General features: G+C 43.4%; 4 protein-coding genes, 1 long non-coding RNA gene and 2 other non-coding genes across 15 annotated transcripts in view; 4 read left to right on the top strand and 3 right to left on the bottom strand.

Moving 5' to 3' along the window:
• PECAM1 (platelet and endothelial cell adhesion molecule 1) overlaps nt 1-10774 on the top strand; it is a 45787-nt gene extending 35013 nt beyond the window's left edge. For all 4 annotated transcript variants that reach the window (XM_044449465.1, XM_044449463.1, XM_044449466.1 and 1 more), the window contains 2 exons: nt 3448-3470; nt 10124-10774. In XM_044449465.1, coding sequence (XP_044305400.1) covers nt 3448-3470; nt 10124-10153 — 53 coding nt within the window. In that variant the 3' untranslated portion in view covers nt 10154-10774. The remainder of the gene's footprint in view (nt 1-3447; nt 3471-10123) is intronic.
• A 31101-nt stretch (nt 10775-41875) lies between these two features.
• Nucleotides 41876-134835, top strand: TEX2 (testis expressed 2). 3 transcript variants are annotated; one of them, XM_044449501.1, is made up of 12 exons: nt 41876-42018; nt 94621-96212; nt 105902-106102; nt 108014-108353; nt 109714-109961; nt 111972-112115; nt 113596-113695; nt 119284-119416; nt 127153-127278; nt 130787-130996; nt 132110-132230; nt 132845-134835. In XM_044449501.1, exons 2-12 carry the CDS (start codon nt 94647-94649, stop codon nt 132965-132967), a joined length of 3312 nt encoding a protein of 1103 aa, XP_044305436.1. In that variant the 5' UTR covers nt 41876-42018; nt 94621-94646; the 3' UTR covers nt 132968-134835. The 3 variants fall into 3 exon arrangements, with proteins under 3 accessions (XP_044305436.1, XP_044305435.1, XP_044305434.1); XM_044449500.1 differs by lacking the exon at nt 41876-42018 and adding an exon at nt 60092-60173; XM_044449499.1 differs by lacking the exon at nt 41876-42018 and adding an exon at nt 66106-66372.
• A 1299-nt stretch (nt 134836-136134) lies between these two features.
• On the bottom strand, nt 136135-136271 carry LOC123033160. Its single transcript, XR_006416581.1, has one exon. It is a non-coding gene; the product is annotated as a small nucleolar RNA SNORA50 (small nucleolar RNA).
• Nucleotides 136272-136308: 37 nt separating this feature from the next.
• LOC123033094 lies at nt 136309-138135 on the bottom strand. 3 transcript variants are annotated; one of them, XR_006416569.1, is made up of 2 exons: nt 138074-138135; nt 136309-136421 (listed from the first exon to the last, which is right to left on the bottom strand). It is a non-coding gene; the product is annotated as an uncharacterized LOC123033094 (long non-coding RNA). The 3 variants fall into 3 exon arrangements; XR_006416571.1 differs by lacking the exon at nt 138074-138135 and adding an exon at nt 137903-138067; XR_006416570.1 differs by lacking the exon at nt 138074-138135 and adding an exon at nt 137034-137406.
• LOC123033158 lies at nt 136741-136805 on the bottom strand. Its single transcript, XR_006416580.1, has one exon. It is a non-coding gene; the product is annotated as a small nucleolar RNA SNORD104 (small nucleolar RNA).
• Nucleotides 138136-150892: 12757 nt separating the features above from the next.
• On the top strand, nt 150893-217886 carry ERN1 (endoplasmic reticulum to nucleus signaling 1). Of its 2 annotated transcripts, none has more exons than XM_044449508.1 (22): nt 150893-151070; nt 174166-174286; nt 188394-188427; nt 191030-191108; nt 194224-194296; nt 195271-195393; nt 196621-196722; nt 196834-197095; nt 199580-199658; nt 200444-200600; nt 201903-202021; nt 202622-202813; nt 204083-204344; nt 205149-205239; nt 206100-206289; nt 207171-207270; nt 208690-208889; nt 211162-211309; nt 212049-212176; nt 214280-214403; nt 214648-214715; nt 215328-217886. In XM_044449508.1, the coding sequence occupies exons 1-22, from the start codon at nt 150957-150959 to the stop codon at nt 215532-215534; spliced, it is 2973 nt and encodes a 990-aa protein (XP_044305443.1). In that variant the 5' UTR covers nt 150893-150956; the 3' UTR covers nt 215535-217886. The 2 variants fall into 2 exon arrangements, with proteins under 2 accessions (XP_044305443.1, XP_044305442.1); XM_044449507.1 differs by having other exon boundaries at nt 206100-206361.
• Nucleotides 217887-219925: 2039 nt separating this feature from the next.
• LOC123033153 (sterile alpha motif domain-containing protein 9-like) lies at nt 219926-234545 on the top strand. Its single transcript, XM_044449586.1, has 4 exons — nt 219926-220078; nt 222268-222363; nt 226324-226369; nt 228415-234545. Exons 3-4 carry the CDS (start codon nt 226366-226368, stop codon nt 233178-233180), a joined length of 4770 nt encoding a protein of 1589 aa, XP_044305521.1. The 5' UTR covers nt 219926-220078; nt 222268-222363; nt 226324-226365; the 3' UTR covers nt 233181-234545.
• The last annotated feature ends 15454 nt before the right edge of the window (nt 234546-249999 follow it).

Raw genomic sequence — 249999 nt, 5'->3', positions numbered from 1 at the left:
CTTTCTTTCAGCTTCGGCTGAAAGAAAGCGCTCCTCGCCACCACTGTCACCTGAGCTTCCAGTGAAAGCTCTGGGTTGAGGAGCACTCCCAAGCTGCGGACCTTGTCCCTAAGAGGGAGTGCAACCCCATTCAGGACAAGGTTCAGTTCACCCTCTCCGAAGCCCGAGTCTTGTCTGGATTGAGCTTCAGTTTATTGGCCCTCATCCAGCCCATTACCTCGGCCAGGCACCGGTTCAGCACAGCCACTGACACGAGAGAACCTCTGCTTGCTCCTTGCTGTCTTCCCTCCTGCAGCCCCTCCATTGTGCACACTCAGTGGTGCCCCAGAGGGGCTCTCCAACCATCTGCAAAAGCACTTTATTGCTACTGAAATGTAACAGGGCCAAATGTTTATGTTGAATTACTAATGTGAGCAACTTGAATCCAGTTGACCCGCTAGTGTTGAGCCACGATATAGTTCATGTCAGTTCCATTATACTCACTCATGCAATGTAACTATCTTTAACAAAAATAACAACAAGAATCCACCTTAAAATATCAATAAAAGTAATTATATGCATATTTCAAATATTTGCATATTTAAACTAAATAAAAAAGTAAAAATATAAATAATGCATATTGAAAAGTAATTATGTGCATATTTTAAATATTTTAAATTTATTTTAAATGCATACAAAGAATTGTTCTTAGGGAATTGTGTGGTTAAACTTCATTCAGGCATTCAACATTTATGGCTGGTAAAAAAGAATACATTTATTATACTGAGATACACAGATCAGCACTGCATGTGTGACGATTTCACTTTGTCGTACAAACATGTAGTATACGCATGCCGTAAAGCTGTTGCCAGTTGTTACGATTTGCGTGGGCTGACCTACAGCTGGGTTGCCACACGATTCCTGTGCTGAAGTCCTTCCCAAGTCCATAGGATGCAATGATCTGCATTCGCCTTTCGCGCCATCATTGAAACACACGTGCCTTCGGAAGAAATCAGACACTTCCGTAAGCATATCCTGGGTACGCACCAAGGAACTGTGGTATGTAGGTTTGCAGCATCCTTCTCCTTTCTAAGAAGAGCAGTGTGGAATCAGACCCAGGGGCCACCCGTTCAGCTGCGGCACTGACCTTGAAATGTGGCTTTGCAATGTGTGCCTTCGATTTCTTTTGAGCTAGATTTTGGAAGTTGAACTATAATTTGCCTGTATCATGGTACTGAAGTCTGAGAAATCTGAAGGACATGTTATAGATAAAGATCAGACTATGCTTACTCAAAAAGCATTGCCAGCCACCTAGACTTTTGATTTAGATGACAAAGACATGGGATATCCGTTGGCTTTTCTCTTGTTTTCCTGTCCCGTTGCCACAGTATAATTAACAAACATCCCTTCAGTTGAAACTTTGGGAATATACAAAATTTATAATTTCCTCCTTCCTGATAATACAATGCCTAGCATACTACATGTGGCTTTACTAATTTATTTCAGATTTGTTTGTTTCAAATTGTCTCTTTGATTTAAATGTTGGTGAAGCAAATGATGTTTTTGATCTATTATCTACTTTAGCAGTCACAAATGTGCTGTGTATGTTATCTTGATACTGTCAGTCTAGATAAAGGAGTTGGGTCAAATTCCCCATCTTTTCCCCACTTGCATGAAGAAACCAAAGCATGGGACTGGGGTCAGGCATCACGATCAGCCAGGGGAACCTCTGGCCCTTTGCTCCATTTATTTATAGGAGGTTATCAGAGGTAATGGCTTTAATTCTCCCACTTCAGGGAGTGGTGTGGAACAAGACATTTGTTCAATTGTTGTTGTGGGTTTTTCTGCTTCAGAAATCCAGAGATGGACTATGTAATATTGGGGATGCGGTTTTGCATTTTCTAATTATAAGTCTTTTAATAGTGTAGGTCAAAATGAATAGAAAAATAAATAACGAATCAGTATACGTTAAAAGTAACATCCTGTCTATCATGATTTCCCTTAAATAACCCTGAAAACTGTAGTATGATGAGTGAGCTGAACTTTCTGCTAGAGAAACACTTTCCAAGATTTGCTAGGGAGGGGGAGCTCCCTTCCCACCGAGCCAGTTTTGAAGGGACCAGGTACATGGGCCATGACAAACAGGAGGACCACACGTGGTAAAGGGAATCCTTGCTTTTAGAGACTAGAATAAAGCTGCTTAGCTTGGTCCTGCTTGCACCACCTGGGATGTCACAGCAGCTGCTGCAGTGTGTATAACTCTGCCATTATAACACCTGGGGAGAGGTGCCTGCTTATGTGTCTGTTGTAGAAACCTTGTGTGCCTGGTACACTCCTTTGTCAGTGGGAAGCTTAAGCCCAATCCCTCTGCAGAGTTTCCTCAAGAAAATGGGGGATTCAATCCTGACTCGGGGAGCGAGGCAGAGCTGGGGAGGGTGCAAACAGGCCCTTCTGAAACCGCCCTGCGCCAGAGCGAAGGGAGGGAGCATTAGATATCCCAGGGTGGGCTTCAACTGAAGAAAGAGGAGCAGCTTAGAGCAATATAGTTCTCTGAAGAATTTGCTGCCAAAGAGACTGTCAAGGATGGAATCTGTTCTGAGTCTGGAAGGCAGGGCTTTGTAGCATATTTGACCTAAACAGGAGATTTTTATAATTCCCTGATAGTTTGGGTTCAATTTTGTAAACTGCCTTATTTGTGTAAGGGGCTGGCTCTATAGGATGCAGAGCAGCTGGACTTTTTTGTAGCAGTTGTTTGTAACACAATCTGCTGTGCAGTCTGAAGTAGGACTAGCTTGCTAGGAACTTTTTATATAAGAAAAGCTTGTTGATTAGAATTACACTCAGTGACTTGTCAGTCCATCAGCACTTCGCAAGTTTTCCCACTCATATTATTGCTGCCAGGACAGACAGATCCCTGTGGCTTATCAAAATATTTGTCTGAAGAATTATGTTATCTGCCAATTTCTTCTGCTTTCTCTACAAATGCTACGAAGTGGGCAAGTATATGAAGTATTTTAATAGATGAGGCATTTTAATCTGAGGCAAATTTACTTGAAAATAAGTTCTTCACTTTGGAAGGTTTGCATAGGATTGCTGCAAAATTATTCAAATTGCAACCTGAATTAGATGGCTTTTGATCAGAATTTACTGGCTTTCTTTAATTAATCCAAGGAATTACAAAAACAAACAAACAAACCAAACAAACAAAACCATTGTGCTCTACTACTACTTAAAATGCCATGAAAATTTTGCTCCTCTTTAATTTAAAAAATTAAATGTGTTTACTCACATACAGACACAAAAAGAACTTGTTTAACATTGAATGAAGGGGGATTCCTGCTACTAACTTTCAGCTAAATCTATTGCAAATGTAATTGTGAAATCCAGAGAGCAACTGAAATAAAACATTTAACTGACAATTTTAGTGAGTTCTGTATCACTTCCTAAAACATATTTTCTGATTTCTAGATGCTGAGGAACACAGGCATTCGGTAAGTATACATTTAATTTGAATTGTAAAAATTGGAAGATCAGCTTAAGAAAATAACTTGGTTGTCAAAGCAGAAACCAAAATATCTGTCTTTTATCAATAAATACTTTGCATAGCAAGCTACACTTTGCATAGCAAGCTGGATTCTTTTAACGCAGGGTCAAATTCAGTGTCACAAAGCTGTCCCTCGCTTTACTCCCACTGCAGCCCCCCCTCCCCCCTGCAGCTGTTTCGGAGCAGGCTTGTTAGGCATCCTGGGGCTGCAGAGGGGAGAAAGAGAGAGCTATGCTACATGCGGCATTTATTGTGCTCTCGTGATTACTCATTTATTGTTGCTTGCAGTGACATTACATGGCATTGTCATCCTCCAGGGCCTCTCCCCTGCTAAGGAAGCACTTTTGCAGGTTCCTGTGATCACTGGAGTAGGTGCGTGCCGCAGCGCCACCTAGAGGTTATGGAATAGAGCATGCAGAAAGGCAGGGAAGGCGAAAACCCAGGGAAAAAGAAAACATATGCAGAAGTTGGGATTTCAATCCCATAAAAAATCTGGAAGCAGATACCATGGTAAAAGTGGCAAGTTAAAAGCCTCACCTAGAAAAGCCCATAATCTGTTCCACCATAGTTTCTTGTTTGCTGGCTATGTTTTTAGGGGGTGAGCCTAACTTGTGCCATTGCGACATGGTGGTTGGAGATCTGGGCTTCAGTCTCCGCTTAACCATGAAACTCACTGGGTGACTTTGGGCCAGTTCGCGCCTCACTGCATTGTTGTTACGAGGAGAAAATGGAGTGGAGCAGGACTATGTAAACTGTGTTGGGCTGCCTGGCAAACAGAAAGGAGGCAGGATATAAATGCTACTACTACTAGGAATAAACTAAGGAGAGATTTGGTGAATTTTAATATTTTACTCTGGTTTAATAGTGTAGTGTTGAACATCCAAAAGTTTTATATTATGTTTTATGTTTGCTGTATCTTATGCTTTAAACTCTTGTGAACTGCCCAGACAACTTCATCTATTGGGTGGCATAAAAATGAATAAACCAGTAATCTAAGTAATCTAATCTAAATATGGTTCTTTAAAGCGTTCAAATAATTGCTCTGAAACAGTAACCATGACCACCAGATATTTAGATTGCAACTCCCATTGTTCGTGCCTATTGGCCCTACTGGCTGAGGTTTATGGGAGTTGTGCAAAATGACTGGAGAACATCAGGTTGCCTGCCTCTGGATTAGGCCCACAGCTGGTTTGTACATGGCTTCCCAGCCTGCCTGAGTTTATTGCCTTCTCCTAAAGTAGATTCTTGACATCTAAGGCTGGAGGTCCAAGATAACTTCCAAGCTAGATGGAAATCTGGCTAAGTGGAATGCCCCAACTACCCATCCTCCCCTTAATTGTCCTTGCTCTACGATGTCACATGAAAGAACAGTCTGGTGCATGTAGGAGAGTTCCTTGAGTTCTAAAAGTGTTGTCAGCTAAAACCAAATCCACCTGAAGAAGACTTTATTTAGGATCAGAAAGAACAGTAGGCAGAGGTCAGATAAGAGGTCAGATCCCAGACAAAATAAGAGAAGTTTCCAGCTACCTTGCACATTTGACAATCTAACAACATCTTCTGACCTGCCATGACAAGTGCTCAAAGAGTATACTTTGTGTGGCAGGCTGTAGCAGTTAACTAAGAGGAACTGAGTTGGGGTTTGCTCAGGAGAGAGGGCTAGATAAGCACAGGTGCTAAAAGTTGTATCCTCTGCCCGGTAGCACTTGGACAGAACAGGCTAGCTTGGGGTGGGCACATACAGCATTTCCAAATGGCTTCCTTTTGCCCATGACGCTCCCACTGTGGGCATGTGGATAAGTTTTGACTTGTTGGGCTTTATTTTCAACAATGATAAATTTGGGTGTACAAGGTGGTATTGTTTGCACCCAGCAGTGACATAAAATGCTTACATGCAGACACATACAAAGTGTTCTTGTTAGTCAGTCAACACTGATATCCTCTTGAACTTACCACAAAACTCTTTGTATTGCTTACATCCGATTGGCACAGGACTGAAGGTCACAGAGTCTGTTTGAATAAACAGGCCTGCCTTAAATGGAAGAACAGTGGTTACCTGATCGCTGTTCTGTCTTGGATTAGCATTTGCATCTACATTGCCTTGGGTCTGACTGTGTTGTGCGCTCTTAAACAGTGTGATCACCCCAAAGCCAGCCTAAGTAAAAGCAATTTGCCTCTTTCGCAAAAGCTGCTCAGATTTAGGCTTTGGCTAGTTTCCAAGGGGAAGGAATTGCACAGGGATGGGGAAGCCACCAAGAACAGAGCCAGTTCCAGGATTCTCTGGGCCCTAGGCCAAGGAGGCTTCCGAAATTGTCCTGGGTGAGGCAGAGCCATGGCTAGTTCGTGCGTGTGTGCATAATCACGTCTTCACACCAGCTTCTTTCAGTGCTGCCTGCTCTCTTTTTTCCCCTCTAAGGTAGCAATCCTATACATCTTTAGGAAAAACAAGTCTTATAATTCCCAACATTCCCCAGGCAACATGGGAACCTGCTGAGAATTGCAGGGCATTTTTTCTGCCTGAACATGCACAGGATTGCATCCTAAAGCAGTTTTCTTGGGGACCTGTTTGCTTGGAGTGGTTGATGCTTGCTTCATATGTAAAAGACTTCACTCTTCATCATTTCCTCCTCTAGAAAAAGTACTTTTCTGAGACATCAGCCTCTAACCTTTTTTTTTTTTAAAAAAGGTTCACTCAAACAATTCTACCTTTGCACCAGCTTCCTATAGCATCTCATGTACATTTCAACATTCTGTTTTAATTCTAATCTCCTAAAATGCTTAGATTTTAAATATCTAAGAGTGGATAAGAAATGGATGGTCTAATATCCCTTTTTCTTCAAAAGTCTTTCTCAGACATGCCACTTGGAATATGTATGCAAATAATAATAATAATAATAATAATAATAATAATAATAATAATATGGCTCCATCAACACTCTATTAAAAAGACAGATGGGAGGAAGTGTGTGTGTGAACATGTGTTAGAAGTTGCTCTAGTACATAGAGAAATATGAATAAATATCAACTTAGAATTAAGTACATGTGCTTGAGAATGGCCCCTTAGCTGCTGATGCATATCCTGTGTGTACATTTACATCTGTGAAAATATGCACAGCACTGATGGCTTTCAGAATATTTAGAAGTATATAGACAGAACAGAGATAATAGATATTCACCATATTCCCTGAGGATAGGAGGCACCAATAGAGCAAATGTCAAGGGCTTATATCCAGAGTACCTTCTGTGAATGGAGACTTCCTTCCATTTGGAGAAGGGCAGAAATGTTCCAGTGGAGTGCAAGGTATCTGCCACTTCCCCCTTTCCCCTGCAGCTCCTTGCGCTGTCCCCACACAGACAGTTGCAGGGAATTCTCCAACCCTCTGGAATACCATTCCGTGGGAGGAGGAACTGGGGCAATTGCCTCCCTGCCTTCCTCTCTTGGGAGCATCCTGTGAACAACTTGCCACAGAATGTGACTGAAACAAACGTAAGCCTTCTTAATGCTGCAATCCTAAACCTATGTAGATTTGCTTCCTCACACAGTGGAGAAGCAGGAGCCCACAGCTTCTCCTCCGGGTTCTCTCCATCTTCCTTCCTTACTTGCTGGGTAGCATACCAGTCCTGATCCATCACAGCAACTGGGGGAGAGGGATCGGGGTACCGAGGTCGGAGAAGCTGGGGCTGCGTTATCATCAGCAGCTCTGGGAGATTTCTCAGGCTTCGAGTTCAGCAGCCCTGGGGGTCATGCCCTTGCTGTTTTCATAAGCATAGGAGTTTATTTTGGCAAGGGCTTTCCCACAACGAACAAGCATGGAGAGCCTGATTTATTTAATTTAAGGGGGCGCTGAAGGGTGGGTGCAAGCAGCACTTCTCACAAGCAAGGAGTTCAAGGCTGATCCACACTTGGCAGGTGGAAGGCACTGTGCCGCTTGCGAGGTAGACGAATGGTTGCAGTTCTTGCACTACAAAATCTGCCGCAGAGAGCCCAGTTGCCTCCAGGTCCCTCCAGCATGTGTAGGAGACACAATTTGGAGCACACAAACCCGTAACTTATACAGGTTTAAACTATAGTGTCTGAAGAGGCCCCAAGAGAGCCTGAAATGGCAAGAACTGTTGTGAGCTTAGTTTTCAGTATACCAGTGAAACGTTAATTATTTGTACTTCTTCAAATTGAATTAAGCAGCTTTAAATTAAAATGAGATCAATTCCTATTTAGCTGTGAATTTAATCTATTTTAAATAGAAGAGTAGAGCTCTAAGCAATCCTGAACTGAATATCGAATTGCAGGGGTATAGGAGATTCCTTTAATGCATGTCTCCTGAATGCTCGGGCTTGTCGCTTCCCAGTTGTCTGATTCAAAATGCTGGCTGTGGACTGTGCTATGTGGAACTCGTTTGCAAATGCTCTGTGCAGCCTCTTTACCCATACGAAATGCTCCCTCAGACTAGTTTTAAAAGCATCATGGGCAAATTTTGAATTACTCACAGAGGAACTGGGTGGGGGTTTCCTTCCTGAAATCAGAACTGGCAATCTTTCTGGGCTATTTCATAGCTACCACTAGTTTCTGAAAACATATTAAAAGGAAATATCTTAACAATGAGACAACCCCTTCGCCAAATACTAATTTGGTGTTGTGCTTTATAAGCTTCGACAGTCCAGCTTGACTTAATCTGCTACCCCCACTCCAGCCATTGTCCCTTCATCATCTTGACTTGCTTGTTTGCTGTGTTGAGACTGATGCAAAACGTCTTGCATGAGTGCACAGGACATCCAAACCGGTAAAAAAAAGTGACATTGGCTAGTCAGGATTTTGAACAACTGGCTCCACTTTGGACACTTGCTTTCACTCTGGTCAAACAAACACAAAAAGTTCTGGAAGAACTTTCCCCCCCAGTTTAAGCTGCATCTAAGAAGATGCTGTGATTCTTTTTCCTCCCCTCGATAGCCAGTAATGTACAGTTTATGCTAGTAGAGGAATTCACGTTAGTAAGGCATCAATTTTAAATTCCAAAGAGAATGTAATGCTCTGGGCATGAGACATCGTTGCTAGTCGCAAAGTCGTGTCTGACCCATCGTGACCCCATGAACAACATTCCTCCAGGCCCTCCTGTCCTCCACCATCCCCCGGAGTCCACTTAAGCTCACACCAACTGCTTCAGTGACTCCATCCAGCCACCTCATCCTCTGCCGTCCCCTTCTTCTTTTGCCTTCAATTGATCCCAGCATTAGGCTCTTCTCCAGGGAGTCCTTCCTTCTCATTAGGTGGCCAACGTATTTGAGTTTCATCTTCAGTATCTGGCCTTCTAAAGAATGATGAGATATCAGGGCAATGCATAAATGCTGTGGATGGTGGCTTATGTGAGAAAAATGGCACCTTGAAGGGGGACACGGTTGGCTCAGTGGGACATGGGACCTTCTGCTTCATCCATGGTCCCCACGTATCTGGATGGTTCTGTTAACTGGCTCAGTATATCCTTTGGATCTCAGAGCAAGGTGAAAAACAGGGCAGTTGCCACAATCCTTCAGCATCCAGAGGCTAGCTCTCACTGAAATATTGCTATTTCTTCATTCTTTATAGAGCTCTTGCAATGTGTAGCGGGCCATTTCTGCAGTCATGCATGCAAGAAATAGCTTTTTCCTTCAGAAAATATTTTGCCTGGTTAGAGTGCTGGTCTGGGGACCTGATTCTAGCCCCCACTTGGCCAGGAAGCTTTGGACCAGGTGCAGCCTCTCAGCCTAATCTACCTCACAAGGCTGTTGTTATGAGGATAACATGGGGTGGAGGAGGACTAAGTAAGCTGCCTTGGGTTTCATGTAAGAAAAAAAAAGCAGTGAAGTATAACTGTAATATAATGATGATGATGGTGGTGGTGGTGGTGATGATGATGATGATTCCCCCTAGTGCTATGTATCCATTGGAATGGATATTTTAATCACATTTAACTATCATTTAATGACCATACTGTGTTGAGAATCTCATCCTTTGATGCAGAACAAAGCATGATTGCTTTTATCAAGGGAAATCTCACTTTTAGGAAAGATGGAGTTGTGCTCCTTGTAGTATCCACTTCTTTTGAAAGGGGGATTTAGGAAGGGCGATGCCTACCATTATTCCTGAATCTACTCTGAAGGTTGTGCACCTCCACGCAATGCCATCCCCTTTGCACATTTTTTTTTTTTTTTGGGGTGGGGTGGGGTGGGAATCTTGCCTATTGTTGATCTGGAGCTTTTAAAATAATAGGAGACCTTATAGGTTTCCCTGGCTTATAATGCATTGTTTTGGTAGCTACTGCTTCATTCAAGATAATTGTCCTAATGAATTATGAACGTGTGTTTAATACCCTGCTGAGCTCTGTTTTGTAAGTGGAAGTCCATATAATGGAGCAGAAGTCATAACATAGACAGTATAGGGAAATTGTATTATTGAACAGCATGAGCTGCTGAACTTTTGAACACTATTGAAAACTATTGCATTAGCGAATTTACTAATTTTAAAAGAAGATTCAAAACTCAAAGGAATATTGCATATTTGTGTGATATTTTTGCGAGTTTAAAGGGGTTGTAAGGTAAATTCTTACCATGCTTTAATCTTGTTGTTTGCAGAGAATAGAAGACTTGCCTGATGGGACCTAGAAAAGTGGACAACAGTCATCAGTACAAACAAGAAGGAGAATGTTCTACCAGTTCCAAAGCTTCTGCAGCATTTAGGTGCTTTCAGAAGCCCCATTTTGCTTGAGCTGTTGGTAACCCCTGTGGGGTGAACCTAACATCTAAACAGTATTATTGCTGTTCTGCCATCACCACCAGTTAACATAGCAATGTACACTTTCCAAATTTTGTCCTATATTTTCTTTAATGCCACTCTAATCGACAAAAGTGGGTACATATGATGAATATTTGCCACTTTTCTTTTTTGGAATCCTCCATGCAACTCTGAAGAGAGGATAAGCCTGCCAAAATGTGAACCGGCATCTGGTCACTTCCCCACAATCCCCAAGGACTGAGCAAGGCATTCATGTATGGGTAGAAATGTTGCTGGTAGCAAGACACCAGAGCTGCTGCTTACTCCGAGACTGAAGAGTGCTCTACATTTGATGCATGAAGCAGCATTCACTTCTACATTCAGTCCCTTTTCACATAGTCTATGGGATGCCTTGGTGCTACTTGGCTGGAGTGGGTGGATAAAAATGTTTATTAATATACTCATCCAATGTTCACTTACTTATGGTGTACAATAAAAATGTCCTTAAAGGAGTTGCCTTTTTTTAAAGCCCTAAAACTGTTAATTAACCATTTGGACTAAATGGGTGTTGCTTTTGTGTTTCTGCTGTCGCACTCAAGCCAAGTGTTCTGAGAATATCTTTGAAACTCGACTATTATACAATGATTCTGGCTCAATGCAGCCATGAGTTTTAGTTGTTCTTTGTCAAATATCTTCTTGCATCAAGGGTTCCTCATCAAACACCTTTCTTACTGTGAGGATTTTATGAACTGTTGTGCAGCTGAGCTATCCTCTGAAGAAATGGCTGCTCTTTACAATGCTGATGTCATAAAATATGCATCACTCTAAAACTAGAGGACTGTGCAGATGTTACTTTAGAGTAGACTGAATACAGATGGGGAGAAGGATTATACTTGCTGGTTCTACCTTCTAAGTTGCAGTGCAGCCCTCCTAATTGTTTGGCTTGCAGCGTTCATCAGCTCTTGTGGGGGAAGATGGGATTCTTATGCCAATGCATCTGAAGCATCGCAGGTTACCCATGTCTGCTCTATGTTAATTCAAACTGTTTTGTCAGAGAGAATCATCACAGGTACAAACCATCCTTACAGGTTCTCACATGTGCAAAGTGTACAAATGGACTGCTTGTGCATGGTTCTTTCCAAATTTTGCTGAAGAAATAAAGGGCTGGCAGACATGATTCTGTTTCCTGTTCTATCCACATTCCTTCTACCACAATCTAACATCTGCGTAGCTTACTGCTTAGATCCAATATATTGAACAATATATCTCAAGAAGTGATCCTTGAGATATATTTGCATATAATCTGCAGTGTTTTGTCATTCCTTCCTCTCTTGAAGAAATTGAACTTTGAATCTTTGAAGATCAGAAATTATTCCAGTGAGTGAGAACCATCAATGACTAGGATGCAATAATCCCAGTTAAGATATGAATTTAAATGTTATAATTTAAATTTCTTTCTACTTTGTTGATGTGAAATTTAAAAAGAAGAAAATCAGAGAATAATTTGTAACACAGCCAATATAGTCTTCATTTAAGGAGTTGTATGGAACCAGTAATAGGATTATGGTCCAAGACAAAGAGGATTTCATTTCCAAGCAGTTCTTTATATTTAAAGCTACAGTGTTTATATTTTAATGTTACACATATTTACTTGGATGTAAATGGACCCAATGCTCATCACAGCTGATTCCCACAGAAGTTTGCAGAAAGTTGTAGCCTGAAATGATGAACTTATGAAAGCCTCACTGAGTTTAAGCTGCTGCTCTCTATCCTGTTTTGAAAACCAGGCTGTTCATCCAACCAGGGTCAGGCCTTCCTTATGAAAGGTGACAGACAGATCTCATACATTACTCTATAGGACAGTAACTTTTGAGAAGAAACTGCTTGATCACAAGAGCAGTTTCACCAGGAAACAAATTATCTGAAGATAAGCCAAGCTCTCCTGTGATTGAAACCTAAAGGCTGCATGGTCTTCTGTTTGGGATGTTTGAGCTGTGGGTTTCCTGCTCTTGTCAGGGTCTGCTGGACTAGCTGGCCTACAAGGCCCCTCCACCTCCCAGGTTCCATGGATAGATCTCACCTGCCAGTATTTTGTTTGGGTACTTAACCATAGAAACCATCATAGTTTATATAAGAAAAGGTAAATCACATTAACAGCAGCAAAAAATAGCACACCATCCAGTAAATACTGGCATTCCTTTTTCATGTAATCTATTTCATGCAACTTTTCTTTTGCCACATAAAAAGGCTGGGCTGTTCAGATTCGCACTAAGAAAACATCAGTATAATAAATTACCTTTAATTCTTTCATCTATCTATTTATCTAGAGAGTGAGAGTAAAAGAGCCATAAAGCACAGCAGATTCTTTGCAGCATGTGGCTCTTGGCAAATGTACATAGGAGAATCTTGACCATGCCTGTCCATCTAGATATTATTACACTGAATTTGATGAGGTTTTTTTTTTAAATCAAATCATTTGACTCTTATTTATTCTGGAATCTTTTTATCTTACTGATAACACATCCACACTCAGATATCATGCTAAGCAACTCTGCCACCACCCACCATAACAACCCACCATGGCTTAGTGTGACATGCAAACCAAGTTCTGTGTGTGTGTGCATGTGCGTGTGGGAGGGAGAGAGAGGGGGAGAGAGAGAAAGGATATAGAAGGCACAGGTTCAGGCAAACCAAGGCTAACTAGCATACTTATCTAACCATACAGTCCTATAACTACCCTAGCAGAAGCTCACAAACCTCCAAACTTGGAAGCATGCAAGAATGCAATGCAAGGTGTGCGGTGCCATTGTAGTGATGCCCATCAGCACTATGCTTTGCACCCTGCATTTTATCTAGATTTCTCTAGATGGCTATTTTCAGCCATCTCTACTCAGTGCCAGGGAAAGGTAGAGGAGGAGGCGGGGGCATCACTGGAGTCTGTTGAACTCCTTGTTCCCAGCCGCTTCCCATTCCTGCCCTGCAGCACACTCATTTCCCCGCTTCTGAAGTCCAGTTGCCACTCCTCGGGGGCAGGGAACCTGTGAGGTTATTTTCAAAGGGGCTAAAATGGGGCCAGGGGTTCAGTCTTTCGAGTCACAGCTCCAAAGTTTGTAGGATCTTGAAGCTGAGACTCTGAAGAACCCTATGAACTCCTAGATGATGCTGGGAAGTCATGGGATTGCACCCTGACATAATTAGTTGCAAATGAATTGCCAATCCTTTATTGCCATGGGACTTTAATGGCATATCTTTTAATGCCACTTCCATAGATCAGTTACTCAAGCATCTTGGGAATTCTAGTCTGGTTTATGGAGAAGCAAATGACTACTTAATTTTGCAATTAATTTTTGTGGGTTCAGACATGCTTTGGGTGATACCAATCTTCTTGTTAAAAGTAGAAAATGGAAGGCAAGCCTTTGGTTCTAGACCTGTCAAGATTGTAGGATGGGATGGTTAAGGTATATGTGACACACCTCATTCCAACATTGAGTATCTCTTGCTTTCTGCATTAGTATTCTGCATTAGTATTCTCTCTCTCTCTCTCTCTCTCTCTCTCACACACACACACACACACACACTTCTGAGTATAGGGAAGAACACCAGCGATCTGTTTGTGTGTGACCTCCTTTTGAAATTGCTCTGCTGAAATTTGGAGACTGAGCTTTGGAGACTGACTCCTTTTACTCAAGTCCCTCTAAACCTTTACAGAACCATAACTTGGGACATAATGTCTGAGTATGTGTTTCACTCCATGATTGTTGAACTATTCTGGGATGGCTGTCTGCTTGTGCAGTCCAATCCTATACAAGTCAGTCTGGAAGCAAGTACCATTCAAACCAATGGGATTTGGTTCCAAATAACAACTAGGCTAACAAGCTAACGTTACTAAAGAATTCAAGGGCAGTTGAGAAACACCATAAGAGATCCAGTCAAGATGATCTAATACTGGTAGTTAACATGGGATACACCTAACTTTTAAGATACATGAGATGTCAGGACTATTCCTAAAATATTCTGAAGTGGGTTAGAGTTGTCTGTAGCTAGAAAAGAATGATAATTCCCATGTTTTAACTGAAGAAGCAAAAATCTTGGAATATACCTCCACCCTCTTTTGCAGAACTAAAGCTTTCAGGGTCTCCTGAGGAGAAACAATTACTGTCGTTGAACCAACTTAAAATCTGGAGTGTTGTAATTTCCAAATAAGAATAGGAACCTATGCAAGGTTAAGTAGCTGGGGAAAGGTGCTAAGCCAACTGAACTGGTTTGTGGAGTCCACATAAAGTGAGGGGCTGTAGCAGCTGAGTACTTCCTTTGCATGGGGAAGTTCCTAGGTTTGATACTCAGGATCGCCAGGTATAGCCAGGAAATCACCCTTTCTGGAACTCCGAAGAGCCATTGCTGCTCATCGCTGTCAACAATACTGGCTAGATGGACCAATGGTGTAACCGTGAAAAGCAGCTTCTTATGTTCCTCCACAGTCTTAGGGAGGAAGGTATCCAGCTGTGCGAAGCTCAATGTCCTTTGATTCAGACAAAATCCCGGATACCAATTAAGCCCATCTGGAAGCTAACACTTTGGACAGATCTTGTGTTGTCTAATTGAATCTGGGCTCAGTTTCAACAAGACTCAAACAATGAGCCATTTAATCCTTAATCTGTGGAAGTTCTTGGGGGTTTTGTTGTCTTACCATGCCTGGATCAACAGCTGTAAAACAAAATGTGGTTGACCTTTGACAAAAACTGTTGTTCAGGTTCAGCTGAAAGACATTGGACAGGACAAGAGTTCTCAAGGAAAATACAAGGATCTGGTAAGAATTCCCCTACATCAGTCTCTGTACAGGAAAAGCACATGCCTACTGCTACCATTGTCATTTCATGGCTTTTTGGCCTTATTTTCTTTTAATTTCGCCTTCCGTATGCATGTGTGTTGCCAACTGAGAACAATACTTCGTGCATCAGAAGTGGACCGCAGTCTATAAAGACCTCTATCGTTAGGTAGCACAAGGCAGCCATCTCAGCTGATTTGGGATGTCACAAAAGGCAGCAAATTGTTCACTATTTGATTTCTGATTATTGAATATTTGGTGCAACGAAGGAAGAGAGGGTTTTGTGGAATTGTATGCCCCAGATGACAAAATAGCCTGACCAGCTTTGGGAACTATGTACCTTGTTCTATCCCAGGCAGCAAAATATTTTGGACTGGTCCTTCACAAGGCTGCTGGCTGTATTTGTCCAGCAGTATTTTGAATGAGGTAGAATTGACATAACTTTTCATAGATGACAAGTCCTCATACAATTATATGAGCTGAGCAGTTACCAGGCATGTTGCAAATCATTTGCTTTAGAACACCACCAGGTTAGACTCCTTTCCATCCACCTCCAACAAGTACAAGCTAGGGAGGAACTAGGTAATTCAGCCATCCCCAACCTGATGGCATCCAGATGTTTCAGACTTCAGCTCTTTTCAACCCCAGCCAGCATGGCTAACCATCAGGAATGCTAGGAGTTGTGGTCCAAAACATCTGGAGGGCACAAGGCTGCACAGACTGAGCTAATCTATATTGCCTGTTACCACCCTCCCTGGAGGAGTTGTTGTCAACAACTTCCTACCTGACAGATGCAGATCCTTGCTTTTTAAACTCCTTGTGTTAGAGACCAGTTATTCAGGCCACCTGGATTTCTCCAGTCTCTTAACTGTGCTGGATGCGGAGGGAGCAAGTCTGTTCGGAAACAAGGCTTCCTGAATATGTGAGATGTGTAGGACTCAAACCAAACCTTCTCAGTGACCTGTGTCAGCTCTAAGTGCTTATGATGTTAGGGTGTGTTAGAAAGAGGATCCATTATCGCAAATTTTCAAAACCAGCTCCCATGTTTTGTTCTTTCTACATTCTTTGATAATGATAAAATATTTTAGACAAGGTGTTTATATATTTACTCCCACAAAATGTTTTCTAAAAACTATGGAGAATACTGATGTCACATACAGTAAGTATCAGATCATTAGATTTCTTGTCCACTAAGGACAACCAAGTCCTGGGTTGTAAAATGAAACTACAACCCTCAAACACAAGAACAAGATTCATTTCTGTCTCTGGGGTACATGACTATTGTCATAAGAAAGGAAAAGTGTTTCAGTTTTTTCTTTGCTTGCGGTCTTCCTCTTGTTCATCTGGCAGATCTGTTTTTGACCTCTGTTTAGGCCTCAGAAAACTGGGAGAAAGTACAGAGGAAATTTATTTATTATATCTATATCCTGGCTTTTCCCTACAAAGAACCCAATGTAGCGTATATAATTCTCCTCCTCTTTAATCTTCACAACAGCCTGGGTAGGGACCGGGTCCACTTTTATCCAGAAGAGCCTCTTAGGCTTGTGGGAACAGATTTGGATTCAGGCAAGGAGGGCTCAAATCCACAGCTGAAATGCTGGGGGCTGTGGATCTGGAGGTAAGCCAGGTGGTCACTGAGCATCACACAGTTTTAAATACTGTGGAAAAAAATAGTGGACATGCTGGTGTGAATGAGGGTGGCCCTAGCATATTTACTCCCAGGATTTACTCCTCTTCAGGCCAAGAGGCTGACCAGTTGGGAAATATCAGATCGCCACTTAAGTGATTGGCACTTAAGCAGGAGGTTCCATCTTAAAGGTATAGTTTGCTCTTTTCTATTTGGAAAAGAGGTGAGGCATGCATCTTGAAGTAACTACTTCTTCTTAAGGCACATTTCCCTGATGGCTAGGTATTCTAACCTTGCCTGTTTCTTTTGGTACTGACTTCTGCAATACATTTCATTTGGCCGGTTAGCATTATCCTATTAAAGCCTTTTTTGTTAGAAAGGCATTGTCCTGGTCTGCTTGGCAGGAGCACGGAGAGGAAGGGCCATTACACGCTGTACCTTAGGTCAGCCTGAGAGTCTCTGGGCTGAGAATCACTCAAAGCCATTTCATCTTTTAAATTTTTCCACCTCAGGTTTTCCCCCCCTGAATGCAATTCCCCACCTCCCCACTCCATGCATGATACACCCCTTTTTACAGACAGGGGTTTCCTTAGGAGGCAGGCTTTTGAAAGCCATGCGCACAGACACACAGGAAGGAGGAGAGACTTTAGAATATATATAAATTTGTGAAAATCTGCATGTTTAGTCCTATGGGCCTGAGCCACTGCCCTCCCACTTCCTCTCTCTGCCCAGCGCTTTGCCTACTCATTTTCTGTGTCTGTCCCTCCTTTCTTAGGCCTTTTCAACTCCACCCACCCGTCTTCCATTTTCGCAGATGTGTCCCCTCTGCATTTCTGCTCTTCTCTCCAACTTCTCCCTCCTTCTCTTTTTCTACCCTTTCTTGTCTCCTCCTTGCCAACATCAGAAGAACCCCACTGGGCCAGGCCAAAGTCCATTCGGACTAGCACTCTGATCACAGGGTGGCTACCCAGCCCCTCCTGTCCACCTTCCCCAGCAACTGGCACAGGCAGACATGCAGCCTCTGAGACTGGAAGTAATTTAAAATCATCCATACTAGCAGGAATGGATTGCTGCCTCCTCAGTAGGCCTTACGTCTGTGTAGAAGTCTGTAGCATCATACTGGAAGAAACCAACCAAGGTCAGAAAAAAATAACACTGCTTCCTTCATCAAAATCAAGGACACAAACTCATGGATCTCTCTGGGACATATTAAGTCATGTCCAGGGTTTTCCTGGAATATCCTGGCATCACAATACAGCTGGCTTGCTTCAGTCTTTCCGCTTGAAAAAGAATCAACGATATCCTATGGTGGAAGAGGGTTATATTTCTCTTTCCTAAATTGTCAGTGGGGTTTCCCTTTATCAGAGCTGCGTGGAAACTCTCTCATGGCATTGCAGCCCATTCCTCAACTAGGCACAATTTGACATACTGAATTTTCTACCCCACCTCCCCAAATGATAGCTATCAGCTGAGAATATAAATTCCCAGGTGATGAGAAGCCAAAAAATTTAGGGCATTGGTAACTAATAATTGCATAGAGGTGGGAATTCCAGCAGGTGCATTTTTTCATCCTTGCAACAAGGCAGATGATGCATAGTACTGCATTTACACTTTTAATATATACAGTGCAATAGAAGTAGTAATAATAGCAATAACAAAAGCAACAACTGGCTAACTTGAATCACCGCGAAAGGAACCTGAAAGAATTCGGAAAAGACAATCGGTGTTCACTCATTATGTTGGAGATCCTTCCGTAAGAAAGCAAGTTGAGTGAATTTTCCTCAGTTCCCATTTCCACAGTCAGGCCTGAAAGATTTCTTGAAAACCCACAGAGCACGTGTGCTAAGCCGCTGATGACCCCTGGTGGCAAGGACATTTTATTAGCCTTTTGTTCGGCATGTTAATCCTTCGGAGCGGCGAAAGCTCTGTAATTTTGATTAATCAAGAGACCTTCTTCCCTCCCTCTCCCCCGAATGGATGGATTACTGAATTTGGCAGTGATTACTGGACCTAATAATCCCCACCATGTCGCATAGTTTTACATGCAAATTAATTCTCAGTGGAAATCTTCTACATTTGGGCTTAAATAAGATAGCGATGATCTCCATTGTTCTGTTCTCCCCAACTGCTCAAGCAGCCAGAACTTCCGTGGTTTAGAGTCTGCACAAAAGAGAACACACGAGGGTTGGGTGTTTTTGCACTATCGTCGTGCATTCTGCTCCCCGCCTGGAGGGGAAAATGCCGTGGCCCTAACGGCACCAGCCACACAGACAAGGGAGGGGTCAGAGAGCCCTCGGGATAAAAATGTATTTGACAAATAAATACTAAACAGAAGCAGAAGACTCGAGGATCTCGCAGTATGCAAATATTCAAAACAATGCAAAAGTATGGGGGCAAACAGGAAGGCAGTAACTGTGCTTGCAGGCACAGAAAGGGGCAAACAAACGAACAAGGATGGCCTTCCAATGCACATACCCAGAGGTATGATGCGTACCTTGAATGGCTACCCACCAGCCATGTTCGGACATAGATGCTGCCTACATCTGATCTCCAGAGGAAGGGTGCTTCTGCAGCTGTTGCTTCTCCTCTCTCTCTCTTTTTCACACACACACACACAAACACACCCTTACAGCTGCTCCCTTATCTGGGGAAGGGCTATTTATTTATTATTTATTAATTTATTTAGCAAATTTATATGCCACTCCCTTCGCATAAGCCTTGGGGTGGCTTACAAACATAAATAAATACCACCAATACAATAATATAAAATGGCTATGGTTTTTCATCTTCCATGTTCTGGCAACTGTTTCGTTAAAACACTGGTGTGAGATTTCCAAGCATTTTCAAGGATCCTGTGCCACTGAATCCCAATTTGCCTAACCAATTGAACAGCCAGCACAGAAGTAATCATAACCATAGAAAATGCACAACTTGAGGGTCCGGTGTGGGATCCTTGGGGCCCAGACCTGTGGTCAGTTGACTTTGTCTGGGAAAAAAGCGGAATCCCTACTGTGACCTTTGGCAATCTTTCTGAGGCCACCGTGGGATTCTGCCTTCAGAGGGCCACCCCTCCACCTCTAAGCTGGTGGAGTTCTCTCTATGCTGGTTGAGGCCCAAAGGTAGAAGAACATCCTTGGAAAGGGGCAAGAGGAGAGTTCCAGGTGTGGGTGAGAGAGGGGGAGGCACAGCTGGCTTCCACCAAATCCAGGCAGTGCCTCAGCTCCTCCTTCTCCCATGGAAGGGAAAATGTTTGGAGTGCAGAGCTCTGCCATCCAAAGGCTGTTAAGGGAGAGGGGAACAGGGAGGCAGTCCTTTGCCTTCCTCTTGCACTGGACTGCGTGCCTGTATGCGCCTGAGCTTGGAAGGTTAAGTTCAGGTTTCCTATTCCTTACCTTTATTTCAATAGGATTAATACTTTCTCTAGTGGAAACTGCAAGAATCTCTATAGCTACAGTGAATACTAATGAGGATAAAGGATCATGCTGTCTTGTACCCTCATAAAATTCAAACTGTTCAGAATCAAGTCCATGAATCACTACTAAACACATACTTTCACATGATTTTATATAACTGTGATAAATGTCACACCCCTATTCATCATTTTCATAATATTGAACATGTACTTCCATTCCAGATGATCAAACAACCGCATCAAGTGAAAGAACGGCAATTTTTTGTTTCTTCCACTTAGCATTATGCAGAATATTTAACACTCTTGCATATTGGATTTGACATATACCTCCCAGGCATGGGCACACATTAATCTGTATGAAAACGTTTTTAATAAAGTTAATAGATCTTGGATTAAAATAGATAAAAACAGTCTTGATTTTATAAGGTGATTAATTTATATGCAGGTGATAAGTTTCTCTTTTTTGAAAAACCAATTGAAAGTAAAGCCTTTAAAACAAATATTGGGTAACTACAACTGCTATACAGAGTTAAAAATTGTTATGTATCATGAACTTGTCTCTAACTTATGGCAACCCTATGAAGGAATGCCCTCCAAATTGTTCTGCTCTGGACAGTCAAGGCTGTGGGTTCCTTCATGGAGCCAGTCCATTTCATATTTGGTCTTCCTTTTCTTCTCCTGCCTTTGACTAGCATGATGGTCTTCTCTGATGTCGTTTGTCTTTTCATGATATGCCCAGCTTCAGTTCAACTGAAGTACAACAGCTTCAGTTTTGTCATTTTGGCTTCCAGGTATCGACTTTTTTTGTCTTTATGTCAGTCCAGGGTACTCACCAATTCTCCTCCAGCACCATGTTTTGGACACATCTATTTTCTTCCCGTTGGCTTTCTGCTCCGCCCAGCTTTCACATCCATACACAGTGACTGGGATTGGCCTTGCTCTCCAGTGAGATGTCCATACAATTCATGATCTTTTCTTGTTCCTTCATTGCTGCCCTTCCAAGTCTCAGTGTTCTTCTAATTGCTTGGCTGCAGTCTCCCTTTGAACTGATGACAGACCCAAGGTGTACAAAATCTTGCTCAATCTCAGTGTCTTCATTGCTGACATTAAAGTCGTGTGATTCTTTTGTAGTCATGATTTTTGCTTTCTTGCAATTTAGCTGCAGTCCTGCCTTTGCACTTTTTTCTTTCATTTTCATCAGGAGTCATTTTAATTCATTGTTTCTTTCTGACAGTAATAGGGTATCATCAGCATGAAAATTCAAATTATTATGTGTAAATATTTCTTTAGAAGAACAAAAAGACATAAAAGATTATCTAGCTTAGATCTTTGTTATTCCACTTTTAAATATTTGGGAATTAGTAGACAAGAAATACTAACCAAACAGTTTATAGAAATTGTAAGATTGCATTCAATTCCATAAAGGAAAAAATTAAGAAATGAACTGAATTGAACCCGTCTTAATTAGGTAATCTTGCAATAGTAAAAGCTCATATATTACTAGCATCAGGTTAAAGAAATGATATCCAAACTAGATAGCTTTATCTAGTAGCTGAATGGGCTATATGCTCAGAGAATAAAGTCCCAAATTCAAGTGCTATAAGATCATCTTCCTCCCATTGCAAGATAATTATTTTTTAAAAAATCAAAGGGCCAATTTGCATATTGTTCTAAGCCTCCCAGAAGAATAAGCCACGGTGGGTGGATTACTCACCCAACAACCACATTACTGCCAACCGATGATCAGGTGCATGGCTTCTCCTCCACTTCAGTCCTCCAGCCTGCTCCCTGCACACCTCCCGGTGTCCTTGGCAAGGCAACCCGTCTCATATCCTCATCCCCGTGGCAAGAAATTTTACTGGCCCGCCCCCTGCGCCAATGGCAAACCCTTGGCAGAGCCCCTACTTTGTCTGCCAGCTCTTAAAACTAGTTTGTCAGTGCTTCAGAAGCATGTGGATTATACTTTTAAATTATTATTTTCACCATCTTCCACAAATGCACAATCATACAAATCTAAGTGCCTTCTATGTGTAGTCTTGCCTTTTCAATTTTCTTGTATGTTATAGCTGTCAAAGAAAGTAGTAGGTAATGGAAATCCACAAGGTAAGACTAACACAAGCCTTGTTTTGGGGTTATTTGCCTGGGTTCGCATGATAGAGCAAGCCACAAAAAGCTGGGTGCCATGCGAAAATCATGTTTGTGGGTGCCTGGGATGATGTGGCAGTCCCAGGGATCAATTAAGCCACAGTGGGCTATCATGATATGGAAACTGTGCCATTCTTTGCTTTTGGGCACAAGTCCAGTTTAAAGGACTCCAAGAAGGGAGAGCAGAGGACTCAAGTTATCCCTCAAAAGCACTTGGACAAAAGAAGCAAGGGGGGGCATAATTTCACAAGCAGAAGGAACTGTGCACCCTCCTGTCCTTGTACAGCACCCCCACAACCTCCAGATCCCCTGGTAGGAGGCAGAACACTCAGAAGTCTCTTTCCACAAACAGGAGCCTTCGGCCCTTCTGCTTCAATTACAGCAATTATTTCTAAATTTGTGTCTATACACATAATTAGATGTTCAGATTTTATGCAAATCCAAGTCTTCTGTTTTTGGCGACATGTCAGCCGCCCCCTCCTGACATCCTTACCCAGGATGCAGTCAAGGGAACATGAGTCAGTCTTAGTCCATTTAAATGAGATGCAAATAAGCAGTTCTCAAAGCCTCTGGCTTGGGCCTATGATCTCCAGGAAAGCATGGTCAGCTGGCTCTTGTTGACACAACAACCAGGCTGTGACTGGGAGGTGATGCCTGTGTGAAAGTGAGACTCTCTTATCTGTTAATTTGTCTGCATAATCCCATGGTTTGCAGGGTAAACATGGATACAATGCCATCTTCCTTGTGCAGAGGATGTGTTAGTAATGTGGCAGACTAAGCAACAGCCTGCTCTTGCAGCTCCCTGAGTGGTCTACAAATACATTGGTTTTTCTTGTTAAAATCCACAGCTCCACTTCCATATTTGAAGCCAATGAAAGGATGCAAAAACAGGGCAGTCCTGCTAACAATAGAATAGGCATAGAATTACCTGTGCAACACCAGCCAGCTTTTCTGACAGTGAGCTGAAGTTGTAACCTTCTTCTGAGTCAGTCATCCTCTTTTTCTAGCTGTCAGGGACTGGAGAAACTTCATATTTTATGGTTAGCGCACCCTAGCCAAGTGAGCAGAAGGAAATAGAGCCAGTTTGCATGGCATGGTGGTTAGAGGGATGGACTGGGGACTTGGGAGATCTGGATTCTAGTCCCCACTTGGTCATGAAGTGTAAGGCACTGCCTCTTCACCTGACCTACCTCACATGGTGGTTGTGAGGACAAATTGCAGAGAGGAGAACTTTGCAAGCTGCCCTGGGGTCCTTGCAAGGGAAGAAATGGGGGTTTCCTGGAGATCAAGATGGCACAAGATGACATTGCCTTTTGCAGCATGCCAGCCCCCCTGCCCCCAGCTAAAATATTTTTAAAAAATTAAGCAAGTTATGTTAAATATTTTAATCTGTAGGGGCCAGGAACCACCAAAGGTACCCATTTGGGGGTACAGTGAGTAATCCTAGCCTTTGCAATGGGAATCCCAGCAATATCCCTTCTCAAGCATGCAAGAATCAGGTGTGGACAAATGTGGGACAGAAAGCAGGATTGCTCCACTAGCACCACCTCTTAACATGTTTGAGCAACATCAGGCTTTGGGGCCAATTCCACCTGCCCCCCCCCCCCCCCGGATCCCAGTTTGGCCATGCAGGGTTTCCCAGACAGTCCCATCCCCTTCTCCAATGCAGAATGTGGTGCTCAGGCTGAGAGATGTTTCCTCCGGCTGCCCCAGCAGCTGTACTTGCAAAGGCTCTGGATGCAGGACCTGGAAAGCTGAAAATCGCCCCACTCAGCACATGGATCATCAGATTTCCAGGATGACTGAAAAGGGCTTAGATAAATCTACCTCTCACGGTGCTGGCTTGATGGAATGTTCTTATATCTGCACCTGCTCTTTGTCAGTAATAGGTTATGTCAGAACTATTAAAAGCTCTTTTTAAAGAGAAAGGAATATTTCCCTGCCAAAGCTGTCTTTCCATGTTGTTGCTTACTCCCACTTTTGTGTTATGGACTAATTTGTATAATCATATACAGCTGTGGGTTGGGTTTAGCAAAGTAGACTTGATTAAGTGTCTCTTGCAAAAGAGAAGGCTATAATTTATTTGTCTTAATTATACTTTTCCTACATTAGGGTAGTTTTTCAACTCTGCATCATTAACACATAATTTTAGTCTTTACGCAATCACAGCCTTTTCATATTGTACTGTACACAGCCCACACATTCATATTTAATGCTTATTATGTATGACATCCTAATTGGCACCCTGGTTCTGCACAACAAAGGTCAGGATTCTTTCTCCCCATCACTTACACACGTGGCTCCTGCTCCTCGGAAGCACAGTGCAATTCTGTGCACCCTTCCACTGAAGCAAGTGTGGCCAGGCTTGATGTGGCCTGCTTCCAGGTCCGTGTGCAAAAAAAAGGAGGGGTCTTTGTACAGATGGCAGCGACAGAGCAATCCCATCCTTGCCTGCCTGCTGTGACACCGAGTGATACGGGGTGGCTAAAGCAAAAAGATTGCCAAGATCTCCAAAAGGATCTTTCCAAACAGGGAGGATGGGCGTTGAAATGCCAAAAGCTGGTGTTCAGTGATGCTCACTGGGGCAAAAGAAATTCCAGCTCCAAGTATCAGCTGGTGGGAACTCAGCTCGAGATGACTGACCAACAAAGAGATCTTGGGTGGGCAGTACAGTGAAAATGTTGTGACAAAGGCAAACTCTACATTAGGTGCACTTAGGAAAGGGATTGAAAATAAGACTGCCAAGATCATACTGCCCTTGTGCAAATCTACAGTGCAACCCTGCTTGGAATTCTATGTACAGTTCTGGCTGCTGCACCTCAAAAAAGACATCCGGGTTGAGAAAGGTGCAGAAAAGGGCAACCAAGATGATCAAGGACGTGGATCAGCTCCCCTAGCAGTTACAAAGACTGGGGCTTTCTTGCTTTCAAAAAACAAAAAGGTGAGTCATGCATGGTATGGAAAGAGTGGATAAGGAAAAGTTCTGGTCCGCTCTCATAATATTGGAAGTCTCATGAAGCTGCATGATGGGAAATTCAGGACAGACAAAAGGAGGTCCTTCGAACAACACAGTGGAATTTGCTACCACAAGATGTAGTGATGACCGCCAACTTGGATGAGTTTAAAAGATGAGACGTATTCCTGGATGGTAAGGTTACCAACAACTACTAGTCACGATAGCTAGAGATCATCTGTGTAATGGAAGCAGCACGTCCCTCTGTGCAAGTTCAAGGAGTACACATGGGAGGGTCCTCACACAGGGATCTGCTTGGCCCTCTGGGTATGCAGAGAGCTGCATTAGGAGGAGATTTGGTCTGATCCAGCAAGGCCCTCCTCTTGTACTTATGTCATTCCCACTGGATTTAGTGGGCCTCATTCCCACCAAAGTGGCTGTAAGATTGAAGTGAAAACCCACTTACATACTCGACAACATTACAGCAAGGTCCAAAACAGATGCTACAGAAGTGCGCTTTTCTGGACAATTAAAAGGCAGCCATCCAAGTCTGGCACCTAGAGCAAAGGGAATTAAGTGGAGAGAGGCCCCTTCCCAAATGCCCCACATTTAAAGTGTATAGGAAACCAAGTGAAACTGCATGTTCTGTTAGGCATCCAAATATACTTTCCTTACTTCTTCTGGCTTTAGAAGCAACAGTTCCTAAAAGGTTACGGGCAGATCTATTTGGAAAGCTTTTAAAAAGAGGAGCTGGTGGGATGTGTAATACGTTTATGCTGTTGCCATCTAGTGGTAAAAAGACAAAGTTTCATTTAGAAAAGTTTGAAAGCAGTAAGCTCCTTAAGTGCACTTTTGGATGTGGGTCCAAGAAGGATGCCAACTAAGAACTGTATGAAGAATAAATTAGTTACGCTTCATCTAATCGGCGCAGTTGTCCTGTGTTAGAAGAAACACACATTATTTTATTACACTTCAGCCTAGGACCACTTCTGGATTGTTTTGGCTCAGCTCTCTGGTCTTCAGCCTGCTTTCTTGCAGTTGTGAGTCTGATTTGTATGAGTGCCCACCAGGAGTTGAGCCCAAGAAATACTGTGCATGTTGCATCCCTCTTCTGCACATTTGAATAGCCACCCTTGTACTGCATGTGTGTGAGACAAGGTTGCCAGTTGCATAACGAGTTCCACGAGCATTTGTAGACATCCTCTTGGGTTGGCTGACTTCCTAAGTGAGGGCCCAGCATGAGAAGAAATCTGGCAAATAGAAGATGGTGGATCTGGAGGAGATTGTTGCAAACCTACGTCAGCCTCCTGTGTTAATAAATTCTGAATTTAAGACCAATGGTTTTGTCAGGGTCTGCAAAGCTATGTGGTTTCCCCTAGTGGCCTAATAGAAAAAGCAACTTGATTTATCTTGGAAGTACCTGCAGGATTAGATTTGGACCTATAGATGCTTGCAGGATTAGGGCCAGTCCAATCATGGACACCAGTTAGGAGCCACAGGGAGCCCTGTAAAAGGCTTCCCAGTGCTGCTCAGCTTTGGCACAGCAATGTGAGCCTTTGCTGCAGCTGCTGTGTGGTCCTGAATTGCTTCCAGCCTTGTCAATCTCTGATCTTTGTGTGTTCTTGATTCAGCCTTTGCCTCTAGGCCTGCTTTATGCTGCCAAATTTCTGGCCCTCACCTGAGCTCTCTTTCTGCTTGCATCATGCCAAGATCTGGTGTTCAAGAACACCCTGTCAAGAACACCTTCCACTTCCATCTTGGAGCTAACAAGGATTCTTTTGCCTTTCTAGAAGTCAGTGGCCCCCATTCAGTTCTGTGACAAAAGAGAAATAGAGGAGTATCATTTAAAAAGATGGGCCAACTCTTTGGGGGGGGGGGGCTCAATATTGATGCACGCTGCTGGAGTACTGGTGTCCTGATAGCTGCCCAGGGATGCCAGGTATCCAGCCTTTAAATAGTATATACATTCTTTCAGATAAATGTATGGGAACTATTGGCTTCTACAGGAAAATGCCTTTCTCTTATCTAATAAAATAATGTTACAAAATTAACAGAGGAAATAGGCACTGGGAACACTTAAGTGCATCACTTGCCATTTACTTTAACCCTCTTAAGGTTTCTAGAAAAACCTGACAAATATTCTATTTGGGGTCTTTTTTGGGTCCCAACCTAAATACCAGTTTTATTTCCAGGTATAAAATGTTTCACAACATTGTTTTTGCTTTTTATCATGATGAGGTATGTCTAAAATACCTAGATCCAGAAAACCCACAATACAAAAGGTGGAAAGTTTAGTTGAATGTATATTGGCAGGGTTGGAGACACCGGTCAAGCGACCCACTCCTACCAGAGTCCAACTCAAGTCATGTGAGCAACTCAATTTGGACTTGGGAACAATGAGGGAGCGATTGACTGACTCGACTTGAGATTCTGCTGTTTTTACCACTGAGTCACTCCAGGGCTCACTGATTGCATTGCACATGCAGCAGGTTATCCTGGCATGATCTCGGCTGGAAGGCAAGCACAAGCACAGCAGAGGTGGGTGGGTGGGAGTTTCAAGGGGGTGGGGCAGGAAAGGAGGAGGAGTTGAGATGGGGAAGGGAGGACAAGACTCTTCTTGTTGGCACCAGGGAGGGTGGTGGGAGGGAGGGACAAGGGTGGGGCCAGGGGAGGGGGAACTTGAGAGGAGACTTGAGACTTGGCTCCCAAATTTCTTGACCTGAGACTCTACTTGGGCTTGAAAGTAAAGTCTTGAGACTTGACTCAAGATTTGGAGTAAAGGACTTGAACACATCACTGCATACTAATTCTCAATTTTTGCAGTTACCAACAACCCTTCTGAATCTTCAAATGACAAATACTTGTTAGTTTCAATTAGAATCATTAAATACAATTATTTTGAACTCGAGATGGCAGAACACCAATACAAACTGCATGAACTGGGAACAAACATGCATAGCATTTTTGAACACTAGCTTATTTAGTCTTTGGGGTTGTTTTTCTACCCCACACTGACTGACAAGGCAAATTATGGACTTACAGTTTAATGAAATGAGCATAATTCCAAGTAATTATGGTTAGAATTGTGTTATCAGTGAGTCATCCTGGATGTCACAATGCATATGGCATATGGTGAATACTGACAGTATGGTAAAGAAGATAATAATGTGATATACTGACATAAAGATCATCCCTAGCTAAATAAATCCATGATTAAAAAGAGTGTATTCCAAAAATGCCATGAAGTCATTCACTTGCAGGCTGTCTCACAGTTCCATGTGGCAGAACTTTAAGCATGGATGTCAAAGGAGTGTTATTGAAACAACCTTTCCTAAAGTGCCAGGAAGTGCAGTTTCTCTGCCTTGTAATTATCTCTATCCTTTACAGAGCAGTTGGGATGCAGTTGACAAAATTTACATTTCCTAAGTGGGTCAAAGGGGCTGGCACACCCACAGCTCATGTGGAAAACAATGGGAGTCCTTGGATAGGCAGCGATATCCTTTCTTTAAAGCAAAGTAAAGTCATTCACCTCAAATGCTGCCAAAAATTAGCTTAAATGTTGGATTTGTATATGAACCTCCTCCCACCCCATACTATCATATTTTCCCACAAACCAAAGGAAATTAAGTTCTAGTGAATTTGCAGGACAGAAGAAGAAGGAAGGCAACATATGACCTGAATTTAAAAGGATGTGTTGTCCATCCTTGGTGCCATTTACAGATGCAAAAGTTGAACATTTAGTTATTTATTCAATAAACTCTAAGCTGCTCACAAGAATATTAGATGCATCAAAATAACTATGATACATATTAAAATACACAATTGCTAAAACAATTATAAAATGTATTAATCAAACATTAAAACCAATTAAACCTGTATAGCAGTATCATTGCAAGCAAACAAACTAGGAAGCACATTCATACAGGGGAAGCCTGGGTAATTAAATGGGTCTTTAGTGGTACCTTAAGCATGCTACAACTGGTGTCTCCCAAATATTTGGGGAGGGGGTGCTGACATTCCACTAAGGTGGTACTTCCCAGGCCAGATGTCTTTTGTTGTTCATGAGCAAGCCATGCTGGAATTCTCCAGGGCCATGCAAACAGGATGGGCACAGGGTGGATGTGGATAGGGATCTTGCCATACATATAAGAATATGTATCTGCCCACTAGAGGCAGGTAAGTTCAGGCAAAGCCCTCCTTAATCCTTGCCGATGTGCCGTCTTGGGTTCTCTACTGACCTGAATTAAGGCATAGGGAATGTCAGGCCTGTGGACCAAATCCAGCCTATGGTCCTTTTAGGGTTCCCCAGATGGTCTTGCCCCGCTGTTCCGGTCCCACCTCTTTTGCCCAGCCACCAATTATTTGGCGGTTTGCCTGCTTTTGAGCATTCCCCACCCACTCCAGATGTTGCTACTAACAGCATGGGTGCCAACCAGTTTGGATGTCCATAACTCACTGTACTCAGAAAATTATATGTAGGGGGAAAGAGCACAAAGAAGAAATTTTCCTCCCCACCCCTTTTTCCCTGCAAAACACACAGGCAGCCTATTTTGGTCATCTCAGTGTTGTGCAAAGAACAGAGACTGAGAAGCTTCCAAGGTGTTTCACACTGTGACAGTCCCAATCTCCTCCCCTGCTCCTTGAAATTCCCCCTAAACACTATCTCCGGGATTACTCTTGTGACCTTGGGGACACAGTCTGCATGGGGGAGGGCACGCAGCAAGCCAGTTATGAGGTTGGAGGAAGTGCCTGATCTTGTAGCTGGCTATCTGGAAAATCCCTTTATTGTTTAGTGGCCTCTGATCAAATCAAGCCAGAATTTTCCCTGGAAGCAGAAATGATGAAGCTGATGTTGTCAGGAGAGGGCAAGACTCTCTGGAGAAGGCAATGGTGCTGAAGGCAGAAGAAGAAGGGGAGGACCAGATATGAGATGCATTGATTCCTTAAAGAAAGCCACAGCCTTGAGCCTCACAAGAAAGGAGTGGAGCTGTCGAGGACAGACCACTCTGAATGGCATTCGTCCATATGGTCACCGTTAAGTCAGAGATAACTGGCAGGCATATAGCAGCTTCAGATCAAGTAGTTTAGCAGCCATAGGATTTCACTGCCCAAGCTTTAAGCTAAAATCTGCAGATGTTTTAAGCCTGATCCTGTTGTCTGTGGCTCTGTCTGATGCTGGAATGTGAACTCGAGAACTGAACTGAAATTGAACTCGGCCCCCAGACTGGGAGAGGTTCAGCACCCCTGGGCTAACTGGATGGAACTTACGCTTGTGTAATCTTGTTTACCTTATTTCCTTGAACAGCATCCTTTCCCAACACATTCTCTTCCATTTTTGTTTGGTGATGGTCTACTTCTGTAAGTAACTTTGTGGAATGTGTTACAAAACCAAGCAATTGCAAACTATTAAACAGAAGTAATATAGAAGTGTTTGATGCTAATTGTTAGATTTGTGCGGTACCTGTCTCTTCTCTGTTAATAGAAAGCCATTAGCAATTGCCAGTAGCAAAGCATCTGTGGCATCTAGTGGTATAGAAGTCTGGCAAGAAGGACTATCTGTGGAAAGGAGGTGAATTTAATGTATCCTTCTAGTCTGCTGTCATTTCTCAAAGTTATTCCAAGGAACCTTTTCAGAGCCAGCCTGTGCAAAGCCACCTACCTGCGCTCTCGCAAGGACAGGGGAGCTGCCTTCCCTATCCTGTTCCAATCCAATATCAGTCATTTAAACCATCTTGAGCAGCTGACAGGCCCTTTTGAGATCCAGGGGATACCAGCACTTGCGGCCTTTAGCAGTGACTTTTAGCTGTGTATGCAGGGCTGCCCGAGAGAGCAAACAGCTTTGTAGCCCTTGTGAGGAGAAAGATGGCACCATCAGGGAGCTCCTTGTGTCTGCATTGTGCAGGAAGGCTTGGTCCCATGGATGGATGCTTTGCAGGCCTTCGTTTGCACTGGGTCTCAGTCCCAGAATTGTTTCTTGATATGAGGCCGCTGTCTTGGAACAAGGAAAGCAATATAAAGCAGACACCTGAAATGTTTCTCCCCCATGGTGTTCAGAGCTAACATGCACACATCTGAAGCCTGTTACTTCTAGGCAAGTTCAAGCCACATGCATTTGGAAAATCACCACCCATGTTCTTGGGCCTATTTGACATGTCTTGTGCATTACGAATGGACAGCAAGGCATCTTTGGAGAGAGTTTTGCTGGATAAGATGCCTTGTGGGGGACGGAGCCCACATCCCTTGTCACTCTATGCCTTTCCTTGGTCTTCAGAGAATTCTGTTATGCAGGAAACAAGGAAGGAAGGAAAAAATATGGCCTGGAGCCCTGGTTGTAGTTTAATTGCTACACACCTTGGCATGAGCTACAGAATTTAGAGGCATGCAGTTCATAAGAAAGGGCAACGCATCTCATCTCAAAGATTGAAGTAAGTGGATTATATTATAGGAGGACCTCTGAGCAATTTTCCACAGCGCTGTGTCACATTGACCCTATTCATGGGGATGCCAGATGCTCCCTCAAAGATGGCACCTATACTTTAAGTTCTCTGAGGGAGCTGCTCTCCTGCTTTGCTCCTCCACCCATCCCCACCTGCTAGTGAAGTGGAACAGGAGGCACAGCAGCTGCAGCCTCTCTTGATGCTGGAAGCATTTAAAGACACAACACAGTTTCTGTGCGAAGACCTGGCTGCTGCACCTGGAGAGCTGGCTGTCATGTGGGGACCCAGATGCTGCTGTAAAACACAAATAAAGGTTTCTCCTGTGCAATTTACCTCTCACATCAAGCCAGTATGCATGATTGTAAGGAGAGAATGAAATCATAGTGGCTTATTTTCCACCCTATGCATGTTAGCCAGATTTCTGAAATTCTTCTTGCTGGCTAGCCATATCATCTGAACCTGGATAGTGGGAGTTCTGTGGGATTCAGCAATCTTCAGATTACTCATCAATGATCCTTGGGTTATTTATTTATTTAAATCTTTTCTATACCATCTCATTACAGATGTCTTGGGATGGTTTACAACTCCATTAATAAAATAGAATAAAAATAGAAATAAGAGTAGGAGTGACACAACATCCAATATTAAATATAAAACCACCAATTAAAACAAATTAACAAATAAAATATTGGGAGCATAAAAAGGGTTTTGCCTGATACGGAAAGGAAAGAAGCGTTGGCTCCAGGCAAACCTCTCTGGGGAGCATGTTCCATAGTCAGGGCAGAGTAGGCCTTCCTCCAGGTAGTCACCCTCCTGATCACTTTCAAGGACAGCTCCCAGTTGCTGACCCCTCAAACAAGCTGTGCTGCCTGGGTTTGGACAATACAGCAAGCCATGCCATCGAATCAGAGAACAGTGGAGTTGGAAGGGGCCAGAAGGCCATCAGGTCAAATCCCCTACTCAGAGCAGGGCTCCAAGTTAAACCATCCTTATCAGGTGGATGTCCAGCTGCATCTTGGATGCGTCCAGTGTGAGACAGTCCACAACCTCCCTAGGCAATGGGTTCTATTGCCCTTCTGCTCTAAAGGTCAGGAAATTCTTTCTGATGTTTAGCCAGAATCTGGCTTCCTATAACTTGACCTCATTATTCCATGTCTAGCATTCTGGGATGATGGAGAAGAGATAAGAAACTCCAACTAGTATTCCCAATGGGGTTAAAAAGGCAGCCAATCAATGGGATCACACTACATGATAACCCACATCCAAGTCTGGATATAGGCTGTGTGTGGCTTGTCATTGAACCATGGGTTGTTGCTGAACCATGGGTTGTTGTGTGAAGTCAGCTACTCTAACAAACCATACTTTGTTAAACAATTGGTTCTCTGCATGGGTTGTTTGGGGCTGACAAAATATAGTGTGCTAATGTGACAGGGCTCATGGAAAACATGCTTCAACAACCCACTCTCAGCCCATCCTCAGCTGTGAGTGTGGTTTCTTGTGCTGTTAGAATCTGCCCATTGTCATTGCTTGCTACTACTGTTACTGATGAGCAGTGCAATGTCTGCCGAATGATGGGATTTGACAGTATAGTCCTAAACACAGGCTGCAGCTGAAGCAGGTGGGCCAGTGCAGATTGTTGCTCAGTTTTGTGTTGCCTTCCTTTGCTTAAACCTTTGTTTCCAGAGCTGCTTAGCAGGCTAGTCTTCATCCTTCTCTGTAGTGTGAAATGTGTTGGTTACTAGCCATGCAAACAGAGATTAGGTGAGTTTGGGTATTGGTAGTATGACTGCTGATGCCACAAAGTCCCTGAATATTCCCTGGAGTCTATGAAGTCCGTAGGTGGAATCTGACCAAACAGACTCCCAGGCAAAAAGGTGCATTGCTTCTTTATGACATTTGTAACTTGCCTTTCCTCCAGGGAGCAAAAGATGGGATTTATTCATACAGTGTTCAGACTATGGGCCAGTTCATACATCATGCTAAGCCATGAGGGGCTAATTAACCTCCACGGCTTAGTAGTGCATACAGCCAGCCATTTTCCTTATTTAACCCACCCACAACCCATGGTGTGCTAACCGTGCCCACAACCCGCCCTTGCCAGGGTGACACAGCAAGCCTCTGCTGCAGCGTAAATATACAAATATTGCCTGACATGAGTCACAACCCGCTGTGGCTTAAAGAAGCCACAGTGACTGGTGGTGATTATTCAGACAGGCTCACTTTCTCATGCAGGCATGGGCCTGGCCCTAGACCATCTTCCCTGCAGCCAGATGGTTGCATCAGGTGACTTCGCTGCAGTTTCCCCTCAAACACAGCCTGTTATCCTCCCTCAGCTTTACCTAGCAGCCAAAGTTGCTAAGGAAGAGAGTGCAGGCTAACTTGCAAATATGTATTTCAAAAGTCCTTAATTTGCAAAGTGCTTTATAAATATTAACTTTGCACTTTGCTTTGCAACAGGTCATTATTGCTCCTATGTTAGAGATGGGGAAGTGAGGTTCAAAGGTAGTTTCTGGCTTAGAACTGCTCAGTAAATTTGAAACACCGCTGATAGTTAAACCCAGGTTTTCCTAATCTAGGCTCAGTTCTGTTCACTGGGTTATACACTCACCTTGCTCTTTAGATGCTATTTATGTTACCATCATGTACCATTTCCCCCCTGCCAAGAATGGCCACTGCTCAATTGTAATTTAACTCCATCTCATGTTACGGTATAGACATCTGGTGCAAAGGGTGAATTCACTTTCTGCACTAAGCTTTTCTTGCATAATGACATGATAGGAAAAGCCCCAATTTCATCTAATAACTTGCTCAGTGCTCACACAGTTAGACAGAAAAAGCCTCACAACGCCCAGCATGCCCCAGCCAGCCATACTTTAAACTTGTGCCCAGTGCCTGCCTCTGAGCATGCACAGAACTGAGCCCCCAGTCATGTGTCCAAAAAACCACCATCACAAGATGCACTAAGGTTTCTGTATTCTTCTCACTGGAATAAGCTGTATGGATGCTTCCTTCAGTGAAGGAGTAGTCATTGAGGCAGTCAGAAAAAGCCCAACATATTTTGCTATGGAGGCATCGCTTCCACATGCAAAAGCTGAACTGAGCAGCAGTTGAAGCTTCTGTCAACCTCCTCAATACCTGCAAGCAGCAAGGTAACTTTGGGCAGAGGTGGGCAACTCGCCTCAGCTAGCATCTCCAATGGGGAGGGATGGGGAGAGTTGCCGGGCAACATCTCTCGGAAAGCCACCTCTCTGGAGGCCAAAGCCGCATCGCCTCCCTTCTGGCTGCTGCCAGCTCCCCACACACAGCACTGCCACTGCCAGCGTGTGTCATGTGAGCAGAGCAATATGGCCCTGAGCACGGGGACTCCTGAAGCCCTGAGTAGGAAAGGCGGAGGAGAGTCTGCTTCTGCTGCCCTCAGTTTCTGCTGCCTGAGGTGATTATTAAGGACCCTGATGTCACAGCTCTGGTGTCGGAGTGGACATGTTTTGTTCCTCGTGTCCAAGCCAGGGAGAAACTAGATTCTGTGTTTTACAGTAATGCGGGACCTGAGCTGCTCTGTAGACTTCAGGAAGGCAGTGGGGAGCTCACAGCAAAATAACAGGTGGACAAGAAGCCAGGAAAATGGCACAGTTACAATTATTTGTTCTGAGAAGAGATAAAACATGTCAGTGTAGTCTGCAGAGGCTGGGCTGGCGAAGCAGGTTGTTAATAACAGAAATGGAAGAGTCCGAAGTTGACAGAGGGGCAGAAACCAAAGGCCTGGGCTGAAGAGGGCACATGGCAGCAGACAAACAGTGGCAGGTGGGCTGGGAAGTGAGTGAGAGGGAGAAGGCTCCATTTCAGGGTTGTAAGGGAAAGGAGTGCCTTCATATATGCGTATGCTTCTCAAAGGACCCATTCCTACCTCCCTGAAGCATTTCAAGGACAGGTGCAAGTGAGGCTTATTCGGACTCTGAAAGGAGAAAGGCTTGTTCAGCAAACTCCCACGCTCTCCACATCCCCCAGCTGCTTGCTCAGTGGGGGATTCAGGACTCTGTCAATGTTGAAGGGATGACCCAAGTCACCAAATAGGCCAGTTTGGGCCTCTTTAACTGCCTGCTGTGCAACACAGAGGTAAAACACAACAAAAGAGATGCAAGTGTGTGACACTCCCACACATGTATCTGAGCACAGGCGAACAGATGCGGAAGTGCCTTAGTAGCTTCCAGGGTAATGCAAGCAATCCCCAGAGCTAAAAATCCCCAACAAAACTTGAACCCAAAAGAAAAGAAAAGAAAAGAAAAGAAAAGAAAAGAAAAGAAAAGAAAAGAAAAAAGTGACTCTGCTTGATTTGGCAATCCAAGCAAGGAAAATGTTCTTGCTTGTCTTTTTCCAAATGGTCAAGCAGCATGGCTCAATGCTTGAGCTATTTAGTATACCATTTCCCTGTGATATGTGTACAAGTTGCACGTGCTGAATTTGTACCTAGTACTAGAGGTCTGGCCTGCCCACTGTATCAGTTTGGGATGGTAGAATACATGGGGGAAAGTCCCAGTGAAGTCAGTGGGGTTTATTTCTGTGTAGACATTATGTCAGTGCACTGTGAATCATAACAGAGTATTGTTTCATACACCAGCAAAGGGTACTTTAAAGGGTAAGGGCCTTCACTCTTGTTTTTAATTAAAAGCAAATTGTTGCATAATGAGAACTGTGATACAGAGAGGAAAGCAATGGATCGGGATACTACAAAGCACAAGTGAGAAAATTGTTCTGGAAGAAAAAGTATGCATTGAAGATCATCTTTCAAGCAGGGAGATGGTATACTAAATAGATCGAGCATTGAGACTTGCTGCTTACCCATTTGGAAAAAGAGAAGCAAGAACATTTTGCTTGCTTGGATTGCCAAATCCAGCAGAGTCATTTTTTACTTCTTCACATTTTTTGTCCAAGTATTGTTGGGGGGTTTTAGCTGTGAGGATTGCTTGCATTACCCTGGAAAATACTAAGGAACTTCCACATCTGTTTGACGCGGGGCATGTCAAGGCTTATGGAAAAGACTTGCTCAGTGTGATTTTCTGAAGTTCACCTCTTCACCACTTTGGCAGTTTTCAGGAAGTGGACAATAGTCTACATCTTAAGAAGGTATCCTTGGAAAAATAAAGGTTGCATGCTGATTTTTAATTAACTGAACTGTGATTCTGCATGGGTTTTGGTTATATATATGTATAGGTTGTACGTACAAGTTTGCAGCCATAACTTTGAAAAGCACCAGATGCTGAAATTTCAATGCATAAGGATGGGAAGCCAAAGAGTAAAAGCAAGGGGTATGTATGCTTTTATCATCAGAAACATCTGTTTATTTGTATTGTTTTCCTAGGATAACCCATACAAATATCAATGTCCCTCACATCTGATGCTGAAGTCCTAAGCTCTCTTGCTGGGAACTAAGCCTCACTGAATAGAGTAGAATTTTCTTCTAAGTAAACATATGTAGGGCTGCAGTGTTAACCAGCTAATCTGCTAGGGGTTTCTGAAGAAGCTTCATAGTGTAAGCATGGGTCATTTTTTTAAAGCCCCAGTAAGCCTTACTTTCAAAGGAATGTGATATAGCAAAGATACAAGTTAATCTATCTCTAGTTTGTCTTTAACAAACCTTTGCACAACCCACCAGGTCATATTGTTGCTGAACTGATATTATCTGGAATGTAATGAACCAAGAAAGAAAGGTAGCAGGAGCCACTTCTGCAGAGGTTGCTGTTCTTGAGTAAACTCTTGCAGCGAGATTCCTTAAGAGTGTAGCAGAAAACTACTTGCAGGTGTACAAAAGTACTTCCTCATCTTCTGAAAACAGCCCAATGGCTTTTTTCTCCTTAGGCTCTGAAACCAGAAAAAGGAGAAAAGCTGCTGCTGGACTGTGAGAACAGTTTAAGATCAGAAAGCACAAACTGGGATGTGGGTTTAAGATCTTTGCAACAGCTGCTTTTCTGTTCAGCACAACCTGCCTTTGCTCTTCGTAGATGATTTTGGCTGTGTAGATTTAGGGCTTGGAGGGAAAGATGTAGCAACGAAGACTGAATTGGTGGGAGTCTGCACTCCCAAACCCTGAGGACTCCCAGATGCTGGTAGGAGGCCATAGGATTCATCCCTAAATGCCCTATCAGTGCAGTGCTACTAAGGCACTAATGGCCTGTATTTAAATGTAAGAACACAGCGGCTGGGTTCAGACAACGCAACAAACCATGGCGGTGGGGGGTACCATTACTGGTCTGTCATATTGTCTTGTCTCAGTCATGGTACCTCACCATGTAAGTTGGTCTTGTGGGTTGTGGGAAAGAGAGCTGCTCTGGGCACACATTCTCAAGGCCTGCTGGCTGGATTTAGGAGAAGGAAGAGGAATGGGAGCTTGGAATGTGGGCCAATTCCAGACACTGAGATGAGAGGAGATGCTTTTCTCAAGGCCAGGCTCCCCAGGTGGGCAGGCAGTTTCTGGGAATAACCAGGACATACAGTTAGTGGGAGGAGACTTGGAACATGGTTAGTTTCTCAGAGACAGGTGAGGCAGGTATGGTTCTTGACCCCCTGAGATGACATGGGGACCCAATGAGAGGATCAGTGCATGGAGAGGAGCCGTGCTCATTTTTTGAAGCCTCCCTCCCCTGAAAGGATGCTCATAAGGAGAGCTCCTGGAGGTGCATACTAAACTGGGTTCAGTGAAGCACTCTGTGCATGCTCAGAGATTCAGTCTGGATGTTTGTGCTTCTGGAAAACACTTTGGTAAATCATGGCAGTTTGCAAGCAAGATCTGTGGATTTGCATGTGTGTCCTCTTCATGATTGTAAAAGAAAACTGCAAGGATTTACTAGTTCAAAGATCTGTGAGGTATTTCATATGGGCGACAGAACACACACACACACACACACACACAGTCCAAGGGGAAATGGGCAGTGGAGACGCAAACAGTGCTGCTGAGTCAAGACTGACAATTAGGCCTGTTGCTACCAGGACCAAGGCCTGGCTGGTCCCGCGAGTGTCTGCAGTGCCAGGTACTCCTGGGAAGCAATCATGCACTACAGCTGAAGGTCCTGGAGACTAGCATAAAAGACACTTCGGCACAGCAATGCAAGCTGCCCCCATGACTCCTTGCCTTGTTCCTGCCTGCCTCTCAGTAGACCTGCTTTGCTCTAGCTGTTCTTACTCTGTTCCTGCTGTTCACTTGCTGTAACAGCTCACCCGTTAAACTGACCTCGGAACTGTGTTTGCCTTTTCTCTCTTTCTCTCTGCGTTAAATTCGGCTTTTCCCTTCTGTGTTTCCGACCTGGGACTGCTGACTTTGCTCCTAGCCTCTGGCCCCTTGGCAGAGCTCCGGACCATGACTGAGCTCGTGCCCCGGTACAGCCCTCACAGTTGCTGCCTGAGAACAGTGGGACAAGTTTGCCTTGCAGCAATGGCTGAGCAGACTCTGGGATTTGGGGAAAGCACGGTAATGTTGTCCAAACGTTGATAATACACTAAGCTGCTGTCAAACCAAAACTCCATGCTCCTTTGGCAAGAATGGCAAAGAGAACTTGGTGTTACGGGCAAGAGATTCTAGCTACCCCACTCCTCCTCTTCCTCCTCAAGCTGTGCTTAGGATTTGAGAGGGAGGTGGTGTGTGGTGGCAGAACGGCCTGCTCAGCTTGCTTCCTTAAGCAAAAGCAACCAAGTAGGCCTTTCCCAGCTGCCCACCCACCTCACCTGCCTTGTGAAGTTCTCAGTAGTCATGTAATGGGGGGCAATTCTTCCTGTCCGCGTGGTACAAGGTGTGCCACAGCAGAGCAGCAGGGACAGGTAACCTTCAGTTGGAAGCCCCATGCTCAGCTGCCCTTCCCTTCTCACTGCTCAGGTGTGGCTGGACTGAGCTGGGCCTTACCTGAGCAGCAGGGAGGGGTGCAGGGGATGTCTTGACCTGGGGGCGAAACCCAGTGTGAGGTGGCTCATGCCCTCCCCAGCCAGGTTGCTCCTCCTGGGTTTCTGCTGATGCCAAGCAAGCGGGATTGCTCTGCTGGCCTCAGTCGGAATGCAGGAAGGAGCTGATGGCAGCTGCGAGAAGTGCCCACTTCCAGCAGTTGTAATCCTGCTTGCCTCTGTGCTCCTGTGCAGTGTCCCTGCTTCAAGGACAGAGGAGCAAAGGGGGCAGGTGATGCCTGCTGCTCCGGTGGGCGCAGTGGAGATCCCCTCTTGGCATCTTGAAGCCCAGGGTGGTTATTGTAGCCACCCTGAGAGTAAAGTTTTTTTCTGAACCTGCCCAGCATTAGCTAAAGTCTGGAAGCAGCTTGGGGTGCAGAGTGCCTCTCCCTGGAGATTAGATGTAAGTTGATCTAATTCACCACCCTGGGGTGAATTTAGGATCTGCCTTCCTCAAGAGGAAAGGATTTTCCACAAAGAAAAGGGATGTTGGTGAATTTCCTCAAGCCTCAAGCCCCTGAACAACCAGGAGGGTCTTAACCTGGTGCAGAGAAGATGGCAAATTTGGCACCAGGTGAGTCTCAACACGGAGGTTTTTCAAGATCCAGATTTATAATGCACAAAAGCTGAGGAGAAAAATGTTGGTTGTGTCAGGACAAAATGAGTGAAAACTTTGCCATAATATGGCTGTGAAAAGCCTGACAGTGTAAGAACAGATATGCTAATGTGCCTGTTCTGAAGTTTCTTCTTTTTGGGTTGTCTTAATTCAACCCTATTGTTTACTCTCATGTGTCTATAGCAAACTGCCTACATGATCCCCCACTGCCCCTCCAAACTGTGTATGTAACTGACAGGTTTTAAAAGTGTCTCATACAGACTGCATCTTTGGAGTCTCTTCAGGGACTACCTACATGCTGCATGACTTTCCTGTATGTCTCAATAAACTAAATGTTCTTTTGATTGTATATACTCAGTGGACACGCCGCCGCCGCCACTGCCTCTTCCTCTTCTTCTGGAATTCCCATACTTCTCAAAAGTAACAGGAGGTGGCAGGTGGGACTGAACCAACTTTTCATTATATGAAAAAGGATGTCAGAATATGAAGAGGATATAGCCCTCCCCAATACAACAGTTTAACTTCAAACTAAACGCTTCCAAAAATCAAGACTATGTCACATTTACACTTATCCATTTTTATTGTCACATCATCTTCTCCCCCAAAATCATAGATGTTCAGAATTTCAAATTCTAGAACACACTAAAAAGGCTGTGAAATCCAGTTTATAAGTAAGGTGAAGTCAGGCAGAACTAGGCAGAACTCAGAACCCTTTTGACCCCTTGGCAGAACATGCCCTGCCAGTCTCATCCTGGGCATTAATGGCTTCACACATGCAGAAATTCAACAGCTGAAACTCAAATCTCCACTCCCAGTATAATTAACATTACATCTGTCCTCAATAGAGCAACACTCATTCCTTAGGAAGGAAATGGTTGGGGGAGTTACCTGTGCCAAAGGCCTTTCTGGCTGGTTTTTCCCAGCAGTGATGGTGCCCTCTGTACATGTTTACATGACCTTTGTTTGATGCCGACATTTTTCAGTACTGATCTCTGGCATTCCAAATAGCTGAGAGCTCTCATCCTTTCAAACCAGATCACTAGCAGGAGTGGGCAGGTTGGGGCCCTCTAGATATTTTGGCCTACAATTCCAGCACAGACTGGCCAGCACTGTCCATGGTGAGGGAAACTGTAGCTCCCTCCACCTCCATTTGGAAAGCCACCAAGAAGCATGCCAGGGAATGGCCCAGGAGGGCTGGATCCACAACACTCTGGGAGACTCCCTGCCACACCACCCTGCCCTCCACTGTCCAGGGGCACTTGCTGAAACCCCCTGGCCCTGAGGATCTCTGCCGCATCTGATCGTCCTGGATGAGCTCGCGAGAAAACAAATGTACCTCTCTTCCTTGTCCACGCATCCCTATTTACAAGCGAGGTGTCCTGAGCACGCAGGCTCCTTTAAAGACTTGAAGCACATGTAAATTAGCATGTGCCTCTTTTGGTCCTGCGGGCCTACGCCACGCATCTTTTCAGGCCCTGCCCCAGCCCTGGGATTGCCGTCACCCGCCACTGCACCCGAGGAGAGCGGCGGCAAGGTCGCCTCCCGCCGCTGGCTCCCCGCGCGCTTCCACGCTCGCCGCCCCGGCGCCTTTAAGCAGGAAGCCGGCCTCCCGCGCCGACCCAGCCTACCGCCGGGCGGGGCTGCCTCGGCCGCCTCTGTCAGCCCGGCGCTCCTCTTCCTACTGCTGCCGCCTGGGCTGGACTGGCAGCGGCGCGTTGGGGCTGCTGGGAGCCGGGCTTGGGGGAAGGAAGCCGCCGCGCTGGCCGAGCCAGCCCGGCAGTGCTGTGCCATGCGATGCCAGGAGCTGCCGCGGAGGAGGTAAAGCAGGCAAGCTGCTGGCTGGGAGGGCGGGCAGGCAAATGCAGTCCGCCCTGCTGCGCTTGCAGCAGCGGAGCCCGGGCTGAGGCTCTAGGTCGGAGCCGCCCGGCCGCCCGCTCTTTGGGCTCCTGGGAGGAGGAGACCTTTTCGGCTTCGGATGTAGCGCAGCCCGCCTGGGCCTAAGGCTGCTGGGGTAGCAGAGGAGGGAGTAAGGGAGTGAGCCAGTCTGCTGGGATTCAACATGGCAGGCAGCGTAGGGAGAGGGAGGCGAGTAGGAGAGCACGACGAGCTGGCCAAGGAAGGTTGGAAGAAGCGCCAGGCTTGCCGAGATTGACTTGTTGGCGGCTAGCGGGGAGAGGCGTTGGGGAATGGAGGCTGCCCCGCGTTGTAGGCTCCACTCCGGCACCTGGTTGCGTTACTGGGACCTCTGCTTTGAGGGAAAGATGAGGGTGCCTCTGAGCCTGCGAAGAGTGCCGCGCTCTGGCTCACTGGCTGCGACGTGCTTTTGCTGGTAGGGCTTCGGGAGCCCCAATTCAGAGGGCGGGACTTCCAAAAAGACTTGAACCCTTCTTTTCAGGGATAAACTACTGGGGGCTTTCTAAAGGCCATTTCCACGGCAAACTGAGCCGGCTTTCTGTTTCAGGCGGAGGATTGTGGGGGGAGGAGAGGTGGAGCTTCTAGGGAGCTGGAATTCAGCGGGACCCAGGATTAGCTTGGGAACTTTCCCCCTTTTTGTGTACGATACCATTTCTGAAATATTTGATGTTGTAAGTGCCCCCCATCCTCCTCTGTAGAGTAGCCATAGACAAAGTATGTTGTAAGCCTCCCCGAGGCCTTGGCAAGGGGCGGCATAGAAATGTTTTAATAAATAAATAAATAAATAAAAAGTAGGCATGGGGGGGGTAGGCAAGTAACGGTCAAAGGCTGTGACCTTCCAGAAAGGGTGAGCTAATCTATCCATCTTAGAAGGATAGGGTTCCACTATGATACCGGTTTGGGGTGAGGAAGGTGTCTCAGATTGCAGTTTGTAAGCAGAGGGACATCAGACAAAACAACCTCAGAGAGGTTTTGGCTATGAGTTTCTGTAGGGTGCCAGCATGGGGTAAGTATTGTTCTAGTGATACATGGAAGTGTGGGACACAGCTACTTTCAGTGTGTGAGATATGGGCTGTTTTCTGGATGGCAAATGCCCTGAAGGAGGGAGGCATGTGTAGGTGGATAGCTGTGTGACTCAAAAGATTGCAACCTGTAGCAAGAGTCCTGCAACCTTGCTAGATGGGTTACCTTGTTGGTATAAGAGAAGTGGCTTTAGTCATGACTGTGGGTGGATTTTGTTCTATATTTTCTCTCTTGCGGCTGAAGTTGATAGGTAATTGGCTTGGTGGGTTCAGCCACAGGAAGTGTAACCAGGTTTTATTTTCACAGTGTACTGGATTGCTCTCTTTGGGTGGTAGTTTTGTTGTCTCTGCATGCCAAAGCTTCAGACTTCAGACAGAGAGAGCAATACTGAGCATCACTACATGAAGGGAGAGGAAGGCTCATGGCAAATATGGATGTGGCTGTGTCCACTTTCTGCGGCTGCACTGGGCTCTGATCTTTTCAGTCAATGGAGGAATTTCTGATTTGGGTCAGTGTAAACAAGATTAATTTGTGGCTTTAAGGGTACAAAATAGGAGGCTGCTTCAAAGAATCACTTCTCCAACACTCTGGACCAGTAACAATAACTCAATCTCTATCACTGTTCGGTATGGAAGATGGTTTAAGGGTGCATGTTAGGCAGAAAAAAGTCCTACAACTCCATACTATCTGAGGAATGCTGGGAGTTGTAGGAATTACTTACATATATACTTGCATAGGATTGCATCCTAATCCACCTTGGTAAAACAACCATTTATGTGCCCTCATTAAAGAGCAAATCTTTAACTTCCATGAGAAACACAGACGATCAAGTAAAGGCATGTACAACATTTGCAAGGGTGCGATCCAATGCATGCTTCAGTAGGAAAAAGTCCCACAACCCTAAGCATCACCCAGCCAGCCATGCTGGTTGGGGTAGGTTGGGCGTCGTAGAACTTTTTCTGTCTAAACATGCATAGGATTAAGCCCTAAGTGTGCGAATCCTTACTAGATCAAACATGGCTACCATTTCTGTTTGTAACTTCTCACAAAAATACTACTTGTAACTACAGAGTTTAGATTGTATAGCTCCAAAATAGCATTTTGTACCCAAGCCTCCTTTGAAAATCTCACCCAGGTTTTGTGGTTCGCCTTGTCATATTTTGAAAATCTCACCCAGGTTTTGTGGTTCGCCTTGTTATATTTTCTGAAAATTTTAATAGCAAAATAAACCAAACCAATTCATCAGGCTTTCTGTAATCATGACATCAGGAAGGCTACTGTTGATGTGCTCTTGAACGGCCTTACCATTTGTTATCCCTGCATTCCAGTGCTAAGACAGCTTTCTGCAAGAAATGCGTTGATCATGTTTAAAATTTCCTGTCTCTGCAGTTACCTGTTTTCTACTTGTTTGTTAGCATTTGTGTACACTTGTGTCTTGATTCTGTTCAAATTTGGGCATGCTTAAGCCCAATAAACTCACTAGTTTCAGACATAACTAATTCTATAGAGGACTGGGCTGTTAGAAAGAAACAGTCTTTTCTAGTAGGAATCACAGACATGCTTCTTCCTGGAGGGCAATTCAGTACCAGTAATTTCCTACATCTTTAAGGTCACATGTTCTAGGATTGGAGGCACAGACAAACATTTGCTCATGAAAGTGCTCAGTTGTAGTAGCTAAAACCTAGCTAGGAGGGAATAGCTAGTAGTGCCAGGGAGTAGAATTAATGCCTCCTTGCCAGAGGGGGTGGTCCCGTGCCTATTCAAAGAAGAGATGGAGAAGAAATCCTCTGTGGACCCAGAATATCTCAAGTTTAGGCTGGTGGCAATTTTTCCTATCTTGGGCAAAATCCTTGAGTGTGTGGGACACCCATTTCAGTTGGAGTTCAGGCTGGGTTTGGACATGGAAACAGCTGTGGTCTCCCTCTGCGAAGACAGGAGAGTGTGATCCTGTTGATATTCCTGGATCTTTGACTGCTTTTGGTACCATTGACCATAGTAATCTTCTGGGATGACTGCCTGAGCTGGGAGTGGTGGGGGATGGTGGCACTGCTTTGCAGTGGATCTGCTTCTGATTAGATGGCCAGCTTCAGAAGACGATACTTACAGAATATTGCCTGGCCCCTGTGCATTCTCCCACATGGGTTTCCCCAGGAGTTGGTTTTGTCCCCCATGCTTCTCAGTGGGGTCATCTAGAGTTCTGGAATGCATTGCCATCAGGATGCTGATGACATGCAGCTCTACTTCTTTTCATTTTCTGCAGGTATGAATGTGGATGTGCTAACTCAGTGCCTGGCTGTGACTGGACTGATAGGCTGAAATTCAATCTAGATAAGACTGTTAATTAAGGTGGAGGGTGCTCAACCTGTTCTGGATGTGATTGTATCTACCCCCACCCCCAGAAAGAACAAGTCCATAGCTTGGTGTCCTCTTTAAACCATCTTGATCACTTGAGATTTAGGCACCCCAGTGGTGTATCTTTGACAAGCAGGAATAGCTTGGTTTCAGTAATCTATGCTCTGGTGACCTCTAAGTTAGGCTACTGCAATATATCATTTGTGAGATTGTCCTTGAAGACTGTTCAGAAATGGCAGATTGTGCAAAATATGGCAGCCATTAATAAGTAGGACCAGAAAGTCTGAATTATAGGACTAATTTTGACCTGCTTTCACTGGCTCTTGTGTACGTCAAAGCCCATTTCAGGGTCCTAGTTCTAATTGATAAAGCCCTGTATGGTTTGGGACTGCAATACTTGACAGAACATTTCTCTTGGCCTGAACATATCTGCACACTCCAGTCTATATCTGAGGCCTTCTTCTGAGTTCCACCTCAAAGAGAAACTGGGGGGGGGGGTGACAAGAGTGAATCTTCTTATTGGTGGCCCCCCAGTTATGAAATGATATCGCCACTGAGGGGTACCTGATACCAACATTAACACTGCCCTTTACTTCTAGGCATTCAGTGACATAGGATGGCACATGTCAGCCGTTTTAGCAGGTCTAGGTTTAAAAGTAAATAAAATGGCTTTCGTTGCTTATATTATTTTAAAGTTTTGTATGTTAGACTTTTGGGTTATTGCATCTGCATTATTAATATTGTTTTAATGATAGTCTTTCTCTGCGTGTACTTTTTATTCCAAATGAAAGCTGGGGAGAAATGCTGATATGCACTGACTTCATAAGACTTACTGAAAGAAAAAATAGGAAATGTAGGGGCAGTGACTAATTTTGGGTAGAACTAAGAGAGGAAGAAGAAATAACTCTCTGCCCAGGTATGATGAAGTGCAGATTTTATGGGGCATGTAAACAGGTACATCAAGACTGCAAGCTTCTGTCAGTAAATTAGTTAAAGATTCAGCCACTACTTAAAAATCCTGCTTTACGTGAACAAGCAAAAGAACAGGCTCCTGAAGGACCTGTCATGAGGCAGGCTAAGCACACATACCAACTTTTCTTCCTATGCCAAACTTGATGAGTTTACCTTTCAGTTAACTAGCACTTTCCCCTTTTTGTTACAGGCACTTGGGCTGTGTCTCCCACAATACTGATTGACTTTAAACTTGCCTGTGTAGGTTACTTGTTGATGTTGAAGCCTTTTTTGGCTTTGATGTACAATAATATATGAAGCCTAAAAATGATATCAAGCAAGTGCTGAAGATGACTTTCCCCCGGCTTTAATGAATTATAGCTTGGTTCATTTAGATTGTAATCTGGTTGTCTCACATTTCAGAGGGTGGAAAAGTCACCCTCAAAGAGTAATCCTGAGGTCCATAGGTGGGCATCCCAGGGACCAAAGGATTGGTTGGATTCCCCCTTCTATCAGATGATGCTCTGAGTTTGGAAGCTGGAATCAGAAATCTGACCCTCCTCTGACTCGGGCAGCTAGAGGACAGAGAACAGTGTGGGCTGCTTTGCAAGGTTGGAAAAGTGACCGAGGTGGAGGAGGAAAGGGGCATTTCAGTGGCTGAGGAAGGGAGGAGACTGGAGAGGCCAGATAGGAGTTATTCTGAGCTCTCTTTCCTCATTAGACAGGCTTTTTGTCAAAATCTGCCAGGTGGAAAGATGGGGAGATGAAGAAGACCTCTGCACTTGGATGCTCAGATGCCCTCTGAGTTCAGCGACTCCTGATCACTGAGGACAGGATAGGATTGCACTCTCAGTTAAGCTGTGCAGGGGTGGACAACTTGTGGCTCTCCAGAAGGTTTGGCCATGATTCCTCACCACTGACTGCACTGCCTCAGGTTGATGGAACTGTAGTCCAAAATATCTAGAGGCCCCAAGTTGTCCACCTCTATTCTACAATATCAGTGTAGGAGTCAGACTGAAACTAGTTAACATTCTATTAGCATTCCTACTAGAAACTGAAAGAAGGAAGGTTGGCTGTTCATGTGTGCGTAGTCATGAATGGGTGTTATGAAGAGAAAGTATGTGTCATATTTTGGCTTCACATTACGCTAGTGCTTTCTCTTCTAAGCTTTCATAAAAATCTGCATGATGAAGGAAAACAGCAACTCATACCACATTTGTGGTTATGTACATATTTTCCACACTAACTTAGTATTATCAAGGTGAAGCTCCACAAAGCCATTTAGATTGCACTTGTTCTTATTAATTCTTGAGCCTAGCCCTTTAAAGAGTGAGATTGCAACACAGTGAAGGCTACCCAGCAACTTCAGATTATGTTGCACATACTGGACAACACCTGCTTGTTTTGGAGCTCATAAAGGCATGTTCTTTATCAAGTTACAGTGCACCTTCCTTACTGCAGTAGAACTTGCCTTTTGGTACAGATTGCAGCTATAGAGGAACGTCATGAAAAGAAAGCTAGCATCAGGTATTATGGGGACCTCATCTGAATATTTATTTATTTATTTAGAAAATTTCTATGTCACCCCATTTGCTGAAGCCTCGGGGTGGCTCACAGACATAAATAACTTCAATTAAAATAATATAAATTAACAGTATAAAATAAGTCGCCCTGGCCAAAGAATAAAATAAATAAATACTATTAACAGTTAAAATGACATTTGAATAAAAAGGTCTTCGCCTGGCGCCGAAAAACAAATAATGACAGCGCCAGGCGGACCTCTCTGGGGAGCGCATTCCATAGATTGCGTGCCACTGCAGAGAAAGCCCTCCTCCGAGTACTCACCCTCCTAATTTCCTTCACGGAGGGTTCCCGGAGAAGGGCCTCTCCTGCAGATCTCAGGGGGCGGGTGGGCATACATGGATGTAAGCGCTCCTTCAGGTAACCAGGACTCAAGCCATTTAGGGCTTTATAGGTCATAACCAACACCTTGAATTGGGCCCAGACTTCAGTGGGAAGCCAGTGAAGCTGACAGAGGACTGGAGTCATGTGAACCTAACACCCAGTCCCCATCAGCAGCCTAGCAGCTCTATTTTGAATCAGTTGAAGTATCCGGACCGTCTTCAAGGTAGCCCCACGTAGAGTGCATTACAGAAGTCAAGGCGGGAAGTCACCAACGTGTGTGTCACTGTCGCCAGGTAGTCGTACTCCAGGTAGGGGCACAGCTGATGATGGATCAGCCGAAGCTGAAAGAAAGCGCTCCTTGCCAATGGCAATGCTTTTTGGTATGAAGAGCAGGGAAATTAGCACAGAAGAAGAAATGTTATTACTGTAGCATTAGAAACTGCTCTAAGTACGTATTCAAAAGTAGGTATAAATATCCCAATTAAGTCTACAAAACATGTTGGCCTGCATCATTGCTTACTAAACTGCCCTTAGTAACATAGAAACAGAGCAAGTCAGAAGGGGTTTCCCTGGCCATCTAGTCTGACCCCTGGCTCTAGCCATCTCCACTCATGACATTCCTACCATGTGCCTACCATTGGTACTTACCTAGTACAACCTTAGTGTTAAGTCATTAGTGGAACATAGCCTTTCTGGCTTTGGGTGGGATATAAATCTAATAAATAAATAGTTTCTAAGAATAAACTTTGTGTCTGATTTCCTGAAAGCTCCTGCTTCTTTTACTTGTAATGGGAAAGTGGCTATTTTCAAACCTGGTATATATTTGCTGGGAGCTAGAGGTAATACATCTGTCAGCTTGCCTTTTTTTAATGGGCTAGTCACTGGCTACTTCAGTGTTGTCCTCTTTAAGTATGGTATACTGTAGCATTAAGGGGACTCCATTTGGAACTGACAAATTCTTGTGAGGCTGCAAAAGCTGGTCACTGTGAATAAATAATTTTCTGTGTGTCTATCACATCCTCTTTATTCACTTGTTTTCTAAACAATGAAAACCTCAAACATTGTAGCCTTTCCTTGTAGAGGAGTTGCTCTAGCCATGAGATGTGAGCATTATATTAAAAGGGAAAAGGATAAGTGCCAGTCTGGTTATTCCGTTTTCCTGCAAGATATGAAGCTGAGGACATGCATGGATGGAAGTGAAGAAATGCTAGTAAAAGAGGGTGTGTTGCAAATAGATTATGATTATAGAGCACTTCTGAGAAGTCAATAAAATAATCTGTTGTTCAGCTTTCATATGCAGAGAAAGATCAGCAGCATGTAGTGCTTTAATTAGGCTAAGTTGTAAGAAAGTTCTTCATCATTGTGACTTTCCGGACTTGATGCAATGTGTTCATGGTACTTGCAGCAAAGATTGCAACTGCTTCAACTTGCATTGGACCTTATTTAAAATTCACAATTTAAAAAGACAAAGAATTAGATGCCATTGGTGTGATGGTTTATCATGTACTTTGTATGGGGTTGTGGGTCACTGTATGATGTGCAAGAATCATCAGAAAGCCCCTGAGAAGTGATGAAAATGCGAGAATGCTTGGTTAGTTGTATCCTTGAGTGCCAACACTACCACTTTAGTATAAGTGGTAGCATATTTAGTATAAAGTTGTCTGTTTTGAACATTTTTTGGCTGTGAAGCATCTTCATACTTTTATAAAGATGTTTTGGTTAACATGGAGTTGGTTGTCTACCTTGCAGCTGCTGTAAAAAAGGCAAATTCCATGCTGGGGATAATCAGGAAATGAATTTAAAATAAAACTGTCCACATGCCTTTATAACAGTTTATGGTGCAACCACATGGGGAACGCTGTGTACATTCTGGATAGTGTACCTCATAACGAATATTTTAGAGATGGGGAAGGTGCAGAGAAAGGCTTCTGAAAAGATTAAGAAAGCAGTTTAGGCTCAGAAAAATGCAATTCTTTGTGAGTTTAAACAAAGGGCCTACATTTCCCAGCTGGCTGGAACATACTGTGAGTTGTAGGCCTTTCTTCTGTCTAAACTCAAATAGGATCATACTATAAGGAAGACGTGATTCAGGGATACAAAGTTATGTCTTTTTCTCTCTGTCTCTCATATCCTTAGAAGTGGGGGTATCCATTGCTGTATGAGCGTTTAGTTGAACTATGGGATTTGTCATCTCAAAATGTTGAGATGGGCAGCATTGACTTTAAAAAGGAATTAGACAAATTCATGGAAGATAAAGCAAGTCAATGGCTACTGGTCATGGTAGTCATATATCGCCTCCACTGGCAGGGCCAGAATAATCCTACTAGTTTAATCCTAGTTTACAGGAGACATGAATGGGAGAGGACTGTTTTACCCATAAGCTGCTTACTGGCTTTGGCTGGCCACTGACGGAACAGAAACTCTAGGCTAAGTGGGCCTTTGGGATGGGCCTCCAGTACTGCCGTACTTGTTTCATATTTTGTTGTATATTTTAAAATTCCCAAAAGCAGAGTTCTTTGATAAAATTAATCACTAAAGAAATGAGCATTGTGATCATGTTTACTTCGAAGTAAATCTCTGACTATAATTTGGATTTACTTCTGTGTTAAGTGCAAGTTTGCAACCTGAGTCACATTTTGGGATTGGAGCAGTCTCTCAGGAGCAGTGTTTCTCTGGGGGCCTACTCAGCCACATTGTGTGTTTTATCCCTTCCTGGGAATGGTGGGCAAGTTTTCACAGCAGATACGTTGCGGTTATGACAGTGGAGTTTTCTATAAGGAAAACCAAGATATCTTATTCCTAACATTTCTTAAATGCAGAACCATCCCTGCTGCAAGATCTCCAGATAAATGAATTGCTTTGTCTGAAGTCAGGATAAAGTCATTAACCTTGTACTAGTTTGATGAACAGCATCTAATTCAAGATCTAAACAGCCACTTACAGGTCACTAATGGTGAATAATTGCCTCTGACTGATGAAGTAGTGTCCTCTTATAAGCTGGTTCTTTTGTTTAAACCTTAAGTGACAAGCATAAAGGATGTTTTCCCCCATACCTGCCTGAAGCATTATCTGAGGCTTTGTTCCAGAGGAACTCATCAAATTAGGTAAGATGGGTGGCTGCAAGAGAGAGGGTCTTTTTAGTGTTGGCACCCTATTTGTGGAACTCTCTCCCCAGCTGAAAGCACCAGAGCTGCTTTCCTGGTGCCTATATGTTAGAGTCTTATTGGTGCCAGAGAAAGATATTTTTGTTCTCCCGGCCATTTATAATTATTTTAGTGCTTTTAGTATTCTATAATGCTATTCGTTTTATTTGGCTTTATTTCTTTATTTTTACGTGTGCATTCCACCATCTATTCCAACAGAATTCTCTAAGTGGCTTACAACAAGATCAAAAACAACTATTAAAACAGTAAAACAGCAAATAATATAAAACAGCACAGCAGCAATATAACACTGGACATTTAAGAATGTAGCAGGTGAAGAGGACAACCATATACTTCCTCCCCTTTTATTTATTTTTTATAGACAGAAAAAAATACAATGCATCACAACAATAATAATATAACATAACAAAAACACAGTAATAAAAAAGTAAATAATAAAGTGCCCCCACCACCCTGGAGACCAATACTACCACCATTCACATACTATAACAATTAATAATATATAATATACTTCAATTATTTCCATATCTCCTCCAGAAATTCTTGATTGGGTTTACAGCCTTTGCCTTCTATCAGTACTGCTTTTACAAAATCTTCCCAAATTTCATTATATTTATTTGCTTTCATTAACCCTCTTTTAATTTATTTCTGTTGTCAGTTTATCATTAATTACCATGTTCCATATTTTATTATACCATGCATACCTTTGCAAAACCCAAGGACAACCATATACTTCAATATTAAAACAATTTAAAATGAGTTATTAAAATACCTGGAAAAGAGAAATGTTTTCATCTGACACCTAAAAGAGAACGATGTTGGTGCCATGTGAATTTCTCTGGGGAGCCTGTTCCATAAATGAGGGGGAGGCAGCCACCAAGAAGGTCCTCCTCCTATTTGCCTTCTCAGTTCCTTGAGAGTTGGCTCCTTTAGAAGGACCTCCTCTCCAGATCTTAATGGACAGGTAGGTATACATGGGAGAAGGTGGTCCTTTAGGTAGCCAGGTCCTAAGCTGCTTAGGACTTCATATGTTAAAACAAGCATTTTAATTTGGGCCTGGGCCTCAACTGGCAACCAGTGTAATTTGCACTGAAACAGAGTTATGTGGGACCACACACTAACACCTGTTACTAAACACATGGCCTGATTTTGGACCAGTTGAATTTGCCAGACAGTCTTCAAAGGCAGCCCCATGTAAAGTGCATTACAGTAATCTAATCTGGATGTTACTAGTGCATGTGGGATTGTGGCCAGGCTCTGTCTATATGAGTAGGGGTGAAGTTTGTATATTTGCCCACACCTAAAGGAAGGCACCCTAGCCATTGAGTCCACCTGGGCCTCTAGTTATAGTCCTAGGTCCAGGAAGACTCCCATGTGGCAGACCTTGTCCTTTTGGGGAGTTTAACTCCATCCAGGACAGGGTAATGGCCCTCTAATGTGGCAGGAAGACTGCCTGCCAACAACAGCACTTCCGTCTTGTCTTGAGTTTCAGCTTATTGACCCCCTTTCAGTCCATTATCAAGCTCATCTCCTCTGGATTGGATGTAAATGGAGAGGTAAAGCTGAGTATCATCAGCATACTGCTGACACCTCAGCCCAAACCTCACGATGTCCTCAAATGGATTGTTCATTGATAAGAAACCATGGCTTTTTAGCACAGCTGGTTTGCCCATAATATCAAACCGGAGTTCAACATGGTTCATTTAATCCATGGGTCAGCATTATTTGTGGGTCAGGTCAGTATATATTCCTGAACTATGTGACTTCCGTAGTTTGCCAGTTTCTGAGCTCATTTTATAGTTTCATTCTGCCTAAACCGAATAGCACAACTTGAGAATCTGGTGTATATATTTCTCTTTACTCTCTGTGATGTAAGTTAAATGGAGAACATTGATTTTGCTAGAGTCAATTGGCTTTAAGTGTATGATGATGCAGTTGCAACAGAAAAAACTGTTCATGATTTCTTTTAATTTGATCATAGTGCTGGTTCGCTTGCTGTTCCTGTGCCTGCAAATATAGATGCCTGTCTGCCGCTTCATGGATTAACTGATGGAAAAATCTCTCTTGCACAATAACTCCCCTGCAAAGAAAGAAAATACTATGGATTTGTTTCCAGGTGAATTAATCCTACCTAAACAGTTCCTGTGGCCATTTTATCTACATGAAAGTTAGGGAACTGTCATCCTTGAGATCTCCATAACTTGTCCTAACAGCAATTAGGCATAAAAAGCTTCTTCCATTTCTGGGACCTTGATGAGAAATTGCCTTACTAAGTGTTGTCTAATATGAACTCTGCTTTATTATCAGTCTCCTAAGATTTCATGAAATAATAACAAGGAGATTATATTTCAGTTCTGAAATGATATTTGTCTTTTAGCATTGATCTGACTCATCCCTGGAAGTACAACTGTTCTAGCAGTTGAAGCATTGAGAGTTATCTGTTCTTAGAACTTTGCAGCAAGCCCATACATTACTGGAAGCACTGAAAGCATGGTTAGTAGTTCTTGATATAAAGCAGTTTGTCCCTCAGCTAAAGAAACAGATGGACACATGTCCTGGGGCAGTTAACCCGTGCAGTGTTAGAATTTTTAAATAGTTGTATTTAAAATGGAATTCTAGAAGGTGTAGCTTGTTTTGTCCTATAGGACAGACTTCTGCAAACTGGTTCTTTCCAGATATTTTAAATTTCAGTTTCCATTGGCCCTAGCCAGCAAGGCCAACAGTTAGGAAAGAAAGGTGTTAGTCCAAAATATCTAGAGGACACCAGGTTGGGGAAGTAGGAACTGGGAAAAAAACCATCTGTTAAAATATCCTCAGTGACAGGATTATTTAAAATATTCAGGAGGCATTTTAAATAATTTTTATTGTGAATTTTTAAAAACTGTAAAAAAACACAAATTTATACATAAGTTTGTATGCATCATTTACAATAGATACATAACAAAAAAATCAAATGAAATATCAATATATTTATCCATTTGCAGGTGGGACATTAATGTCATGCATTCATGTTTTGAAAGTATCTTTTGGTCCTCAGTCCATTGCATTATTAGAGGTGGCCATTTATCATTTCAGTGTTATTTAAGATAATGTGTACCTTCTATGCTAAGGAGTATTCCAATCCAAATTTATCTGTATTATGATCTCCTCCCCAAATGAGGCAGCTACTGGGTATTAAGGGGAGGAGAATCATTAGTAGTATTACATCTTCAACAGTTAGCCAAAGCCATTGTATGTCTAGTAAACATACATACACACAATATATCACTGAATAATAGGATCCCCTGACATTTCTACGAAGAAGCTACAATGGTAATCCATTGATTGGGTAAAATAGAACAATCCAGTTCCCTATTCCATTCCTGCTTAACAACCTGTTATCTCATATTTATTCACCACTAATAAGTATTAATAAACCTAGATCATGGGTAGGGCTGTTTGATCAGGCTTAATAAGTTCTTCCGATAGCAAAGGAAGCTCTGAGGTTGTAAAAGGTGTATGATCAAACCTGGATCCCAACATGAAATATTCAGTTGTAATGAGCAAATCATATTTAGTAAGCAGAGGGGAAACCAAGAAAGTCATCAGCAGAACCCACTAATAGTTTCAAGATAAAATAATCTGCTCTGGCCAATTCTGGCACATGAACATTTTCTTACCAATTTTTAAATCTGGATTTCTCCATAGAGTCAATTTAGTATAAGAAAAAAGATTCCTGGTCCGTTGGTCGTCTATTTTTTTTTTTTTTTTAGTGAATTATTGCATGAAGATCCTTCATTAAATGCTTTTGGATCTACTCTCTATTTATGGCGGGGCTGCTGGTCTATAATGCATGTAGGTTATAACCAGCTCTCCTCTAGGTCAGTGCTGCCCTTTCTGAGAATGCAGTTTTAAAGAGTGAGACAGAAAAGTGTTGTGGAACTGCTCCATCTCTTTAGTAAATTAGAGTGGCCCACATATATAACATGAAGAACTTGTAGCATTGCATCTCACCTGCTCTCTAAAACTACTGGCTTGTATTAAGGTTTAAAAGTATTGCAGGACTTTGACTGTCTGATGCTACCTCACTGGGTGGAGTAAGGGAACCGGAAATGCAGAATGAATTTGACCTTCTGAAGTGAATTGGTACCTGGTGATTCTTCCAGAGGGATAATTATTCCAAGTACCATATGTCTGTTAATCGGGTTAATATGCAGCACATGGTCTGAGAGCAACTGTCAATACCAAAGGCCTTTTCCTCAACAACGATTGACACTTTTCATGTTTGACTCCTCCTCAAGCCTATTTCATACATTCCAACGGGCAGTTTGTGAATGAGCAAGGTTTGTGGATGAAACTTAAAGTGTAGACATCCTGAATTTCATTGTCACATTTTTTAAAAATTGCTTCATCCAGGAAGCTCACAGTGGTGTATGAGGTAGCTTAGGCTGAGTGTTTGTGCTTGGCCTAGGGTTGCCCAGTGGGCTTCATGACTTTGTAAGGATTTGAATGAGTGTCTCCACATTTCTTCAAGCCAGAACTTTCCCTGGAAGCAAAAATGACAAAACTAAAGCTGTTGTACTTTGGACTCACCAGGAGAAGGCAAGACCCACTGAAGAAGGCAATCTTGCTAGGAAAAGTGAAAAGGAAATTCAAACGAGATGGATTGATTCCCTAAAAGAAGCCACAGCTTTGAATTTAGAACAGCTAAGCAGCGATATCATGGATAAAACTTCTTTTTCATAGGGTTACTACAAGTCAGAGATGACCTGATGGCACATAACTCCACATTTCTAGTCCAATAATTATTTTATATTGTGTGTTTTAAATTATTATGATTATTTATATGTATATTTTAACTTATTGGTTTTATTTATTGTTGTAAGCCGCCCCGAGGCTTCGGCGAATGGGGCGGCATAAAAATGTTTTAATAAATAAATAAATAAAAAATAAAAAAAATAATTGAAGCTGTATACACAGTGTAAGTAGCTGAGAATGAAATCACAAAGGAAGCTTCTTTGATCCATGTGCAATGAATATTAAAACATGGAGTCTAGTTGAATATTTTATTTATTTATTTATTAAAACATTTCTATGCCGCCCCATTTGCTGAAGCCTCACCTTTTTATTTGGAATCACTAGTTAAAAAACATTTTGCTTGGTTTCTTTAGAGGCCAATATATCTGTTTCAGACCCTTTGTTTTCTGCTCAGTCCTGGCAGCTGGAGGAAATACCTCACCCTTGTTGACTTCTGGTAGTTCTTATATGTTATGAAATGGTGGTTTCTGGCAAGCTGTGACAAACTACTCTAAACAGGTTCATGGTATTGTGCCCAATCCCCTGTATGTGGCTAGAAGCATGCAGTTTTGTGATTTTTGTGTGTATGACTGCCCTGTGTGAAATTAGTTGTTGTGAGAATGCTTTACATTGAGTGGGAACCTGTGAAGTTGATGTGAGTTGCAAACCTACTAAATCTGGAAGTCCACAGGTTGCCTACTCTCACTCTAAGGGTGATCAGTTTGTTGATTTTGATGCTAGAAACCTTTCACATGAAAAGGTATTCTTGTGTGTTCAATTCTTGGCCAAACAAGAAGCTTGTTGTGCCGCTTTTCTTCAAGAGAGAACTTATTTTTTAATGTCAGTGGTTTTGGAAGAGGCAACTCTCCAAAGGCAAATCGATAAAACATAGTAAACATTGGTGTTTCCATTAGAAACCCAGCAGGCATAGTTATATGAACAGTCTTACTAGCTCCCCTCCTCCAGATGCCCACATATCTATGTGACTTAGATAGCAATCACTTCACTTTAGTCTGCAGCCATATAAATTAATAGCAGCAGTAAATATCCAAAGGTGCTGTATAAGGCTGCCTTTATTTTTAGGAAACAGGCCAAAGTGCATTGTGCTTTGCTCTTTTTCTCCAGGCTGTGTTCCTTTTACACCTCATGCTAGAGAGAACAGACTCTTCCACTTTTATATAAATAAGCTGAAAAGTCATGCTTATTGCTCATTTGTTTCTTAAAAGCTGGTACTCGTTAACTGCCCCAGCCATGGGATGTAGGTGGCTGCAGGTGCTCTGTAAGTGGAAAATTAATGCTGCAATTGGAACACATTGCCAGATGTGCAGGCATGTTGTTTCCTCTGTCCAAGGGAACTAAATGGATTTCCAGAAAAATAAGACAACAGCTCAGATGTCAAGATGAGAAGGGCCAGAAGGAGGAGGCAGTGGGGTAAAGAGTAGAATGGGCCATCTCTGGCTCAGTTTGTGTTGTTCCTCCCCATAAGTAGAATGTGAGGCACCTGCATGTGTTCACTGAACCCCATAACTTGGCAGTGGCACCTTTACAGAGCAACTCCAAGCAACAGTGATCAGGCTCAGTGATCTTCAAAGGATACATGAAATTTTGAGCTGCTCTTTGTGTGTCTTTATTTGGGATCTGTGAGAAATTCAGTCATTTGGCCCAGCTTACATCTCATGGACCCAAATGTATTTTGCATTTTGCATCAGAAATCAGTACATATCCAGGCTTGTGATATGTTTTGCAATAAACCAAACCAAAACAAAAAAGAATTCAACAACATGCACATATTTGAAAAATGTGCAATGAAAAATACATATATCGATAGTGCTTGCTATATTTTAATGATACATTTAAAACTGTTTTTTTTAAATAACACTTTCCCATGTTCTACCTGCTTTGATATTTATCCCTTTAAAAGATTATTTGGCATATGCCTTTCGGTCTTACTCTTCTGAAATGTTTTATCAATGGTTTTACTACATTTGTTTTTGTTGTTGTCATAAGAGCTTTGTTATTGGGCAATGTATAAATACAGTAAAAATAATTTCCAGAGTAAACACAAACACTCTTTAATCAATGGGTGTTGATGCTTAGAAATGTGTCCATTACAAGAAATGTTTGCAGACTTTGATAAGAAAAAAAACATACTTGTGCAGAAGTAATTTTAGTGATTTGCTAACCTGCTGCCATTCTCATGTACCTAGTTCCTGCTTGCATTGGCACCCTGAAGATTAAATGTGGTAGTGGTTATGTGTAATGTAGCTATTATAATGTGGTTAAAAAGATAACGCCTCATTTGGAACTAAAAATTCCGGAAGGCTTTTCCCCAGTGAAATACCAATACAACAGAATCAACTCCACCTCCATTTTATCAAATTTTATGAATTTTTTTTTTATTACAGTATAGTAGGGCTGATCTTGCATCCTGTTAATAACAGTAAATGTTGACAAGTATAGTTTTGATGTCTGTGCAGATACTGAACATTAGGCACTTCAGCTTTGGACGCTGAGCTGTTATTATGCCTGAGCAACTGCTGTAACGTTAAAACCACTCCGGACTGGGTTGGTTCAGGCCCAGAATGAGTGACTGCAAAATGGTGTGTCAGTTTCTAAAGCACAAGGTTCTTGTGAAATAGCTTCCTGTTGATTGTCAACACATGTCCTGAGTGGTTTAAAGTTTTTTATGCAGCTGGCAATTAGCTTTGTTTCTGTTGTAAGATATAGAGGCCCTGTTCTGAACTCCTTTGCTGGGCTACAAGAAACTAGCATACGTAAAGGCATGGACCCAGTTTTTGGGATTGTTGCCTGTTGCTGTAATATCCATACTCGGTATCACACACTTTTATGAGGCTTTGGTGAAATGGAGATGAGCTGCTATTTGTGAAAAGCAAGTTCAGTGCCCCCCCCCCCCAATGCACAGGGTATTCATTCCTATAGATTGGGGTTGCAGAACTTTGAGCCGGAGGGCTGAGTTCTACTTCAGAGCAGCTCTCAGGGGCAGCATCTGAGTGGTAGGCAAACCTAAAGGCAAAATAGATAGGACCAAAATACCAAAAATACATATTTATTTTAACTTGAAGCTCCTATTGGCAGTAGCTAAGCATTAGTGCAGGCATTTCAACGTATGTGGGTGGGTGGGGAGAGGAACCCCACAAAACCTAGGAAACCATCAAACAACCAGTGGTTAGGGAAAGATGATGGGGCCAAAGCAAGGGATGTGGTCTTCCGAGAACCCCTGGAGGGCTGGATTTGGCCCCTGGGCCTGAGGTTCTCTACCCCTGCTGTAGATATCCCTACTATAGTGTAGGTAGGGCACTGTGACAATGGACCTTTGTCCTGTTAGGTATTCTGAAATGAGAACAAACACTAGCAAGTGCAAAACGTGTTCTAGCAGGCTAGATGGAAGTGGTGTACTTCTCCAAAAGTCTTCCTATGTTTTTGGAATGGTGCCAATTCAGGTAGTTGAAACTTAATAGGTAATCCTGAAATGTGGTAAGTGATTAGTCTGGACTCTCTACAAGTCTACCTTATACAATTACCTTCAGTAAGCTGTGGGCAAAAAGGGCATATGAGATTGAAAAACAGCTGTGACTCAATCTTTGCTCTGATCTGAAAATGAAGACTTGACATTCTGAGTCACTAATGCTCCCCTGCTGGTTGATGTCATTTTTTAAAAGGTGGTGTTCTTTTGTCCTATTCAAATTGGGTGTTCAGTGATACTTCCTTAATTCCTTTCTTCTCTGTTTTTTTTTCTTCTATGGTATTGTTCTCTGCCATAGAATTAAAGCTCTACACCAGGAAGTAAATTCATGTTACTGATGGATGAAGAAATCATTGTAGCCTTGCTAGGACTACTGAGATCCAGTTTATGCATGCAGCAAAATGGTATGGGAGAATTCTGTCCTGGTGGAGTGCCCCGTAGAACTTCAGGCTATAAGTATTGAATTTTCTGCTCCAGGAAGTCTATGTAGTAGAAGAAAATTGTTTAACTGCTTTGTCTGTAATGCTTTATATCTGTTTTTTCTGATTGAACAGGAGTGGACATAAAACATAAGGCAAGAGCCTGAAAGCCTTCTGAAATTGCACAGTGTGATAACGAGATCACACTAATTAGTGCTAAAATGCTAGTTTGGAAGCCAAAGCGTAGTCTGGCGCTTGTACCCTAACCTTCCAATTCTGTTGTCTGCCCAGCCTTTGATGCAGGATTATGTCTAAGTGGGAACCTGCCAGGGATCTTGCCTTTTGGCCCACAGTTCTCTGAGTAATTTTCTTCCCACCCATCTCCATGTTATTAAAGGCTGGTGCATATGAAGTAACCACTTTGTGGAAACCACTTTAAACTGCTTCATATGACAGCAGTTGCATTTTCTCCATTCTACCTCAAAGCTTTTTAAAGATTGGAATTTGCATGTAGAAATCTGCCCCTACCCATTACAAGGAACTCTTCTCTTTGTACAGAGGTATTTTTCTGTGTATTGATTCTAAATGAAAATGTGAAGACCTGGTGCAAGTGAGAGGTCAGCCAGAAGGATTTTGGGATGAAGACTTTTTCCAAAGAACTGATGATATAAAATAAACCTTTCAATTTCACAATGGTAGGTGAAATGGGATAGACATTTGAGCTTTTTTCTCAAGAAGTGTTACTTTTTGCTAACACTGAAATCTGCACAGTATTTCAAAATCCAAATAGCATTTTCCTTGTTTATCAGTTTGGAAAATTTTCATGTATCTGCCAAATGCTTATTGATAGAAAATTAATTGAATCTTATAAAACAAGTTTTTTTAAAAAATGACAAGTCGGTTTTTCATATATTTCATTTTACCCCATAATTCCATTTTCAAACAAGTTAGAAAATGTGGCTTCTCTGTCCCAAGTTTGGCATATGCAATATCCTGCTGCTCTTATACAAAACTATGATGTGACCACACTTAAAATACTGTGTATAGTTTTGGTAACTGCATCTAAGAAAAGTTTCTGTAAAGTTGGAAAAGGTGCAGAAAAGAGCAACTAAAATTTTCAAGGACCTGTAGCAACTCTTCTGTGGGGAAAGGTTACAACATCTGGGATTGTTTAGTTTAGAAAAGTGGCAAGCGAGGAGAGACATGCATACAAGATTATGCATGCCCTGGTGGAGGAAGTGGATAATTCTCCCTCTTTCATAATACTAAAGCCTGGAGGTCATTGCATGAAAATTATTGATGGGAAATTCAGGGCAAATAACAGGAAGTATTTCTTCATATTGCACTTAGCTAAACTATAGAATTCATTTCCACAAGATGTAATGAAGACCCCCAGTTTGGGTGGACTGAGAAGGAGAATGGATAAATTTATGGAATGGCTACTGCTCCTGATAGCTATATGCTGTCTCCAGTATTAGAGGCAGTGCGCCTATTCACACCAGTTTCTGGGGGATATGGGCAGGTAGGGCACTGTTGTATTCATATTTTGTTTGTGGGTTTCCCATGGACACCTGGTTGGCTCCTGTGCGAACAGAATGTTGGGCTAGATAGAGCAGAACTCTTCTGTCTGGAAGTTTACATCTCTAATCCTAGACAACCTGCAACAATGGCCTTTGGTTTTGTTGTGCTGCACCTTTTATGCTTGAGTTGCTGGCAGACATTTGTACATGCTAGGAAGTTTGGTTTCTGTAAATGGGTAAAATGCATTCTTGAGGCAATATTGGGGTTGGTTCTACAAGAAGTTCTTAAAAGATGGTTAATGGAAGCTCAAGCACTTGTGGATCGAATCTATCATTTTTATCCATGAAATATGTTTGGACTTAACTTTTAAGAATCAACACTAACTGTCCTGATTTCCTTGCGGAGATCAAATAGTTTTCTGCTGGGGGCATATTTTTAAATAGTTGCAGTTACAGAACTTTAGCAAGTGAATGTTGCCAGTTGAAATACCAGGCATACTCAGCCATGCTTTTTTCCCTTCAGCATACTTTTGTTGTTTGAAGCTGTTATATATACCTCTTGCCTGATAGTTTGTACTTTCATCTTGCTTTTTCTAGAGATGTTGCTACAGACTAAAAACTCTATCAAGGTTTGAAGTCTGTTTGGCTATAGGACAGATCTTGCTTAAACGATGTATTATCTGTGGTACAGAACTGCCACTGAAATGTATTTTGGTGTGAGTGGACATTGTAAAAAGGTTATTCATAGGATTGTGGACTGTTGAGGAGATCTTGGGAAGGCATTTGATAAAATGTTTGGGGCCCTGCCTGCTGCCTGATCAAATCCAGATGGGTTGAACTGGTGAACTAAACATTAACTATTTATCAGATTTCTATCCTGCCTTTTTCTTTTTTTAAAAAGAACTCAAAGCGGGTTATATCATTTTCCTTCTCCTCTCAGTCTTATCCCCACAACAATAATCCTGTAAAGTAGGTTGGGCTGAGAGTGTGTGACTGGTCCAAAGTCACCCAGGTGGCTCCACGGCTGAGCAGGGATAAGTATCCAGATCGCCTGAGCCCCCATCCTGTGCTCTTAACCACTACACCCCACTGGTTCTCCATGTGGTGTACTATACTGCAAAAACTCTCCACAGTGGATCTTACTTGTTTATAGCCTGAAACTGTTTCCATATGCACTAAGGAAGTGATGGTTCAACTTTCCACTTCTACTCTTTGTGGATTAACCAGTGAAATTGTTTTAGGTTCAGTTGATAAGGATGCTAAGATATTGTTGTATACGATAGTTATAGTTATTGGATTTATACGATAGTTGTAGTTATTGGATTTATGCATCCCCCTCAAAAAAAGGCTTGGGCTATAAAATCTAGTGGAGAAACTATGCTCCAAATTACCTATAAACCACAGGGATAAAAAGACCCTGCTGACTGGCATTCTCCCCCACTTTTAAATTGCTTTAGCCATTGATTTACCTCTGGGATGAAACTAAGATTAGCTTAGACAAGCTGTTTCTATATGCACTAAGAATAGGTTAAGCAATACTGGGAAACTCTAAACCCTTGTGAGAGAAAAGATGTGGGGCCCAAGCCTCTTGAGCACAAATCTACATGAAAATAGCATCTGTTGATTTACATCTATGTATGTAAATATAGAAGTAATTAAGATTAATTATTTCAGAAGAGGAAAAAGCAAAAAATTACTTTCTCAGCCAAGTAATCTCAAATACAGTAAATTCTTCAATTAATCACAAATGATGGCAAAAGATCCCTTTCCTCATTTGCCAGGAAGGGATAAATTTATTTGGGATGCCAGTCTTAATCCTTCACTGCCATAATTGTTGAAATTTTTCCTCTGTGTGGCAATTAAGAAAAAGATCTCCCATTGGCAACAATAGACACTCAAACCTCTTGGGAATAGATCCAGAGCCATAGGAAATAGATTTGAGGACAAGGCCCCATGAACCCAGGCCTAGCTGTACCCCTACTTAAGGCTGTATTGTTTGGAAAACAAGGCGCTACTGCTTGTTGTTGTGTTGGTTGGTTGCTTTAGATATCCAGCTATATGAAAGGACCCACATAGTGTGACTTTTTTGCCATTCAGGCTCTGAGTACATAATATGATTTTTTCATTTAAGTTTGTTCTGTGTTGACCTGTGGCTTTCCACTCTGTCACGTCCTGCCTCTCAAAAGAGAGGGATTGTCACTGCAAAGGAAATGTGAAACCTGTCCAGCGTCTTCTGAATGGACCAAAATGACTATGAAGTAGTAAGCACTGTAAAGTTGCTCTTGCACCTCCCACATTTGTTTTAACTGGGCTCCACCATTTAAGATCACAGTAAAAATTAGCAATCTTCTTGTATGTAGAAAAAAATGGGCAAGATTAGAGCATCTAACTGCAAGCTCATAAAACTGTGTTGCATCACCTCTGGCTTAAACTCCATAGCAATTTAACCATCTAGTACTAAATGGAACAGGAGGCATATCTAAGATACACATTAGATATTGCTCTTTGGAATTTATAGATTTCAGCATCTGTTCTTTTAATGGGAGGATCAGGTTGCACAGTGACACTGAGTAGTTACACCAGTCAGTTCATGTTACTGTTTCATGCAGTATGGTTTTATCCACTGCTGTTGCTTGGTATGTCTGATGCTGCCTTTTAGGCTGCCAGTTAGATGAGTCCGAGTGCCCATCTGACCTCTACACTCCAACACTGACCCACCTCTGGGTGGCTTATAAACTGGGCACAAAGTCCACAGCTCCTCGCGGACTGTGTCTAGCATTAGGTAATTGCAGGCACACTGTCTCTCAGCACAGATGCTTTTGCTAATAGCCTTTGGTAGAGCTTTCTTCCATTATTAAGTCTCTTTCTCTTTAAAAGCCACTTACAGAGGTATAACCCTTAGGACACATCCTTAAACTATTGGCTTTTTTTCTCATCTTGTGGTGAATGCTGTGGATTGTGTGTTGTGTAAAACAGTCATTCCGTCTGAATGCAGCCTGCCAGAACAAGAGGAGTCTTGGAGGAATGGTTAGAGGGGCTGTTGAATCATTTTGCTTCTCTTACTGTGTCCTGCTCTATCCCCCTTCACTGCCAAGGGAGCTAGAAATTCCCCCAGTCCCCTGCAGATCAAGGTTGGGTACCTACTTTATAATCCAAAGTGTTCTTCTCCCCATCCTCCCTCCTTGAAACAAGAATGTCTCTGAATACCAAGCATTGTCGTAAGAGACTCTTTGGGCAATTCAATTAGTATTTTCTTATTCTGTGCTCTTATTTTGAAGATTTATTTAAAAGCAATTCTGCTTTGGAGTAGGCATGGCAGGTAAGAGGGTTCTAGAAGGGGCTGTACCAGTGGTAGTCCAGCAATAGAGCAGAATATATGCCTTGCATGAAGACGGTCTCATGTTCCTTCTTTGACATCCCTACTTAAATGGTATTTTGCTTTAATGGAGGTTAGAAAGAATTTAGTCTGAGACCTCAGAGAGTTGTTTTTGGTGAACAACTTTGAAAACAGACCATACCGGAATCTGTTGGTATCAGTAGCAATTTGATATTCAACAAAGTTGACTCCTGTACAGAACCACTACGGAGAACCCAGTGTTGGTTTTTTAAAATGTGGTTTTTAAATTACATTTGAACATGGTTACAGTGAGGAATCAGATGAGTGCATGGTCATAACTCAGGTATGGAGTGAGGCATTTCCAACATACCACAATGTTGATTATTCTAAAGCACTTAACAGTAGCTTTGCTCCCTAAAACTCTGTTAAAACTTAAGTGATGGGATGATTGCTATGTCCTACATCTGTCAGAATCACTAGGATATTCTTATGCATGATCACCTTCTTATAGGAGAAGGGAGGATTTATTGTTTTAGTTGCTGCCATTGACTTACTAAGAATTTCCAGAGCTGTTTTCCGCATTATTTTGGAAAAAGACCAAGAGGAATTTTATTACTGGACACCTGTTTTAAATGCTCTGAATAAAATTCTTTTGCAGGGAGGATTTAGAATTTCTGTAAGAAAGGCCATACATTAGCCTCAGCCTTTTTATCCCTCCAGATTAGAGGTAAAATACTAAACATTCAGCTTAAATTGTTTAAAGCTGTTGGAGACAGTAATCAATGAAACAAGCATTGGTGTGGGTTCAGTTAATGTCTTCTATCCCTTGTGTTTAATATGCATCAGAATGGTGACTCTTGTACGGGAATTTGAGGAGAAGGGACCCTAATATGCAGATGGTAGCTATATTTTTCCTTTTCATCAGATGCAGGGGTGGCAACTATTTGAGTTCTTGTCTAGAGTCTGTCATGGACCAGATGATCATGAATATATACAATTTGCTTAAGACAGAAAACTGTGTTGTTGGGAGATCTAGAAAGTGGTAGATCAATCTTTCGTAACTTGGGTCACACACCCCTTGGGAAAAGAAAAGGTTCATATCTTACTCGTAGGAATGCTTCTGTCTCTTTGTTTTTGTATTTTTAGGTGGTAGCCACGTTCAGAAGCATGATTTATTTATCTACATGCTTATTCTACCTTTCTTCAAAGGAGCTCAAAGTGGTGTGTGTGTTTTTCCAGCATATCCTTTCAGCATCCTTGTGCACTTTGGTTGGCATTCTTGGCAATCCAGAGGACTACGGAGTTCACCAATTTTTAGGAGTAAGAGGTATTGACTGACCGAACATCAGCCAGTAACAAGAATTTCTTTGTCGTGAAGGGAAACATACACCAAGGTTGCATACTGGAACATATATGCTTGTCCACAGTGGACAGTGTTAATTAATACTGCCAGCCAGCTATTAAGATCAAATTTGCAAGCCCATATTTCCTTAAATAAATTGATATATATATATATATATATATATATATATCAATTACAGGTGTCCCATATTATTTGGTTCTCAGTTTACAGACCAAATACAAGTACTGTTTTTGATCTTCATCAAGCTCTAAACAGCCTTACACCCAGGATATTTGAATACACAACTCCCGTATGAATCACCTTGAAAATGGTTATCCAGCTCTATGAAGCCCCATTGTTGCTCCTGCTACCCTGTGATGTAAAGATTGTCCCACTCTACTGATGACTCTGACTGTGTGGAACCAAATTCTGAGGGAAATTCAGTCTAGAATGAGAGAGGAAGGGGTTCAACCTTCCTGTATCTATTTTATTTATACTAGAAGGTTACAGTCCACCAAAGCCAACTTTAGTCTGTTTTTATTGTTTTTCTATCATTGCTATTTTCTATATGTTTTTTCTTTTGTTGATGGGTTTTAAACAAAAAAAAAATATTAGGATCTGAATAATTAGAAACCAGAATCTAGATAGGAATAATAAAGTAAACATTTTTAATATAGAAATCTATAATATGGACAAATATTTATTTATTTGGGATATTTCTAGATTGTCCAATCACTCTTCGTCTCTGGATGGCTCACAACATAAAATCTCACTGAAGTCTCATTTTTTGAGTATGGAGTTCAGCCCATCCATTTCATAAATATTTTTTGAGCTCAATTTTACTTGTTTTTAAACAAACAGAAATAGCTGTAAAGAAAACCAAAAAGAAAACAGATATTCCATGCAGATCTTCTGGGAACAAGTAATGATTATGGTGAAAATATAATAGCTGAAAGGTATGGGTACCCTGCTTTTGTTTGAATTCATGCACCTTTATTTATTCCAGGCCTGCAATAATCATTTATTATTATTCCAGACCCGCAAATAATATCAGGCACCTTCAGGCTGTCCTCTCAGTATATGTTTAGGTTCAATTAGGTCAGTGGCTACTTCGTTTGGGAGAATAACTGTTGACCTTTTTTGATTACACTGAATGCCAAACTTTTCATATAAAAATTGCATTTATGAGAGTCACTTCTCAAATTGTCTCTTTCCATTATTGAATAATACAGTGGCATAGCTTGGCCACAATGCTGTGATATCATGGTTTAACTAGCCAAATGCTATATCATAATTCTGATATGTTTGTATGATAAAACCAGACTAAGCTCATAGAGTACTTTTTGTTTTGGGGCCAACAAAGCTTTGGTTTCATGTTGGCTTGCGAATCTGTGCTTGTGGTTTGTTACATCTGAACTCTATTCTGGATTACTCCTTGTGTGCATTGCACCACCACCACCACTGCTTGCCTGGTTACAGAGATATGAGGGGATAGCTGCTTGACAATGAACCATAGATCTGCAGAAGCCTTATGAGGGGGGCACTTTTAAAGAGACCATAGGCTCCCATATCCATATCTAATGAATATCAGTTACTAGCTTTGCTTTTAACATGCTACCAGTTTAACAGATGAGGTTGTGCAGCTTCATCTGAAAGTTTCCCCCACATTGCACAAAATTTTTTTTCTAACAGTTCAAACATCTCCATCTTTAGTTTCCTAAAGGTCAAAGTTCTTGCTAACATGTGTTCTTCTGCTTGCATACCAGTAAATGGTAATATATATTTTAAAACCCCAACAACTTCACAACAGACACAGTGGGAAGCGCTTTTGTTTAGGGGAATTGAAACAAGGTTTTAGCGAAGAGGGTTAGCCAAATTGTGTGGATGGCAGCTAGGAGTGGGGAATGAAAGCAAGCCTTTGGAGTTTGTTTTTTGTTTTGCTTTTGCTCAGACTTGCGCTTAGAGAATCCCAAGCTCTTCAAGAAAGGCAGGGATTGTGTTCCTAGCCCCATTTCTGCAGTAGGCCAATGGTAAATGAAGAGATGGTGCAGGAACATCTTGCCAGTCTTTCCATGTTGCAGAGGGCTTCAGTGTAGCAACCAGGCATTCAAAGGGTATGGGAAGGGGACAACAAACAAGTGTTGTTTCACTTTACATGATTGCTGGTGCTCACTGTGGTCTGAATAAGCCATGGTGGGTTGTAGCACATGCCAGCATCTATTCCAAATATTTAAGCCATGTCTTATACAAACCCAGTGGTTTGTATATATGGTGGGTTGTCTCCATGGGTAGCAAATCACTCACAGCCCATCTTTGCCAGGTTTGGACATCACAACAAGCTGTGCTGGTGAGGGGCAATTATGCAGATCTCACTGATGTGCAGCCAGCACATGCGAGGTGGTGAACAAGCCACCATAGCTTATTATGCTATGTATGGGCACTGTTGAATTGGAGCCTGCCTTACTTAACAAACCATGCTTAAGAATTACACACATCTGCATGACATGCTAAGCCACCCTGTGAATAAGTAGTGTCATGTGAGTTGTTTGCAGAACAACTTGTGGTTCACATGGGTGATGATAGAGCTTACCTGGGCTTGATCTTCCTCTCAGTCTTCCAAGTAGTATCCCAGTGTCCTTCACAGCAGGACCTGACTTATCATTTCCTCCCTGCTCCAATTACTATCCATTTTTGTTTGCTGTTGTTGTTGTTGTTGTTTTTTTTTTGCTTTGCACACTAGCTGAAGCTCTCCTCCATTATTCCATTACTCAGTCCATTAATGCTTAATGTTATTTTTTATCCAACTAAAGACACTGGGCAGGGTCCAAGTGGGCCATTCTGCAAACTGGGCCCACTGTTGATTATGTCTCTCAAGCAACACCACTGTTTGTACAATAAGGATGTAGTATTTCTTTTAGGAAGCAGTGAAATGAGTTAGAAACATTTGTTTCTGAGCTGGTTAGTGGATCTCCCAGATGGAGTTTGCTTCTTGTTTCTAGAGAGAGCGTTAAATCTGGTTGCACAAGTGGCGGATGCTGCTTGCAGAACATAACTGATGGTGGTCTCCACTCATGCAGCTGTCTGCTTGGATAATGCTCAGTGATCCTTTCATTTATTTCACACACTTCTTTATTATTAGCTTAATACCCAGCTCATTTCAACTTTACTTTTCTTTACCCATTCAGTAAGCATCATGATACTCCTTGCACCTGAATACTTTGCATTTAACTGAGGTAATAGGAATAGAAGGTGAACATGAAGTAATGAACATTCACCTTGATAAAACAGAGCCTGCAAACTCTGCCATGTAAGCATCTGTTAGACATTTGATCCCGAGCTCATTTAAAAATAATGACCTGTAGTGTAAGAGTTACAGTAGATGTTAATTACAGAATACAGTTTTGTAAAGGTGAAAGCCAAAGGATTCTATGTTTCAGTTTCTGAATTATGCAAAGGTTGGGTCTTCTAAAATTAAGTGATGGTTGTCTGCCAGTGCATAGATTGGAGCAATTTTGGAGTTTCAAGATAACTTTCAGGAGTTCTACCCTGCATAGCAGTGATTGGCTTGCAAGTGGGGTTTTGTGGCAGTGTGTATATATGCTGCATTTTGTGGTTTGCCTGTTTACCACCCTAGGAAGAGCATAGCCTTGCTTTCACCTCCTCCTCTCAGTGTTACTATTTTACAGAAGAAGAGCAAATATTTGAGAGATGATGCATTGCCTGAGTTTATAGGACCCATAGATAAGTGAAGTTTTGAACAGAGTTTTCCCAGGTCCAAATCATGGCCTATATCCATGCTCTTTCCATTTTGTTTTTAGTCCATGGAACAATGGAAAGAGAACAAAGGAATATCTCTGGAGGTGTGGCCTCAGTGGGAGAACCAATCTAGTTGAAACACGTTATACATTTTCTTGTACTATGGCCAAAAAGATCCTGCAAGCCTACAAAGAATCCTTCTTTAATCAACTGTGCAGTTGAGGCTAGGAACTAACAGAGAATTGCAGACAAGCTGCCAATGTGGTTGTGGGTCAGCCATAGGGAAAAAAGAACCAGTGTGACAAAAATGAGGTCAAGGTGACCCAGTTAGTTGTGCAATAACATGGCTACTCATTGTATGGTTATCACAAGGGTTTAAAAGCTTTTACTAGGCAACTTGTGTTCTGAGACTTCTCAGTATTTAAGTACCTCCTCATTGCCATTTATATGGTAACAGTAGGGTGGCCAAACAAGAGTGGCTTCTGAAAATAATCAGGGTTTTCAATTTAGGCAAATATCAGCTTAGTTCTTCACTGTTTCTAACCTCATCTACCATGATATACTAATGATAGACTTATTTACCTAGGGTTTAATTGGTAACAGTGTAAAAGCACAAATACTACCAAAGAAAGCACAAAGACAAACAAAACAAAAGATATGAGGCTGAGTGTCTTCTCCTGTCTTCTCCAGCGGTGGAGGAGGCTGCACCCATTTTTGCTCTCAACCCACCAAAAAATGCATTGCATCTTCGATCACATTAGCTTTTCCAGGGTGTTAACATACCTTGAAGGATAAGAAGGTACTTTCAGAAGGACAGTGACAAAAAATAGCTCATTTAAATAACATTGGTAATAATTTCAAATAATCTGGAGCCCAGTCGAAAACAAACAGGGAGTGCATGTGAGGACTACTATTTTTTGATCTGTTGAGTCTTTTTCATAACAAATATTGTGGATTTTCCATAGGCATTTTGGAAATGCTGTTCATTTCTGTATATTCAGTCCATCCAAAATAGATTTGTGAATGCGAGGTACAGTCTTGTGTGCTGTGATTAATCACTCAAAGTTTTGATACAGCTTGTATAAACTGAAGCTTATTTGTCCAAACTTGATAGAACAAAAGAGAATTTCTTAAAATTACTGCAAATATGCAGGATTCTAATAAGCCAAGTCAGTGGTGTGTATGTATCCATTACAGTTCTATGTACTCGTTTCTGGATACTTCCAGTTTTCCATTGCCTTTAAATTCCAGCTTGCTGGACTGGTAAATACTGTTTCACTGCACAATGTGAACAGAGGACACCCAGCAATTGCTATCTTCTATTTCCCAGATTAAAAGTAATTCATAGGTCCTAGATAAAGCAAATACTCTGGTAGCAGTTAAGTCAAAAGTGCAGTGAGAGAGAGAAAAGGGCACGAAATGTGATGTTAAATGTAAATTGCTGGAATCTTGGCTTTAATGCTTGTGTGGGAGGAAAAATAATGTTTCATCTCCATATCTGACCTTGTTCCATGTGCTCTAATCAGGGTATGGTTGGTTTCTTATTGAAAGAGCTTTGCCTTATCACAGAAAGCTAGTTTATTACCTTGGTTTGTGTTGAATAACTGACATCTGAAGTGTTCCCTGTGATGGTGACATGGAAGATCTTGGCCTAATTGACCTTTGGTCTGTTCCAGCATGGCTTTTCTAGCATTCTTAAGATCAGTCTCCTTGTGTAACTAGGAACTAGTCTCCAACCTTTACGTCTTGCAAGAGACGTCTTGTTCCTGCACAGAAGGAAGCATACCTAGCTGAAGGGACTGTGGGTGGTCTGTGCCTCCCAAATGTTGACTTTTAAGGGGTCAGGAAGCTGAGGCAGCACAAAGGAAAGGTGGGGGCAGGGATGGATCTCCTCTTAAAAGTTCATGCAGATGTATATACTCGTAGTTTTCCAGTGAGCCTGTTTCAGGAGTGGGTTCAGAGCTTTTGGGGAGTGCTTAGAGTTTCTGTCACACCACAGAAGCCAGATCAACAGGCTGGGTTTTGTGTCCTTGACAAAGCCAGTCTGTCCCCTCCTCCCGGAACAGTTTTGAGACGTTAAAATTGTTTGTGATATGTTGCTTTATAACCTGGGTAGCTTATAACAAAGATAAACATAAATTAAGAACACATTCACTAAATCAGTAAAACATGTAAAAACCATAACCCAGGCAAAACTAATTCAAAGCAGAAGCAAAAAATGGGAAAATAAGAAAGGCCTTATTTGGTTAAAATGCTTTGAAGTACAAACCAGTGTTTGAGTTTTCTTCCTTTAGCTCAGATTTCTCCTGAGAGGCTTAGGCAGGGCTCTCTCATGCAACCATGTTTTGATACCAGGACCTAAGACTGCTTCCATGGAGATGCCTGGGAGTAAACCCAGAGCCTTCAGTATGCAAAGCATACCTCTCTTTAACTTTGTGGGGGCATGTCTAGCTTCAGTTGGCAAAGCCCTCCAGGAAGTGGGCACAGCAACCCTCCGTGCTCCCCTGCAAGCGCTCCTGTGTTGAATCTCAGAAGTGCTTCCTCCCACAATCACAGTGATTTGGTGGGGACATAAGTGGTGAGGTGCTCCCTAAAATTCCCTGGTCCCAAGTTGTGGAGGGTGACAGCTGCACTTTGAACATGGCTCTGTAGTTTATTGGCAGGCAGTGCAGTTCTTTTTGCAATGGTATGGCTTGCTATTGGAAAGAGGCATCAGCTGCAGCTTCTGGATCAAGCTCAAAGGTAAATGCATTACATAGAATGCAGTACAGGAATCCAGTCTTGAGGTTACTTGTGCTTGTGCCAGGCAACAGCAGAGATAAGGTGCACCTTATCCATACAGTCTGTTTACCATGCTTGTGAGTTTTTATGCCAGTGAGTTTTTATATGATATAGTGAGCCTGAAGTATAACCTGTCTACTATGGCTAAAATGTTACACTGAAGGATGCAATCCTATACAAATGGATGATTGTTTATTATATTTCTGTACTGCCTAATAGCTGAAGTTCTATTTAGGGAGGGGAAAGGGCCACCATTCCCAGCATGCCGCAACCAGGATGGCAGGCTGAAGCATGCTGGAGTTGTAGGCCTTCTCCCGGTCTAAATATGCATAAGATTTCCTCCTCATACATTCCGGATTATAGGTTAATTTGTATTCCATGCTTCCTTGCATGTTATTGCAAAATCTGTGTTAAACTATTATTCTTGCAGAAAAAAACAACCATGCAACATAAAGCTTGATAGGCTTTCTGTGGAGACAAACTAGTGACAAACACTACTTTCATCAAGAGTCTCATGCTGTCTGCCCAATACATCCCTTTCTCACCCATCCGGTGCTTAGATGTAAGCTGTAGTGTGTTTGGCTCCTAGTGTGAGATTCTATAGCTTTATTTTTCTCCCTGCCAAGTCTCCCTAGCCTTGTGACTCTCCTAGCCCCATTGCTTATTGTTGGCGTGGGGGTAAAACATTCTGATGTAACTGACTTGCTATTACAATAATCCTACTGTTAGCTTTTTTTCTACACCCACAAATGACTGAAAGAGTCTAGGCATATGTCCAGTGCATGCGTAATAGCTGATGGTTGTCCAGAGTGGCCTGCTCAGCACGTTCAGAGACTATTGCCCACCAGTGCAATAAACCCAAGTGCAAATTGCAACACATTGCACAAATCCCTATCATTAGAATAATCATTTCATTCAGAGGAAGATGTTATGATTTTATTACATCGCACATACCTTATCTTTCTTCTCTTGCAAGGAACCCCAGGCAGTTTACAAACGTCTCCTTTTTTCCTAGTTTGTCTTCACAAGAACACCCCTGTGAGGTAGGCTGGGCTGAGAGTCGTTCAATGTCTGGCCCAAAGTCATTCAGTGAGCTTCACAGTCAAGAGGGGACTACAACCTTGAGTTGTGAACTAGAGTCCCATCCTTTGCATGAAATTGAAGCAGAATAGTGTGTAATAAATTTATCTTTTAGCATATAAATACTCAATTAACTTACCTGGCATACAAAGATTTCTATGCAAAATGAATACCTTCTGTAGAACATAGATCAGGATTAATGGCAAAATAAATCCATTACACTTACTTTATTTATTAAAAGTATATCCTGTCTTGCTTTATACTCACTGTAGTTTGGAGGAGGGCATTATGTGGTTTGGAGGTTTTTTAAAACAACAACCCTGAAGAGGCAATTAATTGCAAGAAATAACTAACACTATTCTAAGCCAAAACAGTTGGAAAGACAGAGAGAAAGAGATGAAAAACACTCTTCACTTTCTTAATATGCAAAAATGGCCTCAGCCAATCTTGAAAGCCTTCAGAAAAAAGCTAGGCTTTCATCTGACACCTGAAGTGTTGAGGCTAGACAGGCATCCCTGAGGGAAGGGCATTCAGTCAAAGTGGTACCATCACTGAAAAGTCCTTCATGTAGTAAACTCTTTAAGGCCTTGTTATTGTGGATGGCACGACTGTAAAAGTTCAGCAAAATTGGCTATTTACAGGAGGACAATTCTAGATGTTCTTCAGAGTTTAAAGAGTCAGTGGATCTTTAATTCAGTGAATGCTGCGTTGCAGTGAACAAGCAAAAACTTCAGTTAATGAGTTGACTTAATAATTTTTTTGCAGGGGAGCTTAGCAGGAAGCAGTTTGTTTATTTGACTAAATAGAAGGAAAGTGTCTGTGCTCACACTTCTTGCTGATGCATACAGGAAAGATGTGATTATGATTGAGGGAAAGCCCTCTTTAGCAGGATATGTGTGATCTCTTTCACAGTTACAGATTGTGTAACATTCCCACATGACGGTTTGAGTACTGTTTTCTCTCATACAAAGGCACAAATGTGCTTGGGGATGCCTTGCCTGGAGTATTTCCTTGGCTTTGTCCTGTGACCTGGTTTGAATGATTAAATGGCCCATGCTTTAAATGGGTTGCTTATTGTGGGTTGTTTGCCAGCATATTGACTTCCAACTGTTTGCTTCCATCTTGTTTTCCCTCTGGATCTCTGAACCCACTGTTCTAGGTTGCCGAGAAAGAAACTACTCAGAGTTTTTACCAAACTGTGGGTAAAATTATGGATAGCTTGTCCCTCACCAACCCAAAGTTCTTGGTTTGGACATGATAGCGAACAACCAGAAATGGGGCTTTTCTGCATTGTTCAGCAAAGCAGAAGCAGTTGAGTGGATGAGCCAACACAGTTGCTTCTGCATGCTCACTGACCACCCATGCTTTCTTAACTATGGTTTATTTAATAATAGGAACATAGTCCTTATGGCTTTTTCTATGAGGGTTTGAATCCCAAAGGCTTGAATTGGGAGCCTCTTTCCCCAAAGAAACCTTCTCACCTACGCTCCTATTTGCTTGACACCTCCTACTTCAGAGCAAATTAAAAGTGGATTTTTTTAAAAAAAAAAGGTTCAGCCCCTTGAACTTTTTTTATCTGATAGGTGAAAAATGATGGAATAGAAAGCTGTTCCATTCCTCACTGTTCTTCACATTGCACACTAAACTGTGTTTGGCAAGGTTGTTGGCAATTTCCTGAGTTGTATAAGGGCTTCCAGTTCTTATCTGCTCCACTTTTTTTTCCCAAGGCTTACACAGCCTTTTCAGAAGGCATCTGGATTATTCAGTACAGCTTTGTGGATTTATTTTTTGAATGTTGTATTTCTTCACAGTGGCATTAATCAGTTAAGATTGTGCACAGGGTAACAGATTTGTTCCCAAAGAGGCAGAGCTTAAGGCAAAATCTTATTATCTTTGTGGTTTCTCACAGCAGTCGGCAGGAGCTGCTCTATCATTTCTCCCTGCTTAAAAAATATAATGCCCTGTTGATCAGCAATGTGAGACCGCATTCATTCACTGTGGCTACCTCCTGCTGCTTAAATCCTTTGCCTCCTGTCTCTAACTATCTGTTGCGGTTTTCAAGCACTCTACTCCTATGCACAGCCCATGTCCTGGCTGGACACACAGTGTTCATGTATGCATGCGTGCACGTACACACACAAACACACACTTGGGGTCCTGCACTGAGCAGGGAGTTGGACTCAGTGGCCTTATAGGTCCCTTGCAACTCTACTATTCTATGGTATATTCTGCATTTATTATCTTTATAAGTGAGTTTACTTCTAGCAGAGTATCATGTTCTATTGAGTGGTGATCTGTCCTAGAGGGAGAGCGACTGACCAATTGTTTCCCCTTGATCTGATAACCCATAGTTCAACCACTGCGGTGCTTTTGAACCCATAGTTCAACCACTGCGGGGTAGCCTTTGACCACTACCTAGAAACTCCATTTGTAAGACTGAGAGGAAGAGGTTGGGCAGAATACATGGTGGCTGTTCTTAGATTTCATCCATGTTTTAGTGAAATTCAAAAGTGTGTGGCCTTAACCTTGTAAGTCCTGGCTTGGGTCGTGACTATCTATAGGACTGCAAGCACTTACTTCCATATTGATCAGCCTGAGGATTACCTGAAGCCCCTTGCTGGGTTCCTACCTCATCTGTGATGGGCTGGGTTGCAACGGGGAGCAGCCTTTTCAGTGGTAGTCCGCTTTTTAGAGGCACAGAGTTTGGGGGCTTAGGCAAGGATAGCTTTATCCAGTCTCCTGATCTTTCTCAGCTTTAGTATTAATTGATGCTGACCTCTTTCCGCTTCCCTTGTTTACTGCTGCCTTCTAGAGTGCCTCCGTTGGACACAGCACTAAACTGCTGTTTAGCTTTCTGGAATTAGGCTGGGTGAACCTCAGGCTTGTCCTCTCTGCTACCTTCCCTACTACTGTGCAGAATCGGAAGCATTTTCTTCAGTGTTCATCTAAGCACATTTCCTTGTTTTGGCAGAATTGAGAACTGTGGTTAGTGTTACAATTTAGGAAAACAAGCCAGGATCATGAGCTGGGTTTGATGCTTGAAATGATACTTGCTCTGGGTTCAGACATGGACACAGCAGCCAGCCAGTGGCCTTTCTGAATATTCAAACCTTGGTGGTCAGTGGCCATGGCTTGTGTCATGAGGTATGTGAGGGGATGTCACATGGAGATGGGCAGAGACCTGTTCTCCCCTGCAGAGGAAGGCAGGACGTGCTCCAACGGAGCAAAGCTCAGGGAACCCAGGTTCCATTTAGATGCCAGGAAGCACTTCCTGACAGTTAGGACCTCGAGGATGTGGAATGGGATGTGGAATGGGAGAGGTCGTTGAGGCCCCATCGGTGAGGGTGTTCAAAGATAGGCTGGACATGCACATGGTAGGCATGTCATGAGCGGAGCCGGCTGGTGCCGGAGGTCAGACTAGATGGCCCAGGAGGCCCCTTCTGACTCGCTCTGTTTCTGTGTTTCTAATCCAGTGAGGGTGGCTTATGTGAGGGTTAACATATAACTTAAAACGTGGGTCATATGAGGATTGTTTAACTTCCACATAAGCCATTTTTGCCAGTTTTACATGACATGCTAAACCATGGTGACTCCGCCAGCAGGCTTGAACATTCAAAAGGGCAGGGGACACACACTGCAGTCCAACGTGGCTATTATTTGAACCAGCCCAGTGACCTGGTGGTAATTACTACATTGCATTTATATCCCATCTTTTTTCCTCTTGTGAGGAATCCAAAGCAGCTTACATTACTCTATTTTGTCCTCAGAACCACAATCTTGCAAGGTGGGTTAGGCCAAGAGTGACATTATCCAGTGAGCTTTATGCTTGAGTAGGGACTAGAACCCAGATCTCCCAGCTCTCCAGTCCAACAGTCTAGCTACCACAACAGCTAACTCCCATGATTTGTATGGCTCACATGCTCACCCTGTACATGGCCTCCATCTTATATACGTTCCTACCTTAAGTGCATGAGGGACCATCTTGCAGAGGTGACAGGAAGAAGGGAACTGAGGGACTGCGGAAATGATGGAACACTTCTGTAGGGCAAAAGGTGGCTTTGTAGGGCTAAGCTAAGCAAATCTCCCTGCATTTTCCCTGCTGCCCCTCTGCTCCATTTGCTTTTGCCTTCTCCCAGTCTGTACCCTCTCCTTGTCTCCCTCTCTTTCATACTACATAGAGAAAAGCTGTTGCTGTCCAGCCCACCTGTTGGGGACTGAATACAAGGTATTTGTCATTGTTCTCCTCTGTATTTGAGAGTGTGTTTGCTCTCTTGCTAAAGTGGGTGGATTGATATGAAGATAACTACTGCAGCAACAAAGGGTAGGCAACAACTTGGCGTGCTGTTCCAGCCACAGTGCACTGAAGGATGGACAACAAGCTTTTTTTGTGACTTGTTTTTCTGAAGCCATGACTGCAGCTGCTGCTTTTGTTTGTGCTCTTGTTGTCCTTCAATGTGGCTAACATCAAATAGTGACCTCTTAGCAAACATAAAGCTTCACAGCAGATCATTGAATAAACAATACAGAAGTTACCAGTTCTTCTGACTCTGGAGGGGCCCAAACCCAGCCTAAGTCTTAGAGGATTAAAGTAGTCCTCCTTCCCTGGAGCAGGAATTGAATAATTCTGTACAATATACTGGGAGTGAACAGGAAGCAATTAATTTAAAGGGCCAAATAGCAGATGCTACTTGTGGAAAAAAAAAGAAATTTTACTGATTTAAGGCTACTTTCCCAGGAGCAATCTTCACTGAGCAAAAGAAGAGTTATTTCTGAGTAAGCATACAACAAGATCATTATCAGATTTTTAAGGCTTATGCAATGCTGGGCAAAACCAGAATTTTAACTGCACTTCAGCTGATACACATGAAGTTCATGTGGAAGCAATTGTGTTCAATAGTAAGAACATGAAAACAGGTACTGGGAGGGCCAGCAAATAGGTATGGAAGGGGCATACTTTTAGAAGGCTTTAGTGAACATTTCAGATCTTCCGAAAGCACCTTTCTCATATATTTTTTATGTTTTCTCCATGTGCAAACACTTTTTAAAAGTCTAACTTGGGTTTGTTGTCTTTAGCAGCAATGTATTATGATCAAAAAACAGAACAAGTATTATTAGGAGATATCCAATCCTAGGTTGTTTAGGGTGGAAAAAATGTAATAGTGCACAGAACTGACTGATCCTGTACAGGTTTACAACCTGTGTATGTTTGAGTATTTTTTGATCTGCCATCTAAGATCAAGGAAAGAGGATTATTTGAAAGAGTGGTTTGCTTTCTAGTATCAAAAGGATGTTGAGAATATTTATTCAAAATTGTCAGATTTGGATAGGAAAAAAAGACATTCAAAGAGGTATATTTCATATATCTGCTGAATTTGGAGTAATATTCTGTGAATAACTTTCTGTGTGTATCTGAAGCTGAGATTTTATAAGGCCTCTCCTCCCCAATTTGATACTACTTTGCCCATCTTGGTTGAGCCAATATATGTAACATTGAATATATATTGGAGGAATATTAGAATATTGGAATTTTCCTAAGATTGTTCCTTTCTGTACCATTATATTTATATTATTTATATTTATATCTGGTTACCCTTCTTTTCTTTCAAAGGACATAAGCCATCTTATATAATTCTACTCCTCCTCTCAGTCTTATCCTCACAATAACAACCCTGTGAGGTAGGTTGGGCTGAGAGTTTGTGACTGCCCCAAAGTCACTTAGTCAACTCCATGGTCAAGAAGGGACTAGAACCCAAATCTCCCGAGTCCCAGCCCAGTGCTCTTAACCATTACATCACACTGGCACTAAGTTAATATTATTCGCACTATTATAGTAATATGAATGAGTGCATGTTACCTTTAGGCAGGTTAATAATTCTGTTTAAAGTTAAATGAGTTGGAAATGCATCTTAAATTTGTGACAGCTGGGGAGTAACAACATCAAGCTTTGAATATTTATTTAAGAGTTTTGGATGTAATATAGTACAATACAACTAATAGATGGTTAGTAAGAAAGCTGATGCCTTTCAAGAAATGAATATTTGCAATACGTTTTAGAATCATAAAAGCACAGGTAATTTTAATTCCTAGAAGTTCTATGCGCACTGAAGCCTGGTGGATACTCTGAATGGCACATTTACCTGCTGAGAGGTCAGTCTGTTCTCCTGTTCCCTTGCCAAATTGAGTTCTGCATTGGTAAATGCAGACAAATGAATTATAGCTGATGTTTTTGCAAAGGGTGCATTCATAAGGTATTTGGAACCTTATGAAAAAGTGCTCCAACTTTAAATTTTGTTGCTTCTTGATAAGAAATTATCTCAGAGTGAATATGGTCCTGGAGTTCACCTGGGAAAATTTTTGTACGTTGCTTGGGTTTTGGACCAACGCACAGGTATGTCTTAGACACAAAAAGCATGTGGGTGCAGATTGTGAAACAGAGCATGGCCCCTTCAGTTGCAAGTGTGAGTATGCGTTTAAGTGGCAGTGTTTCCACACAATGAAGTGTGTGGGTGAAGTGGCAGTTCGTCATATGAGTGTTTATTGCAGTGAATCAGAGCCATTTTAGATGCATTGTTTACTATTGCACAGAATTGTGTGTATAATTTACCATTTAAACCTGGATACTTTTGTGACTGAATTTCAAAAGTTAATTATGAATCTGCCCTTTGCTCTGAAGCTTATTGTATAAATTGGCCAAGTCACTATTTTCCAGCTTAACCTCCCTCCTTCATGGGGAAGGTGGTAGCCTGTCCTTACTTGTCCACATTGCTTGTGATTGGATTCATTGGATGGATGTACCCTGTAAATTTTACCCCTTTTATTTTACTTTCTGCAAGGCTTGTGGTTAGTGTTCCTGCCTCCTTAAGCTGCTGGCTTTTAAATAAACTGCAGGGGTTTATTTGAAAACCATGTGCTGCTTATGCTTGTCACAAGCTTAACATGAATAGATGCTAAATATGAACCGTTTAAAGGGCTAGGTTTGTAAACCTGTTGAGGTCCCCAGATGCTTCAGAAGTCAAATGCTGATTCATTCTCAGGCTAAAGACTTGAAGGATCATGCCAGTCTTCTTCATCTTCCCTTCTCGAATAATAAGCTCTGGGTGGTTTTTATGTTTCAGAATGATGACTTGTAGATCATACCCTTCTGTGTGATGTAGAGGCAGCTTGCAATTATGGAGGTGCATTTAACCTGGGCTGCCTCCAGCTTTGGGGCAAATTAAGTGCAGCAGGACCCCTGTCTCTGCTTTCTCAGTTATCGTAGTTTCACTTAACCAAGGTTGACTGTCGGCCCTCCACATTCATGGGCATCAGGGGCACAGTACCCCCACTGGAGGGAAAACCATGAATCTCTTTAGTGAAAAACTGTAAATATCTGTAGGGAACTATGCACTCTGTTTGAGGACATCCCACTCTTTGTCTCAGTACTAACCAGCCTCACTCACATGTTTTATCTCTCAGTGGGCACAAAGACTTTAGAGACATTTGTGGTTTTTCCACTTTTGTGGAGGTCCTGTGCCATGAATGTAGTATTCGCCACTACCATTCCCTGCAAATCTGGGGGTTGTGCTGTATATTGCTTTCAGGTGGGTGAGCAGTTGTCCATAAGCTAATTGCCCAGAGCAGCCTTCCCAAACATGGAGCCCTCCAGATGGATGTATTGGACATTTGATGTGTTGCCTCCTAGGAATGTTGGACTGCATCAGGTTGGGAAGGGCTGGCCTAAACAATTCTACCTGCCTTCTGTCTGTAGAAGGAGGTAAAGTCACTGCTAAGGAAGGAGGCCCAATGATGCAGGAGAAAAAGAGCAGGTTGATGAGAGTAGCTACTGTACCATTGTGGTCAGGATCAGTAATGGTTCCTCTGGAGTGCTAAGGTCTTCCTGATCTCTGTGCTGCTGAGATTAAGATTGTTTTCTTCAGCAAGTGTCAGTAGTCTGAAGAATATTATTGTCAGATTTTTTCCAGTGCTTTTAAGAGCTCCTGTTCGAAGTAGTCAGGGGTTGTTCTAATGGTGGTCCTCAACAGCAATTTAAAACTCTATTCAAGGCCACTTCTGTTCGTATAGAATTGTGAAGTGTGGATTTTAGAATGTTCCCCTTGTTAGCCTTGAATACTCCACAGAATTCCAGTAGATGAGCTATTGAACATCACATAAATTACTTGAAGCGTGTATGCGTATGCCCGTAAAACATTCCATGAATTTGCTAAAGTGATGTTCCTTTAAATGGAAGTGGGGAAAGAATGCTGATACTAGAACATTCCTGAAAGTTGGGAATGACTGTTTGTTTCCTTTAGTAGTTGGGGTCAGAAGACTGAAAAACGCTTCAGAAAGAGTGGAGAAGCAGGAAAATTTACAATTGAAACATATGAAGGTGGGAGGAAGAGCTGATGGAAAAGTTGTATATGGGTTAGCTGTTACAAGCAACCTGGCAGCAGAATCAAGAATAAAGTAACAACAAGGTCCCTGCCTTATGGCTTATTCATTGTGAATATTCAGAAAGGGGGAAGAAAATGAATGGAAGAATGGGAATGAGGAAGCCTAGAAATAAGCTAGTACACAGATGTAGCTATGTATAGCTTTGTTTCTGGGTCTATGTCAGATGTGTACAGAGAATTATTTCTGGAGGTGCAATCTTCCTATACATGTTTAGGCATAAGAAATCCTACAACTCCCAGCACTTGCTCACTGGAGAACACTGGGAGTCATATTTTTTGGTCTGAACATGCATAGGATTGTGCCTTAAATGTCTAAACAGCAGTGTGTGTGGATTGAAGTATGAAGGTGTTTGATACCAATATTAGCAGCTGAGTGAGGAATTCCAGCATTCTTCTTAGAGTGGGAATCTGAGTAAAAGTTATGTGCAGTCTAACGAGAGGAATGCAATGAACAAATCGAGAAATAGTGAGTATGCTGCTACGCTATGGATTTTGTGTGCATGTGCAGTTCTCCACTCCACACCTTCTATCAAAATTAATTATTCAAAAATAATTTGCTTACATTTATATATTGGATAAATCTACTTTGAAGATTTAGGAGTTTTACAAAATTTAGATTTCTTAGAAGTACAACAGTTTGGAGGAAGGAAAAAACATATTAATTGTGGTCAAGAGACAGTGGAGTTAAAGGGCTGACAAAAATCAGCCGTAAGCAAAACTTTATGTAGAATTGCTAAATGCAACCACTGAATGTCTAAGCTGGACTAGTCCAGCTTTGTAAGCCTTCATCAGGGGCTGAGAAAAACAAAATACCAACTGTGAGAATGAAAATGGGGAAGACCTCAAAAGGTGCTCAGAAGATAATTGCTTGCCCAATGTTCTTGAAGTACTGTAACACTTCCTCTGGAGGGGCTCTGTTCTTGCAGAGAGAAATGAAACCGTATTCCACACCATTGCAAAAGAACCTTATTTTGACATGTTGTTAAAGACCGTTTGAGGTGAATTTCCATTGAAGGCATGTATAGATATGCACACGATTGCATTCTTGGTTTTATTTACTTATTTAATATTTAATTTGTCTCATAATTACTGTCCTCTGGGAGGATTACAAATGATAAAGAATTGTTGTTGTTGTTAGTTGCGAAGTCTTGTCCGACCCATTGCGACCCCATGGACAACATTCCTCCAGGCCTTCCTGTCCTCCACCATCCCCCAGAGTCCACTCAAGCTCACACCAACTGCTTCAGTGACTCCATCCAGCCACCTCATCCTCTGCCGTCCCCTTCTTCTTTTGCCATCTATTGTTCTCAGCATTAGGCTCTTCTCGAGGGAGTCCTTCCTTCTCATTAGGTGGCCAAAGTATTTGAGTTTCATGTTCAGTATCTGGCCTTCTAAAGAGCAGTCAGGGTTGATCTCCTCTAGGACTGACCGGTTTGATCGCCTTGCGGACCAAGAGACTCGCAGGAGTCTTCTCCAGCACCACAATTCAAAAGCCTCAATCCTTTTGCGCTCAGCCTTCCTTATGGTCCAACTTTCACAGCCATACATTGCAACTGGGAAAACCATAGCCTTGACTATATGCACTTTTGTTGGCAGGGTGATGTCTCTGCTTTTTAGTATGCTGTGTAGATTTGCCATAGCTTTCCTCCCCAGAAGCAAGCGTCTTTTAATTTCTTGGCTGCAGTCCCCGTCTGCGGTGATCTTGGACCCCAGGAAAATAAAATCTGTCACTACCTCCATTTCTTCCCCATCTATTTGCCAGGAAGTGAGTGGACCAGATGCCATGATCTTAGTTTTCTTAATGTTGAGTTTTAAGCCAACCTTTGCGCTCTCCTCCTTCACCCGCATCAAGAGGCTCCTTAGTTCCTCTTCACTTTCTGCCATGAGAATGGTATCATCTGCATATCTGAGGTGGTTGATATTTCTCCCAGCAATCTTAATTCCAACTGGTGATTCATCTAGGCCCGCCATTCTCATGATGTGCTCTGCATATAAGTTAGACAGGGTGCCAGTATACAGCCTTGCCGAACTCCTTTCTCAATTTTGAACCAATCAGTGGTTCCGTGCCCAGTTCTCACTGTTGCTTCTTGACCCGCATATAGGTTTCTCAAGAGACAAATAAGATGGTCTGGTACTCCCATCTCTTTAAGAACTTGCCACAATTTGTTGTGATCCACACAATCCAAGGCATTAGCATAGTCAATGAAGCAGAAGTAGATGTTTTTCTGGAACTCCCTAGCTTTTGCCATGATCCAGCGTATGTTGGCAATTTGATCTCTAGTTCCTCTCCCTCTTCGAAATCCTGCCTGTACTTCTGGTAGTTCTCGGTCCACATACTGCTGGAGCCTAGCTTGTAGGATTTTGAGCATAACTTTGCTAGCATGTGAAATGAGTGCAGTGGTGTGGTAGTTTGAACATTCTTTGGCATTGCCCTTCTTTGGGATCGGAATGTAAACTGACCTTTTCCAATCCTGTGGCCACTGTTGAGTTTTCCAAGTTTCCTGGTATATTGAGTGTAGCACTTTTACTGCATCGTCTGTTAAGATTTTGAGTAGCTCAGCTGGAATACTGTCGCCTCCACTAGCTTTGTTGTTGCTCAGACTTCCTAAGGCCCATTTGACTTCACATTCCAGGATGTCTGGCTCATGGTCAGTGACCACCCCATCGTGGTTATCAAGGACATTAAGCTCTTTCTTGTATAGTTCTTCTGTGTAATCTTGCCACCTCTTCTTAATCTCTTCTGCCTCTGTTAGGTCCCTGCCATTTTGGTCCTTTATCATGCCCATCTTTGCATGAAATGTTCCTTTCATATCTCCAATTTTCTTGAAGAGATCTCTGGTCCTCCCTATTCTATTGTTTTCTTCTATTTCTTTGCACTCTTAATTTAAGAAGGCATTCTTATCTCTTCTAGCTATTCTCTGGAATTCTGCATTCAATTGGATGTATCTTTCTCTTTCTCCCTTGCCTTTCGCTTCCCTTCTTTCCTCAGCTATTTGTAAAGCTTCCTCAGACAGCCATTTTGCTTTCTTGCATTTCTTTTTCTTTGGGATGGTTTTAGTTGCTACCTCTTGTACAATGTTGCAAACCTCCATCCATAGTTCTTCAGGCACTCTGTCTATAAGCTCTAATTCCTTAAATCTATTTGTCACCTCTACTGTGTATTCATCAGGGATATGATTTAGGTCATACCTGAGCGGCCTAGTGCTTTCCCTACTTTTTTCAACTTAAGCCTAAATTTTGCAACAAGAAGCTCATGATCTGAGCCACAGTCAGCTCCTGGTCTAGTTTTTACTGACTGTATAGAGCTTCTCCATCTTTGGCTGCAGAGCACATAGTCAATCTGATTTCTGTGTTGACCGTTTGGTGATGTCCATGTGTAGAGTCATCTCTTGATAAAGAGACGACTACACATGAATAAAGCATTTATTTATTGCTATACGACATTTAAAAGGTTAAATATAGTACAATACAAACAACTGAATCAATTGCCCTAGAGAAGAGTTGTAATACTTAAGCCCACTGGATTATCAGTTATCCTCTGCGTACTTTTTGAGCTCGTCTTCCCTTTCATTCCCTTATGAATCTTTATTATATGGGGCACTATGTGTGTAAGTGTTTTCTCATCTCTGCAGCCACGATGATGGCTTGACCCTTGACTTCCCCCTGTTCCAGGGCTGTTGGATACTGTATAAGGTCTCTTGCACAGACAGTCCCAATTACCTCAAACCTTTTCATGACTAACGAACAGAGTCCAGTAGTTCCCAAATCTAGTCATGGGCCAGACTGGCAAAATGTTTCAAATTCCTGACATTAGTATTACACTTTGGCAACCATTTGGCACTTCGCAGTTGAGTCACACAAACATTTTAGATGGGTAGGCTGCCCATAATGTGCGATGTGGTCAGAAGAGCTAATGGATGAGGTAACTCCCAAATGAAGAGATGGAATTGGAAATGTATGTTCAATTTAAAACAGCTGGATAGCTTTCCTTGTATAAAAGTATAAGATGTCCCTTGCCAGTAAACTTTGAAGTATGTGAGGCAGGAAAAATGGTCTTTGTAATGTGTTCACTGGAGCTAGGATTATTTCCTTCAGTTTCCTAATGAAACTTCAGTCAGAGGGGATGCAAAGTTAGCATTGCTTTATATGGTACGTTGATGAATGGTAGAATTAAAACTAAAATTGCACTGTTGATGTTAATAAATATGCTTCGATCAGAAATAAATGGATAACAAGGTTCTTAGTGTGTTTCAGACAAGAGAGTCTTGGGGAGACTTGGGATGAGTTCTTATGCATGTTTTGATAGAAAGAAAATCCCTGTGTTTCCCGGTCGGCCATGCTTTTCTTCTGAATATGCATAGGATTGTAATTTTGCTTTTTGTTTTTTTTAATAGCATTTCTGATGCATATTAGATCCTTAGAAGTGGTGTTCCAGGCTATCCAAAACAAGGATGGTTAACTAGGAAAGCCTGCAAGATGACTTATTCACACAACTGCCCTTCCCCCCGCCATTTAAGAATGACCAGGCGCTAAAATAAAGCCGGCACCATCTAGCCATCCGTGATGGCGTGCATAGGCATAACATTCCAGTTATATGGTACATATAAAATCCAAGTGAGATGCGGCTATGTTTGGACTCTCATTCCTACAACTAGACACTCTTCCCTGAAATAATGGGGCAGACTTGTTACTACACTTGGGAGGGATGCTGCAGACCAGATCAATTGTGTTGGCAGCTGGATTCATGAAGTCAGTAGGCCATCCATAGTTGAGAATGATGGGTATTTCCTGACACGATTTGACCCATATTTTAGCACGATTTGATCCATATTTTAGCACTTTTATTACCTCAGATGTCCAGAGTACCTCAGATGTCCAGAGATCCACCAGCTCAATGTCAGTGGAAAAATAACTGCCAGGTAAATAGATGTTGTCAAAAGTATCCTGTAAAATGTCAGACTAGGAATATTTCAGCATTTAAATTCAAAGTTTGTGTGCTAAGATATTCAGAAACTTACTATACTGGACAATTCCTTTTGTATTAGTGATGTGATGTTTTAATATTTGATTTTTAAAATTTAAGTATTTAATATTTCAGAGAGTACAGTAAGACTTGTCCCTTTGAAGGGCATTTCAACAGCCCCAATAGTATATTGGGGCATTATGTCAGCTGTTTCACAGCTCCTATATCTTAATTTGTGCTACTTACTGTATTTGCCTAAATTTGGCTTTAAATCTGAATTTTAAATTTTGTACTATAATTTTTGACACTGTAGTATTATTTATATTTTATATTGTCATCTTACTGAATTTTATCTGCTGTTGTGAATGGCATAGAGAGCTTCAGCTATTGAGCAGTATAGAATAAAATTATTATTAATGACAACTACAATAATAATTATACACATATCTGTTTAAAACTAACTCATTCAGTATGCAGCTATATTTTTCCATTAGTTCATTAACAGGAAATCTCGTCCTGTTTCAGTAAATTAACGCTACATATATTAGCAAGAAAAAATGGAAACTGTTCTAAAAGCTAGACAATTAAAACCTCAGTGGAAAGAATTGGTGCAAAGGATGTATCTAAACAGTAGATTTCACACTAGTCAAAATACTGTATGAAAATAAAAATATTGGAAACAAGCCCAAGGGCTGCAAAATGGCTTGATTTGTCATCTCTAATAAGACAATTTCAGTGGATTAAGTTGTGAAACCAAATTCCAAGGAATAGTACAAAATGTGTTATTGCTGCATTTGCTTCCACAAATGGATCAAAAGAGGTCATGTCTAAAAGAGGCAATTGAATCTTTGAGCCCACTGTGTTTTGTAAATATCCTTTTTATGAGCTTTTTTCCAACATACTCAAGGAGTTTGGTGGTAGTTCCTACATTGTAAAGGTTTAAAACAATATCTTAATTTTACTAGCCTAGTCTGTGCTTCCCATTTCATTTATTTATTAGATTTATAAACCACTTTTTCCTTTTTTAAGGAACTCAAAGTGGGTTACATCATTCTCCCCCTCTTCCTCTTAGTCTTATCCCTACAACAACAAACCTGTGAAGTAGAGTGGGCTGAGAGTCTGTGACTGGTCCAAAGTCACTCAGTTGGCTCTATACCTAGAACTAGAACCCAGATCACCTAGGTCCCAAACCTATGCTATTAACCACCACACCGCACCGGCTCTCAATGTAATGACTAGTATAAATACAGTGGTACCTTGGCTCACGAACTTAATCTGTTCCATGACTCCGGTCACAACCCAAATTGGTCATAACCCAAGTCAAATTTCCCCATAAGGTGCAATGTAAATAAGGTAACTTCATTCTGTAACTATTTTTTTAATCACAAAAATGTGAAGCAAAGTGACAAAGAACAACAAAGATCGTGGCCATCTCCCTCCCCCAGCACGACCGCGATTGCGCCCATGTTCCCTGCACGAGCGTTACCGCAGTCATGGCCATAGATGGGCGCGATCACAGTCACACTTGGGCAGGGAAGACAGTTGCAATTGTGTCCATTTCCCACCTCCGAGCACGATCGTGGCCATCGCCACCCCAAGCACGACCGCGATCTCGCCCATGCAGGGAAGATGGCCACGATCGCTATCATGTTCGTGCAGCAACATGGCTGCGATCGTGATTGTCACCCAATGTGGAGTTTGCAAAGTCAGGCAAAATTTTTCTGAAATTTCTCTTCGTGACTCAATTTGGTCGTGAACTGAGGTACCACTGTAATGATGGCTTTGGAGCCTGTTCAAGTCTGCAGTCTGGTTTGCAGCAGATTCTGTTGCGGCTGGTTTGCAAGTAGATTATCTTGGTTCTGGGCATCTGGTCACTGACTTTTTCTTCATTCAGGAGTTGCCATTTCAGATTTCATTGGTCTGTCTGTGTGGGAAAGGTTAGATGTTTTGCTCGTTCACTACAAGACCGCAGGTTATCAGTCTTGCACATTATTGGCACCTGATTTTTTTGGTAACAATATGCAAAACTGTGAAGAGATGCAAACCAAGGAAACAGCAACTGAATGTAAACACAAACCTTGTTAACAGTCAAGAGAATGTGTGATTTTTCCTATAGATCTAGATGTGTTTTCTTCCGGACTAGTAGCACCATGGTGTTTTCCAGTAAAAGGTTCTAAAAAGGGAATATTTTCATGCCCATTTCAATATGATTAGATGATTCTTTCTTTTTTTTAAAGCAGCAGGATGAGTTATCTTGCTCCCCTTCTTGTGTGACCTCCATGCTGAAGCTGCATGACCCAGGTTTCAAAGCAGCACAGTTTGGTGCTGAATTTTGTGATTGGACTGCAACCTGCACTATGTGGAGGTTGGCTTGATTGGAACTGCTTTGCAGGCAGCTGGTGTCTCTCTCAGCCATATGCCATTGCTGCGTACTGAGGCATCAGTTGTTCTTAACTCCATTACTGGGTAAATGATTGGATGACAGATTTAAGATATTCAGCGCTGAAACTGAAGGACTGACTGACAAAGGGAAATGGCTGGCATAGCAGTCTTCTTTCCTGATGAAATTTCCAGAGAAATGTTTAGCTCCTCCAACTGCTGTTTGCATAGCATGTGCTATTGAGACAGTGCAGCAGGATCATTCATGCGCACCATCAAGTAGATTTTTGACTCACTCAGAAATAGTCTGAAGTAATGCATTTAGCAGAAGGGAGGGGGGAATCTTCTTCTGCCTGTCATTCTGAAATGTGGGTGGAAGAAAAAGGTTGTTGATGGATACAGACCTGAGTTGTATTAATGTCTGTGTGCTAAATCTAAGCCAGACAGTGTGAATGGGGTTAACTTAATTTAAAATTGAAATCGCTAAGTGTAGATGGAGGTTAGAATTTTGAATGCAGCACTGAAATGCTTATATACTTGGTTCGAGAAAAGGGTAGCGTTAATAGCCCAAATGTCTATCATGGGAGCTTTGATAGCCTGTCTTTTCTCATCTTCCAAGGAATTCAGGGAGGTTTATACAGTCCTCTAAAGCTCCATTTTATCATCATAGCAGTCCTGTGAGGTAGATTAGGCTAAGAGCCATGGCTGGTCCGAAATCACCCAGTGAACCCTGTAGCCAAGTGAGGATTGGAATTCTGGTCTCCTGGGTTCTTGTCCGAGACTTCACAAAACTCTAACCACTGTACTACAGTGTTTCTCATTAAATTACTGGGAAAATGACTTACAGAATCTTTCACTTCTCCTTCACAAGATTTGCCACTGCATGTAAATGCTACCACCTTTAGAGATATTGTTTAATTTCTTCATATGTAGCAAGTCAAAGGTCTGTTCATTTACCATGCAATTGTCATAATTGTGTGTGAATTATTCTGAGTTCAGTGGAAGGACTGCTTTGAACTTCTACATGGGTCTACAGAATAGCGCTTGGCCTTGTGTGCACATGCCCTATAATTAAATAACCAGGATGTATTCATGCTGTGTTCCAGGATATCCTCCTGCTTTAGTTAATGTTAACTTACTATAATTACATCCTCTGTTTTATTGAATGTGAAGGCAGTGGTGTGACATGCCTGCTATGGTTACTAAAAGCTCTTTTTAAAAGTAGATCTATAAACACAATAATTTCAAATAATAAACTTCCTCAGTCTTCAGCAGAGAAAAGTATATAATAGAGTGGTGTTGGTTTAAAAAGAGCCATCACTTACAGTGCTCACAATGTTGGTGTGCCTCTTCAGATGTCTTAATTCTGGTTTGTTATTGTGCTTGTATATGCAGAAATGTGTTCTGTGTGGACAGAGAATGGCTGGTGGCTGGGTTGGTGGATGGTTTTGTTTTGCTTTGTCTTTTGCCATTTAGAATGTGTTAAAAATTGGGAGAAGCATGTGGACCACCACCTCAGAACAACAGTGCCTTTCCCTTTTGTAAAGACAATAAATGCTCCATTTAAGGAGTTTCCATGAATTCTGTTTGACAGCTTGATTATGGCACCTTTCACAGCTCCTGAAAGTAATGCAGTTACTAAGGTGACAAACCAGCTGTCTTGACATTCAAGGTAGTCTTTGCTCTTCTGTCCTCCCTCTCCCCATTTCCCAACCTTGTTTTGGCTATTTAGAAGGTGGCCTAGATTCCTAAAACTACAGTGGAGAGATCAGAATTCTCAAACATCATGCTGAAAAAATAAATCTGTGTGACGGGGCTGCATGGCAGCAAAAGGACGAGTCTGCTTGTGTTACAGCCTAGCCTAACATTTGTCTGTTTTATGCCTCTGGTTTTGGCTGTTGGGGGATGTCACAAACACAGCCCTTGAAGCATTAGCAAACAACCTGTCAGACCTAAAAGCTGTGCACAGCAGCATATACGTGTGACTGGCTCACTACAGGTTGGGAACCAATGGAATAGACTTTTCCTGACTTTTCCAATATGTCCACATTTTAATGGGAGTAGACTTGCTGCTGACTTTGAAAAATCTAGCAAGTCTTGATGGGTTGTGGAGAGAGACTTCATTCTTTCTATACAGTTTTCCTTTGTTCCAGGAGAATTCTGCTGATGAGGCCAATTATCCAGCATCATGTTTCCAATGTTGGCCAATATACATATTATAGATCAGGCTTTCTGACTGGGAATTATGGGAATTAGAGCGTAACATAGCTGGAGGGTGCCAGGTTGGGGAAAGCTGGTATGGATGATGAAAGAGAAGGTCAAGATGGTTCAATCCCTCCAGAGCACATGGTTGGATAGGGTTATTATTCAGAAACACGATTTCAGGAATGTGGCTACAGTGCCTTCTGCGGGTCAGGAACAGTACCGCCAAGACCAAGAGTCTACCAGCATAGCTAATGAGCAGTTTGAGCTAAGCTATCGGAGAAGAGGATGTAGTGGCCTTGTCCAGGCAAGAATAAAAATGAACACAAACTTGCATTAGAAAATGGACAAAAGCCAATAAGGAATCTTCATTACAAGATACAGTGAGAGCTGTTGATCTGGATGGCATTAAAAGAGAACTAGACCAGTGGTATAGTGGTTAAGAGTGCAGCACTGGAACTCAGGAGATCTGGGTTCTAGTCCCCACTCAGCCATGGAGCCAGCCACAGACTTCCAGCCCAACCTACCTCACAGGGTTGTTGTGGGGATAAGACTGAGAACAGGAGGAGGAGAATTATGTAAACTTTCTCCTTGAATTCCTTGAAAGGAACAAAAGGCAACATGTAATTATAATCAATAATAATTGAGTATTCAAACTCATGGGATGTAAGACTTACAGTGCCTACTAGTGGCTGTGTATTTCCTCCAGTAATCAAGGCATTATGCCTCTGAGTACTAGTTGCTGTGGGACAAAAGTAGGAGGTCCTACTTGTGGACGTCCAACAGACACCCAATTGGCCACTGTGGAAACAGCATGCTGGACTAGGTGGACAGGGCTCTTCTCACATTCTGTCAAAAAGAACCCACTAGCTGTACCTGGCTGTCATGTGTGGATATGGCCTTGGGAAGTTAAGGCCTTTTCTGTACCACTGTTCTCTAAGGAAGTGGAATACGTTTGGCCTCTGTGATTCCTAGCAAAATAGTGTCCCCCCCCCCCCCCAGTTGCTCTATGACGTGGCTGTTTTGATCCAGCAAAAATTTCTTGTATTAGCAGTGTCTGGTTGGCACAAAAACACTTTTGCGCTGAAGGGTTTTGCAGTGTAATATGATGCTCACTTTACCAAAGGCCATTAGCATCCTGGCATGATCTGTTATTCTGGAATGCAAATCATCCAATCTTCTGCTCTGTAGTTTGCTGTTACAAATAATTTAAGTAACAATGCATAGTTGCCTTAACTACATGTATGTGTGTTTACATTCTCACTCTCTTTGAAAGCCATGTCCTGTGAGCAATTTATATTCACTTGGAGGTACTGAGTATCTTTGATTTATGAAATCCTAGTCCTCCCTATTAATAACCTCAATTGCTTGCCATGATAATCACTGGAAGGCACATTACAGTAATTATCCTGATCTGCTGTAATTTGACAAACCAGGAACATCCATCATCTCATACAGTTCTCACTGTGTGAAAACTTGGAGTAAGGATGAATTGTTACCTGTATGGCAATAATTGTGCACAACTGCTTTAGCTTCAGTGGAATACAGACCTGTGAATTACTCAGACTGCTTTTTTTCCTTTTGCCATACTGTTGCATTAGCACACAAAGGTGGTGATCCAAAGATCCAGCTTGCCATGTGGAACTGGGTTTTGAATTCATTTTGCACGGAGCTTGGGTGAGGGATTCTACATCACAGGCTGCACATGGCAGTATCTGTTATTCCTGCTCTGTCTTCCTGAATCCAAACCACAGCTCCCTTAAAGCTTTTCAGCATGTGACTCTTGTGTGCTAAAAAAATCAGCAGGGCAATTAACTTTAGTGAATATGCTACAGCCAACCAGCTTCTTTCAGATATGCACACCTACACTTACTCCTTTGCAAATGTTTTTTCACAGTCATTAAAGATGATAACTCTGTAAATGTGTTCCCACATTCAAACTTGCTCTTAGGAGTACTTGTATGTCTCAGGTTGATGTCTGTTTGCTTATTTGTCTTTGCTCTATTTTTACCCCAAGTTTAACAGTAGCAAGAAGGCTTTCAGGCTAATAGTATAGGCCTCAGCTTTGATAGTAACCATTTAAATGCCAAACTTCAACCAAAAAAAAAAAAAAAAAGGTTTCCAGAATGGCTTACAAAGATCAGTAAAATAAGACAGCCCCTACTCAAACTAAAAAACATGACATTGGAGGTAGAAAAGCAAAAGGTGGAAGAGGTAGAAAAAACGGAGGTAGGAAAAAAGAAAAACAAAACTCAGGCACTAGTTCTTTGTTTCAAAGCCCTACAGGTGTTGTGGCAGGAAAGAGTGAAACCTTGCAGCTGTTTCTTCTCAGGCCAGTGCTTGCAGCAAAGCTGGGTCCCCTGTGCTAAGATCTTTTTCCTGGGAGGCAGTAAATGCTGCCCTTGGGTTGAGGCCGGAGTTTGCAGCCCCAGTGATGAGAACTCCTTTGCATAATTATCTTCTGACATACTAGTGCTTTCCACCAGCGGAGCTGCGAGTGATGTCAGATGCTTGTACATCTTCTGGTTGGTTTAGCCATGTATACAGCTGCATTTATTTTCATGTGTGGCATTCAAATGATTGTGAACAAAACCTCATTCTTCCTCAGCCTTGATGGTATATTTGGCTTCTTCTTCACAGACCCTTGTGCCTCTCTGGAACCTGCAATGACAAGCTGGAACATTAGCCATGCAGAGAAAACCAGTGACATGTCTTCAAAGCAGCCAGCGCCTAAAGTGCAGGTTCAGCGATCTGTTTCCCGAGAAACCATCACCATTCATTTCTCGGCGTTTGGGAAGGAGGAAGAGGAGGAGGAGGAGGAGGAAAAGTTTGGGGACTCTGCTGCTGAGGCACTGGATGACCAAAGCATTGTAACTGCACTTGAAGCCAAGGAAGATCTGTGCTTCGATCATGGTGACCATGATTCTTCTGGTCCCACTACCTCGCTTAATATGGCTGCATCTCTGCTTCCCTCCCCTCCCACCGTCACGCCAGCTGTAAAGCCACTGGAGTCTCAAGTATTCAGCACCGTGCCATTAGCTTTCTCCCCTTCCTCTCATTTGTCTCATGCCCCTAGCCCATCCGAACTGTCTACTTCTCCATTGCCCTCCCCTTCGAAGTCACTCGTCTTGACTAGCCTTCCATCCACTGTTACTAGCTCAAAGCCTTTCATGAGTCTAGTGAAGTCCCTTTCAACAGACATCGAACCAAAAGAGCCCACGCCACCCATGAGACACAGGCAGTTAATGAAAACCCTGGTGAAGTCTCTGTCCACGGACACTTCAAAGCAGGAGTCCGAAGCAGTGTCATACAAGCCGCCCGAGTCCAAACTGAACTTGCACCTGTTTAAACAGTTCACACATCCTCGGAACACAGGTGGCGATTCCAAAACTGCTCCCTCTTCTCCCTTAACATCTCCTTCAGACACTCGCTCCTTTTTTAAAGTCCCCGAAATGGAAGCCAAAATTGAGGACACAAAAAGACGCCTTTCAGAAGTGATTTATGAACCTTTCCAGCTGCTCAGCAAAATAATGGGTGATGAGAGCAGCAGTCACAGGCCCAAAGCCTTATCTTCAAGTGCTTCAGAACTTTCCAATCTCTCCGGCTTGAATGGCCATTTGGAAAGCAATAACAACTACAGCATTAAGGAGGAAGAATGCGATTCTGAAGGGGAATATTATGGAAGTGACTCCAGTGTAAATAAGAGTATGAAACAGCCTGAAGAATATGCATCCGAAGCTGAAAGTAGAAGCTCACCCTTGTTAAGCACAAAGGACTCCAGTTCAAAGGGTTCCCTGGTACTGGAAAGATGTTCTCTGTCTGCCTTGGCAAGCAAGGAAGATGAGGAGTTCTGTGAACTGTATTCTGATGACTTCTGCTTAATAGAGGATGACAAACCCGACCAGCCTTTGGAAAAGGTACCAAAGGTGGAAATGCCTGAGGAGAGGGCTATGCCCTTCAGCAGTGAAGGTGACATGGACCTATGTCTACCACAGCCTCCGCTTCCAGTGAAGACATTGTATTTTCTCACCATGCTGATCTATGCTTACCTTATACTCCCTCTCCCTAGTTACTTCAATGGGCTCTTTTTGGGAGTTGCCCTTGGATTTATGATCGCTATCTGTGTGATTTGGCTTCTCACTCCAAGTGCTAGGAATAACAGGTTGCATACAAATTGGAACAAGCAGCTGAGTACAGAACCTCTAGACATCCAAGAACCTGAAATACTGAGGGTGAGTCTTTGCTTTGCTTTATAAGCTTTCACAGATATACACACACCCAGCCTTCCCATAATAAATATACTTCAAGCCACACCAGCAGTGGAGGGAGAATTAATGTTACACTCGGCAATACGGTAATCGCTGTTGGAATAGAAGCTCGATAAAGCACTCGCTGCATTTACTTCATCACTTGCTCAGTCAAGCTACGATGAGTTGAGTTAGTTGTTTTTTTCCCCATTGCAATTTGTACGTTTGTCATGGCCACTTGTCCAAAACACCAGTGAGATGGTCAAATGACTGCTTTACCACATCTCTGTGGCGACACAGTTCAGACAGTGTGACTTCAACACTCAGTTAGGTTATAATGGAGGTGCATGATTCACTTGGGAGCAGGGCTGATCTGGTAATGCAAAAATGGTTTTACCACCTCCTTTGGCGATGGTGGCTCCTGTTGCCCTTACGGCACCAGTGCATTGGCATGTGGTTCCCCATCTGTGAGGCTCCAGCTGTGCTATCCATGCTGGCAACATGACCTGCCTGTTAGAATGTGGCTTGGACTGAATTCCAATAAAGAATCCAGAGTGTCTGTTTGAGCAGGAGGGCATCTCCATACTCTTTCTGTGGGACTTATCTCCCTCTCCTCCCCCACTGCTGTGCTGTTCTATCAGGACAGCCACCTGCTTTATTCTCCTGATAAGGATTTAGTTTGAGTTGGTGCTCTTTCAGAAGAAAAACATTTGGAAGTCCCTTTCAGAGGGAGGATAATTCCTAGTGGGGAGGGGAAGTTCATCTCACTTTCGATTTCTGCATTTTAAAATTGGAGTGAACAATGCTTGGCCCTTCAGATGTTTTAACCTACAATTCTCATCAGTCCTAGCTAGCATAACCAGTGACGAGGCATGGTGGGAGTCGTAGACCAAACACCTGAAGGTGATTCCCATCCCTCTTTTAAACTGAGCCTTACTCTTCCTTGCTCTTCCTGGGAACTTCACAGTTAGTCAATGAATTGTACATCAAAGCCTGCTGCTCTGGCATGCCCACACTGTAAGACAGCCTAAAAGTCTGATTTTTCTCAGAGAATGCTGTGCCTGTTTCCTTTTCCAAAGGCCAAAAAGAAGAAGAGTGTAATTGCTTAAATGTGTACACATGAGAAACAAAGGAATCATGTATCTTCTTCTACCTTTATTTTTCTTTTTTGTGTATTAATGTTGGGCAAAGCTACTTGCTTAGAATGCAAGAGTAAATGGGATTTGTGATTTGAAAAAACCAGGCACCTGCAAGGAAAAACCAGAGAGTTCCCTGGGGATGCACAATCAAAAGAACATTTACAGTTTATTTAGTGTATGAGAAATAGCTGTGAAAACCTGGCCTGTAACACGTATGCTAAGGGATTATTTGAACTGCAGCATGTAGGTAGCCCCTGAAGGGACTACCAAGAAGGAGTCTGCACAAGATATTTTTATAATTATCAGCTACATACACAGTTTGGAGGAGAGTGAGAGATCACACGGTTTGCTAGAGGCATATGAGAGTAAAACAAAAGGGTTGAATGTTAAGACACACAGCACAAAAGAGAGAACTTTCAGGACAGACATACCTTAGCATAGCTCAAGTGGGGCAGGGATGCATTAACACATCCAAGGTGTGCATGGGGAGAAAGACTTGCAGCATGGATTCATGATCAGATCAGGAATCCCACCTTAAATCTTAAGCTGTTTTTACAGTGGCAGTCTTTTGGCGGCCGTATTGTGGCAGAGCTTTTGCCTGTCTTGTCTTGCCCTGACAAGTCCATGGAGGCCAGTGCTTCCCAAGCAAGCACATGGCAGTAACTCAGGCCTTTCAGCCTAAACCAGGGGTGCAGAACCTTAGGCCCAGGGCCAAATCTAGTCCTTCATAGTCCCTGAAAGGGCCACGTCCCCTTCCCATAGCCCCACCCTGCTTTCCTGTAGCTTTTGCTTCCACTCTACAGGATTGCCATGCTTCTGTTCAGGCTTAATTACTGGCTGCGAGAGCTTTATGCTGGAATACAGTAGCATGTTGGCCCTTCCCTTCCCACCACTGGAATGCAGCCCCTGCGAGCCCTCTGGAATTGAATTTGGCCTCCGAGGGGTTCAATGCCCCATCCTAGGCAGTGGTGTTATGCTTTAGAACAGCTAGCTGCAAGCATTTCCAAGTATGGAGCCAGTGCTAAAACCTTGTGTCCCACTGGCAGCATTGGTGAAAGAGCCTCAGCAGTGGCTATTGGGGTTTGCTTCCTGTTGTGGAGAGAACAGTAAATCCTCCTCCAAATTAGTGCTTCTAAGGAACAGGGTGCCGCTGTGCCTGAGCGTTTATGATGCCGAAGAACTTCTGCCAGTGTGGCTGGAGCACAGCCTGAAACTCCTGAATAAAAGTATTCAGAGTGTATCCAGCACTTTTGGGAGATCAATGAACTGAACCAGCTGAAAGGCGTGTGTAACATTTTTTTCCTGTTGGTTAAGCACAAGGCCAACTATGTTAAAACAAATGGAAATTTAGTGTATGAAAATTCACAGTGGGAAACATGTCCTGTAGCAGGTATGTTATGGGAATATTCAAACTCAAATTAGGAAATTCTTGTAATGGTCTTATGCCAAACTTACAGCCTCTGTGAAAACTGCTCTTTTGAATGTCTTTGCTTATTAAGCACCATATAGCTAAATGAATAAGTGGATTGCATTTTAAATAGCTGCCCCCTTTCTGTTAAGTACTGCTGGTTTTGTACAGTTGGGCTTTTCCTGTGGCTTTTTCAGTACACAGGCGCTGTGGTGGCGGCAGCAGCGCGCCTGTGGATTGTTTATCAGCCTTTTTCCTGCCCATGATCTTGGTTTTGCAGTAATGCTTCTGGAGCCCAAATGCTTTTGCAAGGGACACTGTTTCCAGTGAGCTTTGTCTTCCTTCTGGGCACAGGATTCTAAAATAGGCCTCCATCCTACTGTTCTGCAGCCTCCTCCTCCTCCCCACGCCCCCCGCAAACACAGGCACTTTCTTTGGTGTTCTGCTTAACTGTCTTGTTTCCACTCTCACTTAGCAAACATTTGTGTGACTTCTGTTGTCTCTCCCTTCCCCTGCTACCCGTTCTGTGAGTCTGAACCAAAATAAAGTGGCAGAGCAAGAGCTTTGGCTTCATGCTTGAATGCTTCAGCTGAAGAATCGTGTGATCCAGTTTGCAACCAGTTGGAATGTAAACACAATTGAAAGGAATCTGTCCTAAGACAGTGGTTTTGTTACTGTCTCTTTCCTACTTCTTACAGTTCAAAAGCTGTGACCCCTTTGCATGTGGTGTCTTTTTTTTTTAAGGGATGGTTTAAGGGTGGTCAAGCTGCCTTTCTATTTCAGGAGTTGCCCTTGTTGCACAACTGTGGGCAAAAGAGAAAGAGCCTTCCAGACTGCGGCCCATCAACAGTGAGCACCTGGCTAAACAGGCTGAACAGGCAGGGTCACTTGGTCACTGTCTTCTGCACAGTGGTGAGGTGCCTTGTAATTTTAATACTGAAATTCCATGCACATACTGCCCTCCACTTTTGGTCATAGGTTTCCTCTTTCTTGGTGTTCTGTAATTACCCCCAGCTTCCACTCCTGGCCTGAACATGCCTGCATTGCTCATTACCCAGTTCTTACACAGACTACACTTCTGTGCAGCTATGAGTAGTGTATGTCTGGAGACTAGTATGGTGGGCCCCACCAGTTCTCTCTCTCTTTCTCTCTCTGTGTGTGTGCACGCGCACACATACAGTGGCGTACTGTGTATGTTTAAATTGGCAGTGACTTTTTTAAACATTTCGTTCTGGAACAGGAAGATAATTGTTCAGGTTTGAAGGGATGGAGCTATCCAGAATCTATTATCAGCATTTGGAAGCGAAAACACCGAAGAACAATCATAGAGGGACCACAGAAGGATGGTGCTGAATCAGGAAGTCCAACTTTCTGTCCTTTTCACTGTGCTGCTACCATGATAAGTACAAGTTAACAGCAAAACTGTGGGCCTAGGGAAATTGTGGATTGTCGCAAGATGTAAATGTAATTATTCCCACACATTATTCACTGTGGGAGATTGAGTTTCTTATAGGAAAAGCATGTGTTAAAATTTATCTTTAATAACGGCTGTTCTTTTTCTGCTGAAGGATTGTACAAGCAAAGGAATGAGCTTAATTTTGTGTACTGAACTGAAATGCTAGTTTTCTTAACTTAGGAAGAGGCTTATCCTATTTTTTTCCCTTCAGAGGAATTTTCCAGTGCTCCCTAGGATTTGATTCTTTTAAGAGGGCTTTTTCAATCGTCTATGTGGCAATCACACAGTAGTGCATTGTTCAAGTTTCCATATGTTTATGTGATAAAGGCTGTGGCTTAAATTTGATGTTGTTTCCAGGCAAAACTTTCTGGACACAGTGTTTTCCTGAACAATGTTTGAAGAAGTGTAGCTCTAGTGTGGAGTCCTGTTGTTGTACCTGAAACATTATTCTTTGGGTATGAAAGAAAAGTTTGGATAATGGCTTCTTTTGGTAGTGGGGGTGGGTCCACATTTGACTTAGTATCTCACTGTTTAAAGGGAAGGTTGGACCCCCTGTCCCATTTGACAGAGCCAGCTCTACCATTAGGCGAGTGACATGCCACTCCAGGCAGCAAATGCTAGGGGGCAGGAGCAGTAGCAAGGTGTGGAAGGACAGAGCTGCCATGTGAACTTTCTTGAGTCCCCTCAGCTAGTGTGCTGCAGTGCACTGGCCTGCTCCTGGTGCTGAACTCAGGCTCAACTGCCCGTCTGGTCAGCTCCTGTACATAGAGTGGAGCACCAACTTTTCCTTTGCTCAGACAGCAATATGTCTGGGGCCAACCACACCACTGGTTTCTGTTTTGGTGTTCAGGGCTCACATAAGCCAAAATTCTAACATTATAAAGATTAACACACACTATTCTAGGCTTCTGAGTAGACTTTTCTGCATTTTTCACTGTTTCACTGCTCTGAGGGTCCAGGTGGCTAGATCTATGAGGAAAGATGACAAGGTTTGGGACTTTTCAGTGTAGAAAAAGGCAAGTAAGAGGGGAACAACACACAGCTATGTCTTATTTATATTGCTTATAGGATATTCTCTAGGTGACTTGGAAGACAAAAACAAATTACAATAAAAATACATGAAATCGCAGCAGATGATAATTATAAAGTTAAGATATACTGGTTTAAAAAGGGCAGAAGTGCATCGCTGCATAGCATGAAGTGAAACACACAAAGCAGAGGAATAGATGTGGTCGTATCCATCACTAGCTTTAAAAGGGGATTAGGCAAATCCATGAAGGATAAGACTATCAGTGGTTACTCTGTTACTTCTGGGACCAAAGAAAGTTCACTCCTGCGCAGAAGTGGCTGGGGAGAAGAATGGAAGGGCTTTCTGCTCACAGCCTGCTTATAGGCTCCCCAGAGGCATCTGGTAGGCTGCTTTGGGAAACAGGATGCCACTGGATAGACCTTTGGTTTGTTCCATCAAGGCTTCTGTTATAATAATTGTTTGAAGGCTAAACTAGATATTTATATCTCATTTTCCTGCTAAAAATGGTGCACAAAACAAATACTTCATTCCTCTCAGCTATTTATACAGTGGGGTGGGTTGGTCTTACCTTTAACGGGAAACGAGTTGTGTAGGTGAAGGAACCCAACCCTCTCGAAACCTAACCAGCCTGCACTCTTGTCAAGCCAAGTGCTTCTAGCCCAACTTGTTTCTGCTGTTGGAAAAAAGCTGGGAACAAAGTACCTGACGTAACTCGAGAAGATTCAGTTTTGTTCCCCAGTTGTGCCTTTTGATTTAAATAGTGCACCCCCACATGTACATGAATGGGACAGATATACAAATATATATAGTTTTTTTTATAGTATTTTGTTTGGCCCCTAAGTTGCAGTTTAGATTGCACCTAATTCTAGACATCCTTTGTCATATCTCTGCTGCGTACTATCCTTGGTAGATTTGCATAATACTTTTGTACTTGGTTTCCCTTCACGTAGGTTTATCAGAGATGTGTGCACTGCTCCATATGATTTATGTGTTCAAATACCCATGGAGAGTAATCCATGGACAATATACTTACTGCTGGTGCTATATGATCTTGTCTTAAGTGCAGTGACAGAGAAATGTAAGACCCCGTTATGGTCTTATTACAGATCAATATAGTCAATCAAACCACAGTTATAAATTTCTCCTTTTCTAGTCCAGAATGAAATGCAAATGCTTTTGAGACTAATTCAATATATCTATAGGTGGCATCAGACATAAATAATGTTATATGTATTTATTGCATAACAAAGCAAAACACTTTTTATGAAATCAATAACACTAAAGTTAGTTTTTAACAGTACAATCTAAGGAAATTTTTGAAACATGCACATACAGTGAATATTCAGACATTGTTTTTAAACTTTACAATGCTTTTAAATTCCAGGGGACAGCTTGTTCACTCTTTCATGGTAAACACAAAGAAGTCCCACCAAAGTCTGACAAGATTTATTGTGGCATAAACTTTCATGCACTAGAACAGCATTCCTCAGCTTGGTTTCCTGCAGGTGTTTGGGACTACAACTCCCAACGTTCCTGACTGTTACCTGTGTAGGCTAGGACTGATGGAAGTCTAAGACATCCGGAGGGCACCATGCTGGGGTTTGCTGGACTAGAGTATGCAATGCAGTGGGCTCTAGTTCCATGAAACCAAATGTCCAGAGCTCTTAATGTTGAAAGCAGCACAGTATTCCTCTTGTGCATGCGTTTTCAGTAATCGAAAGTGCAGACAAATAATTATCCCAGTGGTCTGACTTGGCATAAAGCAGCTCCTTGTGTTCCATGTGTTTCACTTTACACATGGAATTTGTAAGGGATCCCTTTCCTATAGGCTGATTTTTAGATGAGCGTATGGTGGTTGCATATACATGTTTGCTTCAGGAATGCTGATGCAGCAACACATGTGGGATTTATAATGCATGGAGTTGTCCTTAATGTTATGTGGCAGGTTGCAGTAGGTTGAGGGATCAGGTGTTTAGTTTAAAACAAGTACGAACATCAGTTAGTTTTGTGGCCCAATTTGCCCTACCCATGTGGAACAAGCAGTGGTACCCTGGAAGTACCAGAAATACTTCGCAGAGGTCCAGGCTTTTTATTTCTGTTCGCATGCAAAGTGACGTATTAGTTGTATTACTAAAGCATGTTCCAAGCATTGGGTTCTGAGACTAGAACTCAACACTAAACATGAAATGGTATTTTTATCTTTAAGTTGTATACCATAAGAGTCAGGACAGATAAAGTAAGCTGACACCATATGAAATGTAAGATGTTAAAATGGTAAATTTGCATTTGAAAGTGGAAAGCCTGTAATCTGTGTTTGAACTTTCAAAATGACTTGAGCAATGTTGTAATGGTTATGTAGCAATCCTAAATATTTTTGCGTTACACAAATGATATGACTTGCATAAGTACAGAAATGCCTTGTTGGATCAGGCCAGAGTTCATCTAGTCTAGCATCCTGAAATGCTATGGAGGCAGTTTAAATACTAATGTGTTAATTATTTTATTTAATCAGCTCTCTGAAGTGACAGGCTAATTCTTTTACCGGAAATATCTTTTAATGGCCTATATCTAGCAAAGAAGCTTAGCTCTGTAAGGAGTATGACCTGAGTACTGGTAACCCCCAGTTCTACCCTTAAAACTTGCTCTTTATAATAGGAGAAAATTTGTTCATATATAAAATGGAGGCAACATTCTTGTCCAACCCTCTGCTTCATGCAAGATCTGCAGAGGTGGAATACAGCTACAAGCACCTCAGGCAGACAACCATGCAGCCTTTGCTTTGGTACCTCCAGCAGCAAGGTCCCAGGCTAGTGTGTTACACAGTCAGGCAGCTCTCCCCATAGGGAAATTCTTACTATATGTAGCCAAATTATCCAATTTCCACCCTTGTCTTTTTTTCCCTTGACTTCTGGAGCAAGTGTGTACTATTTTCTGCTTGAGAGCCTTTGGATTTGAAGATTACTATCATGTCTCACCTTAAATGTTTTTCCCCAGGCTAAGCAATTTCAGCGGTTCCTAAAAGAGAATGCATAATTTGGAAAGGAGAAGAAAGACAGATTTATTTAGGTAGGATAGGAATTGAGTTTACCATTTTCTCTTAAACAGCCCAGCTGTTCTTTGCTTGATGCAGGCTAGGAAAGTTGACAACTCTGCTGTGGATAATACAGGAAAAATGGCTGTTTGTGGATATTACACATCTGTCGCTTGAGAGAGATGTTAGGTGATGACTAAATATTGGGATTGGATTTAGGAGACCTGAGAGATTTTTGACTAAAAGGTTGTGATTTCCAACAATACGGGCAACACATGTGTACCTGATGTGCCAAAAGAAAAGAAATGGCTGTTCTTCTGCTAATGAAGAAAATAGATGCGTGGGATGGAATTCTAATGTGGTTAAACTGGCAAAGCTTAATCCAGTTACTCTAACCGTAAACCCTGAGCCAGCAGGTGTGATAAATCAGTGGAACAGTATGTGGTCCTTCTAATTCCATTATCCAGTTAAATGGAAAGAAAGACTGGAATATGGAGGTTGCTCTGAATCAAGTTTGTGTGTCGCTGTCTCAAATGTAATCTTTTGTAGAAAACCACATTGCTTCAGTCCTCACTGTGTTTCCTGCTTGAGAGTGGTCTGGTGTGATGGGATGTTTTTTCTGCTCCTTCCAATAAGTAGATTTTGTCTTAATGCTGCACCTCTGGTAGCTTTGTAGTGATCTGACAATGCCTTCCTGTGCCTTGATCGAAGGCCTGTGATGTACACAAGAGTTTTGGGCACAAAGGGGCTGGTTTGCTGCCTTCAGTAGGCATGGAAATGTGCCAAGTGCTATACTGTGGGGAGTCCCCATGCTTTTGTGAAACAGCCCTTGATTTTTAGAAGATTGCATAAGCAAGCCTGGACTCTGCCAGAAGTGTTGGACTACAACTCCCAGCTGGGGAATATTGGGAGGTATAGTCCAGCGCATTTAGAGAACACCATTTGGAAAGCCCTGCTGTGCTTTGCATCATTCTTTGTAGCAGCTCAGGATGATCTTTAGGACATGTCAGATAACAAGATCCACGTTGTGATGTTATTCATGTGCTTTTTGTGATATTTGAGGAGGAAACAAGGGGATTGAAAGTGCCTTTGATAAGGCTCTGGAGAGCTGACTGCCAGGAATCCTTGGTGACTTTCTTCTGGGTTGCTTCTAGATGTACAGACAGAAGAAGGGCTAGCAAGCACAAGCCTCAAAGAATTTCTATACCACTCCTACCTGCCTTTTCTATTCTTAACTTCTATTAAATCTGGACAGGCTAATTGCTTCATCTGCTCTTCATTTCTCTTCTCTCCATCATTACCCATTCACTTCGGAAACCCCATATTACATGGTAGCTTCTCAGTCTTGTGCCTGCCCAGACATGGACATGCTCTAGCCATCTCCAGCTCAAATATCTAAACATGTCTCCCATCCAAGTTACAGAAGAAACGAGGTTAATCTTCTAGGACCAGTTATTCCTGTAACATGTTAGGTCTTTCTATACCTATATCTTTTAGGTATAGAAGATAGCTTGAATTTGTGGCAGACTTAGAGTGGTTAGTATTTCGAATTATTTTTAGGAACCGTTGTGAACGAAGTATTGCCTTCTGATAGTGTATCTATTTGCTAGGGCTGGATGAACGAGATCCACAACTATGATCCAGAAACGTACCATGCTACATTGACTCACTCTGTCTACGTGAGACTTGAGGGAAGTACTTTGAGACTTTCAAAACCCAACAAAAATATTTCCAGAAGGGCTGTTTACAATGAAACAAAGCCTGATGTCACCTATATTAGCCAGAAAATTTATGATCTTACGGAGAGTAAGGTAAGTTCAATTAATATCTATTAGTAAATTCCATATGGTGTTGATGGGAGTGTTTATTTTAAAATTGTTTAGTCTGTTGCAGTGTTTCACTATGAAAGGGAACAGAACTAGCCATTATGAATGGCATGGACTCCTGCCTATATATGATCCTTGTGCTTTGCTTTCACTACCCATTTGCCTCATAGTATTTATGGATTCTCAGAGTGTGACATCATTATGCTGAGAGTTTTCTTGCCTTCCAAATAGTATGTTGAGTATTCCTAGGTATTAAGGGGGAGAAAGAAAGATGGGCTTTCTCTTTTCAGTGCTATCCCTGTGCCTGCCTTCGTATCTACTTCTGCCCTGATTGGCTTTTTAACAAGGTTGCTTTCTCCCTTCTTTCCTCCCCTGCCCCCATTTTGGAGCTATCTATATCTTTCTCCCTCTTTCTTTCCCAGTTTTTGGTCTTGGTATTTAAACAGGGGGAAATCAGAACTTATGACTAAAAATACTTCAAACCAGTAAGATTGCATGATTTGATCAGTATGAGGCCACAGGTGGGAGCTATTCAGGTAGAAACACTGCATAGGAGTGTCTGTTCACCTAGATGTAGTACTGGGTTTTTTTCCTATCATTTGTGGACTGTAATTGTATTTTTTTGAAGGAATTCTCCCTGCTCTTCAGCAAAAAAAAGGGGGGGGGCCTCCTGGGCTGACTTACAAATGTCAGGAATGTGACAGTTCCTGCCCTCAGGTTTACAGTCAGAAAGATAAAACAGAAAGGGAATGGGAGCTAGAAGGGAAGGCAAACCCTCTGGCATTAGTTTTAAGTTTCAACATTTTTTTGTAAAAATTTCGGGCAGAAAGGAGCCAGCACTTTTCTTGCTTCTGGGCCTTCTTATTAAACTTTAAATGTCAAATCCAAACAGTTCTGCATCTATGAAGAATGGGCTTCATAGAGACTTATACTAAGTTCTAGGGTTTTCTTGGGGATCGTTAGACAAGCATGGAACAGGCCAAGTGTAATTAGCAAGAAATCTGATTCCTGCAGCTTGGTGTAAGTAAATACAGTGAAAGTATGTAATTGATTGCTTTAGAGTTGGGATGTCAAACTCCAGCCCTGTGGGCCAAGACCAACCCTGCCCAGTTTCCTGACCTCTGATCATTTGGTGGTTTCCTGGATTTTTTGAAGTTTTTTTCCTATTATAAATGCTTGGATGCCTCTCCCAAGGGTTAATTACTGGTAGTAAAAGCTTTAAGCTAAAATATATCAATATGTTTGATATTTTTGGCTCTGTCCCTTTTGCTCTTCGACCCACCAGCCACTGGAATGCTGCCCCCAAGATCTCAGAAATGGCACTTAGTCTTTGGGCTGAAAGAAGTTTGACATAATACCTGCTTTCAGGGCTGTTGCACATGCTATTATAAGTAACCTGAGACCCATGCATTTGCCAATGTATTAGCCTATTCAGGTTGAAATGACTGGGAACCCATCTCAGTTATCCCTGCCTCGCCTACCTTGGAAAACCCAAACCATGTTAAGAAATGAGCCACTCTCTGCTCCCTGAACTTTGCCTCCACTCAAAATTGGCTCCTGTCAGCACTAGTTTCTGTCAGTGTTCCCTATAGTTGATTTTCCAAAGTGATATTGTTGCAAGAGAGGAGAAGTAGCCTCAACAGGAAAGTCTGGGAATGGGCCAAGGGCTGAGGCAGCTGGGTCTAGTTTATCCCAAGCTTTTAAAAACCTCTTAGACAAAGCTGGAGCTTTCCCTGAGAGAAGTTCAGAAAGATCATACCTGTTCTAAGTTATTATGGGTGGTGGTCTTTGCAGTTGGTTATATGTTTGATTAATGCATGCTATTCTATATTCCTATTCAGGTGAGGTTGGCCAGGAAACTAAATCATGAAACCAACTAACTAACTTGTTTTCCAGATTCATCTGGTCCCCAAAAGTTTAGCTCGAAAACGAATCTGGAATAAAAAGTATCCTATTTGCATTGAGCTTGGGAAACAAGATGATTTCATGGCTAAAGCTCAGATTGATAAAGAGGCCTCAGAAGAGAAGCCACCTGTAGAAAAAGTAGATCTAAACAGTGAAGAATCCAGGAAGCAATCTCAGGATGGAACAAAGTCCTTTACCCAGAAGGACCAAGTACTTTATCTATTTGGAAGGACTGGTAGGGAGAAGGAAGAATGGTTTAGGAGATTCCTTATGGCTTCCAGATTGAAAGCTGAAGGGAAAAAGCCAATTGCGGTATGTGGAAACAAGCCAGGTAGGTAATCCTTTGTTCATGCTATTAAGACCTCTAAAAGTGAGCTCCCAAAAAAAAAAAAAAAAAAAAAATCAGCTTATTAGAGATTCATTGGAGTTGCATATTCTAGAAGGAGACAAAATTTAAAAGCTTGTCTATGAAGGGACTTGTAAATGTTTGGACACTCAGTTTTGAAGTATTTTGGTGCAGTAGTCTCTTCAAGAGCTGCTTCAGCTGCTTTTTTAAATCCGTGTCATTAGTGATGCATACCATGATTGCTGTTGTATGATTAGATATGTGTCATTCTGTCTCAAAAGAAATATTTAGGAAAAGCAGGAGCCCAGTTGAAGTTACATTAGCAAGAAACATAAGATTTAACTGGCTGAGATCTGTGATTCTAAAATCCAATGTGGCAAGCTGCCATTAATATTTAATAAACTCCTTTATCTTATCCTTCCTCTTTGGTTACAGATAATTTCCCCCTCTTTTGGGATGTTTGTAGAACAAAATGTTTTTGATGGCTTGTGCCCTTCCAAGACACTTGAGTTAGCTGTGATAAAACATAGAATAATAGATCTAAAATGCGGGTCATAACTGAACCTTTGAGCACTTAGGGTTGTATCCAGTGGTGTCATTCTAATGATAGAAGAAGCTTTGTTAGAGGAGCCAGGAGGGGGCAATTTTCCTTCCTCCCTGGAGCTCCTCCATCCACCCTCAAAATTTGCTCAGGAAAGCTGGATAGTCTACATACCCAAGCTTGGATTCAGCCCATAATATGGCAGTTATGTAACACTTAGATCAGGACAGAGTTAGACTGTGTTTCATCAGAAGTTAAAGGAAGTTGGTTGGGGCTTTGTGGAACTTTCTCTTCATGTTATGTGGGTACATAGCCCTTCCCTGTTCCCACTGGAGAGTGTGGTTTCGTTGCTCAGATAAGCAGGCAGGCATGGGCGACCTTGTCTGCCTTTTTGGAATTTTCTGTCTTTTTTGCACTTACCAAAACATGTTTAAGAATATATACTTTTTAACTCTTGAAAAAGATGCCCTGGCAACCTTCTTAGCCAGTTGCCTTAGGACACTGTGGAATCTGTTACAGAGATAAAAAGCATACTATGGTAACTTTCCACACCTTTGGGAAAGTGATGCCACTGTTATAAGTGTGGTTACATAACAGACGAATTACAGTATATAGGAGCCTTGAAGGTATTGTATTCCCATCTGCAAGAAGGGGCTAAAACCACATGTGCACTTCTCGTCGTGCCGTGCTAACTTGCAGCTCTGGTCTTGCATTGTATTTGGATGCTAAATTTCTGGCTTTCATGGACGTAAAGTTTTGTATTTGATGACTTATTAATGGCAGCTTTCCCCTACCTGCATTTAGGATTCTTGCCAGCACACAGTAGATCCAATAGCCAGTCTGGAATTCTCACACACAGCCGTAGCAGCAGCAAAGGAAGCACAGAAGAAATCCTCTCTCAGCCAAAGCAGAAGGAACTGGCAGCCAGCTTGAGGCAAAAAGTGTTGCTCGACTACAACGTGTATATGGCAAAGTGCATTCCACAAGAACACACGAGCCCTGTTGCTAGTCCAGTTCAAAGTGCTGACAGCAGCCCTACAGCTATGAAGAAGGTGACGTATATGATCTCCCCATTTTGTCTTGAAATATGGTGGCTGTGCTTACACTTTGGTGGGGTACAAGAGGTTTCTCACTGCTGGTACTGTGGTGCTGGGAAGGGTATATTTTCGATGGACTTTGCAGAGCTCTGCCCACCTTGTGAATGTTTTCTACTTTTTCTGTTCACTGGTTTCCGTGCTATGTTGTCAGGGCAATGAGACCCCTTACGGAGGAAATTTATGTGGTTACCTATCAACAGATACAACTGGAGGTTCTTCATGCCTGTGTTAAATCCTTCCTTCCAAGCTCCCATATACATACAGCTGTGTCCTTACCTGGGCAAGCACCGCCTAGCAACGGTGATTCATGCTCTGGTAACCTCCTGGTTGGATTACTGTAATGCGCTCTACATGGGGCTGCCTTTGAAAATGGTCTGGATACTTCAGCTAGTACAGAACAGAACTGCCAGACTGCTGACGGGGACCAGTCATTATTCTCATATAACCCTGGTCCTCTACCAGCTACACTGACTTCAGATTGAAGTCAGGGCCCAATTCAAGGTGCTGGTTTTAACCTATAAAGCCCTGAATGGCTTGGGACCAGGATACCTGAAGGAGCGCCTCTTCCCTTACATGCCCTCAGGCCCTTAAGATCTGCGGGAGAGGCTCTGCTCCGGGAGCCCTCTTTAAAGGAGATAAAAAGAACATCTACCCAGAGCAGGGCCTTCTCTGCGGTGACGCCCAGATTATGGAATGTGCTCCCTGGAGAGGTGTGCTTGGCGCCGAGTTTATATTCTTTTCGGCACCAAGTAAAACCTTTTTATTTAATCGCTTTTTAAAAAACTAATATTTTATCATTGAACAGTCACTCTTTTTGTTTTCATTTTTTGTCCTTATATAATCTTTTACTGAATTTGCTATTTATAAAGACTGTTTTATTGTTTTTAATTGTATGTATTTTGAGCCGTCCGGAGATGCCAAGGCATGTGGTGACGGCATACAAAAGTGTTGAATGAATGAATAAATGAATGAATGAATGAATGAGGACATGACCAGGCTTGCTGGGCCTAATTCAGGGTTGTCCCAAGAATCAGGAGTGATGTTACCTTAAAAAGTAATAAAATATGCATAGTCAAGAAGAGCAGGACTGGCCCCAGTCCATTAGTATAGCAGCAAGAGTAGAGCATGTCGTAACCGTAGAGAGTTACGTCCTTCACGATTGCACTCAGATTTCAATGGCAGTCAGAGGGTCTGCTCGTAAGTATTGCTTTGAAAATTTTATCTCCTTCCCCAGCAGAGTGAGCTGCTCCTTAAAGATCTTGCTGTGACTAAAGAAGTTGCCCCCATACAGATGCTCCCACCTTTGAGCACCATGCCAAGTCTACCATTCTCTTTTTATTCGGAAGCCCACCAAAAGCCACGGGGGCGGCAGCCGACAAGTGGGACATGAATACAGTGCCCCTCTTGGCTAGTCTGCTCCAGTGATCGGCCCACGGGGCTGTAGTGCCTCTGGTGCTTCTCCCTCTGCAACCAACTGCTTTCCTGCCCCATCTGCCCAGTTCTGTTAAAAATACCTCAGATCTGGCAGCCCCACTGGCTGCGCCTCAGATCACCCTTGCTCTAGGCTTCCTGATTTCCTGGGTCATTGGCAGCTTGCATTCAGGGTTCAGTGCAGCTGTGAGACCAGGTGCACAAGTCCTTCCCTGGCTTCCTGATGATGCCTCCACAGTTGCAGCAACTCTTTCTTCTGCCACTGGCCAGCTCTTCTCCATTTGCTATAATACCCCCTCACTCTCAAACAGAAGACTGGCAACTTTGGGAAATATTTGAAATAATGAGCATGAAACACTTAGGTTTTGTATGCTGGTGGGCAGATCAAATTATATCCTTTTTATAAACAGGTTTGCACTAGTCAGTTACATGTGCTATGCAGTTTCCTTGCTAGATGCAGCCAAAGTTAAACTGTATAACTTCAGCAATATTGGGAAGATTACTATAAGTGGAAAAACTTCTCTCTCTCACCAGTTGCCGGATTCCCGTTGTGAAGAAGAGGAGCAGGAAGCATGGGTAAATGCTTTGCTTGCAAGGATCTTTTGGGACTTCTTGGGAGAAAAATACTGGTCTGACATGGTCTCCAAGAAGATACAAATGAAGCTCAGCAAAATCAAGGTATTACTACAACCCTTTTCCAAGCATCTCCAGTTTTGATTCTTCAAGGAAGAATAAAATGCCCAGCTCCAAGCTGTGTGGTTGAAGGATGTTCTCTTGCGCCTTGGTATCGGAGTCATCCCTTCCTTGCTCTTTCCCAGCCTGTTTTCCCTTGAACCATGCCCTTACTTGGCCCTTCATGTAATCATTTGCCATAGCTGCTCCTCAATCTCACAGTCATGACACAAAGGAAAAGGGATTGGAAGGAGGAAGAAACCTGTGTGCTCCGTCTTAGTTTCCAAAGTTCTTGTACTGACCAGCTGGAATAGAACTGGTTCAAGGAAGAGAGGAGCCAAACCTTGCTGGTCTTTCAGCAGAGCCAGTGAAGCAGCTCTGTGGCTCTTATCTCTCTCCATCCCCAGCTGTTCAAGCACCAAGCACTCTGTCTTTTGATTGCACAAATACGATTTTGTCTCTTTTCCCCCAAGCTTACAAACCCTAACCTATATATTTGCCTGTGTGGTGGGGTCTGCATCCGTCCACTTGCAGCATGCTGTTCTGGCTGCAGAGGCACCATCCTGAGCACAGCAGAAGCTTTTGCTGCATTCACTCTTTATCACCACTGAATACTGAATGCACATTGGTACATGATGTGATAGTCTGCTAGCGCTGCCAACCTTTTTGCAGAGTTAACCAGGTTAGCGTAATTAGTTGTTCTCACCATGCGCTTATTCTTACTATCATACAGTTCTCTTGGTATTTGTTGCTGTACTCAGCTGTAGTTGCCTCATTGGCCACCCATCACTAGCTGGAGAGATAGAGGCAGTAGTTAAAAGCTTGGGCACCACAAAGAACAGGGAAGCATCCCACTAGAAACAAATGCCATGTTGCATCTTATCCCACCTGCTGTCTTCCCAGGGAACCGAGGAAGACAATGGTAGTGACTAGTGAGTAGAACGTAGCTACCCAGAAGCTTGCCAGGTAGACCAGAAGAGACAGCTTTCTAAGTCTATGCTACATGGCTTAAGAGGATCCCTGTAGTCTAGGGAAATGTTTGTATGTTACCATAATTTAATGAGAATTCTACAAACAGAAAAGAGTCTCTGCTCCTCACTTCCCTTCTAGCAGTCCTCTGAAATTTAGTTTCACTTTAGCAAATCCCTGACGTGTTAGATACATACCAGGGGTTAGGGTTTAAAACAAACTAGCTTACTAAATAAGCCAGTAAATTAATCCAGGTTTTATTGTTGGCTTGTTTAGCGATTGATCAAGGATTCTTTTAAACTGAAGTTTCTGGTTCATGTATCAGTTGCTATAGTGAAACTGAATTCTGTTTTGTTCCTTCACTTGGTTTTGTGGCAGGTGCAGAGGGGTGCGGAGAGTGCCTGAGCCTGGAGGTTTGCACAGACTGATTCTTGCAGTTGTTCTTGTAGGCTCATTAGAGTCTGGCAGCCAAAATACGTGTAACACCACTGTCTTTCCCATTCGTTTTACTCCCTAGTTGCCATACTTCATGAATGAGCTAACACTAACTGAACTGGACATGGGGATTGCGGTGCCGAAAATACTTCAAGCCCACAAGCCTGCTATTGATTCTAAAGGTAACAGGTTTGATTTTTAAGGCTTGTTATGTAAATGCTTCCCCCTTGAAAAGAAACCCAGTAGTATTGTAGCCACAGAGGAAAAAGCTGTTAGATTTATGTAGTTATCTATTTATTGGCTTATTTTGTTTGTGCAGCAGTTCCTCTTACTAGGTATTATAGTGCTTCTGTCACTGTATCCTGAAAGAGAAAGGTTCATCTTGAGGTTTAAGACTATGCACATGTGCATTAGGTAAGGGGAATCCTGTTTTCCTTAGGAGAGCACAGAACCAGGACAACAAATAGCTCATGGTGCCTTCCTTTTTTAGTTGAGGACAGTATTTGAAGGAGGGTCATTTCTGGACTGGAGCTCCCTGAGGATCATGTGGGTATTATGCCAGCAAATGGTATGACACAGCCAGCAGGAAAAGATGCTGAAATTATGGGGTAGATAATCTTCCCTATATAATTGTAGTTGAGTGCAGGAAAACTTGTAGGTGGGTCATGTTCCCTCAGTTGGTCTGTCTTGCACGTGCGCTCTCTCTCCCCTTCCCCCCTTCTTTCTGTCTCTCTCTCTCTCTCTCCCCCCTCTGCTATCAGCTGACCTCACAGAGAAAGCCTCCCATGGCAACATTTCCCCATGTGGAATTTTAGGGCTAGGACCTTTTGCAGCCAAAATCATAATCATTACCTTCTAGCTTAATGGAGTCATAGCATAAGTCACCCACCTGTAGTGTGAAGATGTGGTTGCCCTCTTATGCATTAACCCTTCAGCCCCTTTCCAGATAATACCTGTTGTGGTTTGCTGTTGTCTAGTTATGCATATTTATGTTTTCAGATGAAGAAAGGTATTAAACAAACAAATGGTTAGATGACCACAGCAGCCTTCCCCAGCCTGGTGCCCTGAGGATGTATCGGGCTGGGTGGGGTTGGGAGTTGTGCTGCCACACACTGGAGGGCACTGGATTGGGGAAGACTGGTATGCAGAAGGGAAAGAAAAGCTTTTATCATGCTACCTTCAGCTTTCTAAAAAGTATGCATCCATCTTCTGATAATGATCATACCATTTTATTTTTCTAAGAGGCTGTCTTGTACAGGGCACCTGTTTTGCCTCCCCTCTTATTAAGATTAGGAAATTTGGATCCATGCTGCGGGAAAGACAATATCCGCTCTTAATAACCTGGTTGCATTGTTTCCTTCTCTTAATTCATTATGTTGTTTAAAAGTATTGCTGGTATTTGGAGCATGCTGACTCACTGATTGCATAAGTGGCAGCTTAAGGCTACAGATTCATGTGGAATCCTGCCGTTTGTGGTGCTTTTTTGTTTCACCAGTTGAAATCAAAGGGTAATTCTGCATTTGATATTGCCAGTATGTGTGTCCATCTGGACAAAGATTGCTCAAATGCACACTCATCATACTGTGGCACTTTAAAATCCCTCAGAACTATGCATTTTAGAAGTAACAAGTCTGGCTTGTCTTTTTTTTAAAAAAAAATCTGTCCAGGCCATGTCTGAAAGCAGTCTAATAAGCTAATGAAACTTCAGCTATTGCTTTAATAGACTTTGTTGCTCCCATGTTATTCTGCAGCATATTTTCACTGTGGTCAATTGGAAGATGTAGGATTTTTAAAAGAGAAATCCCATTTTTTTTCCATTCTGGGAAAATAATGTATTCTATTGATGATTCAGTATAGCAAATTTCCTCTTTGCAGTGAAACATATTGCAGAATATGTAATACGTTGCTGACTCTGAAATCATTCAAAGAAGTAGAATGCCAAACAAAGGTTTCTCAGTGGCTGGTAAATCTTTATGCTATTCACTACCTCCTCCCCGTGCCTTAAATGCTTGAGAATTTTAGTGATTATGAGCTTTGTACCAGTGAATGGAAAATATATCTTCTTATCCTGAATTGTGTATCCAAAGAGATTTGAACTTGTGAGGGGCTGGCCTTGAGATGCATAAAGACTGTTTTTAATGGGCTGGTGTTCATTAAAGAACTTACTGTTCTTTAATGAAGAAAAAGGTTGTTTTTGCAGAATTGTGAGAGCTGAAAGAGTCTCAGTAGCACAATAGAGTAAACTGTAAAATTGGAGCATACTTGGTGTTGGGGATGCTGTGGTAATCTGGCACATTTGATTTCCAACACAGATACTGGAGTTCTGCTAGAGCAAACAGTTATTTTGATTGCAACTTCTGCCTGTTTCTATCTAGACAGAAAGCCTGTAGGAGTTAGGTAGTTCAACTTAAATTGGGAAAGATCTGGGTTCACGTTCCTCTCACCCTGCCACGGCAAACATTGCTGAGTGATCTTGGGTTAGTCACTGTCTCAGCCTAATCTACCTCACAGAGTGGTTGTTGAGGTAAAAGGAGTGAGGGATCAAGGGTGCCACCCTGAGCAACTTGGAGGAAGGGTTCAGTTCAAGAAAAGTAATTGAAAAATTACATTGTGATTCACTGGAGGTCAAACACCTTGCTGAAACACCGGCACAGGCTAGCATGCGGACTGAAACTAATGGAAAACCTTTGCATGGTGCACTCAGCCCTGCGGTTTGGGCTGTAGCTCAGTGGTAGAACACCAGTTTTGCGTGCAGAGGGTCCCAGGTTTGATCCCTCCACTTCTGGGTAGGGATGGAAAAACTCTTACCTGGCCCCTTCGGGGCGCTGCTGACAGCCAGTGTCAATGATGGCCTAATGGCCTGATTCTGCATAAGGCAGCTTCTTATGTGCTCTTCCAAATCTGAGATCAGATGGGGAAAAGAGAGGAAATGACGAGACAGCTCTTGCACATACCCGCTAAATGCAGGCTGCAGGTGTCAAGAGTGCATTCTGAAGGGTGATCGGTGTTGCAGTCAGTGGCGTCTTCAGCAGCTTGTGTGTATAAAAGAAACTTACTTCTTCCAGCTGCATTTTAAACCTTACATCACAAAAACACTGAAATACTGCTGCTCTTCATTTCCTGCACAGAAGGCTCAGATTTCTGAGTCTAAGTGGCCATTTAACTCTCAGCCTCTTAAATGTTTTCTAAAGCTTCCTCCTTCAAAATTGCGAGGTGGTAGCACAGAGGAAAACGAAACAGCACAATGGGAAGGAGTTCTGTGCAGCTTGTTATAAATGTGTTTTGAACGCAGGAAGTGGCCTTCCACTGAGTCAGACCCTGGGACCATCTATCTCAGTATCACAGACCCTGACTGGCAGCAGCCACTTGCTGCTTTACCTGGAGATGCTGAGGATGAGTTTCATCTCCTCCCTGTCCCAGGGAGTGCCTTGATGAAGCTAATAGCAAATGGATGTTGGAAGGATTTCTGCATTAGGACCTGGTTTTAGATCTGTCTGTGCAGTTCTGCATGTGCAGCTGGATTTGGAGCACTCAGTTTCTCTTCACAGTTCTGTTTTTCTCTCCAGAAGGAGCTGCTTCTGGTCTCCAGAAGCTGCTCCAGAAACACAGGGAGACCCTCATAAGGCAGTGGAACAGAAAGCACTCCTGTTGGGGCCAAAGGGGTAGCCAAAAGGAATTGAGGGGAGGGATTGATTTATTCTATTTTTCCTGCAAGGAACCGAAAGCAACTTATAGGATCCTCCTCCTCTTTTCCATGTTATGCTCACAACAGCCCTGTGAGGTGGGTCAGGCTGAGAGTCAATGATTGACCCCAGATCATCCAGGGAGCCCTGGCCACTCTAAACAGTCAGCACTCTGCATCACAAATGACTGTAAAGCGGTTTTCAGTGGAGTGCCTTGGAGTGGAGCATCAGAGGAAAAATGTGACTGCAGAACTGAATTGGTGGCCAGCATTTTCTTCGCAGAACTGCTCTGCATACTGTTCATGGTGCAATGTCCAGTGTACAGTACAATACATAAGGAGGGTTCTTTTCTTCACATGGTTTTGCATCTTATCTGCTGAACTGCAGAGAAGCAGCGAGGAAGACAGGAATGTGAGGTTGAATGTATGCTTTTGCTGGGTTCATGGACCCTCTGGATACTGACTGGAAGTAAAATTTGCCAGTTGAGGCACTAGTTGCTTGGGTTGGTCATCCGTGAATCAAATCAGGGTTTGGGAACCTCAGGCCTAGAGACCCAGTCCAGTCCTCAGTTCATCCTTCTCAAATTCCCCAGAGAGCTCCCACCCCCTTTCCCACAACCACTAATCTTTTGGTGGTTTACTGACCTTTGTGTAGTTTTCTCTCCCATTCTAAAAGTTTTGAAATGCCAGTCTCTGTTTTTGAGGTTTTAAATATTTTTGTCCCAACCACTTTGTCTCTAGACACCCACCAATAGAATATGGTCCCTGTTAAATTGACTTTGGTTCTTAGGCCAAAATAGAAATTTCTGAGGAAGCAGTAAATAAATCTTGTTTCCTTTTGATTGGACCAGCTTTTAAGTTGGGGACATGGGTGGACAGATTTCAGGCTTTGCTACATTGATTTTATTTGTTTATTTGTTGGTTTATTTTATACCCTGCCTTTTTTTCTTCTAAGAACTCGAGGGGGCTGACATAGTCCTCCTCCTGCTCTCAGTCTTATCCTCACAACAGCCCTGTGGTCAGGCTGAGAGTTAGCCCAGAGTCACCCAGAGGTAAGTGGGGTCTAGAACCCTGATCTTCTAGAGCCCAGTCCAACATTCTCACCACTAGACTACACTGGCTCTCAGTTTTGCTTTTTACTTGAACCTCAGGATCTACCAGCAGAGCCCAGGTGGAAAAGAAATACACTTACAATAAAATTAGTATATTTGAAGTCAACAATTTTGTTTTTACTTCCAGAACAGGACTTTCCCCAAAGCTTTCTTGAGTTCATCAACATAACTGAGGAAGTAGTTGTGCTGGTGGGAATTGAAGACTCTTGCTGATTTACTGCAACTTGCCCTGAGATCTTCAAATAGATCTCAGTTTAACTTCTGCTTACTCCTGTTGCAAGGGAATGACGGTTTTTTCCTCTTTTCCGGCAAAAGCTTGTTTTTGTTGTTTAGTTGCAAAGTCATGCCTGACTCTTTGTGGCCCCATGGATAACTTTCCTCCAGGCTCTCCTGTCCTCCACCATCCCCTGGAGTCCACTCAGCCCCACATCCACTGCCCCAGTGATGCCATCCAGCCACCTCAACCACTGCCATTCCCTCCTCCTTTTGCCATCAATCATTCCCAGCATCAGGGTCTTCTCCAATGAGTCCCTCCTTCTCATTAGGTGGCCAAAGTATTTGCACTTCAGCTTCAGTATCCGTCCTTCTAAAGAACTGTCAGGGTAGATTTCCTTTAGGAATGACTGGTTTGGTTTCTTTGCAGGCCAAGGGACTCTCGGGAGTCTTCTCCAAGAACACCACACAAAGTTAGTCTAGTGAAATGTGGTATTGCCTTGCTTCTGAGGTCAATGTGGCAAATATCATCTGTACCATTAAAGCACTGAAATGCCTAAGGCCACTGGATTATACTCCCACCTGCTTGTGTCATAAATCTAAACAGCTGTTTGATTAGTAAGGATAGCCTTGGCTTGTGATGAAGCAAGGAATGTGATGTAAGTTGCAGGGATCAGTCTGAAGACATAGGCTGTGGCTGAGTTTCTTGGCTGTGTGTGGTGTTGCCAGTAGTACTTAAAATGTTGCTTTCTTAAAATTCTAGGACTTTGGATTGATTTGGAAATATCCTACAATGGATCTTTCCTAATGACTCTCGAGACCAAAATGAATTTGACCAAACTTGGGAAAGAACCTTTGGGTGAAGCACTGAAGGTTGGAGAATTTGGCAAAGAAGGGTAAGAAATTTTACTGTTTTGTTTTCAGCTGTTACCAAAAGAGAATACTACCATTCTCATAGGTAACTGTACCTTCTTTCCATGAAAGAGCTCATGAGTATAACACTATTTTTTCATAGTGAATGGTTACCATTGTAGTTCAGTAGAAACTATTGTAATACATTGAAGCTGACCTCAAAGTATGTTGATGTATCCTTCATGAGCATTTTCTCTTTGTGTAGTGGGGATTTGGTTTGGTTTTGGATCCACCTGCAAATTGCTGATCAGATCAGCTACAAATACCCAGCTATACTGGTGTGATGGGGTTCAGATAAACTAAGTTTTAATTGTAATTCATTAACAAGTGGTTATTTTTAAATTCATGGGAAGACAGATTGCATATCTGGTAGACCTCTGAGTGACCTGGAGTAGATTGGCAAGGACCTCCTGCTTTTTAACAAGGGTAGCAACAAAAGAACCCCGCTCCAAATTATACTGCTGCAATGAAGAGCACTTGTGGGGGCAGTGTAACCTGGAATGGATTTCTGCACAGCGAGAACAACTCTGCGCTCCATTCTGTTTCCAGCAAATCCCCTGAGCTCAAAATTCTTTCATTTTCCCTTTGGCTTTTTGTTCTTTGGCTGTGCGCTTTTCCTCCCCTTTGCTGGAGGTTGCCCACATCCACGTTGCAGGAGAGGCAAACAGCAGTAAAGCTACCTCTCCCTGTCCCTTTCGTAGAGGCAGCATATTGTGCTGTTGGCACTGCATCAAGGCTCATGGGGAATATTGTGTTAGAACAAAATACTGCTGAGGAACACAGGACATGCATTATACATGTACAAAAAGTCTGTGGGTGTGCAGAGGTAAAGAGAGACAGAGATAGAGATAGTGTATTGATAAGAGCTGGGACACAGAAGGCATAACTATCATAGAATGCAAACTCCTGTTTTGTTTTTCTTTTGCCCTGCTTTCTCCCCAGTGATTTCATATAGTTGTATCCTATTTTGTTAGTATCTTCCATTTGCATTAATTCTAGTCATGACTGTAACATTTGATCCTCTCTCACACTGATTCTGTTTCCCCTCCAAAAAATTCTTCCTGGGACCCTTTTCTATCTCTTAAGAATTAATATTTTGACTGCTACCCTTACTTGTTTACACTGTCATGTCAGTGTCTCTGATGCTGTGCCAACAATCCAAGCAATGTCCTAAGAACACCTGTTTGTAAAAATGTAAATACAGCTTTGTTTAAATGTCAGCTAACTAGTTCTGCTTACTTCACATTAGCTAAATGACGCCTCTCCTAGTTGAAACTAGTTGGCTACTTCACCATGCTGTGTCTTCTCTAACTTAGATTTTATTTCCCCTCCCTGCCTTCATTTGCTTTCCTTTTTAATGATATTTGGATTTGTCAATCTGTGGATTTTTTCTGGTGAGTGGTATTTGTCACATCATCTCATTCCTTGTGAAGCATTGATTCTGTTAAGTGCTGAGACCATTCAGAGGGTTTTCTTCCCTGGAAAAAGAGATGGTTTTAAAAGTAGATGGCTTTAAAAGCAGATGGTTTAGTGCTGCCTCTTGACTCTTGTGGAGAGGCATTCTTTGGAAGCCCCACCTCTAAATAATTATTTTAACACACTTAGGCATGTGTCTTCAATACACAGTCATGACTGGGTTCTTCCTTTTCTTCCATCTGTTATGTGCTGGTTACTTTTCTAACTGGAATTACTGGAACGACTTCTGAACTGGGGTGGGGAACCTCAAACCCAGAGTTGAAATCCATCCCTTTAGGGTTTCCCAGAAGGCCACAGTATCCCACCCTTCCTACAAAGTACCCCAAACACTTGGGGATTTCCTGTTATTGGTTTTGTTGTTTTGTCTGCAGTCTGTCCATCCCCCCAGTTCTGAAAAGTTGAAATGCCTCTCATGAGGATCAGCAGAAAGAGCTTTAAGCTGCAGCGCGCTGGCACTTTTTGTGCTTTTGGTCTTGCTCCTTTTGCTTCCAGCTCTGCTTGTGTTTGCCTTTGGCTGGAATATGTCCCCCGGGAGCTTCTCCAAAAGAAAATTTGGCCCTTGGTCTTAAGAGAGTATCCTACCCCTTATAGCAGAGGAAGGGGAAACTCAAGAGAATGACTTCTCTTAATGCGCTCCTCAAAGACGCCTGGCAAATGCTCCTTCCTGCAGGAGGGACAAGTGTCCCTGCATTGCTCATGGGGACTAGCAACCCTTCACCAGGAATAATGTAACTTCCCCTAGTTTCGGAAAAACCTGGATGTTGCCTTTTCCCCATCTGCAGTATGAAGTGGCAAGTGCAGAAATAGTGTTGCTACATACTCAGCTGTTTGTTAGAGTGCTTCTAAGCTTTGGATGACGGTGGGGGAAACAGCCTTGCAAATGTACTTTTCTGCAATCTGCAGATAAAATCAGTGCCTCTGATGCCAAAGGCTGAGTCATAATGCTTTATTGATCATTTTAATAACGGTGGGTCTAAAATTAAATTTCCACATGGGCCAACTAAGGGTCAAACTGAATGTGAGGCCAGGATCCTTGACTGGGTCTCCCTAAACCTGAAGCAGCAATGGAGGAGAAGGAGGCAATGGACTGTGGTAGTGAATATCTGTCATGAACGTCTGTTTTGCTAATAGCAGCCTGCGGGGGCAATTTCTGTCAGTGGCAATGGAATGAGGCAGGGGGTACGCATATAAGCTAAATCCAGTTCTTTCTCAAGCAGCTACTGGGAAACAAGCATTCTGGTTGCATTTTTCTGGTGTCAATTGTATTTTGCCACTGAATACATGAAGGAAAAACTTGTGGATCGGGCTTTGGTATTAGAAAATACAGCAAAACCCAGGAATATTAGCACCTTAATAATCTATTTAGTAGGACTGGGGAGAACCATATTATTCAACTAAAACATCATAAAATTGACTCACTATACAGGGAGAAAGGGTTTTGTGAAGTGGCTTTCACCTTTTTCTTGACATCCTTCTTCAGCAAATGTATGTGGAAACACATCTCAGCAAACTCAACAGTGCTTACTTCTGATTAGGAATGCACAGAATAGGACTGCTTAGCTCCGAGTCCCCCACCATTAATCCTCAGAAAGCATATGTTGCTTTTTAAAATGCAGAGTCTGTTTTTAAACTAGGGATCTTGGTTATTTGGGGCATTCTTATTTTTGAAAGAGAGAAAGAAGTCCACATGTAAAACATTGTTCGTCTTCATAGCTAAGATTTAAAAATTAAACATTGCATGGAATGGCACAGTGGCTTACTTTGCCTCCCGCCCCGCCAAGCTTGCCTCAGTCACTGCCCCTTCCAGCACTGCATCTGTCAAATAAAAAGAGCTGCTGGAAAAACAATGCACCCTCTCTGCCACAGCGTGCACTTCTGTGCATGCTCAGCTGCTGCTGTAATTGTGGTCCCTTGGAGAGCGACGAAGGAGGCAGGTAAACATTCCGCCCTGAACAGCGTCAGAGGAGTGGGGAGTCCAGCTCAGTCATTGTCCCTTTGGATATCAGGGTCCTACGGGTCTTGCTGACGCCTGCTTATGTGGCTGCAGCCTCTCGTATGATTCTACCATAGCTTCTCCAAGAAACTCCCTTTTTTATACACTGTTACTCTTGGTCGATTTCCTGGATCACTGCCAATTTCCTACAAATGGCCCAATTTCCTTAAAAATTAGAGAGCTGGGCCAGAAATATTTCATTGTGTTATTTGTGGGCACTTTTAACACACATCCCCATGAATAGTCTGTATGACTTCGAAAGGAGTTGACTATGATGTAGGACTCATGATCATAAATTAGAATTGAACAAGCACATACAGATGAGAGAGATGGCAGAATATTTGCTTTAGAATCAAACAATATGAGGTTCCTTTTACCCTTGGTTTGAACTAGAGAGATTATAACAAAAGTGACAAAACAGCACGGAAAGTTTAAAAGTAGGTTGGCTGGTTTAGTCATGGGTTTCATACTATCTAGTAAAAAGCCAAAATAGTGCTTGCGAGTCATATGACTGTGTTAGCCAACCATTGTTTTAGATATTTTCACTTCCCAACAAGCAAAAATACAGTTGCTTGTTGTTGTAACTGCCACTTCCTATGCCTGATCAGAGGTGCTGGTGGCAGACTGCAGGGAAGAACGGCAGCCTGAGAACTTTGGAAAATAATGGGGATTTTGTGGTTTGGAAGCTTCTGGAGCTTGCTCTGTATGTGGGAGAGGTGGGGTGAGGTTGGCTGCAGGGGAAGTATCCGTAGCCGTCCATAAATCTTGGCAGGATGCTACAGACCACTGGCTTTTCCCTGTTGCAGTGAGAACACTGTGGCAAGCTACCACCTTCAAGCAGTCCTCTTGTGCTAGGGCTTTGTCAGGTAGCAGATGGCTTGGAAAGAAAGGCTGCAACCATTTGCCTTGTGCTCATCAATTGACTTACGTATTGCATTTATATGCCGCCCCCTAGCCAGAAAGGCTGTCTGGGCAGTTTACAAAGTTAAAACATATAAGCAAAGATAAAACATAATGGTATCACAGTACAAACAATAAAAACTAATAAATACATACATACATACAACCCCCAGACAACTAGTCAACTTGATATGCAGGTACAGCAGCAACATCTAATAAAACCCAATTGAAACTACACTTTTTACTGTTAAAGTGCCTGGAAAATAATAAGTTTTTCACCTGGCACTGAAAGGAAAAAAGAGTGGGCACCAGACAAATTTCTCTAGGGAGCTTATTCCAAAGATGGGGTGCCACAACCAAGAAGGTCCTTCTCCTAGATGTCACCCCCCTTCTCCGGGGGGGGGCATCCTTGAGAAGGACTCCAGAAGATGATCTTTAGGGTAGGTACATACTGGAAAAGGTGTTCCTTCAGATAACCTGGCCCCAAGCTGTTCAAATCTTTAAATGTTAGTACAGGCATTCTGAAATGGGTCCAGACCAACTGGCAGCCAGTGCAGCTGAGAGAGGACTGGTGTGATACAGTCTCATGGGCCAGTCCCCATCAACAGCCATGCTGCCCTATTCTGAATCAATTGAACTTGCATGCAAAGTGTTCATTTCCCAGATTACATTATCAATTATGGACAGATAGGAGGGGAGGACTTCCTGGAGCAATAGTTAGGCTTTGCTTCCTATATTGCATGCACACTCTCTCTTTCTCAGAACTCTCTACGAGTGAGGTTGGAGTCTAGAGTGATTCATTAGCTGGGATTCCCCATCCATTTGTAGTGGAGACATGCAAGGAACTAAATATACCATGGGGGATATCCCATACTGCTTGTGCACCTGTGGGACCCACTGCTAGCCCAATGGGAAGTGAGCAGTTCCTAAAGCAGCTGGAAAAATGAAAGCACTTGTTTCCTGAGTGTGGCAGGTCGGCAGAGCTCACGGGGGGGGGGGGGGGGGGCTCTGCTTGGCCAGTCCTCTTCTGGAAAGGAGCATTTCTACTCATTTTCAGGGTGCATCAGGAAGCACTTTCTTACTGTCTTGCTGGTAACTTGATCCACGAGCACAGCTGAATGGGAGGCGCTTCAGTGGCAGTGTTGGCTGCTTCCCATTATTTTATCATTATGACATTTCTCTTCTGCCTTTTCTCCCTCTTGCAAGGAACCCAAGAAGGCCTGCATGGTCTTCCTTGTCTCCATGTTGTCCTTACAAGAACCCTGCCAAGGAGGTTAGGCTGAGAGCCAGTGGCTGGCCCAGAGTTGCCCAGTGAGCATCACAGCTGAACAGGGACTAGAACCTGGAGTCACAGAGCAGACTCATTGGGTCATTCCCCCATTCCACATCAGCTCCATTGCAAACATTGTAAATGCTTGTAAGGGAGCTCCAAGACTAAATATGTAAAGGGAGGAATCAGCCTGCACTGGAGGGAGAGAAGCGTAGCCTGCCTCACACCTATACAGCTTTTCTATTCCAGATAGGTCCTCCAAGTAGGCTTCTGAGCAGGTGTGTGAGCAGATATGCCTGAGATTGGAACTCCCTTTGGGACAGAGTACCCTGCGGGTGATGGAATAGGAGAGGCAGGAGAAGCTAAGTCCTTTTGGCAGGAAGGAAAATTAAGAACCCCTGTCCACTCTCCCAACTTCTCTATCTGAAATGGACCAAGCCTTTATAAAATCCCTTTCTTTTAAAAATGAACAGTTTCTAAAAGGCACAATTGCGTGCCAGTAAAATATGGTCCACCAAAATACAGGCCTTCAATCAAATTTTAAGGAAGCATTTTCTCTGGCTTTGCACAAGGGAAATGGCGTTGGATCCCATAGTGTCATTCCCCTGATGGAACTGTTTGTGTCTGCAGAGGTGTGAGGGGGTAACTGCCCTTCCATGGTACCCAGTCTCTGCTCCCCTTTTCCATCTTGCCATGTATCTGCCAAAGGCGGCTTTCTAGTGTTGGGAAAGCTGCAGGGGCAAAGGAGATGGAGATCTTCCTGATGTGCCAGTGGACTTCTACTAGCAGGATGTTGGGTTTAATCCATTGGATGCGCATGCCCGTCTGCAGAGAAGGCTGCCATTGCTGTGAAGCCCAGTAGAACTAAAACATAGCACATGGACCTAACACATGGACCATAGCACATTCCCCCATTCCCACCCACATTAGTGAACTGCACATTCTGTTGTTCTCCAGCTGCAGTTTATTGGCATATTCCAAATGATGAAAAAGCCTATTGAAAAAATAACAGTGTGTTGATAACTCTATGGGCACTGAATAGCCCTTTTCTCTGAAGAAGTGCACCAAAAAATCTTCTGTTCAATGGGTTACAGCTGACTAAGAGTGTTTGCTTTAAAGAAAACCCAGTGAGAGCCAAAGACACCTAAAAAACTGCCAGACAATAAAGAGGTTGTATAAATAGGATATCTTTCTACTACATTGCAGCTTTCTCTATTCTTGTAGCCTCCAGATGTTTGTGATTACAGCACCCATCTGTCTCATTCAGCTTGGCTGATGGATATGAATACTGAGAGTTGTAGTCCAAAATATCTGGAGGATACAAAGTTGAGGCCAGATGCTGTATTGTTTAAAGCTTTTTTACTAAGCTGGCTATACTTGGCATTTGAGACCACTGCTGTTTTCATGGCTCCCTATCACCGCCCTGTTTTAAATACACTGCTGTTGCTGCTCGCAACCAGTCTGATAGGCAAAAATGTCTCAGCTATGGCCAAAGTGAGCAATAAGCAGTGCATACATATACATGAGAGGCATGAAATTCTTCTGGAAGCGCACAGCACTTGCAAAATCAATCCTAAATTTTCATACAGCAGTCCATTTGGATTTCCCAAGCATGTCCTATTGAGTTTTTTTTTAAAATTGTGAAGTCAAAGCTCCCATCATCATATGTTGGTAGTATAATTGTCTGCACTGCGTTTAATTGTACTGGAAAGTAACCTATGAAGGAGGTGCACCCTTATGCATTATCAAATACACACTCCATTCAACTGCATGTAGGGATACTCACCTTCATTTCAACAGCGGTGTTGAAGGAAAAAGTTGCATCCTACTGTGTCAAAATTCCAGCTCACTTAAAAACAAACCTGGAGATGGAAAAGATTATCTTGGCCATAACAACTGAGTCCAGTCTTTCCCAGCCCTGGTGCCCTCCAGATAATGCCCAGCACACGGTTCCCATCATCCCAGCCAGCATACCTGGAGGGCACCACATTGTGGAAGATTGTGCTTGTAGTCCTACAAGGCACAAAAGACATTTGTGGTGCTTGTCTTCTGCACTGAGACATGTTCCTTCCTGCTCTCAGTTTCAGGCCAAGGGCCTATTGCCTTGCAGACAGTGATGAAGAATCTTCTAGCGCTGGCTCCTCAGAGGAAGACGATGCTCCAGAAGCAACTGGAAGTGAAAAGCCTCTTGTGCCTGGAGCAGAAGGGTGAGTCCTACTTTGTCTTTTCTACAGGGAGGCTGCTGGTTTGTTTTGTGACCACAGATGCATACTAGTATCTCGTAAACGGTGCATGTTCAGTCACATACCAGGAATGGCAAGTGCTACTCCCTCTCCATCAGAAAGGTCCCCGCCCACTCAGATGCTCCTTTGAAAGCCTGTGTTGTCTAGGTGACGCTGGTACAACTGCGTGTATTCAAAGCCTCCACGGTTTGCAAATGTGCCCACTTTTGAGCGAGTGAAGAAGGTTTTAAGTTTTCAAAAGACTGCCAGTGGAATGCACAGGGATTTTGAGATTACTCTTCCAATATTTCTGTGGTACCATGAACAGTCATTACTTGAGCATCAGTTCCATGGCGAAGTATGTGAATTCCACTTCTAGATCACAAAGATGCAGAACTTGCTGTGAAGGACACTTGAAATTTAATGCTTTGTGTGCTATGGCAGGAGCACAGCTAGAAGAAACATAAGTGCTGACCCCTGGTCCTGTATCAGCATTTCTTTTGAACATCAGACACGGTCCTGAGTGAAAATATTGTTTCCCATCGCCTAACCACTGGGCTAACTAGAGGCCATGTGTTCAAAGGAGATACAGACTCTCAAGGGTAGGCTTTCACAACCTGGGTTCTTCCAGATGTTTTGCAGTACCAATTCCATGGCTCTATGGCCATGATGGGAGTTGCAGAAGAAAGCACCAGGAAGGATCCAGTTTGACCAAAGCGGCACTAGGATGTCTTAATTCCATGTTTGCTGAGAGAGAAAATGGCGGACCTGGTCTACAAGCTGCCCGTGGAATGAGCAGCTGTCAAAGGGGCACAGCCAAAAGCTTCATCAGTCATGTTCTGATGCAGAGCCAGCTTGGGTACTGTCAGCTCACGTCCAGCTGGAAATACTGTTCCTGAAGCCAGCGGACCCTGCAGGGAGCAAATTTAGGCAGCAAATTGTTCTGGTCTTTTCTTACGGAATATGATTCTCAGCTGGTATAAACAAATAATGCCCACTGCGTGGCCCACAGAGCTCTTCATAGAAGGAATAGTGATGCAGTGGGAGCATCCCAAAATGATATGCACAGCTCTGCAGTTGCATCTAAACTTAGAGTAGACCTGGTGAAATCAGTGGGAAAGTCAGTCTTCACTAAGCCCCATTGATGCCTTATACACCAAAGGTGCCGTGTTCTTGTCATATTATATATACACACCCTTCCTTTCTTCCTCTTGCAAAGGAAACCAGGGCAGCTTACGCTTTTCTCCATTTCATCCTTACAACAACAACAACCTTGTAAGATAGTTTAGACCAGTAGTTTTTAACCTTTCCACATTTGGGGACCACTGAGGCAGAAACAAAAAGCCATCTCTCCCCTCCCCTGCCCCCCCACCCCCAGCGGCACCCCCTGCAAACGTGATGCCAACCAAGGAAGAGGTGGTCGAGCACAGGCAGCCCCTGCACTAACCCTCACACCCCCCCTCCCCATGGACTGGCAGGAAACCTCCGGCGAACCAGCAGTCGAAAACCACTGGTTTAGACTGAGAGTCTGTGACTGGCCCAGTGAACCTTGTGGTTCCTAAAGCTCACTCAAACCATCATGCCACACCGGTGTACTTGCTACTGATTCTGAATGAGAATAAGATGCTTGCTCCTTGCAGTAGGCAGCTGCCTTATTCCTCTGCTGCCATTCTTCTGTTTATGCGTCTAAAACTCCTGCCTTGCGAACACAAGAGACTGTCTTATGCAGAGTCAGACTGTTAGTCTGTTAGTCTGTCTAACTCAGTACTGACACTGGGTTAAATAATTTGGATGAGAGAGGCAGGGCAAAGGGAGGCATAGACATGGCTTCAGAAATAATGCCGAATGCTTGAGTGTTTCCCCAGCAGGAGGAGTTTGTTACACATTATTCTTGTTGTGAACTTGGGGAATAGATTGTCCTTTATCACGCCAGTTCAAGTCAACAATGAGCACATTTAGTGGTTAAAAATAGCCAGCTTCACACTCCCAGTGCCACCAGAAAAAAGAATTTGGGCTGAATGAAAATCAGTTGCTAAACATTTGTGAACAGAAAGGTGTTTCTGCTAGCTTTTGGATGCTACTGCTAGCTATTTGTAGATCTTGGTGTATCTGTTTTGCTGCTGGTGATGCACTGATGAACATGTTGACCATCTCAGGAAAACCATAATTAACTGAGCAAATGGAAACTGGCCATGGGAATTCCAGGAATGACTGTTTAATAGTCTGGCTATAGACATGATTTTGCATGCAGCAACCCTTTCATGCAGTTATGAATACTCTGTCTCCTTAACTGTCTGCTCTTGAGGAATGACATGTCAAGTGGCTGCATGTTACTCAGGAACCTTGTGCCCAATTCTAACCTTCCTGGGGCCCCCAGAAGGCCATATCCTTTTGCCTCAATCACCAGTGCTTTGGTGGTTTTCTAGCTTTTGTGCAGCTTTCCCCTTTTTCTAAAACAGCCTTCCCCAACCGTGTGCTTTCCAGAAACATCTGGGCTGCAACACCCAGAATTTCCAGTCGATAGCCCTGCTGGATGGGCAGTCTGGGAGTTGCGGCCCAAATGCCTCTGAAAGCCACCAGGTTAGAGAAGGCTGTTTTGACAGGTTGAAATGTTTCTCCAAAGACTTACTAGTAACTGGCAAGATGAGCCCTAAGCTAAAATATATGTTAGGTATCTTGCCTTTATCCAGCTTCTGTAGCTGAAAGAGGTTCCCAGCCCTGCCCTACATAAGTTATGTTTTTGTTATGCCTTTTTCAGATTTCTCAGAGGCACAGCATTCCTGTTCTTAAAGCTTTGACAAAAAAAAAAAACTGTATCAAAGCCAATAATAGCAGATTAACAGCAACAAAATGAGTAAAAATCTCTAACACTGAAAGAAATGAACCATAAACCAAGGGTGATATTTAGTTATCCAGAGGCGTACTGGCTCAGGGTGAAGGGTGTTGTAATCCACTGCATCTGAAAGGGATTGGGCTGGAGGAGGCTGGCTTATAGCAGTAGGCACTCTTTTGGGCAAAAGTACTGCAGGTCAAGTCTGTAGGGTGCACTTAAGGAGGCCTGCACCTCTCTACATGGCGTGCGACTTCTGTTGATTTAGGGTACTGCAGGGGAAGCTGGTCTGAAAGTCTGCTATTCTTTATTCTACCCTTCTCCAGCTGAGTGTCTTCCAGTTGTTTTGGGCTTCAACCACCATCAGCCCCAGCCAGCTTGGCTAATGGTCAGGAATGCTGGGAGCTGTAATCTAAAACAGCTGGAGGGCACCAGGTTCAGGAAAGCTGCCCTGTGCAACCGCCAGGCCCATAAGCCTTTCTCCTGTGTTTCAGGAGGAAGCCCATCCTGCTCATGCCCTCCCAGTCTTTCGGCAGCAGGCTGGTCATCTGTGGCCCAAACCTCCTCTTTACAGCTGCAGCATAGTAGAAAATGTTAAGGGCCCTTATTTTTGAGGGCCAGCTGTAAACTCCCCCTGATGCCTTCTTATTCCTTTTCTCAAAGGTATGTGGGAGGACACCGGACAAGTAAAATAATGAGATTCGTAGATAAGATTACAAAGTCAAAGTATTTCCAGAAAGCAACAGAGACAGAATTCATTAAAAAGAAGATCGAAGAAGTCTCGAATACTCCATTACTGCTTACCGTTGAGGTGCAAGAATGTAAGGGGATGCTAGCAGTCAACATTCCACCGCCACCTACTGACAGAATATGGTAAGTGCAGCCAGGAGGGCTTCAGCCCTTCAAAGCTGTCACCTTCAAAGGCTGTGTAATTTCTCATTTCTTCTTATGAAATCCTCACCACTGTAGTTTGAATTCTCTGCAGTGAAAGATTTCACTGAAATAATTCTTTCCTCCCTCCCCCATTTGCCTGTCACATAGTGAAGAAAGCTACACCCTTTTTAGCAGGGTTTTGACTAACAGACCTTAATTAGGCAGCAGAAATGTACGAGGTATGCAACCAAACTATATATTTGCAACTGAAAGTAAATGTATAGGCATAAAATAGGTTCACAATTGATTTCTCGTTATGTGTGACTTTGACAGAAGCCCACTCTAAACTCTTGTATCATTGGCATTTAACTGTAATCCGGTTACATGAAAAATTAAGGATGAGGACTTCCGATGCTGGGAGTGTAATGAAGGCTAAGGAAATGGTAGGGTAGATGATCTTTGACCTGTTTTTAAATACTGGGACTTAGCTTAAATATCTAGAATAAATATGAACCCTAAGATGTTTATTTGTATGGCTGACTTGTTTGGGTGACAATATCCTGAGGACTGCAACCTGTTGTTGGTGATGCTTTTCTTAGCAACTAAGGTTGCATTCGTTTGATACTGGAATTCAGCAGCAATGTGAACTCCTAATAAATGTCAACCACACCATTAGGCATTGTGGAAATGGACAAATTAATTGAAAAAGTAACAGACCGACAACTGTTAAACCAGAAGAAAAAAGTATGACAATTTTTAAATATTGAAAGATTTAAATTTTAAATATGCACACTGAAGTAGAAACAAGTATTTTAAAAGTAGAGCCCAAAGTACCCCTTTAAACAAAAAGCATACCATCAAAGTGGCACATCTTTGTTATGTTGTGAAGGCAGTATGACATACTGCATATATTGGTGGATCTGGGCCAGGGAGACGTGAGCTTCAATTTCTGCTCATTCACGAAGATCCCAAGATGGTCATGGGTAAGGATTTGCATCTCAGCCCAGTCATCCTCAAAGGGGGCTGGCTGAAGAAAGCACAGAATGTGTGTCCCCAAAGCACCATGATATAAATCTGATAAGTGTAACAATTCATTATTTGCATTGTCTTCAGGTATGGTTTTCGAAGGCCACCCTACCTGGAGCTAAAAGCTAGACCAAAGCTTGGTGAGAGAGAAGTGACTTTGGTTCATGTCACTGAATGGATAGAAAAGAAATTGGAACAAGAATTTCAGGTATGTATCTTCAAAGATCTTTTAATTTTCACTGGTAATTGACTAACCAAGTCTTTCATAAGGATAGCGTGGCAGAAAAAGCTGCCAAATTGAAAATACCAACAAATGAAAATGCAACCAAAGATACAGCCAAAAAGATATAACCATACAGACTAAAATTTCTGCCCACTAGTTTAAATGCTAGGCATGTGATGCCAGCTCAAATAAACACGTCCTACACTGTTTCTAGAAAATGCTCAGTCTTTGCTTTGCTGGTACTTTGATATTCTGATGTTCCCTGATTTTTGAATACCAATCAAGAGTAAGCTTGTAAAAATGTAGCCAAATGCATGGTCACTTGTAATATGAAAAGCTTTGGTGTTAGCATAATGGCCAGTGATGAGTTTTCTGAATCTGTCATAAAATGTCTTGTGTATTTTGCCTACTGATGCCAAGGCCCAAGTTATCAGTTATTTCCCAGTTAAAAATTAGAAACTGTAGATTGTGGTTTCTTAAGGTGCTTTAGTTCCAGCTAATGGACCCAACCCAGGATGTGAATCTAGTTTTGGAGAAATGTATTTGATGATTGTCTTTGAATGGTATTCCATTTATTTTATTTATTTGGTGCTTTGCAGAAAATTTTTGTTATGCCAAACATGGACGATGTTTATATCCCTCTAATGCACTCTGCCATGGATCCCCGCTCATCTGTGTGCCCTTTGAAGGATTCTGTCACAGAAGCTACTGACCAGCCATGAGATGCGAAGACTGCAGTTTACAGTATTAATGGATTGCTTTCCTGTTTGTTTGTCTGTTTGTTCATTCTTCAAAAAATACTGAGTAGAATTTTTTGTCTTGGTGCCACATATTGCTTTTGAAGAGGACTGCTGATGCCAGTGCTTGCACCGGTTGTCCAGGTATTGCTCCCATCTACTTGAGCATTAATTTGGTTTCTGAACTGGCCTGTCTTTGCAGAGGCTGCTGCTGGAGGTCAACACAGGCATTAATGTGTACCATGCTGCACTCCGAACGTAGGTGAACCTCCACCAGTTGCAGTTGTCCCAGAAGTTTTGACACAAATGGGGTTGTTTGCGGACGTGCAATATTGGCAAGGCACATAGTCTCGTTTTGTGGTCCTCTGTAAAGAACAAATCTGTGTAAAATTGGAAGCTGTTTTCCCTCTCTCTCTCAGGCAGTTGGAGGTGTAAAATGAACTGGCATGTTCTTTCACTTCTGCAGACTGATAGCTTGTGTCAAGCAATTTTGAATTTTTTCTGGAGCGAAGAATGTAAATTGGATGTACAGGTGATATTGTGAATCACTTCATGTGGATTATACATAGTAACTTATTTTTTCATGAAGAATTCTGCTTCTTTTGGAAACAAGTAGCCATATAACACATGCAAACAGAATTTGATTAGTGAGGAGGGATCTAGCAACTTTCTTTGTGAAAGAAGCCACCGTTATGCAAGGCCATGAGACCAACCCCTAGGAAGCCTTTTGTGAGGTACAATCACCATGGCTTGTAACTGAATAATGAATGTTAGACATGCACACACACAGAAGTGGCCAGTACTGTGTGTGTACATGCATGTGTGCACTAGTAATAATTGCAGGTTAGCCTATGCGGATGGAGTCATTCAATTAGGTTGACTAACCTTGTCTCACATTCCTGTTGCTGTTTCCTCTTAACATGCACCATCCTAGGTGTGTAAGTGCAGTGGATCCACATATGCTTCTAATTTTTTGTGAGGCTCAAAGCCCCAAGTGCACCTTGGTCCTTATCATGTTTGAAAGGGCACCATTTAGGCCATCGTGGTGCAAAAAAGGTGCAACAGGACTGAAGCACCACGACCAAAAGTGGCCGACGCTGAAGAGCAGCCTTCCCCAGGTTGGTGCCCTCCAGGCGCATGTAGACCAGTCTGTTGGCCGCCCAACCCAGAGAGGAGTGCCAGGCTGGGAATGCCACTCAAGAGAAATGCCTTGTTTCTTTCCTGTATGGACATGAATCATGCACATTAAACTGTTTTGAACACTACACAAATGATCAACACCAGTAGAGTGTTTCTTGATACTTGATATTGCCAACTACTTGTGTCAAGAGAATGTTTAGTTTACAAAGCTGGTGTGCTCTTGAGCTCACCACTTAATAGTGTACTATTATGCTTTAAGTGGTTTTTAATCCTTTTTTTGTATGTTGTGTTCAGTTATGGTGTGTAAAAAGTTCCCGATTTGCAATTCTAAATGAAGCTAATTTTTTTTAAGCACCTTGCCTGAAACAAAGAAAACTAGCATTTTATCTATTTAAAGATTCTTATTTGGACAGTTTTTTTTTTCTTTTTGGGCAGGGGGTGTTACCTAAACTTGTGACCATTTCATTCTGGGGTGTTGTTCTAAGTCCCTCTCCTCACTATGAAAGCATCTGCTGCCTCCTGAAGTCTGCATGTCTTGTTCACGGCTCTTTTTTCCATGTGCAATAACAATCAGTCTAAGACTAGATGCACTAATGTGTAAACAGATACCCAGATTTGACACAAGTGACTTCATTGCACTTCATAATCTGATTGTGTGGGTTATTACAATGGGTTTTGCTTTGTTTTCTGAAATAAACTTATCCTATATCAAAGTCCTGCTGTAACATGATTTTTGAAGTCATCGCCAGGAATGAGGTGGCTCCATCCAGTGGCGAGAGAAATTTAGCTGCAGAACTGCCTTAGCAGTCAGTCTGGGCCTCACAACTGGTGGCTCCTGGCCACTCACTCATAGTCCACTCCTGCCCAGCTTTGTTACCAGGGGAAGGAAAAGCTGTCCTGTCCCACCTACTCTGCAAGGAACTACACCACGGGAGATTTAGTGCTTCTTGGGGAAGTCCCATGACAAGAGCTTCTCTCGAAGGAGGCAGATTGGTAGAGCTTCCTCATGAGAGCTCCAGTCTTTCATTAGGTAGCACTGCTGGTTTTGAGTTGCCTGCCCCAAATTACTAAATTGCCATTGCACAAGCAGCAAGGGACACATGTCCAGTGTAGTGTCATCAGATTCTGCTCTTGGAGCCCATCACCCTCCCACTACCAGCTGCTGCTGCTGACTTCCAAAGCAGCTATTCCACTCTATTTAGACCCAACTGCATGACTTGCTAAAGTTTGCAACCAAGGAGGGTGCCTGGTTTTGCTGGTTAATTCTATCCCAAGTCCATTTTTTTATGCTGTGAGCCCCAGACTTTTCTCTGGGAAACCACGAGCAGATATCAAAACACTGCGATCCTGATAAACAAGAAAAGGGTCAGAGTGGGAAAAATTACCATTCTCAGGATTGTAGAAATGCTTGCATGATGTTCGGGAAGGGCAGAAACAATGAGCTGTGCAGGAAAACATCCAGGAAGTAAGACATCCTAAAAATCCTTACTGCAACAGGTCTATTTCAACCCCATTTTGGGGATGGGGCTTTCACCAAGCTTAGGGTTCAGGTTCGAAAAATGACCCTTCCCAAGATTGTGAAAATACGTGCAGCGTGCTCAGAAAGGACAGAAAGAGCTAGCGCTGCAAAGATGTCTTGCAAATATCCACAAAGTGATTATTCTGGAAATCTCTATCAGGACAGGTATTTTACAGAACCCTGTGAGGGCTGGGCTAAGGCCCAGCTTAGGGTTCGAAAAATGACACTCCCAGTATGGTCAAAAAACCTGCAGGGCATCAGGACATAGAATGAGCAGTGCATAAAAATCTCAAGGAAGTGGACATTTTGGAAATCACTACTGTGCAGGTACAAATGATACCACCCAGGTATAATGCGTAAACAAGCCCTTCAGTTGTTAAGACTACAACTTTCATTGCTCCCCAGCCAATCTGGCCATTGTACACTGGTTTAAAGAGTTTACTGCAGTTTCACCCTTGCTTTATTTCTGGCCTGTAGTATCAGTCACAGGATGAAATGTAACTTGCCCTTAAAAGAATCACTCAGGTTTCAGCTGAGCAACACCAGTTATAAGCAAGCTCTTTAATTTTGCACTGTAGCGTAGCCAGTGAGGCCATAAATGGGCCAAGCACCAGTTCAAAGGCAGTGCTTCAAAGCCAAATAAGAAAGTTCCACAAAGAAACGGTCGTATTTAGCATTTACTCTTTTATTTCCAGTTCATCCCCTCAGCATTTTTAATCAATGAACAATAGCTGATTCCAGGATTTTCGTTCCATGTGCCCCCTTCAGAATCTGTCGTGCCTGCAAATAAGGAAAGCAGAATTTAGAGTACTGCCAAACTAACGCTACTTTTCAAGAGCAATTAGCATGCCTGTAGTTTTTTCAGAAACACATGGCACAGGTCAGATTTCCACAACTTAATGGCCAGTAACTGGCTGTGAATTTTAGGTCGTCTTCTAGAAGACCAAAGCATTTTTAAATCTTATTTCAGTTAGAGAACTTCTGCTGTGCCATCTTTAACAAGTAATTGCTTTGCACAGATGGCCAGCGGTGACAAAAGTCACTGCAATGGAAAGAGAAAGCAGGTACCACAGCACATCTTTGGTGACTAATGCTGGAAGCTCAGATTCGAGGTCTCTTCATCTGACTCAGAAGTCTAACACGCCAAAAGAGAATCATCACAGCAGCCAGCAATTGATTACCACTCCCCACCCCTCATATCCTGCCTCATCCCAGAGGTTTTAGGGCAAGCAAGCTGGTGCCCCCCAGGTGTTTTAAGCTACAATTCCTGTAATACCCAACAGGCCATGCTGTAGCCCAAAATGTTAAGGACACCACCAGATTGGTTTTAGAAGATATGAAGTTCCACATCTAATGTTTTTACTTCTATGTGCTTCCTAATCAACCACACACCTTCAGCCTAGTGTCCCTAAAGCAGACACACGAGTGTGCATACATTTTCTTTAGGGAAGCCATAGTCGGTTCCAATACAGAATCAAGCATGGATTTTGGGGTCTCCTCCATGCACAAATTCTTCAGAGACAGATCCACCCCATATAGCCAACCATTCACTCAGAGCACCACTTTGGCCATGTAAACTTAATTGAAAGCATAACACTGCTCTACCATTCTGTATTAAGTGCAAAAGAACAAGGGGTTGGGCAGCTTATTTGCAAGAATTTGCTACTCAAGCCTTACATTCTCCCCTGCTTTTCAGCCGAAGATGAGAAAAAAATACAACAGTGCTGATAGCAAATATAGCCATTAAAATATCCAACATAGGTTTAGATACCAGCAATTTGGGCGCAAAGCAGTGAGTTATCCAAGGCAAGGCACTGCTTTCCAGTTCCTATCAGACCTCTTCGTAATAGCGCTGTAAACCCCTTTAAGCAGTAACGCCTAAACCTGCCCTCGTTTTTCGTTTCCACGCAGAGCAATCTTCCCAATCGGGTACCTTCCAGATGTCGTGCCCTACAACCCCTAGAGCTCCTGGCGATTCAGCGTGCTGGGTGGAGCTTTTGGGAGCCGAAGGCCAGAACATCTGGAGAGCAGGAGACTGGGGAAGCTATCCCGAGAAACTGGGCTTCCGCGATCCCCCCGCCGCACTGCACCATCCCGCCTGCGAAGCGCTAGTCCGCCCTCTTGCCTGACCCCGTCGGGGACGCGAGCAGCCCAGCGCGATGCCTCCTCCCTCGGAAAGCTCCGCAACGCTCAGGGGGCCTCGACTGCAACCCGGGGCCATTAAAGACAGCCCAGGCTGCCTTCGCCGCGTTCTCACCAACCCGCACTCTGGGTCGCCCCTTGCCGCACCCGGGAAAGCAGCCGTTCAGGCCTCCCGGTGGCAGACCCATATTTCGTGGCTTCAAATGCGCCCAAAGCGGGGTTTCCTTCCCATCGAAACCGCCGCCACTTTTCCCTAGCAAGAAAAACACCTTCAGCAGCAAGCGACTTACCCCGCCCGTTGCAGCGGAAAGGGCGGCAAAGCTCTTTCTGCTTCTATTTATACCCCCACGTCGCATGGCGCCTGCCCTTATTCGTCAGACGCACGTATCACGTGACCTTCAGGACTGCGTTGCGAGCAATTCGGTGGTGCGCGGCGCTTTTCACTTCTCGCTGCGCGCCGCACACCTGGACGGAGACGACGCGAAGTAATTTCTTGGTGGTTTGAAAATTCCTGGTGTAAAAAAATAAATACACGCGGCTGCAGCCTTACCGCATTATCCTATACATGCCTACTCAGAAGTAGCGCCTGTTGATTTAAGTGAACTTGTTTCCTTGTAAGTGAGCATAGGACTGCAGCCTTAAACATAGTAATCTGGGCAAATGTTCCAATTAATTGAGGGTGCGATCCTGTGCACGTTTGGGCAGAGAAAAGCTCTACAACTCGTCGTATTCGCCAGCTACTCCGGCAACTTGAGAAATGCTGGGGGTTGGCAGGACTTGTTTTGGTCTGACCGTGCGTGGGATTACACTGCTGCTGCTGCTGCTTTAGTTTTACTTCCAGGAAAGATGTTTTAAGCATCTAGCTGCTGGGAACGATTGAAGGCAAAAGGAGAAGGGGATGGCAGAGGTTGAGATGGCTGGATGGGAAGGAGGGTGTGGGGTTGAGAGGACTCCGGGGAATAGTGGAGGACAGGAGAACCTGGAGGAATGTTGTCCATGGGGTCGCGAAGAGTCGGACACGACTTTTCGACTGAACAAGAAGCATATGCTTAAATGGTTTTCTCCGCTAGAGGACACTAACTGCTCATTTTTTAAAAACGGACGAGCTAGGTAGAGTTAAGAGTATTCCTAATGCCTGCCGTCAACTCTCGTATATGTATATATCCATACCCATGTAGAAGCGAGACTATATATATATGGGGGGAATGTTGCGCTTCCACAAGTAAGTTTTTTAACGAGACAAACAACTATAAGAAAATCATTATATCAACATGAAACTAAACGGTTATCATCTTTGCTCTTCATTGCAACGTTTCAGAGCTGTTTAATCTTCTGGGGAAGGCAGTACTGATGACAATGGTCAATCAACTTACACAGAACTTCCTAATGCTTCTCCCCAGTGAGCAAAATGTAAAAAATGTAGGACAAATAATGGCAAGGAAAGAAGACATTTAAATGGTTGTGGCTAGACCCATTGTTGTCATATAAAAATAGTGTTTATGGACATGTTTATAGTCAAATTTCACTGCTGAATTCCAGTGAAATCATAGGAAGGGCTCTCACATTCTGTGTTGAATTTAAACTTAGTCATGCTTTCATCTCATTGATTTCAGTGGTCTACTGTAAGTCTGGATCAAACCAAGTGCTTCCGCACCTTGTTTCCCTCCCCAGATCTGACTCAGTTATTACAGAGAACCTAGTTCTAAACTGCTAAACCACTGCATTCTAGTGCCTTCCTACCCCTGCAACTCCCCTGTCCCTAAGACCTTATACTTGAGTACGTGGCGATTCCAACCCAACCTCAGTTCGCTTCATGTGACAAAGTGGTTCATGATGTTGATAGTAACATAGCTGCTAAAGTCCTGTCTCTTTGCATTGTTCATAGTGCTTTTCTTTGTCCCCTTTGTCCATGGAGCTCTTTCAAATAAGGTTAAATTTCTGTAGATCAGGAAGAGAATGCAAGAGATTTGATTCAGCCCCCTTTTCCCCTTGCCTTGCCGAATAATTGCCAAAATCTCAGCCTGCACCTACTGTTTGCACATCTTGCAGTGGGGCCTCTTTCCCTGGCACTAGCATTTGCCTGTTGCTTCACACCAAAATGAAATGCTACCAAAAAGAACTTTCAAGATTAAGGGACAATTTCCAGATTTTGCTTCAGATTACTTTGGCTGAAACAGCAATTAAATAACTACTGTGTTTTTGGGATGGGGGTGGACACCTTGGAGTTCAAATGGGGAGCACAGTACCAAGGAAGAGTGACAAACCCATTGCAAAGAACTAAACAGCCTTCTAATCTTGCATCCTCTTGAGCTCACTGAAGTTCGACTGATGTCAGTTAAACCTGCTGTGTGGTTGCATGTATCAGATAAGAATTTCACTAGGGCCTCCTTCCAGATATGTATATGCAGAATTGCAGCCACTGGTTGAACTCCTATTATTAAAGCCTGCTCATGCTTAGATCCTATTATGTTTACCTACACTGTGCTCAATAGCACTTCTGTTGTAAATGTGCATGGGATTCCACCCTCATCTTGGAGTAAAATGCACAACTACTTGCATTCACTTACTGGAATCTAGAAGTGCTTAAGCATACCAGGCACCTCTGATCCTCAGTGCTAGGCAGTGATCCCCTACTGAGGAAGCAAGGGGGAGGCGAGGGGGAGTTCCTTGGACTAAGTCTCCTTCTCCTTCTCCTCCAGCCCCTGGATCAGCACCATCAGAAACAGTACAGCTGCCTCTCCCATGGCTGAGGGGCTGTGGCTATTTAACAAAGCACAAGCTTTGCATGCAGAAGGTTCCAGATTCAGTCCCTGGCATCTCTAGGTTTGTTGCTATGTGCCAGCAAGTCATCTCCAACTTAGACCCTTTGAACAAATGCCAGTGTTCTGTCCTTGACAGCCGTGCTCAGCTCTGGAAAACTCTAGGACGTGGCTTCACTTACGGAATGGATGCATCTCATATGTGATCTTTCTCTTCTTCTCCCTCACCCCATTGTCTTCTCTAGTGTGTCTTGCCTTCTCATGATGTGCCTGAAGGACAAGAGCTGTAGTTCCATCATGTCTTACTTCCAGGGAAACTTCTGACCTGATTTGATCTATGATCAGCTTCTGCCTCAGCTGCAAAGAAAGGCTGCCTGTCAGTCTAGAATATGCTAGGGGAGATGGATCTAGGGTCTAACTCAGGAAAAGGCAGCTTCCTCCGTCCCCTGTGCCCTGTGTGGGCTTTTTAAAGCAAACAGGTTGTAACACCTTCCTCCCCAAAGCCAACCCCTTTTCAAACGAGCCAGTTTTGACTTCTGTGCACAGTGTGTCCTGCAGCAACACTGCCGCATGGAGGGTTCCCACTCACTGCTACAGTCTGGCAGCTGTGCTCTTGTCCACAGAACTCCATTCCGGTTTCCCACCCACAACATTCTGTGGCCACTGGGCAGGCTCAGTCCTAAGAGGACTAAGTGAGGGAATTCCCTTCCTTCAGTTTTCCCCACAAAGCCTTCCTCTTTTGGTACTGCTGCAAACCTTGAGAACTAGAACTTGTTTCTAAAGTACACAAACACCAACTTGCTTTCAAGCAAACCATTTGCTTTGCAACTCCTCTTGAAGATAACAGCTGCAAATGAGATCTAACAAGGGCAAATGAGTATATCTTGAAAATATAAATGGAGCTCTCAGGAAAAATCATTTGCTAAGCGTTTGTTCATGCATAGGAATCGAGTGTCTCCTTCAGTCACCATTATGTTTGTCAAGGACCTTTGGAATTGATGGACAGTTAATGGAAGCACATTGTTTCATTTTTTTTTTTTTTTTTATTACAACTGAATTTCACCTAGGCATAGGAGGGTCATGGTGACTTTCTGTCCCCAAAACTCCTGCCAATGTGCAAAACAAATATACTTATCGCTTGAATAACTTGGTTTGCAAGTTGAAATTGCCAGGAAATTTAGACTAGCTTTATTCAACTCTTTAAATGCACTCAAAAATTGACCTGTAGGAATTTTAGCAACATGGATTGCCCCACTATTTTATCAAACATTGCTTTTTTCCTGCTGGTAGAAGAACTTTGTGCAACATGAAAACTTGGCCTTTGCTGCCATTGCTGTTAGTTTCCTTTCTGCAAAATATTATTCTGTATGAAAGAACCCATGTGGTATGTATGTTCTTATATGGTGAGTACACATACATAGTAGATAAATAGGTACCACTTTGATGGGAAGGTGACAGTGCTCTATGGCATTATGTTGGCCACATGACCACAGGATCTTCTTCAGACTCTGCTGGCTCAGTCTTGGAGATGAGCTCCACCCTCCATTAGCCACTGGCTAAGTGGAGTAAAATCCACAGGGATTTCTTTACCGTCACCTTTACACATGCACGCTTGCTTGCTAGTTGCAAAGTTGCATCCGACCCATTGCAAACCCATGGACAACATTCTTCCAGGCCTTCCTGTCCTTCCCCATCCCCCGGAGTCCATTAAGCTCATGCTGACTGCATCAGTGACTCCATCTATTCACCTCATCCTCTGCCGCCCCATTCTTCTTTTGCCATCAGTTGTTCCCAGCATTAGGCTCTTCTTCAGGGAGTCCTTCCTTCTCATTAGGTGGCCAAAGTATTTGAGTTTCATCTTCACTATCTGGCCTTTGAAAGAGCAGTCAGGGTTGATTTCTTTCTAGGACTGACCGGTTTGATCGCCTTGTGGTCCAGGGGACTCGCAGGAGTCTCCTTCAGCACCACAATTCAAAGGCCTCAATTCTTCGGTGCTCAGCCTTCCTTATGGTCCAACTTTCACAGCCATTCATTGTAACTGGGAAAACCATGGCCTTGACTATACACACTTTTGTTGGCAGGGTGATGTCTCTGCTTTTTAGTATGCTGTCTATATTTGCCATAGCTTTCCTCCCCAGGAGCAAGTGTCTTTTAATTTCTTGGCTGCAGTCCCCCTCTGTGGTGATCTTGGAGCCCAGGAAAATAAAATCTGTCACTACCTCCATTTCTTCCCATCTATTTGCCAGGAAGTGAGAGGACCGGATGCCATGATCTTAGTTTTCTTGATGTTCTGTTTCAAGCCAACTTTTGCACTCTCCTCGTTCACCTGCATCAAGAGGCTCTTTAGTTCCGCTTCACTTTTTGCCATGAGAGTGGTATGATCTGCATATCTGAGGTTGTTGATATTTCTCCCGGCAATCTTAATTCCAACTTGTGATTCATCTAGCCCAGCCTTTTGCATGATGTGGTCTGCATATAAGTTAAATAGGGTAACAATATACAGCCTTGACATACTCCTTTCCCAATTTTGAACCAATCAGTAGTTCCATGTCCAGGGATGGTGGAGGACAGGAGAACCTGGACGAATGTTGTCCATGGAGTTGTGATGGGTTGGACACGACTTCATGACTAACAGATATATATTGTCAGCCATAGTTGCATAAATGACCCACAAGTGCCTGTTCTGTAACCCAACCCCTGATGAGGGTGGGTTCTTGTGGAGGTTAACAAACTACCCAGAACCCATAGGCTGTTTTAAGGTTGTGGGTGCTTTGTTGACCATGTGAAAAACCTGCCCTCACTGAGTTTGGATTGTATGAGAAGAGCAGGTTGCTTACCTGTAACTGATGTTCTTCGAGTGGCCATCTGTGCAGTCACACATATGGGTTCTGAGCCTGCACAGTGCCTTTGGCTGGAAGATTAACAGCTAATGGTTTTTGGTGGGAAACTCTGCTCCCCCCCCCGCCAGTATTATATAAGGAGCGGAGTATCCGCCATTTTCCAGTCTTTGAAAGACCAGACGTTTGCTCCCTTAATAAAGTTATTGTCAGTATGGCAAAAACTAACACTTCAGTGGTATGACAAATAGCTAAAGAGATCCTAGCATTGAAGAGAAGAAAGTCAGACCACCCATGACACCAAACAGGGTTGGTGGGTGGGTTGTGTGACTGCACAGATGGCCACTCAAAGAACATCAGTTACAGGTAAGCAACCTGCTCTTCTTTGCCGTGGCCTCTGTGCATCACACATATGGGTAGAATAACAAGCTTACTCGAACTGGAGGAGGGAGGTGTCATCAACGAAGAATAGAAGAAAGAACAGCCCTGCCAAAAGAGCAATCTCGTCTGGCACGAACATCAAGTCTATAGTATCTGGCAAAGGTACATGGGGTAGCCCAAGTGGCAGCTCTGCAAACGTCTTCCATTGGGACTCCCGATGCAAAGGCTGAGGAAGCAGCAACAGCCCTTGTAGAATGACCTCTTGGAGTAGATGGTAAGTCCAATTTAGCCAACTGGTAAGATAGAGCAATTGTATTTACTATCCATTTGGAAAGTCATTGAGAAGTGACCGGATAGCCCCGGTTGTGCTCCGAGTATTTAACAAAAAGTCTATTAGAGTGTCGAACAGACTCAGTCCTGGACCTATAAAAAGCTAGGCAACGACGAACATCCAGCATATGCAGAGACCTCTCTATTGGATTTGAAGGAGTTGGAAAGAATGCCGGTAAAATGATCTCTTGCTGCATGTGGAACGAAGTAGTGATCTTAGGAAAAAAGGACGGGTCTAGCCATAGAACTACCTTTTTCTTATGAAAATTCAGAAAAGGGGGGTCCACCCTAAGGGCACAAAGCTCAGAAGATCTACGGGCTGAAGTAACTGCTACGAGGAAAGCAGTCTTCCATGAGACAAGGCGTAGATCAATTTATTTATTTATTTATTTATTTAGAGAATTTCTAGGCCGCCCCATTGGTACAATTGTCACCATGGGCTCGAAAGGGGGTCGTGTCAGTGCCTGTAAAACTACTGAAAGACTCCAAGTGGGCATTAGTGGCCTGATTGTTGGATGGAGGTTATCCAGTCCTCTCGAAAATCTTTTAATCAAAGGTTGAGAAAAAATAGTGAAACCTTGTACAGCTCCACAGTAATAAGAAATTGCTTCTGTATATACTTTTATGGAAGAAGGTTTAAGTCCAGACTGGTGCAATTCAAAAAGGAATTGAAGAATCTGCTGAACCGACGCCGATGACGCTGGAAACAAGTGAGATTTGGCAAAGCTAGAGAATCTACGCCATTTTGCTGCATACGACTTTCTAGTGGATGGCCTTAATGCAGAGTCGAGAATATATTGCAGATCTGGATGTAAGGTTTGTGAGGCAGAGGTAGTAGGGATTGCAGGTGGCGTCGACACTGGTGCAGCATGTACAGTTATCGGATCCTCCAGGCAGTTAGTTTCAGCGACAACAGGTCTGGGTGTCAGATTGTGCCTTCCCTCTGGGTAATGAGATAAGGAAGAAGAGGGAGTTGAAGAAAATCCTCCCGAGAGATATGAAGGAGAGTTGAGAACCATGGCTGGCATGGCCACCAGGGGGTTACCAGTAACCCTGTGGCCCCTTTGTGAATAATCTTTGCCAACACTCTCATGATGAGGGGAATCGGTGGGAAAGCGTAAAAGGTCATGTCGTTCCAGGGAATCATGAAGGAGCCCCCAGACGACCCCTGTCCTATCCCCGCTCTGGAGCAATAGTTCACGCACACCCTGTTCCGTCGGGTGGCAAACAGGTCTATGTCTGGTGGACCCCAGAGGTGAAACAGTCTGTCACGAACCCGACGGTCCAGTTCCCATTCGTGTGACCGCGACATATGTCTGCTCAAGAGATCTGCTTCTACATTGTCCGTGCCCACAAGATGTACTGCAAAAGAGTGATACCTCTCGGTATGCACCACTCCCAAATTTGCATCGACAGGCAGACTAGTTTCGGGGACCAAGTTCCCCCTTGTTTGTTCAAATAAAAGACAGTAGCCATGTTGTCCGAAGTCACCTGGACAACCTGGTGAAGAAGTACATCCTCGAATGACTGCAGGGCTTTGAAAACAGCAAGAAGTTCCAGGAAGTTGATGTGGTTCTTGGAATCCCGGGGACTCCAAACCCCCTGGGTACGGAGGTCGGAGCAAATGGCTCCCCATCCCAGAAGAGACATGTCAGTACCGAGAGTCACTGTAGGGTACCGAGGTCGAAACGGGACACCGACATTTAAATTGGCTGGTTCTGTCCACCATAACAGGGACTGAAGAACAGAGGATGGGAGCCGAATCCGTTTGGTAGGTGGATCTCTCTGTGGTCAGAACATCCCATTGAAGAATAATTGAAGAGGGTGTAGTCTGAGTTTGGCATGCGGAACCACGGCGATGGATGCAGCCATGTGTCCCAACAGGCTCTGGATAGATCGGGCAGGAACAGTCCTTTCTCGTCGAATCCGAGAGATGCGCAGAGCGATGTTGCCTGTCTTGAGGAAGAAAGGCTCTTGTCACCGTAGAATCCAGCTGGGCTCCGATAAAGTTGATCGTCTGTGTAGGGAGAAGAGAAGACTTCTGTTGATTAATGCAGAGTCCAAGGTCTTGTAATAGAGCACAAGTAATATCAACAGCAGACAAAAGTCCTGCTTTAGTCTCGGAAACCAACAACCAGTCATCAAGATACGGGTATTTCCGAATTCCACGTAGTTGAAGGTGTGCGCAGACAGGAGCCATACACTTCATAAAAACTCTTGGTGCAGTGGCTAATCCAAACGGTAACACCTTGAATTCATAGATTTCAGAGGCTACCGCAAAATGAAGGAAGCGCCTATGACGTGGATGTATCGAAATATGAAAATAGGCATCCTTCAAATCCAGCGAAGCGAACCAATCCCCCCTCCCTAACAATGGAAGGATATTTTGGAGCGTGGTCATCTGAAACTTCTTTGGTGTTATGAATCTATTGAGAGCTCTCAAGTCCAATATGGGTCAGAGACCCCCCATCTCATTTCAGGACCATAAAATATCTGGAATAGAATCCGTGGAGTCCTTCCGATAACGATAAGCGACAAACAGCTCCTTTAGCAAGGAGTTGGTGAATCTCGTCCAACAGTACCAACGAGGTTGGTGTAAACCGGATAAGATTCGGTGATGGAACAACGTTGAATTCAATTCTATATCCATGCTGAATGATGGATAATGCCCACCCATCAGATGTAATGGACTCCCAAGTGGGGAGCCAACTTTTCAGCTGGTCTCCAAATGAGAGAGGGGAGGGTGAAGTTGGGAGAAGAGGAAAGGCTCGCTCACCCCATCAGCACTGACACCTATCTGCATCAAAGCGGCAGCGGCCCTGCTGGAAGTGCTGGGACGGTTGTTGTCTGCAGTGTTGCTGATGTTGGTGTGGTTGTTGTTGCCGAGGCTGGTATTGTTGGCGGTATTGCGGGCGGGACCATGACCACTTATGGCAAGGCTGGGATTGCAGCTCCATATGACGGGCCGTCATTCTGGATTCGTGGATCTTTTTTAGTTTGCTATCCGTCTTCTCACTGAAGAGACCGGATCCGTTGAACGGCATCTCCTCAATTCTCCGCTTCATTTCTTCTGGAAAACTGCAATTACGCAACCAGGAGTGTCTGCGGAGAGAAATGGCACTGACGAGCTACCTTGAATCAGTATCAACATGGTGCCTGGCTGTAGAAAGTTGTTGCACTGCCACTTGCATAGCTTCCTTAAGAAAGGTTTTCGCCAGCTCGCCCTGGTTGCCTGGGAAGGTGTCAATGATAGTGTCTAGGCACTGCATAAGGAAATATTGATAGCATGCCAAGGTCGCCTCATAATTTGAAATTCGTAATCCGAGGCCAGAAGCCGCGTATACCTGGCGCGCAAGGGAGTCAACTTTTCTTCCCTCCTTATCGCGAGGCGAGGTGTGTCCACGTGCTTCCCGGCCCTGAGAAGATTCCACAACAACCGAGTTCGGCTTGGGGTGGCGGAGGAGGAACGGAATGTGCCCCTCCTGAACCCGATACATGGACTCATATTTACGTGAAGTCGGTTGTGGATGGGCTGGGAGGTCCCATGGTTGAGTAATTGCCTGCTGTAGAGTTGTTATAAACGGTAAGGCGATGGAGGTGGATTGTTCGCCCCTGACCACATCATAAAAACGGTCAGTGCTCGGTCCCGGTTGTTGGTGGGCTTCGATGTCGAGCGACTTCACCAGCCTGGCCATTAACTGCGTGAAGGAGATGTACGGTTCTTCAGGTGACCCTGGGCCTTGCGAAGTAACCGCTGCATCTGGTGAAGTTGAGTCAACCTTGGATTTGTCTGATTCCATCCAGTAAGGAGGTGGGGCACTGGAAGAGGATTCTCCTGGTGACCCTGATCTGCCGCTCTCTCTAGATGGAGCCCTCGGGGCATCTCTGGGTGTAGAATGAAAACGATCCCGAGGAGCTGGCGGCGAGGATCGTCCTCTGGAAACCGGATAATAGGCCACGGATTGGTACTCTTCCCGTCTTGGAGCGGAGGAGTATCGGGATTGGTACCAGTCATCGGATCCGGCATCCAAAGAATGGCTCCTACGGCTTCTCAGAGGAGAGATGGCAATGTTGGTATCCAGAGGGACGGGCGGCATTGGTGTTGGCGACCAAGCTCTCGGTGGAGAATCCCTTATTTCAGCATCCGAGATCGAACCACGCCGTGGGTCCTGAAGGAGTTTGGCTGCCGGTTGGCGTGGTGAGCCTGGTGGAGTGACCCTCATAGCTGCCTGGAAGGTTGGGACCGAGGGGGTCGGTTCCGTGGCCGGAGTCGGGATCGAGGAGGTTGCCGAATCCGAGTGGCGATGCTTTGTATGCTCGGGATTCCTCGGTTTCTTAACTGGCTTGCCAGCCTTATCCTTTTTGGCCTTCTTATGCACAGGATGCTTTTCCGGGTCACTGTGCTTCCTCTTCTCCTTTTGTTTCCTTCGTAGGGAAACGGGCTGATCGGCCATACTAGAAGCACTTTCTTCAGAAGGGCATGAGGGCGGAGCAATGGAGGAAATGGCCAGGCACTGCGGCAGATCAGCCGAAGTTGGATGGCCTTCTGGTGGAGCTGCAGTTGTGGGAGTGGTGGGAGGCTTAGTCACCAGCCGGTCCGATTGGAGGAGAGCCTGGTCCCACAAGAGCTTGCGGAGGCGGTTCTCCCGATTCTTCCTCGCCTGTTTGGAGAAGGCCAAGCAGTGGCCGCGTTTATCTGTCTTGTGCCCTTCCCCCAGGCAAAGGAGGCACAGGTCATGCGGGTACACGGCGGGCATTTTGGAGCCGCACTTCCCGCACTTGCGGAACGCCGCCTGTTGTGCCATCGTAGAAGTAGAAGAAAAGGAGATAGTAAAGCGGGAAAGTAATATTTTTGGGGGTTTTTTTGTTTAGGAACAAGAGAGAAAAGTGAAAGCAAGAACTAAGTGAAAATACTAACAGTAACACGAAAAAGGGAATACTAACTTGGTAAGAAAAAAGGGAAGTTTTTCAACAAGTGAGAGGTAAATAATGATCTAAGGGAGAGCAAAGCGGCATGAGGCACAACGAACGGCGGTTGCAAAGACTGGAAAATGGCGGACAGTCTGCTCCTTATATAATACTAGGGGGGAGGGAGAGTGGAGTTTCCCGCCAAAAACCGTTAGCTGTTAATCTTCTGGCCAAAGGCATTGCGCAGGCGCAGAACCCATATGTGTGATGCACAGAGGCCATGACGAAGAACTTATGAGTGAGAGCTGCGTTATGCACGTGGTGCCCATTCATACCTGGCATGTGCCACTTGACTGAAAATGATCGTGCACTATTGTATTTGTGAGTACCAGCTATTATTTCTCTTCCTTGGAGGTGGCATTTATAAGTTTGGTTTCCCATGGTTTGGCTTAGAACCAGAGATATATGGGCAAAATTGGCTCTAACCAGCCAGAGAGTAAAACATTCAGACCACCCCATATCAGGAGTGATGACAGAAGACTAACCACTGGATAGTGGCATCCTTTTTAACCCAGTAAGAAGCACACTTGTTGATGGACCCAACAAGGTTTATATGCCTGTTAACAATTAACCTTTTTGCTCTGGCGCTATCATATTGATCTCCTTTCTCTGCCTTTTCCTTCCATCCCTCTTTCCTGTGTAAGTTGGGAAGACACAGTCCGTGGCTTATTTTGATGTATTACTAGGTGTTCTATAAATCAAAGCATGGCATGGCACATGAACGTTGAAGACTATCGCTGTATTGAACACATGCTAATAGCAATGTTTTCCCACGCCATTTTCCATGGAGATTGTTTCTGCATATTGGAAAATGAGTGTGGGAAGCAGCTACAAGTCACTTGCCAAGGCCAGAGGTTGATGGATGTGCACCTCCCCAGTCAAATTCCAACCAGACATTGGCTGGGTCACACTGACTTGCAATTGCAGAGAATGCTGAAGAAAAGGGTGATCTTTGTTGGAGCCGCTACATGTTTACTCAGGAGTAAGTCCCACTGTGTTCAAAGGTCTTTCATTTGGGTAAAGGCGCAGGATTGCGACCCTATGCAATGAGTTGTCCCTAAATTCACTGATTTCAGTGGGTTACACAAGCCTGACTCCACACAGCCTCAGGCTGTTAAAGATCCTAAGCAACTACCTAGGAGACTTTGGCACCCAAGATTTTTGCATTTGAAGTAATTAATAATCACTTTTCCTATGTACTCTGCCCGCTGCCACCGACATTTTGTCCTTCTAACTGGTACGACTATTGGACTATTCCCCGCATCCAGACAACGATAGTGTCATTGGAAAGCCTTCGGCTCTCCCTGACCACCGTTCCCCTTTCAGCTTTGTGTACGAAGAGAGCTTGTGGCAGCTGTCAGCTGCAGCCTGAAGGGGCCGCGCTCGCCCACCCCGAACTCTTGGCGAAGTGCCGAGGGGGCTTGGCTCGTCGCGGGCGCGGGCGAGCGCGGCGTGTGTCGCCTGGCGTGGCTGCCTTGCGCGCAGCTCGGGGCAGGCCCGCCGGGGCACCGCGGCGTCCCGAGTTGGACGAACGCCTTTCCAGCGCGGCCCCTTGCCAACAGAGAAGAGGCGGAGAGCCTCCCGGGGACGGCCCTCGCCGCGGGGATCAGCCTCCTCTGTTTATAAAACCGCGGGTGTCAAGGACAGCGTGGAACACACACATGTCCCCCTCGAGCCGCGCTCCCGTAGCGCCAGCTCGCACGACCGCAGGCCTCTTCCCTGCGAAACTCTCCCGCCTCCGCCCGCGCTCGGCTTCCCTCCTACTGAGTGACTGCGGCTGACGCGGAGGCTCGGCTCCGCCCCCGGAGGAGGAAGGGCCGGACACGCTGCAGTCAGGGCCACCGAGCCGGCCGGACAGGGGTTGTGCCGTGCGTTGCGACGGGCCCCGGCGGTGGGTCATGGCACTCCATCGCGATCGCGGGGCGAGGGAGCGGCTGGCCCGGAGTGGAGGGCTCTTCAGGCGGCCCGTTCCGCTGCTCCTGTTGCTGCTTTTCTCCTGGATTGGGCCCCGGGTAAGGGAGTGCGAGAGAGGGCTGGGCTGGGCTGAGCCGAGCCGAGCCTTCCCGGATAGGGAAGGAGGGAGGGGTACCGGGCATCGCCGCTGCGCCCAGAAACTGCCCCACGGCGTCAGGAGAGGGGCGTGAAAGGGCTGCCCGGGCGTCTGGATCGCCTGCGCCTTCGGAAGGGCGTGGAGTGACAGCCAGCAGCGGCAGCAGATGCGGCGAGAAGGGCAAACTAAGTTCCGGGGTGCGGGAAGGCGCTTCGGTGCCAAGGAACCCGCGCGCCTGCTCCGCAGCTGCGCCCCTGCTGCGACAGAAGCACCTCGCGCTCGCAGGGGTGCCGTCACCCGTGGGGCTCTCCGGCGGGGACGGAGCGAGAGGTCAGGAGGCAGCAGCGGTTGCCCGGGCTTTCCTGCCTGCGTTGCCTAGGTTGTCCGCCCCCGCTGGATACTCGAGATGGACAGCGGACGTGGGGCAGCTACCTCCTGGTTAGAGTTACGAGTTGGAGTTGTCCCTGAAAGTATTCGTTAAGAATAGCGGCGCTTAAAACAAGGAGCACCTGGTGGCGGCGGTTTATGAAAGTGTGGGTTATATGAAGTGCCCTGCACTGTTGACTTAGCAGCCTGCTGTGTACAATTTTGCACGCCCTGTTATCGTGGCCCTTCCTTAGGGGGAACATGGGAGACCCTTGACCTTTGCACTCTGAGGGCACATGCCACTGACAGCACCATGCTGAGGGTCAGAAGGGGATGATGTTGAAGGTGTACCCCAGGTGTCCTGCCCTCTTTGGTGCTGGAGGGCATCAGCTAGTGAAGGAAGGGGGAATGTGCTTGGGAGGGGGCATTGCCGTGGTCCCCTTCCTAGTCAGTGCTTCCTAGGCCAGCATGCCTTTGGTAAGGCGCTCCTATCAGGATTTGGGGTCTGAAAGGCAGTTTTGCTCCTAGGTAATAGTGATGGAGTCTGATAATTTGTGCCAAAACATTCAGCTTTCTATACATTCGTTGCGGGCTGACCGAGATGCTTGGAGTTGTCCATAAAATCCCATTATCCAGTGAGATGAATGTAACCATGCTTTTGAAGCCTTATGGATCTCTGCATAGGCCCACATTCTGTCTTTAAGAAAGAAAATGGAAAAAAGAAGCATAAAGGACCTGGGCTGTTTGTTGTTGTCTTTATCTTTTTTGGTAAATTCTGGATAGGTATGAACCCTTACACAACACTCTTTGGTAAATTCAGATGGCAGGGTACATCTTTGGAAGAATAGAGAGCATAATTTTCTATACTTTCGTAAAGAATACCATTGGTTTGTTTGGATGCACTAGATTAATTGCCATTTTCCAGCATTGCCTATGTACTTCTATATATACTTTGTGTTAATTGTGGTTAATGAAATAAATGTAATAAATACTTTTTATGGAAATAAAGGGGATGTAATTTAGCCATGCCTACTTGTCCCTGTGATTTCAATGGGTCTGTTCTAAGCATGGCTAAATCTGGATCCAACCCAGTGTCATTTTTCCAATTATTTTCTACAGGGCTGGGGTTTTTTTTGGTAGATCAATAAACAGTATATTGCTTTCTACCGCATACCTTTCTTTTGTCCCTGCTTGGCCTGTTGTGCTTTAGCTGTGTATATGTTCCTACTACGTGAGTGTGACAAGGCTGCACAGATGGTGCCATGAGCATATTTCCTTTGTAACCTCTGTGGTTGCCAGTTTTAGACACTGCTGTGTTTCATTTTTGATCTCCCTCTGTGTGCAAGAGAGATTTTGTCCTGTTCAGCCAGGGTCCAGCAGGTGGGCAAGCCACCCTCAGCAAAAGTTTGGTTTCAAGGCATGGTCAGAAGGCCTGAGCTAGCAGGGTCCAGGCAGAGAGCAAGATAGCCAGGCGAGGTCAAATCCAAAGGTAGGCCAGAAGACAGGCCAAGGATATCAAATAGAGGAGCCAGGCAGTCAGGAACTACATAAACAGGGCCTGATGAGCAGACATCTTCCAGGAACTCTGTGCCTGAGACTGAGGCTTTTAAGCCTGAGGTCCCAAAGCTCCACCTAGGACTCAGCTGCAGAATGTGCTTCTCTTCTGTTTTTATGCAAAAGTGCAAACCTCCTCACACCTGAGTAAAGAGGGAAGAACCACAGGGATGTAATGTTGTACCAGTAATTGGATGACAGTGTTGTGTGGATGCCTCATAAAAAGCGAATGAACAGAGCATGAGAATTCCATGCTAAATCTATGTGTAGAAGTGCACCTATAGTTCCTGCTTATGTTATCCTACCTAGCTTCTACCCTTTCTGGGAAGGGGGAATTTAGTAATCCAATTTATTTCCATGTTGTGTCTTCTATTGAAGCTGATAGGTTTTGATCACGCTCCTGTATTCAGCCATTGCTGGAGCCACATTCTATAGTGGTGAAAAGGGTCATTGCTCAAGAAATTCTATTTGAACTGTCTGGTTTGTATGTCGATTTGGACATAGTAGTGAGGCCAGGGTAGGTTATATAGCTGTGGATGTTCTCTGGAAAATGATGTAAGATATTTGAAAGAGCATTTGGTTTCCAACTAAGCTTAGTTTTGTTAACTGCTGCTGCAGACTCAAGTTCGTTTCCAGAATAGTCCATTACTACTCTGCATTTGTATTAGAATTGGCATGTTCATATTTTTAGTATGCTGATAAATGACTTTGTTTATAGAATAGAAACTATGAAGCAATGCATTGTCTTGAATTTTAGCCCTGCTTACAGTAGATTGCAGAAATGAATAAGACTTAAGTCTAACTAAGGTGGTCTATTTCATTCGACTAATTTATTAGATGGAAGTGTGCTGGGAAAAAGGCATGTGTTTCTTCTCTGAGATCAGTTTGGCAGCTGCTAGTTATATCTAATTCTCTGTTGCAGTCTGCCAGCACATTCTGACAGCTTAATTAGGAATTCAGCTCATGGCATTTGGGTTTTATTCACATTTGATAAGGGTGAACTTTTAACTTGATTTTTAAAATGAGTTATTATTTAGTATCTTTTCAATAGGATTGAATATTATTCAGGTAAGTGGAACTTACTTCTTTGTGTGTATCTTCGTTCCTTCAAAAATGAGAATATTTAACAGATTGTTGTCATAAGCTGCCAGTATTAAATACTTGCTGCTTATGTTTCTAATACTATTATATAGTTTCAAAACAAAGACTGAAAGTAGGAAAAAGTTCTTAAGATTATATTAGAATATCATTTGTCCTCTTTAAGAAATGCATTGAACTAGGAGCCAATCCAAGGAAGAAGCTAGTTCTATTTTGCTTGCTTTTTGTTTTACTATGTGGAAAAACATATTTATAGCACTGCAAAGGAAATATATGATAACTATCCCCAAATGTCTGTGCTTTCTTTAAGTTAAAATGTAGTGGGATTTTATTGGCCTGGTCTAAAAATCACACAATTACTTTTGCATTGTCCCTTGAGGAGCTGACTCCTGTTCTGAAAAAAACAAATCACATTTGCCTTCATTAGGAAAAAATAGCATGTTTTGAAAAATGCAAATACATAGTTTTTCTTAAAGACTGTGTAGCATATGCTACAGAGGAAGTCTCTCTTTGATTTCAGTATGCTTACTTGCTGAGAATGTATTTCCAGTAGCATCCCTATTGCCCACACCACTGCAATGGCTCTTGAGGTGAAGCTGTGGCAGTTAATCATGAAAAGTTCATTGGACAGTTAAAAAAAACTTTCTTTAGTCAAGTAATACAACATGTATCAGAACCTTGCCTAGTTTATCAGGGTAAGGCATGAGTTAAATGCTAAAGCATAGTTTCAGTCATTTCCAGTTAAAACAATTGGGATGATGGAAGTTGTAGTCCAGCATATCTGGAGGACACCATTGGTGGAAAGACCAAGGTACATGGATACTTAATCTACTGGCAACAGGATAATGTAGTTGGTGATGTGCTGGGCTTGGACCAGGGTCCTTGAGGACATGCTTGCTCACATGCGTGCATGCTCACGGGCTCTCTTTCTCTTTGCTAACTTAAGTCATAGGGTGATTTTGTTTGTTTGTTTGTTTGTTTGTTTGTTTGTTAAATCTAGAACCTGTCCTTGCAATGCATTTATACCTCTCAATCAGGCTGGCCTACAGCATTTAAAAACAAAACAATTCCACAGAAGAATCTGAAAAGACCCTCAAAATGGATACAGGCTTGGCAGATGTGGTGGACACCCAAATTATGTGGGAGTCCATCATATCAAAATAAGCAACGAAGGTATTGTCTGAAGGGGAAAATAAGAACAGTGGGTCAACAAACCTCACAACTGCAGGCATTCCAGAGTCAGGGTGCAGATACCATGAAGGTTTCTCTCTTCTCTTGCTCAGCTTGGGTGCCTCAGCCAGGGGTGGGACACAGAAAAGGGCCTCCCAAGCAGACCTGAGAGAGCAGGTGCTCTGGAACATGTGGAGGGGCTCCCTCCAGTATCCTGTACCCAAGCCAACACTAGGAATTGTGCCTGGAAACAAGTTGGCAACTAGTGAAGCTGTTTCACCATTGTTGAACTGCTAGCTCATGGGAGAGTACCCACCAGCATCCTTACTGACACATTTTGGACTAGCTTTCTGAGCATCCTTTAAACAAGTTATCCCCATGTGGAGGTCATTGCAGTAATCTCAACTGAATGTCACTAAGGTGCATGCTGCTATCAGATCTTGTGAGGACATTGCTGGGGGAAGGGCAGAATACACATGGAATCAAGAAAAATATTATTGAGTTGAGCTGGAAGCACAGAGTGCAAATACATTGGATTGCTAGAGTTACGGTAGCCTTAACATAGATTTAAGCTGTATATTTGCTATTTCCCTCTAGGCATAAATAATAGAAACAGTTCCATCTACTGCATTAAACATATTTTAGTGCCTTGTTTTTTTAAACTGTGCATGCAATCAGCTTGTAACCTAGCAATGTAATTAGAGCACTGGCTGACAAAATAAGCCCAATGAATCATAGGGCACATATGATGATCATGCAGGTTGCTTGTGTTCGTGTGTAGAAGCTCTCCTAAATGTTTTGCCTTTTGCATATGCCCAGTGCTAGCTCCCAGTAACACAGTTTATGTTCCAGCTGTTTGTTGACATTAATTCTGTGCTCCCATCAAAGTTAACAGAGGCAGGATCAGAGACTAAATTCAGTAAAATATTTGCAGATGTGACTGTACAGTCTGACCCTACATTCTGTTCAAGATAATCAGATGTTTTGGGAGCACAAAGAAAGCAAGATTGAATTTTAGATTAGAAGTTAATATATTAAGCATTTTTCTTTCCTTATTGCATCTAATGGGGAAGAAGAGAATCCAGGCAATGCTTCCACCTCTGGGTGCCACCTGAGGAGAGCAATCATGTTGGGGGCAATCACGTTGCACTTTTATCCCTTGCTCTACTTTTCTCCCACTTTGGAAGGTTTGTTTTGGTTGGGGAGGGGTTGCCAATTGCCTACTGGAAGGAAGTGCAGGGACAAAATAATTCATTATTTTGAACATAGGATCTCTCTGATCCTGCTAGCTTAAACCCGCTAAGTAAACTCATTTCATTTCTTAGGGTCACTTCTTAATATCTCTGTGAAGATATTAATTCAACCCAATAATTGCTTGCCTTTTGCTAGGCAACAAAAACATATTTGTCTCAATTTTGCATAGAATTATGAGCACCCCCCTTAATAAAAACAGCATAGAAGCACACCCAAATGAAATAAATAATACAGAAGCCAGCATTAGCTGGATGCACTCCTGACAAAGGGGTAAACTGAATGCTAATAATTTATGGCAGCCCAGGCTATTATTTCTGTGGTAGCAAATACTAGCATTGAATCCCTAAGAGCAATGTACCTAACTTAGTATGGCCATGTCATTTCTAAATTCTAGTAATAAATAAAAAAACACTTGATTAGCAGGTTCCTGAAAATATTTTGCCTTGTTGTGCTATATACATGTTCACAATCCATGCTTAAGACATGTTATCCTCAGTCCGCACTGGGTTATATATAGTGCCCCTGAGAAATCTTGGAAAACACCTTGTATCATAACAAAGGCCATACTAAAAACATCACCTGGAGGCCCGTGGTTAACTTTTGTGTTCTGGCCACATGGAGTTACTAACATTTCTATCGCGTTAGTAGAAGGGCATGTTAAGTAAGCAAACTGATCTCTGGAAAATGCTTAAATCAGAACTTTGGCCTGGAAATCATGGCTTTAAATCATGTGTTTTGGGCTTCTTTGTATTGGTTTTTGGATTCCAAGCCTTTAGTACATATTGCCATGATCTCTCCAGTCTACCAAAAGAGGAAGAAGCCATTTCAAAATCATTTTAGCTATGCCACACTCTGAGATTGTAGTTGTCTAGAAAACAGTATTTGGTTGAGTAATTTGTTGCAACAACAATAAATGTATTTGATCCTTTTCTGGTTTGCAGAACTACCACACACAGATATTAGCAGTGCAGCCTCAGAAAATGGTAGCATTTAAAAATACCCTTTCACACTTCTGTTTTCATTTACATGTGTACACTTGTTTCACTGCCCCAAAGTAGGTTAGCCACATGTGTTGAAACAGATGTGATGAAGCACTGGCGGTTTGCCATTGATTAGAGCAGGACTGAAGTATTCCTGGGGCCTTTGCTCTACCGGCAGCAGAACAAGATGCTGCAGGGCTGAGCTGGGCGAACAGACCACCTGTGGCTGGAATGTCATGACTGCCTGCATCCTTGACAGTAGAAAAACTCTACAGCAAGGAGCACGTGGGGCCTTTCTCCCCAAAGTGTTATTCTAGTTAATGCTTTGGCACTAGGGAGCACTCCGAAGTGGCACCTGCTACCTAAATGCTCTGCTGTTCCACCTTTGTAGCCCAGGCCTTACAGTCTCTGGATTTGGAGCTGTAAATACAGTGAATTTCTGAAGGCAAAACCCAGCCAGCCTTTAAGGAAAGGTGGGTCAATAAGGCTTATGGAAAGATTTGTTTGGACCCAAAGCGTCCAATCCTATGCATTTTAGACAGAGAGAGTCTATAGCTACCATGCTGGATGGAGCATGCTGGGACCTTTTTTGATTTAAACATGCAGAAGATGGCATCCTAATTTAAGGTAGCTCATGAAAGGAAAGTTGCCCTTATTTTCTTCCCCCTTGGAGCTCCTGCACCCCTATCCCCTTTCTGGGGTGCAGAGATACTCTCTTAAACAAGGTGAGAAGAAGCATAATGGTGGTTTCTGGAACATGGGAGAATTCTTCCAAAATTTGGCTATGATCCTAAGATAAATTAACTGAAGGAAAAATATGGACAGAAAGGTTCCTATCCGCTATCCCCCTGCCACGGTCATTGCACACCCCTCTCATATTGTTCCGGAATGTCTGATCTTCTAGAGAAGCTTTTTGGTGACCGCAGGGGGGAAGAGAAGAGGGGAACAGGAATTGTTTTTCTGTAATGCTCTTAAAGTTATCTTTGGTTCATGTCCTTCCTTCTCTTGACTTCCTCCTCTAGAAGAGGAGACTGAAAGCATCTTTCATTTAAATAAAGTTCCCCGTGAGGTTCAGATTCACAGAAAGTTTGGCAGGTGAGCTAAGACCAGACTCCAAGCATTGTTACCAAGAATGAAGTGTCCCTGATGCTTTAAGAAGTCTTGACTCTGAAAATCCTCTGCTGCCGGGACGCCGCATGCCATGTAAAAGCTTAAGCAAGGGATCCGATGTGCATGGCTGTCCTCTTTTGTTGTATATGTACTGACGTTCTGCCTCTCTGCCATGAGTGCAAGTATGCCAGATGTATGCAAAAGCTTACTCTCTGCCAGCTTCTATTGCCATCCTGGGTACACGTTGCTAAGTGACCAATCCAGCATCACACTAAGAAGCACTTTGCTCACCTGTAATCAGCATTCAGTAACATTTCACTGGGATGGAAGCTGTGGGGAGAGAAAGGGATGGATCCTGCTAAGACCATGCAGTTGGGTCAAGGTGTTGCAGACAGAAACACCAGAGAATATTCTCCAGTCTGCAGGCAAGGGACCAAACCAGACATTGACATGTTCGCTAACTGTGTGTTTGCTACTTTGGACATAAAGTAGGAGGGGGGCTACTTTTATGCTACTCTGTCCAGCACGGCTGCATGATGTAGGGGAGAGGCAGGTTTGCTCCTGTTACCTTCCCAAGTTCCACTACTTTGATTCCACCCCTCCTGCTCCAGTAATGGAAATGAGCCAGCTAGAAGGAAAAAAGGCTTTGAGCAGCAGGGCACATACTGGATAGGTTTGTTCCAGTTCCCTGAGCTGCATTTAGTGATTGAAGTTGAACTTGTGCCCCCACGCACCCATATGTACACACACAAAGGGGGGGGGAGGGAGGGGGAGGGAGGGGGAGAGAGAGAGAGAGAGAGAGAGAGAGAGAGAGAGAGAGACTAGCAAGTTTAGTGAACATGTCCATCTGGTTTTGGCTCTAAGTTAGTTGCAGAAAGGAAGAGCTTGTGCTTTGGACTTGATATGCCTAAACGTTAGTTGCAGACATATATTTTTTAGTATTTAGCATGATTAAAGTGTATGGCACAAGGCAAACTTCTCAAGGAGGCTTATGATTGTCCATGATGCAATATTGATATCTCTGTTTTTAAAAGCTGGAGTTTCTGCTTCATTAGCATCTTTGCATTTCTCACTTTAAAACCGATGACTAAAAACTGTGCCTGGTACAGTTAAGCTGGATTTAAAATTATGTATACTCAACAAGTAATTGTGGATGCTTGCAGTTTTGTATCTTACTTGTAGACAGAAGGAATAAGGAAATGAAACACATAGTTATTTAACAAATAATGAAGTTCCAAACAGCATGTGAAACTTGGTAAGATTTTGAAAAATCACCTATCCTGAGGTTTCACTTAAAGGTTACAAATGCACCTTGGAGAAATAACTTCCCTGAGCTACTGTTGCAGATTTAAGCCCTTGGCTATCCGGATGTCCAATGAGACTTTCCAGACCAGCAGAAGCTGTGGCAGGGCCAAGTCATAGAACGGATGGGACAGTTGCTTCCAAGGATTTCAGTTATGTTGCCGAAAAGAGGCATTGTGAACTCCCATTAGTCAAGGATTAGTTAGTCTGTCATATCCTTGTTTAAGTGCCAGCATTTGGCAGGCTGCTTTATATTATTTTTGTATTTTTTAGCCTGTTCAGTCCTTAATGCTTTGGTTGGTAACACAGTGACCTGGCTGATGCATAACACTAAGCTATGCTTTATTGAATCAATGGGTGGTTGAATTCTGGATTATCGTGATATGTGCACCCAACAGCATAATGAACCTTGGTTTATTAACCACAGCAGCTCAGTCAGAGAACCTGTGGTGTGTTGTTGGGTTGGGAGCTCTGGGTTGTTTAAAGGGAGCAAGGAAGAATGGTAAAATATTTGAGCTGCTATACATGCCAGTGTGACAATGATGTAAAGGCATTTGTGATAGAAGGAGAGAGCAGGCCAAGGAGGAGGGAAACAGTCCAGAGAATGAGAAAACAAATTATGTTTTGCTCAATCGTCTGCCAGAATCAGCAATTCATCCTGAATTAACCATGAATTAAGTACACCATGGGTTAGTGTTATGTACAAATCAAGTCCTTGTTGAAAACACATAGGATATTTCAGAATACGTGTGTGCCATCTCAGGTGTTCTTACTGAAGAATCCTTTGCATGCTTATGTGAAAGGAAGTCCCACTGTCTTGAATAGGGTTTACACCTGGGTAAGTATGCATGGGATTGAAGTCTTAATGATGTAATCCAGTGCAACCTTCAGTCCCATTGAACTCAATTATACTTTTGAAGGAATAGGTTGCCATCTGAGATTGGGCTGAGATTCACTGGCTTGTGCACAGCCTATTCCTCTGCTCTCTTACTCAGAAGTAGGTTCCAGCATATACAGTGACCCTGATCACCAAGTAACATTTGTGTATTGCCTGGATGAGTTGTGGAAAGCCTCTTACTCTCCATATAGCCAGGTTAAAAATATAAACAGAAACTACTAGAGGACTCCTCCAAATTTGTATGGGCATGTATACCAGCATTGTACTCTCACTTGTATAACATACAGATAAGAAATACAAATAGCTAAAACAGCAGCTCCCTACTTTACCCCGTCACCAAATGCCAGCCTACAAAGATCTTGGAACACTTCTAAAAATTTACATGGACTTTAGTAAGTCTGTACAGCAGGGATGAGGAACATGTGGTTTCCCAAATGTTGGACTGCAGTTCCCATGAGCCCTACTCAGCAGAGCCAGTGATGAGGGATGAAGGTGGCAGACTGACAGTATGCCTAAGGCAAGGATGGACAATTTGTAGCCTTCTTGGGTCTGGACCTTCAGTTCCCATCTTGCTTCATAATTGGCTGGGCTGGCCAGAGCTTATGGGAGCACTAGGTGAAAACACTGGAAGCCACGAGGAGCCCATCAGGTCCAGAATGCTGATACTGTCCATTCTCTGGAGCTGGGGGCGGGAGGGGGGGAGGAATCACTTTTAATACTCAATTTTCTTAATACAGCAATCTTAATAAAAAATAGCATTAGAAAAACTAATCCAACTCTTAGGAAGTGTTTTATGTCTCTAAAGGCATAACCCTTTCTTGAAAAGCACTGGTTGTTTGTAAAGACGATAGTGCAGTGTAGAAGTGTTTGCTTTCAGCATTGCAGAGCAATTGCACTTTTATTCCTAGTGACAAAGGATAAATAGAAGTGACCTGTAGGTATTTTTTAAAGCTACCTTTTCACTCTTCTTCGTGAGGTTTGAGCAAGTGTGCTGGAGGACAAAATGCAGCTGACGGGTCTACAGGGGAAATGTTCTCACAAATTTTCAGTGAATGTCATAACAATAGCAGAAAGCAAGTATATTATCTTTAGTGTGAAACCAGCATATTAATGGTAGACAATTCTTTCTTATTATTATTTTAATAATATAAATAATATAATATTATAGTAATAAAGGATAGGTTTCACTGCACATGAGAAACCTTGATTTCTCTCTAGAAAATGGAAAAAGGGGTGCTGAAGAATTCATGAGAGGTAGACATTAAAGTAGTCCTTAGACCAGAGAACAGTACCAGGCTGAGCCAGTTTCCACATCACATTGGCAAACTGTGGGTTTGCTCCTGTGTGATTGAATGGGTCAGTTTGCACATCACAGTGGCAGATCATAGGATTTGTAGAGATGAACACATGCAAGCCACTCTGGGTTTGGATCAACAACTGATGAGCACAATCTTCATTGATGGTTAGCAGAACATCTGAACCTGGGCATTCTGCATTGTTTATCAGTTAAACAATCCAGAGGTAAGCTCTGGGTTGTTTAAGCCATAAGTCTGGATCTTGCACCAACAACCTACAAACATTGTGATGTGTGAACGCGCCCATTCAGCGTGACAGAACTTATTTTTTTGTCTCCCCACTACCTCCCTATGTAAGAGGATGATGGGTGTTGCATCATACATTTCATGGACTGGTTACCTCTTCTATATTTTTTTTCTCATTTACTTGGTGAGTCATCATAGACCACTTGGCTTGTTGTGTTAGTTGCAATTTTGTGAAAACAAAATTTTCTTTTTGATACCTGTTGCCTTGAGTTTCTTGCAGAGGAGGAAAAGGGGTATAAATCTAGAGGTGAAAATAGTTTTATTGTCCAGGTTTTGTTCAGCAAGTAACTAATCTTTATGTGAAGGATCTCTGTTTTACCCTCTGCTTTTACTACCATACAATTTTTAAGAGTTAAATAAGCATTCTGATTGACCAAAGCCCAGTGCTGTACCTACTGCACATCTATCTTTGTTTTAGCAGAGCATCATTCAGAAATTTCTGTTGTTGATAGATTTCTGACAAAACCTTCCAGGTTCTTCTTTCTGCCCGCAGATGTTGCAACTCTAAAATCAGTTGTGTAGCAAGAAAAGAAGAGTTTGAATAATGCAGGGTCTTCCTGCACATTAATGGTTCCCACCCCACCCCACACACATCATCCTACCAGACTTTACAGTCTGAAGTTACTTCTTCAAAAAAATTAGGTAGCAAAGAAGATACTGGATGATAGTGTTTATGGAACTGAAGATATAGTTTGAAGGAATAATGTTAACTTCTGTGTATAATTAAAAAGGAGAGGGTGCATTTTAAGAGCTTTCCTAAGTAAAATCAGATCACCTTGCATTTTCTGCAGTGTTGTGCTATTTAGATATGTATAACAGTTTCTAGTAATGTATCTTGGATCAACTGTGCTTTTGGGCTGTGATTCTGGCAGGAAAATAGTAGAGGTTGAAGGACCAATTTTGTACTTTCATTCTATGCTGTTCATATGTTTTACATATTCGTGAACATGGTAGTTGTCAGACTATAAATTTGAGGATATGCTGCATTTGTTGTACAATGGGAAAAAACCTGACCAATCCTTTAAAAAATGCTTTCTATAGACTTTGACATCAAAAATCTGGGCTACTTGTTATATCTCTTTTTGCTTTTCTTTCCTTTAATATTTTTGCCACACATTCTTTATCCAGTCATCCAGTCCTTTCCCTCTGCTCTTCCCACCTTGCACAACACACACATACAATAAAAATACATGTAGAAAATTCCATTAATATGTTTGCGAGCACAAGAGCGATCTTCCTGTGTTTTTTGGTTACCGCTGAAGTGCAGAGACTGAGCAGAAGCATTCCATGCTTTAATTGTGCCGTTGCTTCCACAATTTCTGGACCCATTAAATATGGCCATCGTCCTGCATTTCAGTCTTCATTTTGAAATGCTGATCCTGTAGACCTAGCTATAGGCCTCTTTCTAACCTGGCTTACACAACATGACAACCCACCCTCATTTGTTATTGTGGGTGGCTTGTCATGCCATGCTTACCAGTTGCTGCCATCCTGCAGTACCTGTGGACCATCCTAGGGTTGTCACCCCTGTTGGGTTGATGAACCCACTGAGCTACTTGTGGAGAGTGCCAATAATCCTTTGCTACTCTTGACAAGCAGCTGCCAGGTGAGTGCTGCTCCCAGCAGCCTCCAAAGTGTCCGAGTGGCATGTAGGGGTACTTTCGGAAGCATCTGCTTCCCCCAGTGGCATGGTGGATCAAGAGAAGATCACTCAGGCCACCACCAAGGATGGCTAGGTTCTTCTCCTCCTTAGCCAGGGGGCTCAAATAGGAATGGACGTTCTTGCAAATGGCAAGGAATGGAGTGGCAACCCAGCTTGGAGTGGAGTGGAGTGGAGTGGAATGGAGTGGCAACCCAGCCTCCTCCTGCCTCTTGCCAGAGAGTTTTGTGTTTGGGTAGGAGGAGCTGGGCATGTCTCATCCAGCCGACAGTGGTGTCACCTCGAGGTTGGGGCAGAGCTGCCAAGCAGATCGGGCTGCCCTGCTTGAGGGAGGAGCCGGCAGTCTACTTGGTGGCACCACAGGATGCGTCGGGATCAAGTCCTGCCTCTGGAGCAGGAGACAGGAGTGGTCTATCAGCAAGCCCATGTCCCTCTGCTGGAGCAGCCTGTAGGAGGCTGCCCACTGCCAGGGGTGTGGGCAGCCACCTGCAGGCTTTCAGACCGCCATGCAGTCATCACGGCCAGAGAGAGGAGATTCTGTCCTCCTGGTCTATTCTGGGATCCCTCCTGGAGGGAAGATGGGGAAGGAGTGGCAGCAGGAAGTGAGGTGCCCACAGTGAGCTGGATCATCTCTCGGCCTCATCATGGGTACATGCAAGATAACCATCCCACTGTGGGTTATGGCCAGGGCCGCTTATCAAGTGTGAACCCAGCCACACTCTCCACTGCTCCAGATGCATACATCTTGGGCACTTCAAATCTGCATGGATAACGCAAATGGAAATCCAGACTTTAATGCAGGTCATCACTTTGGAAGATAATAGCCTTCCATGGAATTTATCTGGTTTATGGCTGAATAAGCAATTGGCAGTCCAGAAGTCTAAAGGCCATTTTGCTTCTTTGGTTTCTGTTTGAAGAGAAAATTAACAGCTGGTGGAATCTTGCGATCCACCTAGTTCTTAGGGTTAAACAAAAAATTAATGAAGCAAAACTGCTCACATCCTTCAGTGTCTTAATAACTGAAAATAACGACAGCTGTGCCACATAACACCAGGAAGGAATATATGGATGGGTAGTAAGAAGTGAGCAAAAGACAGATGTTGCATCACATGGAATCTCTCTTCCAACTTTTAAAACTAAAAGTTCACTAAGGATCAAAGAGAGAACTCCAGTATTCCACCTACTGAACTGGAGTGGTTGTAGGTTATAAAAGAATGCTAAGTATTGGTCAATGATTGTCTGGGCTTTATGAAACCATCTTATATCTTAATTTTAAACTAGTGGCATAGAAAGCAAATTCATTGCAATATACTGAAATTATTAGAAATTGTGTTTTCATTGACAAACAGAAAATAATGAAAGAGGGAATGTTGCGTTAGAACTTGGAGCCTATGTGTCAATGCCCTTCTTCCTTCCCTTTTTTTCAAAGCTCCAAGGCAGGATACATTTGTGTGAATAAGTTAACCTTTTCCAAATGTCAGACAATTTTCTTAATGCACTTTTGTAATCAAACAGGAATAAGATATACCTATTTTCATCATGATTGCTCACTTAATAGAGATTTTGAGGTATTAGCAATTTTATTAACCAGCAGTGGAACAGTTAAGAAGTTGCTCAACTGCATGGCTGTTTCTTGGAAAATACACACTTCTGTTCTTCCCTTTGTGGCAGTAAATATTGTCGGCTAGATCTCAAATAGGGGATCCAAGCCAAAGCAAATACTGCTGGCTAAGTGACATTTTATTTTTGTTGGTGAGGAGATGACATTTATTTCATAGGAGTGAGAACTACCCATATGCTTTATTGTTTATTTACTGATAGTTCATACAAATGAGAAGTTTTTGTGTCCCAAGTTCACCTGTTAATTTTAAAGTTACTGTAGGTTAAGAATTCTTGGAATTCATTGCCACCTGAAATGGGACAGATCAATGTAAATATCATATGGCACACAGAAATGTTGGTTGACTCTGTGTGTGTGTGTGAAATACAGTATCATATATTTTATATATTATATACGTGTATATATATGGAATTATTAAGAGCAGGTAACCCACTAGTTTCGAATTATGCCTTTTAGATGTGATCTAGAAAAACAGATGAAACAGTATAAATAGAAGTTCATCTACTGTAACAGATAAACCGTTTATAGCTAGGATTTTTGCATCCTGCTTCTGACTTTCAGTTTAGTGTTGTTTTGGCTTGCTCATTCATTTATAAGGTTGTAAAAACTCTGTGCGTGTTTTTCCCTGGTGAAAAGAGAGTGGCAAAAATACAGGATTTCCTAGCAAACGGTGTGGGAGATTATGACAAATTTCAGTGAATGAGTTTGAAGTAGGCAAAAATGGTTGTAGTTTGCCAGAGTGGTGAAACTGGCAAATTTTCTGCAAAAGGGAAGGGAAACCTCTCCAGTTTCCATAGTATATTTTTCATTTGAAACAGAATATTTGAAAGAAGGATCCAAAGCTATTGTATCTGGTTGCTGCTTTATGTTTCTTTGATCAGCAAGACAAAACATGTGGATAAATTGACTTCAAGCTATCTAGCTGTTGTCTGGTGCTGTCTAGTTGTCTATTTCAGGAACTCCAATATAGTACAAAACTTTAATGCAGGACAGCTGATTAAATTTTTAAATTTTAGACTGCAGTCTGCCAGGTAAAAGCTAATTATGTTAATAAACTATGTCTTAAATATCAGTATAATTATTGTATCCTAAATGAAAATCTACAATGTCCAGAGATGGCATTGTTTTAGATACACCAAATTTAGTTTCATTCTTAGAGCACCCTTCCTTCTCCTGTATCTTTGAGGTGTATGTAACATTTCCTAACCATTTGTCAGAAAAGGATGTGTAAGAATTGCACAACTCTGCAAGCAGTTAAATATTTATCTGTGTCCTTTTCTGCGGTCTCCCCTCCTGCCAGCTTTAGACTATTAAGCTCCTTGAGGCAGGCATCCGATGTGTTGGTTGGTTGGCTTTGCCTGTGCGTGGCCCGGTGCTGAACCTCTTGCTCTCAGGTCAGGGCCCAGCTGTGGGGATTTCTCATCCAAAAGCTGCTTCTTTGGAGGGCTACACCTGCCCCACGGGCCTGTGGATCAACACCTGTGTTTAAAAGCTGCAGGTCTGAAGGGAAGAACAGCATTTACTGAACTATTAAATTTCACCCTGAGATTTGTCACATACATTCTAGGCACAACTCTATTTTCAGTGCAAATGCCAAGTGTGGAAGAAAACGAAGCGCGCGATACAGTGGGATACGCCCCCCCCCCCCCAAAGCCTGAGAGGTTAGAATGGAAGTTCATTCAGCAGCTCCACATCTTGGGAACGAACTCCATCTCAGCCCCTGCGTCTCTTACAGTGGGGGCCAGGCAGGCACTAAACCCAGCTTAATGTAGCAGCTGACATGGAGGCACTGTCTCCACTTGTAAGCCCCGAAGGCAGAGGCTGATGACCAGAGCATCCCTTGCAAAGTTGGACGAGCATCAGAGGCAGCCTCCACTTCCTTGCTTCTCCTGCTTGGCATTTTAACTGGACTGGCATTTTTGGCCATCTGGCTGAGGTGCTTTGAAGGGGGAGGGAAGGAGGCCAGAATGCTGTTGGGGTGTTTTGCATCCTGATGGCCCCAGCCTTCTCCTGTCCCCACAACACACCAAAAAGGGTCAAGCCATGAGGTCTTTTGATGGTGTGCTTCAACACACGTGGCCTCCAAGACCTTGTTCTGTGGCCTTCGTGCTGCTTGGAGCCCCCCCCCCCATCCCTTCAAGCAGCAGGGCATGCTGTGGAGAGTTTGTCAGCTCAGGTACAATAGGTTCAGTGAGCCACTTCCAAGTGGGAAGGTGGGCCCGGGGGGTCACATGGGAGGGTATCTGGGTGGGAGCAATGGAAGAAAAGGAGGAGTGGTCATTCTGCTTGGGCTGTAGTCCATGTTGAAGTCCTCATGCACCCCTCGAGGTACGAAAAATTGGAGAGTCCTGTCTTAAGACACCCCAGGCTTCCAGATTCAGAGGGCTCACTGTAATGGGCAGAAAATAGAACCATAGAATAGTAGAGTTGGAAGGGACCATGGAGGCCATTGGGTCCATCCCCCTGCTGTTGCCCTTCCTGGTCAATGGCATCTACATTCAACAGGGGGTACATATTAGTTAGAATGAAAATATGGGAACAGCATCTCATCTTGGTTTCTTGACAGCCTGGATAAGACAGCAGTTTTATCTTGATGAGATCCTAGAAAAACCAGCCAAGTTCAAAAGGGGCACAGTTATTCTAGGGCAGCCTTCTCCACCTGGTCTTCTTCAGAGGAGTTGGACTGCAACTTGGATCATTCTCAGCCTGGTCTTCCCCAACACATCTGGTGGACACCAGGTGTGGGACGTTTTCCAAGAGGAAGTGTAAATAAAACTCTGAATCCTGAGAATGTAAGAAGAGCCCTGCTGGATCAGATCGAGTGTTCATCTAAAGCAGCTTTCTATTCACACAGTGGCCAACCAGCTGCCCATGGGAAACTAACGAGCCAGATGTAAGTGCACCTTCTGCCCATAGGCAAAGTACCTCTGCCACTGGAGGTAACACACACAAGCCACAGCTAGCTTTGCAGGATCCTGCTCCCGACAGGAACTCTCAGCCAGTTGGCTTCATCCAGCTATAGTCATCTCATGGTGAACCTGAGCACAAGTCAGTATATGTCTGTGGAGAATGCAATTCAAAACCAAAGAATAATTTTCTGTCCCTCCAGCCACAGCTTTTATTCAAGAACTGAATATATTCTCATATCTCAGGTTCTACTGTGCACTATAAAAGAAGCTGTTATTGGTGGCATCTTCATTTTAGGTAATGCTCAGGTTTCAGATTTGTTAGGAATTCCAACTATGCGACGAGACTATGTATGTATGTATGTATTTAGTTTTATCTCACCTTTCCACAAAAAAATGGGGCTCAAGCAGCTAACAATCATAAGAAGTAAGCAAAAAAGTAAGCACAAAATAATAACAACACTTTATTAAAACAAGAATAAAACCAATATATTAAAAACAAATGAGAACAATAACAGGGTAAACTATACGCAAACTAACAGAGTGGCTAGCATTCAAAAGCCCTGTTTGAATGACATTTCAGCTCCAATTTACTCATTAAAATGATTGTTGACAAACTCAGCCTTGGCATAAATGTATTTTTCAAAGAAAATACGCAACCAACTATATCCTGAATATTCCTGTGGGACACAATGAAAGTAATGATTGGAGAACTTAGTACACAGGAAAGTTTGTTTTCTTAAGCAGCAGAAAGACAAAGCCAAAATATGCCCTTGAAAGCAATATACAACTTAGGGAAAACCCAGAAAAGGCAGTGGCAAAACACATAGGAAACTATTAGTGGGGGAGGCAGAATTAAATGCTTTAGGCTGTATGGATTCTTTCAGTCTTAAGAGTTAGGAAATGAAAATTCCAAAGCATTGGCAAGGGAAAGAAAAGGAAAAGACATCCCAAAATTCAGAGGAACAAAAGACATTAATACAACTAATTGAATGAATTCTTAAGTAAATTAACAATTAAGCTGGTTAAATATTAATATAGGCAGATGCTAAACTAGAACTAATTTCAGAACCAGAAATTAAATCAACTGTTGGTAGATTAAAATACAGGAATGCCCCCAGGCAGGTTAGCTTTATGAGGAAATACAAGCCCCTTTGGAGTTACCTTAAACCCTTACCTGAGCAAGGCTTTCAATGACTGGTAGGAAGGTGGGATGGTTCCAGAAACATGAAAGCAGGCTGAGCATTATGTTTAAGCCAGGTAAAGGCCCATCCTTCCTGGAAAACCTTCCCAGCGCTTTACCAAACTAGAAAGCCAAAGTGCTGATTACAATTCTGGCATCCATTTATCCCAGAATATATTTCAGATAACGAGTGGGAAGTTATGCCTAACAGGCAGCTGGAAAGTTCAGATTGGTGTTTTCTCATGTTTCACAACAACAGCAGGAGAGCAGCAGTCTCTCTCTGCTTTTACTAGATGCATTCAAAATTTTGGAAAGATTGAAGTGGCAATGTCTATTCGCACTGTGGTGTAAATTGAACTTGGGTGACAAATTCACGTGCAATGTTACATCAGTCGTACTCAATATCAACAGCAAAGACCCTCACAAATAGATTGGATCTGCTCCAGTACCTCCCAACAGAGGGATAACACAGGGCTCTTCATCACTTCCTCAGCTGTTTGCTATTAGCACTGAGACCTTGGCAGGTCAACTGCAGAAGAATACAAAAGTCAGACGCATTGGGATACATAAGGTCTGACATAATATTAACCTATCTGTGGATGGCAACCTGTTGCTCTTGTCTAACAAGAGAAAGTCCAGTCCAGAGCAAAGGAACAGGTGGTAGCAAAATACCATAAAATCACCAAAGGTCCATGGTTCAAAGAAAATTCACTCATGTTTGGCGAATTGTGGCAGCTGAAAGATAAGATGCAAAAGCCAGTTATTTGGAGGAATAATTCAAAACATGTTCATAGTAATATGGTTCACATTCATTGGGTTTGTAAATAAAGCATCTTCTAATCTTAACCTTTACCTTCAAATTCTGGTTATGGGGCGGCATACAAATCCAATAAATAAATAAACAATTCTGGTTGGATGCTTTCTTTTGGCTAACTTTGCTAATAAGTTTATTGATGTCCTTTATTCTCCTTGTAACATTCCATACAGAACTTAAACTCTGTATCTCCAGCCTATCATTGTTTCTGGGTTACTTCTTATTTTGTGACAACTATACACTCTTTGAAACTTCAAAACATATATTTTTAAGGCAAGTGGAGGGCAAGAACAGAAATGCAATGACTCATAATGTGTTGTGTTGACTTTATACTTAGTCCTAAAGCAATTTTTTGTGGTGGCATAGAAGATCAAGTGAGTCAGAGTGTTAGTTTTTACAAGTGCTCTAATCTTTCTAAGAGTGCAGCTAGTTTCACACTGCTAGCAATAGTAACTTGATTGTTAAATATACTTCTGAAACTTCTCAGATATGACAGGTGGCTAAGCAATAAAGCACAATTACTAAACAGTTTTGCTTTAAAGATAAAAAGACTTCTAGAAAAATACATGTTGGCAAGGCTTTTCTTTCAATTTTTATTTCTCTAGTGGACTGAGGGGAGGAAGGGATTCTGGTAGACTTACAATAAAAGAGAATTCCCTTGTCAGGCCAGTCACTAAAATCTTGTTAGTTTTACTGGCTTGTTTTGTGGATGTCATTCCTCTGCTTGTCCACTTCTTCCCACTAATTCACATGGGCACATTACTCCATGCTTTCATAGTTACTGTTCATTCCAGAAGTTCTCATGCATGAGGATTTTCCACTGGATTGTCCTGGTGAATCAGATTCCCACTTCTCTCATGGTACAGCTGCTTCTGCGGTTGGTACTCGATTGTACTATGTAATTACTCGATTGTAATATGGAAACCATTGGTCTCCATATTACTCAGTAGGCTTGAGTTTGGCAGGTGGGGTGGAATTTGCATGCACAGTGGGTTTCTAGTTTTTGTTTTAGATTTGGTCAACTAATGGTCTTGCTAATCCCCCCATTTCCTTTCTGGCAGAACTCTTCTCTGTCACTTGGTTCCCATAACATGGCAACCTGCTGTGGTAACTTAGTATGGTAACTAAGTTGTCCAAATCCAGACCACTTCCCACAGGGGGACTTATTTTGGAGTACCAATCCACCCTGACAACTCACAGCTTGTTCTAGATGCTGTTCATGGCACCCTGGACAGTTGTGCCGCCTGAACCCAAGGCACCAGTTCCATCATGAGCTGTGGAGAGTAACAAAGCGCCCTTGTTGCTTTCGATGACAACCCTTCCACTGATGTCCAAGTGCCACTTTAGAGCACTGCAACGTATTACTGCTCCTGTGTTTCTAGATTCAGAAATAACACAGATGACTGCAACTTTCAAAGATTTTTGGTTGGTCTGTTGGTGATTTGCTAGCATGTGCTTATAGTTGTCTGAGAGAGAGTGCATCATGCCTGGTTGATGTTCTTGTAAGTTTCATCTATCAAAAGGAACAAAGTGTAGTCAATTTCCAATAGATAGAACTGGTGCCTGAACTCAAGGATGGAAGATGGAAATTGACAAGGTGAGACTGGCTCTCAAATTGGACTATATGCAATGAGGTGCAGTGATGGAGAGTGCTGGACTGAGATGCATGGGATCTGGGCTCTTAGACCCATCTTGGCCATAAAGCCCACAAGGTGACTTTGGATCAGACACTGCCTCTAGCCCAACCTTGAGGTTTTGTGTGGATAAAATGGAGAGGAGGAGAACCTTGTAAGCTGCTCTGAGCAATGTTCAACCTTGTACAAGGTTGACTTGCAGTGCAATGCAATGCAATGCAATGCAATGCAATGCAATGCAATGCAATGCAATGCAATGCAGTAATAATAATGCACACAATTGTTGATTTGTAAAGAGGGGGAGTAGATGCACTGAAAGGGGGTGGCAATGAGTCTTCCCCCTCAGTAGTGTAACCCTCATGAGTTCAGGCATCAAACTGAAAGTTCGTGTTTCCCGCCACATTTTTGATACTTCGCCTGCTCCCCTGCGACTGTGAAAAGGGAGATATTCCACCTATTCCCCCTCCATTTACTTTCCAGCCATGAAATTCACATATATTTCTCAGTGTGGAAAATGTGCTCTCATTTTATTTTATTTTATTTGGTCAGGAAATATAAGCAGATTTAGTGGCTGGGCAGTGAACAGAGGGGAAATTCCTATTATATTTCCCCTCCACTTACTCCTCAGCCCTAAAATCTGCATATATTTCCCTTGAGTTTACTTCCCAGCCATGAAATGTACATGTATTTCCTAGTTAAAATAAAAACCTGCCACCTTCATGGGGTGGTTCTTCTCGTTTCAAGAACTGGTAGGGAAGTGCAGTAACCGCAGCAGTAAATGCTCCGGAGAGGGTGGCGTATGGGGAAATGGGACGGGTTCTGTCACTGGGATTCTGGCAAGAAGACTAAAGTGGAAGGGGAAGAAGAACAAGCCACAGTGAGCCCAATCCTCTGTGGAATGTCCTGTAAAAGACCAACCCACCACAGCTTATTTGCAGGGTAGCTTAGTGTGACATGCAAACCAGCTCAAATCGTTCTGCTTTGCAGGATGCCTCTTGGTCATGTTATTTCCCCATTGCAACAGGTGTGTGACAATAAATTTGTATTTAGACATAGGATAAATGCATGAACAACCACAGTACAAGAACAGAACTGCCTGGACCTGGGGGTCAGACTAGATGGCTCAGGAAACCCCTTCTGACTCCCCTTTTCCTATGTTTCTAAAGCCAAATAAGAGCAACACTTTTTATTCACTGCAATAGAAAACTCTTTGAGGACTTAGCATTACTATTTCAGGAATTTCAAATGGGATGCAGATGGTGGCATCCCATGGCACTTCTTGATTTGGGTTCTTTCTAGTGGAAGACCCAGTGGAAGGCAACCAGGTGTAGACACACTGGCCACTGGACCCCGTGGGCCTTCTGTTCCATGCTATGCAATGCATGGCCTTGTGTCCCAATGTTCATGGTACCCAGCTGAGCCTTTTCACCCTCTTTCTTTTTTGGTATCCATTCAAGAGTCCCATGGCATGCTGCACACATTGAACAGGTTGTGCTCTGTATTAGGCCTGGATCCACTGAAATGAATGGAATGTATATGAGACGAATGTTGAATGAAAGCCTCTACTGCCAGGCATCACGGCAAGTGTGTGGCTCTCTCTTTTTAACTGAGTCTCAAACGTGGTCAAACGGTTTGGTTTGGTTTGGTTTTTGGCACAAGCCAGACAGAGGGTAGCGGCTTTGGGAGAAACAGGGCTTGAGAACCTCATAGGAGTCCGGGGATCATGGAACCTCCCAGTCAGCTGTTAATGCTGCTCTGTGTTCACTGGACTGTGTTTCTTTCAGGAGAGGCAAATGGTTCATTCCAGGGACCAGGGAGAGTTACTCTTTCTGCCTGTCCTGCAATTTGTAACTTTCCTTAGTCAACAGATAAAGCAAATAAATGTTTCTTTGGTTTTGTTTTCCAGAGCTGTGGAAATGCCAATTCAGTGACTCTGCCAGAAACATTGTTATTTGTTTCCACTCTTGATGGGAGTTTGCATGCTGTTAGCAAGAGGACAGGGTCAATTAAGTGGACTTTAAAAGAAGGTGAGTATGAGAGGTGTTATCTTGTTTTCTTTTCATTAATTCTGATAGCTGCACAGTCAACATAATCTTGGGAACACAGCCTTGGTAACTCTGGCCATGCTGAACAGTTTGACTACATGTGCCGTGTTAGGAACTGGGCCACCCAGGCATGGGCCCTCAATCTTTTGAGCAGTAGCCTAGATCTTGAGGGCTGCCCCACTTGCCATCTTCTGCCCCCCCCCCCCCCCACTCAGTAGCCAGCTTGTCACTAGGAGACCTCAGGACTCACCTGCTTAGGAAACTAATAGGGAGTGTAACATGAAGGCACCAGCCTTTTTAAATGAGAACAGGGATTGCCCCCTTTCTGTCCATGTGCTGCTCATTCTTTTCATTAAGTCCACAGCCTGGCAGCCCCACCTGGCAGATTTCTCAGAGCATGCCTAACTCTGCCAATACGTGCCAAGTCAGTTGCTGCTGGCAGTGGCCCTTTGCCCTGGCACTGTAGGCAGCAAGGCCCTGAAACGAGGAAGGGCAGGTTCATTGGCTGCTCACATACCGAATGGAGCCCCAGAGGCCTTCCTCATCGGCTGCTCCTTCCAAGTTGACACAGGCCCCTTGCCGTAGGGGGAAATAGAAGTGGGCTTGCTTTCAAAAAGGGTTTGAATGAACAGCAGTGTTTGAATTTGGGGGAAATACTGTAGAGGCATGCAGGTTTTCCTTCGCTGGCTAGCTGGAGTGTGTCTGGACCCCAAATCTACAGTCATCTTTCTGGGTTATGCTGTTTGCATAATCCATGTGGCCAGTTTCTTGTGGGTATGTGATACTCTTTGGCATCATGGTTTGCTCTGGCTAGAGAAAGGTACATAAATATGGGAGCTTCTTGCTAGTTTGCGTTCTTGCTACTATTTCTCAACTAGTGCTGTGGGAAACTTCCATCTGCCTGCACTGCTTATCTAAGAACTTATTTTAAAAGAATCTGTAAGGGATAAGAAAGTTTTCATTTAAGTTAACCTGAACCACTTACATCAACTATTTCTGATATTTCATAGGGCTCTACCTATGATGGGACACATGCATTTCTCTGTGACCATTTTGATGAAGCCGTTGTGCAGTTGTAAAGAACGTGGCTTGATTATGCAAGAACTGCAAACCCTCCACACATGCTGGCTGCTCTTTTAAAACAGCCTGAACCAACCTGTTGTCCTTCAGATGGTGTGAACTACAAGCTCATTCTCAGGACTGCAGACCTCTGGCCATGCTGGCTGAGGCTGATAGGACTTGAAGTGTGGAACATCTGGAGAGTACCCCAGTTCTATGGCAAAATGTATTTCACCTGAAGCATTAGGGTTAGAGTTTGGCTCTCGATACTAGACACACAAAAAGCATACATGCAATGCTGTTCCACTTTGTTATGTTTCTTTATATAGATGAGATAAAAATGTTTTAAATGAATCATGGGCAATATCTGACGGGGTGCTGCACCCTTGCCAGTTACGTTACATTCCCGCCAAGTCAGTCCCTCAGGAGGCCTCTCCCACCAATATCATTGTGCAAGCTGAATCCAACCAAATCCAATTTCACTCATTTTTCCAAAGTTAAGCCCATTGTATCCCATTTCCTCATTTGGTCCCATCGTTCAACTGTTATGCATTTATTGCAGGCAGTTTCCCCTAAAACAAGCTCTTGTGCACCTTTCTGTAAATAGATGCATTTCTGTACAACTTTAATATGTGAATTTTGATTGCAAACTTCAGGAAAAGAGCAGTTACTGACATCCAACAGTGTTTTGGTTCATGCAAGGAACTTGGGTAGTATGAATGTGCTAAGTTTGCATAAAATTTATCCTCCATTCCTTGGACAGGGATAATGATGACATTTTTCCTCTGCTGTTGTCAGCTTTCTAAGCACCCTGATCTGGGTGCATATGAGCTGCCCCCATGGCTTCAGTATCACCTAGGAGAGTCCCTTACAAATGGAGAGGTCTGCTTCTGTCAACCCCCAGCAAGTGCCCGGAAGGACTCATCCTCAGGACTCATCCTCAAGCTGCATGGAAGGGGCATCCTCATGGTGATACCTGATATGGCAGTGCTGTATGTGTGAATTCACAACTGCATGCCCAGTGCTGATTATGTGGATCTTTCACTGCTGACTGGGACTCCCCTGGGCTGGAGGTGCTGCATGTCATGTCTTTGTTCACAGGGTTATGATATTGTCATGTATAGACCGAATTCTCTTAGGAGAACTCAGCTCCCAAAAGACTTGATGAATGTGTGAAAGAGGATCTAAACCCAAAGCATCAAAAAGTCTTAGGGTCTTTATCCTGCTATCACCCTGCCTCAAACACTTAACATTACAAGGGATCCAGACAAGATTGTACTCTATCCTTAATCCTTAAATATTTTCCCACCATTTTGTCTATCCTTTTATTTTCTACACAATTCTGTTAAGGAAGAAAAGCACACAGTGCCTTTTGATTGGTTGCACTAGGAGCCATTTGGCTTAGGCAGTCTTAATCTACTAGCAAAGCCTATTTATTACCTGTTGCTGTCAATCCTTTATATTGATAATTCAAGGCAACGATGTGTTGGTGTGAATATTCCAGACTTTTACCAGTCATACAACCCTTGTGGAATCTCTCCTTTTTAGAAGGCCAAATTAATAGTGACATATACTACTAGCCTTACAGAAAGATTTTCCCTGGAAATAGCTTAATTAGATTTAAAATATCACATTACTGTTTTGACTTTTTCATTTAACTACCATAAAAATAGGTATCTAGAACTAGCTTCCTCAGTGTGGGACCTTCAGTTTCCTCCAATTGCCTGCATTTTTTAATTTTTTAAAAATCCCCATTCTGGCAAAAATATATCCATGGATTTGTATAAAATGCATACCGCTCTCAAGCAATTATGCATTAACTTCAACAAAAGTGGTTCAACTATCCGAATAATTATCCATTTGAAGGTGGCATCTCTGTGCCACCCATTCAAATACTGAAAGCTTTGTAAGGTTCTCAGTCCATTGCATTATTTGAGGTAAGTGTTTATCCCTCTCATCTATCAAAAGAGTGCAGAGAAATCTCTGTAATAACCTCCCCTGCAAAAGCAGCAACTACTGGATGTTAACAAAACATATGTTTAAAAGAAGCATTCATTGTACTGCATTACCAAAAATTAACTGAATTAGATCGTCCCTTATTAAAGAGATTTTGCAGTGTCTGGTAGACACAATTGTTTTTGCCAAATCAGACTCAGCCTAAGACCCATAGACATGACAGCTGGATGCCAAAGTGGTGATCCATGGATTCAGCATTTTGCGGTGGTGCCCACAGCAGTTTCTCAACTTCCCAAATGGGCCTACAGGACCCAAATGGTTGTGAACCCTTAGAGCTTGTGCCACCAGTTTTGACTCTGTAAGAAGGCTGTCGAACTTGTAACTAGCACTGATACGAAAAGCACTCCAATTACTGCCCTTAGAACAGTCAGACTGGACAAACCAGTTCTATAGAAAGCTTTATTGCATTTGTGGCGTTCATCTGGATCCTTATCTGTATGCACTCCACTCAATCAATGTATTGTGAGGTAGTTAATAACCATTGGGATGGTTCCATAAAAATAATAACCATTGGTCCCTTTGCTGAGAACATTGAGAGCCAGTACCATCAGGGCTGTTTTTAAAAGCGTTCTTGTGTTCTGGCTTAACCTTATTAAATCTCCTGGATCAGGACATGGTGGGAAGTGATCTTGGTAGTTGCCCTTTTCAATGAGGAGCCATAGTATTTTGGAGAAATTTTTAATAGTACCTATTCTGGTCTAAGCCTAATCAAAGGGTGTCATACATGTATTTGGTCAGAGGTGCACAAACAGTTTCTATTTCCTAGCTTTTTAAATTCCAAGAGCTGATGAAAAGATTTTTTTCGAGAAAAGCATTAATTTAATTACTTTCAGTATTATTAAGAACTGTTGCAAGAGTCCCTTAGTTTAGGCAGTAGGAGAAAAATAAAAACATGACAGATCCAGTTCTGTATCTCAGTAAATAGAGGCATGGTTTATATCTCCAAAAATGTTTCTTAGGCTGGAGCAAATAGGATATCACCAACAATAATTAGACAATACAGTCAGTGTGGAAAAGAATCCACACTTCCATATCATCTCTATCTTAGTGTTCCAAAATTCTTTCATGTTAGTTTTAGTGCTAAGGCTATCAAAACATGTTATTTTAATCATCTGGATACGGTGCATTGTTATTAACACCATATGCTAATACTGTATTGTTATAATTACCTTGCATTTATGTTCTGCCATTTTTCCTCCTGTGAGGAACCCAAGGCAGCTTCCATAGCTTCATTTTATCCTCACAAAGCAACCCTGTGAGAGGTAGGTTGGGCTGAGAGTCTGTGACTAGCCCAAAGTCACCCTGAGAGCTTTGTGGCTGAGCAAAGACTAGAGCCTGGGACTCCCAGCACCTCAGTTCAGTATTCTAACGTCCAGATGCTTTGTTTCCCAAAACTGGGAATTATATTTAAACAATATTTTCCACATGATTCCACAAATTGTGATAGATTGATCGATCTTAGGTAAGTCACAGCTGATTCTGCAGATGCCTTCTGCACGCACAGCTCTGTTTTAAGAATCAGACACATTAAACTTCCCTGGAATATTGCCAAACCAGAGTCTTCAGATGGCAGCTTGGGGAAGGGGTGGGCATCTTGTAGATCCCCAGATGACTTGCCCTTGTTGTTGTTGTTAGTCGTGTCCGACCCATCGCGACCGCACGGACAACATTCCTCCAGGCCTTCCTGTCCTCCACCATCTCCCGGAGTCCACCCAAGCTCACACCAACTGCCTCAGTGACTCCATCCAGCCATCATCCTCTGCCGTCCCCTTCTTTTTTTACCATCAATTGTTCCCAGCATTAGGCTCTTCTCCAGGAGTCCTTCCTTCTCATTACGTGGCCAAAGTATTTGAGTTTCATCTTCAGTATCTGGCCTTCTAAAGCACAGTCAGGGTTGATCTCCTCTAGGACTGACCGGTTTGATCGCCTTGTGGTCCAAGGGACTCACAGGAGTCTCCTCCAGCACCACAATTCAAAGGCCTCGATTCTTTGGCGCTCAGCCTTCCTTATGGTCCAGCTTTCACAGCCATTCATTGCAACTGGGAAAACCATAGCCTTGACTATACGCACTTTTGTTGGCAGGGTGATGTCTCTGCTTTTTAGTATGCTGTCTAGATTTGCAATAGCTTTCCTTCCAAGGAGCAAGCATCTTTTAATTTCTTGGCTGCAGTCCTCATCTGCGGTGATCTTGGAGCCCAGGAAAATAAAATCTGTCACTATCGCTATTTCTTCCCCATCTATTTGCCAGGAAGTGATAGGACCAGATGCCATGATCTTAGTTTTCTTAATGTTGAGTTTCAAGCCAACTTTTGCACTCTCCTCCTTCACCCTCATCAAGAGGCTCTTTAGTTGCTCTTCACTTTCTGCCATGAGAATGGTATCATCTGCATATCTGAGGTTGTTGATATTTCTCCCAGCAATCTTAATTCCAACTGGTGATTCATCTAGCCCGCCTTTCTCATGATGTGCTTTGCATATAAGTTACATAGGCAGGGCGACAGTATACAGCCTTGCTGAACTCCTTTCTCAATTTTGAACCAATCAGTGGTTCCGTGCCCAGTTTTCACTGTTGCTTCTTGACCCACATATAGGTTTCTCAAGAGACAAATAAGATGGTCAGGTACTCCCATCTCTTTAAGAACTTGCCACAATTTGTTGTGATCCACACACTCAAAGGCTTTAGCATAGTCAATGAAGCAGAAGTAGATGTTTTTTTGGAACTCCCTAGCTTTCTCCATGATCCAGCGTATGTTGGCAATTTGATCTCTAGTTCCTCTCCCTCTTCGAAATCCTGCCTGTACTTCTGGTAGTACAGATCCCATAATCCTGCACCATTCTGGCTCAAAATCTGTTTGGATTTGCTGCCTGCTAAAATGTACAAGTTACAACAGCAGAGAAAATGCTGTCAGGCCATGCAAATGGCTTTGGGACTGCAATGGGAGAGGCGAAACCTAAGGTAAGTTGAAGCACCTGCAAAGTTTCTGCCATCTCCCAATAAATCAAAGGAAGAAATAAATACTTCCATTAACAAACGTTTCCTAACAATGGCCCTTTCCTGCAAAAAAGGCAGCTCCCAACATTCCATTCCATCTTTCCAACTTCATGGCACACGGTTGTGTGAGCAAGAACCTGGGACAGTGAGATGCAGGAAGAAGACGACTTGATTTTTGTTGGCTCTTATTACCAAGGACATGGAACACAATCAGCTCCCAAGACATTCTACTGAAAATATACTTTTTTGTGTACTCTTTTCTTAGATTATAATATTAATCTGTTTGAAATGGCTGTAAAAGAAGTGAATTGCAGGGAAGATGGGAAAGGAAAGGTATTTGTAGTTTTTGAGCAAGTGAACTTTTTGTTTGATTGGTGAGGTTTATCTCCAAATTCATGAGTGCAGAAATGTGAATTTATTCACTGGAAATGGATATTCTGGATTTGACAGAGCCCTGGATGGTGTGGGAAATAAACTTTCTCTCTTGGTTGTACTCATTACCTCACAGTGCTTACACAATTTGCCACAGTCAGATATTTACAGATGTGATACAGATATGCAATATTCTGACAGAGTGGATATGCATGACACGGTAAGCCCTTGTGTGCAACCTGTCATGGCAGGTTCTTGCGTTGTCTAAACCTTTCTGCAGGGTGACTTATGTGGAAGTCGCCATGACAGGCAATGGTTTCTTGCAGGGGCTGTTGAATCCACAGTGGGTTGCTTGGTCATCTGGATTTGAGAAACTGATTCTATCATGGGTTGAGGGACATGGCAAGTAAGCCACTTAGCAGGAGTAGCAAAATCCCCAGGGACAGCTGCTCCACAGTGCCACTTCCTAGTGCCTGTTGTTGTTGCATTAACCTTAAAAACAAACAACATTAGCAACACAAACATAGAAAGAGAGCGACTCCGGGCCATCTAGTCTGACCCCAAGTTTTGATCATAATGTTTTTCCCCTCTTGCTCGAGGTGCACCCCTTTGGCTGCCTGAAATGTGGAGTCTTGTGGGACTATGTCTTTTGTAAAAGTGGAGTACATAACATCCATGGCCATTGACCGAAGGAGACTATCCATAGGTTGCTTTGTGCACGCTGGACAGCTGTCATGTGGCAAGTGGCCAATTGAAAAGCAAAGTGGGGAAGGAAATTTTGCCCAGAACAGGGGTGGAAAGTTCATCTGCCCTTTCTGGATGTGATCCTCTAGTTTTTAAGTATTGCCCCTGCAGTATTTAGTGCCGTCCACCTTGTGCACATGCCTCTATGCCTTTAGGCACTCCGGAAAGTAGAACTCTCACCCCACCCCCTTTCCACAAGCATTTAGTTTTGACAGCTGTCAAAAGAAAGGGTTCTTTTCTTTCAACCTATCTGTCTAGCAAATCTGAATATTTGAGGGGTGGGACAGGGAACCATAAAAGCTGCATATGTTTCCACAGGGAGAACCGTTCACCTGTTAGGTGCACCAACTATTGTTCCATGAGCAGCTTAGTTGCAGGGTGGACTGCCATGTCATGCAAATTTGCCAATTATCTGCAGTTAAAGCTTTCTTCCCGATATTCCTTGTAAACCCTGAAATGCAGCAATAGTTCAAATGCAGCAATAGTTCAAATGCAGCAATAGTACTCTGTTCTCCCTGACCTCAGAATAAGTAACTAGTAAAAGGGAGTACGCATGTCAAGCTTTTTGGGTACAATATGACTGTTACTGACCTATAAGAACAAGACTGTCAAACAAGTTTTGGTGTGCATTTGTGAATCTGACAATGTGGGTTTTTACCTGCTCAGGGAGACTTTCATGGATGCTTTAGGCAAGTTGCAAAACCACAACAATAAAACTAGTTTGCCAAGGATGTCTTAGCAGTGCAGGCTCCATTCTCAAATTACAAAGTTCCTCTGCAAATCAGTTTGGCAGAAATCAGTTACGTTCTTTGCAGCACAAGGCGATGTAACTTGCCCGTTTATCATATGTCCGTTCTCTGATGGGGAGTAGACTTTTGATGGAGATGGCTATTGCTCTGTGTTAAAGAACATGCTTTTCATGGGGCAGGACCCAGGTTCAGTGCTTGGCATTTGACTGAAAACGATCATAGGTTGCTGGGTTTCAGGGAAACGGTGGCCGAACCCTTGGAGAGTCATTGCTACCCACTGGTCTGACTGAGAATAAACCAAGTTCATAAAGATATTGAAGGCTGCAATTCCTTGCACTTACTTCTTCATAAACGTGCCTGGGACTGGGCTTTGGTTTCAGTCCTCCTTGCCCTCTTTCTGGCCTTTGCCAACATCTCTAATTTCAGTTGGATAAAGAAAATCAAATAATTGAAATGTAAAGTTCTTTTGTCATATGTCTGTAAGGCTGTGAGCCATGTGCAGGAGTGATGAATTCCCATGCAAACCCAGTTGTTTTCTGGGAAGGGAATATATGTTGCTTCAGTCATCTTCGTGTTGCTGCCGTTGTGAAGAGTAGTCAGACAGGGAGGGAGACATTTGTCCTGTTTTGCTTTATCTGTTCTGGTGTTTATACCAAAACCGAATGGATGAAAATGTTAACTGCCAGTGCACCTTCCAGGCAGTGATCGGGAAACTCACTGCTTGGAATTGATAGATTCCATTCAGTAGTTTTGGTAACACCATTTAAAAATGTAATGCCACAGAGTTGAGGAAAGTACAGAAAGGATTGACTGAAATAATCAAGGGAAGTTAATCCAATATCTTCAATATAGAAGACGACTCAAGGTTTCGGGGACTTCTGTTTTATAATCTAGTCAGCTCTTTCCCTAGAGAACATACTCAGAGGGTTATAAAATCATGAATGACAAATGTGGAGAAAGCAGATAAGCAAACCTCCCACCACAAGAACTCTAAACATATTCACTGAAATTTATTATCAATGGATTCAGAAAAAAACCCCAAATTAAGTATTTATCCACATAGCATGTAACTTAAGTATCAGAATTATTACCTAAAGATGTCCTGGTGGTTTTGACAAATTCAGCTGAAGAGGTTTGGGCTACTTTTGTAAAAAAAAATGCATCTTGTTGCACAAAAGGATGCTTGTTGAGCTACCCCCGAAAAAGCAACTGCCAATTTGGTGCTGCACCAAAAGGCATTTGACTCTGATGCAGCAGGTTGTTTCTAAACATCTTTTAACATCAGCCACAATCCAGCAGGCTGTAGCTATGAAGCTTCACAAGCACATGCTGAAAAGCTCACCTTGGCATCTAAAATATTCACCCTGAAGCAGATCTCAAGGTGAATTATGATTCTTTCATGAAAATACACTCCTAAAATACCCAGAGCAGCTTACAATGGGCGTTGCTCAACTTTGTTTTTGAGCTATCTTTCAAATCTGGACAGCATTTCCCTTTGCAGATGAGCAGTTTCAGTCCCTAAGCAGTTCACCAAGACAACCTGAAAAGTCAGTTGGTTACTTCACTTGCCTTGAACAGTGCCTTTAGTATGATCATTACATTCTCACCTAACTGAGGCACTACCTATTTTCTTCTTTTTTTAAGCATTTTGTAGTCTGCCAGGGGAAAATGTACAGTTTAGGTTTTCATCTGAATCCGGACAGCATGGTTAAGCCAAACATTAGAAGGTTCCCTTAGCGAATGACAACTGACAAAGTGCCCAAAGGGGCAACTTTTGTGCCCATCATCTGTTTCCAGTGTGCTCCAGCAGTGAATGAGGGCCCCCTTGCCCCTGATCATTAAGCCAGCACGGTTGGGCCCCCCAGCAACTTCCCCCTCCAGGTGGCTCTGTACCACCTGAAGCATAAAGTATCTTCTCAATCTGCCCACTGTGCTGACTCCCATTGCTTGTAAAAGAAAGACAAACAGTTGACAGTAAACAGACCCTTTCCCCATGGTTCTTCTCCCTGCTTGTTCCATTTAATTGCCTTTGTCTTTACATTTCCATTAATCTTAAACAAATTGTGTCTCCCAGCCCCATGAACAAAGCATGCTGCATTCCCTGATCATTCAACTGAGCTTTGTGTTATAATATATTATAATCAGGGCCGTCTTAACAGCATTATGGGCCCCGGGCAAAGCAGTGTACTGGGGCCCCTGTGACAACTACAGCTACTGTTAATTTTGGAAGTTTTCCAATTTTCCAAGGGTTAGCATACACAGATTAGTATGGGGCCCACGGGCAACTGCCCATCAGGCCCATGCGTTAAGACGGCGCTGATTATAATGTTATATATTATTGTGGACTTGGTTCTTCAGTGATTCTTATCTAGCAAAACTGGAACGAGCCAGGCCCAAGTGAGAGGTAAGCAAACTTGAGGGATACTTCAAAGTTTGCAAAGGTACAACTTCCCGCCCAAATAAGATCACAAACTAAATTCCCTTCCCAGACATCTTGGTGAGCCACACTGAGGGGCTATTGGGGTGGGGTGATGTTGAACAGGTGCTTTGCGGCAGCTCTCTTCTCCAGAGACCTTTAACCTTTATCACTATTAAACACAGCATGAAAGTATGGGGCCCATCCATACAAAAGGCTCAGAATTCAACAAGCAAATAATAAGAATTGTTCAAAGAGGAAAAAAATGCTTCAGAATGTTAAGAGACGGTGGTTTATATAATAATGATGCATTTGCAATCTTAGCAAAGTCCAGTCTTTTGGCTTTGGCCAGGTCTTATACAGAAACCCTTTGGAAGGCCCCTGTTAAAATCATAAACTCTGCCAAACCCCAGTATTTCTCCTTCCGCTGTCAGGGAATGTGTGAACAGCAACCTATTACAAGCTCCACATTATCTGGTAAACGCCCAAGTTGCTTTGCGTGAACACACTCTGTTCTGCCGCAGGCACCCTTCAGGACAGGAGTGGGGACCTTCTTTCAGTGAAATTCAGTTTTGGAGAAACGGGGGGCGGGGTTGTGGTGGGTGTGGCCAAAGGCAAAAGGGGTGGGGCCAAAACCTACAAGTGCAGTTCTTCTTATGTTCTCCGAAGGGCAAAAGGGCAGCAGTGCAAAGCAGGAAGACCCCACCCTTAAAGGCAAGCTAGAAATAAATTTAGATCAGTATCTAGATCAGTCAGAAATCCAGTCCGTTCAGGAGAAACCTTTCACTGCTGTCAAGGAAAAAGCTCTTGTGATTGTTTAGACAACTTTCTCTGGAAGGAATTGCTAACACAAGGACGAGTTTGAATATGTCGTGGCCTGAAATAGGGGTTAAGCAGGTTTGCTGTTCTGCTAAATAGCTCCGCTGTATTCACAGGCAGTAAATAATGATCCGCAGAAGGAATATGTGCTGCTTCCAGTCCTCACGTCTGCTTCACTCTGGACTTTTGGTCATTGGGTCACGATTTGTATCTAGGTTCTCATTCCTGGCAAGGGTGGTGCTGATGCAGCATGATAAAAGGAGAGGCATCGGACGCCGTCCGCTGTGCTGGTAATGCGCAGTGTGAGCACCCGATTATGTGGACATCGGGCCACGCATTTTCTCTCTCTCAAAAGGAAAAATTGGAAGGATCCTGCAGAGTTCTCTGGAGGCTGTCTGAGTAATGGAAGGAGGCCCTTGTGCTGTCCCTTCATCATCATTTCAGCATCACCACCCTGCTTGGACGGATGAAGCCAGGGCTGGGCTATCCATCCGATGGATGGTGGATTGTGCTGCCATCATCATTTCTGCACAAGGGCGTGCTCTGAAAAACTGGGTTACAGCAGCAGGCAGGCAGGCATATGGCCAAATATGAAGTGGGCCCTCTGTTTGTGATTGGGACCAAAGTGAATCCTGGGTCTGAAAATGTCCATCCGTCATGAGGTTATTTCACGGCATGTCCATCAGGTCCATGTACGAAAATGGTCTGCGCACTGTAATGTGCAGAAATTCACCTTTCTGTTTTTCCTTGAATGCACAAGGGGGAGTTGTTGCTATGCTGGGACACGGAAAGATAAAGGTGGCTTGGTCACAGCTAATGTGTGCGTGGGGTGCTCAACAGAGAGGTGAGATCTGTGTGCAGGGGCTGCTTCTGGCGGGAGGACCCCCAGTGCGATGGATCACACAGTTGTACAGCTGTTCCTCCTTCTACTCCTCAGTGGATTTCCTGTGGTCTGAAAAACGATGGGGAAAGTGGTATGAAAGCACAGGAGGGTCACAAATGGATGGCAGCCTTGTCTGGATTCCCTCATAAAATTCCATGAATGAGGCAGGGCGGTTGCACAGACTTTGGTGGAAGGACCTGCTGGGGCTTTTGTGTCTTTAAGCAGTTGCTTAACAGGCAGAAAGTGCCCGGGGTCTGGCAAGGCGATCCAGAACTTGGGAAAGCGCCAGCTGCCTAGCCTTGCCAGAAAGAGGTGGCACTCTGTTTGTGTGGAAGAATTGCCTTGTGTGAAGCAGTTCAGAGCCTGTCTGTAAGAGGATTACCTGTTCCCTTATTTCTTTGCTCTTGCATCATTTTGTTTGTGCGCGCAGGAAGCTGATCTAAAATTGTTCATAGCACTAGGCATTGGGAGCATATGGACCTGTTTTCTTTGGTCACCGTAAGTGCTATTACTTTCATTTGCTGAGACCAAGTCCCTTTTAAAAATCTCTCTTTCTAAATTTTCTAAACCCTTGCAATTATTTTGTGAGTGGAAGATTAAAAGTATACACACGTTCTGTTTGTTTGCTTCTTGCAAGCAATAAAAGGCCACATAATACGCTGCAAACTGTAATAGCAATTGACAAAAGAACTGGGAAGATCCTGTGGATATTTATTAGGATGTAAGTCCCATCCAGTTTGATGGGACTTTCTCCAGCTAGGTGTGTATTAGATTGCAGCCTTGATTAATTTCTCTTCTCTCACAACTAAGTTTTCCCCAACCCCAACCCAAGCATGAATGAAAGGCGCATTTTAGACACCCTGAGTTGCCACAGCGGCTTCTTTCTTTGATCCCCCACTTCTTTTATTTAAGAGAAAAGTGCCTATAGCAATGCCTCAGCATTGCTCTTCCTAAAGCAGCCAAAAGGAGAATTTAAATACTGCTTGCACACAGTAATAAATGTAGCAGTATGTTCCCCAATTCCAGCCTCACAAAGCTGGCCTCTAGGGGCACAACCTAATGTATATTTGCTCAGACATAAATCCTGCTTCAGCTAAAGCCCCATTTTCCCCTGCTTCTGGCCCTTTAATTAGTTCTTTCCTTCTTGCCACTTCCCTTTGAAAAGGGAACATGGAAAACACTGGGGCATATCAGACTGTCAGTGACATTAGCTGGAAAGGAAACTGTTGCCTTTCCTGAAGGAAACGTGTACTGTGGAAGCCGTTTAGGCCAGAAAGAGGAAGTGTTTTGTTCAGGACTGGATTTGGGGCCCCTTCCATTCTGTCTTTAAAGTAATCTGCGGTACAGATCATATTCTGCTTCCTAGGCTGACCAAGCTCAGACTATTGCATCATTTGCAAGAAAGCATTGCTATCTGATGAAGAAGCAGCCATTGTGTTTCTGGGAAGTTCAATACTTGCTGCAAATTCTGAGAACCTTTTGCAGCAAGATTCAGTACTGCAAATGGTACCAACATTGTTGCTGTTGTTGTTATGATTGTGGTAGTAGCTGTTGTAGTTTGTATACTGCTGTTACTCTACGTACATGACATTTTGTAGAGAAATATAAGGAAAAGCCACAGTCCAAATGGCTGTCAAGCAATATTTTTTGAACTGTGGGAAACGGGAAGATGGGACAAAGAGAGAGGTGAAAGCAAAAATGGGAATAGGAGGGGCAAAGTTCACAAGCCGTGAGTACAAGCAGGAAGTAAGAAGAAAACCTCTCCCAACTGAGAAGCTTCTAGCTAATAGTGGTATCCCAGGGGTCTCATTTTGGCCAGTTCTTGGCCTGTACTGGGTATTGCTATTGACCCAACCATTCCCTGATTGAACCTTACCATTACATGTCCTTGTTTCTTGCAACACCCCCCCTTCACACACACACAATCCTCTTGATATGTGAAACAGGTGGTGGCAGTCACATCATAGACTGCAAACTTGTGGTCAAGACATTTATTTGCTCAGACCTTGACTCTATTCTGTTCTGTTGTGTTTGTGCAGATCCTGTACTCCAGGTGCCTTTACATGTGGAAGAGTAAGTCTGCTTTCTTTTCTCAGTACCCCAACCCCTCCAACTCCTATAGTTAGCAATTTAGTTTTCATTGACAAGAGGAAGACATTGGCAAATGCATCCTAAAATTATATGGAAGCCATTGAGTTGCCCCAGATAATAGGTGCAGAGATGGAGTCGGAATGACTGGTCCACACCATCACAGAAGAAAATCAAGCCATAGTGGCTTGCTTTCCCACTGGTGCATTCCAGTTGTGAGCTGCCTACTTCGCATAATTACCTTCTCTGAGTTGTTATAATGTTCAGTTCTGGCAAGGTTAAGTGGCTGCAGTGGTTTGCAAGCATCCTGGAACCCATGGCCTGTGTGCAAGAGCCGTTTATGAAAGCAGGTGGGATGAAATGAAGCAGGTGTTCATTTCATCTTTTCCAGCTCTCTGTACCAAGCTCCAAATTGGTTTCGGAGTTCATCGTGAGTAATGCTGCAGAGGAAGTAGGCAAAAACCCTGCAAATGTACACACGGCTACTTTTTCCATCACCTGGTACATGAATCTTTTTCCAGCACCTGGTGTTTTTTGGATTAGAGCCTGAATATTTACTGCTGCTAGTTTTACCCACAAAATCGCCCCCCAAATGAAAGAAGTTTGTGAGTTAAAACAAAAAGTTTTCTTGTATGGGTGGAAGTGGCTTTGGTTTGCACAGGATGAACCCAGAGATGACTACAGTAGGAAGGGAGAGGTGAGAAGACCTCTGCAAATGAACATCTATTCAGAGTTCTTAGAATCCAGCCCAACTCTCCTGTAAAATTCTTGTCCAACTTCCATTTAAGTAGGTTTTAGCAGCTTGATCCCAACTTGGAAGCAAATTGCACTGATTTCAGTGGGTGTTTCTTCTGTGTAAGTGCATTTAGGATTAGAGCTTTGGGTCAGCTTACATTTCAAAGATGCTGGGAAGAACCAGGTCAGCACTGTGCTTCCCAGCATGTTATCCCATATATAGGAATGCCCTATACTGAACTGGTATAGTCAGCTTTTTATTGGCTTGGTGCCAATGTGTTCAACAGCGGTCTCCTACAGAAAATATAGAGGTGAAGCGCTCCCAGTCTTTTACCTTCCCAGCCCTGGAATGGCCATGAAAAACATGGTGACTTAGTGCATGGGCTATTTTGAGGTCACCTAGGGGGTAACATTATTTCAAAGTTTCCCCCCAGAACTAAAAATAAATAATCCAGCCTGCCAGGTTTAATTCCTCTTATTGGTTTCATGGTAGGGCACAGTATAATGATATGATCTCCCATTCCCCAACCATCCGTTTGTAAGGACAGAGTGTTTACACTGAACTCTTGGAGGCTGAACTCTAAGCTTTAGTCTCCAAAATTATGTAACCTACTGATAAGAAAATACTTCATTTTTAATCAGCTCCTTAAGAACACAAATGTCTGTGGCAATAGCAAGTTGAGACCCTCAGGAAGCTGCTACTGTTGAGTTATTCTGCACTGCATGGCTCAGGACCTGGTCTGATGGGTCCTCCTCTCACGAGATGGAAGCCTCCAAGCTCAGAGGTGACTGTGCATCAGGGCTCCGATGGATGGACTCCTGCAGGGATGGCAGAGGTGACCTTCACCTCCCTGCCCTCCAACTGGACAGGCTTTTTGTCCATCTGCCCACAGCACTTCCCAAGGGAAGGGGAGGAAGCTGGAAGAGGGTCCAGATCGCATGCATTCTGGCCTCACCTGCCACCAGGATTTCCCCATTCCCCTTCTCCAGAGTCAGTTTTCCCACCTTGGTGGCCAGCAGGTGCAGGCCCTTTTGTGGTGGTTTCAGGGGAACTTGAGTCAGATCTCCGATGCTTTTTCCCAAGGCTGGAGCTCTGTCTGATCCCAGAGGTAGGCATTGCCATTGTCCTGCGGCCCCTCAGTCAGTGTTTGGGGCCACAGAATTGTTCAGTAATTGAAGTGAATGGTCCAATTTGGGCAGGTGAACCTGTTCCATAGTTTTTCAGACTGGAAACAAGCCAAGAACACAAACTTGTCCCTAGTTTCCCCTTCCCCTTTGTACCCTCTTTCCTTTGATTCAGTACTTCCAAGGTTTGTTAAACTACAATTTCCTGTGTCTCCTGAACCAGAAAGTTAAGGGCCCCTTAAAACTAGGTTATCAAACCAAGTTCAAAACAAAGTATTACAGGCCTGATCTTTGCCCATGTGCTTAGAATTCTGAAGTTTATTCCAATAATCCAACCAACAGTGATCTAATTATCAATGAATTATTAGCCATAAAGTGCACCAAGATTTTTTGCTTCAGCAGGATGCAATTTTGTATTAACAGCTAACAAATAACAGCTCTGTTTTTACCTGACCTAAAGATTTATTTCTTTATGGAAGCACCAACTTATAAAATAACCATTAGATTAACTTTGAAGTTCAAGTGAAAATGTAGCTTAATCCTATCTCACACAGGACTAGGATTGTGATAAAAATGGTGGAGGTGCTGAACCAAGCTAAAAATAAATATTTCCCCTTTTAAAAGAAAGTGTAAGATCTCTTTTCTTATGGACTACTGTTTCTTATGTGCTATTATTGTGTTTCTTCCCCCACCCCCGCTAATGCAATGTATTAATTTCTGTTTTAAGTCCTAGGCCAGCATTTCTTCCTGATCCTAATGATGGAAGTCTGTACACGCTTGGTGGCAAGAATAACGAAGGCTTGACTGTATGTATAATTTGGCCAGGTGGTAACTGTGTTCTCACAGGCAAAAAGCATTCACAGATTTCCAATAATTTTAAGTGATTTTTATCAAGAGAATAAAATGTTATGGCATTATTAAAGAGGGCAGGTCTGTCAGTTGTCCTTTTTAAAAAATCAAATGTCACATGAGTGTTGTTATCCTTGAGTGGTATAGTGGAGTGCCGTCAACAGCTAATATTGAAAACAAAGCAAGGCAAAACAAACCATGCCTTAAAATGAAACTGTAGAATCAGTTCTCTAAATAGTTTGTTTCCTCTAGTACCAGCACCAGTTCAATTGAGCCCAGAAACACGTGGGTAACCAATGTGACTGAGGCAAAATTGATGCAGCATGATCAAAGCGCAAGCTTACCACAAGCTTTCTCACACCTGGATTTTGCATCTGCTGAAATTTCTGAACTTTCTGTCTTTAAAGGCAGCCCTAGTCGGAAAGCATTGCAATAGACTAGTCTGACTTTAACTAGTGTGAGTGAAAATGCCTTCTTATGCTTTTCCAGTTTCAGCTTGAAGGGTAACTGCAAACCATTGTTGGCCAGTTCATATGTAATTCCTGGCTATTATTGTTTCCTTGAACAAGGAAGATGAGTTGAGTATTAGGGCAAGTAAAAGAAGGGAACAGAAGTGGGAAGAGGGAACGTAAACCCAATGATTTGGCGTTACCTGTGAACTTGCCCACTGTAGCCCATGGAAAACATGCATTAAATGAAAACAGAAACAGGGAGTAAGGCACTCTTTGTTCTAGACTCTAGAAGGTGTGGCTCAACCAGCCTAATATAATTGGCAGTTCTTTGAGGCAGAAATCTAGGTCCATGGAGACTGAAGTTATATTGATCTCTCTAAGCATTGTGCTGCCTCCCTCGTTTCTCAAAATGCTGTGAAGTTCTATGGGTAGAGTTCTTGCCTTTACCAGTATCCCATACAGCTTGGGAAATTGGCTACTAAGCTTGCTAACTGCTGCTGCCAACTTTAGGATACTAATTCCAGGAATGGCTGCACCCACCTTGTGTTGCCAGCTTGTCTGGATTCGCGAACTGCTGATTCAGGGATTGAAAGAACTGAATGTGCATTGTTATCTTCAGGACAGACTTCTTTGGCTATATGAGTCTAAATGTTTGGCTTATTTTTCAATTATGTTATATATGCAGCATTTGAACAAGATTAATGGGTCCTTGGAGCATCTTTTGAAGCACCTGGAGCAACATGAGGCACTTAATTATAGTCTGAAGGAATTCAGCAATCTTGTCAAGAAACACAACCTATTCCAGAGGAAAATGTGCATGGGACGGATGTATTGGATTCCTACTATGCATCTGTTAGCTATGCTTTCAAAGGACATAAAGTATTAAACATGTCTGATATTCCCTCCTTCATTGCATAATTTCTTAACTGAAGTTTTGTGATGAAATGGAGATAAATGCTGGTTTTTTACAAGCGTCTTTTCCTGAAGCTGTTTCAACTTCCTCTTATAATTTTAACCAATATAGGTTTCCTCTCAAATGCTCAGAAGGACATAGACATCCCTTGCATCTCCAATGTTAAATATGTGCATAGATAATCAAGGAGGAGCTCATGGGAAAAGCCTTTTTCCATTGGAATCCTGGCAAAACCATGGCCAGACAGCACACGATACTGGCCCAGACAGACAAATACTCTGAGCCAGCGTGAGGTGCATTCCCATGCTCCTAATATACTTTTTGAGTTTTTGGTGTAGGCAGCAGCCTTTCCTGAACATTGTGAGTGTGTTTTTAATCTCATGTGCCCTTTGGAATGTTAAGAATTACTTATTGGAAGGTGCCTTTGTAGGTCTTAGAAGTACATTAAGGTCCTGGGGGTAGCAGTTGTGCTGCATTCTTCATCTTCCCACAAAAACATAAAAATCACACCGTGCTTATGAACACTCTTAAAGTCATCTTCTTATTTCAGTGTGCCACTATATGGTCACCCCTTTGTCGGGATGATCCCCAATCCACTGCAGTGTATTGTCTTCCTGTGAGGCACGTCAAGGATTTCCATTCTCTGCTCATAGACCTGGAAATTAACTTAAGTGGCTGTGGAACAGTACTAAGAGAGCAAAAGGGAAAACTGACCAGGTAGTTAACCAGGTAGTTAGCTAACCTGTGTGAAGCTCTTTGAGGTAAGATACTCACAGCAGAAGGATCACCAGGGAAACAGGACACCCTGCACCTTTGGGTGGCCAAAAGACTAGGACCAGAGACTAGTGTGACCAAGGGTGGACCAGCATGATCCACAAATCAGGAATCACTTGGTGACCGCCCAACAAGAGAAGTGGCATGCTTACAAGATTTTCTTCTCACCTTAATTTAAAAGGTCTTAACTGTTTCTTGTGCACTGGATACATCAAAGGCTTCCTGTTATGTGAACTTGGAAGCCACAAAAAAGAGGTGTGCTTTCTTAGTGGGCAATGGATGCACACATCCTGGGCAGAGATGCTGATCGCTGTAGAGAAATAGACACCAAAGCACAGCTAATTGTAACAATTAGCATGTTCTGTACATTTTGGGCTGTCAGGGAGCAAATAGAGACTAAATGGTCATCCCCCTCCCTTCTTGCAATACATGCACATCTCAACACCAGAGAGAACTAGCATCTGCTTCTCTTTCCTGTGTTTGTTTCTTAAAATGGAGATTAAAGTCTCCTATAGGGAATGTGAACAATGTTGCAATGTATTGTAAAGCTGCAGGGAAGACAAAGCTTGCATTTTCAACCTCCAAGACTGGAAGAACAGATAGGCCAAATGGCAAGAAGGCCAGCGGGCTCTCAGAAACTGTTGAAATACCTGCTTTGTTAACAGTGGCAACTGGCAGTGGCAGCAAGTGAATGCCACAGCTTCATCGATACAAATCTTTGTCACATCATATGACGCAAGAGCACATGCAGATTGCTGATAATTCTAGCTCACGCTGACGTCTGCTAGAACAGACAAACCCCAGATCTATTTCAAGTGACTCTAAAATGGCCACATGCATGGAATTGAAATTTGCTGATCATTTGTTATCTTGCAAACCTCACTAAAAACGACTGTTCAGTTCAGATGGCTAATAGGACTGTTTCTCTTCCAGAAACTGCCTTTCACCATCCCTGAGCTAGTTCAAGCGTCTCCTTGCCGCAGTTCAGATGGCGTTCTGTACATGGGTAAGGCCGACTTTGCTTCCTCGGAGTACATTGCTTACTGTTGGGGAGCTACCGGCATGAGGTGTAATGGTCTGTGTGGAGGCAAGAGCCTTGGCTGGAAATTTCTTCCAAGTTGCAGCTGCAGGTTCTTTGTCCCTCTTTATATTTTGTGATGTGTAATTTTAGTTTTTTTTAATTCTGTGGGATTTTTTAACATCCTTGTCTTTATTTAAATGCACTTTTGCAAAGCAATGTTTTGTCATTAGGCTTTCATACCTCAAATGATACAAGCCTTGTTATAATCCTTCCGTAAACCACCACAATCTAACTCAATACTGCAGTTATATGGTAGATTTTTTAAATAAATATTTGGGTTGTTGTTTCTGTTTCACAATGAAGACATTGCTCAGCAATGACTGTATCACTCTCCATTTCCTCATTGTGCCAGGGGCAATGAAAAGCAAGCAAACAAAAACTGGCGTTCTGTAGAACAACATTTTGAGAGTCCAGGTGCAAGAAGGCAAGGAATTAAGGAGTAGGAGCATTTTCGGAATCACCCTTAATTAGGAGTGTAGGGATCGGTTCTGAAGTGATGGCATCATGAGGGCCATCCCCATAGCCACCCCTGCCGCCAGAGTCCCAGAATTCAAGAAGCTCTGTTAATCCATATGAACAAACCAGTCGTGGCAGCTTCCATTTCTACCAAAAACAGCTCTTTGGTAAATCAAATGGGCTTTAATTGCCCGTCCAAGAAAAAGCCATGTGAAAAGCCTGTGCATTGCGGCAGGGAGCCATATCTTGTTCAGAAAATTCGTTTCCCCACCAGCTAGGATGAGGGCTGCAGCTCAGCGCAGTGGGAGCAGGGGACTGTGGGTAGAATGGCAGAAGATACCAGCAGCCCTGCTAAGAAGAAATGCAGAGGCTGCCTCCCTGGGCCCCTGGCTCCACCACACCACTGGTCTGAACTGGATTCCCCGGCTGATGTTTCCTGTTAGGTAAAAAGCAAGACAGCTGGTATGTGGTAGACCTTGCAACGGGGGAGAAACAGCAGACCCTGACCTCTTCGTTTGCTGAAAGCCTGTGCCCATCCACATCTCTCCTGTATCTTGGCCGAACAGGTAGGATGTTCTTCCCTCTACCACTTAAAGGGTAACTTTTTAAAGCCAGGCAGACCAGAACAGGATATGCTGATGTTACGAGGTTTATTTGATCTCTCAAGATGAAGGCTTTGTACTAAAAATCATTAACCTTCATGCAACAATGAGAATGTGCCATTTGCAGACATTCAGTGAAGTGTACAATAGCAGCATAAATCATTTTCTTTGGTGGTTTCTCTGGCATTTCATTTTATTCAGCAGAAATGGATGATTATGCCGAAACATCTATTTAAGAACAGTTGCACACAAATGCTTTGGTCTTGATGGAATAAATGTAGGAACAGCCATGCTGGTGCAAACTATGGGGTCCATCCATTTATCCCAATATCTGGTCCAACAGCCACTCCTGGAAACTCACATTTGGGGCAGGAAGGCAGTGGCTCCTTCCTCACTGCTGCCCTATACAATATGAAATTTAAACAGTGGAGGGGAAATCTGGCTTGCCTTTTACTACCAAATAAGTGATTAGGTCTACAACTACCAGTGGAGGAGAAATACAGAAAAAAAATATTCAGGTTTGAGCTTTGTCTGAAAAAAGAAGTGCTTGGTTTTGTTTGATATAATTAAGGAATGATCCTATCACAGTAGGTGAAGGTTATAAAATACTTTGGATTTCCAGGTCTGAGTTTGGAGACAAGAGATCTGAGCTGGGAATCTGCACTCTTAAAAGCCCATCCCAGCAGCCAAGCCGCCTCTTGGAAGTCGGGAACTTGACCTTAAGGAGGCTGTAAAGGGGGCATTCAGGTGGGCAGGGGGCGGAAGAGACTGCAGAATCTAGAGTGAAACATACCCTGTGTCTCCGCGGCCTTCTTCCCTTTCCCTGCAACTTGCCCCAGTTTGATAGCCCAAAACAGCCATCTAGCAAAAAGGCCAAGTGGGAGGAGCAGGGAGGAATGGATCACTTCTGCCTCTTCTCCTGCCGTACACGGGATGATCATCAGCCTTCCAGTTGAGAGGCTGACATTCATCTGGATAGGGCTGCACCTCGAGTACACGAGCCTCTAAGCTGGATTGGACAGAGACTTTGCTAGCCCAGCATTCTTTTCGCGCAGCGGCTCGCGTCCCAGCAACTAATGCTCAGAGATGCATCCCCACCACCCCTGGACTAACATACAGTTATCTTGAGCAGTAGCTGTGGGTGGCCTCCTCTTCTGAAGCAGAGCTTGACTGTGGATTCCCTTTGAACAGAATATACCATCACGATGTACGATACCAAGAGTAAGGAGCTCCGCTGGAACGCCACCTATGTCGACTATGCAGCCACCTTGCCTGATGAGGATGTGCAATACAGTAAGAGCCTTGAATGGGTCCTCATTGCAAGTTGTCCTGTGACTGCCACACCTTGTTTTGAAATGTTGTGCAAGGGCTCTGTGTGATTGCTTGCGTTTGTGTGCATTCCAGAAATGTCCCACTTTGCATCTAATGGAGATGGGCTGGTGGTGACTGTGGACAGTGAGTCGGGGGACGTCTTGTGGATCCAGAATTACGGCTCCCCCGTCGTGGCTTTTTACATCTGGCAGCGGGAAGGGCTGTGGAAAGTGATGCATACAAACGTGGGTGTGGAAACACTGCGCTACCTGACGTTCATGTCTGGTGAAGTGGGACGCATCACTAAGTGGAAGTACCCATTTCCCAAGGAAACAGAGGCCAAAAGCAAATTAATGTGAGTATATTTCAGTTCAATGATGCGATAAAAAATGTCCTTATTATATCAAGGCAATTCAGTTATTGCCTAAAGTCTCTACTCCCTTCAAGCAAACTGTGAACTTTGTAGTAGTTGTAAAGTTTTAGTTCTTCAAATCATGGAAGGCAGTCAACCTGAGTTTAATAATTCAAAGTCTATAGTTTTCAGGCCTTTCCAGATTATTCTGTTAAGTCAATCTTAAAACTTACTCCCCTTGCTATTTCTTAAAATACCAAAGAGCTTTACAAAAAATGGAATGGAATGGAATGGAATGGAATGGAATGGAATGGAATGGAATGGAGAAAGAAGCTGACTGCCCCACTATTACTGTAGATTATCCAACAAAAATCCAGTATTTGAGTTCTGTTGAAAGAATATGTCAGGTACAAGCATAGTAATGCTCACATTGCCACACATAAATATATGCTTAAAAAGCTCTTCAGGAAATCAGACAAGGCTTTTCACTTCTTTTTAGAGGTGTTTTTGTGAACTTTTAACAAAAGGCTGAATACTCATTTTCTCCATTGGTGATGTATTCAGTTGCCTAGAGAGGTGGTGGGCTCTACTAGAGACCTTCAAAAAGAAACTGGGCAGCAGTGGGATGGTGTAATGTGGTGTCCTGCAACAGCAGGGGTTTGGACCTGGTGGCCTTCATGGCCCCTTCTGACCAAACTATTCTATGATTCTCGTATGATGTGTAACTCTGTTCTTAAATAAAATAAACAGCTTGGATGAAAAACGGTGCCTGTATGGAAAGGGATTCTACTCATATAAGAGTGCTGGCCAATTTTCACCAGTCCCTTCTCTGAAGCTGCAGGTTCTTGGGCTGCATCTCATGCCTTTTTGGGGGTCCTGCAGTCCTCATGCGTGGATTTTGGGGGGATGGCAAGAAGGAGATAAGCAGTCTATATGAACAGAAATTGGTTTGCATGTCTTTCAGTCAAAACCATACAGCAGCAAATGGGCTGCTAACTATTTGCACAACTATTTCATTTCTGTAGAGAGAGCTTATCATAGCGTTAGTGCTGGAGTGAGACTGCTGCTAATACAGCTTTTGGCAAGTCCTTATTTGCAGTAGCAATCAGAAATCAAAGTACACTGCTATTTAAGTAAAGGAAATTGGAAGAACAATGTTATTTAGGAGTTTTGATAATATATTGTAAAAACCAGAACACATATGCAGTTCAACTTTGATATATTTTCATCGTGTTTAAATGTTTTATATAAATCAAGGTGGGCAGGAGGCAGATCTCCAGATGTTTTGGACTTTAACTCCCAGAAGTCTCTGCCAGTGTGGCCATTGGTCAGGAATCCTGAATGCTGAATTCGAACACATTTAGTTTTTGACTTTGGAAGTCCAAAACATCTGCTCATCCCAGTAAACATGATCTTTCCATTTTCTTTTGAATTCTTTATGCAAAGTGCAATTTCAGATTACATCCACACAATGAGATTCATCCAAAACAACATTTGTGTTTGGCTCCTTCAGATCAAATAATTCACAATATAAGCATTAAATACTGACATTGAGCAAAACTATTTTTTATTTATTGATTTCTATACTGCCTATTAGTCAAAAGGCTCTCTGGACGGTTCACAAAGTTAAAAAGCATATAACAGAAAAACAAAAACAATATGTAATAAACAAACAATAAAACAATAACACCAACTAAATCAATGGCAATAGACCCACAGCAAATGCAATCAAATTGGTATGGAGGTATTTAACTATTTTAATACTGGGCAAATAAAAAGGTTTTTACCCAGTGCCAAAGAGAATAAAGAGTAGGTGCCAGGCACTCCCCTTTGGACAGCTGGTTCCATAGTCAGGGTGGCACAACGTAAATATTTATTTAATTAATGAAGCTGAAAACTGCGATGTGGATTTGTGTTTAGAAATGCAAACAGGAAATAGTTCCATCCCATTAAAATGAATGGTCATTGTACAAAAGGTACTAGCAGGATTTATAGAGTGAGCCCTTGGAATGCCTGCTTGGACAGCAGCTGGCCATGATACTGCACAGCACGGAGAGGCCCCTTCATCTGTGACCCGTATGAAATCTGTTCCAAGCCACAGTCCACACCGAAGGGGCAGGCTCACCCGCTCCTATCAGGCCCTGGCTTCAGAATAAACAGGCAGTGCAAATGCTGCACCAGCACACACAGAATGACCCCCCGTGTCCTGCCACAGAAGCAGTTTCTGGTGCTTTCCAGGGGGAGGCTGCATTGCAAACAGCAGGGCGGGCACGTCACCTCTGGAAAACAACTCCAGGCTTTCTCATTGGCCCATTTATTTCTGGTCATTCTATCAGGTTAAGAATGCTGGTATCAAGAATGGTATATAGCTACATATACAGATGGTTATGTATGGTGTGTGTGTGTGTATCTCGGTCCATCCATCCATTCATCCACAACAACAGCACTGTGACAAATTCTTCCCAACTTTCTCTGTTGCTTTTCTAGGCCAACCCTCTACGTAGGGAAGTATTCCACAGGCTTGTATGCATCGCTGTCCATGGTTCATGAAGGAGTAGCTATTATGGTAAGCTGTACTGAGCCTCCATTTCTAGCAGGTGCAGTTCTCTCTTGCCACGCAGAAAAAGCAGTGCCTTCCCTTACTTCTTCGCCATTCAGATTCATAACCAGTGCAGCATGACTACTCCTAAGTCAGAGTTAATTGATTGACCACAGGTCATAAGGAGTGAGAGCTTATTTTGCCCTGACAGCAAAAGAAAACCTTTCATTTTTCAAAGAGATTTGGGGGTATGTGTGAATCTACCCATTCTAAACAGAAGACGTAGACAGAAGCGAAAGGGATTGTAGCAAGTGGTGCTTTTTGAATGGCCCATTAATTATGTACTGCTCCCAATGCTGTGTATAATCATTATCAACTAATAATGGCATCTTACCAATCCCAGCAGAGAAGCCCATCCCGTATATAGCACAGAAATTGGCTTTGTCCTGTACCTTTGTTTATGGGCCTAAACTGCTTCTTTGTCTGTGCTGTTAATTCTAGGTTGGGATCACCAATAAAAAAACTGAAATTACCTTCTGGGAATTTTACCTTGTGTCAGTAATGTAGACTCTTTATAGCTCATATCCTTTGCACTGGTAGTTTGCCAACAAAGTAACAACAGCCTTCAATAATCTGTTTAAGAATAGACTTGAGTGTTTATGCTATAATAGTAAATTAAATTCCAAATAAACTTTTTAAAGTGTTGTTATTATGATATCTTTGTTTTATTTTGTTTTTGTGAAACAAAGAAGCAAAGCAGCATTGCTTCTTTTCACAGAATAGTACTTAGAGATTTTTCTTTTTCTCTGTAGCCCCGGGGAAGTCCCATACCTCTGATAGAGGGTCCCAAAACACCTGGCATCACCATTGAAGAGTGTGTCATCACCCCAAGTACTGATCTAAAGTTCGCCTCTGGATTTAAACAAAACAACAGATTCCACTATCTGAAGAACCACTGGCTTTTAATAGGTATCAAGAAGTAAAAATCAGACTTTTTTTGCATTGCACTGCCCTCTGATGGACAAAATCCAAAATAAAAATATGGGTCATATCCTTGAAATGTATTATCTACACTTTCCATGACCAATGCTTTACCTTTCTTACCAGCTGGAAGAAAAATAAGAGATGGGAAAACCATCCCTTTTGTATGAATTTGTTAACAGTAGTGCACTTATAAGAATTAAGCTACTTTTTCTAGAAGCCAAGAACATGATTAATGTCTTCCATGCCAGACGTCATTTAATCTCAAATGCTTTAAGCAATTTTCCATGCTTCCAGTGCCTGTAATGCAAAATATTCACTGCTGTGCTGAACTTACCAGGGAAAAGATCATTTACTATGGAAAACACCCTCTGGATTTGAATCCGATTTCCTATCCTGTTCAGTCATACCCCGTAATGAGGAAGCATGGTTTCTAATGAGAAAGTCATTTGATTCTGTGCGGCATCTATCATTAACTGACAAGTTATGAAGCATTTTAGAGCAAGTCTTTAAGTCTATGAAAAATGCAAGTGTTTGACTTCAGGTTTGCTGGCTCTGCATGTTTTTAACAGAACCTAGAATCATGGGAGCCTGGTGCAAAAGACAGACACTTAGAACAGAATTTTGAGCAAGATCTGAACTGCTTGTTACTGGAACCCCGAAGCCCACCAATCAGAGCCTCATGGAGAAGATGGACATTCCAGAATCAAGGGTGCAGTCCCATTGCCTACACCTTTGATGCATGCAGGCCTCTGAATTCAGAGCTTAGGCACATCCTAGGCCCTGAACAAGGCCCAGTGGCGGCAGTCGCTGCCACCACGATGCCTTGATTTTTACCTAGGTAGTCGATTCTTTTCATGGGGTCTGTTCTGAGAAGGACTAACAATGACTACAGACTCAAGGAATCTGCCTGTAGATCCATGTCTGCCTTGGGCCCTCTTCTGACTTACGGAAGCACTACCATAGCAGGCTGTGAAAGTTGTTTTAAAGAATGACTGGGTGAACCCACAGAGAGTGGCCAACAGCCATGTTCCATGTCCAGGGTCAGTCTGTAGAAGCTGAGAAAAAAGCACAAAGAAAGGTTTTGTAGACTTGCAAACCTCCAAGAAAGCTGTCCACTTCTGCAGGGAGAATGCAGAACTAGTACACCCTTCAGTCTTATCCAGCAGCCTGTTTTACACCTGATTAATATGCCACACATTCCCATATTTTCAGTATTCATATAGCATGCAATGTTGCTTGGCCATTGCTTTTCTTTGGAAATAACAGAAGCCATATTCTTATTTCAAGGTCACCATGAGACACCATTATCAGCTCCAACAAAGATCCTGGAAAAATTTCCAAGCAATTTACCAAAACGGCAAGAAAATGTGATTCCAGTAGAGTCAGACAAGGCTGCTTTCGGAGAGGTTTGTGGATGGAATGACTCTTAAGAAATTCATTAGGGACGTGAACAGCACAAACTGTGTCAAAAGTAGGAATATGTGAGCAGGAGTTGTATAGATTTTGGCTGTAGCTCAATCCATTGAAGAGCCCTTTGGATAAAGGAACTTGTCCTGTAACTTGCATGACTGTGTGCATTCTTCAATATATTGAATCAAAACCAGTGGTGGGCAACTTGTGGACCTCTGGATATTGTGGGACTGTAACTCACATGCCTTACCCATACCATTGGTGATATAATACTACAGTTATAATTTTCACAAACTTCATTAATATAATTAACTTTATGCATTAATTGCAGTTGATGCTAAACATGTCTTCAGACAACCTGAAACATCCATTTGCTGTTTAAGAGTGTTTTTCTCATTTCCAGTCACTGCCAAGTTTGGCCAAGTTTGATGCAATTTTCTAAAGAATGGAGATTTTTTCATGTAATTGTATGTTATGAACTTTTTATAAATCATCCTTATTGATAAATGTGTGTTGCCGGCAACAGAGTAACTATAAAAGAGGTAGTGGTTGTACCCATGAAAGCCTCTGGACTCATGTACTTCTTGTTCACTCAGGCAATTGATCTGGCTGGCAGTTCTCCAAAAGACTTGCCTCCTCCCATTCCAGAGAATGCTGGAGAGACACCCAGCCAAAGTGTCCCCCGACCAGAAGCACCAGTGGATTCCATGCTGAAGGACATGGCCACAGTCATTCTGAGCACTGTCTTGCTTGTTGGTTGGGTAGCCTTAGTCATCACCTATCCGATGGTAAGGGACTTACTTAGCGTTTGATACTCTTGTTTATCGACAGAAAGAGATGCATCATTAATGCAGAGCACACAGCAAGAACAAGAGCATTTTATTTTGTGTTGATTGTCTTTATTTGAGTTGCATATTCTACCAAATATAGATTCATTGAGTTCCCAGAACAATTAACAAACTTTAATAATTTGTTTAATAATAATAAATACAACTTTAATTGTATCAATAAGATACAAGAGAGAATTGCACAGGTCTGTATTTAAAGTTCTAAGCATTTTAAAAAAAAATTCTGTAGAACTGCTCCAAAACCACTTTGGGGGGAAGGAACCCCAGGAACTGGTTTGTAATTTAAGCCAAGGATGTCTTTATTCTTTAACGACTATTGAGTGGTTTATGACTACCCAACAATGTAACAATGACAAAGGTAAATAGGTATAGACATGATCCATGTCAATGACTTTGTGCCTTCTAAGGAAGCTTTTTAAGGTAAAAGTGAAATACGTAAATAATGATATAAGGCAAAGTTTTATTGGAAAATACATTGCTCCATGAATATCCTATTTATTGACCCTACCTAAAACCAGCTTTCAGTGGAGTTGGAAGTCCAGCAATTAAAGCTAACGCAAGCAGTGATGCTGCAGTTCACTTTGTGAGGATAGATGTGAAAATCTACTGCTATTTCTTTTGCATCTTTTTCTCCCACAAACCAATATCCTTGCACAGTGCTAAGTTTATTTTTGTGGAGATTGAGGAATAAGTTATATTTACTTTTTCTTCAAGATCTTACTCATTTTTTTCAATATAAATCCTACCTTTCTACTAGCTCCCACAGAAAGTGGCTTACAAACCATCAATTTACAATATGCACAGTATCAGCAAAATAACAGTATCAACAAAAATAATTACAAAAAAGCTGCTGAAGATTGAGGTACCATTCTGATGCCATGATCTAACAGGTCACAAAGAGACTGGCCACAATTGGTGTGGCATTTGTATCATAAACTGTGGTTAGTTAAAACATAGCTTTGACTATGGTTAAAACATAGTTTTTAACTGGTTATAATCAGTTAAAATTAACCAGGATTTGTTGAGTTTGGACAACACAAGATGAAGTTACTCGACAGTGGAAGCAGAAGTTTGCCCAAGAGAGTGGGTGGAACATCACGAGCCAAAGCCTTATTCCCATAATGATTATATGTATTACGATATTGGAATACAGCCACACAAAATCAACTTTAATTGTTAACCTTTGCTTGTGATTTTCCCCCTCTCAAGAGCATCCATCATCAGCAACAGCGGCAACACCAGCAATTTCAGAAACAGCTGGAGGAAAAGATAAAGTTGTTGAAGCAGCAGCCCTTCAGGCCTCCCATAGAGCTGCCAGCTGAGGCAGAAGTCCTGGATGGTCCCTGCGTCAGGCCAGACAGCTCAGCCACCAGCTCACCAAATTTGTCTCCCAAAGCATCAAACCACTCTGCGTATTCCAACGTCTCTGCCTCTGATGTTGGGAGCTGCATTTCTGCTGAGCAAGAAGAAGGTGATGAATTGGCCTAACTTTTTTGTGGTGGGATTAAGAGTAAAAGGCCGTGTGCCTGCTGAGGTCTAAGCAAGGAGAACTGGGGAGGAATCAGCAGCACTCTCTCTCCCAAGAGTTTCAGAATCGAGTCCAACACTAGGTATACATTTCATGCAGCTTCGCATTTCTCCACTAACATTGAAACAGTTCCCCTTGCAGGAGCCATGTGAATACTTGTTTTATTCCCCATCTCAGAAAGCAAGGCCAGGCAGCCTTTCCTTCCCACGGGCACCTGACCCGCAGGAAGTGGTGGGACGGCACCTGGAGCCATTCTCCATGTGCCTTCATGGTGCACAGGTAGTCAAGGATATCCTCGGGTGATATTAAAGACTGCAGCAAAACGTCCCGGGGGGGAAACAAGAGTTTCACATCCTCTTGGCAACAAATGCTTTCTTCAGGTGATGTGTAGGGAAGTTACAGAAATAGCAGTTAACTAGGGCCGATCTTTTCTGTTCCTCCATGGAGAAGTTACAAAGCTGACAGTACAGTGCTCCGCACATCTGCAGGGAAGTAAGTCCCATGAGTTCAGGACGACACACACATGAGTGCCGAGGACTTCAGTCTTGGTAATGTCATATTAGGGCATCTTGCCATATATCCTGATTTTACTTGCATTTCTAGTTCTGAATGCTGGTCTGCATTAAAATAGCCCTTTAAAATCCTGGCAGCACTCTAAGAATCTTCCTTCACTTCTGTTTTTGGTTTTGTTTCTTTATTGAGGTCTTTCTCTCTTTCACCCTCTCTCTCTCTTCTGTTGTTGCTCAGATGGAAACCCAGCCACGATCGTGGTTGGAAAGATTTCATTCAACCCGAAGGATGTTCTTGGACATGGAGCTGAGGGAACCATTGTGTACAGGTAAAGCACTGGACATGGCACATGCTTAATAATTTAGTATTTTATGGTGACCACTTAATAGAACTAGAAACTCTTTCATGTAGCTTTTTTCCCCTGTATGTGTGGGGGGGAGACAGGCTTTTTTTGCATTCAGCACAGAAACATCCATATCTGGACTTTCTTTTCTGTGTCTCTGTACTGATGACTGCATCAAGCTCTCATGTTGTTGCTATCCATCTGCACAGAAAATAATTTCCATAGGCATAACTGTTGCAGTTACAGCATCTTTGTCTGCCCCCTTTCTAAGAGATACTTCTCATGTTACTTTTTCTTTCTGGGTTGAATCTGTAATATCCCTTCTGCAGACAGAAAGCTTTCTTCTGTCTACAAGAGGCTTTTAATCTGTGAAGGAATTTCATTGGTGGAATGGAGCTGGCAGCAATGTCGATCCATTTCCCACACCCCCTCCAGTCCCGTGTGCCTTCCCAAATCTGGGGCACCCTCTGGAACAGTGGGGGGTGCTGCAGAGAAAGGGAGAAGTTGACAAGCATGTCTCATCTGCTCAAAACACTGCCACTAGCAGAAAGGGGAGTCTGCTCAGGGAATGCTTCTTTGGGCAGAAAAAAAAAATCCCAGATCCAACCCTCTGCGTTAGAGAACACACATCCACTGAAACACTTGGGCAGCATAAGTTGTCTTTGTTATGGTAAAACAAGCCAAATTCTCATGTGTCAGCTTCCTGATGGGTTTATCCAATACCCAAGACTTCCTCTAGATTATACTTCCTTTAAGTTCAGTTTTAAATCTGTTAATATGATAAATACTGCAGGAAAATTCTGGTTGATTTAAATATTTTTTGTTGCATATTACAATTTTTACAGGGGGACATTTGACGACCGAGATGTTGCTGTGAAGAGGATTCTCCCTGAATGTTTCAGCTTTGCTGATCGGGAGGTACAGCTGTTGCGAGAGTCCGATGAGCATCCAAATGTGATCCGCTATTTTTGCACAGAAAGAGACCGGCAGTTCCAATACATCGCCCTTGAGCTCTGTGCTGCTACTTTGCAAGAGGTAAATAGTGAGCTCTTAAACTGGGAGCAACAGCTCTTACACTGGGAGACTCAATTCAAAGAAGAGAGCCAGGTATTTCCAACCTACATGGTTGCACCTTTTGCACTTAATTCTGTGGTGGGATTCTCTTCCTGTGCCTCTGGACAGAGATTGCTCTATTCTGCATGTTCATTTTCAGTGTAGCACAAGACAAAGGCAGCATACAGAGCCCAAACCAGGGGTGCAGAACCTCTCTCGGCCCAAGGACTGAATTTCTTTTCAGAGGAGCTGACTGGGAACACAGTTGCTGAAGGCAGAAGACTGGAGGCCACTTAAAGCTCTTACTGCCAGTAACAGTCTTGGGAAAGGGACTTCCCTTTAGATGGGGAAAAAACTGCACACAAGCCAGGAAACCACCGGATGGCACATGATCAGAGGAAGGCAGCTGGTACGATGCAATGGAAGGATGGTCTTCTGGGGACGTCTGGAGGGCCAGATTGGCACCCCTGCCCTTGAGGCAGAATAGAATGGTGGTAGTCTAAGACTGGTCCATGCCTGTGATTGTATTACATTACACAGGTAACATGACTGGCAGCATTGCTGGAGCTTGGGGAATGCATTGCAAGGGAAATAGGTTACCTTGTGCTGTCCAGAAGTTTTGGGCAACAGCTTCCATCAGCTCCGGCCAGTGATGGCCAATGGCCAGGGATGATGGGAGGGATAGTTGGCAACATTTGGAGGGCACCTCGTTGCCTACCCCTGCCCAGTGAGCTATACAGCCTGCTCTTGTGTCAGTTTACTTAGCAGTAAATGCAGCAGTACGCAAGGGAGCTTGCTTCCAAGAAAACACGCCTGTCCCTGCAGCCTAATCCTAATGCCTGTTTTGCTTGTCTGCATTCTAGTATGTGGAACAGAAGGACTTAAGCTACCACGCTTTGCAGCCAATCAGCCTTTTGCAGCAGACAATGTCTGGCCTTGCTTATCTTCATTCTCTCAATATTGGTAAGGAATGGTTTTATCTGAACATCCAATTTCTGTGATGGCTGCATATTTCAGAGAAAGGATATTTTTAAAAATGCTTAGAGCTATGCAAGCCTCAACATCTTGCTCTCTAGTGAGTATAACATTGACTGCATGAAAACAACTATTTTGAAATGTTTCCCTCTTTACCCTATGGTTAAGGAAAATTTAGTGTCTGGTAACAGCTCTCCCAAAACCTTACTGCTGTATGTACAAAGTTAGCAGAGATTTTTACTACTGCTTTGTGTTACTCTGTATTTTCCAATGCCACCCAGAGAGTTCAGCTGGAATTCAGCCTTCCTCCAAGCATGATTTCCTGCCTGCCAGTCCACACTGGCCATTTCAGGTCTGGATGATCACAGAAAGTCCTGGCTGTTCTGCTGGGTGGAATCATGTTTTTTCTGATAGCCCCTCCATAAAGCAATAGGAAAGGCAATTCCAAATATATACAAGTGAAATAAAATTATAATGTCACCCAATTATAAGACTTGGGTACAAAAATACATTTTAAAATGATCTAGCATCTTTCTAGCATGTGTTCATTTCATCTAACATTTGAGGGAGACTTCTGAAAACAGACTAATATCTAGTGCAGCCTTTCCCAACCTGGCCCTTCAGGGGCATCTGGACCACAACTCCCAGAATTCCCATGTAGCAGGGCCATTGCCTGGGAATATTGGGTGTTGCAGTCCAAATGCGTCTGGAAGGCACAAGGTTGGAGAAGACTGGTCTAGTGTGTATCCTGGAAACAATCACACATCTGATGTCTGAAGGAGAAGCAGACAGAAAGCTGACAAGATGAAGATGGTTTCTTTGCTTTTTAAAACCTTAGACCTCTGCTTGCCCCATCCCCTTTTTATTTTGGGGTGGTGCTTTACAGAGTACAAAAGAATGGCTCCTTTCCTTGGAGGTATTTAGCCCAGCAATTTACTGAGGCTCCCACTGCTGTTTTTATTACTTTCCAGTATGTTCCATAACACAACACAGGGTAACACCATGAGATGAAGCAGGCTTGTGTAATTATGCCAGGCTTCTGTAGTTTACAATGGCGGCGTCTAGGAAAAGAGCTTGCTTTCCTTGTTTTGAAAAAAGATGCAAAAATGGCTAGAAGAGGAAGGAGAGGTCCTAGAGGATGACGAGGTGAAAAGGCCCTGCAAACTGCTTTGAGCACACAAGTGCCTTGCACTGAGAAACCCTAAAGCAGGGGTCAGCCTCACAAAGGGAAGGCAAGGAAGAGGATGTCTTTGGGGGAACAACATTCTCTACACAATGTGGGGAAACAGAAAATGGGAAAGACTGTTGCTTGTGGTCATGTAATGACAACCTATTGAAGGAAGGTTAATACTTTAAGGAATAAAATGATTGCACTTCTCTGGGGTCTCTCAGATGCCTCCCTTTTAGTCCACAGAGATCTGAAGCCCCACAACATCCTCATCTCTATGCCTAATGCCCACGGCAAGGTCAAAGCCATGATTTCAGACTTTGGGCTGTGCAAGAAGCTTGCAGTGGGCAGGCGCAGTTTCAGCCGTCGGTCTGGCGTCCCGGGCACCGAAGGCTGGATTGCCCCGGAGATACTAAGTGAAGACTGCAAGGACAACCCGGTAGGTCATCTGCGTGTCCCTCAGAGACACTGCTCGTGGGGCTGGCCTGCTCACGGCTTGTTCCACGGGGATTTTACCTGGGGCGCGCCTTGAAGCGAGCCTCAGGAACATGCCACCATTTCTGCCACCGTTCTCTGGACTGACTTGAGAGTCTTGACGTAACAAGGCAGCTCAACTCTGGCCTTTCTAACAGGATCTAACTTGCAAAGTCCAGACGATCCCCCAGTGCGGGATATCCTGGCTGAACTGTGAACTATGAAGAAAGGGATGCAAAGGGGCTGCCCAGAGTCCTCCGTGGTAAAATGTAGAGGGGCAAACAATAAATTGACAAAATTTATTTTGGTTTGCACAAAATGGTGTAAAAACTGGAGGTGGGAGTCTGCTTGCTGTAGTTTCATCCCTTCATGCTTTCCTCAGTGCAAGCATTTTCAGAACACCTGTCACTTCTCTTTCTGATATTGCAGGCTCTTCCTCACGGGATTCCCTTGGAAGCAATCTGCCATCCTTTCCTCTCTTCCGTAGAGTTCTTCTCTATGTTCTTTCCACCTGCTTTTTATTTTCTCCTGATCAGACAGCATGTCCTCCCATAAGGGTTTCGGCATTCCTGCAGCATTCCTGAGCTAGCCTCGAATTTCCATTTGATTTCTTGGATCTTTTGGAAGAGGTCTCTTGTTGTTCATCATTCACTGAGCCTTTCTATGGCTTTTCACTGGCCATTGAAATGGTTCATTTTGTCTGTACATGAGAGCTGCTGAAAAGTTACATTCAGGATTTGGAACCAGTTTCTGACACCTTTTGCTTCTGCTTCTCGCCTGCCCTCACCCACCATGTTTCTCCTGTCATCCATCTAGACCTTTTCTTCCTTTTTGTGACAGGAATTTTCTTTTTGCATTTTTCCTTAATAGAGATTCTGGTTTCGGTCCAGAGTTCTTCTGGTTTGTCAATGGAGTTCATTAATGCAAATCTGTTCTTTATGTGGTGTTTACATCCCTAAGGAATGTTCTTTAAGTTGTGTTTTGGCACTATATTTCCATTAGTGATCTTTTCAGCTTTACTGTGATTTTTGATATTAACAATTCATGGTCAATACCACCATCTGCTCCTCGCCTTGTTTTGTCAGCAAGGATACAGCTTCTCCATCTCTTACTTCTAATTGCACAATCTGTTTGATTTCTGTATTGATGATCTGTAAAGCCATCTGATTTGCCATAAGCAGATTGTTGGATTCGCAGAATTACTCGATGACCTTCCTGGTCCCTTCTGATCTGGCTGTTCTCTGAATTTGTGCGAACTCTGTATCGTCATTCTCCTGCTTCATTGTTGATCCCAGGCCACATTCTCCCACCACCCTGGATCCTGCTTTGTTTCCTACTTCTCCATTCCAGTCACCTGTGATCATCAGCATGGTTTTTTTTGTTGCTGCTGCTGTTTTGGAGTGGGCAGGCTGTCAATTTCTTCTTGAGCACCTGCCTAAATTTTTTCAGTTTCTTTTGCAGAATGTGTTGTTGGAGTGCAGACATGAATGACGGTTATGTTGATAGGTATTCCAGAAATTCCGATAGACATGATCTTGTCAGACATTGGGTTATAGCCTCTTCCTGCTTCTGCTACATCTAGCCGGAGTATCAGAGCTACTCCATTTCTTCTGAGTTTGTCCTTTCCAGAGTAAAACACTTTGTGTTTGTCTGACTAAAAATGCCCCATTCCCATCCACTTCAGTTCACTCATTCCAAGTACTGCAATGTTTAACTGTTCCATTTCTTGCTTTACTGTTTCCAGTTGGCCTTGATTCATTCTTCTCACATTCCATGTTCCAATTCTATATACTGTGCAGCATCAGATGTTCCTTTCACCTTAGTGCATGTCAGCCACTAGGCTTGCTTTCAGCTTTCAGCATTTTTGAGTGATAGCAAAAAGGAGGAAAATCCAGAAAAGCATTAAGGACATTGTCAGTAAATACTGTTCAATACATTTTGAAATTAGGATAGATTCTAAGATTAGGTTGTATATTTTACTATAAATTCTAAATGTGGGTTATGTAACTTACCTTTGGTTAAATGCCCAGATGTGGCTTGTGCAGTATATGCTTTGTGCCTCTGATTATCCTTGGCTGCATTCTGTATTTTTAGAGTTTCACTGGGGAATTTTTTTTTAAAAGATGAACGTTACTGTATTTTTTCATGCTTCTTCTTGGAGCTTTATATCTTTCATGTGGCTCCACATGTTAAGAATGCCATAGTGTAATTTTTTTAAAAAATGCTTCTTGTTATAGACCCATACAGTGGACATTTTTTCTGCTGGATGTGTTTTCTACTATGTAATATCAGAAGGCAATCATCCATTTGGCAAATCCCTGCAGCGGCAAGCCAACATTTTGCTGGGTGCCTACAGTCTGGACCTCCTAAACCCAGAGAAACATGGTAAGCACACAGGTTTCCTGATACAAGTGCATTTGTAGGTTATCCAGCCATCAAATTTCTCTTGTTTTTGTTTTGCCTGTGTGAAAGTGATCTTTTGTCTAACAAGAGAGTGTAAACTATGAGCATGACATTCAGGAGTGATCAGACAGGGCAGTGGGTGGATATATTTGCTTTTCTACATGAGGATGTGAAGCTCAAGCTGAATCCAAACTGAAGATGATTTGTGGCAGGTTAGTGCCCCTGTATCAGACACACATGTGTCTCCAAACTTGGAGGCGTACGTGCATCTAAGCTGCAGTGAGTGGCGATCTCCATGCAGTTTGTTTAAATGGCCACATTTGGCCCTCCAGATAAAGCGCTGGGGAGGAAAGAGGCGGGGGGACCAATAGGAGTCAGGATATGTAGATAGCCCCAAGTTTCTTGCCCCCTCAACTCCCAGCATGCTGCTTTTCCTCCTCCAAGGTGCACCAGGGGGGCAGCTGGCGCAGTTCTTTCTGTTATTATTATTTATGTATGTTTTTACGTATTCTTGTGAGCCACCCCAAGGCTTTGTTGCGATGGGGGTGGCATAGAAATGTAATCAATCAATCAATCAGCTGTGAGTGGAGCTGGGTGGAGGCTCAGCCATTGAAGCTCCAGCTCAGAGGCAGCAGGACCTTAAATTACTTGAAGGTATCCTAAAGGATTCACAGAACCGCATAAACGCTAAATAAAGAGTTGTCTTCTTCTCCTTCCGTAGAGTACATAGTTGCACGAGACCTAATAGAGCAAATGATCAGTACAGATCCTCAAAAACGGCCTTCGGCTAAGTGTGTACTAAAGCATCCATTTTTCTGGAGTTTAGAGAAGCAGCTCCAGTTTTTCCAGGTCAGTCATGATTCCTTCTCTCTTCTTTCTGCTCCTCAGTTTTACATAAACTTATACTAAACCATAGCTGGAAACAGTATCTAACATGGTTCTAGTTATGTTCAGGGGACTGCAGGTGGCACAGTGGTTTAAACCGCTGTGCTGCTGGGCTGGTTGATCGAAGGTCTCCGGTTCGAATCTGCACAACGGGGTGAGTTCCCGTTGCTCTGTCCCAGCTCCTGCCAACCTTGCAGTTCGAAAGCATGCAAATGCAAGTAGATAAAAAGGTACCACTTCGGTGGGCAGGTAACAGCGTTCCGTGCACTTCGGTGTTTAGTCATGCCGGCCACATGACCACGGAGACTGTCTGCAGACAAACACTGGCTCCCTCGGCTAGGAAACTGAGATGAGCACCGCCCCCTAGAATCAGGCAGGACTGGACTTAATGTCAAGGAGAAACCTTTACCTTTTTTACCTTTAGTTATGTTCAGAGCAAGAAATGATTAGCTGCCCAAATGGTTACTCTTCAGCTGGCTACTTGCCTCATCTTTGTTGAAGGAATCTTGAGTGTTCCTCTAGCTCTGAAATTCTGTGTCTCAACTTCCAGTCCAACCCAGTGCATCATATTATAGGCAAGGTTCTATAGGCCTGTTCACACAGAGCAGTAACAGACCTTGGGTTAATTAACCCATGGTTTGTCATGGTATGTGCTTAGCAAATTATGCTTCTGCTTTGCGTAATCAACCTAGTAGGTTGTTTCATGACATGCAAGCCCAGATACCATGGCTTATTTGTGGATGAAATGAGCCCACATCCCTAACCCGTAGCTTCAGTATGGGTTCAACCTACCAATAAGCCATAGTGTTGGGCTTCACACATCACAAAACAACCTCCATTTGGAAGCTGAATATATAAAATGACATTGACACCTGGCATGGAAAGTCATGGGTTACTTAATCCATTGTATGGTCCCCTTATGTGCTAATTGGATCTCTTCATGGGCTGCAATTCTTTGGAGTTCAAAAGCGCAGAATCTGCTGTTTGATGTGGAATTTGGCAACTTAAGAATTCCAGCTTTCATTTTTTAAAAAGGCAAGTTTCAAACCTTTACAGTTACTTTGTGAACAATGCCTACTAAAATCACAAAAGCTGGAGAAAGAGACTGAATTCAGTGGTGGCAGATGAGGCTTCAGTGCCCTGCTTGATTTCTGCAGAACGAATGATCGATACAAAATTGCCAGATGATGCTGATTTCCACCTTTTCTTGGCAAAAATAGACTTGTTTTTGCATTTTCACCTAGACTGTAAGACATTTGTGCTTACTTCAAGAGGTTTGCTCGAAAATAATACGGGAAAAGTGGCGACACATCAAGGAGACAGTCCTGGTCCTTGCAGGAATGCATATGCTGCTGGGTAGCTCCTCACTGCCCAGAGCTTCTCCTTCTCCTCTGGACCACCTCCTGCCTTGAGGCAGCCACACTCGCCAGCTTTGCCATGGCCATCCGAGCTCTGCTGAGCTCGATGTGGGGGAATCAGGCTCCACCTCCTGCCCCCTTTTAGTGCCACTTACACAGGCCTGCTTCTCCCACTGGAGAGGAGGGGCCCTTTGGCCTCTTCCTGGCACAGAGCAAGGCCGCCTGTAGGTTTCTTCTCCTCCATCCGAAGTGTCCTTGAGTCCACTGCCACCAGCAGATAACAGGTCTCCACCAGTCAAAGCCCAAGCACAAGTGCGGCTGCCATGGCCATGTGCAAAAGGTGGGTGCAGAAAAGGCAGTCTCGGGATCCCCTCCTCTTCCTTATCATGCCCCCCACAAGGTTGTGCAGTGGCACTGCTGCTGCCTTGTGAAGAAGTCGACACTTGGGCGCTGCTCTCCGGCTGTGGCCTGCAGCTTTCCTGCCATCCCCGGCCTTTACTGGGGGTGGCCTGCCAGGGGGCTGGCCCTGAGCTGTGCACCTCTTACTTAAGTTCCTTGCTCCGAAAACCCGACAGGAGTTGCTGCTGCAGCTTCACTGGCATCGGGAGCACTTTGAGGGAAAGGGAAGTCACGATTTTCTGGTGGGGGAGCAACCAGATGAGCCCGGAACTAAAGCTGATGTGCCCTCCATGTGCTGTGCCAATTGCAGGATGTGAGTGACCGAATAGAAAAAGAGTCATTAGATGGCCCAATAGTGAAGGAGCTGGAGAAAGGAGGAAGAGCCGTGGTGAACATGGACTGGAGAGAGCACATCACCGTCCCTTTACAGACTGGTAAAACTTTATTTTATCGCCTTCACAGAGATTTCACTGGAAACATTGGTATTTCCCTCTGTAATTCATATGCCCCATCACTCCCATCAGTTCTTTGCCTGTGTAATGCACATATCATATCCCTCTTATCAAGCCCTTTTTAGGAATCTGGACTCCAAGACGGGGGGGGGGGGGGGGGGGGGGATTGTGCGCCGGGGATTGTTCTCTTTTTTAATTCCACTGTTTTCATGTTTTTTTTTTGTAGATCTTCGAAGATTCCGATCTTACAAAGGGGGCTCAGTAAGAGATCTCCTGCGGGCCATGAGAAATAAGGTACAGGTGTTTAGAAAATCAAGCATCATGGTGCACTTGAAAGCAGGGTGATGAGAGTGGGGGACTGGCAACTGGATTCTGCCGCCCTGATGCTCGGCCTCTGTCATTTTTGGTGAGCGCTGATAGATGGCTGTGAACCGCCCATGATCTAGACTGGAAATAGCCCAAACCCCTTCCCCAGTGTTCTTCCACTTGGAAAGCCTCCAGAGCTTTTCACTAAAGGGAGAACTAGCAGGCAATCCAGTCACAGATCTCCCACATTTCACACAACTCTGCTGTATTAAAACAGTGCATAAAGATCTTCCTGGGGAAGGCGGAGTGAGGTCCCAGTTGAAGCTGAATCAACTGCTCTTTCAAAGTGGACTTCTGCACCCCTCCATCCCATGGCAGCCCCTTCAGCCTCCTGAAAATGCTGCTTAGAGAGACCAAGGAGGTCCTGCTGAAGGGGAGCTGTGATGGGGAGCAGAGGGAGGATCCCCAACCCTCAGGCAGGGCCTTTCCTCCTGCGGAAGACAAACGGATCCAGCCAAGGGAACTCCCTTGAAGCACAGCACGAAACCGTGAATCCCTTGCAAACATCCCTTCTCTCCTCTCTTTTTCCCCACCATCCAGAAACATCACTATAGAGAACTGCCCCCCGAGGTGCAGGAGACGCTGGGCTCTGTCCCAGATGACTTTGTTCGCTACTTCACGCTGCGTTTCCCTCACCTCCTCCTGCACACCTACCACGCCATGCGGATCTGCGGTCAGGAAAGACTGTTCCAGCCTTATTACATGCAGGACTCGGATGGACAGACTTGTCCTGGAGACGCTGACTGAAGGCTGGGGGGGGGCGGCTTCTTTGCACATGCAGGCCTGTGCAGCGGGCCTCTCCCTCACAGGGTGACTAGAGGGATTTCCAGAGAGTGAAGCAGCCTCTCTGCAAGATCCAGACTGATCGGATGTGCCTTGGACTCTGCCTGCCCTGACTCAGGAAGACGACCCCGGTGGACTGCAAGGAAGGCAAGGCGGGAACTTGCACAGAGCTTTACACTGCAGAAGGAAGGAGGAGCCAACGGCAACCCCTGAGCCGAAGAGCGAAGTAGTGGGGTCTAAAACAGCTCCGCCTGGCACAAGCATTGCTGCAGTCTAAAAAATACCTGCACTGTGTGCTCTTTTTCGTACTGGCATTCAGGCTTTACTGCCCAGGATCATAAACGTTTTTCTTCTTTGCCAAGCACCTTCTGAATCTCAGGAAGGAGCCTTCTCAGTGCAGCACGACGTTTCCGTCCACTCTTTGGCCACTGCCATGCTGTGCATTTCAGAGGGGCATGGGAATGGTGGAGTTCTTTTTTTAAGGGAATGGGGTAGTTCAAACATGCCAGATCCGGCAACAGAAATACAGGGGTTACCTGGAAAGTACATAGCCTCCAAATGATGTAGTGTAGACCTAAAGATGTTCGTGAAATCACCAACTGGAAACATCAGGCCAAATGCTACCAGTTCACAGATATGCAAAACTGCACAGCGTATTACCAAAAACAGCAAACAAAACAAAACCCGCAAATCCAGATATTTCTGGAAGCATTTGTGGCTTTAGTCACATACTGGAAACCCCGTGTACGGTTGCAGAAATCTATTCAGATGCTGTTTCTGATTTTTTTTTTTCAAGAATGTGAGTAGTTGGTAGATGTGATTTAGATACAACAGTCAATCCTGTTAGAAATGCTCCTTAATTTTATTGGTAATGTTATGGGATCAATCCTGAACTCCAGTGCTGAGGGGCACAGAGAGAGAGAAGCTCTCCCTCGATAGTGGCCAAAGCCATGCCACCTTTGTAGCCCTGTTGGCCACTGATGGAGTGGAGGAGGGGGGTGTCCTGCTCCCTCCACAGGCTCTAGCCTGGGAGCCTCCAGGTCAGCCAGCAAAGTTTGGCAGGAGAGTAGGGCTAGCGGAGAGGGGAGGGGAATGGACTCACAGAGGAGCTGAACCTTGCACAGGCCAGAGGGGCAACCTCTGCAAGCTGGAGCAGAAGTGGGTTGCTCTCCTCTGCTTTATAGCCACTGGGTCCAAACCCCCTTTCCCCCCAGACATGTCCCTAGAAACGGGAAAGAAGTAAATGACCCCTGGACTTACGTTAATCTTCCCTCTCATTGAGAACAATGGGAGTTTTAAAAAAGAGACAGACACTTGCTAGGTGTGTATGGGATGGGTGAGAGACTCCCACACCCCTCTTTTGCCCTGGCTGGTACGCACCTGGCGGGGTTTAGGATGTGCAATGGTTCAGCTCTACTGCAAGCTGTTAAGCCAGAGGCCGCAGGACTTTATAGGAGAAAATAGGCTGGATATAAATTACCATTCAAAGACTAGAGTAAAACGTGAGATTGCTTAATGGGTTCTCACAAACAGCAGAAACACCCATCTCCCGCCCACATAGGAGCCTCCCGAGAGGCACCTGCTTCCCATTTTGAAGGATGCAGTTTTCCTTTTCAATGTCCCTCAAACTGTCATGCACACAGGAATGTGCAGAAGGAAGCATTAAGGATTCCTAGTGATATACTCTGAAGTTTCAACATCCTATTTGTAGTATTCTTTTACAAAATATTTATTTTATATATTTATATTTATTTAATTTTAATACAAAATGGTACCATCTTGAATGGTACAGGTATAAAGCATGCCAAATCTTTTTAAAGATAAAAATAAAATAAAAAATAAAAAATGAAATCCTCTCTGTTGCAGTGATCTTTTTTTTAAGTGGACAAGGAAAAGGTATACTGCATCTTTTCAACCAACTTGTGCATTTTTAATTCAATCTCGATAAAATGTTCTAATTATAAGGAAGCCTTTGATCTGTGTGGTTGTACTCTTGTGTGTCTTAAATGAGTAAATTATTACTAATGAATTGTATGATTGGGCATTGATATGGGTAGGTCGTTTTTGCTTTTCCTTTTGTTCTATTCATTACAGGGAAGTGGATTTTTCTAGTTTTATAACGCAACAGAAAATATTAAGGTAAGATACTCAAATACAGCTGTCACAGGACTATAAAGCTTGAAAGTTACAGTAGTCTTAACCTACGTTAATTGAAATTGTATTCCATATTTTTGTAGTTCTACTGTACAGTACTTTTATATTTCTTCTAAATCAGAACTTCACACTGATAAAGAATAAAAATAGATTTTGAAACCATTGTACAGTGTCCTTGCATTCTAAAATATATTTCTCCTAATAAAGCGGTCTCACAGCTTCTTTTTGCTGTTTGGCTCTTCAGCATCTTTTATGGGATCCAACATTCTGCTATCTGGCTCTCTCTTTCTCTGCAATCCAGGGCCTGTCTGACCAAAATTGACATGGGACTTCAACCTGCCTGAATGAAGAACAGTTAGGACACCAGGAAGTTTGTCAGCTGAGGAGGCAATCTGTATGTGCATTGTCAGTGTACTTTGGGGAAAAAACATCCCCACATTCTTCTATATTGTAAAACAATATCAAGCTTCATCCAAGATCTGATAGACATATTTTTAGGAATTATAATATGCACAATAAGTGGGCTGGGTGTGTGAAAAACATTTTGATTATGACATGATTGTGATAACTGGCTTTTTTCCCTACCCATTTTTAGAAAACAATCTGCATAAGCAGAACTAAATGAAAATATACGCAGTAGTATGAGAAAAATGCCCCCAAATGCACAGCAAACCGCTGAGTGCTTAAGTTTGCCCCGTGAAGACAGCCATCCGTCATCGATGTGCAAAAGATAAAACAAAACCTAGCATTGCTGGGTAGGAATAAGGCTTCGCCATAAGGAAATCATAAAATCGTGTATCTATCATGCATACAAGCTCATATTACTGTGCGGCAAGTCACAAAAGATACATGAGTCTGCATCTCCTGCCATCCACAAGGGGGCGTTGAGAGAGAGAGGGAGAGAGCGAAAGCGAGAGCGAGCACATCCTTGTATTCAGACTATCAATGGGTGCAATCCAAGGAAGGTGTTGAACAGAGGAGTGAGCAGAGAGGATGCTTCTGATGGCTTCATTTCTTGAAGAAGAGGTTTTATTCCCTGTCTGAAAAGAGACAGGAAAATGCAAATAGGTTTCTGTTGGGCAGAAAATAAGCAAGTCAGTGGGGGATGAAGGGGGAAAGGAAACTTGGAAATGGAGCCTTATTGATATCTGGCCTGTATTACTGAGAAGGAGATGAGAGGATTCTCCTATTGTAAAAATCCTGTTTATTAACTGTTCATAGAAAAGATTCCATGTTATTATGCATAATGACAGTTTACGCTCCCATGCAATGAAAACCAAGGAAAGCTTCAATGGGCATGAGGCTGCTGTTGCACTCGTGTCCTGCTCGGGGGATCCTATTTATTTATTTATATCCTGATGTTTTTCCGTCCACTTGAAATGATTTACATCTGTCTCTTCCTCCTGCTCTCAATCTTACCCTATATACCCAAGATTACCCTGTATGGAGCAAGGGATGCTTAATGTTCAAGCTGTATTCTGAAAAAGAAGAGGTACTCAAGATCATAGCACAAATATATGTTGGCTACTGGAGCGCACCAATTAATTTTTTTTAAAAAAAGATCAGCCTATGCTTCATAGACTACTGCAAAGTCTGTAACTGTGTGGATTATGAGAAGCTAAGGGTGGTCCTGAACGAAATGGGGGGTGCATCGGCACTTAATTATCCTGATGTGTAAACTGTGTTATGGACAGGAAGCTACTCTTACGACAGAAGACTGAGAAACTGAATGCTTTGGCACCAGGCAAAAGTTACCACATCTCCCTGTGTGTACATGTCATAGGAAAAGATGGAGTAGGATAAGAGGAAGAATGAGTAAAACTTGATGAAAGATAATTAATCAAAACGTAAGATGAGCAATAGATACCGTGTTCGTGGCAGAAAATAGCAATGGACTCCCGATGAAAGTGAAAGAAGGAAGTGCTGCTGGACGTTAAGTGAACGCCAGATGTGCCTACAGAACCAGGCGCCGCGCGGACCCAGCATCCCCCGTCCTTCCTTCTACACATGGACACCTTCCCTCTCGCGGGACGGCGGCCTCGCTTCTCCCTTGCTGCCAAGGGAGGCCAGGCCAAGGCAAAGCAGCAGGCGCACCCCGCCGCCGCAGCCACGCCCTCGCTTCCTCTGCCCGCGCTTTTGGGGCTGCTCGGGGCGAGGCGGGGCAACGGCAAGTGCTGGCGGTCCCGCGCCGGCTCGGGACCGGGGAGGCAGCTTTCCCCGGGAGCGCCCGTGCTGAGTAAGCCGGCCCATGTGAAAAGGAGACGAGGGGTTCCCTTTCCACGAGCGGCATTTCGCGCATTTGCACTTTCGGGAGCCAACGCGGAACCTTTTGCGGACTGAACATGCCACTCGAGGTAAGAGCTCGCTGGAAGCAGCATTAACTCCTTGTTCGCGCAAGTGTTGAGAGATGCCCTCTTCCTGCCTTCAGCCATTTATGTCCCAGAAGTTCATGGAGACGAGTATAATTTTTTCCAAGTAGAAACATGGGGTGCTTGTGACACAGGGGCATAGGTCTCTATTAAAGGGGAAAGAATGGCAGCCCGAAATATGACCCAATCAGAGGGCAGCTAGAATTCAAACTGGGGCACATGGCTGGCCTTACAGCCACCTTACTTTGCGTGTGTGGACAAAAGCCATTTTCTCTATTGAGGAATTAGGTATGATAGTAAATGTGGGCTGTTATGTAAATAGTAATAACATTAATATCAGGCACCTTATTTATTACACACTGTTCTTGTTGAAATGGTATTATATCAATTCAGTCTTGAATATGAATATTTATATGTATGTATGTATGTATGTAAATGTAAGTCATGTACTCTCAATATGAGTCATTCTCTGGTCAAACCTTGAGCAGCCTGGTAGCAGGAAACGAAACTTTCCGAAATTGTGGAACTTTGCCAGTACATGTCAAGGGATTGCAGAACAATAGAAGAACCCCAGAAGAAAACTAGACATGAAACCTCCTCCTGAGCAAAAGGGCCTAGAAGGAGGCTGCACAAGTGTGGGTGTGGGAATGGGCCCAGGAGTGCTTCTTTGGGCAGAGGAGTGGGAAGGTGCGAGCTCACCGCTTTGCAGAAGGGATACATGGCAGCAGCTGCTTTCATCTGCCCTGGATAGCTGCAGTTCTCCTGTCTCTAAAAGCAAGGCAGCTGAACAGAGGCAGTGATACCAGCCCCTCTGCCTATCAGGAATCGGGGCACAAATTCTGTCTCCCTTTTGACCAGGCTGCCCTCCTCCTCCATCTGCAAACGGATGGCATGAAGAAAGTGCTCTGCAAAAGCAGCAGTCATTGCCCCTCCGTGGCCTGAAGGCCGAGGAGGAAGATTGTGTGTTTATGGTCTTTCACTTTTAGCAGACTCTGGGGAAAGCTATGCGACCACCTTCCTTTCACAGCCCCCATATTGGAGCCTAGGACAAAGGGAAGAATGGCAGTGATCCAGACCTGCACAGGAAGGGCACCTGTCACGGGAGGCAGTTGTGGGTTTAATTATCTTCCAGGCAGAGCTTGCATAAAATGAAGGCACTGCTTATGTAGCATGAGCTCTTCATCAGCCAGCTCAGGCACCAGCTTTGGGCAGTAACATTGTCTACGGGAAAGTGCTGGAGCTACAAGCATAGACATGACGGGATGAGCAATTTTGGTGAAGGTAAAGTTTATTCTTTACCTTTCTTCTGCAACCTCAATGAGAATCTCCAGCTGTATATGCATTTATTTATTTATATTTATACATCTGTTGTTAGGCCACCTATAACTGCCGAGGTCTTTCTATTTACAAATAAAGGTGTGTTTTAACCCCGTCCAATTTCTGTTCATGGATGGTGGCACTGTTGCCTAGCTCCCAGGTAAACACTAAGTGAATGATAACCATTCTGGAGAGTGAAACAATCAAGAAAGCGTTTTAACAATAATAGAATGTGGATCCCAAATCACAACTGTAAAATTGTTATTGGTATGTGACCATTTTCCAAATATTTTGGATCCGACTTGAGTACTAATAGAGCCGGTTCTGAGCCATACAGAGTTTGACTGCCAGTAATAGGCTCTTTAATCCTTTGTTGAAAATTTGACTGGTCATTAACCCATCCTCTCTCACCATTGACTATTCTGGCTTAAAAATGGGGAACTGCAGTGCAACATCTGAAAGGCCACAAGTTTCCCACCTCAGCCTTTAATCCTCCAGTGAACGATAGAACTGAAGTGGTTCAGTCCTTCATCTCACCTATTCTTGTTAATTTTGCCCTGCATCATCTCCCGAAGTAAAAGTTCATATGATGTTGAAATTGGGTCTCTTTGCTCCACTGCTGATAACTATCCTCAATTCAGGGGGTGACCTCAACTGTTGTGGGCTCCCTCTTTACAGATTAAAACAATGCAGAAATGTGATGGAAGATTCTTGCTTACAGATAGTAATGAAAGAGGAGTCCAGGGCCCTGCACTTTTTTGGTGCTCAGAAGTTGCCAACTGGTTTTGTTCAGTTGTATCAACAAACCTATTCAAATGGGGTTATGCCAGTTCTAACCAGCATTACTCTATTTCTAGGCTCATATATTCCTATGGTCAGAAAGGGGATACAGAGGACTATACTTCTGACTTCAACCACTTCCAGAGCATGAGCCAAGACACTGGAATTGCAAGGTAAAGTATGCAGTCAGATCCTCTCTCTCTCTCTCTCTCTCTCTCTCTCTCTCTCTCTCTCTCTCTCTCTGTTTGCAACTTTCCTCAGAAGTGCTAACATTTAAAAATGAAACTGATTTATAATTATGTTTGTTTTGCAGCAGAATAGCCTTATGAGTACATCCCACCATTTGCCTATTGGACCCTTGCCTGTCTTGGTTAATAAACAACGCCAAGCACGGGATTGGGATCTGGATCTTGGAAGTGGTTAATGCTTCTCTGAGGGAGGGTCGGGTACCTGCCCCTTTAAAGGAGGCGGTAGTCCGACCGGTCCTGAAGAAAGCGTCACCGGATCCAGAGATGGCCACTAATTATAGACCAGTGGCCAACATCCCGTTTCTGGGCAAGGTGTTGGAGCGGGTGGTGGCGGGACAACTCCAAGCTCTCTTGGATGAAACTAATTATCTGGACCCATTTCAGTCCGGCTTCAGACCCGGGTACGGTACTGAATCTGCCTTGGTCGCCCTGTACGATGACCTGTCCAGGGAGAAGGACAGGGGGAGTGCGTCCCTGTTGGTTCTTCTGGACCTCTCAGCGGCTTTCGATACCATCGACCATGGTATCCTTCTGGATAGGCTAGCGGGATTGGGGGTCGGAGGCACTGCTTTGCAGTGGTCCCGCTCCTATCTCAATGACCATTTCCAGAAGGTGGTGCTGGGGGACTATGGCTCTGCGCCATGGCAGCTATGCCATGGAGTACCGCAGGGGTCCATTTTGTCCCCTTTGCTGTTTAACATCTACATGAAACCGCTGGGAGAGGTCATCAGGAGGTGTGGGCTGCGGAATCATCAGTATGCTGATGATACCCAGCTCTACCTCTCATTTTCCACCAATCCAGGTGAGGCAGTGGCTGTGCTGAACCGGTGCCTGGCCGAGGTAATGGGCTGGATGAGGGCCAATAAACTGAAGCTCAATCCAGACAAGACGGAGGTCCTGTTGGTTGGCAGATCAGGCTTTGGTGAGGGTGAATTGAACCTAGTCCTGAATGGGGTTGCACTCCCTCTTAGGGACAAGGTCCGCAGCTTGGGAGTGCTCCTCGACCCAGAGCTTTCACTGGAAGCTCAGGTGACAGTGGTGGCGAGGAGCGCTTTCCTTCAGCTTTGGCTGATCCATCAGCTGCGCTCCTACCTGGAGTACGACTGCCTGGCGACAGTGACACACGCGTTGGTGACTTCCCGCCTTGACTTCTGTAACGCGCTCTACGTGGGGCTACCCTTGAAGACAGTCCGGATACTTCAATTGGTTCAAAATAGAGCTGCCAGGCTGCTGACGGGGACTGGGTGTTATGTTCACATGACTCCAGTCCTCTGTCAGCTTCACTGGCTTCCCATTGAAGTCCGGGCCCAATTTAAGGTGTTGGTGATGACCTATAAAGCCCTAAACGGCTTGGGTCCTGGTTACCTGAAGGAGCGCTTATGTCCATATATGCCCGCCCGCCCCCTGAAATCAGCGGGAGAGGCCCTTCTCCGGGAACCCTCCATGAAGAAAATTAGGAGGGTAAGTACTCGGAAGAGTGCTTTCTCTGCGGTGGCGCCTAAGTTATGGAATGCGCTCCCCAGAGAGGTCCACCTGGTGCCGTCGTTATTTGTTTTTCGGCGCCAGGTGAAGACCTTTTTATTCAAGCGTCATTTTAACTATTAATAGTATTTATTTATTTTATCTTTTGGTCAGGGCGACTTATTTTATATTGTTAACTTGTTTTATATTGTTAATTTATTGTATTTTAATTGATTTATTTATAAGCCGCCTCGAGGCTTTGGCAAATGGGGCGGCATAGAAATTTTCTAAATAAATAAATAAAATGAGGTTTTATGAAACAGAGGATATAGTTGAATCAGGAAGTTAAGGTGAGACCCCAGCAAGAGACAGATAAGCATGCTACAAGCTAAGGTTAAATTCCGTCTTTGACAGAATTACTGAATAGGCAAAGAACTCTCAAGAACAATGGGCTGTTATCTGACATCCACAGCCACTGTGCTCTGTGAGAAACATCGATGGGTCGTGTGAATGATCACAGGACAACCTATTAGTCATCTTGGAGATCAATGAGTATTTAAGAACTGTGTTTGCATGCATAAGGGGGCAGAAAATAACCAACCTGAAGAAGAGTGAAGCCTCTGTGCATCTGTTCCTAGCTAGACTGTTAACCTGCTATGGAGACCTGATTCATCTCTCAATAAGGGCTGGAGATTTGGTAAAATAAACATAGACTTGGCTCACACCTTGTTGGGGACACTTCTGGTGTCACACCTGTCTCTTCTACTTTACAAAACAACCCATTATTGCCTCCTTCATAGGTTTTACTGTGTGATGTCTGAATCTAGATTGCGAGTAGTTTAAGGGCTAAAGAACCAAGCAGTTAACCCAACAACATATCATGAGTTAACCACTGTGTAGTTGGGCCCTTTACAACTCAGTAGTTCAGATTCAAACATTACACTGTACAACCTACAAAGGAGCCAATTGTGGGTTCTATGCTAAGGCAGTAGAGTCATTCCCAACAACCCACTGCTTTTTAAACCAATGTTGTGCTACCACTGAACTTGCTAGACCCCACTGGAAATGAAATCACAAGTGCAATCTATGGATTTAAAGGACTCTAAAATTCAGCTTGCATGGTGTAAGTTTTGTTCACAGTGGAAGCAGTATATGCTCCCTCAAAAGGGAAACTAAGAAGTGTATCTTAAAAAGATGTTCTGATTCTGTATCACTTATACAGAAAATATGGCACACACTAGCTCAAAACACCCTTACTAGAAAACCGTGTAAGAAGAACATATGCCCATCTCTCCAAATTAGGGCCAATGTATCTCACAATATTTCATAGCTTCTTCTACACCAGATCTAGAAGGTTTCAGTTTGCAACACTTACGCAAGGCACTATGTCTTTGTACATCTCTCACAAGCCAAGTCTCCTCCTTCAACCAAACAATAGCCATCGGCCCTTTCCTTGTAAAACGCTCTTCATTGCTTCTGCATACAAATCTCCCTGAACGGATCTCTGAGCATGCACAAAGTAGTTTGTTGACCTCAGCTTAGTGATTACTTCCTGAAACTCTCTATATGAACATATTTGGGTCTTAGCCCCTTAGGAGGGATTTGCTGCAGACAAGTATGCCTCCCCCCAGCTCTCTGCTCCTCCAATGGAGCCTCTCGCCTCTGCTGGCATCTTGGCATGGGGTCCAGCTCAGTGCCTTATCTACATGTGAGAGTTCCTTATTCTGAGCGACTCCTTCCTGAGGTTGTGCACCCAAACCATTCCCAGAAACGGTCCAGTGTGGTGAAGTGCCAGCCTTGAGACAATCTTTCCCTCCTCCTGCTCCTCTTGTAGCCCAGGACCTTGTGCTGACACAGACTCCCCAAGATCACTGATACATCCCTCATCTTCCCAAGAATCTGAATCAACATCTGTGGCATGGCTGGGGTCCCCTGAGAATGCTTGCCCCAGCCCACCATCCCTTGCGCTCCCAAGACTCTCTGCCTCAAAAGCGGGGCACAAAGTGTAGTTCAAAGCATTCCAGCTGTTTATTCTGAGAATGGGACACTTTTCTCTGAACAGACAAAACCAATGGCAGAAATGTTTCCTCCTGTGGGAAGCCAGTGCTTTAGCACAGCACTCGCATGGCACACATGCAGTTCTCTTGCTCCTTCCTACATCCAAATGAGCCTTTGGAGGAAGGGCAGGCAGGATGTCCACCTGGGCTTACAGAATCCAAGCTGAAGTTACTGTTGCTATATAATTCAAAAAGCAATGGTATACCGGGATAGGCTGAACACTTAGTCTGTGCACTGGCACGATTATAAAATCTTTGTTCAGTGTAGTGCAAGCAACACATTTTTAAAGAAAAGTATCTAGCATATCCTAAAGGCAAGCAGAAGACACTGCAAACATTTATCACACATGTTTATTTTCCTTTTTAGCTTTCCTTATCAGCACAAGTAGAAATCAGCCACAACGACAACATGGGTATGTATTATTTAGTACATTTTCCTCCCATCCGCTCTCCAAGAAACTCAGCTACTGTACCTGGTTCTTCCTGATGCCATCCCTATTCCCTATTTTATTCTTAAGGCAAGTTTGTGTGGTAGTTAGGCTAAGAGAATAGTGACTAGCCCAGGTGAGTTCCATGGCTGAATGGGGATTTTTGACATTTGAAGTCAATAAACTGCCCTTACCTCACAGTAAAAATAAAGCAACTATAAATTAAATAACTGCGTTTCTAACATGTATTTAACAAGCTGCTGCACTCTCAGAACATCCACATCAGCTGGCTGAGAGCCAAAACTGATATCATCTGTATCCAGTGGCCCTGTCTTTTAAGCCCTTTTTACTATGGGGTAGTTGTAGGGGACCCAGCTTAGACCTTTTGGGCCTTGGCATAGGGTTTAGAGGGTTCTAAGCTGCCTCCCCATATCCAACCTGGATCAGAACCCCTGTACCTACTTAAAAGTGGGGAAAAATAAAAAGGGGCTAGCTGCTAGGCACAAATTTAATGTAATTGTGTTTTTAGTGCTGAGGCAAATTAGTTCTCCACTTTTTAAAATATCCTGTGATTTCCTGGTTGCCCGGGATGACTTCAACATTTAGTAGAACATTTAGTAGTTCCCACTGCTGGAGTTCAAGTAAATCCCACCCCTGCCACCCTTCAAGTTTCTTAGAAGCCTTCCATTATGAGGGAGAATGGGGCACTGCCCAAAATAATGTGACCCAAGTCCAGTCGTGCGGTTCAGTAACTTTAGACCAGCAGTAGGCAAAGTGGTATCTCACTGTGGGCATCAATGCACCCCACACACTTTTCTTATATTCCACCTCACCTCACCTGGTGGGATTCTTCCAGTGAATGCATTTTCTTACCGGCAGTAGCAAAATAGATTTCTGCTGGTTCAGAGGAGTTGTTTGGTGTGCTGAAGTCCAGATCTCACTTCTGCCCTTTAGCCAACCTTTTTGGCAGTTTACTTGAACTTTGCCATGGTGGTGGTGCCCGGGACTGTTGATCAATCAAGCAGATGTGGGCACAGCCCAAAAAGGCTGCTTGCTTGCTATAGACTCCAGACGTAATGATCTGATGTATTTAGATGGCAATATTATGTCCTTTCAGCTGTGAAGCACACAACTAGTAATTGTGTGCTTACTCCCATCCCTACCCTACAACTGCCCTTTCATGGTTTACGGTGATATCAAGCGAAGAATTGCCAAAATCATAGCTGGCAAACACTTCTTAAGAGGATTGTTGTGAACACATGCGGCTTCATATTTTAAACTCAGTCGAATCACAGCACCAGCATGACTTCAAGAATAGAACGACATGTACTTGTGCATTTTTAGCTGCACTTGTGCAACTGCAGGGAAGTGCCCATTTCAAGGCCCAGCAAGTGCCAGTCCCAGAGATTCCTTAGAGGAGGTTGAACATTGTTCCCACCCTCTACTTTGGTTTCCTTTAACAACTGTCCAAAGACAGGAGAAGCCAAAGGCACGAGGGATCCTTGCACATGCAAAAGGGTGTTCTGGAATTTATACCCCCTTTGCAGCAAGATCAAGAACAAGCAAGACTCAGGCATGGCAAGACCAGAGGCAAAGGCAGAGTCAGGAAAAGGGTAGAGTCAAGGCATGAGCAAAGATATTACAAAACTGGAGGCAGAAGCTGAATCAGGAATGTGAAGGAGCCATCACAAAGACTCACATTGCTGTGACAAAGCTGAGCAGGACTGGGAAGCCTTTTATAGGGCACCTGTGGCTCCCAGCCAGTCTACATGATTGGACTGGCCCTAATCCTGCAAGCACCTACAGGTCTGGATCCAATCCTGCAAGTATTTCCAAGGTAAACTTGGTAGCCTTCTCTATCAGGTCATGTGGGTAGAGGGGGAGGAGCTGCATCACTGTGCAGATCCTGATGAACTGTAGCTACTAAGCTATCCATTTTTAACAGTGAAATTTAGCTAGATACACAGGATTTCAGGAATGACTGGATGACATTTCAACACCATACTAAAACATACTAATTTTATTTTCAGATTACAAGGAGTTACGTCTGAATGAATGGAATGAGGGCCATGTTAAGTGCTGGCTGGATTCCATTGGAATTAAGAAAGAGTATGTGGAAAAGCTCTGTGAAGAGGAAGTCACTGGTTCAACACTTGAGGTATTAGATGAGCCATTCCTCAAGGGAATGGGCATGAAACAAGGCCAAATCCATATACTAATGCACAAAAGAAATAAACTCTTGCAGCAGAATATTGGGATTCATTTCACCGAAGCAGTTAATGACACCAAAGCTGTTAATGAAGTTAAGGCCGCAAGTGTTTCAGACACTAACAACACCAATTCAGAGAAGGGAAGCCCAAAACTCGGAGAGTTGGACTCACCAACCCAAGTGAAAAGGACTATGCTAGAGGAAACCAAACAGAAGCAGTCTGCTGTTCAACCAATTGCCTTACCACATGGCACTTCAAAAGTCCAAGGTTCCAATGAAACAGACAGAATACATACAACTTCTACATTTGATGAAACAGACAGTGCACCTAATACTGTTATTTTGGGTGACCAAGTACGCCTGAGCCCATTCAGGCCGTTCAAAAGTGACAGCATCAATTTTAAGTATGTTAGAAATGCAGTCCTCTCCCCAGAAACAGGTGTTATCAATTTAATTAGCCCCTGCCATGAATATAAATCTTTTGAGGGAGCTGCAGGACTGGACAGGCAAAGATTGCAAGCAAAGCTAGCCTGTGAGGTGATCAAGTTTGCTTCTGCTTGTCTGAATGTTCGAACAAATGGCACTATTCACTTTGGAATCATGGACAGTGTTGAAAAAAAGGGCCGGAAACATGGACAAATAGTAGGGATACCAATAAGAGAAAGGGACTGGTATGTGGATGCTTTAGATTACATAGAAAAATGCTTTGACCGTGATCACCAAGGAGCTGCAAGACTTTGTATCCACCCTCCTGTTTTCATTGAACTTATTCAGAAAGATTCGCATGAGCAATACTTTGTAGTCGAAATTGACATTGAAGCATCATCCAACACTGTAAAAGGGAAGTTGTTTCAAGTACGTCTACCACATTTTAATGAAAAAAGTAATAAGGTAAACTTAGACAAGGATAAAGTTGCCTTTCAAAGGGTTGGTTCAAAATCTGAACCAGTAAAGAATGAAAATCTAGTGGCATTCATTCAGAATTTAGGAGAGAGAGATGCTTGGAGAGAAAAGCAGGAATCATCTAACCATGAAAATCAAATAGATGAACCTCAAAATTTAGGGCGAAAACTATCTGTCCTATTGGCAGCTGACAGAAACTATATAGATAACTCTCTGTGGTATATACTTGTTACAAATAAATGTAGAGAGGAAGACCTCGATTCTATTGACTTTTTGAAGGACTTGAACATTTTCTGTGTATTTGATTTTGATGAGGACTCCTGTGTGTCTGGTTTGTGCTCCAAGTATAGAGAACACCATGCAATCAACTGTTACTTCTTAAAAGAGTATTCTGAACGCAAAACAGAAACTGGAAATGAAAGGTTCTGGATATTTTGCAACGGACGCAGCGACTTCCAGGGGGATAAAAACATTTGTGATGAAAACACTTGGATTAGAACGAAAAAGAAGTATCTAAAGAAAACTGTATCTTATATCTGTGACGAGGTCCTCCCAAGGGGTTCTTTTCTGGTACTTTTCCTACTGCTGTCGCCTGTGGAGAAACCAATTGTAGACACTTTTCATGAATTCTACAGTGAATTAAATGGCACACAGTTCATAATATGCCTTGCTGAATCCCGAGAAAACTATGAGAAGTGGGCTAACCTGGCTCAAGCTTCCTGTAGCTTTGAGACCCTAGAGCAGATCAGCATTGTAGGCATGAAGCTAAGTCACGTGGATGCCACAATCCGAAAGATGCTGCCCTCTACAACAAACTGCAAACACCTACCAGTTTCCACAAAGGGGCTCTGCATGCTTCCTACACTAAAGGAAGAGAAAATGTCTTCTCTTGAAATATTGTTTGCTGATCAGTGTGATGAAATGAAAGACATTTCTCTGAATCAAAGAGAAATACGGGAGATCGATGAAGCTTTCCATCGAGGTAAAAAAGTCAGCTGGAAAAATTTCTGGCTTGCTGATAAAAAGAAGTGTGGGGAGCTTATTGAACGGGAAGCTTGTAAAAAAGTTTCTGGAATGCTGAATGACTGTGTGCAGGGCAATGGATTCAGGTATCCTGTGGCTAAAGTGAAAGTGTTCCACCAGCCAGGGAGTGGAGGAAGTACTGTCGCAAGGCAAGTGCTGTGGAAACAAAGGAAGGATTTTCGATGTGCTGTCATCAGAACAACATACCCAGTTGCTATTGTGTGTCAACATGCAGTTGAATTCCGACATTATGATGAAAAAGATCTCAGAGTTTCGCTCCCTGTCCTTCTTCTGGTGGAAGATTATGATGAAGAATACCTTGATGAACTAAGCTCTTCTTTAACTGGTGCCATGGTACCTAAGAAACGCCATCCTCACAGACCTTCTTTCATCCTCCTTTGCTGTAAACGCTCCAATTTCCCTGAAAAGCTTTGCAGGACTTCCCCTCAGAATACAGTTGCTGTCATTCACAAACTGACAGATGATGAGAAAAGCATGTTTAGAACAAAGCTAGAAAAATATGAAAATCAGAAGGATTTTAAATTTGAATATATCCTTACATTTGTCCTCATGAGCAAAGAATTTGAAAGAAAATATGTGAAAGAATTTGTGGAGCATTTCCTCAAAGACATAGACTCATTTTCCCGTGAAACCACTTTGATGAGGTATGTCGCCTTACTCAATTTCTATGTGCATGATTCATACATATCTTTATCCCACTGTGAGGCTTTCTTAGGACTTAAGATATATGGAGATGATAAAAAGAGACAATATGGTTTCATAAGTCACTTAAGTGAACAGGCACGACTTATTTTCACTGAGCTGAGAGAAACTACCTCTTATATTTCATCCATTCAAATAATACACTATCTGGTTGCGGGGGAAATACTGAATCAGCTCTCAAGAGGTCAGCCCCAGAGTGAAATTGCCATGGAATTGCTCAAGGAACAGGTATTGCTACAGCATAGGTTTGGGCAGGAAGAGTTTCTAAAGTTCATCAGAAACCTGTTTATAAGACGTGATAAAAGGAGTAGAGGGGATGACACTGATAGCCTTTTCTCTCCATTCATTGAGCATATCTTGGAGACTGAAAGTTCAGGAAAAGCCATAGAAGTTTTAAAATGTGCTTATTACTACCTAGAAAAAAATGCTTTCCTTGCCCAACTACTTGCCAGAATACAATGTGTAGAAGGTCATGAGAATTTTGAAGAAGCCCAGCACTGGGCAGAAAAAGCTAAATCTCGCTTGCCAAACGATTCTTTCATCTTGGACACAGAAGGACAAGTATATAAGAAATGGTTTTGCTCTAGAGTAAAGAAAAAATCAGATGAAGACACTCCTGAAGTCATCATTCCAATTATAGAACTTGCTCTTAAAGCTATCAAGTGCTTCAAAGCTGCACAACAAGCCGCAAGGTCTGAGAAAGAAAGCATGAATAACTCTGGTTATTTTGGAGAAGTAGATGTTGGATGTCAGTTACTAAAACTATTATCTACACTTCATGTATTTTCCAAAAATGCAAAAGGAGAGCATCCTGAACTTTCCCTGTATTTACTTACAGATTATATTCCAGAAGATATCAGAAAGCCATGGGCGAACCTTCATAGTCGCTTAAAAGGTTTACATCAGAATATTTACAATGCTCTGGACTGGATTTCAGAAGATCTAAGTTATTTCCAAACAGAGAAAAGCCAAAGCGATGATGAAAATGAGCGAGAAGAAGAGAAGAAAAGTGAAAAAAAGAAAAGGCAAAGGAGAAGAGAAGAACAAGTGAATAATCCCAGGAGATGGCTCAAAAGACAATGTAATGAGTTCGCAACATACTTCTGTTCAGAGATACTTACTGAAGAAAAAGATGTAAAATTCAAAAATCTTCATTTAATCAAGCAAATGAATATTTATAAATATGGAGGGGGGAATGTCACCACCATTTTGTCATTCCTATCAGATAAGAATGATAAGAAATCAGTTCAAACTCTTGAAAAAATAATAAGCTGCTACTCAGAAGACCCACAGAAAGAGAGTTGGGAAGAGATAGACCTTACCAATTATATACTGTGTCACTTTACCTTAGCATGTCTGTCCCCTGGCTCACCCAAGCTCCTGGACCTTCCGGCACTCCGAGAATGCAGCAAGGGATTTGTTAAAAAGCGAAAAACTTCACTTCCTGCAAGCACTTACTTTTTGCTTACTTTACTTTATTGGCCTGATGCGGCTTTGGACAAAGATGCTAACTCCAGGAAAAATGATATCTTAACATCAGCCCTTGCTAAATTGAAACACTTACATGACACTAAAATAAAAGATGTTCCTCCACGGAAGAAAAGAATCTACACAATATTTTTCTTGGGGAAAGGCTATGGTCTAAGGAAGATTGTGCCCAGGGCAAAGATTGATGAGTTCCTGAAGGGCTCTCTGAATGAACGGCGAAGCGCATGGCAAAATGGGGAAGTGTGGAAGATAGGTGAAGTACATAATCTGCTAGAAAGAGTTAATGGATGGGCAGAAGGTGGCAAAATTTTTGCATCAGGTCACTCTGAAAAGATTCCAATTTTACCCTTGCATTTTGATTCAGTGCCACCTGGAAATGAAAATGTAAAATTTTATCTAGGCTTCACATTTAATGGACTTGTAGCCCATGACATTCAGGTAAACATGTAAGAAAATACCCACTATCTAGTAAAGATTAAGAAACCACACTGCCCACAATAAGCAGCTCTATTGTTTTGCTTATGTTTCCATTTCTTTTTGCAAGGCTTTTTAGAAAGAATTTAGGAAAGAAGTACAAACTAATGAGAAGTCTATAATTTGCATAACTTCACAGAGACAGACAAAACTACATATAGTCAAAATATGTTTTCTTTCTGGGCATGTGTAGAAGCAAGGAAATGGACACAGAAATTTCATTGCAGCCTTTTAAATAGCACATTGACTTCAGCAATATTCAAAAAATTTTGGGACTTGCCAGAGAGCTTTATTGAAATACAATTACTCATAATAAAATTAGTAAATAATACTGCTGAGTGGCAGTGAAGCAGGGCAGAAATATTCCATTGAAAAATGTCCAGTGTTATTTTTTCCATGGAAAAAATGCCACACCATACATGTCTGCATTTTTCCATCATTGTCTGGACTGTTTTACTATCATCAGTTATGTCAGATGGGCTGAATATAGGTCATGAACTTCTGCAAGTTGTTCCTCGAAGTGAGGTGTGGTGGTTACAATGGTGAGAGGGTTGGACTGGAACTTGGAAGATCCAGGTTCTTCCTCACAGGGCTGGATAAAATAGAGAGCTGGAATATCTTGTAAGTTGTCTTGGGTTCTTTGTAAAAGGAAGAAAGGCAGGGTATAAATGCCATGCAATAATAATAATAATTGATGGACACTAGTGCTCAGGTGCCAATGGAGGAACTGAAAGGTATGGCAACCCTTTCCTTATTCTTGCAAAATACATTTGGCTCCAGGCTGGGTCTGTTCCAGACTTTTACATGGTGTAACTGTCCTATTTTGCTAGCATTCAATAACAAACATAAAGGAAACTGAAATTGAAACAAAGACTGTGATCACCAGTTGTTTTGCTTAAGAACATAGGAAGAGCCCTGCTGGATCAGACCAAGGGTCCATCTCGTCCAGCATTCTGTTCACGCAGTGTCCAGTTGTCTTTGGGAACCCACAAACAATATTTGAGTGTAACAGCAGTGTCCTACCCAGGTTCCCCAGTCTGTACCCTTCCTTTAGTGAAACAGACTGTTCAGCTCGTCTCATCTTTAAATGGAACTGATAAGCAGTGCTGAGAGTGAGCAAAGCTGAAGGCTCTACAGATAGCTTAGCAAAAGAAAATTAAACTGTTGATCAACTCTCTTTGGGAATTATCCTTTAATAGTGCTTTCTTTCATTTCTGTTAAATTTAAACAAAGATAAGGGAATACAGTATTGTCTTTACATTTTTACAAATATTTCATTAAAATAATTTCCACATAAAATGTCAACTTTTTTGACTAGAACATTCAAATTACTTTGTATGGTTAATTTAATTCCTCCCTAAGCAAGTATTTTAGATCTAATATTTTGCCACTATTGGGAAAATTTTTGATATTTTACCTTATGCATAAAATTGACCTGGATTCGGTTTTTAGTTTTGCTTACTGAATATGAGATATTCTGCCTACTTATAGAAGGAATGACTTTTGGGAGTAAAAATGAGTCAAACATGTTAAGTCAGATAACATTATTTAGAACATTGGAAATGTTTCCAAGTCTACTTTTTTGGGAAAACCCAAAACCCCCTTTTTTGGACAAGTGCCTGTAGAAAACGCTGAGAATGCGTCTTGCAGAAGATGTGTCTTGCAGAAGATGCGCAAAGGAGAAGTGCTCCTTGAGTTGGGGTTACCATCTTTTTTCTTTTTCTACTTTCTATGCCTGATAGGCAAAAGATAAGGTATCTGAATCTTCCACTTTCTCTATATGTCCTAAACAAATAAATAATAATTTGTTAATTCAATGGCTCACTTTGCACATAACATCAGTGTGGGTTACTTAACCTACAAATGACCCAGTGGGAGCAGTAGCAAGTGTTTTGCCTCTGCCACATGCCTTAAATTCATGGTTGGTTATCGATTTAATTCTGGGTTGCTTAAACCCCTAAACAACCTAGAGTGTCTCGGTTTGGGTGCCATGCTAAGGGATGGACAGCCATGGATTGTTAATGGAAAGCAAAAAGTAATAAAAATTGGCAACCCAACTGTTACCTAAATTCTTCTTAAGGTAATTATGTATGGAATTGAATCAAAACCATGTGGGTCAGGTACATATACACGAAAAGACAAGAAGGGGAGGGGAGGGGAGGGGAGGGGACAGAAAGGGAGGAAATGAGGATAATTCACCTGGTTGGTTTTGGTTCTTCTGGAAGACGTAAGATTAGTAGAAGCAGGTGGCCATTTAGACTGGAAGGGCAGAGGGCAAGTCAGCAATGTGGAGTAAAGGGAGTATAGCAGCCAAATTACCAACCAACCACACCCCATAAGACAGGATGAGAAGATTGAGGAACAGGAACATGCGTTTAAGAAGAATGAAATACAGATGAAAGTGGAAGATACTTGATTTTATAGGTGAAATAAGAGATGATTACACACTAGTTAATATCTTTGCACCAAAAGAAAACCACTTTTTTTTCCTTTAAAATGGTTTTTAATGAATTGAAAATAATAAAGAAAGGATACGTTAATATTGGGTGGAGATTTTAACACATTAATGAATAAAACAAGGAATAAGCCAAATTCTATTAAAGAGGAAGAAAGGCACAACTTGACTAGAAGAGTTTTGAATATATTAGAGGTTATACATAAAGGGGAATTTAAAGCTTGCATAATATCTTTAGATTCCTTGAAACTTTTGATTGTGTGGAATGGCCAACAATAAAGATATTAATAGGAATATTAAGATTTTGAAAATGATTTAAAGGTGCAATAGAGCAATTATATTCTGGCAATATAGCAAATGTGATAGTAAACAATGGTATAATGGAGCAAATGTTCCTAGGCTGAGGTACTAGACAAGGATGTTCCCTTTCCCCAATACTGTTGGCTTAGTCATAGAATTACTAGCCAACAGTATTAGGAATGATAACATAATAAAAGGAATAGGTTTGGGGAATGAAATAAAGATTAGCCTATTTGCTGATGATGCTTGGGGACCCATTAGAAGCTATGGATCAGGTCAGATTAAATCTGGAAGAATTTGAAGAGATTAATAAATACAATTTTAGTATCACAGATATTCATAACTATATAAACAAACTAGAAAAAGTTCAGAACAACTGAAAGAGCAGGGCACATTTAGCCTTGAGAAAAGAAAACTGAGGGGAGATATGATAGCACTTTTCAAATACCTGAAAAGCTGTCACACAGCAGAGCACAAGGATCACCTCAATTATCCCAGAGTGCAGGAAATGGAATAATGGACTTCAGTGGCAGATTCTAGCTAAATATATGGAAAATATCCTGACTATATGAGCCGTATGCCAAGGGAGTCAATTATCTAGGGAGGTTGGAGGCTCTCCCACAAAGGAGATGCTCAAGAGGCAGTTTGACAGTCATCCTTCAGGGATGCTTTAACTTGTGCTCCTGCATTAAACAGGATGTTGAACTCGCTGGCCTTATAGGCCCCTTCCAGTTCTACTATTTTATGATTCTAAAAGCAGAATTCTAATTCTAATAGAATATGATTCTAATAGCACAAAATTCATTGCACAGTGAAAACACATTCTAATGCAAACAATTCTAACTGCAGCATAAATCAGTCCTTTTAACATGCTTTAGGTCCATTTAGTTTTTGATAACTATCTCCAGATGCTAACACTTGCACCATTATGCTTCACTATCTCAACTAACTTTTTCTAACTAATTTCTTCTCGTTCTTGGGATCATGGGATATTTCTTTACAATCAGATAATTATTATCATCATTATATTTTTAACTAAACCCCTACTTTTTGTTGAGAGGTAGCTTAAGACCAATCTGCTATTTTTATTTGATTCACTTAAAAAAAAAAAACCTCTTGATTGGAGATTCTAATCATTCTAACGCCTGTTTTGACAGCATGAATCATTAAACAAATGAATACTTTTAGACCTAGCTTGGTTTCCTAGTAATTTCATCTGTTTAGGCCAGGCAAGCTAGTTCCTATGTTAACATGAGTTTCAGGTTTCCAGCATCTGCTCAGTTCCATCTCCAAACTTTCTTCCTATGTGATATATGGATCCACGAGGGCCTCTCTTTCACTCAGACTGCAGGGTAGCTGGTGCCCAAATATGGAAATGAACCGTCTCAATTGGGTACAAATATCCGTGGGTCCCTGCCCTGAAAGTGGCTGAAATGGGTGGGTTGGCAGAATTCTTCCAAATACCCAGTGTTTGCTCGGAGAGGGCCCTGATACCCACAGTGCATTGGCACTTCTGCCAGACACCTGGAAGGAGTGTCTGGGGAGGGCAAGCAAAATCTGTCCAAAATGCCCAAAATCAGCCGGCGATGCTGACCCGTGGGTCAGGGCCCCGAAAGGAGCTGAAATGGGCAGGTTGGCAGAATGCTTCCAAGTTCATGGTGTTTGCTCGGAGAGGGCCCCTGATACACGCGGAACGTTGGCACTTCAGCCAGACCCCTGGAAGGGGTGTCTGTAGAAGGCAAGCAAAATCTGTCCAAAACGCTCAACATCGGCCTGTGACGCCCATGCGTGTGTACCGGGCCCGACATTGGCCAAGATGGGCAGGTTGGCAGAATGCTTAAAATTCAGTGTTTGCTCGGAGAGGGCCCCTGATAGCTGCATAGTGTTGGTGCTTCTGCGGGATACCTGGAAGGGGTGTCTAGGGAAGGCAAGCAAAATATGTCCAAAATGTGCAAAATTGGCTGGCGGAAGCTCTCCTTGAGATGCCCTGGGGAATTCCGTCAGCCCCACTGGCTGGCTGGAAAGTGCCCGCTGAAGAGGCAGCGGCAACGCAGAAAGCAGAAGCCCAGCCTTGCGGGGACAGCATTGGACAGAATCCGAACTCTGGCCCGAGGTCTGGCTGAAGTATGCAGATCCATTCCAACAGCCAGCATGGCTAAAGACTGCGAGCAAGAATAAAATACTATATTTTTGATACAGTAAAATAAATATTTATTTCTAATAAAACCATTTGCCTTCTTATACATTTAAATAACAATACTACAATCCTTGAGAAAAAACCTAACATTTGGAAGTTACGTTCAAGTATACTTACACATCCCCCAATTGTTCCAAGAATTAGAAGAGAAATTATGTTTTTTATGCGGCTAATGAGAAAGAGCCAATAGAGCCTGCAGAGTTTTGGGAGACTCGACAAGCCTTCTTCCAAGGGTATTTTATAGAGGAGAGAGCAAGATTAAGAAAAAAGAGAAACAGAGGCCCAGAATAACTGGACGTTGAAAGAAAGACTGACAGAAGGACTTAAAGAAATGGGTTGGAATTGAAATTGAATTTTCAATTTTCGATTTCAAGTTGAAATTGAAACCTTTATACAACTTTAGGGGACCGAATCAGAATTGGAAAGATTAGACACATTAAACCAAATGCAGTCATGAGGAACTTAAAGAGGAGCTGCTAGTAGCAGGAGTTATACAAGACAGAATTCATTGAGAGAGACATATTAAAGATTTGTGAGTATATTACCAACAATACCAATTTCCGAAAGCATAAACAACAGCTTAACTCTCCAGTAACAGTAGTGGAAAGCAGAACAGCTATTCTGAGACTAAGAAAGGGGTAAATTATGGTGGTCAGTATTACAAAATTTGGGCGGAGGGTGTATCCATGCACTTGTCAAAATTGTATATCCCATTATTAGGTGGAGGAAACTACCAGAATCTTGGAGATTATCTAGTAGAATAGTGACACTAAAACAAGAAAAGACCTTAGCCTTCCCTTAGCAAACACACCAATTACATTACAAAGCGAGGATCAAATTCATTTTCTTCAATTTTGACTCAAAGATTGATCAGTTTCCTAGTGGAGTATACTTACACAGATCAGTACAGCTTGATGCCAGCCCGACAAGCAGCTGACGCGACTGGAAGAACGCTAAATATTAAATTTGGGGCAGCTGAGGAGAAACCGAAAATAGCAATGCTCTCATTGGATTTGCTTCAAGCTTTGGATCGTGTGGAATGGCACTATTTGTTTTAAGTTAAGGGGAACGTGAATTTGGGCAAGGGATTTATTACACCTCTAAAAGGCTGTATGATGGAGAATTTGCTAAAGTACTGATTCATGAATGAGAATCAGAAATATTGGCGTTTCACCAGGGGATGGGACAGGGAGACTCCTTGTCTCCTTTAATATTTGCTATGCTCATGGAAACATTGGCTTCTAGCATAAGGAATAAGGATAATATTATAGGTGTGACAATTTGGAATACATGGCACCAAATTAACGTTTATGAAGAGGATCGGTTTTTGCTTTGGAAGGATCTCGAAAAAAGCACAGGACATATAATAATCCCTCGCAGCTCACCGATTGCCCATGTGAAAACTTGGCGAGTTGCCGCGAATGAGTGACGTCATTGCCTGGTGCCCTTAATCTTTCTGAATAAGCACATGGCTGCTGGGGCGATTGCGTGCCGACAGAGGGGACTCTGTGTCCCCCTTTGGGGATGTATGCCATAGGTTCGCCATCACTGCACTATAGTATATTGGTCTGCTGTTTAGTAAGTCTATTTTTACACACACACACACAGACACACGTATTTGTGAGTATCAATATGTCGAATACACTTGGAAAGGAGATGTAAATAGCAGTTGTTATATGGAAAGTATACATGCTGTAAGATGACTGCATGTGTTTGTTATTGTTAAAGATTGTCAAGTTTAAATAGAGGAAATGATTTAAAACAAGATGTCTGGAGGGATCCCAGGCATGATTTGAAGAGCTAGGCTGCTGTCTTTGGGCTTTTATTAGGCTTTCTATTTTTTAAATGAGTCAGCTGTGGCTATGCTTGAAAGTCACAAAGGTCCCTCCAAGGTTTGCTTCTGTAGTTGTCCTTATCCTTCCGACAGGAGTTCCAGTTTCACTGCAAAAACCCACTCCTGAGATGCCACTTGCTCCTTCCCTGAACTTGGGAGGATTCTATGGGTGGTGTACGTTTGAGAAGCTGTAGACGAGTTTCTAAATTCAGACGTCAGCCTGCCTTTGGCTGAGCATAGGTGGAAGAAGGAGAATTTTATTTTTCCATGACTCTCTATCAATTGTGTTCAACTCAACCAAAAGCTCTTGAGACGGTTCACAACCATAAGCCGTATGATGCAATGGATAGAATGCAACATAGAACCAACATGGATAGAACGCAGCATGGAGAACTGAGATGGTCTGAGTCCCAGTCCCATGCTCTTAAGCATGGCACCACACTGGCTCTCAACACATAATTCTGTTTTCTAGAACTCCTCCTAATAGCCGCTCCTCCTCAAGTACCCCTGGCTGCATATGTTTTTATGTGTACACTGCTTCCAACACTGATTTGGTCTCCGTAAGTTGTAGAGAGGTTTTCTTCCAACCCATTTCCTTCTGTTCTTCGGTCAGTCTCTTTCTTTGAACTTCCAGCTATTCAGGGCCTCTGTTTCCCTCTTGTTTTAATCTTGCTCCCTCCACTGTAAAATACCCTCTGAAGGCAGCTCATTGAGTATCCCCTAAAAGTGCAGACTATTTGCTCTTTCTCATGAGTCTCATAAAAAACATAATTTCTCTTCTACTTCTTTGAACAGTTTGGGGGTTTGTAAGTGTGCGTGGGGATGCAGGCGGCGCAGTGGTTTAGACTGCTGTGCCGCTGGGCTGGCTGATCGAACGGTCGCCGGGTCGAATCTGTACAAGGGGGTGAGTTCCCGCTGCTCCCACGGTTCACCAGAGTCCCAGTGCTGCGCTCTTAAGCACTACACCACACTGGCACGGAGTTTTGGCAAGTGAGCAGTATAACCCTATATTAAAATACCACCCAACCAAATCAATGATAAGGGTACCACAAGCATACAGAGTTTTGTATTCCTCTTTAAACGAATAATGAGGCAAATGGTTCCATGAGAAATGGATCAACATTTATTTAACTGTATCAAAAAATATAGTATTTCATTCTTGCGTGCAGTCTTCAGCCGTGCTGGCTGCCGGAATGGATCCGCACACTTCAGCCAGGCCTTGGGCCAGAGTTTGGATTCCATGCGATGCCGGCATCCCCGCAGGGCTGGGCTTCCCCATTCCCTGTTGCCGCTGCCTCCGCTGCAGGTGCTTCCCGGGCGTCCAGTGGGGCTGAGGGAATTCGCCAGGGCATCTCATGGAGAGCTTGTCCTCAGTGGCTTCTCCTCCTGTGCGTCTCGCCTTCCACGCGTTGCTCTTCATTCACCTCCCTGGATTTTGCTCAGGATCAGCATTGGCAACAATTGCCAAGCCTTCAGGTTGGATTCCAGGCCCAGGACCAGCACTTGGCAGCAATTGCCAAGCATCCTCTTCCGCATGTGAGCTCAGCTCCTGGGAGGGCTGGACACCCCGAAGGATGGCTGCAGTCTGAGCTCTGCCTCAGAACGTTCTGGCTTTTATCAGGGGTTGGATTATGACCCGCGAGGACCGGCAGCTCTGTGATGGCGCTGGGAGCTGGAGGGAGTCGGTCTGCTTGCATAATGACGCCACAGTCCTAAACCCCCTCGGGGCCAACTGGGGGATGCCAGGCCAAACCCTTCGATTGTCCAAATATGTCCATGGTTAAGACTGCTTGGTGCCCATAGCATTTGCTGGAAACCCTCTGTGGCTCTAAGCCTGCTTCTGTGTGCTTACATTTGTATTGCTCCAAGCTTCTCTTTTGGGCTTGATTGATAGTCTTACTGTGGGTGGGAGCGTCCATGTTGCACTCCATCTATTTAACCTTCTGGCTATCATTGCTGTGAACCGTCTCAAGAGCTTCTGGGGGAATACGTAGAAACCCAATGCATAGAGAGTCATGGAAAAATAAAGTCTCCTTCTCTTCCACCTAAGCTCAGGCAAAGGCAGGCCGATGTCTGAATTGAAAAACTCGTCAACAGCTTCTGAAATGTGCACCATCCATAGGAACCTCCCCAGTTGGGAGAAGGGGCAGGTCGCATCTCAGGAGGGGGTTTGCGCAGTGAAAGTGCAACTCCTGTCAGAAGGATAATGGCAGTTACGGAAGCCAAGCTTAGGAGGGACCAGTGTGACTTTCAAGCACAGCCACAGCCAAGTTTTGCTTTAAGAAATGGAAAGACCACTAGAAGCCCAAAGACAGCAGCCTCACTCCTCCAAACATGCCTAGGGGCCCCATACATCTTGTTACATCAATTCCATTTATTAAAAAATTGACAATCCTTAACCAAAACAAAAACATATAGTCATTGTACAGCATGTACATTTTCTATATAACAATGACTATTTACATCTCTACTCCAAGTGTATTGCACACATTGAAAGTCACACACACACCACACCATACACATATATAGACTTACTAAGCATCAGGCCAATGCATTATAGGGCTATCCACTTATTTATCTCAACATTTGATTGCATATGCAAGGTCAGTGAGGGGTGCCAAAGTTTAATGAAATTATCCATTTTCATTTCCCCTCTCAGGATTCTCATCCATCTAGTCAATTTCTCCTCTAGTGCAATTTCCCATACCCTTCCTAAGACTCTTGGAGCAGAGACGCCCTTAAAATCCTTCCAATTTGCCCAATTTCTAATCTCGCTGCTCCCTCAAGGATCTCACCTGTGCTTTATTATTTAAATTCTCGTTTCCATCCACAAAGAGGGAGGATAATAAGAGAGTTTGATTACCAATCTTTTTTTGATGCGTTAACTTTTCTAACCATTTAATTGCCTCTTTCCAGAATATTTCCTCTTTTGGACAGGATATCCACATATGCTCAAGCAAGCTGTGAGCTGTGCAGAAAAAGCTACTTGAAGACTTTTTGAAAATCGCCCTTTTTTCAGTGGAACTTCACCCCAATATTAGGGTTAGGGATGCGTACCAGGGAAGGGTTTGGGTTCAGAAAACGAAGTGCCCTGGCATGGTTTTGATCCTTGGAATGTGTTTAGAAAGGGCAGAAATGGTGAGCTGTGCAGAAAAAGCTTCTCAAAGAAGACTTTTTGAAAATCGCCCTTTTTTCAATGGAAATTTACACCTGCATGTTCGGGATGCGTAGCAGGGTAGGGTTAGGGTTGAATAAACGAGGTGTCCTGCATGGGTTTGATCGTTGGAATGTGTTTATAATAGGCAGAAATGGTGAACTGTGCAGAAAAAGCTTCTCAAAGAAGTCTTTTGGAAAATCACCCTTATTTCAGTGGAACTTTACCCCTATATTAGGGTTAGGGATGTTCACCAGGGAAGGGTTATTTTTCAGAGAACGAGGTGTCCTGGCATGGTTTTGATCATTGGAATGTGTTTAGAAAGGGCAGAAATAGTGAGCTGTGCAGAAAATGCTTCTCAAAGAAGACTTTTTGAAAATCACCCTTTTTTCAGTGGAACTTTACCCCTATATTAGGGTTACGGATGTGTAGCAGGGTATGGTTAGGGTTCAGAAAACAAGGTGTCCTGGCATGGTTCTGATTGTTGGAATGTGCTTAGAATGGGCAGAAATGGTGAGCTGTGCTGAAAAAGCTTCCCAAAGAAGACATTTTGAAAATCGTCCTTATTTCAGTGGAACTTTACCCCTATATTAGGTTGAAATTTTTTATTTAAATAAAAACATACTACAAAGGTACAAAAGGCCCAAAAATTGCAACATTACAAAAATAGAAAATACCCCATCCGTTATTTACATGGTTTCAAAATGCCAAATGTACACACATTTACAAGATTCCCAGGCTTTACAAATCAAATCCACAAAAAGAACTTTGTATAGACTTCTCCTGATAGGTTCATGCCATGTGTCTGAGCAACATGTATGAGTGATTTACGGACATTACGTTATCGGGGCATGCGCCTCACTCAACCACGGCCATAATTTCCTCCACCGACTGGGCGGCATCCTCCCTTTTTCCTCGCGGCTCAACCAAAAAATCTTCTCTTGGACAAATTTGACTGAGCCGGCCACGTCAGCCACCTTTTGTGTCTTTATCTCTCTGTGGCGTTGGAGGGACAGCGCCAACAGAACGTACAGATTTATCAGCCTAATTGTGGACCACGGCACAGTCCAGTACGTCTTGGGAGCCGTGGTCTCTCTCCACCGCCGCTTCCTGGGCACACTCCTCCTGGGTCCCTTCAATGGAGGAGTGGGTTCTGTGCCAGACACGACCGATTCCCAGTCCTGGGAGCCCAGGTCTGGCCAGTCCAGTGCTTCAGACACTGCCTTCCATGTGGCGCGTGCCGTGGGGCAATCGCTGACAAAGTGCCTCACCGTCTCCTTTTGCACCGTCCTGCTCGCGACAGCCCCGCTCTTACACTGCAGTCTGGGGCAGGCCTGCGCCCTCTCGGGAAGCCAGGGTCTGGTCCCTTGCAGGTCATACACCTGATGATACAACCTCCACCTGATGTCCCACAGCCGGAATGGAACCCTCCTGTCTTGAAAATATTCTATCGGGTAAGTCTGTTCCCTCAGGTATCAAGAGAGGCTCTCCCTCCTCGCTCTCTTGACGACCTGCGATCTAAAATAGGCCACCTCTAGCAGCTCTCTATACACCGCTTGTTTGATACTCCGCAGGTCCCCCCGGCTAGTACCAAACCATTCTGCATGGACTTTATGCTGCTTAATGAAGCTGTAGAGTTCCCTCAGATATTCGGGGCCCGTGCACCGCATCTTGGCCGAGACGGTAAAGTCGAGGGAGTGCTCCCCCCACCAGGTTTCCACCCACGGTTTACCCACCCAGTGCTGCGCAAACAGGACAACCCACATGTGAGGTTGGTCCCCTCCCTCCTCCCATTGAGCGTATTTACCAAAGTTGTAACTCAGGAAGGTGGTGAACATCCTCAGACTGAGAGCCGGGAGGTCCAAACCCGCCTGGTCTATCTGTCTATAGGCCACCGCCCTCGCCAGAGGGAAGGTGGCCATTCCCCAGAGGAATTTGAAGAGCTCCTTCTCCAGTTCCTTCATCACGGCTCCCGGAGGGGGGTAGACCACCGCTATGTTATGCGCTACCGGCAACACGTACGTGCGTACGTAAACCGCCTTTTGATACACGGTCAGTTGCCACTTCCTCCACATCCCAATTTTTTCCCTAAACTTTTGAAGCCAAGCGAACCAGTTCCTCTTCCACCCTTCCTTGGCTATGGAGTAGTAAATCCCCAGAATCTTCACCTCCTCTACCTTCTGCTCATTCCTGCCCTCTCCCTCTTGGTCTGTTTCCATGGGAGCAATCTTAAGCTGCTCGTCCTCGGGATCAAAAGAAATAAGGCAACTTTTCTTCCCGTTTATTTGAGAACCCGAGGCACGTGCGTACGTATCAAAGATCTGCTGCACGCTCCTGACCTCTCTGTCGTCATTCAGGAGCAGCGAGATGTCATCGGCATGGGCCACGAACTTGATCTGTATGGGAGTACCGGTAGGGAGGGCCGAACGGATCCCCGCTATCCCCTCCTCGAGCTGTATGCGGCACAGGACAGCGTCCAGAGCCAATACGTAGAGGAGTGGGCTCAACGGACACCCCTGCCTTACTCCTGATTGTAAATCGATGCGACTTCCCCTGTGTCCATTGATCTGGGGAGTGACGGTGGCTTCGGCATACAGCAGTTTGAGGAACCCAACATAGGAGGGCGGGAGGCCCTTCCATCGGAGAACCCTCCACAAGAAGGAGTGGTGGACGTTATCGAATGCCTTGCTCTGATCTAACAGGAGAATCCGTCCTGCCCATTTCCTGTCCCGCACCAACTGGAAGATCTCCCGCATTAGACAGAGGGAGTCTGTCATAGCTCTCCCCGGCACTGCACTGGTCTGGCACCCCACGACCAATTTGTGCGCCACGCTAGCCAGTCTCCTGTTCAGTATCTTCGCTAGGAGGCGATAATCCATGTTGGTCAATGCTATGGGCCTCCAATTAGCCGGCAGCATCAAGTCCCCTTTCTTAGGGAAGAAAATCAGAGTGCCCTGATAAAAGGATTCAGTGAGTCGCTCTCGGGCCAGCAATGAGTTAAACACTTTTGTCAGAGGGGGGACGAGCCATTCCCGAAATATCTTATAAAATTCATATCCCAGCCCATCTGCTCCAGGGACGGAATTTCCTTTCGCCGTCACAATGGCTCGCCTCACCTCTTCTTCTTCAATAGGTGCCTCTAACATCTGACTCTCCACTTCTGTCAGTTTCCCATAAAGAGAGCCTGCTTTCTCTCTGGGAATGTCCTCCAAGAAGCGTTCCACCTCGCGGGAGTCAATGTCCTTAGGAGCGAAAAGCTGCTTGTAATATCGCCCCATGATAGACAACATCTCCTGCGGGTGGAAGGCGACCGCGTCTCCTTCCTTCTCTCGCAGACCTTTCATCTCTATAGGTGTCTTTGGACTGCGAGCCTTCGCCCACTCCTCTACGTCAACAGCGGAGCCCTTCACTCTATAATCTCTATAGTTTAGCCTGTTCCTCCTTTGGGTGTAGTGGAATTCCGCGATGACTTTCCTAGACCGGACCAAAACCCCTTCGTCATATGGTCTTCCCTGATTCATTCTGCTGTGGCACTGTAAGAAGTGAAAGACGGCCTCCTGGTAGTGCTGGAGTCCTCGCCTATTCACCTTAGACTCATACTTGCGGCAGCTGTTCCTAATCGCCCTCTTGGTCCTTTCCCACCATTCTGGTAACTCATCGAAATAGATGTCACACAGGGTCAACATATTGGCCAAAACGTTAGCCATGTTGTCCCTGCAGGACGCGTCCAGCATCTTGGGTCTGAGTCTCCACAGGGGTCTGCCCCTAGGGTATACCTGCCCAAAGCTCAGCTCGACAGCCAGAATGGTGTGATCTGACCACGGGGTGACGACGATGTTGCATTTCTCTGTCTTGACCTCCTTTGGGGCTCTGAACCGGTCTAACCTGCTTGCTGTTTTCNCACACAGCTTGCTCGGGGAGGGCCCCCGATACCCTTCATGCGTCGGTGCCTCTGCCGGAGAGATGGAAGGGGTGTCTGGGGGAGGCGAGCACAATCTGTCCGAAATGCCGAGAAAATGCCCGAGATGCTGACCCGCGGGTCACGACTCCGAAAGTGAAAAATTGGGCTGTTAACAGAATGCTTCCAAATTCACACAATTTGCTGAGGGAGGGCTCCCGATACCCTGCATGCGTCGGTGCCTCTGCCGGAGCCCTGGAAGTGGTGCATGGGAAAGGTGAGCAAAATCTGTCCAAACTGCCGAATAAGGGCCCGAGATGCTGACCGCGGGTCATGACTCCGAAAGGGAAAAATTGGGCGGTTAGCAGAATGCTTCCAAATTCACACATTTTGCTCGTGGCGGGCCCCCGTTACCCTGCATGCGTCGGTGCATCTGCCGGAGTCCTGGAAGTGGGGTCTGGCGAAGGCGAGCAAAATCTTTCCGAAAGGCGAAAATAGGCCCGAGATGGTGACCCGCGGTTCACGACTCCGAAAGTGGTAAAATGGGGCGGTTGGCAGAATGCTTCCAAATTCATAGAGGTTGCTGAGGGAGGGCTCCCGATCCCCTTCATGCGTCGGTGCCTCTGCCGGAGTCCTGGAAGTGGTGTCTGGGGAAGGAGAGCAAAATCTGTCCAAAATACAGAGAAAAGGGCCGAGATGCTGACCCGCGAGTCACGAATCCGAAAGTGGCAAAATTGGGCGGTTGGCAGAATGCTTCCAAATTCACAAAGTTTGCTCGGGGAGGGCATCCGATACCCTGCATGCGTCGGTGCCTTTGCCGGAGCCCTGTAATTGGTGTCTGGGGAACGCGAGCAAAATCTGTCCATCCTGCCTAAACAAGGGCCCGAGATGCTGACCCGCGGGTCACGACACCGAAATTGGCAAAATTGGGCGGTTGGCAGAATGCTTCCAAATTCCCAGAGTTTGCTTAAGGAGGGCCCCCGATACTCTGCATGAGTGGGTGACTCTGCCGGAGCCCTAAAGTGGTGTCTGGGGAAGGCGAGCAAAATCTATCCGAAATGCCGAAATTAGGCCCGAGATGCTGACCCGCGTGTAACGACTCCGAAAATGGCAAAATTGGGCGGTCGGCAGAATGCTTCCAAATTTACACAGTTTGCTCGGGGAGGGACCCTGATACACTGTATGCGTCGGTGCCTCTGCCGGAGCCCTGGAAGGGATGTCTGGGGAAGGCGAGCAAAATCTGTACAAAAAGCCGAAAAAAGGCCCGAGATACTGACCCGCGGGTCACGACTCCGAAAGTGGCAAAATTGGGCGTTGGGCAGAATGCTTCCAATTTCACAGAGTTTGCGGAGGGCGGGCACCCGATAACCTGCATTAGTCGGTGCCTCTGCCGGAACCCTGGAAGTGGTGTCTGGGAAAGGCGAGCAAAATCTTTCCGAAATGCCGAAGATAGGCCCGAGATGCTAAAACGCGGGTCACGACTCCGAAAGTGGCAAAATTGGGCGGTTGTTAGAATGCTTCCAAATTTCCAGAGTTTGCTGAGGGAGGGCTCCCGATACCCTGCATGCGTCGGTGCCTCTGCCTGAGCCCTGGAAGGGGTGTCTGGGAAAGGCGAGCAAAATCTGTCCGAAATGCCGAAAATAGGCCCGAAATACTGACCCGCGGGTCACGACTCCGAAAGTGGCAAAATTGGGCCGGTGGCAGATTGCTTCCAAATTCACAGAGTTTGCTGCGGGCGGGCTACCAATACCCTGCATGCGTCGATGTCTCTGCCGGAGCCCTGGAAGGGGTGTCTGCGGAAGGCGAGCAAAATCTGTCCGAAATGCCGATAAAAGGGCTTAAATGCTGAACCACGGGTCACGACTCCGAAAGTGAAAATTTGGGCTGTTAGCAGAATGCTTCCATATTCACAAATGTTGCTGAGGGAGGGCTCCGGATACCCTGCATGAGTCGGTGCCTCTGCCTGAGCCCTGGAAGGGGTATATGGGGAAGGCGAGCAAAATCTTTCCGAAATGCCGAAAATCTGCCTGAGATGCTGACCCGCGGGTCACGACACCGAAAGTGGCAAAATTGGGCTTTTGGCAGAATGCTTCCAAATTCCCAGAGTTTGCTGAGGGTGGGCTCCCGATAGCCTGCATGCGTCGGTGCCTCTACCGGAGCCCTGGAAGGGGTGTCTGGGGAAGGCGAGCAAAATCTGTCCGAAATGCCAGGAAAAGGGCCGAGATGCTGACCCGCGGGTCACGACTCCGAATATGGCAAAATTGGGAGGTTGGCAGAATGCTTCCAAATTCACAGAGTTTGCTGAAGGAGGGACCCCGATACCCTGCTTGCGTCGGTGCCTCTGCCGGAACCCTGGAAGGGGTGTCTGGGGAAGGCGAGCAAAATATGTCCAAAATGCTGAAAATAGGCCCGTGATGCTGACCCGTCGGTCACGATTCCGAAAATGGCAAAATTGGGCGGTTGCCAGAATGCTTCCATATTCACACAGGTTGCTCGTGGAGGGCATCCAACACCCTTAATGTGTCGGTGCCTCTGCCGGAGCCCTGGAAGGGGTGTCTGGGGAAGGCAAGTGAAAGCTTTCCGAAATGCCGAAAATAGGCCCGAGATGCTGACCCGCGGTTCACGACACCGAAAGTGGCAAAATTGGGCGGTGTTCAGAATGCTTCCAAATTCACAGAGCTTGCTGAGGGAGGAATCCCGATACCCTGCATGCGTCGGTTTTTCTGCCGGAGCCCTGGAAATGTTGTCTGTCGAAGGCGAGCAAAATCTATCCGAAATGCAGAAATTAGGCCCGAGATGCTGACCCGCGGGTAACGACTCCGAAAATGGCAAAATTGGGCGGTCGGCAGAATGCTTCCTATTTCACAGAGTTTACTGAGGGCAGGCTACCGATACCCTGCATGCGTCGGTGCCTCTGCCGGAGCCCTGGAAGGGGTGGCTGGGGAAGGCGAGCAAAA

Source organism: Varanus komodoensis, unplaced genomic scaffold (assembly GCF_004798865.1).
Source record: "Varanus komodoensis strain SLA01 unplaced genomic scaffold, ASM479886v1 scaffold59_1, whole genome shotgun sequence".
In the NCBI taxonomy this organism is placed as follows: Eukaryota; Metazoa; Chordata; class Lepidosauria; order Squamata; family Varanidae; genus Varanus; species Varanus komodoensis.
This window is presented reverse-complemented; position numbering and strand designations above follow the sequence as displayed.

Excerpts from the sequence above, each read along its gene's own strand:
- TEX2 (XM_044449499.1), top strand. The coding sequence starts at position 66,213 with ATGATTTATTTATCTACATGCTTATTCTACCTTTCTTCAAAGGAGCTC. Across the intron at positions 66,373-94,620 it reads CCAATTTTTAGGAGTAAGAG|ACCCTTGTGCCTCTCTGGAA; the intron begins GTATTGACTGAC and ends TCTTCTTCACAG. Across the intron at positions 127,279-130,786 it reads CTTGTGCCTGGAGCAGAAGG|GTATGTGGGAGGACACCGGA; the intron begins GTGAGTCCTACT and ends CTTTTCTCAAAG.
- ERN1 (XM_044449507.1), top strand. The coding sequence starts at position 150,957 with ATGGCACTCCATCGCGATCGCGGGGCGAGGGAGCGGCTGGCCCGGAGT. Across the intron at positions 174,287-188,393 it reads TAAGTGGACTTTAAAAGAAG|ATCCTGTACTCCAGGTGCCT; the intron begins GTGAGTATGAGA and ends GTGTTTGTGCAG. Across the intron at positions 200,601-201,902 it reads GAACCACTGGCTTTTAATAG|GTCACCATGAGACACCATTA; the intron begins GTATCAAGAAGT and ends TCTTATTTCAAG.